Source organism: Mustela nigripes, chromosome 9 (assembly GCF_022355385.1).
Source record: "Mustela nigripes isolate SB6536 chromosome 9, MUSNIG.SB6536, whole genome shotgun sequence".
NCBI lineage: Eukaryota > Metazoa > Chordata > Mammalia > Carnivora > Mustelidae > Mustela > Mustela nigripes.
Window position 1 is genome coordinate 66,384,539 of NC_081565.1, and position 288,358 is coordinate 66,672,896.

The window sequence follows — 288,358 nt, forward strand, 5'->3', positions numbered from 1 at the left end:
AATTAATGTTTAAATGATACAATCATATGAGGAAAATAAGCACAATAATTCTGAATTAATATAGCTCTCTATTAAGAAATGATTATTAAGGGGGAAATGGGCCACTTAAAAAGGAGCTGCTGTGGTCTCTTACCAGGTCCAGAAACAAAACCAATAATCCAATTACTGTCAAGTCTGAAAATAGAAATAGACATGGTGATCTTGAGAAAGGGAATTATTTTTCACATCATTAGAGGCATAGAGAGATATAAACCAGATCTTTTGATGACATTGGGATATACACGAATAGAAGGAAGAAAAGAACACAAACAAAACCTAGTGCACTGAACTAAGCCTTGGACTTTTGAAACACAGAACTTACCTTGTACTTTGGGGTTTAGATTTAGGACATAATATTTATTTAGATGTCCCCTTCCCACTGCAAATAATACCTAAGCATGCACTTACTGATTGATTGTTTTATGGATTTTACTTTTAAGTAATCTCTCCACCCAACTTGGGGCTTGAACTCACAACCCCAAGTCCAAGAGTCACAGGCTCTGGGGTGCCTGGGTGGCTCAGTGGGTTAAGCCTCTGCCTTCGGCTCAGGTCATGATCTCAGGGTCCTGGGATCGAGCCCCGAGCCCTGAGTCTGGCTCTCTGCTCAGCAGGGAACCTGCTTCCCTTTCTCTCTCTGCCTGCTTCTCTGCCTATTTGTGATCTCTCTGTCGGATAAATAAATAAAATCTTAAAAAAAAAAAAAAAAAGTCACAGGCTCCACTGACTGAGCCAGTCAGGTGCTCCCACCCCAACATAGGGCTTGAACTTACGACCCTGAAATCTTGACCCGAGCAAAAATCTAGAGTTGGATGCTTAACCAACTGAGGCATCCAGGTGCCCCATCATGCCCTTTTTGATGTGTTCTTGTGGTCTCTGAGCTGTAGTGATGATGATTATTTGTTCAGAGTTTTACCATTTATAAAGCACAATCTCAATTTCTTATCTCACTTAAGATGTGGTATTCAGACAGCTTTGTAATTTATTCAAACAAGTACATCAAGAGATGAACACATATTTTATTCACTTTTATTTCCCACTCGCTGTAACTAAGAGAACATCACCACTAAATTACTCTCCCCAGAGGGAAAAAAAAGGAAAAAAAATCTACACAGGTTCAATTTTTGACTTCGACAAGCCGAGAAGCAGCTGATGGTTTCACATTACAAAGGAATGTATAAGTTTACAATATCAAATATTCCATGAAAGTAAAAAAAGTCTCTTTTCATTAAAAAAAATATATTTATCCTGAGGTGCCTGGGTGGCTCAGTCATTGAACGTCTGCCTTCAGCTGGGGTCATGTGCTCTCTTTCTCTCTCTCTCAAATAAATGAGTAAACTCTTTAAAAAAATAAGAATATGGAAGATCTCCATGAACTGATACTCTGTGATTTCTCGGAGATACTGTCAATCGAAAGGAGCAAAGTGCAAAAGATCGCGTGTGGTATGTGCGCGACCTTCTGTTTGAGGAGGAAAATAAGGCAACAATGCGGATGGGCTTATCCTGAAAAAGGAAACGTAAGGAATTAACCCGGAAACTGTGAAGCAGATTGATTGCCTTCGAGAGGTAGGAGGTGCAGGATTGGAGGGGTAGGGAAGAGAGTGACCTTACTGTATAAAAGGGCATACAACTCTGACTTTGGGAAACAGGTAAGTAACCATGTGAGCACAAAGGACGAACTGCTCGGAGTCATTATCTGACCTCCCGCTGAGCACAGCCTCTGACTGTGATGTTTGATGGGCGACTAGAATTTGAACTTAGACCTGCCAAATCCAGCTTGTGGTCCTGACTCTTCAGGACTGGAAAGGAGCCTATGGAGGTGGCCCAGCCCCCCTCACTTAACAGGTGAGAAACCAAAGGCCAGCAGGGTGAGCGACGTGGAGGGTCAACACAGGCACTGCTGCCTTCGAGGTCTGGCACGTGAGTTTTTTTCCTTTTTTTTTTTTTTTTTTTTTTTTTGTGAGTTTTTTTCCTGAAAGCATGTTGCCTCTAGCCTGAATCGAAGCAAATGTGCTTCATGGAGCTTGATACATTTTAACTTGTTATAGTTTTTTTTTTTCTTTTTTAAAAGATTTTATTTATTTATTTGACAGAAAGAGACACAGCGAGAGAGGGAACACAAGCAGAGGGAGAGGGGGAGGGAGAAGCAGGCTTCCCGCTGAGCAGGGAGCCCGATGTGGTCTTGATTCCAGGACCCCGGGACCATGCCCCAAGCTGAAGGCAGATGCTTAATGATTGAGCCACCCAGGTGCCCCAACTTATTACATTTTTCAATCTCTTATTCATCAATAACTGATGGAACATTTTTGTTCTGCTTTTTTACTTCCCCTCCTTCCTTTTTCTCTTTCATTCTCATGATCACTTTGACCCGAAAGGATTTTTGACTGATATTCTACTACTATAAGAGAGGCATTCTAGGGGTGCTTGAGTGGCTCAGTTGGTTAAGTGTCTGCCTTTGGCTCAGGTCATGACCCTGGAGTTCTGGAATCAAGTCCCACATTGGGCTCCCTGTTCAGCAGGGAGTCTCTTTCTCCCTCTGACCCTGCCCCCTCTCATGCTCTCTCTCTCTCTCTCCCTCTCTCACACTGTCTCTCTCTCAAATAAATAAAATCTTAAAAAAAAAAAAAAAAAGGTGCACATGTGACAGGATCCCTGCCCTTAGTGCGGGATAGCTGGTCACAAACAGGTACAGCCCAGTGTAAATTCCATCACTGAAATTCTTTTGGTTTGGATAGATTGTGAGCAGCTTTCCAGAGGCAGAGGTTAAGCCTCATCTCAAAAAAGTAAATGGGAGCTTTTCAAGTTATTTGGGGCCCCAGGAAGGAAGCTGTCTCCAGCAGAGGCACAGCAGGCATGACAGAACAGAGATGATAAACTTTAGTCCTTGTGTTGATGTTCTCTATGCTCTTTAGACTTAAAAAAAAAAAAAAACCTCTTGATCTTAATCAGTTCATCAGTTTCAATACCACATGTCATATTCTAGTAACTGCTCATGCTTTTTATTGTGGCCCTTTCAAAAAAGAGTCATTGATTTGGCTCCTCCTATGTTGAATCCCCTGCTACAGGGTTTTAAATACTCAGTTCACGCCGTGGTAACCCGCACTCCCCCTCACTCCACAAAGCGGCATCGATCAGCACATGCTGGGCCCCCAGCTAGGTGCTGCTGCAGAACCAGAGACGAGAACACGGGGGATACAAGGGGGCTGGGAATGAGAGAGATACCATCACTCCGCCACTAGGAAAGCCTCTAAGGAGACTAATTTCAGCCGTTACTGTATTGGTTTAACTACTGCCAATTCCTTGAAGGCAGGAATGAGATCTGACAGTCCCTGGAAGTCACTCTTGACTCTCCACCTCACACATGCCCCATATCTATCCATTTTACCCCATGCGTGCTTTTTAAATCCATCCATTTCTCTCCAACTTTATCAGCACCTGCATACTGTAAGCGTCCGCTATCTGCCCTGCGGAGGGGCCAACTGGTCTCCTTGCATCGTTGCTCATCCCTCTGTAATCCTCTCTGATCTGTTGTCCACATGGCAGCCAGAGTAATCTTTGCAAAATGGAAACCTAATCATGTTCAGCTCTCACATTTGCTAGAAATCATTCAATGCCTTCCAGCTGTTCTTGGTATAAAGACGTGGTCTGTCTCGTCGCGTCCCCAGTGGGAGCAGAGACCCTGAGTCAAGCCTTTAGGACCCTGTGTCTCTGTTCTCAGCAGAAAGGTGGGGAAGGGCAACGATGTCACCTGATGCCTCAAATGCTTAGTCGGCCCCAAATTCATTCATTCAATTGGCATCAAGATCTTTCCATACTGGCATATAGCTATTTATTTTTCCTTAATGACCACATGATAATTCATTGCATTCATGTTTCATAATTTATTTAAGCAGTCCCAGTCCCTCTTAAGATGTGTCCAAGGGGCACCTGGGTGGTTCAGTGAGTTAAGCCTCTGCCTTCGGCTCAGGTCATGATCTCAAGGTCCTGGGATTGAGTCCCGCATTGGGCTCTCTGCTCAGTGGGGAGCCTGCCCCCCCACCCCCGCCTGCCACTCTGTCTACTTGTGATCTCTCTGTGTCAAATAAATAAATAAAATACTTTTTAAAAAAATGTGTCCAAGACTATACAGGTACACACTGTTTTATGTATATCTCTGGTTACTATTCTCTTTCAAAATTATTTTTAGCTCTTCCTACAATATTCTTCCTCTTCCTGTATCTTCCATATAAAATGTTGAATCAGTTTTTGAAGCTCCCTAAAAAATGCTCTTGGAATTTTGCTCAGAACTGAAAAAAAAAATTATATATATATGATATGTAAAGAATGAATGATGAGGGTATGGAACATGATTCTCCACAGTCTGGCACAAATGATTCTATGTGCGTAATAATTTTGTGCAAGAAGCCAAAAAAGAAATAGCAAATTAGAAGCATAATTCAAAAAGATAAGAAAAGGGAGCACCTGGGTGGCTCAGTTGGTTGAGCATCAGACTCTTGGTTTTAGCTCAGGTCATGACCTCAGGGTGGTGAGATTGAGTCCCACTTTGGGCTCCATGCTCAGCACAGAGTCTGTCTGAGAGTCTCTCTCTCTCTCTCTCTCTTTCCCTTTGCCCCTCCCCCTGCTCTCACTTTCTCTCTCTCCCTCAAAATAAATAACATCTTAAAAAAAAAAAGAAAATATAGTTTTATTGAAATGGGATCCCATTCAAATAGTTATTAAAAAGCTATTTACTGAGCAGCTCCTATGGGATGGGCACTGCCCCATAAGCAGAGACATAGACAACGTCTCTTTATTCTGATGTGTGGACATAGCAATGAACGTATAAACATGCGCAAAGATTGCGGATGGTGAGGGGCGCTAGTTAAGGGCATGAAGACAAGAGATGGGAACTGGGCAGTGCTTGTCGTTGGGTGACCAAGGAGGTTCGCCCTGGGAAGACACATTCAAACTGAGCTCTTAATGACAAGGACCCAGTTCTGCAAAAACTCAAGGGGAGAGCATTTCGGGTACAGCAAATGGCCGGTTCGAAAGGCCCAGGGCAGGCATGAGATGGCTGAGGGGGAGTACGGTGAAGGGGAAGAAGACAAGTACACTACCATCTCACTTATGTGTGGAACTGAGAAATGAACAAACAACAACAAAAACCAAGCTCAGACTGGAAGAACAGCTTGGTGGTTGCCAGAGGTGGTGGGGAGGGGGAGGGGAACAGGTGCAGGGAGTCAGAAGGTCCCAACTCCCAGCGATAAAATAAGGAAGTCTGGGGATGTAATGTTCCCCGCGGTGACTAAGGTTAACAATACTGTATTCCGGGGCGCCTGGCTGGCTCAGTCGGTAGAGTATGTAACTCTCCATCTCAGGGTCATGAGTTCAAGCCCCATGCTGGCCATGGAGGCTACTTCAAGATAAATAAATAAATAAATAATTATTTGTTGTTATAAGTCCTAGAGTTTGGGGGTGGGTTGTTATGCAACATTGTTGCCTCTGTGAACCCTTCTAGGCCTCCTGCCCATCCACACACATTAACACTCCCTCCTCTGAACCACTTTCTCATCTCCCACACAGATACGCGCACACACTTAGCCACTGGTTGTAGTTTTTGTTTTTGTTTTTGTTTACGATTTTATTTATTAGACTGACAGAGATCACAAGTAGGCAGAGAGGCAGGCAGAGAGAGGGGGGGAAGCAGACTCCCTGCTGAGCAGAGAGTCCGATGTGGGGCTCGATCCCAGGACCCTCAGATCATGACCTGAACTGAAGGCAGAGACTTTAACCCACTGAGCCACCCAGGCGCCCCTGGTTGTAGATAGTTTTTAAATATTTTTACTGTTTTATTTGAGAGAGACAGACATCACCCACGTGAGTGGGGAGAGGGGCAGGGAGAGGGAGAGAGAATCTCAAGAAGACGAAACTTTCCTTGAACTAAAACGAATCCAAAAATGCTCCTTGAATGTTGCACTACATGGAAGCATCCTCTTCTGAACTCTTGGCCCTCTCCCTTTCTGCCCAAGAACAGGACATATAATTTCCCCTTGCAACAGTATCCCCTGTTCTGTTCTTCTGTACCAGCAAGAGGAGATGACTCTTGTCACTGGAAACAGCACTGACTTGAGCCTGTGTAACAAATCTTACTAAACAGCTTTCTCTTCAATTAGTTTCTCCATATATTTAGCCTGGCACCATTGACCACTCTGAGAAGCCAAAATCTTCTTCATCTTGTCAGGTCAGCTCGATTTATTGACCTTTGTTAAAATGCTATAAAATCCCCCAGGCCTCACACCTTTGAGGGTTTTCACTTGTTTTCTCTCAGGCTCCCCCATGTGCGTCCGAAATAAATCTTTTCTCCTGTTGATCTAGCTTTGTCAGTTTAATCTGCAGGGCCCATAATTGAACTAAGAGTATAGAAGAAAAGAGGGTTTTTTTGGTTTTTTTTTTCCCCCCCTTCCTTACAGAATCCAATACACCTTTAAGGAAAATCTTCCAAAACTCACTGCTGAATCTGTTACCATAACTGATACAATTTGGTGGTGATCATTAATTTCACACTGTTATCTTGTAACTTCTCTAACCCATAATTCACAAGTGCCTGGAATAACTCAATCATACAAGGAGTCAGGAAATGTGTGAAAAAGCAAAACTCATAAGTTTATTAGCAGCAGGTCAATTCTGACTGAATAATAACTAAAAGGAAAAATTTGTGTTCATTGAGGTTTTGAATTTAGCCTTATATCTAGGTAGCAAGTGCTTTCCCCCACTATATTTGTGGGGGAAGGGGAGTCCACATAAAATAAGGACAGAGGAGAGAGGACCACCGCCCCACCCCATGCAAGGAAATGCTATTTTTATTCAAACCAGTGGTAAATGGAAAGCATCTGTTTTCAAACTTCAGCATCAGCATCACCTGGAGGGCTTGTTAAAACACAATTTGCTGGCCCACTGCCAGAGTTCCTGATCCAGTAGTTCTGGGGGGAGGGCCTGAGGCTCTGCACTTCTAACCAGGCTCTGAGGCCGTTCCTGCTGCGGGCGCCTTCCGGGGACCACACTTCGAGAATTGCTGGTATAGAAGAAAGGATTCTGTGAGGATAAAGTAGCCTTCCCACGGAGCTCCATGGCTAGGTCATGGACACCTCTCACAGGTTCCTTCTGGCTCTCCCCTACTAGAAGACTCTGGTCTTTTTGGTCCACCAATGGCTGCCATCCTGAGCAGGGTGCAGAAAGGAACACTACAAGCCAAATCCTCAAAAGCAAGGACCACCCCTTGCGATCGTTCAAGTTCTCCTGAAAGCAAAGCCTGAAGCGAAGACTTGGGAGCAGTGGCTTATCTGGAGGCGATCCCAGGCTGCAGGAGTGAGGGCACAGGGAAGGCGGGTACTTCAATGTCACAGTGTACTATTCCTGTCCTTCAAGTCTCCTGGAACCTCTAGGAAGCTGAACGCCTTCCAGAATTGCCTACCAGAGTGATGGGCATTATCCACCTGCTAGACCCATTGTTTGAGGGCTGGCTCAGGATCTTAACACTCTTGCACTGCCAAGCCAAGCCAGCTCGTGTGGCCCATGAGAGGTTCCTGGGGCAGAAGGCAGGTGATTGAGTGGTGACCCTGGTGAGCCTGAGCCTGAGCCTGAGCCTGAGCCGGGACAGGCACTCGGGAAGTCAGAAGCGGACCTACAGGGCACAAAGAAAACGCCAGCGATGTCTGCCACCTGGCTGCGGGCTCAGGTGTGCGAGTCGGCTGGGAAGACCCGGATGCAGTCAGGTCCGGCTCCTGGTAAGTCATTAAAAAAAGCTCTAGTTGCGCGCCTGTGTTGGTAACAGCCCCGGGCGTAAAAGCAAGCCCTCTGAAATGCAGAGAATAGTTGCCAGAGGGAAAATGGGTGACGGGATGGGTGACCTAGTTGAAGGGGATTAAGAGGTACAAATTTCGGCTTATAAAATAAGTCACGGAAATGAAAAGTACAAGACAGGAAGATGGTCAGTGGTATTGTACTAACGTCGCATGGTGACGACAGTTAGTGGGATGAGCATTGCGAAATGTAAAGAATTAGCGAGTCCCTGTGTTGCACGCCTGAAACTAATATAATGTTGTATGTCAATTATACTTTCACTGAACACTGAAAATTATGAATTTAGAATATTACATAATTGCTTATTTGTTTTATTCTGTATTATTCACATGGGAAAGTCCCAGGATGGCCATGCCAACTATAATTTCTATAGTTTTAAAATATTTGTCGCAGTTTTCCCATAATTGCTTTAATCCGCTCTCCTTTGACTCTGCAAGATGTCTGCGTGATGTACAAGTGTGGGAGAAGAAAGCCCACAGGGAGAAGCTTTGAGCAGGGAGTGCGGGGCGGGGGGGGGGGGGGGGGGGGGCGGGTGGTTCCGTGCTTCTCTCCTCTCTGGATGGGCTGTCCCCAGCAGCCTTCCTGTGTGTGTCCTGGGAGTTGGCCCTGTAAGAGGGAGCAAATAGGTTCAGTGAGCCCCCCAGATGGGTCTCCCTCCTGCCCTGTGTCCTCTGCTCCTCTCTGGTCTCCTGGGATAAGCCTGGGGTATGTAAACCTTTGCCTCGGGCTCTGCTTTTTGGGAAATCCAAGCTACAATTTTCATCAAAGAAGATGGGCATTCTAAAAAGCTCCATTTTACACTGCCATTTACCCAGGAGTCTAAGTATGGCCAAACCTTACACTGTCAATCAGATAACTATAAATAATCTCATTAACTTAACGGGTATTGCTTTTGTGATGAAAGAAATTGAGTACATTTTCATGTTTATTGGCTATGTTTATATCTTTTCTGCTTTTTCCTCCCAAATTTATTTAAATTCTAGTTAGTTAACATAGAGTGTAATAATGATTTGGGGAGTAGAATTGGTTCCATACATATTTTAGGATTGTTTGTTCCAGTTCTGTGAAGAATGCTGGTGGTGTTTTGGTAGGGATTGCATTAAATTGTAGACTGCGCTGGGTAGTATAGACGTTTTAACAATGTCTGTTTTTCCAATTCATGAACGGGGAGTTTTTTCCCATTTCCCGTGTCCTCTTCAATTTCATGAGAATTCTATAGTTTCGAGTGTAGATCTTTTAACTCTTTGGTTAGGTTTATTCCTAGGTATCTTACTGTTTGGGGTGCAATTGTAAATGGGATCAATTCCTTGATTTAATTTTCTGCTGCTTCATTACTGGTGGATAGCAATGGGACAGATTCTGCATATTGATTTTTATATCCTTCAGCTTTGCTGAATTCATGTATTCTAGCAATTTTTTTGTGGAGTCTTTTGGGTTTTCTACATAGAGTATCATGTGATCTGCAAATACAGAGTTTGACTTCCTTGCTGATATGAATGTATTTTCTTTCTTTTGCTTTGATTGTTGAGGCTAAGACTTCCAGTACTAGGTTAAATAGCAATGGTGAGAGTGGACATCCCAGACAAAGCTCTGTTTTTCCCCATTGAGGATGATATTAACTGTGGGTCTTTTGCATATGGCTTAGACAGAGATCACAAGAAGGCAGAGAGACCGAGAGAAGAGGAAGCAGGCTCCCTGCTGAGCAGAGAGCCCGATGCGGGGCTCGATCCCAGAACCCTGAGATCATGACCTGAGCTGAAGGCAGAGGCTTAACCCACTGAGCCACCCAGGTGCCCCGTTGAGGGTTTTTTATCAAGAAAGTGTGCTATATTTTGTCAAATGCTTTTTTTTTTTTTTTTTTTTTTGGCATCTATTGAGAGGATCCTATGTTTCTTATCCTTTCTTTTATTAATGTGGTGTATCACATTGATTGGTCTGAGGATATTGAACAACCCCTGCTTTTCTGGTCTTTTTGATGTGATGCGGGCCAGGAGCAAATGGTCAAGAAACAATTCTTGACATATTTTTGAGACCAAAAGATGTTCTTATTAAAGCATGGGAGCAGGACCTGTGCGCAGAAAATGGTACGCTGGGATTGTGAGAAGCAATTGATTATATACTTCCAAGTTGGGGGGGGAAAGAGATAAAAGAATTCCCCAAAAGGATTTTCCTGTGTTAAAGAAGACTACAGGAGGTCTGGCTATTAACTGTCAAGCTAAGGTGGCTTTTTGCCCCTCGAAAGCATTGACATTAAGGCAGTCATGAACTCCTTGTGGGTCCTCACGGTCTGCCTGTCTCAAGTGTTTGTCAACGGGCTGCAAGTTGTAAGAAGATTTAATTTATCTGCATTTCTTTTGCCTTTGTGCTCCTCATTTTGCCCAATTTCCTATGGGAGAATTCCCCCATTCTTAATGATTTACGAGCACTGCACTAAGCTTATTAGGCTACTGACTGTCATGTGTGTTGCAAATATATTTTCTCAGCTTGCATTTTGTCCTCAACTCTGTAGAGAATTTTAGTTGTCACTTGTTAAACTTTTTTTTTCTTTTAAAGATTTTATTTATTTGACAGAAAGAGATCACAAGTAGGCAGAGAGGCAGGCAGAGAGAGAAGGGAAAGCAGGCTCTCCGCAGAGCAGAGAGCCCAATGCTGGGCTCTATCCCAGGACCCTGAGATCAAGACCCGAGCCAAAGGCAGAGGCCCAACCCACCCAGGTGCCCCACTTGTTAAACTTCTTAATTGGCTTAATAGCATCTTCCTATTCAAGATTAGAACAGTATCTTTCTAGGGGCGCCTGGGTGGCTCAGTGGGTTAAGCCGCTGCCTTCGGCTCAGGTCATGATCCCAGGGTCCTGGGATTGAGCCCCACATCGGGCTCTCTGCTCAGCAGGGAGCCTGCTTCTTCCTCTCTCTCTGCCTGCCTCTCTGCCTACTTGTGATCTCTGCCTGTCAAATAAATAAATAAAATCTTTAAAAAAAAAGAACAGTATCTTTCTATATTTACTGTTATTCCTTTTTTGGTTTTAGTTTTTATTCTTGAGTCACTGCTATATCTCGGTATCATTTTGATATGAAGTATTCTATAATTTCATTTAATGAGAGACCTAAAGTCCAAAATCTGCCTCAAGGTAAAACATAGTTCTGGGTATAAATGAATTTCTGACCTATAATAGCAGCAAAATTTAAAAGATCAGGGATCCTTTACCCAGAAATTTATTCTAAAGTAACATCATTTTTTTTTTAAAGGATTTTGTTTATTTGACAGAGAGACAATGAGAAAAAGAATACAAGCAGGGGGAGCGGGAGTGGGAGAGGGAGAAGCAGGTTTCCCACAGGGGAGGGAGCCTGATGCGTGCCTTGATCCCAGAACTCTAGGATCATGACCTGAGCTGAAGGCACACCCTTAAGGACTAAGTCACACAGGCACCCCTAAAGAAACATTTTTTTTTTTAAAGTGAGGGACGCCTGGGTGGCTCAGTTGGTTAAGCAGCTGCCTTCAGCTCAGGTCCTGATCCCAGCGTCCTGGGATCGAGTCCCACATCGGGCTCCTTGCTCCGCAGGGAGCCTGCTTCTCCCTCTGACTCTGCCTGCCACTCTGTCTGCCTGTGCTCGCTCTCGCTCTCTCTCTCTCTGACAAATAAATAAATAAAATCTTTATTAAAAAAAGAAAAGTAAAAATAAAAAGTGAAAAGTTACATACATGAAGATTTTTACATACATTTTGTTTATAAAATTAAAAATGAAAACAAACCATGTATAATAATAATAATTGTGTTAGGGGCACCTGGGTGGCTCAGTCAGTTAGGTGTCCAACTCTGGATTTCAACCTAAATTGTGGTCTCAAGGCCGTGAGGCTCTGTGCTAGGTATGGAGACTGCTTAAGATTCTCTTTCCCTCTCCACTCCCCTTACTTGGTACATGTGTGCTTGCTCTCTCTCTAAAAAAAAAAAAAAAAAAAAAAGGTAGTAATTGCATTATTTTAACTTGAAATATCTTTCGTCTAAAATTATAACTGTCAAAACTATATAAAAACATGAAAATAGGGGCGCCTGGGTGGGTCAGTGGGTTAAGGCTTCTGCCTTCGGCTCAGGTCGTGATCCCAGGGTCCTGGGATTGAGCCCCACATCGGGCTCTCTGCTTGGCAGGGGGCCTGCATCCCTTTCCACCTGACTGCCTACTTGTGATCTCTGTCAAATCAATAAATACAATCTTAAAAAAAACATGAAAATACACATAAATTATTATAAGGAAAATACAATATTGGATTTCTGCAATGATTACATTACATAAAAAAATGAAAATGGACAGTTTTTTCCCCTGAGAGTCTGAGTTTTTTCCTGGTTTTGCTCTGCATTACTGTTAGAGTATTTGATACTTTTTAAAAAGCCCCATGATGTGTATACTTACATGATCATAAATATCTGTAAACCATAATGGATAAACGGGGGAAATGGAGAAAAGGATACAAAGCAGCCACAGTGAGACCTTGGCTTAGGGAAACAAGCACAGGGGCGCCTGGATGGTTCAGTCTTAAATGTCTGCCTTCAGCTCAGGTCATGATCCCGGGGTCCTGGGACTGAGCGCTGCGTCAGGCTCCTTGTTCAGCCGGAAGCCTGCTTCTCCCTCTCCCACTCCCCCTGCTTGTATACCCTCTCTCGCTGTGTCTCTCTGTCAAATACATAAATAAAATCCTTAAAAAAAGAAAGAAAGAAAAGAAATAACAAATAAGATAGTAAGACTATTTCAAGGCAAATGAAGGCATATTGATTTTAAGAAAAGGGAAAAATACAAAATATTTTAAATCTCATAAATGTAGAATCCAATTAACAACCAATTAAGTTGTTGTCTTTCTTATCCAATTTGGGGGAAAAAAAGGACCATAGAGATGGAGGAAGAATATTACAGAGTTTATGTTGTCCTTAATGGGGAAACTTAGTAGCCAAGGCATCTACCGGTGTTAAAAGATCATTAACTCTAAGGGCACCCGGGTGGTTCAGTCAGTTAAGCATTGACTCTTGATTTCAGCTGAGGTTATGATCTCAGGGGCCTGGGATTGAGCCCCACGTGGGGCTCTGTGCCGGGTGTGGGGTCTGCTTGGGATTTTCTCTCTCTCTGCCCCTTTCCCCAAACTCACCCAAGCACACTCTCTAAGAAAAAAGATCATAGCTCTCTCTTTGCCCAAGTCAAGCCAACACATTCCTTTATACTTTCCAAAAGAAACAAAATGAGTGTTTGGTGTGGTTTTTAATAGACTTTGTTTTTTAAAGCAGTTTTTTATGTTTATGGAAAAACTGAGCGGAACATACAGAGCATTCCCACCCTCCTCCCCTCTCCCCGTCCCCTATTATTAGCATCCTGTGTAGCGAGCGACATTTGTTACAGCTGATGAGCCGCTACAGCTACATTTGGGTTCACTTGGTGTTGTAGAGTCTGTGGGTTTTATGTAATGACCTCGATCCGCCATTAAAGTATCCTACAGAATATTTTCACTGCTCTAAAAATTCTCCCTCCCTCCCTCCCTCCAAGCCCCTAGCAACCACTGATCTCTCACGGTCTCCATAGTTTCATCTTCTCCAGAATGTCATGGAGTTAGACTCACGCAGTATGTAGCCCTGCCTGGCTTCTTTCACTTAGCAATGTGCATCTGCATTTCCTCCATGTTGCGTCCTGGCTTGGTAGCGCATTTCTTTTTATCTTTGAATAATATTCTATTCCGTAAATCTAGCTGTAACACAGCTGGTTTATCCGTCCCCGCCATGGAAGGAAGATTTGGGTTTTTAATCACAAGTTCAGCTTTAATTGGCCTTTTCTTTTTAAGATTTATTTATTTTAAAGAGGGAGAGCAGTGAAGAAGGGCGAGACAGAGAGAATGAGCGAGAATGTCAAACACACCCTCGACCTCTGCTGAGTAGGAAGCCCTACTTGGAGCTCTTCCTCACACCCCTGAGATCAAGACCTGAGCCAAAATCGAAAGTCGGTCGGTCGCACAACTGACTGAGCCATTTATTTTTAATTAGCTTTAAGTGGCTAATGAAAAACTTCCAGATATGCTCATTCAGTGAAAATGTGGATTGAGGGTAAAGCCAAGCAGCATCGGAATGGATGAAAGGTTGAAAGCAGCCTTCTAACCTTGAAATTCATATTTTGGCTTAAAAAAATAAACTTCTCATCCCCTTATTTTTTCTTGCTTTGTTATACTTTGAAAATGATCAGGGGTGGGAGCCTGGGTGGCTCAGTGGGTTAAGCCGCTGCCTTCGGCTCAGGTCATGATCTCAGGGTCCTGGGATCGAGTCCCACATCGGGCTCTCTGCTCGGCAGGGAGCCGGCTTCCCTCTCTCTCTCTCTCTCTGCCTGCCTCTCTGCCTACTTGTGATCTCTCTCTGTCACATAAATAAATAAAATCTTTAAAAAAATAAAAATAAAAATAAAAATGATCAGGGGCACCTAGGTGGCTCATTCATTAAGTGTCTGCCTTTGGCTCAGATCCTGATCCTGGGGTCCTGGGATCAAGCCCCACGTCAGGTTCCTTGCTCAGCAGGAAGTCTGCTTCTCCCTCTACCCCTGCTTGTGTGCTTGTGTTATCTCACTCAAATAAATAAAATCTTAAAAGAAATGAAAAGAAAATGATCAAGTACCTGAATATGTTGAATATATTTTCTGTGTGAAGAAGCACCCAATCCATTCTAATATTTATAATTCAACGAATATATTATTTAAAAAAAAAACTAGAAAACGCAGGTTGCCAAAAATAAAATGGCAATGACTGTACTTCTATTCATTATCCTGAGATAATCACCATTTGTATGTCTGCATGACCTTTCAGATTTTTCTATATACTTGTATACATCTGTGTATCATGTAAAATTTATTGAAATGGATATAAAGTTGGCTCTCATCATTCTCTGGAGTTAAGTTCTTTAAAGCCGCCCACAAACAGTGCATTAGAGAATATTTAACCATTGCTCCTAGAGGAAATACAGGCTTGGATTCCTATGAACCTCTGACTACAACATTTTCATCAACTGATGGGTACCTGATCTTGTTTTATATATGTTTGTGTGTAAAGACCACTTATTTAATTGGTTCACTAACCTTGAACTCCTGGCTGACAGCCTACAGCTCTGCCTGAACAAAACTTATCTAACACACATATTTTCTCCCTAAGACATACGAGACCATTCCTGTACTTAGGAGTGACACTACTTCAGCCATTTATACAGTGAAATCATCAACAAAGAACACGAAAATGAAAAACATGGTACCAAGTAGACTGCAAAAAGAACTTGTTTCCAGGATGAGCTGAAACAAGAAGGCAGAGTAACGGGGTGCCTGGGTGGCTCAGTGGGTTAAGCCTCTGTCTTTGGCTCGGGTCATGATCTCAGGGTCCTGGGATCAAGCCCCACATCAGGCTCCTTGCTCAGGGGGAGCCTGCTTCCTCCTCTCTCTCTGCCTACTTGTGATCTCTGTCTGTCAAATAAATAAATACAATCTTAAAAAAAAAAAAAAAAGGAGCAAGACAGAGTAATGCCTTGTCTGACCTCAGCTGGGGGCCTGCACACCAGGAAGGAACCTCCTGTTTTTGGCATGTCTGCAAATGGCTGTGAAATCACCATGAGGATTGATTTGGGGATTGAGAGTAAATTTGAGCAAGTAGGCAGATTCACAGATACAGAATCTGCAAGTCAGGAGGATTGACTGTACGTGTGCTGAGTTGATCATGCTGTTCTATAGCTGGCACTTTCTTCTTCTCTCTTCTTTTTTCTTCTCCTCCTCCTCTTCCTCCTCCTCCTCCTCCTCCTCCTCCTTCTTCTTCTTCTTCTTCTCTCTCTCTCTCTCTCTCTCTCTTTTTTAAAGTTTTATTTATCTGAGAGAGAGTGCACACATGTGTGAGCCCAGGAGAGGGGCAGAGGGAAAGAATCTCAAGCAGACTCCCCACTGAGCACAGAGCCCAATGTGGGGCTCAGTCCCATGACCCTGAGATCATGACTTGAGGCAAAATCAAGAGTGGATGCTTAACCCACTGAGCCAACCAGGCGCCCCACAGCTGGCACTTTCTTCTTGATATGTGATCTTCCACGTCACCAAGCGGACTTCTACATGGTCGTTTGCAATGGGTTACTAAATATTTTACTGTGTGAATACAGAACACTGACTTCCACAATCTGATTCATTTCCTGTGGCTGCTGCAACGGATTCCTGTAAGCTCCGTAACTTGAAACCACAGAAATTTATTGTCTCGTAGTTCTGGGGGCCAGAAGTCCAAAATCCAGATCACTGGGCTAAACTCACAGTATTGGTGGGTCATGCTCCCTCCTGGGACTCTAGGGGAGAAGCCGCTCCTTGTGTCTTCCAGCTCCTGGGGGCTGCTGGCATTCCTCGGCTTGTGATCACATCATCCTTGTCTTCAAAGCTGGGATCTTCGGATCTCTCCCTGCTCCGTCTTGATGTACTCTCCTTCTCCGTGTGTCCGATCTCTCTTCCCTTTCTCTGAGAAGGATACCAGTGATTGTTTTTAGGGCCCACACTGATAATGCAGGACCCCAGTGGAACAGAGATAGTATGCAAATTGCGTTTGCCTGCCAGCCTAGAGACGGCTTTTAGCAAGAAGGGAGCTGGGGCAAGGGTGGCTTCTGGGGCCTCCTCCTAGGAGGTCCGCTCAAGTTGGTGGTTGCAAGGGGCACCTGGGTGGCTCAGTGGGTTAAGCCTCTGCCTTCGGCTCGGGTCATGATCTCAGGGTGCTGGGATTGAGCCCCACATCAGGATCTCTGCTCAGCAGGGAACCTGCTTCCTCCCTCCCCTTGCCTGCCTGTGATCTCTGTCAAATAAATAAATAAAATCTTAAAAAAAAAAAAAAAAAAAAGATGGTGGTTGCAAGGGTCAAAAGGTCTGGGGCAAGCTCTCCTGCCTCAAAAGAAGCCCCAGGCCAGAGGTTTCAACCTCTTATATTTCCAGCAAAGCTTGGAAACTTAACACAATTAGTTTATATGCTTGTAAATATTAATGGAGCCATGTCGCCTCGTTGTAACACCCACTTCTGAGTTCACGTTCTTGCTGTGCCACCAGGGCCATATTTCAGTCTTAGTCATAGATCATATAATAAGATACTACTGCCACATAATGAGCTTATCATCATTTTGTGCAAGCATTTATTTCTGTATGCAAGGCCTAAGGTAGGGACCAGAGTGCAGGAAGCCTGGTCAAGACCAGCCGCTCTCCTGGCATTTCAGGGCAGGGGCTGGGGCTTCAGAGACAAGGTCCTGGGATGGTAGGAATGGGATATGGAAGAGTCGTCGCTGTGGGGCAGGATGGGAGATTATAGTCTATATTATGACACATCTTATAGCTATCAAATATATAATAAAATATAACAAATAGCATATCATTAATATTATAAAGATATAATTCATAGACTGACAGGGTTCAGGACACGCTGCACCAAAATCTGACACTTTGGCATATTAAGTATCTCAACGTGAAGGAATCTGAGAAACAGCAGGTTCAAGAAGGGTTTTGTGACCTTCCCCTGAGGCAGATCATAAGACCGTCATGTGAGAAGTGCCTTCTCTAGACCTGGAGGAAAGGAGCATCCTTCTCTCCAAGATGAAGGACAAGAATGAACAAGGATTTTTCCAAAGAAGACCTGTGCATAGCCAAGAGACACCTGAAAAAATGCTCAACATCAAGAGAAGAAATAACAAGTGTTGGTGAGGATGTGGAGAAAAGAGGACCCTTGTGAGCTGTTGGCGGGAGTGTAAATTGGTGTAATCAGTGGGGAAAACAGTAGGGTGCTTCCTCAAAAAACTAAAAATAGAAATGCCACTTGATCCAGTAATCCCATTACTGGGTCTTCCTCTGAAGAAAAGGAAAACTCGAATTCAAAAAGATGTATGCACCCCTATGTTTATGTGACGTGATTAAAATGATTTTGTAAGAGTTTATTTTTTACTTTTTTATCGAGAGAGAGAATGCAAGCGGGGAAAGGAAGAGGGACAAGAACACGGAGCACGGAACGTAACATGGCGTTTGATCTGACAGCCTGAGCTGAACTCAAGAGTCAGACACTTAACTCTGACACTGACTGAGCCTCCCAGGCGCCCCTGCAGCATTATTTACAATAGCCAAGATATGGAAGCAGCTCAAGTGTCTGTCAGTAGATGAATGGATGAAGAAGCTAATATACCATGGTATATTAGTCAACCATAAAAAAGAATGAAGTCTTGCCCCCGTGACAACAGGAATAGACCTAGAGAGTATTACACTGAATGAAATAAGTCAGAGACAAATACCATATGACATCATGTACATGTGCAATCAAAAAAAAAAATCTGAAACAAACAGATTCATAAATACAGAGAACGAGCTAGTGGTTGTCAAAGGGTAGGTGAGTGGGAGGACCAGCAAGATAGTTGAAGGGGATTAAGAGGTAAAAACGCCCAGTTCTTAAATAAGTAAATCATGGGAATGAAAAGTGCAGCATAGGGGCGCCTGGGTGGCTCAGTGGGTTGAGCCTCTGCCTTTAGCTCGGGTCCTGATCTTGGGGTTCTGGGATCGAACCCCACATCAGGCTCTTTGCTCAGCGGGGAGCCTGCTTCTTCCTCTCTCTCTGCCTGCTGCTCTTCCTACTTGTGATCTCTCTATCAAATAAATAAAATCTTAAAAAAAAAAGTGCAGCATAGGGAATATATATACTCAATAATATTGTAGTAACATTGTATGGTGATCAATGGTAACTATGCATATAGAGGAGAACACAGCATAATGTATAGAATTGTTATGTTGTATGCTTGGAACTAACACAACAATATCTACTATCTTCAACAACAATTTTTTTTTTAACTTACCTAGTCTCTTCTTTTTCCATAAGGCCCTGAGTTACCCCCCCGTAACTGGGACACTATTTAGGTTTCTAACTACATCTGTATACCCCGCATTGCTATTCTTTGATCCCAAACATTTTTGCCTTTGGGGCAGGTTTCTTGATTTTATTTTTATTTTTTGAGACTTTATTTCTATTTTTTTAGGGAGGGAGTGTGCAAGAATGATGTGGAGGGGCAGAGCAAGAGATAGAATCTTAACCAGGCTCCAGGTTCAGTGTGGAGCCCAACGCAGGGCTCGATATCATGACTCTGAGAACGTGACATGAGCTGAAATCAAGAGTCGGACATTTAACCAACTGAGCCACCCAGGTGCTCCAAGATTTCATTTTTGTGTAATCTCTATATCCAATGTGTGGCTCCAACTTACAGCCCTGAGATCAAGAGTCCCACGTGCTGCTGACAGAGGCAGCCAGGCTCCCTACATTTCTTGTTCTTAGAGTGACGATATACGTCTCAGTATGAGATGAATATGTTGTGTATGTCCTCTACTGGTGTGTGTGTGTGTATATATATCTCACCCATAGCATGTGTATACATGTGTGTCTCACCTTCTAGTTCCTTCACTAGTTCATAAAAGAATAACCGTTTAATACCAAAAAAGTCAGAAGAATCATCTCCGGGGGGTAAAAAAAAAAGTGTCAGGGTGCCTGGGTTAAAGCCTCTGCCTTCAGCTCAGGTCATGATCCCGGGGTCCTGGGATCAAGCCCCGCATTGGGCTCTCTGCTCGGCAGGGAGCCTGCTTCCCTCTCTCTCTTGGCCTGCCTCTTTGCTTATTGTGATCTCTCTCTCTCTGTCAAAGAAATAAGTAAATTCTTAAAAAAAAGAAAAAAGAAAGAAAGAAAGAGTGTCTGTTTAACTCCATGAAAACCCAACACTATTTGTCCCATTTTGCAGCTGACTGGTAACTGATCTATCACGGACAGGCTCTGAACCTGCATTGTTCTTTGAGGATCTCTGCTTTTCATTATGGAGGATATTGGATCTGATTTCACCATAGGCAGGGACCACATGACAAGTAACAGAAGGGTCTATAATAAAGATCTAAAATAAAACATTTTGGGGAATTTGTGGAGAGAAATTCTTTTTGAAGATAAGTCATTCATTCATCCATTTACTGAATAACGATGAACAGAAAACCTATCTAGGTCAACATCTATATTCCTTGGTGGGATCACCGAGAAGAAAAAGGGAGACTTTTTTACCCTTGAGGAGCTCACATTCTCACGATTAACAATACAGTCTGATAACATGGACACAGGTTTTAGTTTAGGATTTTAGGGGTGTCTGACTTAGCTTGTGGAAGAGGGAGCTCTAAGGGGACATAACATCTGAATTCTAAAGGTAGGTAGGCAACGTGGAAGAGAGGGTGAAAGGGAGACGAGCCATCCGTAGAGCACAGGCAGCCGGAAGGAAGAACATGTGCCTTAGAGGCAGGAATATTGATCCCTACTGGGAACTCACAAATACCTTCTAACACGTGTTCACACTGGTAAGATTTTGAACAATTTGTTCATCAATAAAAACGAAAGAGAGCTGTGGGTGTTTTCCTTGCTGCTCTACCTTCATATTTTTATTCAATTGCAAGTGTATATATAATTAGCTTTCAAAAACCAGGATTTGTCTCCCACAGTCCAGGCATAATGTGCAAAATGATTTGTCTTTGGTATCAAACCACTTTTCTCCCAAACACAAAACATGCTAAACTGAATGAGCTCACACAAAAGGGTCTTGAGGAAATGGGGAATTTTTTTTTTTCAGTGTTTGTTTTACAAATGGTGAAGGTTACTTCTCCAAGCCAAACACTTTAAATTAGTTTTTCAGAATCTTCTCCCAAGGCATGTAGTACATCTTCAAATAAAGCTTTCTTCCAGAAAAAAACCACATGCAACAAAATTGCATATTCATATTCAAGTGAGTCTTGCAGCACAGCAGGAAGTCAGACAAATGTTCATCTAAATAATCATAGACCTCTTACCAAAGGCAGAGGACGTCATGGTTTCAAGGCAAACCTGATCAGGCATCTGTAGTACCAATTTGTCTTTACCCAGTAAATGCAAGGAAGTCCTCAAGTGAGCATTTGTGGTTGTTTTTTTGTTTTGTTTTGTTTTGTTTTTTGGAAAGCTATTGGGACGTCTGGGTGGCTCAGTCGGTTAAGCATCTGACTCTTGATTTCAGCTCAGGTCGTGATCTTAGGGTCCTGAGATTGAGGCCCAAGTTGGGCTCTGTGCTCAGTGGGGAGTCTGCTGGAGATTCTCTCTCCCCTTCCCTGTGCCCCTCCCCGCACTGTGTGCGCTTGCTCTCTCAATCTCTCTCTCTCTCTCTCAAATAAATAAATAAATCTTAAAAAAATTTTTTTTGAAAACTATTAATTTTCAGAAAAGTTTTGAGAATATCTGTTTGGACTCCGTCTCGTCTCTCCTGTGTGAATATGTTTACAGTATTCACAAGCCCACTCCAGGTCTGGGAAGATGCATGCACTTGGCTGCTTCTTTATCAAGCCAAAGCCTGGCCCATAGCCTTGACCTGGGTCCTAGGAGTGACACTTCCCACATGAGCCCAGGTGGTCTAGAATCAAGGCAGAATCAACGTGTTAATAGGGATCGTTTGGGAGTAAATGACAGAAACCCATCTGAACTATCTCAGACACTGAGAGGATTTATGGAAAGATTTCCTCACCAGTCCCTTGGACATCTGAGGGGAGGGACCTGACAGGACTGGCCACACACGAATACAGCCTGTTCAAAAGGACAATGTGACCATTTATTTTCTTTTTTAAAAAATTTTTTATTTTATATTTTTAAAGATTTTATTTATTTGACAGAGACATCGCTAGAGAGGGAACACAGGCAGAGGGAGTGGGAGAGGGAGAAGCAGGCTTCCGGCCGAGCAGGGAGCCTGATGCCGGACTTGATCCTAGGACCCTGGGATCAAGACATGAGCCAAAGCCAGACACTTAACGACTGAGCCACCCAGGCACCCCCAAAGCTGACTTTTTTAAATGACAGCTTTACTACATTTGATTCACATAGTATAGAATCATTTTAAAAGCGACAATACATTTGTTTTTAGTATGTTGACAGAATAATGAAGCCATGACTGCTGTCTGCTTTTAGAACATCTCATCACTCCAGATATAACCGATACCCATGATTAATGACTCCTCATCACTCCTCAACCTCTTAGCCCCTGGCAGTTGCGAATCTACTTTCTGAATGCCTCTCTAGATTTGCCTATTCTGGTTGCTTCATTTAAATGAAAGCCTACATGATGTGGTTTTTCTTATGACTGGGTTATTTCACTTAGCATGTTTTCTTTCTTTTTTTTTTTTTAATTTCATTTTTAAAAAAAGATTTTATTTATTTATTTGACAGAGATCACAAGTAGGCAGAGAGGCAGGGAGAGAGAGAGAAGAGGAAACAGGCTCCCTGCTGAGCAGAGAGCCTGATGCAGGGCTCGATCCCAGGACCCTGAGATGATGACCTGAACCGAAGGCAGAAGCTTTAACCCACTGAGCCACCCAGGTGCCCCAAACACTTCATTTTTTTTAAGTGCCCAACATAGGACTCAAACTCACAATGCTGAGATCAAGAGTCACATGTTCTAGCCACTGAGCCAGCCAGGTGTCCCTCAATTAGAATGTTTTCAAGGTTCATCCATGTTGTAGCATATTTCTTTTTGTGGCTGAAGAATATTGCCTTGTGTGGATATGCCATATTTTGTTGATCCATTCATCAGATGGGCATTTGACTTGTTTCCACTTTTTGGCTATGACGAATAAGGCTGCTATGAACATTTGTGTACAAGTTTCTGTGTGAATATGTCCCAATCTCTCTTGTATACATACCTAGAATGTGTTGCAGGATCATATGGTAACTCCATGTTTAATTTTTTGAGAGATTTCTAGACTTTTCCGAAGTGGCTGCACCATGTGACATTCTCACCAACAGTGTATGAGGGTGTTTCTTGGTCCATATCCTTGTTAATACTTATTGTCTATCCCTTTTATTTTAGCTATCCGTCCCATTGTAGCTTTGATTTGCATTTCCCTAGAAATTAGAGATTTTGGTCATCTTTTCTTGTGTTTGTTAGCTATGTGTACATGTTCCTTGGTGAAATATCTATTCAGATCTTTTGTCCATTTTTTCTTATGTTATTTGACCATTTTTGAGTTGTAAAATTTCTTTATGTATCCTAGAGACAAGTCCATTATCATATGTGTATGATTTGTAAATATCTTCTTCTGTTCCATAGTTTTTTTAATTTTCTTGGTGGTATGCTTTGAAACACAAGAAGATTTTTTCAAATTTTTAGGAAGTCCAGTCTATTTTTTCACTTACTGTTTTCTTTTGGTGTCATATCTAAGAAACCATTACCTATTCCAAGGCCATGAAGACTTATTCCTGTTTTCTTGTGTCTGACAGTTTTCGCTCTTTTATGTAATTCTGTGTGTATGGTGTAGGGTAGGGATCCAACTTCATTCTTTTCCATTGAAGGTGCAGTTGTCTCAGTACTATTTGTTGAAAAAACTATTCTTTCCCACTGAATTGTCTTGACACTCTTGTAGAAAATCAGCTAAAAGTTTCCACTTTTTTTTTTCCCCTTAAGATGAGCTCTCTCTGTCTCTCTGCCTCTTCATGATTTCACATGTCACATACCATGGGACCGCCTGGACCTGAATCTGCCTGACCCTTCAGTGGAAAGGTCCATTATTCTCTAATTCCCTGTTTCTCTCCAGTTGTAGAAAGCGAAAATCTTATTGGCTCAGCCCACTCTAGGGGCTGACTTCTTTTTGGTCAGATACCTGCTATTTTCCAACCAGCTGTAGCTAGAGTGGAGGTCTGGGGCAGGACAGGTAGCCCACATCTAGGGTGACCAACTCATCCTGGACTACCTGAAGCTTTTCTGGTTTTAACACCAAAAGTCTCATTTTCCCCAAACCTTCTCAGTTCTGGGCAAACCAAAATGGTTTTGGCTTTCTCCTCAGCAACACTGTGTGTATGTAGGGTTGCGTGAGTTATTCATTAGAAGGACAGTGTGCACACTCAGCACAATGTTTTGACTCTCAGAGTGAATCAGATTGGTTAAGTGCATTCATAAAATGCAGTCATCGGGGCGCCTGGGAGGAGTCAGCTAAATGGCTGCCTTCAGCTCAGGTCATGATCCCACAGTCCTGGGATGGAGTCCTGAGGGGAGCCTGCTTCTCCTTCTGTGTGCCACTCCCCTTGCTTTTGCTCTCTCCCTCTCTCTCCAACGAATAAATAAATAAAATCTTAAAAAAAAGAGGGGGTGCCTGGGTGGCTCAGTGGCCTTCCGCTCAGGTCATGATCCTCAGGGTCCTGGAATTGAGCCCTACATAGGGCTCTCTGCTCAGTGGGAAGCCTGCTTCTTCCTCTCTTTCTGCCTGCCTCTCTGCCTACTTGTGATCTCTCTCTGTCACAAAAAAAAAAAAAAAAAAAAAAAAAAAAAAGTGCAGTCCTAGAAGCATTCTCCATCCTTGTTGGGCACTGTGTTCTCAGGGCCACAATATGAGACAATTCTTCGACATGGCCCTTGGGGAGACAACAAACAGGAAGAAAAGCTGTGTACAAAAGCTCTAAATCTAGGGATGGAAATCTGGTGGCCCACAGGCCAAACTCTGTTATCTCACTTAGCCAACAGACTGTTCTCTAAAATTTGTGTCTGCATGCTGCTCAGGCTTCCAGAGCCCTCTTCCCTGTTACTGTCCACGTGTCCCTCTACATGCAAAGGTCAGCTGCCTGATCCTGGTGTTTGAGTTTATAACCCCCGGCCTAAAGAACACCATTTATACTATTCCCCGTCTTCTGGTGAGAGAAAGAAAATGGTTAAGTGTTCAGGAGTTGAGAAATACTATTTCCAGCTATAAAAATGATCACTTGGGTGTTGAAAACATTCGGTTAATTTAAGTGTATCACATGATTCATTGGTTAATAGTACTTCATGGACATCACCAAAACTCCAAGGGGAATCCTAAGGACAGGTTCAAATTGGCATAGGGGAAGCAACCAGAAAATTCATAAGTCTGTGAAGATTTGGGCATCTCTGGAAGCAATCCCTAAGGTAAGGATCTGAGTGGGAACAGTTCAATGGGAGAAGATTCCAGGCAACCCTATTGAGAGTGGGAACCTGACTGGGGCCAGAAAGCCAATAAAAGGCACATCAGTGAGAAATCTGTGAGAGAGAGGAGACCAGAGCCTTAGAGAGGATATTTTTTATATAAAACATATATAATTTTTATATAAAAATATTTGATATATATAAAATACCCCTCAGAGGGGTATTTTTTTCACCCATGTCTGTCAGTCATGACAGACAGGTTTGAGGGTTGCACCTTGGGGGCATGAAATCCCTGACACTTCCAGCCTGCCCCAAAGAAAGGCCTGAAGGGAGCAGAACAGACAAGGCCCCTGGCAGTCGAAATTCAGGCTACATCTGCTGGCCTGGTACCTGCTGAGGTGATGGGAGCAGGCAGACTGTCACACACACACACACACACACACACACACACAGTCTGTCACCGTAGTACCCGTGTGTCACGGGAACATCATAGTCTGTCCTGAAAGGCAGGTGGTTTGGAATAGTAGATCTTGTCAGTCAGCATTCTTGGCTGTGAGCTGGAGCTGCGCCAGCTGAGAGAAGCAGAAAAGAAACCCATCACTGAGTATTGTGCAGCTCAGGGACTCCTGGGAGGGCCAGCATGGGATGTCCCGCTCAGGACTCCACTGGCCTGCACAGAGCTGCCCCAGGGCACTGCCCCTCACCTGCGTCCTGTTGCTGGGCAGACACACAACATGATTGGTGTCCCCCACGTAAATTAGGCTAGTGACCATAGAGTCACAAAGCTTTGGATGATGGATCCAGAATATTTTGTGAATCAACAGATACAAAGAGAAAGGATTTCTACGTACATGTTCCTCTGGAGGATGCAAGTTAAACCGGTTTTTCCAGAGGAATATGGAAAGTTAAAACACAAACAAACAAAACACACACACCAGGAAATCCTCCTTCTCTCTCCAAAAAAAAAAAAAAAAAAATTTGACCACAATTAACATTTAGACATAGTGTGTTTCTTTGGTCCTTTAAAAAAAAAAAGTGTGATCACACTGTATACATGATCTCATATTCCGCTTTTTTGGTATTGTAAACATTTCACCACTTCACTAGAACTTTGTAAACATCATTTTCTGACTTCATAGCATTCTGTTGTGTGTGTGGCCGTTTATGGATAACATGTGTAGTTATTCCCAGAATGGGCTATTCAGATGGTCTCTCGTTTTCATTGCTCTTATGAGCATAAGTCCTTGTCTTTGTTTCTAAGTGTGATGGAGTTTTAGAAGGCAAGTACTAATCACAGGGTGTGAATGCCTTCCCTTTTCTTGACCCCTAGTCTACAGGACCGTTTGCAAAGACAGGAGGGGAACCAGCTTTAACAATCTTTGTACTATCTGCCCTCTCTCTCTGTATGAATGACTCTCGCCAGCAGAGAGGGACAGCAGTGAGCACAGTATAGAGAAATCAACCTTCAGGAAGGAGAGGCTTTCTGCAAAACTGTCCTGAGGTGCTTCCTGGCCTGGATTTATGATGAAGTGGTTTGTCATCTGCGGAGGCACTCTGCAAGTGTACATGAGAGATTTTTGACGAGCTTGTAGTTTGGAAAGAGAACAGAGACACTCATCCTGATTCTGAGTAAATGATGACACATTTCATGGTAAAAATGGTGGCAGGCAACACGTGATACTCTATTTCTTAATTGGGGTGAAGAAATGGATGGGTTACTATCTGTAAAAATGCACATCCTGGGGCACCTGGCTGGCTCAGTGGGGTAAGCCTCTGCCTTAAGTCCAGGTCATGATCCCAGGGTCCTGGGAATTGAGTCCCACATCAGACTCTCTGCTCAGCAAGGAGCCTGCTTCTTCTTCTCTCTCTCTCTCTCTCTCTCTGTCTACTGGTGATCTCTGTCTGTCAAATAAACAAATAAAAAATCTTAAAAAAGCACATCCTAAACATCAACACATAGGGCAGAGCGTCGCAAAAGTTAGTGTCTCCATCAGAGTCACAGGAAGGGCTGGTGGAACCATGGGACTTTGAGCTGCATTTCCAATTATTCACTGATGTAGTTGGTTCTGGGGACCACACTTTGGGGCTTTGTTAAATCTGGTGTAAAGAACGATGAAGAAAGGAATCGTACATACCTTCAAATAACATATCTTGAGGAAAGGAAATCTCTGGGCTCATTTCATGTTCGACCATGAATGATGGTTACTTGTGATGGAAGTGCTGTGGCAGACGCCCAGGGCTCCCCCGGGTCTCCTTCGACAAAATAAGGGGGAGAAGCAAGGGGGCTAAGGAGGAGCAAGCCTGTGTTTGGGAGCTCTGGGCTCTACAGGCTCCTTGTGTGAGAAAACTTTTTTATCTTTTCTTTTCCAATTATTTTTTATTATGGTAAAAAATGCATAATATAGAACTTACCATCTTAACTATGTCTCTTTTTTAAGATTCTATTTATTTATCTGAGAGAGAGCACAAGCAGGGGGAGAAGCAGGGGGAGAAGGAGAAGCAGGCACCCCACTGAGCTGAGAGCCTGGTGCGGGGCTTAATCTCTGGACCCCGAGATCATGACCTGAACTGAAGGCAGAGGCTTACCTGACTGAGCCACCCAGGATCCTCCCCGTCATAACCCTTTCTAAGTGTACAGTCCAGTAAGTGCTAAATAAGTTCACATTGTTCTTTTTTTTTTTTTTTAAAGATTTATTTATTTATTTGGCAGAGAGAGAGAGAGAGATCACAAGTAGGCAGAGAGGCAGGCAGAGAGAGAGGAAGGGAAGCAGTCTCCCTGCTGAGCAGAGAGCCCGATGTGGGACTCGATCCCAGGACGCTGAGATCATGACCTGAGCCGAAGGCAGCGGCTCAACCCACTGAGCCACCCAGACGCCCCAAGTTCACGTTGTTCTACAATCAATCTCTACAACATTTCCATCTTGCGAAATGGAAGATCTGTACCCATTGAACAACAGCACCCTCCCAGCCCCGACAACCACCATTCTACTGTCTGTCTCTATGAATTTGCTTACTCTAATACCTCATATAAGTAAAATCAGACACAATTTGTCTTCTGGTAGTTCATTTCACTTAGCATAGTGTCCGCAGGTTTCATCTGTATTGTATTGTAACATGTGACACAACTTCCTTCCTTTTTAGGCTGAAGAATATTCCATTGTCTGTGTGTGCTGTTTTGTTTATCCATCCATCAGCTGAGGGATACTTGGGTTGTTACCACTTTTTTTTATTATTATTAAAGAATAGTTGACATACAGTGTCGTATTGGTTTCAAATGTACAACACAGTGATTCAACAGTTCTATCCATTTCTCAGTGCTTACTGGGATAATTGCAGTCACCATCTGTCATCGTACAATGTTATAACAATATTATTGACTATATTCCCTATGCTGTACTTTTCATCCCTGAGGTTTATTTATATTATAACTGGAAGTTTGTACCTCTTAACCCCCTTTCCCTATTTTATCTACCGCTACCTCTTCCTCCCCTCTGACAACCACCAGTTTGCTCTCTGTATTTATGAGCCTGTTTCTCTTTTGTTTATTCATTTGTTGTGTATTTTAGATTCCACATATAAGTGAAATCATATGGTCATTTTCTTTTTCTGTCTGAATTATTTCACTTAGCCTAACAACCTCTAGGTCTATTTGTATTTCACAAATGGCAAGAGTTCATTCTTGTTTGTGGCTAAGTAATATTCCACTGTGTATTTGTACCACGTCTTCTTTCTCCATTGATCTACTGATGGACATTCAGGTTGCTTCCATATCTTGGCTGTTTTTTAAAAGATTCTGTTTATTTGAGTAGGGGGGATGAGCATAGGGGAGGGCAGAGGGAGAAGGGACTCAGACTCCCTGCTGAGTGAGGACCCCCCCCCCCCCCCGCCCACAATGTGGAACTTGATCCCAGCACCCTGGGATCATGACCTGAGCCACACAGGGGCCCAGATTTTGACTATTGTAAATAATGTTGCAATAAGCAGGAATGCATATGTCTTTTCAAATTAGTGTTTTTGTTTTCTTTGGGTAAATAGCCAATGGTGGAATTGCCGGACGATATGGTATTTCCTTTTTAATTTTTTGAGGAACCTCCATACTGTTTTCCACAGAGGTTGCACCAACTTATAGTCCTACCAAGGGTGCAGGAGAATTCCTTTTTCTCCACATCTTCACTGACATTGTTATTTCTTGTCTTTTTTATAATAACCATTCTGTGGTTATAACCAGATGTGAAGTTAGTTCTCATAACCATTTTGATTTGCTTTTCCCCGATGATTAATTATGTTGAGCATTTTTTCATGTGTCTCTTGGCCATTTGTATGTCTTCTTGGAAAAATTCTGTTCAGACACTCTGCCTGTTTTTAAGCAGTTTTTTTTTTTTTTTTTTTTGGTGTTGAGTTGCATAAGTTCTTTATATATTTTAGATATTAACCCTTTATTAAATATATCATTTGCAAATATTTTCTCCCATTCAGTAAGTTGCCTTTTCATTTTGTTGATGGTATCCTACGGTGTGCAAAAGATTTTTATTTTGGTTTAGTGTTAATTGTTTGTTTTTGCTTTTGTTCTCCTTGACTGAGGGGACATATTTATAAAAATGTTGCAATGGCGAATATCTAGGAAATCACTGTGCATGTTTTGTTTTACAAGGTTTATACTTTCAGGTCTCACATTTAAGTCTTTAATCTATCTTCATTTTATTTTTGTGTATGGTGTAAGAACGTGGTCCAGTTTCATTCTTCGGCAGATGGCCGTCTAGTTTTCCCACATCATTTATTGAAAGGACTGTCTTTTCCCCATTGTACATTCTTGACTCCTTTGTTGGAGATTAATTAACCGTAGAAGTGTGGGTTTATTTCCAGCCTCTCTGTCCTGTTCGTGACATATTTGTCTATTGTTGTACCAGTACCACACTGTCTTCATAGTTCATCTTGAAATCTGGGATTCTGATTCCACCAGCTTTGCCCTTTCTCAAGATTACTTTGACTCTTGTAGGTCTTTTGTGGTTCCATGCAATTTTAGGGTTTTTTGTTTTAGTTCTATTGGTATTTTTTTCTTTAAAGATTTTATTTATTTTATTTGACAGACAGCGATCACAAGTAGGCAGGGAGGCAGGCAGAGAGAGAGAGAGGAGGAAGCAGGCTCCCTGCTGAGAAGAGAGCCCGATGCGGGACTCGATCCCAGGACCCTGAGATCATGACCCGAGCCGAAGGCAGCGGCCCAACCCACTGAGCCACCCAGGCGCCCCAGCTATTGGTATTTTGATAGGGATTGTATGGCATCTATAGACTGTTTTGAGTAGTGTGACATTTTAACGATACTAACCCTTGCAATCCTTGAGTACATCTTCTCATTTGTTTGTGTTGTCTTCAGTTGCTTTCATCAGTGTTTTACAGTTTTCAGAGTACATGTCTTTTACCTCCTTGACTAAATTTATAATAAATTTATTATTTATTTATATAAATATTTTATATAAATATCATTTATATAAATGTATTATTTATGATAAATATATTCTTTTTGGTGAAATTGAAGTGAGATTGGTTTCTTAGTTTCTTTTTCTGCTACTTTGTTATTAATATGGAAATAGAATAAGTTGCTGTATCTGGCAAATTTACTGAACTCATTTACTAGATCTAATAGCTTTTAAGCAGATTCCTTAGGTTTCTCTGTGTACAGTGTCCTGTCATCTACAAACATTGGTAGTTTTACTTCTCCTTTACCGGTTTGGATGTTTTACTTTTATTATTATTATTTTTTTGTCTGGTTGTTGCAGCTAGCATATCTGGTACTATGTTGAATAAAAATGGCGAGAGTGGACATTCTTGTCTTCTTCTTGATCTTAGAGGAAAAGTTCTCATTTTGTACTGATTGAGTATGCTGTTAACAGTGGGCTTTTCATATATGGCCTTTATTATGTAGAAGTATATTCCCTCTAAACCTACTTTGTTGAGAGTTTTTATCATGAACAGATGGTGCATTTTGTCAAATACTTTTTCTGTATCTATTGAGGTGATAATATTGTTTTTATCCTTCCTCTTGTTAATGTGATGATTGATTGATCATTGATTGATTTGTGAATTTTTTTTAAGATTTTATTTATTTATTTGTCAGACAGAGATTACAAGTAGGCAGAGACTCAGGCAGAGAGAGAGAGAGGAGGAAGCGGGCTCCCTGCTGAGCAGAGCGCTCAATGTGGGGCTCAATCCCAGGACCCTGAGATCACGACCTGAGCCCAAGGCAGAGGATTAAACCATTGAGTCACCCAGGCACCCTAATTTGTGAATATTGAGCTACCCTTACATCCTGGGGATAAATCCCACTTGGTCATGGTGAATGATCCCTTAATGTATTGCTAAATGTGGTTTGCTAGTATTTTGTTGGGGATTTCTGCATCTATATGCATCAGGGATGTTGGCCTGTAGTTTTCTGTTCATTGTGATATCTTTGTCTGGTTTTGGTATCACAGTAATACTAACCTTGTAGTATGTTGTACAATGAATTCAAAAGTTTTCCCTCCTCTTCTGTTGTTTGGAAGAGTTTGATAAGAATAGGAATTAACTCTCTGATCTTCTCTTAGACTTTTGTTTGTTGGGAGTTTTTTTTTTTTTTAATTACTAATTACTAGTAATCAGTAACCATTACTAGTAATCGGTCTGTTCAAATTTTCTATTTCTCCCTGATTCTGTTTTGGAAGATTGTATGTTCCTAGGAAATTATCCATTTCTTCTAGATTGTCCAGTTTGTTGGTAGGTAGCTTTTCATGGCATTCTCCTCGAATTCTTTGTATTTCTGTGGTGTCCTTTGTTATTTCTCTATTGTCATTTCTGATTTTATTTATTTAGGTCTTCTCTCTTTTTTCTTGAGGAGTTTGGTTAAAAGTTTACCAATTTTGTTTATCTTAAACAGATCTTACTTTCTTTGGTCTTATGAGGTTTTTTTTTTTTTTCTGTTTTCATTTCACTTATTTCTGCTCTAATCTTTATTATTTCCTTTGTTCTACTAACTTTGGGTTTTGTTTGTTCTTCTACTTACTTCAGATGTAAGGTTAGATTGTTCATTTAAGACTCTTTTTATTATTTCTTAGGTATTGCTATAAACTTCTCAGTTAGAACTGCTTTTGCTGCATCCCAAAGATTTAGGACTATTGTGTTTCATTTTCATTTGTTTCTGTGTATTTTTTAATTTCCTCCTTGATTTCTCCATTGATCCATTGGTTGCTAGGTAGCATGTTGTTTAGCCTCCATGAATTTGTGGGCTTTTTTTTCCAGGCATTTTTCTTGTAATTGGTTTAGTTTCATATTGTGGTGAAAATAGATACTTGATATGATTTCAACCTGATATGATTTCAACCTTTAAAAAATTCATTGAGACTTGTTGGGGCACCTGGGTGGTTCAGTTGTTGGGTGTTTGCCTTTGGCTCAGGTCATGATCCTGGGGTCCTGGGATCGAGCCCCACATCGGGCTCCCTGCTCAGTGGGGAGCCTGCTTCTCCTCCCATAATCCCCCTCTTTGTGTTCCCTCTCTCGCTGCCTCTCTCTGTCAAATAAATAAATAAAATCTTTAAAAAAATTCACTGATACCTGTTCTGTCCTGGAGAATGTTTCACGTGCACTTGAAAAGCGTGTGTAGTCTGCTGTTTGGGGATGGAATGTTTCTGTATCTCAGGTTCCTGTGCTCAAATGTGTTGTTGCTCAAAGGCACTGTTTCCTTATTGACTTTCTTTCTGGATAATCTGTTTCTGTAAGTGGAATATTAAAGTCCCTTTTATTATTGTATTGCTATCTGTTTCTCTTTTTATGTCTGTTAATATTTGTTTTACTTATTTAGATACTCCTGTGTTGGGTGCGTTGACATTCACAATAGCTATACAGTCTTGTTGGATTTATTCCTTTATCATTATGTACTGTAGGGTCCTTCTTTGTCTCTTGCTGTAGTCTATGTTTTAAAGCCTATTTTGTCTGATCTAAGTATTACTACCCTGGCTCTTTTTCTTCGTCTTCCTTTTGCATGAATATCTTTTGGCATCCCTTCGACTGTTTCAGTCTTATGTGTCTTTAGGTCTGAATTGAGTCTCTTGTAGGCAGCATATATACGGGTCTAGTCTTAGTCATCCTATGTCTTTTGATTGGAGCATTTAGATAATTTATATTTAAAATAATTATTTTGTTGAAGATTTTATTTATTTATTTGAGAGAGAGAGAGAGAGAGCATGAGAGGGGAGAAGATCAGAGGGAGAAGCAGACTCCCCAAGGAGCCGGGAGCCCGATGCAGGACTTGATCCCGGGTCTCTGGGATCATGACCTGAGCTGAAGGCAGTCGCTTAAGCAACTGAGCCACCCAGGCGCCCCTAAAATATTTATTGATAGGTATATGCTTATTGTCATTTGTTAATTATTTTCTGGTTGTTTTTGTAGTTCTTCTCTGTTCCTTTCTTCTTCTCTTGCTCTTGTCCCTTGTGGTTTGATGGCCTTCTTTAATGTTGTGCTTAAATGTCTCTTTATTTTCTGTGTATCTATTATAGGGTTTTGATCTGTGGTTACCTTTGAGTTAAATATAACATTCTATGTGTATAGCAGTTTCTATTAAGTTGATGGTCACTTAAATTTGAACACATTCTAAAAACACTACATTTTTACCTTCCCACTCCATATTTATATACATGATGCCATATTTCACATTTTTAAAATGTTGTGTATCCTCTAATTTTTATAGATATAATTGATTTTATTATTTTTGTGTCTTAACATCCACACTGACTTTATAAGTGAGTAATTTATTACCTTTATTACATGTTTGCTTTTACTTGTAAAATTTTTTTCCTGTCATCATTTTCTTACTTCTAGTTATGGTCTCTTCTTTCTATTTAAAGAGTCTCCTTTAACATTTCTTGTAAGGCCAGTTTAGTCATAACAGTTTAGTCATAACAAACTCTTTTTTTTTAATTAATTTATTTATTTGACGAGAGAGAGAGCACAAGCAGGGGAAGCAGCAGGCAGAGGGAGAGGGAGAAGCAGGCTCCCTAAGGAGCAGGGAACCTGACGCTAGGCTCAATCCCAGGACCCTGGGATCACGACATAAGCTGAAGGCAGCTGCTCAACCAGCTGAGCCACCCAGGCGCTTCCACGGTGAACTTCTTAATTTTTGTTTGTCTTGGAAACTCTTTATCTCTCCTTCAATTCTGAATGATAGCATTGCTGAGTAGAGTATTCTTGCCTGTAGGTTTTTTCTTTTCAACAATTTGAATATATCATGCCACGTTTTTCTTGCCTGCAATGTTTCTGCTAAAAAATAAGCTGGAAGCCTTATTGGGTTTTCCCTGTATGTAACTGTTTTCTCTTCTCTTGCTGCTTTAATATTTTCTTTTTAGCATCAGTTTGCCATTTTAATTATTATGGATCTCCTTGGGTTGATCTTATTAGGGACTATCTGTGCTTCCTGGACCTGCATGTCTATTTCCTTCCCAAGATCAGGGAAGTTTTCTGCTATTATTTCTTCAAATAAGTTTTTTGCACCTTTCTTCTCCTTCTGGGATCCCTGTAATGTGATTATTATTATGCTTGATGATGTTGATGTTGTAGAATTCGATTAACCTATTCTCTCTCTCTGTCTTTTTAATTCTTTTTTCTTTTTGCTATTCAGCTTGGTTACGTTCCATTACCCTGCTTCCAGATGGCTGATCTGTTCTTCTGTATCCTTTAGACTGCTCCTGATTCCCTCTAGCTTATTCCTTATTTCACATATTATATTCTTTAGCTCTGATTGGTTCTTTTTAAAAATTTTCTCTTTGTTAAGTTGTCACTGAATTCATCTACTCTTTTCTTAAAACCTGTGAGTTTATCTATGACTATTACTTTGAACCCTTCTTTATTCATTCCTGTGTCTTTTGATTGGAAAATTTAGGCCACTTATAACTGAAGTAATTATTGATAGATATGTACTCATTGCCATTTGTTATTTATCTTCTGGATCTTTCTGTAGTTCTTCTATCCCTCTCTTCTTCTCTTGCTCTCTTTCTTTGTGATGGATGAGTTTCCACAGTGTTATGTTTGGCTTTCATTCTCTTTATTTTTTGTTTCTCTGTCATAGGTTGGGGATTTGTATTTACTATGAGGTACATATAAAACATCCTTAGTAAATAGCTGTTGATATTAATTTGATGATCATTTAAGTCCAAACACATTCTTTAAAAAAAGCCAAGAAAACAAGAAGAAAAAAACTTTCTCTTTTGCTTTCTATTTCTTTCTTTTATTCCCTTCTCCATGTTTCCCACGTATGTTCTCACATTTTACATCTTTTGTTAGTCTGGGAAACTCTTTATTTCTCCTCCAATTCTGAACACCTACAAATAGCTGTGGAAGGTCTGTTCTGTCAGTCTTTGGGTCATTTCCAAATTCGGGTGCATGGATATAGTTACTATCTCTGTGTGTCCATGAGACAAGGGGAGCTCAGGATCTTGTACTCTGCCAAATGTCCTTGCTTATAGATTGCTTCTTCAGCATTATTAAGAACAGTGATTCTCAGGGTGGAAGGAAAGGGAACAGCTGTAAAATAGAAGAGGTTAAGTAAAGCTCTTTTGTCTTAAATTTGAATTGGAAATATCAGTTGAAAATGTGATATACTCTTTTTTTTTTTTAATTTTATTTATTTGACAGAGAGAGAGAGCCAGAGAGCACAAGCAGAGTGAATAGCTGAGGGAGAGGGAGAGCAGGCTCACCACTGAGTAGGAAGGCCAATTTGGGGCTTGATCCTAGGACCCTGGGATCATGACCTGAGCTGAAGGCAGATGCTTAACTGACTGAGCCACCCAGGCATCCCAATATACTTTTTATAAAAGAAAGTAAACCACTTTTTTTCTATGTCTTTCCACTGGAAAAGCTTTGAAAAAACAACAACAACAACAACAACAACCCTGGCAATCCCAGTTTCAGTGAGCACCTCTAGCAGGTAAACTATTCTTCAAACCATTTAACCATTAAAAGGAACCAGAGCTCCTTGGGGAAATCACTTATTCCAGGTTTGAGACTGGAAATGTATAGGATAAGCCTGGATTCCTTATCATAGTAGAAATCAAGGAAGTTATCAAAGCTACTGGAGTCATAACAAAAGACCATTAGTCAACTTGACGGACTCCCATTGACAAAAGATGACTTAATTTGACCTCTAGGACAGGATCTCCTCTAGTCACAAACAGACCCTGAAAACTGAGTGGTCTCTCAATTCTACTTCAGTAAAAATCACCTATCACTCCTGCACCATGTTGAATATGGTATTATCTAGAATACCAAGTTTGGATCTTCTTTAGGCTCTAGCTGGGGAAGGAGTAGCCAAAAATGTTTCAGATTTCCACAAACCTATTTGATTTTTCTACTCCCCGCCTATTTAACCTCACCCAGTTTTCTCCCACTTATACCCCAACACACAGACACACAACCTACTGCCCCCTTCTCTCATCTAAAAGGCCTCCCCATTCTTGTGAGAACAGCTTTCCCATGAATCCTCTCTGTACCCTTTCAGTGTTTACAGTCAAACTCAGTGCTCTGAATCAAACAAATTTTGGCTCTTGCTATGTGTCAACGGATGGTTTTTGAACTTTAGAAAGATATTTTATGAGGTGTCTGGGTGGCTTAGTCAGTTAAGCATCTGACTCTTAATCTCAGCTCAGGTCTTGACCAGGATCATGAGTTGAAACCCTGCCTGGAGACTACTTTATTTTTTTTTTTTAAGATTTTATTTCTTTATTTGTCAGAGAGAGAGAGAGAGCATGCACAGGCAGGCAGAGGCAGAGAGAGAAGCAGGCTCCCCACTGAGCAAGGAGCCCAATATGGGACTCAATCCCAGGACCCTAGGATCATGACCTGAGCCACTCAGGCGTCCCTGGAGACTACTTTAAAAGAAACAAACAAACAAACAAACAAACAGCATTTTCTCTCTCAGCCAAGACTTTCAACAACTGTTGAATGTATGGGAAACCAGAGGGTAACCTAAGACTTAAGAGTCTGAGGAGAACACAGGGTTTATGTCTTCAAACCTGATACCCAATCTCAGTATCACTAGAAGTGGACTAACTAGACATTGTGTGTCCCAGATAGAATTAATATAAAATGTGCAGCACAACCTAGGAAACAATTCTTACCGAAAATGTTGAGCCTGAATCTAATTGAGATTTTAAATATAAGTATCAGTTGAGAGAAAATAAAAGAGCGGAATAAAAGTTAAATAACACCATGAGAAAACAAGCAGATAAATTATAAGACATTCTATAAGACAAAGCATGCGTAAAATAAGGAGGTGTAGGTGCTGTAGATATAAAACCAAATAGAACACTTGGAACTTACTTGGATCTTGACTCAGGCAAACTTATTATAGAGATAGATTTTTATACATCCCTGATTTTTTTAATGCAATCAGAAAATTTTGACTATAGAATAGTTATTATCTGATTTTTAAAAAAATTTTTTAGAAATAGTTTATATATTCATTTGAGAGAGACTGTGTGAGTCTAGGGCCATACCACCCTGAACGCGCCCGATCTCGTCTGAGAGAGACTGTGTGAGACAGAGAGCACAAGCAAGGGTTGGGGGTAGAGGGAGAAGCAGACTCCCTTCCAAACAGGGAACCCAACACAGGACTCAATCCCAGGATCCTGGGATCATGACCTGAGCTGAAGGCAGAGTCTTAACCAAGTGAGCCACCCAGGTACCCTTTTAAAAGATTTTTTTTAAGTCATCTCTACATCCAACTTGGGGCTCAAACTCACAACCCCAAGATCGAGTCACATGTTCCACCAACTGAGCCAGCCAGGCACCCCTAGAATACATACTATCTGAAACCAAGGATTCATCATTTCCTTTGTTAGAAGTGATAATGACATTGTGCTTTTAATAGAAAAATGTTCTTATATTCTAGAACTACATATTGAAGTACGTAGGAGCAAAATGACATGCTATCATGGACTTGCTTTAAAATAGTTTTTCAGGGGCGCCTGGGTGGCTCAGTGGGTTAAAACCTTTGCCTTCGGCTCAGGTCATGATCCCAGAGTCCTGGGAACAAGCCCCACGTCGGCTCTCTGTTCAGCAGGGAGACTGCTTCCCTTCCCCTCTCTCTGCCTGCCTCTCTGTCTACTTGTAATCTCTGTCTGTCAAGTAAATAAATAAAATCTTTAAAAAAAAATAGTTTTTCAAATTCACTCTAGAATAACCAACCTGAGAAAATGCCCAGGATGGATTAAGTTGCAAAATGCAAGTTGCAAATCAAAATGCATAACATAATTATATTTTACCAATATAAATAATTATGATCAGATGATATTGAAATAGGTACAGAAAGGACAATGTAGGGGTGTCTGGCTCATTCATTCTGTAGGGCATGCAACTCTTGATCTTAGGGCTGTGAGTTTGAGTCCCACATTGGTTGTAAAAATTATATTTTTAAAAATTCTTTATTTTAAAAAAAGAAATGACATTGTACATGTGGGTAAAATTTAGGAATAAAATTAACAAAATGTAAATAATGGCTACCTTGGGGAAGATGTTACTTTGGAAAAATGGAACTATGAAGTATATCTTTTTTTTATGAGCTCAAAGACTGACTTTTTAAAAAAATTATTTTTATTAACATATAATATATTGGGGTGCCTGGGTGGCTCAGTAGATTAAGCTTCCGCCTTCAGCCCAGATCATGATCTCAGGGTCCTGAGATAGAGCCCCACATCGGGCTCTCTGCTCGGCAGGGAGCTTTCTTCCCCTCTCTCTCTGCCTGCCTCTCTGCCTACTTGTGATCTATCTGTGAAATAAATACATAAAATCTTTATATATATATATATATATATATATAATGTATTATTTGTTTCAGGGATACAGGTCTGTGGATCATCAGGCTTGCACACGTCACAGCACTCACCCTCCCCAATGTCCATCACGCAGCCACCCTACCCCTACCCTCCCACCCCCCAGCAACCCTCAGTTTGTTTTGTGATTGAGTCTCTTATGGTTTGTCTCCCTCCCAATCCCATCTTGTTTCATTTTTTCCTTCCCTACCCCCCACAAGCCCCTGCCCCTGCCTCTCAAATACCTGGTATAAGAGAGATCACATAATTGTCTTTCTCTGATTGACTTATTTCACTAAGCATGATACCCTCTGGTTCCATCCACGTCATTGCAAATGGCAAGATTTCATTTCTTTTGATGGCTGCATAGTATGAAGTATATCTTTTTATATTTGTTTTAAGTTTTGCTAGAATAGGTAATATTTACATTTTGTTGTTTTGGGGTTTTGTGAAATAAAAAATTAAAAAGCTCAAAATCACAAACGTCAAATTTAAACCTGTCATGCTAATTGAACACATAGAAAAATGCATAGAGAATATCTGGAAGGGTCCAAATCCAGAGGTGATGACCTCTGAGAACTGGCATTTGGGGGAGTGGACAAGACAACTAGAATTTCAACCTGCAGACCACAGTACTGATTGAAACTTTTATTTATTTTTTATTTTTTAAGATCTTACTTATTTATTTAACAGAAAGAGAGAGGGAAAGCCCAAGCAGGGAAGCAGCAGGCAAGGGGAAAGCCAGGCTCCTGGCTGAGCAGGGAGCCCTAGGCGGCGGGGCTCGATCCAAGGACCCTGGGATCGTGACCTGAGCCAAAGGCAGACATTTAACCCACTGAACCACCCAGGCACCCCTGATTGAACCTTTTATAATAAGCATCAGGTGAATTCACCATTGAACTAAAAGGGACTAACGTGAGGGCACCTGGGTGTCTCAGTCTGTTATGCATCAGGTTATGATGCCACAGGGTCCTGCAATCAAGCCCCGCAATGGTCTCCCCCTTCATAAAGGAGTCTGTTTGTCCCTCTTCCTCTGCCCCTCTGCTCATTCTCTCTCTCTTCTAATAAATAAAGTCTTTAAAAAGAAAAAAGCAGATAAAGTTAATGCACAAACTCAGAGCCTGGAAAAAAACAACTAAACCAAAAATCTTTTTATATACAACCGATCAGCTTCTTAAGAAACCTTATTTTATCAAACATTTGTTTAAAAAAGAAGAAGAAGAAACACTAAAATGCCAGCAACTGAACAAAACAAACACAAATATGATCGTGATCAGCTTTGGGCTTAAAATCCTGAATTCGAACCCCAGCTTTGTCACTACAGATGGAGGTGTTCATTTATCTCCTGCTGTGTGCGGCCAGATGTGCTCTGCTGTGGTATTTAATAAAGCTAGAAGTTAAAGTGATAAGACCCTTGATTGTGGTTCATTACAGCACAGATGGCATGCACCTTTGAGACAAATGTCCCCAGGACCTCTGCTTGCCATTTCTGCCTCGGTCACAACGCTAGCCAGTGACGGTCTCCCTGCCTCTGAAGCCACGTGCGGGGACCACGTGGCCATCTGGACAGACGTCTTGCGGGGCACCGACAGTGAGAGCTTTTGAAAAGACGCCCTAGAGGCTTCCGCAGGAGCAGCACTGGTGCCTTTATCACAGCTGCTGGGTGTTGCCTTTTCCTCAACCCCCTCTTCTCCTCCACCCAGCTGAGGGAGAGAGGGAGAGAGGTTTTCTGCTCAAGCCCTCCCTGCTATGGGCGGGAAGCACTTGTCGCCATTGCAGTTTGTCCCTGTCTGAGATCGCAGTCCGTTTTGCCAGAGCACTCCTTCCGCAGTGCTCTTCTTGATTCTTGCTCATGAGCCTCCCCATCTTACTATGATGGGTTTCACCAGTTATTGGTCTTGGTCGCTTTCCTCTGCGTTCAAACACAAAAGTCTTCTTGTTGTCTCGTGACTTTATTTCTCTTGGGTTGTTGAGCTTTCTCCTTATCTTTGTTTGATTGTTTCTTTGTTTTTTCTTTGTTTTTGTTTTTTTTTTAAGATTTTCTTTGTTTATTAGAGAGAGAGAGAGAGAGAGAGCATGAGAGGGTGAAAGTTCAGAGAGAGAAGCAGACTCCCCGCAGAGCTGGAACCCGGATGCGGGATGCGATCCTGGGACTCCAGGATCATGACCTGAGCGGAAGGCAGTGATTTAATCAACTGAGCCACCCAGGTGCCCTGTCCCTGGTGGCTGTAGAAGCATGCTTACAGTGGACATCCATATATTTGAGGCTAGAAATTGTAACATACTACTATGTGTAGGCACAGATTGATAGAGGCTGGCATTTATTTTGAGGGGAAAATTTCCATCCATTCATGGATGGATCACATTCATGATCCTCCTTTTTTTTAATGCCAATGTAAATAATCAAAGTTCCTACCCAAAAGCAGATGCTTCAGATTGAGACATTAACCATTTAATGTAATTGATACTGCTTTTTTTGGAGAGAGACAGAAAGAGAGCAAGTGATGAAGGGAGGGAGAGAACCCCAAGCAAGCCCATCCTGGGCTCCATCCCACGACCTTGCGCCAACTCAAGAGGCTGACATTTAAGCAACTGAGCCACCGAGGGACTGCCCCCTTTATTTAAGTAGGCTCCACCCCCAGTATGGAACCCTGCACAGGACTTAAACTAACAACCCTGAGATCCAGATCTGAGCTGAGATTGAATAGAGCACTTAGCTGACTGAGCCACCCAGGTGCCCTTGTATAGCTTTTTAAAGGCAGTCCTTGCTAGGGGCAGAGTATGGCTCTGCAGAAGTTCTCAGAACGTTAAGTTATTTGGAGGGTGGCCTTGGAGGTAGGAGAAAGAAGGGGGCTTCCTTGGAAGAAGAGAAGAAGCCTACCCAGCATGGCAGCAGCAGGAAGTGGGGAGAAGACTGACCCCTGTGATGGGACGTGTCCAGTGGCTTTCCGGAGCTGAGATACCGGCTATCAAGCATGGAGTTTTGTTTTTCTATTTTTAGTTTGTGACTGGACTTGGTATGACCGACAATCTTGTATACTTGGTGCCTTGTGGAAAAAAGAGGAACCAGGCCTATGCCCATACTTTGGGATGACGTGATCTCACAGGATAAATAAGGATTAAAGTCACTGGCAAGTGATAGAAATCTGAAGGTTCAAGCAAGATCGAAATAGTTTTCTCTCTCAAGTCAAACAAATCCAAAGATAGCTTGTTCAGGACAGGGAGGGGGTGCCAGGACCAGCAGGAACCTGCGGTTCTCTTACTCTGTTGCTCTACCAACTTGAAGTGACTGCCCAACTGCTGGCCACCACGGTCACATGCCAGCTCCCAGGTAGGGGGAAGGAGGGGAAGAAAGCCGCCCCTTGCCCCCAAGACACCTCATCAAGTTCCATGTGACGCTTCTCCTCATCTTACTGACCAGAGCACACTTACGTAGGGAGGCTGGGAAACGTAGCTTGTATTTTCGGTGCTCGTGGATTCAGAGAGAAACCAGAAGTTCTGTTAGTGCTGAAGGAGGGCAGAGGGACATCAGCATGGGGTTGGCACAACAGTGCCCCCCTCTCCCAAACATGGTCATGTCCTAATCTCCTCGAAACCTGGGAATGTCACCTGACATGGCGAGTAGGACTTCACAGATGTCCTGAAGGATCCTGAGACAATGAGATTATCCTGGCTTATCTGGCTGTGCCCCGTGTCACCCTTTGAATCCTTAAAAGCAGAGACTTTCCTGGCTATTGTCAGAGGGAGCTGTGACTGCAGGAGCCGGAACAGAGACACCAACACTGCTGGCTTTGAAGACAGAGGGGCCATGAGCCAAGGAATATGGGGAGGGGGGTGAACGCTAGAAGCTGGAAGAGGCAAAGGACCAGATTTCCTAAAGAGCTTCCCGAAGAGGTACGACCCTGCTGACACCTGAGGTGAAACTCACATCAGACTTCTGAAACCTACAGCCTGTAAGCAAATAAATGTATTTGGTTTTAAGCCACTAAATTCGTACTGCTTGGTTACAGCAGTAATAGGAAACAAAAGGCACACAACCCGAAGTCTACGCTGCCACCACGTAGACCTTAAAGTGGCCCAGACACGGCTAGAAGTGAGGGACATGGAGCAGCATGTGGCTGGCACCAACCGAGGGACTCACACGGACTCGCGCTCACCCAGGGTCCTTAGCGGCAGTCCCTGGGGACGGGGCTGGGACTCCTGCGGTCAGGCCAGGGGAGGCTGACGCTGCTATTAAATATTAAAGGAGTGGATGACTTCCCCTTCTTGGATGATCCGCTAATTACATTATCCGCTCTCAACCCTCACGAACTCTGCGTTCCTGGGAAGAGAACCATGGAGGGGAACAGACTTCCCCTATCTGGACAGGGTGGTGTTGCAGGAAGTTAGGATCAAAAGGCCCAGACTTCGTCCCCCATCAGGTGGCATTCACCCACTGAGGGCCTTGAGGGTGTCGGTGACGTCTGGACACATGACTCATCATTCCTGCCTTACAAATTGAAGATGACCTGGGGAACATTGTGCGTGTTTGCCTGTATTCCCAGACTTTGAAACACCTGCCGTGTGCTCTAGAAAGCGGTGAAGCAGGCAGATGCAGGCCTGACACCCCCGAGCTCATGGTGGACCAGGACAGCAAAGCACTGCACGGGTGATGACTCTCAGGAGGGAGGGGCGCCAGGACAGGTCTGCGCTCACGAGTTCACATTGTGATCCAGTCACTTAGCAGTTGGGCAACTTCCCCTCCGACTGTCTGGTTGCAGAAAACAAGGTCAAGGGGCTTGCTAGGACTGGATGAGTTCACACATATACAAAGCCCTTAGAACAATGCCGAGCACATAGTAAGCACCTGTGCATATTAGCTACACTGGAATTGTGACTAGCCTTGTGACCTGGACCTCAGACCTCATTTCCCTATTTAATAATCTTATACTCCTCCCAGTGGCCATCGATTCAGACGAGAGAATAAATGCAAAAGACGCTCATAGTCTATTAAAGCACATTACAAAGTATACAATACTTTATGGGTTTAGTTATTTTTTTATGATTTTATTTATTTGAGAGAGAGAGAATGAGCTTGAGTGAGGGGGGCAGAGGGAGAAGCAGACTCCCCACTGAGTAGGGAGCCTGAGGCAGGGCTCAATCTGCCAACCCTGAGGTCATGACCTGAGCCAAAATCCAGAGTCAGACACTTAAAGGAATGAGCCGGCCAGGTGCTCTGGCATTTTGCTAAACCTTATGTACATACTGATTACCGGTGTGCAAATATGTCCGTTTTGTGTGAAGGGCAAAGGCTGCGTGTAATTCCTAATTCTCAGAGCACTTCTCTCCAAAGCGGCCCTGTGCCTGGAGATATCAAATAAAACAAGACTCTGTACTAAGAAAGTGGTCCCTGTTCTTGTGACAGCTACTCAGTGGGTAACAAAACAAACATAAAAGCTAGACAACACATACATCTTACCACCGGAAAAGCGAGTCCCAGAGCAGACACAGCGCTCTGCTCCCAGCTAGATCTATAGACACGCACAGCATTGATTTCAAAATGATTGCAGAAGAGACTTGGACAGTCACCCTGCCTCACTTAGAGGTTGAAGTAGCTTTAGGGTCCCGACTGCAGCGAGGGGCTGACCCAGGTCCTACTGAGGGGCCACGGGCATGGTGACAGCCAGACCAGGAGGCCAAGGGCCACTCCAGGATCCCTGCGCAATCAGGCCAGTCGTGGCCACATGGAGATAGCTAGCGTTCTTCGTGAATGAACAGCTGTCCCTTTCCTCTGCCCAAAGAAATACTGCCTGTGTCTGGGGACCCAGCTGGCTTCTTGCAAAGACGCTCAGGGCCAAAGAGGGGGCTCCGAGGAAGAAGGGCCCTCCCCTTCTTTGTAGATGTTGACTGAGCTCTACTCTAGAAAATGCTTGACACAAGCCTGTTTCTCCCTCCCCACCCCCAGCCCAAACATGGCTCCATTGTGAAAACGACCACGAATAAACCATGACTGGCTTCTTTCCCACGGGCGGCTGCACAAACCCTTTCTAAAGGGATTGGTGAGAAAATTCCAGAAGACAAACACTCTGCCAGTGAACCCGAATACTGAGGGGTGTTATCACCGACCTTAGAGCAGCCTTTCGAGCGTGGAGAGATTTACCCAAAGCTGCCACCTTCTCTCTTATTGCAGGTCTGCTTATTCCTGGGGAGCTGCTCCGGCTCATTCTGCAAAGTTGAAGCTGGCTCGATGCCAACGCTGTGCTGTGCTCCCTTTGTATCTGCTTTCTGCAGAGCGGAGCCCTACTTTGCGGTGGGAGGTGCAACCTTGGAGACGACAGTCCTTATCCTCAATAAACTCCATAAATCTCTTGGACTCACCAATGACAAATCAGATGAGGTGGAACAGAAGTGGATAAAACCAGCGGAGAGCAGGGCCGCAGGAGTGAGTCAGGGTGATCCCCAACTTCAGAGCTGAGTCAGTGCAGCACGAATCATTTAAATGCGTGGCTTTAAAGCAGGAGGACTTAAAGCAGGAGGAGCAAGGCTCCGTATGTGTGGAGAGGGAATGATCTCAGGACCCATGGACACTGACCAAAGTAAGGAATGGAACAGTGTGTACCTGTGATGCATTTCCCTGGATGGAGATGGGAAGGTGGGGGAAGAGGACGTGAATATGCAGAGAAGAAACCCAGAAGCATTCGCAAGAGACTGGCAACACAGATTTCCCTTTAAGGACAGAATCTCTGAGAAAGAGATGGGGGGGGGTGGGTGGGACTTACTTTTCACGACATGTTGAATTTGTTCTAGTATGAATACATTAGCTTTTGATAGCTTTTGAATTTAATTTAAAATAAATTCTGAGGCACCTGGGTGGCTCTTGATTTTGGCTCAGGTCATGATCTCAGGGTCATGGGATCAAGTTAGGCTCTGCGCTTCGCACAGCGACTGCTTCAGGATTCTCTCTCTTCCTCTTCCTCTGCCCCTCTGAACCCCCACGCACTTTCTAAAATAAATAAATAAAATATTTTAAAAAGTAAAATAACCTCTAAGATAACTATACGTAGCATTCTTTATCTGAGGTAAAGAGAAGCAACATGGTGTGGGTGTGGGTGTGAATTCAATGCAATCCCCATCCAGATCTTAGCATGCTTTTTTGTGGAAAAGCTGATTCTAAAATTCAAATGAAAATGCAAAGACTTAGAAGAGCCAAAACAAGTCTGGAAAAGAACAAAGTTGCAGAGCTTACACTACTTGATTTCAAGAACCATAGTAAAGCTACGCCATTTAAAACACCATGGTATTGGCCTAATGGTAGACAAGAGCTCAATGAACAGAATAGAGGGCGTCTACATAGAAAACTGGAAGGATATGCAAGAAACTAATGACAGTGGGGGCCTGGGTGGCTCAGTGGGTTAAAGAAATTAATGACAGGGAATATCCACTTTCAGGCTGGAAGCTGGTTGGAGGAAGAGGAGGGGGCACTTTTCATTGTATCCATATTCAACACGTGAATTGTGAATGTATTACCTATTTAAAAACGAAATTTAATAATATATATGCCACTTCTTAAAGTACAGTTTATGCTAATTTTCCAGTTGGGAGGAAAATTATTAGGAAGTATTTCATACCTTCCATTTGGTGGACAAAAAAGAAAGAGAAATCAAATTGTCCATCAGATCAATTTAAAAAAAAAGGGTTTGGGGCGCCTGGGTGGCTCAGTGGGTTAAGCCGCTGCCTTCAGCTCAGGTCATGATCTCAGGGTCCTGGGATCGAGTCCCGCATCGGGCTCTCTGCTCAGCAGGGAGCCTGCTTCCTCCTCTCTCTCTCTGCCTGCCTCTCTGCCTGCTTGTGATTTCTCTCTGTCAAATCAATAAATAAAAAAATCTTTAAAAAAAAAAAAAAAAAGGTTTGGATCCTGGGGCTCTTGGACTTTCCAAAGACAGTAGGTTATGTCTGAGACAATTAGGAAAGTTTGCCCTGAGAAAGGCATTCAATGTTTTTCTTGATCACATCCAGTCCCAAAGTCAAGAAACTTAATCAAGAGAAAGGCCGGATTTCTGGTTCCTTCCTCCATATGAGGTTGCAGTCAACAAGATCTTTTTTTTAATCTTCCTTTTTTTTTTAAAGATTTTTTCTTTTTCTTTTTTTAAAGTAATCTCTATGCCCAACATGGGTCTTGAACTAATGACCCTGAGATCGAGTCATATGCTTTACAAACTGAGCGAGCCAGGGACCCATGTCTTCCTTCCTTTTCTTTTCAAAAGCAGCTTTATTGAGGATAAAACAGATTCATTGATAAATAATAAACTATATAAATTTAAAGTGTTTAAGCTGATCTTTGACATATGTATTGAGAACTGTGAAAGTCTCAGCACGAAATACTCCACGCAATCTGTGCTCCTCCTCTCCATGCTGAGACCCTAGCACAGAGCACAGCAGCCCAAGGCATGTCCCTGGAATGACTGAGCCCCTGTGGGGGGAAGCTCAGGCTGTCAAAAGAATTTACTGTTTGTTCCAGCCAAGACCTGATAAGCCCCTGACCTCCCTTTCCTTAGAGCATTTACTTTCGAAAACTTGCAATTGTAAATCCTTTCTCCTGTCCTTTTGAAATCTATATATGTTTTTTACAACTCAAGAATGTCTTTTTTACGAATGTGGGAGGGTTTCCTTTGAAATGTGACCACCAGAAAGGATGTGGCCCTCCATCTCCCAGTCTCTGTGGGAGGCAAGGAGCCTGACGTGGATAAGCACCAGTTAGCAGACAGGGGTGGTCTCCATCACACCCTGAACGTCCTTCAGTGCTCTCCTTTAGCTCACCCCACTGACTAAAAGGCCTCCTGCCTTTTGCTTCTGGGGAGCTGAGCTTAGGTGATACTGAGGTCCTTCCCCCATTGCAATCGCACTAATAAACATCAGTCCTGTGGCCTTTAACTAGTGTCTGGCTTTGTTTCTCATTGACAGTATATATCAACGAAATGATCTCCTGATCAAGGTAGAGAATGTATCCAACCCCTTCAGAAGTATCCTTGGACTCCACGGAAAGCCCCTGTCCTGACCACCCCACCCACTTCCCATCCTAGGCAACCACTCCTGTGCTTTCTGCCTGTTTAGATTAGTTTGCCTTTTCCGGGGCACCTGAGTGGCTCAGTGGGTTAAAGCCTCTGCCTTCGGCTTGGGTCATGGTCCCAGGGTCCTGAGGTCGAGCCCCACATTGGGCTCAGCTCTCTGCTTCCTCTTCTCTCTCTGCCTGCCTCTCTGCCTACTTGTGATTTCTGTCAAATAAATAAAATCTTTTAAAAAAATAGATAAGTTTGCCTTTTCTAGAATTTTATATATATGAAATCATTCAATATTCTTTTTTTGTCTGGCTTCCCTGCTCAGAATTATTTTGAAATTCATCCATATTGTGTGTGTCAATAGTTCATTCCTTTTTATTGTTGAATAATATTCTGTATATATATCACATTTTTAACATTTTAAAAAAGATTTTATTTGACAAAGAGAGAGAAATCACAAGTAGGCAGAGAGGCAGGCAGAGAGAGAGAGAGAGAGAGGAGGAAGCAGGCTCCCTGCCGAGCAGAGAGCCCGATGTGGGACTTGATCTTGGGACCTCGAAATCATGACCCGAGCCGAGGGCAGAGGCTCAACCCACTGAGCCACCCAGATGCCCCTATATCACATTTTTAAAATCCATTTACCCGCTGATGGGAGGAGTTTTCCCATTTTGGATATTACAAATGAAGTTGTTATGAACATGTGTGTACAAGTCTTTGAATGGATGAGTATTTCCTTTTCTTTTGATTAAGTGTCTAAGAGTAGAGGGGCGCCTGGCTAGCTCAGTTGGAGAAGCATGTGACTCTTGGTCTCAGGGTCATGAGTTTGAGCCCTACAGTGTGTGTAGAGATTACTTAAATAAAGAAACATTAAAAAAATAAGTAAATAAGTATGTAGGAGTGGAATGGCTGGATCACACGGTAGGTGTATGTTTAACCTTCGAAGAAATTGCCAAATTCTTGGTCCTGTCAGTTTTGTTGTTGTCTTATTCATTTGTTTTTTTTTGTTTTTTTTTTTTTTGTGAGTCCCTCAGATTTTCTAGTAAAATGATCTGATAGATGCTCATAGGTGCAAAAAAATATAGTTTACTTGTTCTTTTCCAGTCTCTTATACCTTTTATTTATTTGGGGGGACCAGTTGTACCCCAGTACAGTCTTAAATAAAAGTGGTGAGAGAAAAACATTCCTGTCTTGTTCCCCATATGAGGGAGAAAATATTTAGTCTTTCACCATGATGTCAGACACAGGGTTTTTTTGTAGCTGCCCTTTATCAAATTGATGATGTCCCTTTTTATTATTATTGGTTGCAGAAAGCTTTTAATCAGGAATAAATGTCAGATTGTGTCAAATACTTTTTCTCCATCTATGGAGATCAGCATATGATTGGTTTGTTTGCTTTTGGTCTTTGAGTTAATATAGCAAATTACAATAATTGATTTTCAAATGTTAAACCAACTCTGCATTCCTGGGCTAAACCCCTTCGGTCATGTTGTATTATCTCTTTCATATATTGTTGGATTCAGTTTGCTAAAATTATGTTAGAATTTTTGTATTCAGGGTCACCTGGGTAGTTCAGTCGGTTAAGCATCTGCCTTTGGCTCAGGTCACAATCTCCGGTTCCTGGGATGGAGCCCTGTGTTTCTTGGGCTCCCTGCTCAGTGGGGAGTCTGCTTCTCCCTCTCCCTCTGAAAACCCCCACCCACTGTCTCTCTCTCAGTCTGCTCTCTCACTCTGTCTCAAGTAAATAAAGTAAAATAAAATAAGATAAAATAATTCTTGCATCCACAATCATGATGGATATTGGTGTGTAGAGATTTTCTTGTGATAGTTTTGACTAATGTCAGTATGAGGATAACACATGCTTTTTAAAATGAGTTGGGGATGCCTCTTATTCAATATTTTGGGGAGAATTTGTGTAGAATTTTTTTTTTAAAGATTATATTCATTTGTTTGAGAGAAAGAGAAAACATGAGACAGGAGGTCAAAGGGAGAAGCAGACTCCCCGCAGAGCTGGGAGCCTGATGGGACTCCATCCCAGGACTCTGGGATCATGACCTAAGCTGAAGACAGTTGCTTAACCAACTGTACCACCCAGGTGCCCTTGTATAGAATTGTTATTTCTTCTTCCTTAAATGTTTTTTCTCCTTCCTTAAATGCTTTTTCAAATTCACCTGTAAAATCCCTGGGCCTTTTGTCTTAGTGCATTCAGGCTGCTGTAACAAAATAATATAGATTGGGGGTGGCTTGTTTACAACTTTATTTCCCACAGTTTTGGAGGCTGGAAGTCTGAGGTCAGGAAGCTTCCATGGCTGGGTTCTGGTTAGACTGCTCTTCTGGATTGCAGAAGTGGAAGGGAGAAAGGAACTTTCAAGGGCCATTTCTATAAAGACACAAATCCCATCCATGAGGACACTTAACTCCTGACATAATCACCTTCCAAAAGTCCCATGTCCTAATACCATCACTTGGGGGAGGGGTTACATTTCAAAATGAGTTTTGGAGTGATATATTCTGTAAGGGCCTATTCAGCCAGAGCGGCCCCACCCCGGTTGAACAGCCATTTTGTTGTTTATGCAGTAAAACCTAAATTGACCCTGCCCCCCCTCCAAGGGGAACTTACTTAAAAGCAGGTCCAGGAAACCAGTCCCAGGTAACAAAGCCCAAATACAAGGGTGGGTCAGGTCAGGTGGAGACATCCAATCAGTAAAGCATGCATACTGTCTCCCTAGCTACCAAGCAGTGTGGGCCCCACCTTTTGGGTGCCTTTTGGGCGCCAATTCTGACTAAGGTGATAGGCTAGTTCAAATAGCTACTATGGGGTGAATTATAATTAAATTGTCCACCCGTGTGGGGCCTAGCATGACTGTACAGCTTCCCTGTGTGTTACAATCTCATTGGCCACCTGTGTGTGGCCAGGCCCAACCACATGGCCTTTGCTCTATAATAGTTAGTCTGTGAGGCAGGGAGGGGTTGCCCTCTCTGTAAGAGGCGCAGCCCCGAACGGTCAGTTTGATTCTCGATGCTTGGTGTGAAATAAAGCTTTGCTTGACCTTTGCTTTGTATCAGTCTCGCTCCTTTAATCACGAACCCATTATTGGGGGACCCAACATTGGGGGACCCAACAATTCAGACCCTAGAAGCTTGGAGTTTTCTTTAAGGGATGGTTTAAAATTACTAATTCAATTTCTTTAATAAATACAGGGCTACTTATGGTTTCTCTTTAGTGTGCAAGGGTGGTTTATGTCGTTAAAAGATCTGTCCACGCCATCTAAATGGTTGAGTTTGTTGGAATTAAGTTGTTTATATAATATTCTCTTATTATTTTTTCAGTTTATATAACCATCACTACCCTCATTCTTTTTTTTAAAAGAAGATTTAATAATTTGTTTATTTTAGAGAGAGAAAGAGAAAGAGGGAGCATGCGTAAGTAGGGAGAGGAGTAGAAGGAGAGAGAGAGAGGGAGAATCTTCAAGCAGACTCCCTGCTGAGAATGGAGCCCAATGCAGGGCTCAGTGCCATGACCCTGAGGTCATGACCTGACCTGAAACCAAGAGTTAAACAAAAAAAATTTTAAAAAGGAAGAAAGAAAGAAAGAAAGAAAGAAAGAAAGAAAAAAGAAAAGAAGGAAGAGTTGGACACTTAACCAACTGAGTCACCCAGGTACCCCTCCCTCATTCTTGATATTAATAATTTGTATCTTCTCTTTTTCTCTTAATCAATCTGGCTAAAGGTTTATCAGTTTTGTTGGTCTTCTCAAAGATCAAGATTTTGTTTGCATTTTGTTTTTGTATCATTGATTTCCCCTTTGATATTTATTTCTTCTGCTTCCTTTAGGTTTAAATTGCTCTCTTTTTTCCAAGTTTCTAAAGGTGGAGCCTGAGAGCTTTCTTTGTTCTCTTTTTTAAAAAGATTTTATTTATTTTTTTGAGAGAGACAGAGATAGCGAGAACACAAGTGGGGAAGGGGCAGAAGGAGAGCGAGAAGCCGTCTCCCCGCTGAGCAGGGAGCCCAACAGAAGCGCAATTGGGGCTTGATCCTAGCACCCAGGGGATCATGACCTGAGGCAGACACTTAACTGACTGAACTACTCCGCCACCCTTGAGAGCTTTCTTCTTTTGAGACCCTCCTGTTTTTTTAATATAGGCCTTTAGTACTACAAATTTTCCCCTTTGGAGCCTCTCACAAATTCCGACACATTTTCACTTTTATTTGTTTCAAAATACTTTCTAATTTTCTGTTTGATTTCTTGTTTATCTGGATTGTTAAAAAGTGTCTTAGGGGCACCTGGGTGGCTCAGTTGTTAAGCGTCTCATCTGCCTTTGGCTCAGGTCATAATCCCAGACTCCTGGGATCGAGCCCACCAGTGGGCTCCTTGCTCAGCGGAAGCCTGCTTCTCCTTCTGCTCTACTTCTTCCCCTCCTGGTGCTCTTTCTCTCCAATAAATAAATAAAATCTTGTGGAAAAAAAGAAGTGTACTAGCTAACAAATCTGTTACAGATTTCTAATGTGATTCCTTTGTGGTCTGAGAACATAGTGTGTATGACTTGAATCTTTTTAAGTTCATTGAGACTTGTTTCATGCTCTGGGTGCACTTGAGAAAGTGTGTCTGCTCTTTTTTGGGTGGTTGTTCTTTCAGGCCAGAGAGTAAATCCATTTCCTGTTTCCCTATCTTGGCTTAAAGCAGAATCTGGGGCGGAGCTACCCACTGGAGGCAAAGTCTTGGAAGAGCTGAACAGCTCAGTTTGGCGCTTGGTCAAAAGGTAACTTGGCCAGTGATAACACCAAGATCAGAAATTGATCCAAAATCGAACATGCACAGCTGACAGGCTCCTCCAGGCCCTGGGGCCAGGGCTCTGGTCAATGACACAGAGGAGTGTGGGGGAGGGGCAGTCCCCAGTCAACCACCTCAAATAAACAGCTTGAGAGGAAAACAGCAGGCTCCTTGTGAAATACAGGTCAAGACAAATCCCCAGTTGGAGAAATCCGAAAGACAGTATAGATGATATTAGGGAAATTACTGTTAATTTGATTAGGTCTTTGAGTAATGACTACGTAAAACAATGTGGATTTTTTTGTCCATATGCATACTAAAGTAGAGCGAATTGGGAACTGCAATATATTTTGGCTTTGTTTTAGTTTTTGTTTTTGTTTTTGTTTTTTTAATAGGCTATATACCCTACCTGGGTCTTGAACTCTAATCCCCAAGATCAAGAGAACATGTGACAGACCATCACTTATTTTTAAATACTTAAACAAAAGACAAAGGTGGGGCTGTTGTGGGGAAGGCAGAAGGTGGTTGGGTTATGGACATTGGGGAGGGTATGTGCTATGGTGAGTGCTGGGAAGTGTGTAAACCTGGTGATTCACAGACCTGTACCCCTGGGGCTAGTAATACATTGTATGTTAAAAAAAATTAAAAAATTAAAAAAAAAAAAAACTCTGAAATCAAAAAAAAAAAAAAGACAAAGCTTCTATTTCCTTTTTTTTTAATTGAGACTAAGTTAGTGTGCATCCACTGAGCACAGGAAGACTCAGCACCCCAGGGGGCTTTGGTGCTGGATGGAGGAAAGAAAGCTCACACTCCTCCTTGTAGGGACATGCCCCAGGAAAACCACTTAAAAAGAAAATTGAACAAAAATCAAAATAGCTGTATTAATGTTTCAGTGAAGCTCAATTTTATTTTTTTCTTAAGATTTTATTTATTTATTTGAGAGAGAAAAAAGGAAAAAAAAAACACCAGAGCACAAGCAGGGGGAGAGGCAGAGGGAGTGGGAGAAGTAGACTCTCCACTCAGCAGGGAGCCAGATGCAGAACTCGATCCCAGGACCCTGGAATCATAACCTGAGCAGAAAGCAGATGCTTAACTGACTGAGCCAGGCGGACACCCCAGAAAGATCCCTTTTTAAAGTAACTGTTTTCCTCTCTTCCTCAAAGTTCCCCTTTTCCCTTCTTAGCCTTTTGTTTCCGGAACCCAGCACCAACCTAAGGACAGGAGAATGAGGCTATCGGCAAGTACAGAGGTCCTGTGGGAACCAGCTAGATCCTGAATTTCTCTATAACTACCTCCTCCACCCGCGGCCCCCCAGCCTCCTCCTCCAGGAGGGTTTGCAGATTTTTGAATCCTAGAGCCTGCTGCAGCCTCCACTGGGCAAAGCAATAAAGCTATTGTTCTTCTTCATCCCAAAGGGTCTATTTTAGCTCCGAAGCATCCAGGTTGGTTTTCGGAGTTCCCATGCGGCACTTCCCCTTCCGTCCCAGAGGCCAGAGCTTAGCCTCAACAGGTGGACTGTCCTACCGGGGCGGGTGGGGAAACGGAGAATGGATTCAGGGTGGTCTCATGCCCCACGGAAACTCAAAGTTCCTGCTACTGCAAAGAAGGGACCAGATAGCAGGAGACAATAACCAGTCCCTGGTGATACAGGAAAGACATGAGGGTTCGAAGCCAGCGGCCAAGGAAGAATTCTTGAGACCTCTTCAGTGCAAAAAGGTGGTTTTATGAAAGCATGGGGACAAAACCAGTGGGCAGAAGGAACCCCACCGGGGTCATGAAGAGTGGCCCATTATATACTCCAAGTTGGGAGGGGTTAGGGATAGTGTAAGCCTTCCACGGGTTTTGGAAGCAAAGTTCCTAGGATCCTGAGGGGACCAGCTATTTTGAGGAAAGATCTTTTATTACTGTGAAGTGGAAACTCAGTCATGAGACCCTTCAGATGTATATCAGTGGGTCAGATGCTTGGGGAGTGATTGCCAACACCTATCTTGTATCTTGGCGAGGGTGGCGGGGGGGGGGGGGCGGTATTAGAGTTAAAGGAAATTTCCAAAGGAATTTTTACATGTTAAAGTAGGCTTACAGGATCCTGGGGTAGAGTGGGGTTTGGACTAGGATTGCCTTTTGGGCTTAACAAAGTGTCAACATCAAGGCAGTTGAGTCCCTAGAGGGATGTCACTCTGCCTGTTTCAAGAACTTGCCAGTGGGCTATAGGCAGTAAGGAAATGTAATAATTTTTCTTATGCCTTTGTTTCCCACATCACCTGGCACCTGTGAAACCAACTACCGGCACAAATCCTTGAAAGAATGTATTGCTGTGGGATTGAAGACTTGACTCCAACAGGATACTGGAATTCAGCTGGGAATTCCACAGAAATTAAACCCTTATTTCCCAGGGTTACTGTGAAAAGAACATGTGCCCTTTTGGATTCAGAACTATTCAGACCTGTAACACAGTGTGCGAATGAACGAATCACCAGGGGGTCTTGTCGAAATGCAGATTGCAATTCCTAATCCGTTCATACCCCAGGGTTTCTGCCAAGCTCCTAAGTGAGACCAAGGCTGCTGGTCTGCAGCTCATACTTTGCCTAGTAATGTACAGTACTCTGTAAGAGGTTGAATAGTGTTCACCAAAAAGATGCGTTCAAGTCCCAACCCTCAGCACTTGTATATGCAACCTTATTGGGAAATAGGGTCTCTGCAGAGATAATTAAGACATCAGTGAGGTCTATGCCAGATTAGTGTGGGCCCTGAATCTAACCGCTGGTGTCCTTATAGAAGAGAGGACACCAGGGATCTACACAGGGAAGGAGGCCATGCAGATATGGAGGCAGATACTGGGGTGGTGCCAAGCTTGCCAGTATCAACCGGAAGCTGCAAGGGGCAAGGAAAAATCCTCCCTGGAGCCTTCCGAGGGGAGCATGGCCCTGCCTGTACCTTGAATTCAGACTTCTAGCCTCCAGAACTGCGAGAAAATACATTTCTGTTTAAGCTGTGCATTTCATGGCAATTTGTAATGGCAGTCCTAGGAAGCCAACGCGCACCCTTGATCTGGTCTGAGCTGGAAGACTCAGGCAGATCAGGCAGAAGCCTGATCAGTATTGGGTCACCTTTCATTTCCCTCATTCTCAAGGCAGCATCTCAAAGTATAGAGCAATGACTTAGGATCGTCATTGAAAACCCAGACTCTGGGCGCCGCTCTACTCCCGGAATCAATATTCCTCAACACTGGGCCGGACACTAGCTTGATCAGGGTGACAGACTCTGTATTTGGTGTTCTGCTGGGGGGTAGGCTCACCAGATTCAGGTGCTGTGGAGTGGATTCAAGGCCAAGACGCTGGGGCTGCCTGTCCACTTAAGGTCTGCCCTAAAATCCCACGGTCAAGACCTCAATCCTTTAGCTAAAGGGATAAGGGACTAAGAAGCAGATGCCTTGGGGGCACCTGGCTGTCTCGCTTGGTAGAGCATGTGACTCTTGATCTCAGAATAGTGAGTTTGAGCCCCATGTTGGGTGTAGAAATTACTTTAAAAAAAAAAAGGAAAAGAAGAAGAAAAAAGAAGCAGCAGCAGCAGCAGCTACCATTGAAATTAAGCCAGATGCTTTTAATCTCTTTCCAGAGAAATGCTTTCTTGCATCTATCCAAATTCCTCCATCTCTTGAACCACTTCATGCAAATACAACTCAACAGGTCTCCTCCTAAGAGATAAGCAGCCATACTTCGCTTGGACACCAGTCGATGTTGGAACCTCATTGGTGAGAATGTCCAGTGGAATCCAGGAACAGTCATTTAGACTTGAGTCTGCAAAGGGCAGCGGTGGGTAGGTCATAAGACGGCCATGCGGCTCACTGGCTGTATGTCCTTAAGCCGCCCGAACCTGTTTCCTCTTCTGTGCAATGCGGACAGTGAGACCTGCCCCTCCTAGCGGGCAGGGGCTTTTGTGTCCCCACAGAGCTGTAGGGAGTAGAATTTGGTTCTTGAGAGGGAAGCAGGCAGGAAGACAGGACGCAGGGCTGGGCTGAGAGAAACAGCCTACTTCTCCGTGGGCTCATAGCCTGCTCTGTGGTGGTATGTTGGAAACTATGATTAATTAACTGGGACTGACTTGGTTGGCACTTTTTAATTTTTTTTTAAGATTTTATTTATTTATTTGACAGACAGAGATCACAAGTATGCAGAGAGGCAGACAGAGAGGCAGGCGGGGGTGGGGGTGGGGAAGCAGGCTCCCTGCTGAGCAGAGAACCTGATGGGGAACTCGATCCCAGGACCCTGAGATCATGACCTGAGCCGAAGGCAGAGGCTTTAACCCACTGAGCCACCCAGGCGCCCCTATTTACTTATTTAAGTAAACTCTGCACCCATCATGGGGTTCGAACTCACAACCCTGAGATCAAGAGTCATAAGTTCTTCTGACTAAGCCAGGCACCCTGGTTGCCTATTCTTTTTAATCATTTGCTTGGGGGTGACTCTCTGGTTCTGTATAAAATTACTTTAAGATTTCAGAATAATCAGCCTCTCTATTTAAATGTTTTTTGAAAGACCTAGAGAGGGTCTTTCGAAAAATATTTAAAAACGCAATTTTCCTCTCCTGGCCTTCTCCTTTAACCCCCATCATCTACTGAATTTTGAGGGACTTTGAAAACAATGTAGCAGATGCCTTACGGGCCCTGGGGAAACATAAGTTCAAATAAGTCTTTAAAAAGGCTGGGTTCTGTGTTTGCAAAGGCCCATGGAGAGGCAGGCATGTGGGTGAGCTTTTCTCCACTCACAGCTGTGAACCCGTCGGACCAGCCAGAGCCACCTCCGACAGCCGCCTTCCCAGGTTTGGAGGACCCAGGTGCAGGGACAGGAGCCAGAGCACCCCCGGAGCACCCCACTCCTGCCTCCACAGCTCTGGAGAGCGACTCCCACAGGAGACCCCAAGCCAGCAGGTGACTTGTACAGGGAAAGCTGCCACCAGGGCAGGCAGAGCATGACCCTCTGCAGGGAGAGCCTGAGCCCATACCGAGAACCCTGGGGGCAAGGTGAGGAGGTGGTGGAGATCCTCTGCAGGTCCCCTGGAGAGAAGGGTGACGGGCACCCATGTCTGGACAAACAGTGAGCAGCACCCCCCCAGCCCGCAGGTGCACATGTCACCAAGCAGGGCTCGTCCTCAGACTCACCTGGGGAAATGCTGGCCTGGGCTTTCACAGACGTGTTTTGAGGAGTGTTCAGCACAGCAGTGGTGGAGAGAGCCGGGAATGGAACAAGGCTAATGCCGGGGGAGATGGGTGATCCACGGGGCTAGTCCTCGTGCTAGAATGCCCCGTAGCTACTGTGGCCCGGGGCACAGGATCTGGGAAGCACCCCCCCCCCCCAGACCCCCTCCTGTCACCCTGCTCCTGGGCACATTCAGAATTGTTTGAAGAGGAAGTGGAGAGGATCCTGGATGACAGCAGCTTCAAGGAGAAGGAAGGTCAGCACCAGGAGGACGGTCGGACGTGCCCCGAGCCACCAGCCACAGCCTGGATGTGATGCCCTCAGACCTCATCCCAAGTGATGGCTTCTGATGTACAGACCCGGCTTCTGATGTACAGACCCGGCTTCTGTGGTTTCACGCCCTCTCTCCCTACCTCCTTTATCCACTTCCTCGTTCATCCCTGCCTTCCCCTTTCCCCCACACCCCTCCCTCCCTCGTTCCCTTCCGCCACCTCCCCCCAACCCCCTGCAGTGTAGTGAGCACTGGGGCTTCATCCTAGAGCACGCCCCAGCCCACATGGTCCCTGCCCACATGACACTCACGTCACTGTGGGAGGTGACGGGGGCAGTCCTCAGGGCTCGCCATGGTGATGAGCCCCAGGAATCTGCTCCTGAAACCAGAGGCCAGTTGCACAACGAGAAAAATGGAGACACCCGTGCTTAGCACATCCTCTAGAAAATCTAGTCCTGAAAAGTGATGACGAAAAGTAAGCATATCCTCGACCTCATGCGGCGGGAGTTCTGAGGGCGTGTACGCCCTGATTCCTGGAACCAACCAAGGGTAAATCAGCCAGTGTCGACTGGGGGCTTGTGACGCAACTTTCCTGACCAAATGACAGCATTTCAGCCAGCAACTGCAGGGCCCCCGAGTTTTCCCAAGGGCTTCTGTGATCCTCTGACTCTTCCATCAGCCTCCTTGGGAAGCTCTGGCCTGTCGTCTTCCTTGTCTCCTGACTCTTCTGGGACTCTTCAGGGGCCTCCCCCGATCAGGGCCACCCTCGCCAGGACCCCCCACCCAACCCCATACCCCCGTACCCCGTGGCTGGCACCCACATCCCGCACTGGGCCCTGCGAGCCCCATGCTGTGTGCAAGGCCTGTGTGCTCCCTCTGGGGTCACTTTGCCTCTCCCCTTGCAGTGGCCTCCCTCTTCCTGCCCTGGCTGTCCTCTGATGAGTGTGTGAGGCTGGCCTCTGCTGGTGTCATAGGCACAGAAGCAAGAGTCTAAAAGGTCCAGATGACCTGCTCCCAGTTTCAGAGTGTGGGGCCTTAGCTGAGGATGGTTCCCAAGCAAGGACTCCTGCCCAGGGCGCCTGAGGGAGGACATGGCACAGTGAGCCCACAGGAGGAGAGACATTTGATTGTCTGGCCCACGCAGTCACATTGTTGACATTTTAAAGATCTCAGGGCTTTGATTCAAAAATGATAGGATGCTGAGGACCCCAGACAGCTTTCTGGAAACATGTCTCTGCTTTGCAGCCCTCCCTCCCACCGGCTCTGCTCAGAATCTCTCCACAGACCCACCACCTTGGGTCCTCAGAGGGCCCAGATGACAGGCCTTCGAAAGGCGATTCAGGCGTGGCAGCAGGACACACTGAGGATGACAACCAGTCCCCCTCCCAGAAAGTGAGGGTACCACAGGACAAGCGGTGGGAAAGCAGTCAGATCAGGGTTCCGGTAAGACACCAGAGGCACAGGATCTACTGAGGTCAGGTAGAGACAGTGAGAATCTCTAGAGATTTTACCTGGGGGCACCTCCTGTCCCCCTAAGCCCTCAGTGTGATGGCTCTCCTGGGGAGCAGGGGGTGGGGGACACGCCTGGGAGACCACTGACAGAGGGCGTCAACTTGATCTGTGCACAGGTCAGGAAACCTCAGCCACATCCTCAAGGATTTCGGGAAACAGTAGCCATTCAGGGGCAGCTGGAGCCACAGACCAGCACACTCACCAGAAATGGAAGAAGGAGAACCAGTCCTTCATTTCAGTCATTTCTAAGTTACTGGTTTGTTCCTATGGTTCGTATACTTTGCATTCTGGGAAATTGGTGCCCGTCTAAGGTCTTGAAAATGTTCTCCTCATGTTCTGTGCTGGAGAGGTTCTTGAAAAATTTCTCATTTATATGTAAAAATTTAAGTGATACAGCCACTCTGGGAAATGTATGAGCTTCCCCAAAACACTAAAAATAGATCTCCTGTATGATCCCACCACTGGGCAGACATTTGCAGGAAATGAAGTCTGCATTCTCTCACGCATCCTTCGTGAGGAGGGACCCAGCACTTAGCTGCAGGGCACCTGCATGGGAAGTGTAGGCAGCCCTCCCCTTAAAGCAGGTGCCTCCCTGGACAAGGGGCTGCCCCAGGGCGGGGAGGTCTCCACAGCAGCGCATTCAATGTCCTGGATACTAGGAGGAGACGGAGTACAGCACCAGGCCAGTGAATGTCAGGACATGCTACCCCAAATACGACACCTTGGCGAATTAAATATAGAAGCTGAAAGAACTTTCTTATAGAGCAGAAGCAGGAAGGTCCCTCTGACCCCCAGCCGTCAGCCCTTCTTCTCTGAAGTAGGTCAGAATACTCCTGTGTAGAATTTTCTCTCCCTGGACCATGGAGAGGACATTCGCATCATGAGAGTCAAAGAATTTAGGGCCACCAAGGCCGTATGAACAAACCTGGTTAAATTAACCCTTATCTTCCTAGTTCTTTAAGGTTTACCAACCCTAGCCCAAAGCTCTGTGTCTGTCAATTCACGTTTATTGCTCCTTTGTCTAAAAGGTAGGAGAGCTGTCTGCTCTTGTTGCTTCTGTTGGTCTCCATGGTCTTGTGAGGCTCCCACAGCAAAAATCAATACACTTTGCCTGCTTTCCCCCTGTTCTTCTGTCTGTTAATTTCCAGACCCAGACAAGGACCTTAAGAGGTTGAGGAAAACTTTTTCCTCTCCTGCAGCACTGGGTGAGGGGAGTAGGGGGAGTCAGGAAAACCCACCCCATCTTCCTGGCCTTGGTTAAACCTCTGCTGGGAAGCAGTACAAGGATGTGCACGGCTTGGGAGGCCAACAAGAGAGAGGTAGAACATGTAGGAGCTACTTGACCCCAGCCAGGAGACATGGCTCCAGTGACAAGTCCAGGCTGTGATGATGAACATTATAATGGAAGCATCCTGAATATCAGACTTTCCCCAAGCCAGGCCTCATGATTGCTGCTCATGGCAGTTGCAACTGTTGGCTTAGTGCCTTTTCTGAACTAACTTTGTAAATTCTGTGTTCTTTGCTGTGTGTGGTCACTAGATTCCTGTGCTATTAACTCGGTGGTCAGCCAGTGGCTGGGCAGAGAGGTCACCTGTGTGTCCGAGTTACAGGCTACAGATTGGAGATCCCCACCCCCTCCTCCTCAGGTTCAAATAATCTGCTGCAGAAAACAGAACTCAGAGAAAATTGTTACTAGATCACCAGTTCGTTGAAAGGACAGAACGCAGGCCCAGGCAGATGGAACTGATGAGCAGGGCAAGGTGTGTAGGAGTGGCTCAGAGCTTCCTCGCTCTCTGAGCGTGCTTAACAATGTAAGCTGTGTGTCTGTTACACCACTGTTGTGTAAGTGAGTCGGGGGGACCCTAGAGCGGGGATCTGGTATCTTAGTTCTTACTCTGATGCTCTGCCCCTTGTTTGATGACTGAGCTCACAGTAGGCACTCGGTGAATGCTTGCTGAGACACAGTGCAGGCTGATGAGGGCACAAGTACAAACCTGCCTGTGGGCACCAAGGGATCCCAACGGGATGTGCATCCAGACAGAGCCAGTGCCCACATCTCACAAATACCAGCCCAGAAATAGCCATTCAGGGGCGCCTGGGTGGCTCAGTGGGTTAAGCCTCTGCCTTCGGCTCAGGTCATGATCTCAGGGTCCTGGGATCGAGTTCCGCATCGGGCTCTCTGCTCAGCAGGGAGCCTGCCTCCTCCTTCTCTCTCTCTCTGCCTGCCTCTCTGCTTACTTGTGATCTCTTTCTCTGTCAAAAAAATGAATAAAACATTAAAAAAAGAAGAAGAAGAAAGAAAGAAAAAAGAAAAGAAATAGCCATTTAAAACCAAGGCAGGAACTGGAAATAACCCAGAGGGCTCTGTGACTCTTAAGACCTTGCTAGCGGCCACGGCCAAGGCCTCTGGCAGTCAGGGCACTGGGAGTCTGAGAGGTGGCTCAGTGCCCCTGAGACCCTGAAGCCCCAGGGCCACAGCGCGGCACAAGGACCAGGAGCGAAAACCCGGCCAGGCCCATTCTGGCTCCATGGCTGCTCCAGGACCATCCTCAGCCCCACCAGGCAGTGTCTGTTTAGAAACAGGGAGAAAACCTCTTCCTTCAGTTGTTCTTTTTAAAAATGGTTGTTCAGCATTGACAGAGAAAAACACCTGACAGAAAACTGCTTTTGGCAGATCATTCTCTCTCCTTCTGGAAGACCCCACCTTTTGGCATATTTTGAAAAGAACACCAGGCTACCAAGTGGGTCCAGCCTTGTGTTAGAAAGCAGAGCCTCACTTGAATCAGGTCTTCGGACCACCAGGAAGCCTTGGTCAGAAAGGCTCCCATGGGGGTCCCTGAACTTGGAGCACCTTCAGAACAGGAACTGCGTCCAGTAGAGCAAAATGGCTCCCGCTTGGGCTTCTGTAGCCTGACCCACCAGCAGGTTTCCAGCTCCCACCGCCTCTACCCGCACTTGCTCTGACTGGAGCAAGTCACTTAACTTCCAAGCCTCAAGACTCACCTGTGAAATGAGAACAGAAGTTGTGTTTATTTCATATATTTCAGGGAGTCCTTTCAGAGAGTGAGAATTCGACACAGTGTATGATAGATGGTGACCTCTGGTGATGGCTGGCTTTTGTCATGGATGTCTGTGTTAGTATTTAATCAGGCTTCGAGGTCTGCGTTCTTTTTGAACTTAGCTGTTTTGCTGGTTTTGTTTTGTTTTTTAATTTTTGTTTTTAAGATTTTAATTTTTTTTTTAAGATTTTGTTTATTTATTTGACAGAGATCACAAGTAGGCAGAGAGGCAGGCAGGTGGGGTGGGAAGGTGGGGTAGCAGGCTCCCTGCTGAGCAGAAGGCCCGATGTGGGGGCTCGATCCCAGGACCCTGGGATCATGACCAGGGCTGAAGGCAGAGGCTTAACCCACTGAGACACCCAGGTGCCCCTAATTTTTTAAGTAATTTCTACAGCCAGCGTGGGGCTTGACCTCACACCCACGATCAAGCGTCACATGCTGCACAGACTGAGCCGGCCAGGTGGGCTCCGTGTTTCAGGGTACCGTGAAGGAGTGTGTCTATTTCATTCTGCATGGCCACAACCATTTTTGGAAAGGTGCTTACAAGTAATGAAACAGGCTTTACGTTACAAATATGTTATGAGCCACTATTATTGTTTTTTCAGAACAGCAAAATTGAAAAGAAGGTACAGAGATTTCCCATACACTTCCTCCACCCTCCATCCTTGCACATGCAAAGCCTCCCCCACCCCTTTAGTATCCCTCATCAGTGTGACATGTTTCCTAAAACTGACAAGCATACACTGATACACCACCAAAAGCCCACAGTGTACCCTAAGGTTCGCTCTAGCTGTTGCGTATTGTACAGCTTTGGTAGAAATGTGTAATGAACTCGATCGTTTGTTACAGAGTACTTCTACTGCCCTAGAAGTCCTCTGTGATCCACCATTCATCCGGCTCCCACCCTGACGCCGGGCAACCACTGGTATTTTTAAACCACCTTACCCATAGCCTGGCCTTTTCCAGAATGTCATATAGTTGGAATCAGACAGTACGCAGCCTTTTCAGACTGGCATCTTTCAGTTACTAAGCAAGTATGCATTTAAAGTTCCCCCGTGTCTTTTCATGGCTCGGTAGCTCATTGCTTTTTAGTCCTGAATAAAATCCCATTGTCTGGGGGGGGACCAAGGTTTATTTACCCGTTCACCCACTGAAGGACATCTTGGTTGCAAGTTCCGAGTTTGGGCAGTTATGAACATAGTTTCTAGAAACATCCATGTGCAAGTTTTTGCGTGAAGCTGGGTTTCCAGTGTCTGAGCAAATACCAAGGAGCACAACGGCTGGATCGTATGGGAAGGGTGTATTTCGTTTTGTCAGAAACTGCTCAGCTATCTTCCAGAGCGAGCGGAGGAGGCTGCATTCCCAGAAGCAATGAATGGGAGTTCTCACGGCTCCCCGTCGTCAGCAGCTTTTGGTGTTGTCCACGCTCTGAATGATTTTTCTTTAACTCTAGTCCTGGGAATCTTGGGCAATTCCAAAGCCCCCCTGCGGCAAACCCCTCCATCTTTCTCTCCTTTCCCTTCTTTGCTGTATGTGCTTCCTTCTGTCCCCTTTCCAGCTGATCCCTCCATGTGTGAAGGGTGCTCTATTCTGGTACATGAAAAGAAAAAAAATATGTATTTTAAATGATCAAGTGTTTTAGTGCCTTGATACATATATTTCTGTCTCCGGAGGGTTTGCTTAAGAATGCACATCTGTGTGAGGGAGAAGAACTTGTAAGCACAAAGTGCTGCTGGTAAGCGTCAGGCATCTGGGACAGTTAGCTTGTTGCCTGGAGGCCACTGGGGGCAGGACAAGTTACACCCAAGCCTCCAGATGACCTCTGCCCCTCTGCCACCGCCCCACCCCGGTCCTTCCCCCATGGGTTTAAGCGGGCTTCGCTGCTGTATCTCCTCCATCATTAATTCAAATTCTCACTCCTCTCGGATTCTTTCCAGATTTCACACTGTGGCCCTGATTTGCCCTTTCTTTTATGAAGTTTCCTCTTTTCCTGGCCAGCTCGGAAAGCTTCCCTGGCTCATTACCATAGCAATAGGAGCTTGGTGCTGAAATCAGCCCCAGAGAATGGGGGAGGGGAGCGTGGGTGCCCACACACGGGTTCTGGGGCCACATCCACTCCGAGCCCGCAGAGACATTAAAATAAGGAAATATTACTTCCTGGGCAAAGGACTGCATTACCTCCAGACCTCCTCCCCTGCCCTGTGTGTGATAGGAGTGAGTTTTTCTCTAACCTGATCCACAGAAAAATCTCCAGATGGTTCTGTCTGATCCCACCAGACACAGGAGTGATCCAATATCGAGGTGGGGGCCTCTTTTTCCACAACGCACCACCCCTCTAGGGGCCTAGGTCCTCTTTATATCTCATGAGGCCCACAATGGGCTATGGAAAGAGGCAGAAGTGGGTTGTTTGGGACTGAGCTTAGCTGGGTTCCTGACGAAAGCACAGTCCCTCTGGGCAATGCATGGGGGCTTCTGGCTGCAGAGGAATGTGACCCTCACCCATCTGTCCGAGAAGAAAACTGGGTCAAGACAGGTCTGTGACCCAGTACAGCACTCACTCAGATGGAGAGCAGGTAGCTGGAGGCCTGGAAAATACCCCCAGAGGCCTCCTGGGTGTCAGGAAGAGGCTAATGACCTCTGAGTTAAATCTACTCTCCATTTCTCCCTCACACTGGGGCTTTGGAAATTCAAAGAGCAACTGAAACTTTTTTGTTTGTTTTTCTGGTTTTCCTGTGCCTTAGGCCATGAACACAGAGTGCCTAGATCAAGAGCCTAGGGACTTTTCAGAATAAAACTTTTACATGAAGAAAAATAAAGAAACCAATCATACTGAAATACAGTTGTCAATATTTTAAAAAACAAATGTGTAATATATGTGTAATATGTGTAGTTGGTTAATACATTAATCAGATCAAGCACCTTGATTTCAAAGTGTGGATGTATACACATGTTATTTGATGCAAATATGTGTTATGAAAATATTTGCATGTTCTATTGGTTACAAAATCATGGGCACTGTGAGTACTGTAATGTTTTTAAGATTTCTCAATTTTAGGGCATCTGGGTGGCTCAGTGGGTTAAGGCTCTGCCTTTGGCTCAGGTCGTGATCTCAGGATCCTGGGATCAAGTCCCGAGTAGGGCTCTCTGCTCAGCGGGAGGCCTGCTTCCCTCTCTCTCTCTCTCTGCCTGCCTCTCTGCCTACTTTTGATCGCTCTCTGTCAAATAAATAAATAAAATCTTAAAAAAAAAAAAAAGATTTCTCAATTTTAATCTCTAAAATATTGATTGTGAAACCCACATGATCAAAAACTCTTTGGGGTCATCAGTCACTTTTAAGTATGTTTACTTAAAAACTTGCAGTCCGAGAACCAAAAATTTGACAATCAAAGATCAGGGATGGCAGGGTAGACAGGAGATAAATAAATAAATAAATAAATAAATAAATGCTGGAAACAGGAAAAAAAAAATACGTTAAGACAAACCATAAGAGACTCTTAATCTCACAATACAATTTGAGGGTTGCTAGGGAGAGGGGGTTAGGGATAGGGTGGCTGGGTGATGGACATTGGGTAGGGTATGTGCTATGGTAAGTGCTGTGAATTGTGTAAGCCTGATGATTCACAGACCTGTACCCCTGGGGCAAATAATACATTTTATAATAATAAAAATTTTTTAAAAAAGAAAAAACCTATGTTAGCTAAGAATATGTTAGCTAAGAATCAAAAACATTTAAAAAGAAGATGTTGGACTTGATGATCCCTAAAGTCCCAATGTTAGGATTCTCTGACATGGGGGCTAAAACTCTCTGCAGGCCTCGGTCAGTGCTTCCTCTTCCCCTACTGAATCAGGCTTGGACCACTGAAACCCAGCTTGAGCAAAATACTAGGGCTTCACTTGTCATTGATGTTGGTAATCTGTCCTCCCAGGAAGGGCAAGGACTGCTAGCTGTCACTAAAGAGTTCTCTTCCTGTCTTTTTTAGGAACAGGACTCACAGTTTTAAGCTGGACACATGGCAAACCAGAGTATGAGCCTCTGCTTCCCGGCTACCTGACAGCTGGGGGTAGACAGGCGCCTAAGTTCTGGCCAAGGAATGTAATCGGGAATGTCATATGCAACTTCTAAGAGAGGCGTCCTTAAAGCGAGGGAGTAAGCTTTCTTTTCCTCTGGTCATCTGGGTGGAGTGTGGAAGGGACAGCTGCAGCAGAAACACCCATCTTGGGCCCTATGAACTGGGGTCACATCTGGGACCAGTGGAGGCTGAGTCTCTGCTGACTCTGCTGACATGCCCCTTCCGCCCGACTGTCTACTCGAAGGCTTACTTTGTGAGAGATCAGAACTTTGTGAGGCTAAGTCACTATCATTTAGGGGTTTTTGTTTGTTTGTTTGTTTGTTTTTGTTTAATCAATGGCAGCTGACCCTCATCTTAAAATTATATGCAAAGCAAAGCTCCCTCTCGGGTTTGAAGTTCATGTCCCATAGAGTGGGAGCAGCCTACAAGGAAAAAGATCTTTCCAGGCCTTCTGCCTGGTGAATATCCTTGTACTTCCCCCTGGATCTTTAGATTTCTTTGTTGAGACCAGTGCTTGTCAATTGCAGAGTGGCCTGGGCACCACTATTGGAATTGGGGGTGCAAGCATGTTTTGTTTTGCGGGATACTTAAAATTTTTTTAAAGGTTTTATTTATTTGACAGAGAGACAGCCAGAGAAGGAACCAAGCAGGCAAGTGGGAAAGGGAGAAGCAGGCTCCCCACTGAGCAGGGAGCCCAACTCGGGAACTCCATCCCAGGACCCTGGGATCAGGACCTGAGCCAAAGGCAGACTCCCAATGACTGAGCCACCCAGGTGCCCCTGTTTTGCAGGATACTTAAATAAAGGTCAAGAGTAGACCGCTCCCCCACCCATGTGAGTCATTCTTCAAGAGAGGAAGTCTCTTCTAGACAGCAATCTTGCATTATATTTCTCAAATTTACCAAGAGACTAGAACTGAATTATTTCAACCACTAAAAAGTGATAATCACATAACCTGGTAAAGGTGCTGATTATTACTACAATGGCTATCATGTTACAATATGTGAAAGAATTAATGTGTTGTACACCTTTAACTATACCATGCTACATGTCAAATAATTTCAATTTACATTTCCAAGTGCTCCCTGGGATCACCATAGCCTCAGCTGAGAATCGCTGCTCCAGACTCAGGAGCCTGACCCTCTTGCCGGCTCGCTTCAATTCTCTCTCCAGACACCTGGCGGGCTGAGCCGGTAGAGCACACAACTCCTGATCTCAGGTTTGTGAGTTCAAGCCCCACACTGGGTGTAGATATTATTAAAAAAAAAAAAATCTTGTGGGGTGCTGGGTGGTTCAGTTGATTGAGTGGTGTCCAACTCTTGATTTTGGCTCAGGTTATGATCTGAGGGTTGTGAGATCGAGCCCCCATGGGGCTGTGCACTCTCAGGGGGGAAGTCTGGTTGAGATTCTCTCCCTCTGCACTCCCCTCCCCCGGCACATGAGACCATGCATATTTTCTCTCTCTCAAATAAATAAATCTTTAAAAATAAAAAATGAAATCTTTTTTTTTTTTCTAAAGTCCATAGCTTTGCGCAGTGGCAGTATCGTGGCCAATGAGGTTTATCCGAGGCGCAATTAATTGTTAATTGAAAACTTTTCCTAAAGTCTATTCTCAGGACTAACACCAGGTATGACCCATCCACTACCCACAGGGGTGTGACGTCACTGTGTCACTCTAGGTGGACACAGAGGTTTGTCCCTGGGGTTGTTGGAAGATCTTGTTGGGTGTGGGGAGCTTGCCAGACTTGGCAAGATAATAAGTCAGTGGGAACATAAACTAGGAGAGGGAGCCAGATGCGTGTGCCCTAACCCACAGCACTTAATACACCCTTGTATGAAAAAAGAGAATACACATCAAAACAAAGGACCGAAGTTACTGAAATGCAATTGACATTTCAAACTGTGTTTTCAAGAAAGAGCCTCTTTTTTCCAACATCATTGGAAAATCAGCTCTAGTGGAAAAGTCATGAGCCAGGGAACTGAAGTTTCTAAGTATTCAAGTATTCTTAATATTGCTGCCAAGTTAAACTGTGAATCAGTCATTCTACAGTCCTGAGTGTTGAGGTCAAAGCACTAACCTCTTTTAGAAGCCTTTTCTGAGGAGGCTGAGGGGACATATTTTGAGAACAAAAGAGATGCAAATGTCTGTAAAGCAGATAGACTACCTCTTCTAGAACAACTTCCTCTTAGCACAAAACAGAGACACATGACCTGGGCTGGGTATGACGGTGTATATACAGAACCTCATGTCGTCAGCTCGGCCCCCAGATTCAGGAGACCCTCAGCTTGGCCCTTTCCCTCCCTCTGCTCAAGGAAGCTGACAGGCATCTCACAGCCCTCTCCCCTGCCTCTCCAACTGGTTCCTTCCCAATCCTTTGTTGCTGGACTGTTCCCTAATGAGTATGTTCCACAACCAGAGACAACTGTGAATGAAGTTCAGTAAGGGCATCAGTGTTAAAGGCAGTTGTGGGTCTCATAACACACAAAGGCACCTTTCTTTTTTTACTGCTTCGCTCACTGGTGGGAGGCCTTGAATTATTTCCTTCTCAACCTCAGAACACATTAATGTTCACAACACCAGGAGGACATAACCACACACTTTTAAAACCCCAGTTAATATAGGACATTGAAGATTGTTATCGGAATGTCTAAAATTAGAAACATCTACTTTAGAAGGATTATTCTTACCATGCTTTGTACTATAACCTGGCTTTTCAAAGGTTTCAAGTGATCAATAAAAAACTTTTTCCGACATAAGATTGTCTTAGCAAAAGACAGAACCCAAAATACCAGGATTCCCAGTTAAATTTGAATTTCAGATAAATAACAATTTTTAAAAATTATCTGACCCATGCAATATTTGAAACATACTTACACTGAAAAACTTCTTTATTGTTTACCTGAAGCTCACATGTGACTGACAACCCTATACCAATAACAAAAGTACTGAGTCCGAATCTGCTGGGCTGCTTGTGACAGAAATCCAGTGCCAGCTGGCTTGAGTAAAATGGTCAAGTCATTGGCCAATATCACTGAAAATCCGGGATAAAGCTGGTTTCAGATACAGCTGGATCCAGAAGATCAAATGACACCATCAACATTGGTGTTTGCCCGTCAGATACAGCTGGATCCAGAAGATCAAATGACACCATCAACATTGGTGTTTGCCCGTCTTTCTCAGCCTATCAGGCCAGTGTATCCACTTTGTGATCTTAAGCAGCTCTAGGGTTATATTGTCCCAGGACGGGCTGTCTTAGTGGGAAAAAAAGAGCTTCTATTTCCCAGTGGCTGAAGAGAATATGTCCTCGGGAGTTTCACTGCATGCAGTGGGTCACGTGACTATCTGTGACCCAGTCACTGTAGACTCCAGGATTGTATTAGTCTCCTGCGGCTACCAGGACAGATCGCCAAAGCTGGGCAGTTACAGCAGCTGCAGTTCTATTCTCCTGTGGGAGTGGGACTAGGGCTGGGCTCACTCCAAAGGCTCTAGGAGACAAACTATTTCCTACCCCTTCCAGCTTCTGGTGACTCCCGGCCTTCCTCTAGGCCTTCCTTGACTTGTGACCCTGTCACTCCAGGCTCTGCTTCTGTGATCACAGGGCTTCTTTCCCTCTCTGTCTACAACCCTCTCTGTTTTTCCCTCACAAGGACACTTAGGATTGTGTTTCGCCCACCTGGGTCATCCAGGACAAGTGCCTCAAGATCTTTAGTTTAATCACATGTTTGCCCTATGAGGGCAGGTTCAGGGATTAGGACCTGGAAATACCTTTTTGGGGTCACTCTTCAGCTCACTTCAGACATTGAGGATCGGAAAGTCAGTGAGGGGTGACTTGAAAACACAGTGGTGCCGGTAACTGAATAAGGGAAAAAGGCATTCTGAAAAGCGAGTGTAGCAAGATGTCTGTGATGAGGACCATCTATTCTGTTCCCTTCCATTGATTACAACTATTTAGTATTTGGAAAGCGTCTCCACTGTGCCCCCCACAGGAGCTCCAGTCCAGTCTGAGTTATGTATCCGTGCAAGTGTTGGGGAGGATACTGAGCTTCCCATTCCTTTGGGAACTTTACAGTCTTTACTTTGTGGGGCAGAATGTGGTGGGTGCTAGGGTTGGCTTTGATGACTGGGGCTTTTGAGCTGAATTGCAAGAAAGGGGAGGGAAAGGGGAGATTTCAGGCAGAATAGCAGAGCAAAGCCAGATTCTGGGAAGCACAGAGTAGTGGCCTGACATGATTTGAGGAAACCTGGACAGAGAGACAGCTATGATTCTGAATTGGCAAGAAAAAACCACTAACAGTTTTTGGAGAGAGGGGTGATGTGACCTGACTGGTATTTGGGGAAGAATATGATGCTGTATGGAATTTTGTTTAGTCTGAGGTTTCCTCCTGAACCCTGGGCAACAGGGCTGCGCTTCTATCTTACCCTCCCACCTACAGTGGTTCCCCAGTCCTGACTAATCCCCTTGTTCTGTGTCATGTTTTTTCCTGTCATCATGCTGAAGTAGTTCTCCTTCATGTTTCTGTCTTTATAAAAATATCCATGCTTATGGTTCCCACAGCACACATGGCTTCCTTGGTGTCGAGGTTCTGCAGTGAAGGGCAGCCAGGGGCAACCAAGAGCAGAAGGTGATTTCTGGAAAGTTCTGGAGGACAGATTTTCACCAACTTCTACTGGGACCACAGCCAGTAGAAATTTCTCAGCCATTTAAGAACCATAGCTATGCTCTCTCCAGTGAGATCTTGGTCTCCTTCTTCTTGGGTAGGTGGGTAGATGGAGAGCTCTTACTTGGATACTTGGATGATCTATCTCAGCCCTAAGGGTGTATTGGCTGCCTCATATATCCACCATTCCTACATTGTTTAGAGTTCTCTTTGCATCTTACCAGCCAAACCCTCGTTAGTCCAATACCCTGCTTCAATTATGATTTTTTTAAAAAATATTAAACATCCCCTCTTCAAATTACTATGTTTTCTCTCTCCTGATTGGACCCACACTGATACACCATCCTTCTAGATCTGGGCTCTCCAATATGGTAGCCATTAACCACGTGTGGCTTTTGAGCACCTGAAATGTGGCTGGTGCCAAGGAAGAACTGAAATTTTTTAAAAGATTTTATTTTAAAGAGAGACACAGACAGAGCAAGCATGAATGGGGGAAGGGACAGAGGGAGAGAATCTCAAGGAGACTCCATGCTGAGCATAAGCTCTGTGTAAACCTCGATCTCATGACCCTGAGATCATGACCTGAGTGGAAACCAAGAGTCAGCTACTTAACTGGCTGAGCCACCAGGCGCCCCAAGAAATGGATTTTTAATTTAATTTAAATTAAAAAAAAAAAACTGGAGCAGTGTAAATTTTTCCATTAAATACTTAACTATCTGTAAAATGTCTCATCAACGTTTTATGAATTACATGTCTATGTAATTGATAATACATGTAAATGATAATACATTGTAATAATTGATAATACATGTAAATTGATAATTGATAATACATGTAATTGATAATACATGTAAATGATAATACATTGGATATAGTGGGTTATATAAGGTGTTGTTAAATTATTTTCACTTGTTCTTTTTTCTTATTTTTTTAATGCAGCTACTAGAAAATTTAAAATTATAAATGTTACGGGGTGCCTGATTAGTTCAGTTAGAAGGGCATGCAACTCTTGATCTTGGGATCATGAGTTCGAACCCCACATTTGGTATAGACATTACATAAGTTAAAAAAAAATAAAAATAATAAAATTATATATGTGCCTTATTCCATTTCTATAGGATAGCCCCTGTTCTATATCCACTTTCTATATAGTCTCTCCTGATTTTCCTAAATAGATATGATTTCCCCTCCTCCTTGCCCTTTGAATTTTGGATATTTGTGGGGGACATTTGCTAGTTTTTTTGCCTGCCAGCATTCTATCTCTTTTTATAGGCATCTCAGTCTCCTTCCTTGGGGAGATTGGCGTGTAGCCTTGGTGTAGCCTTGATGAGAATTAGTAGCCCCAGCCCGCAGCAGAAACCAGATGAGTTGTCCCTGTTAGCCTGGGCGGATAGGCTCAGAATCAATTCCTCCAACTAGAAGCCCCCTCTGGGCTCTATGTATCTTGAGCAAGTGTTACAAGGACATGAGGTCAGTTGGGAGTCCTATTTCTTAAAGATAGAGGAATGCGACATGCAGACTACACACGCTTTCTGCTGTGTCACTTTTGCAGTGACTTCTGCTCCCTAGCTTTCTGCAGCATCCGCGTTTTCCAAGTTGATTGAAAAACAATCAATCTGATTTCACTGATTCTCACCATTGATTCTGTGACACCCTGGCCTTTATCCAGTTAATTCCCCTTTTCCTTACGATTGATGGAGGCTGTTCCTGTTGTTTGCAACCAAGAGCTCTAATTGATATTGCACTGATGTTCTACTGTTACGTTTAGTTCCAGCAAATTCTAGGCTACTGGCAAAGCCTAAGAATTAAGGGGTAGATAAAAGAGTTGGGCTTTGGGAATGCACAGAATCCACCCTACAGAATTATATGCTGAGAAAGATGGGTGCTATCATTGAGATAAGTGCATTTTGATATATTTTTTAAGATTTTATTTATTTATTTGACAGACAGAGATCACAAGTAGGCAGAGAGGCAGGCAGAGAGAGGAAGGGAAGCAGGCTCCCTGTGGAGCAGAGAGCCCTATGCGGGGCTCGATCCCTCCCTGGGATCATGACCGGAGCTGAAGGCAGAGGCTTTAACCCACTGAGCCACCCAGGCACCCCATTTCAATATTTTTCAGTCCTCAAATCATCACTTTGTTCATTCCAGGAACAGAGTGCAATGGACTGGCTAAGTTTAGGCGTCTCTGGTAGGCAGAATAATGCCCGACCCCAACAAAGATGTCCATGTGTTCATCCTAGGAGTCTGTTAATGTGACCTTACAAAAGGGATCTTTACAGATGTGATTAAGTTAAGGGCCTTGAGGTGGAAAGATTACCTTGCATTATTTGGGTGAGACCAGTATAATCAACCACAAGGATTCTAAGAAGTGAGGAAAACTTTCTAACTGGATCTGACAGATGTGACTGTGGAAGCAGGATTAGAAAGACGTTACTAACTATAAAATTGCTAGTTTTGAAGGTGGAGGGAGGGGGTCACAAACCCAGGAAAGCAGGGAGAATTTAGCAGCTGGAAAAGGCAAGAAAGGGATTTCTCTAGAGTCTCCAGAGAGGAATGCAGCCCTGCTGACGCCTTGGTGAAAGTTTTGACCTACAGAGCTTTAAGATACTAAATTTGTGTTGGTTTAAGTTGAATAATTTGTTAGAGCAGCAAACAGGAAACTTCTATAAGGCCCATCCCTTGAGCTGGAGAGAACATTGCTTTGACAATCTACCAAGGCTGTATCCCTTGGAGATGGGAGGAGATTCCTGTATGAAAACAGTGTGTTACTAGCAAGTGAGGGAAAGGATGCTACACTTGACCTTAGACAAAAGGCCGAGAAGTGATGGGAAAGGATGTTGAACAGACAAAACACAGATGCCCACTCCAACCGGCCACCACAGCCCCTCGCATGTCAGTGAATCAGAATCTGCCCAGCCGAATTTTTAGGGCTGGCGATTGATTAAATATTTTGGGTGAGAGGCCTTGAAGAAATCAAAGAGAACTTTATAGAATGCAAATCCTATATGTATACCCGCTTCTTTTCAATGCCAAATTTCAGGGTGCCTGGGTGGCTCAGTCAGTTGAGTCACTGACTATTGGTGTCAGCTCAGGTCATGATCTCAGAGTCTTAGGATGGAGCCCCGCATTGGGCTCTGTGCTCAGCAGGGTGTCTGCTTGAGATTCTCTCTCTCTCTCTCTCTCTGCTTCTCCCCCCAGCCCAAGCACTCTTTTTCTAAAATAAATAAATAAGTCTTTTTTTTTAAATGCCAAATTTCATCATAAGGAGTCTCATGAAACTTGAAAAGGACTCCTTCCCCCTCAGCAAAGATGTATTGATTCAAACAACTGCCCTAACATCTAGACATGTGGGCTTGTTCCATAAATGTTTAAGAATCATGGGATGGGAAATTGCACTGCTAGGTATATTTACTCCAAAGATACAAATGTAGTGATCCAAAGGGGCACCTGCACCCCAATGTTCATAGCAGCAATGTCCACAATAGCCAAACTGTGGAAAGAGCCAAGGTGTCCACCAACAGATGAATGGATAAAGAAGATATGGTTCATATATATAATGGAATATTACTCAGCCATCAGAAAAGGATGAATACTTGACATTTACATCAACGTGGATGGAACGAGGGGGGCTGTTATGCTGAGTGAAATAAGTCAATCAGAGAAAGACAATTATCATATGGCTTCACTCATATGCGGAAAATAAGAAACAGCGCAGAGGATCATAGGGGAAGGGAGGAAAAACTGAATGGGAAGTCATCAGAGAGGGAGAAAAACTATGAGAGACTCTCATCTGAGGGATGATGGAGGGGAAGGGGGTGGGGGACGGGGTCACTGGGTGATGGGCATTAGGAGGGAAAGTGATGTGATGAGCACTGGGTGTTATATGCAATGGATAAATTATTGAACACTACATTTGAAACTATGTACTTTATGTTTGTTAAATGAATTTAAATTAAAAAAAAAAAAAAAGAATTAAGGGCTAGGGGCTCCTGGGTGGTTCAGTCGGTTAAGCATCCAACTCTTGATACTCAGGTCAAGACTCGGGTCTTGACCTCAGGGTCATGAGTTCAAGCCCCACTGCAGTCTTTACACTGGGTGTGGAGCCTACTTGAAAAGGAAAAAAAAATCACAGGTTTAACTATGGTAAACAGTATGGAAGAGCCTCAAAAATTAAAAAAATTTTTTTTAATTTTTTAATTCCACTCCTGGGTATTTATTCAAAAGAAACAAAAACATTAACTCGAAAAGATATATACACCCCCAAATACACAGCAACATTATAATAGCCAAGACATGGAAACAACTTTAAGTGTCCATCAATGGATGTATGAATAGTCATGTGGTATGTGTGCATATTTACGCATACACACACACAGTGGAATATTATTCAGCCATAAAAAGAAAATCCTACCATTTATGACAACACAGATAGGCCTTGAGGGCATTATGCTAAGTGAAATAAATCAGACAAAGACAAGTACTGTATGATTTCACTTATATATGGAGTCTTAAAAAAAAGAAATCTTAGGGAAAGAAGATCAGATTTGTGGTCACCAGAGATGGTTGTATGAGGAGGAGGGAATCGGAGAAGTGTCAAAAGGTACAAATTTGCAGTTATAAGATAAATAGGTACCAAGGGTTGTGACGTACAACGTGATGCCTAGTGCTACCACGGCTGTATGATTTATAGAAAGTGGTTAGCAGAGTAAATCATAAGAGTTCTCATCACAAGAAATTTTTTCTTCCTTTTTTTCTTCTTTTTAAACAATTGTACTATAGTCCATATATACAATGGAGTATTGTGCCTCCATCAGAAAGGATGAATACCCAACTTCTGTATCAACATGGATGGGACTGGAGGGGATTATGTTGACTGACATAAGTCAAGCAGAGAGAGTCAATTATCATATGGTTTCACTTACTTGTGGAGCATAAGGAATAACACAGAGGACATTGGGAGATGGGGAGGACATTGGGAGGGGGAGATGAACCAAGAGAGGCTGTGGACTCTGAGAAACAAACTGAAGGTTTTGGAAGGGAGGGGCTGGGGGGTTGGGTGAGCCTGGTGGTGGGTATTAAGGAAGGCACGGATTGCATGGAGCACTGCATGTGATGCATAAACAATTAGTTTTGGAACACTGAAAAGAAAATGGAAAACAAAAACAACACAATTGTCCTATAGTTAGCTGAACCTACTGTGGTAATCATTTTATGATATCTATAAATCAAACCATCATGCTGGACACTTTAAACTTACACAGAGAGGTAGGTCAATTATTTTTAATAAAACTGGGGAAAAAGTCACTAGCTTAGTCACACGATGGAATCTTGCTTAGAGGCAAATGTGGTGCAAGTTATGGCCCACCAGCCTAAGAAGGCAGACCAAAACTAGGGAAGCCAGAAGGAGCAATTTACTGTACCTATCCAAAAATCCTGATTGTAGTCACTTACAGTTAGAAGATTAGAAAGGAGTGATACAACTCATCCGAAAAGACAAGGCGGATGTCCAATGCACCCCCTGGCTTTTGCAGTCTCGGTCCAGCAGGACAATTGTCTAACATCAGATCACAAAAATATCATTTTGGGCTATAGACTATTACTCTATTACTTAAATTCAGTTAGGAGGTTTTTGGTTCATAAAGGATCCTTTTTCTGAATTTGAGACTATGCTCAAGTGGTAGTAAGGAATCTTGTTGGTCTTTTCAAGGTGAGTCTTTGTTCTGGTTGAAAACCATTTTGGCTGCGAGCATTCCCTTAAGAGTTTGTGTATTTACTTGTGTTGTTTGTTGCTGCAGTTGTTTTGTGTGTTCTGTGTGTGTGTGTGTGTGAGAGAGAGAGAGAGAGAGATCTGGGAATGGTGACAGGAAGAGGTTCCTTCTCCAGAAGTCAGAGCTAGGTGGGCTCGAAAAGCTATAAACCTGGAATTTATTCTTAGTGCTGACCATATAATTATCTGGCAAGCTTTATAGCAAACAAAACTACCCATGTTTGTACTCAGTACTCTGGAGGTGGGACCCTGGCATCCAAATACTCTAAAAGCATATATATATATAATTTTTTAACATCTGGCCAGTTCTGTCAGGGTTAAGAACCAGTGTTTTAGAATTTTCTAGAATGGGTATCCAGCAGATCATTTGTTTCCTGGCATCCTCTCAGGGAGGCGTGGCCTAGCGGGGCTTCAGGAGCAAACGTGCGCTCTGAGCGCTGTTTAAAATTCAGACTCCTGGGCTTCGTCCTCAGAGAGTACCAGATCACACTCGCGCCGCGTCCGAGAATCTTCATCTTACCCACAAGGAGTCCGGAGGGCCACAGGCCGAAAAATTAAAGCTTGAGGGATAACAGTCTTGGGGAGACCAGGAACTGGGACAGATTGGTGGAAGATAAAAGACAAATCTGTGGGGCTAGACCTCCTAAACTCCTGCTATTCCTTGGCCCCTTTTCCTCTGGGTGGTTTGGGCCGGGACCACTGAAGGAGACGCGAGTGTGGCGAGGTGGGTGGCGCTGGATAGAGTCGGCCCTACATTCCAGAAAATTCCCTCGGCCGGGTTGGGGGTGAGGTGAGAGGTCGGTCCTCCAGGTCCCTTCGCTCCGCGCCGCCGCTTCCCATCCTTGCACGTCCTTCGGCTTCGGAGCCGCGTGGGGCGGGGGTGGGGACGCCGGTCGCGGAGGGGGCGCGACACCGGCGTCCGGGCTGGGGCGCGCGCACCGTGGGGCCGGCGTCCGGGCGCGCCCCCGGCCTCGCCGCCCCGCGCTCGCGGCACCGCCTCCTCCCCACGCCGCCGGCGCGGTCCGGGGGCGGGGACTCGCCGCTGCGGAGGCCGGAGACGCGGCGGCGCGGGGCGCACGGCGCGGAGCGCACGGCGCGGAGCGGGCGAGGGCGCGAGTCCGGCGGCGGCGGGAGAGCAGCGGGCGTTCCTGGAGCCGGGCGGGCAGCGCTGAGGGGCCGCCGGAGCCGCGGCAGGAGGTGAGTGCGCGGCTCCCGGGCCGCCCTGGCCGCCTTCCCTCTCCCCGTCCTTCCCGGCCCGGAGCCCGCGCCCTGGCCGCAGCCGGGTCACCGGAACCCGCGCCGGGCCGGAGCTTTCGCGCCGGGGCTGCCGCCGCCGCCCCCAGGCCCCCGGCCGCCGCGAGGGGCTGTGCGAGGGCTCTCTGCCCCGGCGGAGGCCGGCCTGGGGCGTGCGGGGCCTTTCTTTTTTGTTCTCCGCTGTGTCACGCGCGTCGGCATCCGAAGTCGGAAGCGTGCAGCCCGAAGTAGCACTAGTGCTGGTCCCGCGGGCGTGACGGGCGCCGGGGGAGAGCGCGTGGCCGCCGCGCGCCCTCACCTCCGCGTCCTGGCGCTTGGGCGCCCACGTTGGCAGCGGTCGCGTCCCGGCAGGTGACCGCGAGCTGGGCGCCGGGTCCCTGGGTCACGAGCCGCCGCAGCATCCGGAGCCGGTCGCGGGGATGCTCCAGGTTCCGTCCTTCGTGTGTTTCCCACCCATGACTGTGTGGGGGCATCCATAGAACTTCTGCTCTGCTGTAAAAAGTCTCCTGACTTTATATACCGTTTCTGGTTCACACCGTGTTTGATGTTTAAAATGATTTTTTCTTTTTTAGGTAAAGTAAGAAAATACCTACTTTGATGGATGTTCTTTTTAGCGGAATTTAAGTACCGTTGTATTTGGAATGCGGTGATGTTGCTGGTCATTTTCAAATCTCCGTTTTCCAAATTTGCCTAACCAAACTTGTGTGGCTTTTGTGGGTCTGAGATTTTCTTTGTCTGGTTTGGGGTCTCCAAGGCCCCAAGCTCGAAATTCCGTAAATGTTGAGGGACATTCCTAGGGACAGGATTATTAAGATGTCCCACAGTCTGATGAAATATTTAACAGCTTTCTAGTGACTCTGTTTGGCTTACAGCCATCAGATTGACTCAAATTTAGGCAGTTTTAGTATTTCTGAAATTTTTGGAGCGTGAGACCGGGGAGCAGTGGAGTTTCTAGGCTGACTGGTTTTTGTGGGTCTCCTAGGGCATTCTGGCCTCTCCTGCTTGTGTTATAGAAGATTAAGGTAAGCTCATGCACGGGAAGAATAATTTTATTTGTGAATAGAAAGCAGGAATTTAGTAAGATTTCTGTCCCTGGACCAGAACTCAATTTTTAAGGTATCGGTGGTCAAAAATACATTGAATTCTGAAGATGTTTAAAGAAAACTATCAGCTCTTCCAAATGTATTTTGTTCTCCTGTGGAGAGGTTATCACATTTTCTCCCCCATCAGTTTTGTTCAAAAATGAAGGACCGAGAATGAGAGGAAGGAGTAGTTGGAAGTGTGGGGGCGGGGGTGGTGGTGGTGGTGGTGGTAATGGTAATAGATATGGATGACATTGCTGCTGGAGCAAAGGATGCCGTCTCCTTTCTAATTGCTGGCCATGGGCCCAGTTATTGATGGGGGATGAAAATATTTTGTATTTATGTTATTTTTTGAGGGGTGGGGCGGAAACAGAAGGGGGGATGGTTGACGGTGCCTGGCCTAGGGGTTTGTGTGGCCACCTTCCCCCCAGCAGGGAGGAAACTGCTGACCTTATTGAAAATCCTGTGAGTGTGCAGACAGGCTTTCTGCGTCTGAAGCGCAAAGGGTAGAAAGGGCAGAGCCTGGGGAAGCACAGCCCCTGGCTGGTACCTTAGTGAAGGGGAGCTTGAAGGTGGCCTGGCCTCCAGAGAAGGCCAGCCCCAGGAAAGGGAGGGCAGGAGGCCCAGATTAGGGATGGGAGGCCCCATTCCCTGGCTTTAATGTGGTTGTATTGTTTCATTACCTTTTTAACGACCTAAGGTGAGAAGTAACATCCCTCACTGGGATAATGAAAAAAGAAACACTTCTTTTTTGGTTGTTGTTTAAAAAAAAAAAGCTAAAACTTAGTTTTTTGTTTCGGTTTGGTTTTGTGTGTGTATGTGCGTGTGCGTGCGTGTGTGTGCGTGTGTGTGTGTGCGTGCCCACAAAAGTAGGAAGAATGGTCTTGATATGTTTTGTCTCACCTTTGAAAAGTGTGAGTGGTATTTTCATTTGCCTGCTTCCCGCTTCCTCTAGCAAAAAACATTCTTAGATTGTGGTCATTTTCTTTTCTAGACTTTTCCAGTTACTGATGACATTACATGAGAAAACTTGGCTTGAAGTTTCAGAAATGCTTACCAGGTTCCCAGGGAGTCTACTTTGTTTCACACAGTAATTTCCTACACTTCCAGAAAAAAAAAAAAAAAAAAGATCATGCCTTCTCTGATTGTGATAATATTTTGCTCTTATTTTTATAAGAACTTTAATAGAACTTCTCCTAGCTAATATTTTAAAGATTAATTAATGCCTGACAGGAGGAAAAGATATGTAAGAGTACTATATAATCTGATCATGTTGATACAGACGGTAGTTTGCTGTGGTTTCCAAAGTTTTTTGATCTTTATCATTACTTGAAAAAAGAAAAACTTGGGGTGCCTGGGTGGCTCAGTCATTAAGCATCTGCCTTAGGCTCAAGTCACGATCCTGATCCTGGGGTCCTGGGATCAGCCCCTTATCAGGCTTTCTGCTCAGCAGGGAGCCTGCTTCTCCTCACACTCCTGCTTGTGTTTCCTCTCTCACCATCTCTCTGTCAAATGGCTCAGTGGGTTAAGCCGCTGCCTTTGGCTCAGGTCATGATCTCAGGGTCCTGGGATCAAGTCCCACATCGGGCTCTCTGCTCAGCAGGGAGCCTGCTTCCTCCTCTCTCTCTCTCTGCCTGCCTCTCTGCCTACTTGTGATGTCTCTCTGTCAAATAAATAAATAATCTTAAAAATAAATAATAAGAAATAAAAAGCAAAAACTTAAAATTAATTCAGTGTTACATATCAATCATCTCAATTAAACAAATGGTTAGCCCTGGCCTGTATGTTGCAAATTTATCAATTAGGTGCATGTCCTGTTGTTACGGTCTCGTATCTCAAGGCCCAGGATACCCTCAGGGCTGGATTAGTGACAGTGGGGGTAGACCCCTCTTTCATATACTCCTTGAATTTTAAGTGTTTTTGGCCTGTTTCTTGTCAGATTTGATTGTATCACCATAGGTTTTACTTTGTGACGTGGCTAACGTGGAACTGCGTGAGAAACCTGTGCCTTTCCAGTGGGGGGTTTGTGTTTGCCCATGCTTACATTTATCAGAGGAAATTCAGTTCATGCCTTTTATAAGAATGGTAAAGCTTCGTAGTCTCTGTAAGGTTTAGTGTAGTTAGAATTTTTCCGCCCACCGCACTGTGCTCAGTGCCGAACCGAGTCAGAGGAGTTCCTCAGGCCCCTCAGAGGGTGGTGACTTGTTGACCTTCAACAGAGAGACTTAAAATGCAGAGTCAGTTTCTACTCTCATGACCACTGTTAGTATTTATTTTATGGTAGTATAATAGAATTAGCAAAATGTAATGTAGCATAAAATAATTAATATAATTAGTATATGTATGTACTTGCAAGTTATTTTTATCTGATAGTTAAATTACGGAAATGTAGTTGCTCTCACACTTTTGGATACAAATTAATGTTAACTCTAGGATTTTCTTCCCTCACCTTATGGAGCATCTTTGCCCTCCGGGAGGCTGTGCCCTGCTGGCGGACTCAGTTCTTACAGTCTGACAGCCGCAGACAAGGTGTAAATGAAGAGTCGTCCTGTCCTAATAAAACTTAATTTATGGACGTCCAAATTTTAACTTCATGTGCTGCTCACATATGAACTATTCTTTCGATTTTTTTTTTCAACCCTTAAAAACTGAAAACTTGGGGTGCCCGGGTGGCTCAGTTGTTAAATGTCTGCCTTTGACTCAGGTCATGATCCCAGGGTGTTGGGATGGAGCCCCTTATCGGGCTCCCTGCTCTCAGCGGGAAGCCTGCTTCTCCCTCTCCCACTCTCCCAGCTTCTGTTCCCTCTCTTGCTGTATCTCTCTCTGTCAAATAAATAAATAAAATCTTTAAAAACAAAACAAACTGAGAACTAGGCTTATGGGCAGTGTACAGAAACAGGTGGCTGGCAGGATTCCGCCTTTGGGCTGCAGTTGGGCAACTCTTGAACTGGAGAAAAATTCGGGAGTTCCTGCCAAGATGTAGTCTTGGCATCCACATGGGAGGTGGCCTTTCTTCAGAAAATTTCAAGTGTTGGAAAAAACAGGATAAAATTTGGTTACTCTTGGGGCGCCTGGGTGGCTCGGTCGGTTAAGTGGCTGCCTTCGGCTCAGGTCATGATTCCGGGGTCCTGGGATCGAGCCCCATGTTAGGCTCCCTGCTCAGTGGAGAGCCTGTTTGTCTCTCTCCCTCTGCCTGACGCTCTGCCTACTTGTGCGCGCTTTCTCTGTCAGATAAATAAAATCTTTAAAAACAAAAAAAGAATTTGGTTCCTCTCATTCATTTTCACTTGTCCATCTCGCACTTTGGTATTTCCACTGCATAATACTAAACGCGCACATGAATTTTTAAAAACTATTTATTTGAAAGGTCGGGGAAGGGGAGAGTGGGTTAGGGAGAGAGCAAGCCTGAGTAGGGGTGGAGGGGTGGGGGAGGGGCAGAGGGAGAAGGACAAGCAGACTCCCTGCTGAGCACGAATCCCAGTGTGGGACTCAATCCTGGGACCCCGGGATCATGACCTGATCCGAAGGCAGAGGCCAAACTGACTGAGCCACTCAGGGACCCTGTCATGCACATGAACTTTAAAAGTTTTTTCTTCAAAAAACGGACATATGCTAGTCTTAGGTTACAACGTAATGATTCAGGATTGGCGTGTGTTGCAAAATGTTGAGAACAATAAATCTAGTTAACCTCTGTCACCACAGTTACAACATTTTTTCCTTACTGTGAGAACTTGTAAGATGTACTCTTTTTCGCAACTTTGAGATACACAGTACAGTGTTATTAACAGCGATCACCATGTTGTTGAAGTTTTTTCATTTATAAACTATCAGACTCCAGAGTTGGGGAAACATGATATTTATAATTGGGGATTAGGGTAGTGAGAGATTTTCTGCACTTCCTTGTAAGCTTTTAGAGCAATTGAAGGAGAATGCTGTGGACCTGGTCATTCAACCCTCATGGTTTAGAGCAGGAGTTGATAAACTTCTCTAAGGGACCAGATAATTAGTATTTTGACCCGCAGAGTCCGAATAATAACCCCACGAGTAGCTTTGGATCAGCTCTTCTGCGTAGCCAGAAAACAGCTGTGGCTGTGTTTACAGAACAGGCCTCTGAGGGCCTGTGGGCCTGGTATGCTGACCCCTGGCGTGGGGACATTCTTGGGGCATGGCAGAGTATTTTTAAACCCTCAGAAAAATGTTGGTGACCGAATCCTTCACCTGTGCGGAACAGGGCGTTCTCAGGCCTGTTTGCTCGCTGCTGAGGGGCTTGTGGACTTCCTGCTCAGACTCTCCAAGGTCCAGGTGAGGCCGTTTCCTCAGAGAAGGAAGGAAGGTGCGACTCTTCGGCTAGAGCAGCTGTATTGTTTCTGCAGGGGTCACGTTGTTATAACACGCTGCTCTGATTCGATTGCTCTCATGTACAGTATTTGCTTGTGTGACTAAAGACCTACCAGGCCGTAGAGCATGTGACTCTTGATCTTAGGGTTGTAAGTTCGAGCCCCACGCTGTGTGTAGAAATTACTTAAAAATAAATTATTGGGGCACCCGGTTGGCTCCATTGGTTGTGCTCTTGATTTCAGCTCAGGTCATGGTCTCAGGGTCACGAGATTGAGCCCCACATCAGGTTCTGCACTGAGTGTAGAATCTGGTTAAAATTCTGTCTCTCCAGGGCGCCTTGGTGGCTCGGTCCATGAAGCCGCTGCCTTCTGCTCGGGTCATGATCCCAGGTGTCAGTGCTCCCTGCTTAGTGGGGAGTCTGCTTCTCCCTCTGCCCTACCTCCTACTTATGCTGTCTCTCAAATAAATAAATGAAATCTTTAAAAAAAAAAAAAAAAGATTTTCTCTTTCCCTCTGCCTATCCTGCCCCAGTTTGAGTGCTCTCTTCTGGCTCTCTTAAAACAAACAAACAAACAAAACCTACATAGAAATAAGGAAATGAGAAAAAATAAAAGTATTTAACCAGCAGGTTCAAGGGACCAGTATATTTGACAGGTTGCTCATTTTCAGGTGCTTTTTCTTTTCTTTTCTTTTTTTTAAAGTAATTAGAGGTTTCGTTTCTTTTCCAAAAAAATTTTTGTCTAACATGCAAATAATAATTTTAACCAGTAGATTGAATTATTTTCTTTTATTTTTTTGACCCAGAGAGAGAGATCACAAGCAGGCAGAGAGGCAAGCAGAGAGAGAGAGAGAGGAGGAAGCATGCTCCCTGCTGAGCAGAGAGCCTGATATGGGACTCGATCCCAGGACCCTGAGATCTCGACCTGAGCCGAAGGCAGAGGCTTAACCCACTGAGCCACCCAGGCTCCCCAGGTTGGATTTTTTTGAATTAAGCCAGTAGGAAGGAATGAGCAGTTTCTTCACATTTCCAGTTTACCGAGACACTTTTAATGCAGAAACATCCACTTCCTTTTTCTCCAGGGAAACCTGGGCTTTCACAGAGTTTAGCTGATTAGAGTTAATCATTTTTCGGTATGTCAGATACTGACAATCAAATATGAGACAAAACACATTCTGGAGCCTCAGTTATAATGATTATTAGTACACCCGATGCAGTATGTCTCCTGCCTTCTTGCCTAGGTCCACAGAACTAAGGTGGGGGCAGGAGAGCCTTCATGTATCTGAACCTGTAAGCTCTGGCTCTGAGTTACTGCCCTAGTCTTCATTTCCTACCTGTGTCTGGCCTTTTGTTTTCAGTTGCAGGAGTTTCTACAGTCCTGGAAGTCAGTGCTGCAGCACCTTGCCACCCAGAGGTTCGGTGCTGGTCTCTCTTCCTCCTGCTCGCCTTAGCTGGCCAGCCCTGTGTCCATTGGGAGCCTCGAGCTCCCCTAACTGTGCCCTCCGGGCGGCTGCATACCTTCCTGGCCAGCCAAGGGCTGGGCCATAGTGAGGGGCTTTGGAGACCAGAATCGTGTTTGGCTTCCTGGAACCCCTTTTTGTCATACTGTGGTCCTATCTGGGATGTCCCATTGCCATGGCAGGGAGACAGCCCCAGAGGGTGGGAGTTACCGCTGCTGCACAGAGAGTGGCATCCATAGGACTAAGCACAAGCCTGGTTCCCATAAAGTAGAAAGGCTGGTAGAAGAGTGACATTCATCACCTTTTCTTCATAAAATGGGGAAAACACTAGATCTAGAAATGATTTCTTATTCATCTTTCCATCTCTAATAATAATAAGAAGAAGAATAAGTTGAAATTTATTGAGCAATTACTACTTGCCAGTTGTAGTTCTAAGCACTTTTTATATCTTAACTCATTTAATTCTCAGGTATCCTTAGGAGGAGGACAGTGATGCTCAGATAGGTCTTGTGGTCCCTAAGAGGTAGAACTAGGGTCCGACACTGGCCAGTAGGTCCCAGAGTTTGTTCTCTTAACACTTCCCTGAGCTGCTCGGTGTCAGCATGGCGCCTGTCTTATCATAACTGTCCACTACATTTTCGTTGGCTGGCTCAAGAAAGGAGCATTTTGAATGATCATCTGAATACTTCTCTGAAGTGAGAATTGAGTTTTTACTCTTTTCAGATTTGTAGTATACCGATCCATTGAGTTATATCTGCTGGAATAAAATAAAAGGTCATAAAAGGACCCCTCCTCTAGAAGTATATTGCTAGGGAATTAAGTATAGACAAAGATAGGCTTTCAAAGGTAAAAATAGATTTTTCCATAAGGAGTGCTGACAGAACTGGCTAGCCATTACACACATGCACACACATAAAACCAAAACTTCATGATTTTTTTGGTATTTTTTATTCTTAACATTAAAAGGGAATTCTAAGTGGATGAAAGATTTAAATATATGAGACCATAGGTGTGTTGAGAGGAGAGATGGGCAAATTTGTATTTCTAAAGTTAGAGTGGAAATGTCTTCCTGAGTACAAACAAAATCCAGAAACAGTAAAATAAAGATTGGCAAGATTAGAGTGTCTTAAAAACACCACTGATAACCAAAAACCATGGGCAAAAAATTTCAAAGATCAAACGAAAAATTGAGAATAAAAGCTATTGCCATGAAAGACCATTGCCATGAAAGACCAAAGATTTATTTATCTTTAACATACAAAGAGCTCTTACAAATCAACAAGATGAACACCCAACGTTAAAAATAGGCAGAGAATATAAAAAGGCATTTCACCAAATGAACAAATGGCCAGTAAATGAGAAGGTGCTCATTTATGTTCATAACTAAAGAATTTTTTTTTTTTTTTTTAAAGTAGGCTCTATGCCCCACATGGGGCTCAAACTCACCATCCCAGGATCAAGAGTTAGATGCTATATGGACTGAGCCAGCTGTGTCCCCCAAGAGATTTATTTTAAAATATCATTACTGATGGGATTGCCAAACATTAAAAAGTTTTATTTTGGTTTTACTGTGTGAGAAAACAGTTCTCATACTAGTAGTGAGAGGGTAAATTATTGGAAGTGCTTTGAAAGCCAATTGAGTAAGATCTATCAATTTTTTAGTTTAGATTTGGATTTAGTTTAGGTTTGGATTTATGAACAAGTTGCAAACATAGTGCAGAAGGTTCCTATATGTCCTTCACTCACCGTTCCCTTGTTTAGTTGTCCAAAATGCTTCTAGAGCATTGGGGTTTCAGAGTTGTGTGTAAGGGCTCGCACACCTGGATAGAAGTTTGCAAACACAGGTGTGGATGTCAAGGGTGTTCGTGGCAGTGTGGTTGGAAATAAGCCGAATTGCCCTCTGTAGGAGACTGGTTAAATAAATGCTGGCACACAGTGGAGCCCCCTCCAGGACTTTCGAGACAAAAGAGCAAGCTATAATTTGCCACGAGGAAAAGTGTGATAAGAAGTATGATTAAGTGACTCCTGACATTTACAAGACAGTGTGAATGCTCTTGTTTCGATTTAAAAACATGTATGTTGATGCTTGTATAAGCATCAAGAAACATCTAGAAGACTCGCTGCATATTAGAAGGGCCAACACCTGGCCTTTTTCTACAGCCCTTGAATTGGAAGTGGAGGAGTAGGGCCCACGCCCCCTTCGCAGGTGATGCTGGGGTCCTGGGAGGGTCGAGAGCCACTGGAATAGGAGGATGCCGCCGTTAGGGAGACTTCAAATTTCACACTTTACTGTGCAGCTTTTCTCCCCAGTTGTGTTTGTAGTTTTATATATATTTTTTGAAGTATGAAAAGAGTGAAAAAGACTTTTGTGATCAGAATCAGATATAAGGCAGTGGAGACAGGACATGTATCCGCAGATATACAGAATTTTCTAGAAGTTTAGTATTTCTGAGCATTACTCTCCTTTCATATGTATGGGGCTTGCTGATTTCCACTGATAATGGATTTTTAGTTTTTTCTCCTCTCTCACCCTGAAAGACCAGCGGCTGGCGAGGGAAGCTGAGGTAGTTCTGTGCTTCGGAATTCTGATGGTCCTTTATTTCAGGTGATTCCAGGCAGCGCTCATTTACCCCATTTAGACATCCACACTACTACCTGATTATTATGGAAGCGGTCTCCCAGGGACTCGCCTAACCAGGAACACCTGAGGGGGAAAACTGGTCCTGTGGACTCTGCTCTGTTTCCGCTCGAATGAACTTTAACCTGGAGGTTGAGTCCCTGGGAGGTCTTTCCTGCACTGTGGGCCACACCTGGCATAAAAGAGGCCCTATTCACAGAGATGCCCTTTGTGGTGCCTGCCAACGTTCCTCTGATAAGGCCTGTTTTACCCGCCTCGTGGGAAGGTCGGCTTTCCTTGTGCTTGGTTCTGGGGCTGGTATCCAGGCTGACCTGGTCTTGGGTTGAAGTCCATGAACAAACTTGGTCCCCTCCCTTTTGTAAGCCGTGTCTGGCTTTCTCTGCAGAGGTAATGCTCTCTGCAGCTCTCTAGCTAACACGGATGGCTTGTACTGGGAGAGCAGCAAGCGTTCAGAGGAAACCTGGGCTGGCACCGCCCGCCTGCCGGCAGCACCCTGCATGTGTGTGTGAGTGGGGGGTCCACGCTGACTGTGACTTCCTCAGTGAGCATCCACACTCCTCCGGGGTGCTTTCTGGCTTTGCACAACAAACCTTTATTTGGGTGTCCTTAGTAATTCTCTACAAGGTGAAAAGCCCTCCCTTGTTAGGACTTAAATCAAAAAGGCCTCTTTGGGGAGCAGTGAGAAATGGGTTTTTTTTCCCCCTAAAGTGATGTGGAAGCATTTAACATTTGCTGTTGCTGTTCACAGAGTTGATTCCTTCTTAACCTGTCCTGGAGGCAGCAGGGAGAAAGGGGTGGGGAGGGTGGGGAAAGCACTTAACACCATTTTACGGAAGAGGAAACTGATGTGCAGGAGACATTCTCTGCAGGCAGTGATTCCCAGGGCCGTGCTCCCTCCTAGCAGCCTGTCCTAGGGGGCCGGCCTGCTGGTGGTCTTCTCTTTCCCGCAGGTTCACATTTGGAGGCACAGACGCCTCCTGCTGGCGATGGGGATGGACAGGATCTGCTCCCAGGGCGGCACTGCGAGCACAAAGGCTTCTTTGCTTGTTTTGTTTGTCAGATTCGCCCCAGCCTTTGAGATGATGGGACTGGGAAACGGGCGCCGGAGCATGAAGTCGCCGCCCCTCGTGCTGGCTGCCCTGGTGGCCTGCATCATTGTCCTGGGCTTCAACTACTGGATCGCCAGCTCCCGAAGCGTCGATCTCCAGGTGCCTGGCTCGTCTGGGAGCACGAGTGTCTCCCCATGTTTAAGGTGGCTGGGTGGTGGAGTCCCAGGGCCCTGGTGTCCACCGCTCCCTAAGGCATCCCGCTCAGCGACTTGTGCACTATGTGTCTCGAGGTTGGGGCTCCCCACATCCCCCACCCCGCCCAGGCCAGACTCTCCACATCCACTCTGCACTTGGGTAGGAGAGAACCTCTCTGTGACTTAGGATGGCTCCCAGAACGTCCCTCTCTCTGCTTGGCCTGGGAGTGAAGGGTTTTTCATGGATCCCCTTGGGCTGGTTCTGGGAAGGCCGCTTGCTTCGTCACCCCGACGGCCGTTGGGTCCTCCAGTCCACACCAGATCTCAGAGTGGTGTTGGAAGTATATTTGGGTAACGGGTATGGGAAGTGTGTTTCTACAGGTGCCAGTAGTTCAAGTCCTCACTCAAGGACGGTAATTTTAGCTTTCCCATTTATGGTTGTGTATTGTGGGTCAGACAGGGCTGAGCTGGGACAGGCACTCTCCTTGACCAGACTTCAGTCCGGCATCTCTGACCCCTCTTCTCTAGGCCTCCGTCTTGGCTTCCCCCGCCATCCTGCCATCTCGCCTTTAGCCTGCCCAGCCCACTTAGCAAAGAATTCTTTCTGGCTGAGTCCTCTCTACCCCCCAGTATCTGATCAGGCACCTCCTCCCTCTTGCTGATGTCTGAGCCCTTTGCCTGCCTCGAGCAAGAAATCTCCCTGCCCTTGAGATCCCCTCTTAACACTTTCCCCCCAAATGGTTCCTCACTCTGCTGTTGGCTGCAAACCCTTAGCTGCCTCAGAATGGAACCGGTTCTCTTCCTTCCTGAACAGACCCCTGTTGCAGGAGCCTTGAAGGAAGTTTTCCTTCCCGTGTTCACAAGTGTCTGAGTGATTTTTCTTTAACCGGGCGTTATATACACGCTCTGCTCTAGGACACAAAACAAACTCTGTGAGCTTGGGACTTCATCTCCCCCCTTCCCAGGCACGCAGATCCTGACACAGACGGGGGGCAGTACCCCAGGAGCAGGGATTCCAGCCCAGCCTTTCCTCTCCCCCAGAGCTGGGGCTCTCAGCCCTGAAACCCTGCCCTGTCCCAGCAGGCCCCAGGCAGCCACGTTTTCCTGGGAGCTTCCGCGGGAGCTGGTCTCCGGGCAGGCGCGGGCTTGGGGTCCTGAGTTAGAGAACTGAATCTGTTCTGGGAGGTTTTGTCTGCCAAGGGTTGAGTGCTCTGTCAGCGGGAGGGCAACGGAACGAAATATTTGAGCACCTGGGGAAGTGCGAGGCACTTCATGGATTTCCCTCCTTCAGGCCTCAGAGTCTCCGGGAGGGACGTTTTGGGATTTCCTGGGAGATAAGCTGGGGTGCCCAAGAAGCCCAGAGAAGTGACTTCCTCTATTTGTAATATGGTTTCTCTGGGAAAAATTATAGCTTCTGTACAGTTGATTTCCAAGATTGCTCTTAATAGAACCCCTTCAGGCACATTTTTGTGGGGAAGAATTTATTCTCCAGGAGCAGAGTTGGCAGAAATTCCATCTGGGCTTTGCAGGACATGCAGTGAACGTGTCTGGCCCCAGGCTGCTGCCTGGTGAGGAAGGAGTGGAATGGGAGCTGGGGAGTGGGGGGCTGGGGAGGGGACCCAGGAGGGCCCGGCAGCACTGCCCACGGGGCCCCGGAGCACACCTCCAGCAAAGGGCTTACTGCTGGCTCTGGGCCCCAGAGCCGGCTTCTCAGAGGGAGCTCCTTCCAGTGGCCAGGTCTCCAGGGACAGCTTGGGGTTTCCCCTCGTGTTCTGTGCTGTCCTTCTAGACCCGGATCCTGGAGCTGGAGGGCCGGGTCCGCAGGGCCGCTGCGGAGAGAGGCGCGGTGGAGCTGAAGAAGAACGAGTTCCAGGGGGAGCTGGAAAAGCAGCGGGAGCAGCTCGACCGGATCCAGTCCAGCCACGACTCGCAGCTGGAGAGCGTCAACAAGATCTACCAGGACGAAAAGGCAAGACCCCCCTTAGATCCCCCTTAGTTCTGTTCCAGATGCCAGTTGGGACACCGCTGAGTTCTTCGGCTGGGAGGGGGAGCGGTGGGGATGGTGTTCATGTGATGAGGGGGAGCGGGTCACGTGTCAGCGGTTCCCTGCGTTGTTCTGTGCATCCCTGTCTCCCTGTCTTTAGGCCTGCACGTTGGTCCCTCTTCATCCCCTTCCCCTGCGTTACCTGACCCCCAGCCCTTCCCCTCCGGCCACCCCTGGATTGTTCTCCATCCGTGAGCCTTTCCACATGTATGTGAAATCCTACAGCGTGTTTGCCCTTCTCAGATTTATTTCACTTAGTGTAATGTCCTCCAAGTCCATCTGTGTTGTCACAAATGGCAAGACTTCCTGCTTTTTTGTGACTGCGTAGTATTCTCGTGTGTTTGTGTGTGTGTGTGTGTATGTACTTTATCCGTTCGTCTGTCGATGGACACTTGGGCTGCCCCCCTCCCTTGGCTGTTGTGAATAATGCTGCAGGGCACGTGGGGTACATGTATCCATTCAGAGTAGTGTTTCTGTTCAGGTAGATGCCCAGAAGTGGGATTGCTGGATCATACGGTCGTTCCACTTTTACTTGTTTGAGGAAGCTGCATCCCACTTTCCATCGCGGCTGCACCCGCACGCCTTCCCACCTGCTGCGCACGAGGCTCCCGTCTGTCCACATCCTCAGCAGCACCTTTAGTTCTCGTCTCTTTGATCTTAGCCATTCTGACGCGTGGAAGGTGATTGCTCGCATGGTTTTGATTTAGAGAAATGCTCTCTTCATTGGCGGGCTACTGTACCGTGTTCACACATGTGTTCTTCTCTGAAGATGGTTCCCATTTTATAGTGAAGTGCTTCTTAATGTCCCCTAGTTGCGGATGACACTATTTATACTCCTTCAGTCCCCCGGAACCGACTGCAGTAGGACGTAGACGTGGCTCCCAGTGTGTGCACAGACAGATCCCTTTCAAGCTTGTTTCTGGGAGAAAGTAGAGTTTATTCTCCAGGAGCAAAGTTGGCAGGATTTTAGTCTGGGCTGTAGGACATGCAGAGACCGTGTCTGGCCGCTGCCTGCTGCCTGGTTACTGGGCAGTGTGGGAGGGAGGGCCTGGGCTGAGATGGGCTCCCCTGCTGGGCCCGGGGTGGCTGGGAGGGGCTGGTGTGGGCTGGTTGAGTGCTTCCTCCCGGCCCAGCTGTGGGCTAGAAGCTGTCCCGTCCTCCGGGAGGGAGGAACGTGAGGAGCGCGTTTCCTGAACTGTCTGCCGCCACCACACCCCGTACATCCATGTGTCCGTGCCTGGAAGTTCTACTCTCTTTCTGAGGAAGCATTGTCTTTTATCTGAGCTTCTGGCTTTTTTTTGGTTTTTACTTAAAAATTTTTCCTTTTTGAAATGGTAGCAATAGAAGATAGTATGGCTGTGTGGCTGTGTGAGGTGTTGGCTTATCGCTCGCATCTGTTTTCGTAACTCCCGTCAGTCTACCAGATGCTTCCGAAATTCCACTGCCCTGCGAAATCCCAAACTTGGGGAGTGATAATCTCTCATTCGTTCTCCTCCAAGCTTCCGGGATTTCAGTGTGTTGCATGAAAGTGCGGGCGCATATTTTGGGTGGGGAGAAGGAAAAGCAGCTGCAGGTGAATTTCAGCTCATGGGCATTCGGCTTTGGTGGCGTTTGCACTACTTTGGCTCCAGACCCCTGTGAAATGGGCTGCAAACAACCGGGCTTCCGTATTGGGTGGGCAGAGCCTGCAGAGCGCGCTGGGCACAGAAGCATTTGTCCGAGAGAATTCCTGGTAATGCAGCCAGTGGAGCATCATCCCACCGGCGGGTCCTCAAGATAGAGATGCTGGTCCATTTGAGTACAATCTGACGTGGAGATAACAGCACAAACTTGGAATTCTTTGAAATATGATAGAGGAGCTATTTTCTGAACATCTTTCTCTGTAGATAAAGAGACGAATGGGAACATCTTCCAGCCAGAAATGAGGTGACTGTTTCACCTTGGTTCTTAATGCTTCAGCTTTATGGCTTCTTTCTGAAAGGGGGCTTAGCTCTCCCACCCCCTCCACTCCAAACTGCTTGGGAATGGGGTGGGAAAGGCTGTTGTATTTGCAGTAAGCAGCTTACATATTGAAAATTCGGAAGTCCCAGTCAAGAGGGTGAAATATGTATTTGAAAGCGGGACAGAGAGCCACTGGGGAAGAATGTTTTTAACTTTTAAAATATGTGATAGAAAGTTCTTCTAATTTGAGGGTGGGGGCTAGTCCCTTAGCTCCAGGAGGAGTTTAGCTGTAGCTTGATGTGGTGGTAAAATGCATAGGCTGTCCATTCAGGCAGACCTGGGTTCAAATCCTGTTTTCCTCAGCTCTATGATTTTAGGCAAGTCACTTAAATTCTCTGGGTCTGTTTTCTTAGCTCTCCAGTGAAGAGAGCAACAGAATTCCCCTCACAGCCACACTGTGAGGATTTGGTGAGAAAATATTTACACAGGGCTTGACACAATGCTTGACATGGACCAGCAGCTCAAAAACTAGGAGCTGGTGTTATTACAACTAGTCCCAGTAATTGTAGTAACAGCAGTGGATCAAGATAGAGATGGTCGTAAACCACAACATCAGAAGTGATAACACTATTTTTGGGGTGGGGGGAAGGTGGACTTTTTTTTTAAAACTTCCAAATTGATATCATGGAACAAAATTGCCCTACTTTTAGGAAAGGATGAAAAGATGCTGGGGTGGCCATTAGAACCAGTGTTGCTGATTCTAACCAGACCCCGGACTAAGCTTTCCCCAGGGATGGTGTCCTGGATTTGTCTCGGCAGCCTCATGAGACTGGTGCTTCAGCTCAGAGTTTGTAAGCCTTCCCCCAGGTGGAGGCCTAGACCCCTGAGAGCCCACACAGGGGGGCCTCCCTCTGCTCTGTGCAGATATAGGGCCATGGTGGGGGGAGGGTGGTCCTCCAGAATTCTCCATCCCTAAATAACACAGGGCCACAGGGTACCAGGCTGGCCTGAGTCCATAGTTGTTGAAGTTAGGTGATGGGATCCTATATTTATCTCCATGCTTCAAAAGAACACAGTAGTCCAGCTCCTTCTCTTTTGGCCCCATTTCTAAATTCTCAGGCATTAAAATACCAGATTCTCTATAGCCAGGCAGTTCCGGAGAAGTAGGGCTGGTCCGCCATACCAGTACCTTCTCTCTCTCTCTCTCTCTTTTTTTTTTCTTTTTTTCCCCCACTTAGGAGGTCAGCACGTGTGTGAATTGGAATGAGGCTCTTTTTCAGAATGTTGAAGAATCATCTGGTGGTGGAATAGAGCTTCTCAGCCATGGGAGGATTGGGTGGGGGTCAGCATCTCTGGGTGGGGGCGATTTGCAAAACGTCACATGTCACATGCCTAGATATTTCTGACCTCCTGGAACCTTACCCCACCTTGGGTGGGCACTGTTGCCCTGGTGGGTGTTGTAGCCATCACATGGGGGTGTGGACAGAAGCCCGAAGGCCAAACCCACCACGGATGATGGGGTCGTGAATGGAATGCTTCGGGCCAGCACTGTGTGGTAGAATTCCCCAGGAGGAGGGAAGTGTCCCGTTTGTGCTCTGCTGTGCGGTGTCCCGGCTACGTATGGCTATTGAACACCCACAATGTAGCTGGTGGGTCCGAGGAACTGAATTGTGAATTTTACTCAGTTTTAAATACATATAAGTGGCCAAATCTTGAACAGCACGGGTTTGAATGATAGAGGTTGAACTCTGGTGGAAAGGCTGAGTGTCCTGTTCTGTGGGAGAGCCACGGGCCAAGTCCGGGTTTCCTTTGCTTCTAGGCTGTCTTTCCCTTTTCGCTCTTTGATTCTGAATTGGGCCATGGATGACGAGGTCACCGTGTAGTGGGGTAGCTGTGCTCCCTGTGAAAGCCTCTGTTGCTAGGCAGTGATCAGTGGTGCGGAGTTCTCCGTTCAGCTTATCCTGTTGGCGCTTAAGAACTTGGTTGTTTATTTCAGAGAAAACCGGCCTTGCCAGGCAGCACATCACGGTCACCCGGGAGCTTGTGCAAACACACACAGATTTTAAAAATACGCTGGGTCTGACTCTACAGGTGTTGGGCCTGGGAGAATACTGAATTTTTCTGAAAGATGGTACACACACGTGTGGGTGCACGGTTTTCTCCAAATGCTCAGATCCCAGAGAAGCGGGGGTGTGGGGGGGTTCATCTGGAGACCCATGGGGGAGCTACTGGGTGTTTTGCAGTATTGCACTCTTAAAAATAAAATTGCCATATCAGGGTTTTCATTTTTGTTGTTGTTTTTTTTTTTTTACTCTTTCTCAATGAAATGACTTTAAAATGGAGGGCATTATGATGAAGTTAGAGAATTCTTTAAAAATAATCTGGCAGTGTGGTTACAAAGTAACGGATGTGGATACTGATTTTTCTAAGGTATTTCTGATATCTTTACCTGCATTACTAGAATCCTTGACAGTTTTTAGAAGATGGGCCAAGTTGCAAACTTCCTGCTCGCTTTTTTTCCCCAAGATTGCCAGCTCCCTCAGCCTTGGGATGTGGGTGTGTCTTTGGGTCCTCCATCCTGAGACCAGCCTCTCAGGCACCCCTTCGAGTTCACCTGGAACGGGTGGGCAAGTGTGAGACACCAGGTGAGCTCCAGCAGCCTTGCTGTGGTGCTGGAATGAGCCCGGGAGCAGAGTTTGTAGGAAGGAACAGGGCATGAAGAGAAGTCAGAGGGATAATAAGCTGATACCTGTGTGTCCCTCCCCCAGAAATTATGTAAAACAAAACCATTATCAAGTTGAGGTCCTCTGTGTTCTCCTCTACCCCTTCCTTTCCTTCCTGCCCAAACATCGCCACCATGATAAATTTCTTTTTAAATTGTAATTCCAGTGTAGTTAACATAGTGTTATGTTAGTTTCCGGTGTACAATATAGTGTTTCAACACTTCCACAAAACACCTCATGCTCTTCATGACAAGTGCCCTCCTTAACCACCGTCACCGGTTTCACCCCCTACTATTTTGAATTCTAGTGGTTATAGTTTATATTTCTTAACTTCTGCAGATGTCCAGTGGCCAGAGCATTGACCATCAGATTCTGTCTCGATAATAAGAATCAAATCTACTGCTTTTTTTTTTTTTATCTTAACCAAAGCCTCTGATTTTCTTCTTTTAAAGATTTTATTTATTTATTTAACAGAGAGAGACACAGTGAGCGGGGGAAACACTCACAGTGAGTGGGGTAGTAGGAGAGGGAGAAAGCAGGCTCCCACTGAGCAGGAAACCCAACACGGGACTTGATCCCAGGATCCTGGGACCATGACCTGAGCCAAAGGCAGATGCTTGACAACTGAACCACACAGGTGCCCCCAAAGCCTCTGCATTTTTTATCATAAACACTTCAGAAGAGACTTCAGCTGATTCTTCAAGATGGACATTTTTGTTTTCATTCCCCCTCCCCTTTTTTTTTAAGATTTTATTTGAGAGAGAGTGAGCGAGCACACGAGCAGGGGGAGGGAGAAGCAGGCTCCCTGGTGAGGATGCTGGGATCCTGACCTGAGCCAAAGGCAGATACTTAATGGACTGAGGCTCCCAGATGCCCCTTCGGTCTCCCTTCTTCCCTGCCTCCCGGTGTGCTGCAGAAGGAGATACGGTGAAGATTTGCATGAATGTCGGCAGACAGGTTCATGCATACTTCTAGAACTTGTAGAACTCGGTGGGAGCACAGGTGTGGTCGCTTCCTGAGCTGTAGATGACGGGGGGTTTCAGTTTTTTGAAAGCAGCAGAAGTGACTGTGTAAGGTAGCCTTAAGTAACTTTCAAAAAAGTTGTCTTATAAATTATCGAAATACTGTTACTGTTCTAAAAATACAAAGAAGTTAAAATCCCATGTAATTTCATCACTCTGAGATTAGCCACTGAGAACCCCTCATGCCCTTTTTAAAACGTGCAGATTACATCTTTTTATAAATGATTGTTATACTCAAGCTTCTATAAACGTAGGTGTGCTATGAAGATGGTGGAACATAAAGGAGGTTCTTGAAATGAGAAATACGTTCGAACACATCTGGTATTTGCACATCATTAAAAAGCCCAGAAACTCTCAATTTATGGGCATGGAGGTGACCATTTCCAGCAAGAATATTTTTTTAAGATTTTATTTATTTGACAGAGAGATCACAAGTAGGCAGAGAGGTAGGCAGAGAAGGGGAAGCAGACTCCCTGCTGCGCAGAGCCTGATGCGGGACTCGATCCGGGACCCTGAGATCATGACCTGAGTCGAAGGCAGAGGCTTAACCCACTGAGCCACCCAGGTGCCCCAGCAAGAACATTCTTCATGAGTGTTTGCTTTTGTAGCATTTCATAGCATTTGCATTCGTAGTCTACCTTGATCCCTAATTGGCACAGGTGACTGTTTTGAGTCTGAAGAGACACATGTCATTCAGGAGAACAGTGTGTGTGGTATTCTGCTTATCTATTTTTGTATCACAAATGACCCCGGAACATAGGGGTTTAAAGCCATGTTGGCATTTATTTTGTTAATATACATCTGCAGTTGGGAGGGCTCAGGGGAAACTTGTCTCTGTTCCACGGTTCACTCTCTGGGTGACCAAAAGGCTCAGAATCGCCTGAAACTTCCCTCACTTATGTGTCTGTTGTTGGTGACCTGAGACCATGGTGGGGTCAAGGCCACAACACTTCTGTGTGGCTTTTGAGTGGCTGCTAGGCCTCCTTGAAGCTTGGAGGCCAGGCTCCTAGGGCGCTGTCCTGATGGGGAGGGAAGGAGAGAGCCTGCGGGAAGCTGTCCCCTTGTATATTCATTTTCCAGAGCGGCCATGTAACAAGGTCCCATAAACCAGGTGGCTTAAAACAACAGAAGTGTATTCTTTCTAGGTTCTGGAGGATAGAAGTTCAAAACCAAGGTGTCAGCAGGGCTGTGCTCCCTTGAAGGCTTTAGGGGAGGATCCTTCCTTCACCGGTTCTGGTCCGCGGTGTCTGCCTCCAGCCTTTGGTCATAGATGTGTCCCTCTAGCCCCTGCCTCCGTCCTCCCCTGGCCGTCCGCCGCCCTGTCTCTGTACTTTCACCTCTTCCCTTTAGTCCTGCTGAGTCTGACCCTGCTCTCATGACTCCATTTTACCTTCTTTCTATCCGCCTAGACTCTGTCTCTAAATAAGGGGATTCTTCGGTTCTGCGTTGACATGAATTTTGGGGGTACATGGTCCAACCCATGAGGCTTTTTACTGACTGCTTCAGAAGTCAGCAGGGTCACTTCTTCAGCATTCATAGGCCACTAAGGCCAGCCCAGTTTGGAAAGGGTGGGAACCGGGCTCTGGCGCCTGAGCGCTTGGAATCATGTGGGGTTTTTGTTTGTTTGTTTGTTTGTTTTTGTTTTTAAAGATTTTATTTATGTATTTGACAGAGATCACAAGTATGCAGAGAGGCAGGCAGAGAGAGAGGAGGAAACAGACTCCCTGCTGAGCCGGGAGCCCGATGTGGGACTCTATCCCAGGACCCTGAGATCATGACCCAAGCCTAAGGAAGAGGCTCAACCCACTGAGCCACCCAGGCGCCCCTGGAGTCATGTTTTTAAGCCACCACATTTCCCGTGAAATACTTTTTTTTTTTTTTTTTTTTTTTGAGAGAGAGCACGAGGAGCAGCAGGCAGAGGCAGAAGCAGGCTCCCTAGCAGAGAGCCCAGTGTGGGACTTGATCCCAAGACCATGAGATCATGACCCGAGCCAAAGGCAGACCCTTAACCGACTGAACCACCCAGGGGTCCCTCACTTTTTTTTTTTTTTTAACACTAAATATGTGTTTACGTATCAAATAAGATTTTAAAGGGCATAAATAAAAACAGATTCTCAGATTTTAGTTTTTGCCAAAAGCTAGTGGAGATCCACTTGTAAAGTTCTCTCCTAAAGCTGGCACTGGGTGTGTTAATCCAGTCTTTTATTTTGTTGTCAGAAGGCTGATGATGATTTCGGGTCTGAAGACTTCCCAAGATCTCCAGTGCCCCTCAGACCCCCACTAGGTGCTGCCAACAGCCAGGAGGTGGTCCTAAAGGCCTGTCAGGGGCAGATTCCCCTTCATCTCTGAAATGCCCAGTGGAGGAGCCTGAGTGACCCCAAGGACTCCGCGGCCCCTCCCCCAGGGAATGCCCAGCTTCCTGCTACTGTGCTCGCTTTTTTGGTCTCCAGAGTTAGTGTCTGAAATTGTGTCCTTTTCCTTAGCTGTGTTTGTGACCTTCTCCCTGGCTCGTTTCTTGCAGTTTTTCCACCTAGACCTTTGAACTTTTCACTTAGGTGTTAAATCTGTAAATTAATGCTGCAGTAGTGTGAAGGAACAAGTTTGAGAAACATTTCGTTTATAGTGGGGGGTGGGGGAAGCGGGAGGGCCAGCCTGCAAAGCGGGAGGGCATGGCGGTGACACATTAAGGGTTTCCTGTCCAGAAAGAGAAAAGCTTATCGAGGGGGGAGGCGGAGGGAGGAGCAGCCTGTGTCCCCTTTGTCACCGCCAGTGTGCCTGTGCAGCAGTGAGCTTCCTGCCTCCCTGGCAAGTGGGCCCGAGGGGCGTGTGTGGTCTGAAAGCACCTTGCCTTGCCTGGGCTTCGGTGCTGTCAGGGGTGGGTGAGCAGGTCGTGTGGGCCCATCTGGGTTGGCTCTTGGGTTCCCATGCGGGATTTGAACTCAGGGCTGGGCTGCTCCCCACGACTCTAGCTGCATTTGGTTCCAAGACTGACTTTCTAAAGAGGAAGTGACTAACGTTAAGGACTGTGGTCGTTTCTCCTACCTGAGAGTTTCCAGAGAGCTCTCCCCAGCTCCTGGACCATCCTGGCTGGCAGGCCAGTGTGGTTAGCTCTGTGCCAAGGTGCAGACCCGCTGGGGTGACTGGCCGGGAGGGGCCCGCGGGGCTGGGTGCAGGCTGCGAGCATGTGTGTCTTGTAGGACTTCTACAGCATTCGAAGGGTCCTGGCTGCTTCTCTCTGTGGCGGCTTCTCCTGTGCACCTGAGAAGGTGGTGACTTATTTCTGAGGAGGTAGTTTTCTCAGGGTGACCAGAGCAGACTTATGCAGATACAAAGTTTCTTTTATTTTTACTACCTTTTATCACTGTGTTTTACTGAAGACCAAAGGGTTCTAGAAGTGTTTTTCTGTTTTTCATCTGCACTGATTTTCCATCTCTTACTTCTGTCCATTCAGTATTTATTCTGCAGGGTGCTGGGCAGGGCCAGGGATGCAGCGGGCTTTGTGGGTGTCCTGGCTTTGCCGGTTGTCCAAGATGTGCCAGTGTCCAGGCTGGGTGGCTGTCTGGGCTGTGCCCGTGTCCAAGCTTTGAGCTGTGCGGATGTCCGGGCTGTGCAGGAGTCTGGGCTGTGTGGGTGTCTGAGCTATGAGCTGTGCGGGTGTCCGGGCTGTGCGGGTGTCCGGGCTGTGTGGGAGCCTGGGCTATGAGGTCCCAGCTATGAGCTGTGTGGGTGTCCAAGCTATGCAGGTGTCCAGACTGTGCTGGGTGTCTGTGATGTGCTGATGTCCGGGATGTGCTGGGTGTCTGGGCTGTGCAGGAGTCTGGGCTGTGCAGGTGTCTGAGCTATGAGCTGTGTGGGAGTCCGGGCTGGGTGGGTGTCTGGGCTGTGCGGGTGTTGGGGCTGTACCCCATGTCTGAGCTGCTCAGGTGTTCGGGCTATGCCCATTGCATGGCAGGGGAGAAACAGGTTGGTGGGTCTGTCAGGGCCACTTGTGGACAGACATCATTCCAGGGTGCTGAGTGCAGGGAAGTAGGTACAGGAAGAGGTGGGAAGGGTTTGGAAGAGCACCCCATCTGGGGCGGCTCTGGGATGGCGGTTCAGGAGGCCGCTGCAGCCTTAGCCCAGAGCACAGCACCTTACCTCCGGCCCTGACTTGTAACTCGACATCCTAACTGCTCCGCCTTTCAGTGTTGCGAGACTGCATCTAATCGGAATTTAAGCCCCACAGGGACAGAGTCTGGAAAATGGTCTGAGGAGCCGGAGGAGGCGTCCCCAGGCCAAGGGCAGGTGGGCTGTGGAGAGAGCTGCGCAGGGGCAGATGCGAGCACGTGGGAGGGGAGTCCCTTTGAAATCTGTGCCCTGGAAATGAAGGGGTCTGTTCGATTGTAAATTCTCCAGTTTGCTGGTTAGACGTGGCCTTCAGACAGGTTTGTGATTGAGTCATTCACCTCCCATGTGAGGACTCTTAAGGAGAACCTCAGACTCCCTTTTCCGCACTATCTCTTCACTGAGCTTCGAGCCTCCATCCCCTCTGTCCCCCACCTCTACGGGAAAGGGACTGGGGTTAATTCCTCACAGAAGGGGTGCCCCGAAGATGCGGTCTTGCTGCATGGGATTGCTGAAGTTGCCCAGAGGATTGGGGGTTGAGCAGATGCGTTTGCTGTCCTGTGTCCATGGGGGGAGAGGCCATCCCCGTGGACATGCCTGCTCTCAGCTCTTGGATCTCGGATGGGGGACTCCCCCCCCAGAAGGAACAGGTCAGTGCCTCCTTCTGTAGGAGCTGTGGGAGGTGGTCCTGTGGCCAGCTTTTGTCTCATCTGGGGACTCAGAACCCCTTGACCCTCTCTGTTCATCTCTGAACAATTTTTTTTTTTAAGATTTTATTTATTTATTTGACCGAGAGAGAGACACAGCAAGAGTGGGAACACATGCAAGGGGAGTAGGAGAGGGAGAAGCAGGCTTTTGCTGAGCAGGGAGCCGCATGCAGGACTCGCTCGCAGGACCCTGGGATCATGATCTGAGCCAAAGGCAGACGCTTAACTGAGCCACTCAGGCGTCCTGTCTCTGAACTTCTTAACCCCTTGTTGCAGGATGAGTGTTTGATGTGAAATAAATGAGGAACGTTTAACCTACCTTTCTTTTTTTTAAAGATTTATTTATTTATTTGACAGAGAGAGTGAGCACAAGTAGGCCGAGAGGTGGGCAGAGAGCGGGGCGGGGGAGGGGGGGAAGCGGAATCCCTGCTGAGCCCGATGTGGGGCTCGATCCCAGGACCCTGAGACCATGACCTGAGCTGAAGGCAGAGGCTTAACCCACTAGACCCAAGCACCCCTGGACCTACCTTTTCATTTATTTCCTCTGTGGCTGCACCAGTGGGATTCTGGGATTATTTGCATTCAAGAACAATGAGTGGGCCCCTGTAACCCCATAGGCGTAACCTGTGTATCCCCCTCCCCCTGCCACAACCGTCTGCTGAGAGTCAGACTTTGCAGAGTTGAGGCCTTTCCCACAGGTGCAGGTGGGGACATCGTTCAGATCCCCAATTAGAAACAGAAGAACTAATGCTCACAGACAAGGTTCAGCCTAGGGCTCCTGCCCCCACCCCCCAAGTGAAGTCAGCCTCCACAGCCCCTCGCACTAGCCCCGCAGGGAGGGGGGCAGTTCCTCCGTTGGTTCCAGAGTGTTCCGAGTCGCTGCCGCTGTCTCTGCTGCTGTGAGGGACTTTCTCCCTTTGAACACAGAGATGTCCAGACCCCTCCCCAAGCCTGTGCGGTGTGCTCTTCTACCTGAGCAACACTTCACAGCGGTGCTGTCCTCCCTGGGAACCTGGGCCGTGTCCGGAGGGGAGACTGGGAAGAGCTGAGGGTGCGGTGCTGTGAGGAGTGTGACCTGAAGTTGAGCTGCTCCGGGGTGGGGCACCCAAGGTCTCTGGCAGCCGGCAGTGTGTGATAGAAAGATCTAGGGTGTGTGGATGGAGAAGGAGGCCCCACGTTCTGCCTTAGTCAACTGCTGGAGAGCCAGCAAGGAACCTTCTGGGGTTCCCCCTGCATGTTCTGTTCAGGGCCTCCTGGGACTTCTCTCTGACCCAGATTACTGAAGGCCCGTGGGAGGCCCTGACTGAAGGAAGCTGTGGAGTTGGGGGCAGTCTCCTCAGTTGGTTCCCCTCCCGCCCCCCATCTCCCTCCCTCTTTCCTTCTGTCCCCTGTCCCGCTTCCTCATTCCCTTTCTCCAGTAGTGTGCCCCTTCCCTGCAGAGCTGTGGGCACCGTGACCTGCCCAGGGAGTCCCAGGGAGTCCCAGGGTTAGCCCTGGGCCCCTCAGCCCCTTGCGCATGCAGGTTTCCCAGCCGGCCACGGGCACGTTGTTCCTTCCTCCTGACGGCCTCCCGGCAGGAGCCACTCTGGGCACGAAGAGCAGGTGGGCCCCATGCCGAACTGGGTGCTTTTGGGATGGGGTTCTTTTCCCTCAGCTTCACATAGAGCTTTGCTTAATCCCCCATGAGCTTCTCTTACTGCTTTGTGGCTTGAGTCCATTGTGTTGTGGCCACAGCCCACACCCGCCCTCCTGCCCGCCGGAGAGCCCCTGTCTGTGGGCCTGCGGCCCCCTCTGACCCGTCCTGCTCCCCCTGCTGACTCTGAGCCCGGAGCTCGCAGCCCACTCCTGCCCCCTGGCATCCATATCCTCACACACTCCTTCACTGACCCACCCAGCTCCTGCTCTTTGTGGGGCTTTTGTTTTATGGTGGTAAAATCTGCACAATGTAAAAATGACCATTTTAACCATGTTGAAATGCACAGTGCGGTGGCATGAATTACACCCCGTTGCTGTGCACCTGTCACTCCGTCCGCCTCCAGAACTTTCCCATATTCTCCCCTGAGGCTCTGGGCCCATTAAACACAAACACCCCATTCCCTCACCCCCCAAGTCCTGGCAACTTCAGTTTTTCCTCCTGTCTCCGAATCAGACTACCCTACATTTCTCATGTAAGTGGGATCGTGTGGTGTTTGTCCTTTAGTGTTGGTTTTATCTCGTGCAGCAGAACGTATTCCACATGCTAACATTCTTTTTTTTTTTTTTTTTTTTAATTTTATTTTTTTATTTGACAGAGAAAGACACAGAGAGGGAGCACAAGCAGAGGGAGAGGGAGAAGCAGGCTTCCCGCAGAGCAGGGAACCTGATTCGGGGCTCGATCCCAGGGCACTGGGACCTGAGCTGAAAGCAGACACTTAATGACTGAGCTACCCAGGCACCCCTCTTTTTTTCTTTTTGTTTTTTAAAATATTTTAGTTTTATTTGAGAGAGCGTGAAAGCATGTATGTGCACAAGCACGGGGAGGGTCAGTGGGAGAGGGAGAAGCAGACTAGGGGCTCGATTCTAGGACCCTGAGATCTTGACCTGAGCTGAAGGTGGACATTTAACCCACTGAGCCTCCCAGGCGCCCCACACACTGACATTCTTTTTTTTAAAATTTTTTTAAAAAAGTTTTTATTTATTTATTTATTTGACAGAGAGAAATCACAAGTAGATGGAGAGGCAGGCAGAGAGAGAGAGAGAGAGGGAAGCAGGCTCCCTGCTGAGCAGAGAGCCCGATGCGGGACTCGATCCCAGGACCCTGAGATCATGACCTGAGCCAAAGGCAGCGGCTCAACCCACTGAGCCACCCAGGCGCCCCCACACTGGCATTCTTGCATGGATATTCTGTCTCTATCTGTCCCTCTTCTCCTCATGCATGAACACACACTCATTCCTGTGCCCGGCCATTTGCTGACTTTGAATCACCCAAGCTGCAAGTTCCTATACTTTCTGGTGTCCTGGGTCTCTGGGTCCCCAGAGTCGGTCTATAACTCAGCACATAGGCCTAGCTTCTCTGAGGACCACCTCTGAGGGCTGGGACTCAGCCCCTCTCTGCTGTCGTGGGAACTGGGTGTCTTCTTTCCCCGCACACCGCTCCCTCTGCCTTCTGTAGAGGGCTTGTCTGGCGAGGGAGGGGCAGCTGCGGGGATGGCCCACCTTTGTGCCTTCAGGCTGAGGCTCATGCTGGACACCTGATGCCCACGCCAGGCAGGTTTACTGAGTTCTGGAATTCTTCCTGTGGCCCCTTGGCTGGAGGACAGCCTTGTTTCCCGGCAGCCTGCCTCCCCCAGTCTTTGGCCCCCAGGGGCTGTCGGATAAGGATTTGGGGTGGCAGGGCTTATTGTGGTGGTGTGAGTGTGTGCAATCTTAGCAGGACAACATAAAGAAAGAACTAATGGGCACCCCTTTGCCACTGGACTCTCCCGCTGCTCTCCCTTCTCTTTTCTCAAGGTCTGTGCTGTCCCTCCGTGAGCCCTGAAAATATCCCATTTGAGATGCGCTGTCAAAATGCAAAAATAGGGGCGCCTGGGCTGCCTTCGGCTCAGGTCATGATCTCAGGGTCCTGGGATCGAGTCCCGCATCGGGCTCTCTGCTCGGCGGGGAGCCTGCTTCCCTCTCTCTCTCTGCCTGCCTCTCCGTCTACTTATGATTTCTCTCTGTCAAATAAATAAATAAAATCTTTAAAAAAAATGCAGAAATAGGCTAGATTTCAAAGGCTTCGTGTGGGCAAACAATCTCATTAATACTATTTGATGTTGATTACATTCTGAAATGATAACTCGGTTATGCCAGATTAAATACAGCATTGAATTTCACCTGTTTCTTTTTGTTACTCGGGACAGAATTCACGTAACCCAGACATGACCGTGTGTTGTTCTGTGGCTATGGGGTGCCATGAGGCAGTGCAGCCGTCCGTGCCGTCTCATTCCAGAACATTTTCATCTGCACCACGAGAAATCCTGTGCCATTAAGCAGGTGCTCCCCACCTCCCCTTTCTCCCCACCCTTGCCCCCGACTAATTTACATTCTGTCTCCAGATTTGCCAGCTCTGGGCATTTCCTCTCTGCAGAATTGTACCTTTTGTGGCTTTTGTATCTGGCTTCTTGCCCTCAGCATAGTGTTTTCAGGGCTCACAGCACATGTCAGGCCTTGGTTCCTTTTTATGGCTGCATAATATTCCACTCTGGCTGCCCCATGTTTATCCAGTCTTCACTTGATGGATGTTTGGGTTGTTTCCACCTTTTGGCAGTTCTGAATAATTCTTTGAATGTCTGGGGACAGGTGTTGGATGGATGTATATTTGTGATTCTCTTGGGAATAAACCTGGGAAGAGGAGTAAGCGTCATGTCACAGCTGTTTAATTTGGGGGGAAACTGCCGAGGCTCTTTCCGCAGAAGCCGTGCCATTTCCCATTCTCCTCAGCTGCATCTGAGGGTTCAGTTTCTCTGTACTTTCTCCACATCCTTGCCCACCCTTACTTTCCTTTTTGCCTTTTGTTTATTTTTAACTTGCAGCCACATCAGTGTGTGTGACGTGGTGTCTTCTCATTTGGATTCCTGTTTCTGGGGATGGTGGGCATCTCTCTGGTGCTTTTTGGCCATTTGTTTATCATCTTTGGGGAAATGTCTGTTCCAATCCTTCACCCAATCTGTTTCTTTCCACTTTAATGTGACTACTAGAAATCGTCAGGCTTCGTACGGGACTGACCTTCCCTTTCTCTTGGATAGCGCTGCTCTGGGAGATTCCGAAATTGGTGAGGGGGATGGGGAAGACGAAGGAATGTTGCATATTCTTCCTTCATTCTCCGTGTCATTCACCTGTCACCACTTTGAGATCTTCTCCTTGAGGCACTAACAGCAGTGTCGTTACATAGACCTTCTCCAGGCACAGGGGACAAGGCTTAGGTAGTCTGAGGGGTATGTGAGTCCGGCTTCTGGGAAGGGGGCCTCTGGCCTTCAAAGCAGATTATTTCAATGAGTGAAACAGAGCCATGGTGGGGATCTTTTCTCCTCTATCACGTGATCTGTGTCACCCTTGCAGCAAGCTTTCCAAAAGTTAGGATTTTAAAAAGTTAGTCATTTACATTTTATGGAGCTTTTAGAGAGGTAGAATTTATTGTTGAACTACTGCTTTGAAAAATCTTGAGCTGCTTTTTCTAGCAATCGAATGCAGAAATAGTTTGATCAAATGCACTCAGACAGTTATCACACATTTGTACGTGGATGATGGATCCTGAGGTCCTCTGAGTTCAGTTTCCAGTTATGTTCTGGTGTCGTTAGTGCTGCTGAGTGTCCCCGGGGACGCTCCACACACGCCGGGAAGTGCAGCTTCTCCCAGAGTCACTCTCACCAAAATGTGAGAAATAGGGGGTTGTTTAGAGGAGAATATATATTTCATTTAAAAATAATATTGTTTAGTGCAGATTGTTTTTTTACTGAATCTCCAAAAAGCTAGAAACATTTCCATTGTTTCCTGAACATGATTTAACAAGATTTTAAGTCAATATAAAACTGCATATAAAACATGCTGATGGCATTTTATCATCCTTTTCTCATTTACTTCAGTGCAGACTGTACTTTTCCATGCATAAGTAAGTAGGTGCGGGAAGACAACGAAAATATCTTTCCTTTGGAAGATAAGAGTCGCATGGGAGACAGGCATTTCCTCAGATGCTTCCTCGACCCTCAGGTACAGACTCTAGTGTGGGTTTTTTGGAGTTGGGCCAAGGGGAGTGAGTGGAGAAGGAACAATTGAGAGTGTCCTGGGGGCAACTGGGTAGCTCAGTTGGCTAAGCATCCAGCTCCTGGTTATGACTCGGGTCATGAGATCGAGCCCTGTGTCGGGCTCCATCCTGGACGTGGAGCTTGAGTTTCTCTCCATCTGCTCCTCCCCCTCACCCTGCTGCCCCTGCTTGTGTGTGCTCTAAAAAAAAAAGTATGCACACACACACACACACACGTATTTATATAGATTTATGTGGAATATATATATTTATGTGGAATATGTATACTTATATGAATATACACAGGAGTGGAATCAGAGCGTATCCATCCTCCCATGACTGGCTTACTTGGCTCTGCAGAGTGTGCTTGAGGTTCACGTGTGGACCAGCACATGGCAGACGTTTTCCTGAAAGGCTGCATGATACCCACTGACTGTAGCTGCTGTGTTTCCTTCCTCCGGTCACTGGCCGAGAGGATGGTGGCTCCTCACTTGGGGCTGTCCTGAGTAGTGCTGCTGTGAACATTCCAGCGCACACATCTCTTCAAGATTCTGCTCTGAGTTCTTGCGGCTCAGCGGGAGCTGCTGGATCCTGTGGTCTTTTGTGTGTGTGCTGAACTTGGGCACGCCTCCCAGAGTGCAGCAAGCTCCCCGGAGTGCAGCAAGCCTCCCTGCGGGGGCTGTCGGACTCGCTGCTGCGTGCGTCCCCGTCCCAGGGCTCTCCTCTCTCCCCCGCCCACAAGGGTATCTGCAGACGCCCCTCTTGATAATCTCTCCCAGCGATAGGATACCATCGCTGTGACTTCCTTCCTGGTGTGCCAGGAAATGTTCCGAGTCCTCTGATCTCCCCAAATAAACACAGTTTGTTTGGCCACGTTGCGTTGGGCCTTCCCTCTGTCCGGGCCAAGGGAAGGGTCAGGGCTGGACAGAGGTCCGGGAGGAAGCCGGAGACACAGACGTGGGAGGTGGCACGGTTGACATTGTCCTCCGTTGCACAGGAAACGTGTCCCCAAGCTGTGGGCCGCGTGGCCTGGGTGTGTGTTTTGCAGGCTTTGTTGCTCATGACATTTCCCTGTGTGTACAGAGCCGCACCCGTGTGTGCGCTCTCATACGGAAGATTCCGGTCACCTCTCTTTCAGGCTTCTGTTGGCTTTGGCACAGGGTGCAGCCCGCTAGCCTGGTGTCCTAATTCGGCACGTAACAAGCACCAGCTTGCTTTCTGGATCGGGCCTGCCGGTGCTTGGCTTTGCCTGTTGGCTGTGAAGAAAGTCTCTTAAGCAGTCTGTGCCTCAGTTTCCTGCCCTCTAAAATGGGCTAATATGCTGCTCGCCTCAGAGCCTGGGGAGAGCAGTGAGCGAGCAGACTGCAGAGCTCAGAAGGGCACCTGGTGACCGTGGCCACGGGCTCACAGGCTGCTCCTGACGCACACGCCACACGCCCTTTCCTCACCTTCCCCTCTGTTTTCTCAGTTCCCTGAGTCCTGTGTTGTCCTTCCTCCTCTGTTTTTGGCCTCCCCAGCTTGCTGTCACTTCGTGTGAGCCCGTGTCCCCACTCTCTGTCCCCCACCCCAGCTGTAAGAAGCTCTTCCTCTTCTCTGTTCCCTCCTCAGGGTGTAGTCACACCTGTGGCTCAGGACGGGATTGCCCCCCAGCAACCTCCACCCCCACCCCCCAAGAGGTCCCGAGTTGCTGCTGCAGCTTCCATGGAGGAAATGCATCTCAGGGCCAAACAGCCAGAGGCTCCGTTTAGCCCTCTAGGGTTACAGGTTCTTGTTGGGACGGCAGACCTCTCACCAGGGAAGCTCCTTTTCCAGTGCCGTGTGGGTGCAGCAGCATCCCATCGGGGGAGCTCAGCAGGAGAGCTCTGCCCGTCCCTCCCAACATCTGGTGGGGGACGAGCATCGCTGCTCCCTTTTCCCAATGAGAACATCTTATCCAGGCTCTTCTAAGCTGTTAGGTTGGGGCGCATTTCATTCTGTGTTTCTCTTTTGCAGGCGGTTTTAGTGCATAATATCACCACAGGAGAGAAGCTCATCAGAACCCTGCAAGGTGAGTTCCATTCCCCTCCTTTATACCAGATGTTGGGCCTTTTAGGAAAAGCCCGCCTTTCCTCTCATCCTTTTCTAGTGGCTTTTATTCTAATCTAATGATGGGTGGGATCATGAGTAAATGACTAGTTTTTATTGGATTCTTTTTGCCAAACAGTTTCTTAAACAGCTTTTTCCTTTTAAAAATGTTGATGAACACATTATAAGGTATTAGGTACAGAATTCAGATGCTCACTTTTTGGTAGGTTAGGAAGTATACCAGAACAGATCACATATGTATATGAATGATAGGTGATCTGTATGTGTATCTATCTATATATAGATATATACATCTGTACACACACACACAAATATAGTATGTGTGGTGTATATAGGATTTTAGGATTTCTTTTAAATGGGTAACCCTGAATTCAGATTTCTTTTATGAAAACTAACAGTTATCCAGACCAATTTAATTCCATTTCTTTGCTGCCCTGATTGAGTTTGGTAGCCGGGTCTGGTTTCCGTTGGGCCCTAGGAAGCAGCGGTAGCAAGGGCAGTCCTGGGGTGAACCCCTCTCTGGTTGGCTCCCCCACTGGCTGTGACTGGGCAGCTCGGCAGGCCCTGGGTGGTCGGGTGGTCCTGGGGCCTGGGGAAAGGAGAGCTGGGTCCCATGGGGCCGACCTTTACCGTGGGTAAGAAGCTCCTATGCCCACCCCTGCCCCGAGCCTCACTTCAGCCTCTGGGCAGGTAGGTCTCTTTAGAGCTGCACTGTCCAGAGTGGTGGCCATGAGCCCTGTGGCCAGTGAACCCTGAAGTGTGGCTAGTGGGATGGAACTGGATTTTAAATTTTTGTGTGATTTTCAGTGATTTAAGTTAAAGACTGGAACTCTGAGTCGACTCTGTTATTGGGAGAACTAAGTATTTACAGCTTAATATGTTAGTATACTTTTTAACTGTGCATGTGGTAAAACCTAAATTCAGATGAAGCATTCCCAGTGCAGATTTAATGTCTGGATTGAGATGTGCTCTAACTGGTACACACCAGATTTCAGAAACGTAGTATGAAAGAGAGAACATAAAATATCTCATTCGTAGTTTTTTTGTATTCACTACTTGTTGGCAAGATAATGTTGCATAGCTGTCGAGTTCAGTCAAATATGTTATTAAAAGTGATAATGCATCTGGTTTGGTTCTTAAAAATGTGGTTGCTATGGGGCGCCTGGGTGGCTCAGAGGGTTAAAAGCCTCTGCCTTCGGCTCAGGTCATGCCCCGGGTCCTGGGATCGAGCCCCGCATCAGGCTCTCTGCTCTACGGGGAGCCTGCTTCCTCCTCTCTCTCTGCCTGTCTCTCTGCCTACCTGTGATCTCTGTCAAATAAATAAATAAAATCTTAAAAAAATATATGGTTGCTAGAAAGATTACCCACGTGGCTTGCCTTGTAGTTCTGTTGGACCATGCTGGTCTAGGGTTCTCGTCCCACAGTGGGTTCTAAGAATATGAGTAGGGGACATTCAGGGTTTTACAAAGTTATGTGGGTCCCTGGACTGCTGGGGGCTTTGCAGTGCTCCCCTTTCTCGTCTGGCCTTTTGAGAATGATCCACGTCATGGATGTCAGTAAGTTATTCCTTCTGTTGCTGAGCAGTAGTCCCTTGCCCCATACTTGATTTGATTATGGGAATTTTTTTTTTAAATACGCAGTTTATTGAGGTGTAATTTACACCCAGTAAAGTGTACCCTTTCTAGTGCAGAGCTCTGTGTTTGGACAAATGCCCCATCCCCTAGATCTCCGCAGCCATGACCAGACCCTGTCCTGCAGGAAGTGCCCGCCAACCCGTTGAGGTCAGTCCCCTGCCTCAGCCTCCTGAGCAATTTTACAGCCCTCCAGTTTTAAGTCTTGGAGCATCTCCTAGAACTGCTCATGAGATGGAGGCTTGTTACTGTGTCTTTGGCATTTCACTGAATCCTTCACTTTCGTTTCATTTTCCCCCAGGAAGCCCTGTAGGTTTAGAGTCATGGGGACAGACCCCGGGGATGTGGGTGTGTGTCTAGGGCTGTGTCCCAGGCCCTGGTTGCAGCCTTCTGGCCACTTTGCTGTCCCCTCTGTGGCAGCTCTTCTTTCTCCCCTGGCCCTTGGTCAGCGGCTGCTGTTTTCTGCAAGACTTTTAGGAGCCAAGAGGTCAGGGCAGCAGGGCTGATGAGTCTCCTCAAGGAAAGCATGCTGCTTCCCAGCTGGGGGGTGGGGATTAAATGAGCACAGGCCTGGGGAATGGCTGGTGGTGGTGAGTGACAGGAGGTAAGCAGGGGGGCAGCCGGCCGGCAGCCTGGGCCCAAGGATGGGGTTCTGCCCTGAGCGGCTGCTTACCTGAGCAGATGTTGAAATCCACGTTTCACAGGCTGAAGAGGAAGTCTTCTGGGGACCAGGGGACACAGTGGCATGGGTCACCTTATGGGACAGCTCAGGGTTTAGGATGTCTAGGAAATAGCTGAACAGAACCTCCTAATGAATTTTAAAGGTCAAAGGTCAAAAGCAATTAGAGAGAGGGTAAGATTCCGGTTGGGTTGTGGATTTCCAAGGCTCCTCCACGGTTCTGGAACGTTCTCTTCCCTCTCTCCTCCCTTCTGTACTCTCCTGCGCGTCCTTGTCCACTGTGTTGTGACACATCTGCTGTTGTGTGACGGCCACGCTGGTGACCTACCGGCTCCTGGGTGGTCCTCTGGCCTCAGACCAGTTAAAGGCCCTGCAGAAGAACTATGGCCGGCTGCAGCAGGACGTGCTCCAGTTCCAGAGGAACCAGACCAACCTGGAGCGGAAGTTCTCCTACGACCTGTAAGTGTGGCCCCCAGGGGGTGGGGGAGCTTCGTGTTCTGAGCCGTGGGTGTGAGGGGGTGGGTGTGCACTGCACGTCCGAGTTCTGCAGGAGGCCCCGCGCCCTTCCTCATGTAAGTGTGAGCTGAGCTTCAGAAAGCTCTGGAAGAGGACCAGCAGGCGGCTCCTGATTCAGAATACGCTGGAGGGCAGCGTCCAGAGCAGGAAATGGCCTGTCGACATACTTGTAAAGTTCCCAGAAGTTTTACAGGGCAGGTGTGCTGTCAGTAACGGAAAGCCTTTAAAAATGTCTTCGGGAAGTGCTCAGATGCGCCCTTCGTCCACTCCTAGACTGAAAGGTGTCTTTGGCATCAGATCCGGGATTTATCTCTGGGCGTCGGCATGTGGACATTCTGTTTCTGTGAGACTCCTAGTGTCTCTTTAAATTTCTGCAGCCAGAAGGGAGCACTTTTATTTTTCAGCTTTATTGAAGTATGATTGACAGATAATCATTGTCTGTATTTAAGGTATAAAGCATGGAGTTTTGATATGCCTTGACGTTGTGAAATGTCCCAGATCAAGCTCATTAAACATGATCGTTGTGCCTGTGTGGTGAGAACATTTAGGATCTGGCCTTCAGCGCATTCAGGTGTACGTGACTCGCGACCGTGCTCCTCTCGCGGCCGCCCCACCCCAGCCGACCGTCAGGCCCGTCTGTTTTAAGCGGATGAGAACTTCAGTTGTGTACAAAAACCCTACACGTTTACCTTTGGGAGGATTTTTATGACCAAAACAAAACAATAAATTTCCAAAAGGTTAGCTAAACCCTATAGTAAGATAGTAAAAACCAGTTGTAGGGAGTGGAGAGTAAGCCCTAGTCTCTGTATTGTTTTCCCCAATAAGAGCAGCGTAACTCAGGCACAGGGGGGTCTGGGATTCGGAGGCAAACAGCCACCTATGAGCCCCGTCCTCTTTCCTGTTGGCTGACTTCTCCCTAGTTTGTGTCCAAGGTCATATAGATTTTTCATATAATTGCAGTCACTGGTAACAGTTTTAAATCATTGTTTTCCACTTGCTTGTGTTATTTATAAATAGAAGTCCTTACTTGCTCCAAAATGTGGCATCACTAAAAATGGCTGGTTAGTATTATGGAGGCACAGAATTTACCTCATGACGTCCGTGTTTGGGTATTTTGGTTAATTCTAAGTTTTTGATTATTCTGACTAGCCTGATAGCAATGTGTATACCTTTTAAAAAAGATAATTATTTTGAATTATTTCCTTCTAAAAAGGACTCATCTGTAGGTTCAGTGTCATAAATTGCCAAGTTGCCCTCTGAATAAGTTTCCTCACCGCACTGCCCTCACTGGGATTCTCAGGTCCTTCCAAAAGATTGTCCACTCACTGTGGTAGCATCCTGATCACTTTAAAACAAAATACTACTAAAGCCAGGAAGCCCTAAATATATAAGCATGCAGAGGACATGCACTAACGTCAGTAGAAGGGTAACGTAATTAGAAAATATGCATATGGAACCTTCTTCAGCCAGGCCAGAGGTTCTCAATTTTGGTCAGCGATTTTGCTCCCAGGAGACCTTTGGCAGTGTCCGGAGACCTGCGGTCACCATTCTGCAGTGCACAGGGCAGACCTCATAACGGGGTTTTCCCTGGCTTTGAACACGGTGGTCTTCAGTTGAGGACCCCTGAGCTGGGCCAGTCATCAACGATCACTAGCACTCAGACAGAAGTGAAGACGGCCCAGTCTTTGTATTATTCATCCTTAGAAGAAACATTCAAACGCACTTCCCTTCCATTCTTTGAAATAGGATAAGCCGTTAATGCCCTCACTTGATGTATGTTGACTCAGAAGGAGCCGACCTCACTGGAAATCAGCAGCAGCCAGGCCCAGCGACGGGAGGGTGGCTCTGCTCCCCATGTCGGAGCAGACAGGGAAGGTGGCCAGGCCTGCTGGACTCACCCTTTTTCTCTTAGGAGGTTGATGGCTAATTTGAAACGCTTTTTGGCTGACGTCCGTATTGCAGTGGTCGTGCCCAAAATGTTATCCCAGATACGGTGTGTTTCCTGGGGATGATGTTCATGGAGTGTTGGAAGCTGTCTTTGGGTTAGAGACCTTTTTTGACCTGATGAAGGGTGCAGATCTCTTGTTAGCAATATCTGCGAAGTTGTGCATTCTGTTGGTGGGACAGCGGAAGGTCACCTGCACAGCCGCTCTGGAAACACCCTTTCGGGCCTGAACCTTTTCTACCGGCAATGCTGGGACTGGAAGAGCGGACAGGACAGTGAGGCCGCCTTCCTGATGCACAAGTTAGTGTTCATTCTTCCGAATCGGCGTCCCCACTCCTCGCTCCCTGTGGCAGATGTCACTAAGCGGTCACGTTCTTGTCGGTCTTGGTCACACACTGCCTTGCAGGCTTCCTCCCCAGAGCACGTAGGGTTGGCTTCTCATGTGAACTGCTTGTCTTCTCATTTCCATGCCACGAGGAAATAGTTTGCCAGAGCCATTACTGGACGAGACCCAGCACTGCCCTGAGATTGTGTCCTAGACGATCAGGCCCCCCGCCTGCGTAGACTCCTGTGTGGCGTACGACCCGCGCATCCATCGCACCAGCCATGATCACCCTGGCGGCAGGTCCCGCGTGTCTGCATTTTCGCTCTAGTTGGTGGCTGAACGGTTGGCACGTGCATGGAAGCGGAAACTCACCTGAGGCCTTCGGGACGTCACACTGTCACCATCCCCACGGCCTGCGTCCCGGTGTTTGAGCTTCATTCTGAGGCTGTTCCCTTACCGCTGTGGAGCTGGAATGGGGGAAGCTGGCCTCCACCCGCAAGGCTGGGAGAGCAAGGATCTTTGTCCTTGGTTTTGGCAGGGCTGAGAGCAGGTGAAAACAGTACGTATTTCCCATTTGTAGGTTTCTGAAGGTTCAGGAATGGCTGTGCCCCTGTTCGTTGGCTGGTCCCGAGTGTCTGGGATGCTGTCAGCTAACAGTGAACTGGCATGTTTAGTATGTTCGGGATTTAGACGGTCTCTGTTCTTGTTCTGTGCGTTTGAACTACTGCGTACTAGTCTATCACCTGCGAGTTGCCTGTTTGTGACAGTTTTATTTAAGTGAATTTTTCAGCAAGTCTTCTCTTGATCTGTAAGCTGTCCAAAGTCTGGAAGTCTGTCTTCTGCTCTGTCTGCAACCCCTGATGCCCTTCTCTGCATGTGGTTCTTGGGGACCCACGGACTCCTTTGCACTGTAGGTCACATTATAAGAGCTGTGGGCTGAGTGTGCGTACAGCTGGCTCTGAAGGGCCCGTGACCCAGAAGAGGCAGCTTGGGCCCTAGAAAGAGCATGGCATAGAGCCAGGAAACCTCAGGTCTAGCTTCTGCTTTCAGCCTTATCTCTCTCTCTCTGACCCTGGTCAGCGGCCCACATTCAGGTCACTTCCCAACTTCCTTATTTCTACAAATGGGTAATTCTCTCAATTACTCTACAACCCTGACACACAGGATGCTCTTAAACTCTAGGCTGAAAGCTCCAGTGATGCCTCAGAATATCTTAGCTAAAAGGGGGCTCAGCCTGAGCCAGGTGATGGGCTCCAGTAACAATTTTCTGATACTGCCTGGGCATCCTTCAGTTCTGTTCTTTTTTTTATTTTTATTTTTTTAAAATGAAGCTTAAATTTTGGAGCAGTTTCAGGTTTGCAGAAGTATTACAAGAGCTCCTGTGTACTGCAGACCCGGTTTCCGTGTTGTTAACGCTTTCCACTGATGGGGTTTATTTGGCTCAGTTAATGGACCAGTGTGGATCCATCCTTAACTAAAGTTCATACTTTGTCTGTATTTCCTCGGTTTCCCCCTAATGTACTTTTTCTCTTCCCGGACAGTCCGTCCGTTCCCACGGTCCGTCCGTTCCCACAGTCCGTGTGTTCACGTTTTCTTAGAGTCCTCTTGGCTGTGAGCGTTTCTCAGACTTACTTTTTTATGATCTTGTTAGTTTTAAGGAGTGCTGGTCAGTATGTTTTCTTATAGTTTGTTGCAGTTGGGATTTATCTGGTGTTTTTTTCATGGTTAAACTGGGGCAACACATTTCTAGGAGGAAGGCCACAGAGGTCAAGTACCACTTTCATTACTTGGTATCAAGGGTCCATACTATCCATACGGCTTGTCCCTGTTGATGATAATCTTGATTCCCTTACTGAGGTAGTGTTTATCTGGTTTCTTCATCATAAAGTTACTCTGTTATCTCTCCCTCTGTACTGGGAGGGACCCAGTTGGATGCCCCCTCAATCAGCCATTTCTCTCTCTCTCTCTCTAAATTGGAGAGTGGTATTAAGAAGCCAAGTTCTGGGCACCTGGGTGGCTCAGTTGGTTGGGCGACTGCCTTTGGCTCAGGTCATGATCCTGGAGTCCCAGGATCAAGTCCCGCATCAGGGTCCTTGTTCAGCAGGGAGTCTGCTGCTCCTTCTGACTCTCCCTGATCTCATGCTCTCTCTCTCTCTCTCTCTTTAAAATAAATAAATAAATAAAACCTTAAGAAAAAAAAAGAAGCCAAGATCTGGATACTAGGTGTGTTTGTTGCTGCTGAGGTGTGGTTGTTTCTAGGCCCCATCGGCTGCAGGGTAAAGAGCTCTGCGTGTACTAACCTGTGTTGTATACAGACATTGATGACTATTTCTATAGGTTCCCAGCTGTAGGCATACTAAACCAAGCCTAAATTCTGTCTTGTAAGATTGGTGTCTTCCATTCTAATCTAAGCTAACAGAACAGTCTATTTTGGATATCTTCTCAACTTGGGAGAGTTTGCAATTACTAATATTTTGTGGCTCAAAATATTTTTAAAACTGCCTGTGGCAAAGACTGGCCATGGCTTCTCCGGATCCATGATTTTCTCCCACGATGTAATTCCTGCATTTCCAAACCCTCCTTGCAGTGAAGTATGGCCTGGTGACCAAGTTCTGGCCAGTGCGGGAAGGAAGTGGAAGCACAGGACTGTAGGAAGTCTTCTGAAATTGAGGATGGTCCACCAGATCCCATCTTGTTTACCTCTCCCCTCATTCCTTCCTGTTGCTTGGGACTCGTGCAAGATGGCTGGGCCACTGTAGCCATCTTGGATCATGAGGCTGGAAACCCGTGCTAGGATCATGAACCCGTGCTAGGATCGTGCTGTATCCCTGATGATTCAGAACGGCCATCCTGGTGCTGGGCTACCTACATGAGACTTCAGTTTATGGAAGGAGCAGATTGGTATCATTTGCCCTTCCTGTTTCTCCCAGCCAAACCTGATCAGCCAACTTACCGACTTTCTGAAAGTGCCTTCAGATACTGTTCTTACACGGTTATTTTCGTGAATTCTTCTCTATTACCCAAAAACAGACTTCTTAGGGAAGGTCACTTAGAATGGAATCCTACCTAGTGGGGAGTAGAGAAGGGTAGCTACGACTTGTTCTAGAAGAGAAAGAGGACATGAGGAGCTCAGAGTGGTCTGGGTGAGGCAGAGGTATCCTGTGGTCCTGGAGATGAGCTAAGAGGAGTAGTATTTTGGGCATGGTTGTACAAGTGACTAGTTAAGTGGGCCCCACTGGGAAAGTCTCCTCCTTTCTGGAACGCAGGACGGGGATGTTAGATCTCTGTCATAGTTGTGCAGATCTCCCAGTGGGATTGTTTTCTTTTTCTTTTTCTCCCCAGTCTGTTTTCTGTTACTATGATTGGGTCATGTCTGTTGTTCTCTCTCACAGTTCATGGATTCTTGCCTCCATTCTGCTACTTGCACTCATTCCTTAAGTTCTTTAATTTTGGTTATTGCATTTTTCAGTTTGGAAATTTCCATGTGGTTCTTCCTTACATCTTCTGTTTCTTTGCTGAGACATTTAGTCTTTCATTTGTTTCAGGCATCTTCGAATTGCTCACCGAAACATTTCTCTGGTGCCTGTTTGGAAATGTTTGTCAGATCATTGTAACTTCTCTGTCATGTCAGCGTTGGAATCTGTTGGTGGTCTCTCTTCACTCATTTGAGATCTTCTTGGTGCTTGGGGTGATGGTGGTTTTCAGTTGAAACCTCTGGTTGTTGGGAGAAGCCCTGACTCATCGCTGACTTGCTTGGCTACCACCCCAAGGGGAGAGGACACATTCCCATCAGTGGGGGCCGAAACACAGGCTTCTTCCCACGCGCTCTCCGGTGTCACCACTGGGGTGTTCTGTAGACCCAAAGCCCTGGCCAGTCTGCCTTCTCTCCTACCAATTCAATCCTCTTCTGTTTGTTTTAAATACATCTTCCCGGAAGTGGAAGTCCAGCTGGATTTTGACACTGTCTAGTGTTAGCACAAACCACACAGGCTTTAGTCCCACAAGACTCTTCCCTCTTCACATGACACCCACAAGGTCTGCGTGTCCCCGAGGCACCTATACTCTGTCTCCTAGCTACAAGTTCAGTGCTTCCCGAACCCCTCAGGGCTGGTTTTTCTCTAGGATGGCTGACAGAACTCTGCCCAGGGCTGTGCTCACGACGAGAGGCTCATTAGAAGGGCTGTATCTCAGGAACACATGGTGGAGTCTTGGTTTTAAGGCCATTGTAGGAGAAATAGCTCCTTTCCTGGTGGCGTTGGGGTGCCACCTTTCTAGTACGTGGTGTTCACCGACTGAGAAGCTTGTCAAGCCTTTCACCCAGAGATTTTTCCTGAGGTTTTACTACATAGGCACGATTGATTAAATCGTTGGCCACATAATTGAACTCCAGCTCTACTTTCCCTGTTCCCTGGAGGGAGGTGGTATGGCTGAAAGTTCCAGGCCTATTAATCATGGGGGTGATCCCCCTGGCCGACCGCCCCCATTGTCAGGCTCTGTGAGCTGGCACATTATCACAAACTCGGGTGTGATCCAGGGGGCTCATTTGACTGACAGAAGACCCTCCTATAAGTCAGGAAATTCCAAGGGCTTTAGGAGCTTTGTGCTAATAGCTCAGAGACCTAGCTCAGAGGGGAAAAGACCATATAGCTATCTCTGATTATACCACAGTTTGTATTTTAAAAACTTCTTAAAATATTTTATTTGAGAGGGAGGGAGAGAGAGAGAGAGCGTGCATGCGAGCACAGAGGGAGGAGAAGCAGACTTCACGCTGAGCAGGGAGCCTGACATGGGGCTCGATCCCAGGACTCTGGGATCATGACCTGAGCCGAAGGCAGACGCTTAACCGACTGAGCCAGCCAGGTGTCCGTAAGAATTATTTTTTCCTAACCAATGAAGTTCACCTGTTTTAGAACAGTGTGACAAATTTGTAGTTTCAGCCAACTCCAGTTTTCTTGCCATTTAGTACTGAAACCACATGCCTTATGTGCCCTCTCGAGGTGGAGAGCGGGACCCAGGAGGAAGAGGAGCCGTGTCTGATGCGGTGGATTGCACGTGCATGGCAGGGGAGACTTGCGGTGTAGACCCATCCCTAAATCTTTGTCTTTCCCTTTGCTTTCTCCCCCCGGAGGAGCCAGTGCATCAGTCAGATGAAGGAGGCGAAGGAGCAGTGTGAGGAGCGGATAGAAGAAGTCACGAGGAAGGGGAAGGAGGCCGCTGCTTCCAGAGACCCGAGTGAGAAAAAGGACCAAAACCAGCAGGTAATTCGGGTAGTTTTTCTGCCCAGGATTCCAGAAGGCGTTCCTCACCTCTCCTCAGGCATCCTGTTCCCTTGTCTGCAGACGGATTGGCACTTATCTCTGCTCTCCACTGTGGGTTTGGTTCCCTGAGACACGCCAGCTATTCCCAGGACGTGACACTCTGAAGGGCATCCGGGCTCTGTCCTTTGGCTCAGAGCGTCACCGGGGTTGCTTCAGCGGAAGTCTGCAGCCCCCCTGGGAGAGGCTTCAGTACTGTGGTCCCTGCACCAGCGGGGCAGGGTTGTGGCTGCTGAGCGCCCCTGGTGGCCGGGCACGTGCCTCTCGGCCCATGACGTGGCTGCTCGAGGCCTTTGGGAAACCTGCATGTTTGTTGGCTGTAGATACAGCAGCGTTATTGAGAGACACTTCACAGACCATTCCATTCACCCACATATAGTTACAATTCGTTGGTTTTTCGTTTATTCACAAAATTGTGCAGCCATCATCACAGTCTATTTTAGAACATTCTTGTTCCCCCAAATAAACCCCATAACCGTTTGCTCTCCTCACTCAGTCCTAGAGAACCAATTAATCTGCTTTCTTTCTCCATCGATTTGTGTAGCTGGACATCTCCTGTCGGTAGAATCATAGCTGTGTGACTGTGTGTGTCTGGATCATTTCACTTAGTGTACAGCTTTCCAGGTTCGCCCGTGGGTTCACATGTGTGACTGCTTCACTCCTGTTTGTGCTGGACAGTATTGTGTGCAGAGGCCACGTTTTGTTGATTCATTTGTCAGTTGATAGGAATTCAGGTTATTTCTAGTTTTAGGCAGATTATGAATAATGCTGCTATGAACATGTGTGTAGACATTTTTGTATGGAGGTAAGTTTTCATTTCCCTTAGGTGTATACCTAGGAGTGGAGTTGCCGAGTCATATGGTAACTCGATGTTTCATGACAAACTGCCAGACCGTTTTCAAAAACCAATCACACTCTTTTATATTTTGACCAGCAGTTTGAGGGGTCTCGTTTCTCCACATCCTGGCCAGCTCTTACCTGTCTTTATCATTGTAGCCATGCTCGTGGGTGTGGGGCCCTGGGTCAGTGTGGTTTGGGTTTGCATTTCCACGATAACTAACATTGAGCATCTTTTCTTCTGCTTTATTGGCCATTTGTATCTTTTTGGAGAAATGTCTGTACACTTTGCCCATTTTTAGATTGAGTTATTTTAAAATTGAGTTGGAATTCTTTATATATTCATATATATTGAAAATATTAGCTATGATTTGCAAGTATTTTTTCCGATTCTGTGAGGTTTTCTTTTTTTACTTTCTTCATGGTGTTCATTGGAATATGAAAGTTTTAAATTTTGATGAAGTCCAGTTTATTTATTCTGTTGTGTGTTCCTTTGGTGTTGTAATTTAAACCGCTTTGCCTAATCCAACGTCTTGAAAATATTAAGAGTTTTATAATTTTTACCTCTTAGATTTAGTCCTAAGGCCCATTTTGAGTTAATTTTTTGTATCTGGTGTGAAGTAGGGGTCCAACTTCACTGTTTTGCTTATGGATATCCAGTTGTCTCTTGGCACTTTTTGGGGGGAAAAAACCCACAAAACTTATTTTTTCCATGGAACTGTCATGAGACCCTTGTCAAAAATCAGTTTACTGTAACTATGAGGGTTTATTGCAGATTCTCAGTTCTATTCCATTGGTCTGTTTGTCACTTATTTTGGTACCATATGTGCAGCCTTGATTACTGTGGCTTTGTAGTAAGCTTTGAATTCAGGGGGTATGACTCCTCCAATGTTTAAAGATTTTATGAACAAAAATGGGGGAGCAGCGGAGGGAGAGGGAAGAGCAGGCTCTCCACTGAGCTGAGAGCTGGGCTTGTTCCTAGGACCCTGAGATAGTGATCTGACCCGAAGGCAGACACTTAACTGACTGAGCCACCCAGGTGCCTCCTTTTTTAAATTTTAATTTCTTAAAAATATTTATTTCTCTTAGGGAAGGGAGAGTGGGAAGAGTAGAGAGAGAGAATCTCCATCAGACACCCCACCGAGCACGGAGCCAACTCTGTGCCACCCATGCACCCCTCCAACATTGTATTTAATTTAATTTAATTAATTTATCGATTTATTTAATTTGAGTGAGAGAGAGCACAAGTGGGAGTAGGAGCAGAGGGAGAGGGAGACGCAGGCTCTGCACTGAGCAGGGAGCCTGATGTGGGGCTCGATCCAGGGACTCCAAGATCACTGCCTGAGCAGAAGGCAGGTGCTTCGCTGACTGAGCCTCCCAGGTACCCCCAATGTTGTTCTTTTAAAGGACTATTTTGGTTATTCTGTGCCAGCTGAATTTCCATATGAGTTTTAGGATCTGCTTGTCAGTTTCTTCAACAAAACCAGGTGAGATTTTGACTGAAATTATATTGAGTCTGTTGATCAGTTTGGAAAGTATTGCCATCTTAGCAACATTAAGTCTACTGTTCTATGAATGTGGGACGTCCTTCCACTCATTTAAGTCCTTTAAAAATCTCTCAAACAATGTGTTATAGTTTACAGAAGTCTTGTACTTCTTTGTTCAATTTATTTTTTATGCTATTACAAATGGAATTGTTTTATTTTCATATTCATTGCTAGTTCTGTAGAAATAGAATTCATTTGTTTATTTTGATCTGGTATATTGCAACCTTGCTGAACTTTATTCTAATAGTATTTTTTGGTATCTGATTTCTTTGAATTTTCTATATACAGTATTATGTCATCAAAGCAGAGGCAGTTTTACATTTTTCCTTCCCACTCTGGATGCCTTTGTTTCCTAATTGCACTGGCTGGAACCTCCATTCAGTGTTAACAGAAGTGGAAAAACAGATATCGTTGTTCTTGATCATGGAGGGAAAACATTCCGTTTTTACCGTTATGCTTGATGTTAGCTGTGTGTTTTCATGGATAGACTTTATCAAGTGGAGGAAGTCCCCTTCTGTTTCTTGTTTTAAAGATTTATTTTAGAGCGCACAGGAGAGAGGTAGGAGGGAGAGGGAGAGACAGAATCCCTAGCAGACTCCCCTCTGAGCTCAGAGCCTGAGGCGGAATTCCCACCTCCTGACCCTGGGATCGTGACCGGAGCCTGGAGCCCAAACCGAAAGTTGGACACTTAATCCACTGAACCACCCAGGCACCCCTTCCCTTTTCATCTTAATTGTTGAGTGTTTTTATCGGGAGGCGTTGGATTTTGTCAAATTCTTTTTCTCAGTTTATTGAGATGATCATGTGGGTTTTTTTGTCTGTTATGCTACTGATACACTGTTACACAGATTTTTCAATGTTTCATCTTGTGTTCATGGTTGTTTATCCCTCCTGGTCATGGTATATAATCTTTTTATATGTTGCTGGATTTGGTTTGCTAGTATTTTGATAAGGATTTTAGTGTTTATATTCCTAAGAGATACTGGTTTTCTTGTAGTGTTTTTGGTTTTGGTATCTATTAATATTGGACTCATAGAATGAGTTGGGGCATATTCCTTTCAGGGTTTGGGTGGTTTTTTGTTTTGTTTTGTTTTGTTTTTGGTGGTTTTTGTTTGTTTGTTTTTGGTTTTTTTGGGGGAAGAGTTTTTGAAGATCTGGTATTGACTGGTCTGTAAATGCTTGGTGAGGTTCACTTGTGAAGTCATCTGGGCTTGGGCTTTTCTTTGGGGGAAGTTTTTAAATTACTAATTCATTCTCTTATTATGTAACAAGTCTTTACACATTTTCTATTTTTAAAGAAATTTGAGAGAGAGGGACGGGGTGGAGGGTCAGTGGGAGAGAATGTGGGGCTCGATCTCACGGCCCATGAGATCATGACCTGAGCTGAAACCAAGAGTCAGACGCAACCGACTGAGCCACTCAGGCGCCCTCACATTTTCTGTTTCTTGAGTCAGTTTTGGTAGTTTGTATTGTTCTCGGAACTTGGTTACTGTCCTCTAAGTCTTCAAAGCTGACATAGTTATTCGTGGTGTTCCTTTTTAATATTTTTATTTGCGTAAGGTTAGTAGTGTTGTCCCATTTTATTTTTTATTTTAGTAATTTGAGTTTTCTCTCTTTTTTTGGTTAATCCAGCTAAAAGTTTGTCAATTTTGTTCAACTTTTTGAAGAACTAACTTTGATTTCATTCATCTTCTCTGTTTTTCTGTTCTGTTTTTCATGAATTCCTGCTCCAACCTTTATTATTTCCTTCTTTGCGTTAGGTTCTGTTTGCTCTTCTTTTTCCAGTGTCTTACGGTGGAAGATTAGGTTACTGATTTACCATCTGCTTGATATAGACCTGCACATTTCCCCCTAAGCACTGCTTTAACAGCCTCCCATAAGTTTGGTATGTCATGTATTTGTTTTAATTTTTTTCAAGATACTCTTTTTATGCCTAGTGATTCCTTTGACCCATTGGTTTAATTTAGGAACATGTTGCCTAATTCCCACATGTTTGTGAGTTTCTCAAATTTTATTGTCATTGATAATTTCAGTCCATCGTGATTATCATCATACAGAGTATGTTCTCCAGTCATTTCAGATTTGTTGAGGCTTGTTTCATGGCCTAGCCTCTGGCCTGGGGAATGTTCCATGTGCCCTTGAAGAATGTGTTTTGCTCTTGTCAGGCCAGTGTTCTGCGGAAGTCAGCCTGGTCTGGTTTGTTTATAGCGTTCAGGTCATCCTTGTCCTTGTTGCTCAGACTGCTAGAAACCTGCTTGTTAATCTGTTCCTGAAAGTACTTTCTGGGAGATCTTAACCTTTGACCTTTTGCATTTATGCCAGGTAGTATGTGGCACAACTAGGGTAGATCAGGCCTTTCTTGGGGTTTGAGTGTTTTGTCAGAAGGATGTCCATTGCCTTGCATGGGGTTGTTGTGAGGTTTAAAGTCACGGAGCCCCCGGTTGTCGTGCGCTCCTGTTTTAGCTCCGAGCCCCCAGCGAGCTTCAGCCCAGGCCGCAGGACTCAGACCTGCCCCAGGCAGAGGTGCTGCCGGTGAAAGGAATCGTGCCCAGCAACGGCGAGCCCCAGACACCAGCCCCCAGTTCTGAGGTGGCTTTGGATTTGAAGAGACAAGGTGAGAGAGGTAAGTGAAGCCTGGTAATTGCACATTTAAGCCCTAAGATAGACATAGTGGCAGTCCGGCATCTTTGCAGATGGCCTCACGGCAAAGTGTCCCTGTGGGAGGCAGCCGGTGAGCTGGGTTTGGGCTGCTGGAGGCAGGTGAAGGTCTCTCCGGTTGTTTGGAATTGGGGCCGCCAGGCTTTTCCTTGTCTTACTGTCATCCCTGTAGACCGAGTGCCTTGTTCTTGGTGACGGTCCAGGCTGTGCTTCCCCGAGGACATCATTGGGACTGCAGGATTACGGGGAGATGCCTGAGGCTTGGGCAGCCGCGTGGGAACAGGGAGCCTTGTCTCAGATACATATGATGGTCCGATAACTTTGGCTCGCAGGTTGTCACTGAAATCAAATAACTTGTCCAGATTTTCTTCCTAAACCGCTTCTCTCCTCAGTTCTGAAGTTGAGCTTCAGGTGTGGAGAAGCCGCAGTCTTTGCGCGCCACAGAACCAGTCACCCAGTTGCTCCCGGCCCACAGCCCTTGGGAAGGCCCTGGGAATTGAGTGGTGGGAGGGTTTCTGTTTTCATTTTAATTCAACTAAATGCTGGTGAGGTCACAGCTAACTGTTCCCTGCACAGAGGAAACCAACGAGATCCAGGTGGCCAGTGAGGAGGAGCTTCCGAGGGACAGCCTGGGGCTGCCGCCGGAGCCAGGCCGCGAGCAGGCTGTGGAGGCGGATGCAGCCGCGGCTGGCAGAGGCCCGGGAGGAGCTGGCGCGGTGGGCCAGACCGCACGGGCGCCGGCGGCCAGGCTGGCCGGCCAGGAGAATCGGGACGCGGAGGACCTCGAGCGGGAGCAGCTGGTCATCCCTGATGGGCAGGAGGAGCAGGAGCAGGACGCGGCCGAGGAAGGTGGGTGCGCCGCTCTGTGGGTCGTCAGCGGACTCCGCTCCTCTGCTCTCGGTCGGACGCGGGCAAGGCCCCTGCGAAGGGCCCCGCCGGCGATTTGGTGGTTCTTGTTCGCTGGCGAGCAGGCGGGAGGCGGGAGGAAGAGCGCCGGCTCGCGGCAGGTGGAGGTGTCCCGAGTAACCCAGCGGCTCGGCGGGGGCTGCGGGCGGTCTCCGGAGGGAGGCGGTGAGGCGGGCGCTCGGCGCCAGTGAACGAGGCCCCCGCTCTGGAACACGGGCCCGCCTGGGTCCGCATCCGCACGTGTTGTCACCACCAGTGCCTGGGGTTGGGGGGGGGGGGGGGCGGTGACTGGGTAGATGGGGTTTCGGGCATATTTGAGCCTGGCAGCAAAGTGACCCATGAATCCCATCTGGTTTGGTGCACTTCTTCTTCTTCTTCTTCTTTTTTTTCAAAGATACAGTGTGTATCTTTTAAAGATAAAGTGTGGGAAAACTGAGATCAACACAATATTCTGGGATGTATTTATGTCCCTAAAAGCTGTTCCAGCCGAGCCAGGAACACTTATGGACAATGCCTGTACCCTGGGACAGGTCACTAACAAGAACGGGAGAATGTGCTTATTTGTGGAAATTACCGATTCCAGATCTCATTTGTGCTCGAGTTTCTCTTTCTGAAGACTGTTTTCACAAGGTTTCAGTTAAAGAATTAAAAAGAAGAGGAAGCTCGAGTGGCTGACCCAGTGGCACTCAGGTTTCAGACTGGCCACAGAGGGTAGCATGAGGAGACTGGTTTGAGAGCCTGCGGGAGACGCATCATCCTGGGGCCGCAGTTCCATCACATCTGTACAGTAAAGCCGCAGGGCCCAAAGGCGTGGCCTTTGCTTCCACTTCAGGCTGTGAGTGCAGGAGATGTAACTAGAACCAGGTCTCCCAGACACGCGTTTCAAAGATTGTGCTTACTTACCTATACGTGTATGTAAATATATGAATATGCCTCTTGAACGCCTTTGGTCCTGATCAACTAGCCTGGTGGAGGTCCTCTGCAGGGCTGACTGCGGTGATGAAAGGTCTAATTCTGTAGGGATGATGGAAAAGCCTTCGGCACCCAGCAGCCACTCCCATTTCCTTCCTTGGAGCCAGGGGCCCTTCTCAGGAGGTGCCATCACTAACTAGAAACCTGCTTCCAGCAACAGCGGGGCACCTTCCTTTAACCTTGAGTTGATGGCCGCTTAAAAAAGCAAAAACAAAAACAACCCTGGGATTTGGGGTTAATTAGCTAGTTTTCCGAGTTCCAGCCCAGAATACAGCCCTGTGTTGAGGGTCTGGGTGTATAGGGACTCAGAGTTGAAGTGGGGGCGTACGGAAGCGGAGGACTCGCACCAGCTCTTCATACTGGCAGCGGGCACACAAGCGCCACCATTCTCTGAGAGGTCGCCGAGAGACCTGATAAGCTGTGACTGGGCTCTGGAGTTCCTGCGGCATCGAGAGAGTCATGTGGGTTGTGTTGGCTGTGCCTGTGCTCATTTTTCAGGAAGACACGAGCAAAAGCTGGGGGGAGAGGACGACTACAACATGGATGAAAATGAGGCAGAATCAGAAACCGATAAGCAGGCAGCCCTAGCAGGGAACAACAGAAACCTGAACGGTAAGAGGCCTGCGGAGGCGGTGGGCTTGCCTCGCGTTTCACATTGTGGTCCTTCGTTCTCTTTGGCGGTGACTAAACACTGAATCCCAGCACTTACGTTATAAGTAATGCATCCAGGGGCGCCTGGGTGGCTCAGTGGGTTAAAGCCTCTGCCTTCGCCTCAGGTCATGATCCCAGGGTCCTGGGATCGAGCCCTGCATCAGGCTTTCTGCTTGGCAGGGGAGTCTGCTTCCCTTCTTCTCTCTTTGCCTGCTTCTCTGCCTACTTATGATCTCTGTCTGTCAAATAAATAAATAAAATCTTAAAAAAAAAATTAGTAATGCATCCAGTTCAGAAGCCTTTGAACATGGGGCAGTGGAAGGAAGGGGAGGATTGAGAAATCCAAGATGAAGACCTTCCAGAAGGTCTGTGTGTGTGGGGGGGATCAAGCCCTCAGGTTTTGGCTGGAGGATTTGTCTTCATGACACCTAAGGATTTTCCAACAGGTGGCTCGGTCACCTCTCCTCACACTGTATCAGTAATCCAAAAGCCCTTACATCTGCACAGTACTTCCAAGCAGCTTTGTAGAGTGGCATTTTGCATTATTATTTGGAATTTTGAAGAGCCCTGGCCAGTGGGATGTATCAGCTTCTGGATTTGTCCATATACTTGTTATTGGATTCCGGTTGGACAGTTTTGCAGCTGCAGGGTGCTCCTCTAGCTCCCCACCAGGAGGCAGGTCATGGCAGGTTGACGGCTTGGTCAAGGTATTGCCCGCCGGTCTCGTCCATTGCAAAGGGCCATTTTCCCTTAGTAATTGAGAAGTCATCTAGAGGGGGATGCTTTGAAACGGTGTGGCTTTAGCATCCATTGAAAACCCCTGTCTGATGGTGGCTTCTCTAATGCCATCACCCTGCCACATACCCTCTTGTAGTATCATGTGGTTTCATGGTTCCTTTTTATAAAATTCATTTTACCAAATTCTTAGTGTTTCCTTTCCTGGTTAAGAGTTCTTTATATTCGAGGGAGATTGCCCTTTATCTGTGGTGCAAGTTGCAAATACTTCTTCCCAGTCTGTTTTGGTTTTATGTATGGTGTTTTCACCATGTGAATGTTTCAAAATGTTTCTTTTCTTTTATTGCCTCCGAATATTGAGTCATAGTAAGTTTTTCCATCTAGTGTTAGAAGAATTCATTTGTGTGTTTAAGTATGCTTTCAAATTTTTCTTTTAGTTCTATTAAAAAGTAAAACACAAATTCAGAAAACCACACAAATGTCTTTTTTTAAAAAAATATATTTATTTGACAGAGCACACACACAGTGGGAGTGGCAGGCAGAGGGAGAAGCAGGTTCCTAGCTGAGCAGGAGGGAGCCCGAAGTGGGGCTCGATCCCAGGGTGCTGGGAGCATGACCCAAACTGAAGGCAGATGCTTAATGATTGAGCCACCCAGTACCCCTAAAAACAATGTTTTTAGGATTCCATCCCCACCCTCCTCAAAGACTAGAACTTGACCAGCCCTCCAGAAGCCCCATTTCTCCCCATAATAGCCCCCTATCCTGACCTTTCTAGTAGGTATTTTCTTGCATTTCTGTGGGCTGAACACTCAAGTGGGCATCCCTGGACACCGGAGTTTAATTTTGCCCATCTTCTTAAAATTGCTAGCTCTTAAAATCATAGTCTACAGGTTCCCCCTCCACTCCTTTCCTCCATTTGCCCTGGAGTTTTCCATAGTCTGTATAGTGCTGATAGTACCTTCACAGTGCTGTTTAGTATGTTCTTTCCTGTTTCCCGCATATTGGCAGCTGGTATCCACAGGCTTGGTTCAGATTGGGCACAAGCCCTTGGTAAAGTGGGAGGCGATGGCATGTTCTTTCATCAGAAGGCAAGGAGCACCTTTCTTTTCCTGACAGAACTAGCAGTTGGTATTCAGTGCTTTCATTAATTCATTCATGGTATTCTAATTCAGCTTTTTCTATTCCAGTAGTTAATTGGAATATTTTTATGAACAGGCAAGTCAGTGGTTTTAGTCATATAACATAGGATGAAAGTGCTTGTTTTTATTTACCCATTTTCAAAATAATGAATTATTTCCCTGTCATCCTTTGAAGGTGAAAATACAAATTCATTGAATTTAAAGCTGTTTGATGGGTTTTGTTCAATTGTATTTATAATCCTTTTTGAAATTCAAGTTGTCCTATCTTCTTTGGCCACTAGTACCTTCCCCCACTTTAATCTGAACCTTCAGATCCTCTGTCTCTTCTCCCTGTCCTGCTCAGCCATAGCTGTCTTCCACACCCAGCCGTTCCCCCTCCCCCCATGGGGCTCTACCTGGGGAGCCCCAGAAAGGAGTCCTGGCAAATGAGTGTCAGAAGTTCATGGGGCTCAGCCTCCCCTGGCCCTTCAGTCCGTAACCACAGCGACTTTGTGGTCATCTGCTGCGGGAGTAGCAAAAAGTCTCCTGCTTTCTCCCAGGTGCTTTCTGGTGTCTTTCGGCTGCTTGGGGTTCTCCTGTTCTATTCTCAGGCCCATCGGGTGCTCCAGGGCTCCTGTTTTCTTTCTAGACTCTGCTAGCCTACAAGCACTGTCCATTGTTTTTTTTGTTTTGTTTTTTGTTTTTTTTAAAAAGATTTATTTATTTATTTGACAGACAGAGATCACAAGTAGGCAGAGAGGCAGGCAGAGAGAGAGGAGGAAGCAGGCTCCCTGCTGAGCAGAGAGCCCGATGTGGGGCTCGATCCCAGGACCCTGAGATCATGACCTGAGCCAAAGGCAGAGGCTTTAACCCACTGAGCCAGCCAGGTACCCCGTCCATTGTTTTCGTCTCCACTTGTATTTTGGGGTCTATAGGCTTCCTTGTCATCTACTCTTGAAAATGTCTGACTTTTTGAGTTTTTCAGTGTAGTCGCTTTATGTAGGGACCCTGAAATACAAAAACTATGGCACAGTTGCCACCATTTTTCCAGGACCATCATCTGTTTTTATATTTTACATTTAGATCTCAAATTCATGATTAATTCCAAATGTATTCAGGTAATGTGGCACAAGGTTGGCTCCATTTTTCTTTTTCCTAAGGGCAACACCAGCTCAAGGCTACTTACTTGAGGTGCCACCTTTACCAAATAAACTTCTGTATGCACATTTCAGACTTTCTGTTCCATTGGTTTCCCTGCTGACTCACACTATACCACACTGTTCTAAGGAGAACAGCCCCCCCCCCCCCCCCCCACCCTTTTTAAAAGTATCTGACAAGTCTACTTCTGGAAGAGTTTGGTCAAAATCTCTTTGAATAATGCTTCTTCCCATTTTGATTCCTGCTTGAACTCAGATCAGAAATGTTAGGTCTTACCATTCTACACGTATCTTACCCTGTTTTTTTCATAATACCCATTTCTGCTTCCCTGATCTACTACATTCAAAATTTCCTCAGACATAGCTTTGAGATCACCAGTTTTTGCCTTCAGCTATGCCTTATCTGTTAATTCATGCTTTGTTTCTAATTTTCTCATATCTAAACTTTCTTATTCTTTGCCCATGTTTATAAATGTTTTTATCTTCCAGTTGCAGTATCTGAAAAACCTTGTGGGTATTTATCAGATTGTCCTTAGGAAACCTTCTTTTCTGGGGTTTTGTGCTTTTTAACCGTGAGCTACTGGTTTCCTGGGAACAGTTATCAGTAGGAAGCCTCTGGGGTTACACTGGCACTGCACTAGAGGTCATTTGCCTCTAGCAGTCTCAAGAAGGGCACGACAAAATCACCACTTCTTTAATAACGTAGATTCTCAAGGTATTTTTTTGAATCACAGAGGAAATGTGAGTTCAAACTGTACACTTGCATGGTCATCTCATAATTAAGAAGTCCTCCTCCTCAGTCTAACCACTGGAGTTTCTGGCCGTCTTTCTGGCTGTGCCATCTTCATGGCAGACTTATGCTCCATTACCTTTATCTTAATCCAAGGACGTGAGCCTTTGGGAGTTGAGATTCAGCTTTATTTAGAAGTACCCTTCTGGACTTACCATCCAGACTGGAACCTTCGTCTTTAGTTTTTGTCCCTCTGCATCTTTGCACGCTGTGAAGAGAGGAGCTTCAGGCTTTAGAAGTCCTCAGGGTAGAGCTAGCTTTAATGTTTATTACCTTTCAGGGGTTGGAACTTGCACTTCACATTTGGCCTCACAGAATCCTTCTTCAATTGCCATTATAGATGGTGTAGTTTAATGTCTTTGAAATTTTTAACTTTGCAGTTTGAAAATAATTGATTTAATTTAAAACAGAATTTCCATATACCTCTCTTTTATTTTTTAAACTATTTGTTTTTTAAAGATTTTATTTATTTATTTATTTGACAGACAGAAATCACAAGTAGAGAGGCAGACAGAGAGATGAGGAAGCAGGCTTCCTGCTGAGCAGAGAGCCCAATGTGGGGCTCAATCCCAGGACCCTGAGATCATGATCTGAGCTGAAGGCAGAGGCTTAACCCACTGAGCCACCCAGGCGCCCCTTCCATATACCTTTCGCCCAGGTTCCTCAAATATTAACATTTCACATAACCACAGTCCCATTATTGAAATGAAGACATGAATATCGATACAATGCTATTATGCAAATTCAGTGAATTGTCCAACTTAATATTCCTTTTCTGGTCCAAGATATAATAATCCAGAATTTATATACCATAGTGTCACCTCCCTAGGGTCCTTTAACTCAAAACCATCTGTCTTTATCTTAGGACGTTGATAGTTTTTGAAGTGTTCTGGCCAGTTATTTGGTAGAGTCTCTCAACCTGGATTTGATTCAACAGTGTGTTCTCGGGGCGCATGGGTGGCTCAGTTAAGTGTCTGCCTTCCGCTCAGGTTGTGATCCCAGGGTCCTGGGATCTAGCCCCACGTCATACTCCCTGCTCAGCAGGAGACCTGCTTCTCCCTCTCCCTCCTGCTCTTGCTCTCTCTTTTAAAAAAAAAAAGTATCTTTTCATATTTCATCCAGCATTTATTACAGTTGGCAGAGTTATTTGAGGTTTTTAGAAATAGGTTCTAACTTGATTTTTCTTAGACTGTTTAGGTGATTTTTTTTTAACACAAAACAAACATATTAGCAAGTCAGAATTTTAAACAAATACAAAGTCTTTTTCTGTTCCTGTCATCGATTCCACTCATTTGTGTACCTCAGTCCTTGACTACCTGGTGTGGTTACGGTACTAACCTGTTTTATTATCCTTTCAAATCAGTCTAGTGTCCCTAAATATTTGGCTTTGCAGTAGAGCTCTGGGATTTTCACCCCCTACATACAGGGGTCCCAGGATCATATTTCACCTGGTATGAGGCTTCAAACGAAGGATGTGGGCAAAGAAAAATTCTCTGTAAGCTTTAAGTTTCAAGGATTGTCGTCACCATCATTTTAAGATTCTATCATTGAAACAGTTTGCGATCCTGCTTGCTCCAGGAAGTGAGAAAAAGGCATTCGTTCCAACTTTATTAGAGAACTTTAAAAGACAGTATTAAGGCATTTAACGAAATCATTAACCATTTAATGTGTTTTAGTTGTAAATCAGCATGGTGGTTTTAGGTTTTGTGAGGTCTTTGTATGTCCTGTGTGTGTCAAAGGATAGAGTAAGGATGATGGGAGCCACATAAAGACTTCAGCTCTGGAAAGCAGAAGCTTCAGAGACGCAAGTGCTGACTGAAGCTGCAGGGAGCTCTGAGGGCCTTGTGCTTCCTGTTGGAGGGACACCAACAGGGATGCATGGAGCACGGAAGAGTTGTGGTTGTGTCACAAATTTTATGAGGACATGAGGACATGGGGCATTATTTTATTATTTTAAATAGGACGTTTTTAGGTGTTACAGCTTTATTTCATGACACCATGTTGGCTATACATGTAGTCTCTTCACTATCTTGTCCTTGATTAGCAATGCAGTTCCCCATTATGTTGCTGTGGGAGATACTGTCCTCCTGATGAAGCAGTTCCTATATACTCAGGTCAAACAGAAACTGCCTGGCTGGTTTCCCTAAATATTTAATGTTAGGTTATGGTTTTTATTTATTTTTCTTTTTTAGTTCTTAATGCTGAAAATCAGAAAGGAGACATGATAAATTTACTTGATCAGCGTGAAAAGAAGAACCAAACACTCTGAATCAACTGGAATCCTATACCTCAGGATTGAAGAGAGATCACTACAAAATATTTATGAGGGGATGAATACTGTGAAATGTCCTAAGTAAAATATACATCTAAAGATGATTATTGTGGAGTTTTAATATGTACTTTATGTAGGAAAATGATTGTGTTAGAGATGGTTTTGGGGGGTATTTTCAAGGTGTTTATACTAAGGTGTCAAAATTTGTCAGCTAATAGGTATGAGAAAATCAACATCAAAAACAGAACCCAAGTTCTCCAAGTATGGGGACAGTGGTGCTTCAGAAATTCTGGAATGTAACTTAAAAAAAAAATCAAAGCCTGTAGGAGGAGACTGTCTTCTGACACCAAGAGACCCGCCACACCTGAGAATTCTTCTCTGGTCCCTCTGGTGTCCTTCTTCACATGCTGTGCCGAGTGGCCCGTACCAGCCTGGTACTTCTGTTCTCCCACGTCAGTGCCGAATGATTACTGGCTTATGCTCTCATGTGCTCACTTCTGGTTCAGACAGTCAGGGGCCCGGAGCACAAAACTGTTAAACAAACATCACTAGCAACAGTTTTAAACAAGTCTATATACAAAGGCATTTTATGTGAGAATTTAAAAAAAACCCTATTTGTATAACCTGTCATTAACATACAAAAATGCTTGACTTGTCATTTGAACATTTGTGATCTATTTTTACTTTGCTTAATAATGTGTGGACAAAGCAAAATCTTCTGTATTAAGTCTGTATTACCAAGAGCCATGAGTGGATCAGACTTCAGACAGAACAGGGCCAAAGCAGAGATGACCCTGGGGCCTGTGGCAGAGCAAGGTGGGGGGGGGGCAGCACAGCATTACGGGGGCATGTTTGCTGTGGACAGACTGCCTACTGCACCATCGTAGGGAAAAGAGGAAGCTGATGTTAAGAGCATATACAGTGTTACACAGGGGGAGAATTTAGAAAGGCAAGAGAAATGCAACAGTTGTTTTTGCCACAGTTCATAAATTTGGCTTGTGGCAAATGACTTATCAAAAGTGATTTAAAAATCAAAAGTTAATGTTAATTTGAAAAGGACTAATCGTAATTCAGATTGAGTTGCTTCTCAGTATTTCCAGTAAATAGGCTCTTGCCACTTAAAAATGACTGGCAGAGTCATACACAGGATGCTGAGGTCTTGAGGGTAAGAAGGAGGTGATGTTTATTAAATACACGTCACCGGACTTGAGATGCAGGAGCCTCAGACCACCTGGGATAACCAGTTAACTTTGGAGAGGAAACGAGGGTCCAGATAAGTTACAGGGCTGTGCCGCAGGCTGGACAGCTGATGAGCCACATGCCAGGCCCCTCACCTGGTCTGGACTCCGGTGCCCCTGGCTGGCACTGAAGGCAGGACCTGGTTTGCATTCAGGTTAAGATCTCCAATGTGAATGCTACTCTATAGGTATCTGTTTACTTAATTACTAAGATTAAACTTTTCTACCCAGAAAAGGCAACTAAAGAAGGGTGTTAAAAATAGCTTTGTAAGATTCCCTTTGTGTCTTAGCCTTACGCTTAATAGTCTCTCTTGCTTTTTCAATAAAGCGTCTATTCATTTCATTTTAATTAGTGTGCAGAGTTCTAAGAAACAAGACTGTTCAGCTGCTTTGTTTTCTTTACTGCCCTACTGGATCCCTGAAGAATCAGCTTGCCAATCATGGATCAAGAGTGGTGGTCTGCCTTAAACCTTGTGGACTAAGATGGGTCATCAATATAAGTAAAAAACAACCATGCTGTTTCCATCTTCATGTATAGAGGCATCACAGGCCCTTCGTTCAGGAGGTGTGTACTGTGAGCGATCTCTCCAGTCATGCTTTCTTACCACTGGCTTACCTTCACATCACACAGGCACTTGTTTTGAGGCAACAATTTAGAGGTGACGTGGCTGTTTTGTTTTTGTTTTTTTAAAAAGCAAAACAAAAACCTGTGTAATATAAATACGTAAAAACCCCTACTTTGGTCTTTTTAATCAGCACCTATTCCAATTTTTAATAGGTGTGAGCTCTGTAATTTACACTTTCTCTATATTCTCAAATGGTATGTAGACAGGAATGGGAGGACTCATCTTTTCTTCTGCAGATGGGACTGCAGATTCCCTGCACAATACTCAGACTTCTTGAGTAATGACAGCGCTGCAAATACTTAATGTACTTTCGTGTGATGGAATTTGAGAAATAAACCAATATGTGTTAAGTCAGTGTGCGGTCATGAAATAACTAGATCAGTAACTGGCATGATTGTTTTAATGGGTAGTGGCTGGTTATCTATTCTCAGCAGAACCTGGAGTGGTACAAGACAAGTGTGAATTCAGGAGCCTTTAAGGCCCAAGGGCGTGGTCTACTCCCACTAAGAGATTATTATAAATAACTATAGTTTATAGAATTCTCAACAACTTCTAATACTTGACTCTGAATTTTACAAAAAATTTAAAAAGATTCCATGAATTGTAGGCTGTTTTTTTCTTTTTTACATTGTTAGATTCTGAAAATGTTCATTAGTATCAAAGTTGGGGAAATAGCTTTATTGTGTATTTAAATGTTTATGTACTATTTCTCAGCACAGAGCAATACTTAAAGTGTACTGAGCCAGTGTCCCTAAAAACTGGCTTATAAAATTCCAATAATGTATAGATTGAAGGATTACTCAAAGTTGGTATCATCCCATGCACTTCTGAACAAGCTCAAGTAAAATGCTTCCATCCTTACTGGTGTGCCTGTGAAACATACCTCTGGGGAAGTTAAAGGACTTGAAATACCTCCTTTAAATTTATGCATAAACTTCATATAACAAGTCTTACAAACCAAGGCTTTAGCCATCTAATACAGAATAAAAATCCCTGGCAGCATGAGCCAGGAAGAGGACTGAGCAGGAAAGGAGGTAGGGCCTCTAGCACTGGGCACTTAAAAGGTACAGGTGGAAGCCAGCAGATAATGGAAAGATCCCCACTTGAAGACCTTGCATGGGTTACACTGAAAATTAGTGAACAAGAAGTATGCCACACTGAAACCCAACCCTAAAAATTAACAATCTACACATTCCCACCTCTCGAATAATGTCACCAGCAAACATTAAGCAGAATGTTTTCAAAGTGCCAATATGAACAATTAAAGGATGTTTTTAAAAAAACTTCTATATTCTTATAGGCATAGAGTTTAAGACATCACACACAAAATCAAAATCCCCATGTAATTTAGTCTCCCTAGACAGTTTAGAGGTTCCCCCCGCCCATTCCCTTTTAAGTGTATTTTGCCAAAACCCCGTTCAAGTGTTTGATCAATCCCTTGTTTTGAAACTTTTGAATAATCTGTTTGAACTACTCAAGAGTAAAAACCTTCAGTTCTTAACATGCATCAAAGTGCTGTTTTTCATTTCCAGTAGTGCATTTTTTGTCAAGAAATTTATTAACCTTTACAAACACCATTTTCACTCATTCATAAAAAATGATTTATGATTAAATCTGTAATAAAACCATATAACGTTCATCACTGCATTCGGTAAGACCAGTTTCATCCATGGAACATAACCACTTTAAAACAGCAGTTTTCATTCACGTCGTATAAGGCTGTCAAATTAAAAGTATCTCTTATAATAGGCTGTTATCCAAGAAATCCATTTCACTTCACGTTATGTGCTGAGACTGACGGATGGATCAATCCCCTTAGAATCTTCAGATTCTGCCCCTTGATGTCCCCTTTTCAATGTCTCTCAAACAAGTTTTACAACAGGAAAGTATTTGTGAGCAGAGAAATCAAATTCAGGAGGAACCTGTAAAGAAAGGCAGAAAAGAAAGAAATGTATTTACAAATCTGGAGGGAAAAAAATGAGCTTATCTCTGGGTTTATCAAAGTCGACTAGCTAACAAAGGCAAACGGACTTAAATCACAGGAAAGGGGGGGTGAGTGAGCACACCGTTCAGTTCCTGGGTCATGGACAATACAGTACAGCAACGAAACCGCAACGAAACCGCCTCTAGTAAAGCAAGGCCGAGGCTGAGGAAGGCCGATAGCAAGACGCAATGGGAGTCGTCAGACACAAGGTACATGCGGTTCGCCAATGCTCGGCAGCACACACGTTGACAGCATCAGCATCAGCAAGTAAAGTTGACAGAATTTGCCATCTCTTGAGCCACTGAACAAAGCCTTTGATTACTGAAGCATTAACTTTTCCACAGGCAGAGGACTTTTTAAATACCTCTCCCATAATAAGTTTGTTTTCTCACATTTTCTGTTTTTCTGTTTTACTCATAGTAATTTATGCAACGGAGGGGAATGGAAGGGCAGACTTTAGAAATTTTAAATCAATAAAATCTGTAAGTTTCAAAATAAAAGGGGAAGCTCTAGTTATTTTTCTGCCACGGAACCTCTTTTAAAGGGATGATTTTTTTTTTTTTTTTTTTAAAGTTCTACAATAATTTAATGCCCATTTACTTTCCCCACAGTGCACTTACCTTAGATTCCTTTTTGTGTCCTCCTGCCAATAACTTCATGACCACAAAGTTGGGTTTGGCAACCTTTAAAATTCTATTGACCTAAACAATGAGCAACATTAAGCTATCAAAACCTAAAATTCAGAGTCAAAATGTCTTTATAATATAGGTACTTTGCACAAGGTAAATGTTGATATTTTACTAAGGCAACTTAAAACGAACAGACACACTTTTCCATGACCACAGAGCACTCTGCGTGGGCCAGCCGTGGGACCCCGGGTCTGCTCTCAGCAAGCCTGAAGAGCATCCGGCCGCAAAGGCAGCAGCGGAGCCCATGTGGCCCAGACTCCACAGCTGGAGTGCTCGGACATCAGGTACTAGCTAGCAAACCCCTGGCAAGTTCTCTAGCCTCTCTGTTTCCCAGTTTCTGCATCTATAAGCATGGGGACAGACTCGCCACCACCGCACAGACCTGCTGGGAGGATTACTAAGTGACCCAATACACACTCCGAGCTCAGAACCACGCCAGTGAGTAGGAGGTGTCCTGTGTTTCCTGTCACTCCTGACTACACTTGCCTGGAAGGTTTCACCTGAACAGACGAACAGCAGAGGACTGACTGGAAGGCTGTATTCCTCCGGAGAGGGAGTGATGTGCAACCTGAAGAAAGAAGCTCCCCCTGCTCCTGGTTGCTGACGGACCTCTCTCCAGAAACACATCTCACCACAAGTCTGGAACAGCTTCTCCTCAGCCCCGACTAACACATCCGCCCGTCTACATGACAGCTGCATCCGGGCCTCCATCAGGCACATCCCAACCTGAGCTCCTAACTCCTCAGCCCACCAGCTCCGCATCCACTTGCAGCCTCTTCCACTGGTTCCCCCCACCCAGAGGCTGAGGCCCAAATCCCGAAGTCCTCCCTAACTCCTCTCTCCCTCACCCGCCATCAGTCCAACTTGCTTCGGATCCCTCCACCGACCACGTCCTCTCTCACAGGCGACTGCTGTGGCCCCCACTGGCTCTTTGCCCCTACCACCGGCTACTTTCAGCACAGGGGCCAGAGTGAACCTTCAGAACAAAAATCCAATCTGGTCTAAAACCTCCAAAGTGAGCACGCCTCGTTCATCCCACTCTGGCCACACCAGTCCGTACCCTCCGGGCCTTCCTTTACATGTGCAGATCCCTCTGCCCATTCGGCTCCATCCGCAGTGGCCATGGGACCTGCTTTTTCACCTTCTTCAGAGATTTGCTCACCAGCTGCCTTAAAAAAGCCTAATCCGCCACCGCCGCCTCCTTACAGTATTCACGATCTCCATTCCCAGCTTGATTTTTCTTCATAGTCTTATGATCTTCTAGTACACAATATAACTGTCTACAACCTCTACCCTTAAGAGGGCAGAGATTTGTCTAGTTTTCACCACAGGGCTGCGGACACAGTAGACCGTCAACAAGTATTTGCTGAGTAAACGAATTAAGTTCACTGAAGGACTTATGCCGTCTATTATAGGTACCTTCCTCTAATTTTTACATTCCCCCTTGTATTTTTATTACATGATTACACAGAACATAAAAGTCATCTCTCTCCTATCCCTGTTTCCCAAGGTTCCCCTCCCAAGAAACCAACATTGTTATCAACTCTCACATAATTCTCACATCTCCTTCTGGAGATACATGTGCACACACACACAATCCCTGGGCCCCTTTCCACTGAAACGGCAACATACTATACACCGTTCAGTGCTTCACTCTTTCAAGAACATTCCATTACGGTATGTAACCACCTTCTGTGTCCTTTTCAAGACTCCGCAGTCTGGTATGATGTATCATCACTCATTTGACAGTCTCTGTTGAGGGGGCAGTGAGGTTTCCTCACTTCTTCGCTCTGAGAATCCTGCTGCAATGAGGACTCTTGTGTATTAGCTACTTGCTTCCCTCACTGCCCACACAGGCACGTGTGTTAGATAAACCCCAAGCAGCAGAACTGCTTGGCCTAACCATCTGTGCTTTTTTTAACAGGTAACTGCTATGAACTTCCCTTTCATGGAGGTTGTACCAAGATATACTCCCCTAGTAGTCTGAGTGTTATACGCAAGGCATTCTCGTGTGCGGAATGCATGCATGTCAGTATTATCAGGCACAGCAAACTGTGAAAGCAACCAGTGGCTGCAACTTCAGATTCTGCAAGTTCCAAGGTCTGTGGGATAGTATGTCAAAACAAAGTCTTTGAACAGTAGGCTCTATTTTAAATGGTCAAGTGGAATAGGTTTTTACTTCCTGTGATAACTGACCAGAGCATTTTTCATATTTTTTAAGATTTATATAATTAGATTTTAGTATCATAAACTATACATTAAAATAAAAAAATTTAAATGTCATCATTTCTAAACTGTGGATCACTCTGAATCCCATTTCTTGTCCTCCTACATACTCTGTCTTAATTTCTGTGCACTGATCTCTAAATTTACACAAAGGAGCTACTTGCTTTCATGAGCTAATTTTAAGTCTTACAAGGTTAGGCTAGCAAAGCCACTTAAAATCCATGCCAGAAACATGAAAGGCTTCACTATTCACATGGTAAGGTTCATTTATCATCCAGTAGTAAGATACGTATTTCCTGCCAAGCTTTTCCTCCAGAATTACTGTGACCGCTTACCTCATGGTCTGGGTTTGGGATATTTTCCAGGATCATTTTTGCCTGCTGAAAGTGCTTACTAGCTGCCACATACAGTTCTGGAGACTGAGGAGGAGGGCTGTATTTATTGAGGTCAGACATTTCCTAAAAAGGGGAGGTGGAATACTGTATTATTCAAAACATGTTTAATATGAAAAACTCTAAAACAGCTTTTATAATTAAAAATTCTACCCTGACTCATGTTTCATATATTGACACTAAACCAAACACTAGACACATGTCCCTATTTTTCCCTACATAATATTTAATTCCCAATTACCTCATCTGATCCCCATACTTAAAATAACTCTTAATGGAATGAGTGCATCCAGAAAGAGCCAAATAATTTTCACAGGAATTAAAATTCTTTTATCACCTTGTCACTGGTCCAGTAATAGTCTGATTTGATTATTTTAAAGAAACGGCTAGGTACAAACAGCGTATCTCTAAGCCGGTCTAAGACTACTTCCTTTACAATTGCTTTAGTGAGCAGAGTCACCTTGAACTGCAGATAGTGCACTGGCGGTGGCGTCATTACGCTGTTGAATGGAGCAAATCTGTGCTCGTATCGAACTTGTTCACTATCAAGCTCAAACTTGGGTTTTCGTACTTTGCCATCCATATCAAATGCTACCATGGTCTAAAGGAAAAAGAAAATAAAAGTGTCTATCAATTTGAAAAAGTGAATTCCTCATTAATGCAGAGTAGAAAACAAGAAACAGCTATTTACACAGAGTTAAAACAATTTTAAGGTTCAGATATCAGGAACAGGAAGAGAAAAACTGGCTTCAGTATTCATTTTTATGTTATATGCCATATTTACATAAAAATTTTTCAAGTTCCAGTGTTTAACCCATTATGAATTTTCCCAGTGAAATTGTAACATATGCACATTATTCTGCTATGACACATGCTTTTATAGTTGCTTTGAAACCTTCAAGTAAAAGTTTCTTAGGAAAAAAAGTCCTATTATAATAAGAAAAGCATAGGTCCTATTTCTCAAACAGAAGCCCATGTTCTGTTTGATATATTTGAATATAAGCTGCCTCAATTTCCTGAATTGCCAAGTACAACTTAAGAGTTAGCTCCTGTGGAGAGCCTGGGTGGCTAAGTGGGTTATAAAGCCTCTGCCTTCGGCTCGAGTCATGATCCCAGAGTCCTGGGATCGAGCCCTGCATCTGGCTGTCTGCTCAGCAGGGAGTCTGCTTCATCCCCCTTCCCGCCCGCCTCTCTGCCTACTTGTGATCTGTCAAATAAATAATCTTAAAAAAAAAAAAGAGTACTTGCTAACTCCTGAAAATGTTTGCTTAAGCCATTCATTGTGGAGCCTACTCTCTTCCTAATATGCTCCTAAAGAAATACAAACCCCATCTCTTCCAAGAAACCTTTTCTGATCATGAATCAGAAACTCTGCCTTCTCTTATTACTTATGTCACACATATCACCTGACCTGTCATTACCTAGACACCTGAGACAAGGATCACATCTGATTATAGTTGGTGTTCTTAAATGTATTCAGTAGAAGATATGTGACACATGGCAAGTGTGTTAAATTAGTACTTGTCTACAAATACTTGTTAAGCAAATTAATGAAAACTAGACTTGGAAAAAAGGTAAACTTTAAGCAGATAGTAAACACAAAGGTGAAATTAGAATCTGGAAAGAATCAGAGAAAAGAGTCCATTTTAATTAAACTATGTAACAGCAATGTAGTTAAAAAGCAAAGACAACTTCATTTGTGACAACTTACTTTAAACATCCCAGCACACATGTTCTGATATGCCTGGCTCATTGTAATTTCTCGGCTCAAGGGGCGAACTATAATTAAAAAGAAAATTATCCACAGTTTTCCCCCTCCTCTTGCATTACCGCAGGAGAAAATCTAATTTAAAAAAAAATCTTCCACCTTGTATACTAAAATTAAAAATTCAAAGTTTGTTCCTATAGGTTAAGTTTTAGTTTATGGCCCAAATCTATAAAAATTAAAATATAACTGAAAGGCTTTTTAAAAAGCTATGTTCCCTAAATAATGCCATAAAATTCTAATATGAAATTATTTTAACTTTTGAATTCACCATGCGGACTTAATTTCTGAAACAGAAAACCCACTCATTACAGTTATTGAAAAACCCATCCAAACTGTTGAAATCCTAATGAAATACACAGTAATATTTTGTAGCATTTGTAGCACTATCTGTACCCTTCTACTAGTGATCAAGAGAGCAGTGTCTCTGAAACATTTCTTCCTTCTCCTGGGCTTTGGGTGTTGCACCAAGGCCCTCTGTGATTATCTTTCTGTGCCACTATAACAGCACAGCTCCAGATCGACTGCCCTCCAACTGGTCAGCCTTCTGTCAAAAGATCAAGGGTCTCCTGCTGCCTTGTTCCTTGACTCATCCTGCTTACACATTCCATGTGGCTACTTCTTGTCCTAAGGTCTTCTAACACATAAAATAGCAAAGAAGTAAAAGAAAAGCAAGGGAAAGCACCAAAGAGGCTTGGGTCACTAACACTGGGATTCACTCTCTACCTTATACTTTCTGAAGAGAAGATGGGCAAGAACAGAGATATAAGGACTAATTCACTTATAGCAAGGCATAGGCAGTTCTCCAACTGTTTGTAGAAATTAAAGTGTACTCCAATGTTAGTTACTTCTTAAATTTAAAAATAATCCATGGTACCTTTCTTCTTTTTTTTTGTTTTTTTACTGCTCCGGCCTTTCTGCTGCTCTTCCATGATCCTTTCCTCTGCCATCTGAGAGCCATCAGCGCGACTTAATGTCGACATCAACCATGCATAAAGGAATTCTGAGAGATACCTTCAAGGGTATCAAATGTTAGTTAATGGAGGAGTCTAAATGAGATAGCTTTATCACTACAAGTACTAGTATTAATAAAGAGATTTTTAATACTGCTTTAAAAGTAAAAAAGAAAAACCCAATTATCCAACTAGATAATTGCCAGATTAGATTTTATAAGAAATTAGCATTACAAATGATTAACTTTTCCTTTCTTGTAGCCTTATATTGCTGGACAATGCTGAAAATATGCTTAATTTCCTACAATGATACACACTTTACAACCTTTCAAAAGACTTCCTGATAATTATATTTATATATGTTAAACATATATATAAGTATATATATGACATATATAAAAAATATACATTTATATATAAATTCATCAAATGAATGCTCATTATACAATTTTTTTTATTATATCAGGACACACTTCACTTCAGCCTATTAACAAAATATTTATTTTCACATTAACTGCAAGAGAAAGCAAATACAGAGGAAAAAAATGTAAAATTATAGGCACTATACCAAAGCATTCTAAAAACTAAGAACATTCAGACTTATAATTTACCTGAGTTTATTCAATAAATTAAACATGAAACAGATTATTCCACCGATACTAACTTTTCAAAAGCTTAACCAACATTAGGTTCTCTAATGCCCAGAAAAATAAGTTCAAATCTAGAATATGAATATATACAGTTTATACTATAATCTATATGAAATTAAGAAACACTACTACATTAAGCTAAAAATCAAAGATTTATTAGGAAGTTTATTATTATCAAGGATGAGCATATAATGCCTATCTCTAAAATTCTCCAGAAAGTTGTAAGGCAGTTTAAAATATTAAAACATGCACCCTACCACCAAAAAAAAAAAAAAAAAAAAAAAAAAAAAAAAAAAAACAAAACACGAAAAGAAAGAAAGAAAATTGAAAGTAAAACAATAACTAGTTAAAAGATACATCTGAGGAGGGAGAGGAGTCAAGATGGCGGAGAAGTAGCAGGCTGAGGCTACATCCGGTAGCAGGAGATCAGCTAGATAGCTTATCTAAACATTGCAAACACCTGCAAATCCAATGGGAGATTGAAGAGAAGAACCACCGCAATTCTAGAAACAGAAAATCAACCACTTTCTGAAAGGTAGGACCGGCGGAGACATGAATCCAAAGCGACGGGAAGATAGACCCCGGGGGGAAGGGGCAGGCTCCTGGCAAGCGGCGGAGCAACGGAGCATAAAATCGGGACTTTTAAAAGTCTGTTCCGCTGAGGGACATCGCTCCAGAGGCTAAACCGGGGTGAAGCTCACGCCGGGTCAGCGTGGCCTCAGGTACCCCAGGGTCACAGAAGGATCGGGGGTGTCTGAGTGTCACAGAGCTTGCAGGTATTAGAACGGGGAAGCCGGCTACAGAGACAGAGCCGAGGAGTGAGCTCTCAGCTCAGGGTTGCCTTGAACCAGTAGCAGGCTCAGAGAGCTCGGAGCGCGGCCGGAGGCCAGGGAGAAGGGAGTTATTGGGCACTATTCTCTGAGGGCATACGGAGGCGTGGGGCCCCAGGCTCTCGCTCCTCCAGGCCGGAGACCAGAAGGCCGCCATTTGTATTCCCGTCCTCCGCTCAGGGAACAAAAGCTCCTGAAAGCAAAGCTGAGGGGATTACTCAGCCCGGCCCCTGGTAAGGGCGGTGCTGGTAAGGGTGGTGCAATTCCGCCTGGGGCAAAGGCACTTGAGAATCACTACACCAGGCCCCTCCCCCAGAAGATCAACAAGAAATCCAGCCAGGACCAAGTTCACCTACAAAGGAGTGTAGGTTCAATACCAAGGAGAGCAGCAGAATTCCAGAGGAGGAGAAATCAAAGCACGGAACTCATGGCTTTCTCCCCATGATTTATTAGTCTTGCAGTTAATTTAATTTTTTTCAATTTTTTTTTCTTCTTCTGTTAATTTTTTTTTAAACTTTTACCCTTTTCTCTTTTAACGTTTTTAAACTAGTTTATCTAATCATATATATTTTCTTTTTTATATTTTTTCTTTATTCGTTTTCTTTTTTTAATTGTTTCTTTTTCTGAACATCTTTTTATCCGCTTTCTCCCCCCCATGATTTGGGGTCTCTTCTGATTTGGTTAAAGTGTATTTTCATGGGGTCTTTGCCACCCTTTTAGTATTTTACTTGCTCCTTCATATAGTCTTATCTGGAAAAAATGACAAGGCGGAAAAATTCACCACAAAAAAAAGAACAAGAGGCAGTACCGAAGGCTAGGGATCTAATCAATACAGACATTGGTAAGATGTCAGATCAAGAGTTCAGAATGATGATTCTCAAGGTTCTAGCCAGGCTCGAAAAAGGCATGGAAAATATTAGAGAAACCCTCTCGAGAGATATAAAAGCCCTTTCTGGAGAAATAAAAGAACTAAAATCTAACCAAGTTGAAATCAAAAAAGCTATTAATGAGGTGCAATCAAAAATGGAGGCTCTCACTGCTAGGATAAATGAGGCAGAAGAAAGAATTAGTGATATAGAAGACCAAATGACAGAGAATAAAGAAGCTGAGCAAAAGAGGGATAAACAAACAGCTACTGAACCACGAGGGGAGAATTCAAAGGATAAGTGACACCATAAGATGAAACAACATTAGAATAATTGGGATTCCAAAAGAAGAAGAAAGAGGGGAGCAGAAGGTATATTGGAGAGAATTATTGGAGATAATTTCCCTAATCTGGCAAAGGGAACAAGCACCAAAATCCAGGATGCACAGAGAACCCCCCTCAAAAGCAACAAGAATAGGTCCACACCCGTCACCTAGTAGTAAAATTTACAAGTCTTAGTGACAAAGAGAAAATCCTGAAAGCAGTCCCGGAAAAGAAGTCTGTAACATACAATGGTAAAAATATTAGATTGGCAGCAGACTTATCCACAGAGACCTGGCAGGTCAGAAAGAACTGGCATGATATATTCAGAGCACTAAACAAGAAAAACATGCAGCCAAGAATACTATATCCAGCTAGGCTATCACTGAAAATAGAAGGAGAGATAAAAAGCTTCCAGAACAAACAAAAACTGAAAGAATTTGCAAACACTAATCCAGCTCTACAGGAAATATTGAAAGGGGTCCTCTAAAAGCAAAGAGAGAGCCTAAAAGTAGTAGATCAGAAAGGAGCAAAGACAATATACAGTAACAGTCACCTTACAGGCAATACAATGGTGCTAAATTCATATCTCTCAATAGTTACCCTGAATGTTAATGGGCTAAATGCCCCAATCAAAAGACACAGGGTATCAGAATGGATAAAAAAACAAGACCCATCTATATATTGCCTACAAGAAACTCATTTCAGACACGAAGACACCTCCAGATTTAAAGTGAGGGGGCAGAAAACAATTTACCATGCTAATGGACATCAGAAGAAAGCAGGGGTGGCAATCCTTATATCAGATCAATTAGATTTTAAGCCAAAGACTATAATAGATGAGGAAGGACACTATATCATACTCAAAGGATCTGTCTAACAAGAAGATCTAACAATTTTAAATATCTGTGCCCCAACGTGGGAGCAGCCAGCTATATAAAACAATTAATAACAAAATCAAAGAAACACATCAACAATAATACAATTATAGTAGGGGACTTTAACACTCCCCTCATTGAAATGGACAAATCATCCAAGCAAAAGATCAATAAGGAAATAAAGGCCTTAAATGACACACTGGACCAGATGGACATCACAGATATATTCAGAACATTTCATCCCAAAGCAACAGAATACACATTCTTCTCTAGTGCACATGGAACATTCTCCAGAATAGATCACATCCTCGGTCCTAAATCAGGACTCAACCGGTATCAAAAGATTGGGATCATTCCCTGCATATTTTCAGACCACAATGCTCTAAAGCTAGAACTCAACCACAAAAGAAAGTTTGAAAAGAACCCAAATACATGGAGACTAAACAGCATCTTTCTAAAGAATGAATGGGTCAACCAGGAAATTAAAGAAGAATTGAAAAGATTCATGGAAACAAATGATAATGAAAACACAACGGTTCAAAATCTGTGGGACACAGCAAAGGCAGTCCTGGGAGAAAAATATATAGTGGTACAAGCCTTTCTCAAGAAACAAGAAAGGTCTCAAGTACACAACCTAACCCTACACCTAAAGGAGTTGGAGAAAGAACAAGAAAGAAACCCTAAACCCAGCAGGAGAAGAGAAATAATAAAGATCAGAGCAGAAATCAATGAAATAAAAACAAAAAACCCCCCAATAGAACAAATCAATGAAACTAGGAGCTGGTTCTTTGAAAGAATTAATAAGATTGATAAACCCCTGGCCAGACTTCTCAAAAAGAAAAGAGAAAGGACTCAAATAAATAAAATCATGAATGAAAGAGAAGAGATCACAACTAACACCAAAGAAATACAGATAATTGTAAGCAACTCTATGCAAACAATTGGACAATCCGGAAGAAATGGATGAATTTCTAGAGACATATAAACTACCACAACTGAACCAGGAAGAAATAGAAAACCGGAACAGACCCATAACCAGTAAGGAGACTGGAACAGTCATCAAAAATCTCCAAACAAAAGCCCAGGGCCAGATGGCTTCCCAGGGGAATTCTACCAAATGTTTAAAGAAGAATTAATTCCTATTCTTCTGAAGCTGTTCCAAAAAAGAGAAATGGAAGGAAAACTTCCAAACTCATTTTATGAGGCCCACATCACCTTGATCCCAAAACCAGACAAGGATCCCATCAAAAAAGAGAACTACAGACCAATATCCTTGATGAACACAGATGCGAAAATTCTCACTAAAATACTAACCAAAAGGATTCAACAGTACATTAAAAGGATTATTCACCACGACCAAGTGGGATTTATTCCAGGGTGCAAGGTTGGTTCAACATCTGCATATCAATCAATGTGATACAATACATTAATAAAAGAAACAACAAGAACCATATGATACTCTCAATAGACGCTGAAAAAGCATTTGACAAAGTACAGCATCCCTTCCTCATCAAAACTCATCAAAGTGTAGGGATAGAGGGCACATACCTCAATATTATCCAAGCCATCTATGAAAAACCCACCGCAAATTATCATTCTCAATGGAGAAAAACTGAAAGCTTTTCCGCTAAGGTCAGGAACACGGCAGGGATGTCCATTATCACCACTGCTATTCAACACAGTACTAGAAGTCCTAGCCTCAGCAATCAGACAACAAAAGGAAATTAAAGGCATCCAAATCGGCAAAGAAGTCGTCAAACTATCACTCTTTGCAGATGGTATGATACTATATGTGGAAAACCCAAAAGACTCCACTCCAAAACTGCTAGAACTTGTACAGGAATTCATTAAAGTGTCGGGATAGAAAATCAATGCACAGAAATCAGCTGCATTTCTCTACACCAACAACAAGACAGAAGAAAGAGAAATTAAAGAGTCAATCCCATTTACAATTGCACCCCAAACCGTAAGATACCTAGGAATAAACCTAACTCAAGAGGCAAAGAATCTATACTCAGAAAACTATAAAGTATTCATGAAAGAAATTGAGGAAGACACAAAGAAATGGAAAAATGTTCCATGCTTCTGGATTGGAAGAACAAATATTGTGAAAATGTCTATGCTACCTAAGCAATCTACATATTTAATGCAATTCCTATCAAAATACCATCCATTTTTTTCAAAGAAATGGAACAAATAACCCTAAAATTTATATGGAACCAGAAAAGGACCTCGAATAGCCAAAGGGATATTGAAAAAGAAAGCCAAACTTGGTGGCATCACAATTCCGGACTTTAAGCTCTATTACAAAGCTGTCATCATCAAGACAGCATGGTCCTGGCACAAAAACAGACAAATAGATCAATGGAACAGAATAGAGAGCCCAGAAATAGACCTTCAACTCTATGGTCAACTAATCTTTGACAAAGCTGGAAAGACTATCCAATGGAAAAAAGACAGCCTCTTCAATAAATGGTGTTGGGAAAATTAGCCACATGCAGAAAAATGAAATTGGACCATTTCCTTACACCACACAAGAAAATAGACTCAAAATGGATAAAGGACCTCAATGTGAGAAAGGAATCCATCAAAATCCTTGAGGAGAACACAGGCAGCAACCTCTTTGACCTCAGCCACAGCAACATCTTCCTAGAAACATCGCCAAAGGTAAGGGAAGCAAGGGCAAAAATGAAGTATTGGGATTTCATCAAGATCAAAAGCTTTTGCACAGCAAAGGAAACAGTTAACAAAACCAAAAGACAAATGACAGAATGGGAGAAGATATTTGCAAATGACATATTAGATAAAGAGCTAGTGTGCAAAATCTATAAAGAACTTAGCAAACTCAACACCCAAAGCACATCCAATCAAGAATGGGCAGAAGACATGAACAGACATTTCTGCAAAGAAGACATCCAGACGGCCAACAGACACATGAAAAAGTGCTCCATATCACTCGGCATCAGGGAAATACAAATCAAAACCACAATGAGATATCACCACACACCAGTCAGAATGGCTAAAATTAACAAGTCAGGAAATGACAGATGCTGGCGAGGATGCGGAGAAAGGGGAACCCTCCTACACTGTTGATGGGAATGCAAGCTGGTGCACCCATTCTGGAAAACAACATGGAGGTTCCTCAAAATGTTGAAAATAGAATTACCCTATGACCCAGCAATTGTACTACTGGGTATTTACCCTAAAGATACAAACATAGTGATCTGAAGGGGCACGTGCATCCGAGTGCTTAGAGCAGCAATGTCTACAATAGCCAAACTATGGAAAGAACCTAGATATCCATCAACAGATGAATGGATCAAGAAGATGTGGTATATATACACAATGGAATACTATGCAGCCATCAAAAGAAATGAAATCTTGCCATTTGTGACGACGTGGATGGAACTAGAGGGTATCATGCTTAGTGAAATAAGTCAGTCGGAGAAAGACAGCTGTCATATGATCTCCCTGATATAAGGAAGCGGAGATGCAACATGGAGGTTAAGGGGGTAGGAGAAGAACGAATGAAACAAGATGGGATTGGGAGGGAGACAAACCGTAAGTAACTCTTAATCTCACAAAACAAACTGAGGGTTGCTGGGGGGAGAGGGTTTGGGAGAGGGGGGTAGGGTTATGGACATTGGGCAGGGTATGTGCTCTGGTGAGTGCTGTGAAGTGTGTAAACCTGGCGATTCACAGACCTGTACCCCTGGGGATAAAAATACATTATATGTTTATAAAAAATTAAAAAATTAAAAAATAATTAAAAAAAAAAAGATACACCTAAGGATAAACATAGTTCCTTTTTGTTGTAACCAAACAAAGGCCCCACAGTCTATAAATCAAAACCGTACTGGTAAAAAACAAAAACCAAAAAACCCCTGCAAAATGCCTGGAATGGATTAGGTGCTGTGTTTTAAAGCCAAACTGAGCACTGTGCTTCCTGGCAATGAGGGTAAACTTGGAATTACAGTTTTATTTCATAAAACAAAACAAAACAAAAACAAATAGTTCACATGAAGAGAAAATAATTTCTGACAATGAATTTAAGAAAAGCATTTAGAGTATCCTTTTATAGGGTACAAATGATCCTCCCCCCACAACACTATAAAATCTGAGGGTCTATATCTTAACTCAGTGAGAGGACTTCTATGGGGAATTAATGCTGTCATCTACCTTCCAAATACGAATACAAGGACTGATGAGTGAAGGATAGAGTTGGCACCAGTCAGGCTTTTCTTATCAAATATCAGATATCTCAGTGAGCTTTTAGTAAAGGCATTATCAAAATTAATACAGTTATATCTAAAGAGAGTCAGAGTACAGTTATATCTAAAGAGAGTACAGAGTATAGATATTTTAGACCAGTGGTTCTCAATTGTGATCTCTGGATCAGCAGCAATATCACCAGAACTAGTTAGAAATGCAAACGACTGGTTCCGATCCCAGATCTACTGAACGAGGATCTCAAAGGACCAAGCCTAACAAGTCCCCATATGCACTGTAAAGTTTAAGAATCAGAGTTTTCTACTATTCATTTTTAAGCACCCACATGCCTTAGGAATGCTTATATTCATGAACAATAACAACAACAAGCTTATCTTGTGAAAATGCTGGAGCCCAATCTATAATTTTGAAATTGAAAAGCAGTTAAAACTAACATGAAAATAGACCACAAGTGTATTTATAGGCAAAAACTAAAATTTCTTTCATTAAAAAAAGAAATGAATTGCTCAAATATGCAGATACATTTCTAATGGAGTGTTTATGTGGTTATCATTCATTTGCCGAATTAAGAGCCCAATTCTTTGTGCCAAAAAGCATCTAAAAATTTTATTTTGAGGAATTAAGGGCAAAAAAGCTTCCCATTAGCTGCCGCAAACCTGGGATTGAGTCCCGCTTCGGGCTCTCTGCTCAGCGGGGAGCCTGCTTCCTCCTCTCTCTCTCTCTGCCTGCCTCTCTGCCTGCTTGTGGTCCCTGTCTGTCACATAAATAAATAAAATCTTAAAAAAAAAAAAAGATGAACCATGTTAAGGTCTTATACACTAAACTTAGCTGTTTGTCATGAGCAACACTGGTTATTATTTAATAAGTTACCACCATCCTTGGCCAGACTAAGCAAAAGATCCATTGGCTCTTATTATTTTTTTCCCGTGGCAGCTTTCCCACGCCTACAGTACTTCCAAGCATCCTCTTACTAGGTTTCTCATCCACAAATGAAAGTGAAGAACTCCTGGCTGAGGAGGGTGATCCCTTAGCAGCTCCTTCCAAGCTCCTGAGATAAATCCCCAGGACAGCAGTTTGCAACAGTTATGCTCCCAATGATAATCTTAGCCACAGTTTCTTCTCAGAGGAAAGATCTGGTTCAGATTTTGAACTTTAATTCAGTTAAGTACATTCTAGAGCTAGCACCCAGCATCACTAAAGTCAGGACTAAATATATGTTCATTTTTCTCTCTACAAACAGATGAAAGCTCTTCAATTAATCCATTTACTTTGGAGCCACTTTTACTAGCTTTTAAATAAATACTCAATAGCTGAAAAAAAAATGTATTTGTATGCTGTTACAGCACTTAAAGATAGATGTTCAGCATGATCTGGCTCTAATTTTTAGTAAACATTTTCCAATTATCCCACAACTAAAGTTAAAATACATTAAATGAAAAAGTACCCTGAAATCTTCTTCTGTTCTACAGATGCTCTCTCAGATCTTATCTACTCTACCCACTGCCAATTTTAACTCATGCTGATCTCTTACCAATATATGTAGTAGTACTCGTGCATGCTGTAGAGCTCCAATTCAAAGCCACTCAGAAGATACTGGATCATAATTCGAAGGTTATGATAAAGGACCCAGGTACCTAAACAGGCCAAATGTTGCCTTTGGGGTTCCTGTTTCAACAGCATAGTGTGAAGGGCTGCATCAACCTTCTCTGCCTATCAGAATAAAAGGTTGTAACATTGACTTTCTTTTCAAGGTAATGAGAGAATTAAAAAAACAAAACAAAAACAAACCAGGTAAAATAGCATTTAGGCAGAAAATGTAAAACTTGTCACATAAAGAACTTGCACTTTCAAAACATTTTTGGTTAGATTTAAATTTCTCATTTCACAGTGGATAATGTTTGTTTAAATACTCCTTAAACTAAAAAGACACTTTATAAGGACAAACATACAAAATACTGACTTCAGGTCTTAAGTTATGTTACCAATTAATATTGCTGCTTATAAGTTAAACATTTTATTAGAATGTGAACCTGTTGTAAAACCATAGTTCTACATATATTTTATAATTTATTCTGATTATCCAAGAAATAATTTAAGGTGTTTCTCAGTTTGGATTATTTTCTCTTTTTGTAAACTCTTTCTTTGATACATGAAACTGTTACACTGAAGTTAAAAATAAAATCATCACATTGAAAAATTAAACAGTCAAAATATCATCCCAAAGAATTATTTTTTAAAAATCTGATCAAGGTACTTGAATATCTTAATTCTGGAAGGGAGGACAACTTGTGGGCTCTTACCTCATCTTGCAAGGTAGCAAATTCCTCAAGAATATGACCAAGCTTATCTCTCTGTCGAGCCCTATTATGTCCATGGATCTGAATAAGACTACAGAAGGGCTGTAAGACACATACAGTTTGTTAACTGGCAACGTAAAACTACTTGGCACTAAAGAAAATTAACATTCCAAATTTTCAAAATGGAGTTTAAGGGGGGAAAAATACTGTGGATTTAAGAATCAGGACTGTGCATTATTTCTTACACAGGCATATTTCTTACAGGCATTTCTTTTTAAGGAAACTCAACATGAGAACTTATCAACAGCCAGAAGAAAGTAGCTGTTAATGAAACTTGTTTTCATATGGCAAAAATATCTTACTTTGATCTTTAGATTTTAAGAGAATAATTTCTTTTCTGTTTATTTCCCGCTATAAGCCAACATTCAAGGGTGACAGTTCTGTGCTGCTTTAAACACACCAGAACAATTATAAGGCTTGAATAAGGGCTAATACAGTTGAACCCTGAATAACACAGATGTTAGGGGCACTTATACCCCATACAGTCAAAAATCCATGTAAAACCTTTGACTCTCCAAAAACTTAACTACGAATAGCCTGCTGTTGACTGGAAGCCTTACTGAGAACATATACACAGTCAGTTAACTCCTATTTTGTGTATGTATTATATATTGTATTCTTTCAATAAAGTAAGCTAGGAAAAAAGAAAATGTTATTAAGAAGATCCTAAGAAAAACAAAATGCATTTATAGTACTGTTACTATATCGAAGAAAATCTGTGTATGAGTGTACCTGTACAGTTCAAATCTATGTTTTCAAGGGTCAATTGTTCTCTAGAAACTTCTATTCCTATTCTACATAATAAAATATAATATTTCATTAATCAGACAATACACATGAATGGTAGGATGCTCTGATTTAAGAAACATGAATTAGAAGGTATAATTTTAAATTTGTACAGTTTGACAGATATTATCTCATTTGACCAATAACTAGCCTCTAAGAAGTATAGGGGCAGTATTAACACCTCACTTTTTAAAGACTGGGAAGTGTATAGAAAAGTAAAGTGACCTGTATGATAATGGTAAAATATTAATAAAAATGAAATCTGGCCTTTTAGTTCTTTTACCATCTCATGCTGCCTTGTTATATGTATGTATATATGTATTTTAATAACTGGAATTAGGTACCCAAAACTGACTGCAATTAAATAAAAATGATTTATGATTAATTTAATCCACTACAAGATATGTATTTTTTTCTAATTCCCTGAGATTTGAAATAAACTTGTGATCTGATCTGTATCAATAATTTTAATTTTACTGTAATTCTATTCATTAAAGTACTACAAAGAGAAGGTATCTGGGACTTCTACAAACATTCCTTGTTTAAAAGGTCAAAAATAAGTAGTTTTTGTACCCATTTACAAAAAAATGTGTACAACTTATCCTGTGGTCCCTGGGGGTTATAGTGAAGACATCAAAAGTGCCTCAGTATCTAACAACCTGCCAGGAAGACTTCAGGTTAGAGAGCTATCTACTTGAGTATAAGAGGAGAAAGAAATTATTTATTTATTCAGTGAAAACAAGTAAGAAATGTCAGATAAAAAAATAACAAAAATTAATGCTACTGAAGGAATTACACCCCACAGTTTTTAAAGTATCCATCATAATGGTCCAAAATTGTAGCTCTTACCCGAACACAGTGAGTAACAAAGGAGTCAATACAGTCCTTAGCCTGGTGATTATTATACAGGCAGCACCTGTAAGATAATACTCATTAAAATCAAACTGTTTGGCCTATAAAAAGCAGCAGTGACTACTATAGGTGCTGCCAACGAAGAAGGTGGGAAAAAGAGAAAATTGAATCAAATACATTACTAAATTAAAAACTAGCATTAGAAAAAAAATAAAAACTAGCATTAGATTAGGAAATATTTCACTATCATTATGTTATTCACATAAATGTACACTGTTTCCAATCCTTTCAGCTCTATCTTCGGACAGAGTTGAATCCAACAAGATAAAATTAACAAGAGAAGAAAAATTCCAAAGTGCCACTTTTTTATAACCCTACTGCAATGCTATTTATTTTTCTACAACTGACATTCTCCTGGGACTGTGCTCATAATAGTAATTACAAAGAAAATACCATACAGAATCCTAACTATTTCAAGATGTATCCACATTTCCAACCACTGGCCAAAATCATCACCTATAAATTTCTGGTACCTCAACTTCTCTCCTCATGCAGTGGTTTCCTTGTGGTGTTCCTTATCTCAGTTAATAGCATCACTTCTTGACTAAAGCCCGCCTGAGTAGAGTCTGGGAGGATCTGCTACCTGCCTACCCCTAGAGGAAATACAGGGGCTGAATAGATGGGAAGATTGTTTTTTTTGTTTTGACCTCCCTGAAGTGGGAGGTCAGTAGTCCTTTGCACCTAAGAAGATGGGGAAAAGCAAAGACTCCCCTGGTGCATGGACAGGAGCAGACAACATACTACTCCTCAGTGTTTGCCATAACTGTATAATCTGACCAGAGCATCAGAGATAAACAGAGTCATAATCATGCAATGGAAAATGATAGTACATGCAGCAGCCAAGTGAAAAGAAAAAGCAGAATACCTGGAAGAGGTGGTGGCAAGAGAAAAGGTGATTAAGATAAAGCTCTTAAAAAAAGATTTTCTGGGGGCGCCTGGGTGGCTCAGTGGGTTAAAGCCTCTGCCTTAGGCTCAGGTGATGATCTCAGGGTCCTGGGATTGAGGCCCGCCTGCATCGGGCTCTCTGCTCAGCAGGGAACCTGCTTCCCCTTCTCTCTCTGCCTGCCTCTCTGCCTACTTGTGATCTCTGTCAAATAAATAAATAAAATCTTAAAAAAAGATTTTCTGGATCCAAAAATTAGGATTTTCAAATTTAAAAATTCAATAGAAGAAAGACACTCACCAAAACCTTGAAGGTCAAGAGGAAGAGCTTTCTCACATCATGGCAAAAATAACAAAAGAGAGAAATATACATAAATATAAATAAAAGAGATAAATATGGAGAATGTGGAGAAGAGATCTAGAGGACTTAATATATGAGGAGCTCTAAGAAAAAAACAGATGAAGGTGAAGCAATAATTACATAAAAAATAATAAAGGATAATTACTGATTGGAAGACCTGAGGCTTTAATGACTGAGTTTCTGACAGGATTAGCTGAAAATGACAGATGTACATTCCAGTAAATCCCTTAAACTCAAAAAATAAAAAGAAAAAAAGAAAAGAAACTTTACAATCTTCCAAAAGAAAGTGTCAAATCATTTGTGAAGGGGAAAAAAAAAGAATCCGATAAGGATCACGTTTATTTTTTTTTTCAGGATCACCTTTCTTATCTGTAACAGTGGAATTTTAAGACAGTGGAATAACAGGGGTTATTCCAGTCAGCTAAGGGTCCCACTCTTGGTTTTGGCTCAGGTCATGATCTCAGGGTTGTGGGATCAAGCCCCACATCAGGCTCCATGCTCAGTCAGATGTCTGCTTGAAATTCTTTCCCTCTTCTTTGCCCATCCCCACATTCTCCTTCTCTCCCTCTCTTAAATAAAATAAATAAAATCTTTTTAAAAATGAGTGGAATAACATTTACAGATCATGCAATGAACTTTGTTATATTTACAGTCAATTCTTGGTACTCATGATAGTTCTGTTCTTTACAGTTGCGGTGGACACTGAATTAGACAACACAGAACCACTGCGGCTAGGGTAAAATTCAGGGTTAGGTTCCTGCCAGCCTCTGGTGACACTATTTTCATCAACTGATCACTAAAGAACTTTAAAGATGCCTTATGTAATGTCCATTGCTGAATCATTAGCAAAGTCAGGCCTGAGTTAAGCTTATCTTTAACACACATACTCTCTCTGGAAGGCAAGCTATAGCCTTCTTGTGCTAAGAATACTAGACAACACATAATTACACATGGAGGCCATCTGAAACTATGAAATCACCAAAAAAGGGACAGAAATGTGAAGAACATGGCATCTAATGGAGCTATTTACAGAGTTGCCTTGTTCAACACTGGATGACTCGGATTTTTTTGCTCTTCTGCACATATCGGCAAATTCAGCAAGAATGGAACAAATACCCACTGAGGGTTACAAATATATTTTAGCGAGTAAGCAAGATTTGCAAATATGGAATCCTCAGACAATGTAGGTTGAACTAAAATTAAACCTAAATGGCTAATAGCAAAAGTGCTAAAGGAAGATTATTAAACAGAAAAGGAAAAAAGGCAAATTAGACATAGACAATATTTCACATACATCAAATTGTCAAAAATTCTTAAGTCTGATAATGATGACGTCCAAACAAATTATGGGAAAACTAGAATTCATAAATACTGTCTTCTGGCATACAAACTGGTTTAATTATTTCAGAAAGCAATTCAGCAAAACTAGCAAAGTTGAAGATGTACATATTCTATGATCAGCAATTAATTTCAGTTTTTGTTTTCTGAAAGATTTTATTTATTTGAGAGAGAGAGAGTGAGAGCGCACAGAGAGAGCGAGCGAGAGTGCACAAGCAGAGGGAGAAGCAGGCCCTCCGCTGAGCAGGGAGTCAGATATGGGGCTCAATCCCAGGACCGTGAGATCACAACCTGAGCCAAAATCAAGAGTTAGGTACACAATCAACTGAGCCATCCAGGTGCCCCCAGCTCTGTTTTCAACATCAATAAATTAGAAACAACTTAAATGTCCAATTGTAGAGAAACAACAAAACAAACCCAATGTGTTCAAAAGGTGGATTTTAATGAGTAAAGTAAGTCTGCATGGATCAAACTGTATGATTTCAAAACCCTAATGTTGAAGGAAAAAAATCATGTTGCAAAAGGATGTATACAGTGTGATATTTATGTGAAGTCTTAAAATATATAAAATAAATGGATGTATCATTTCCAGATACAAGCATTTCCAGGTATCACTTCTAGATACAAGTATCTGGATACAAGTATCTTGTATCATTTCCAGACACAAGCATTCATAATGTACGTATATATGTAATGTACTTACGAATGTACAAGCATTCATAAGAGTGAGACACAAACTGTAGTGCAGTAGTCACCTCTATCACCAGAGTGCGAGGAAGGGATGGGATGAGGGAGGAAGTGAAATTGCACGGAGTAGTTTGCAAAATGTGGCCCAGGTTCCTCTGCTGGGGATGGTGACCTGGGAATGCTTTCCAGGGGAATACAAGGTCAAAACTATTCTCACAGTATTAAGATGGTATTTTCTTTTTGTACTCATTCTCTCGTAAGTGTATAGCGGTAGTTTCCAGAATACGTGGCATGCAATATTACAACAGACTGAAAGCATAAGGTCAAAATAATCCAGCTATCTTCTATTAAGAGAGACAGAAAAGAGGTTTGCAAAGATGTAAAACTGTCACTTTCATCAAAAATTTTTCTTAAAATTATTTTCCATAAAGATGTTGTTCATATTAATGTAATGTGTCTCTTATTTTTAAAAAACAAGTACTTTTCTTAATTTCTAAAGTATTCTTTTAATTTCTAAAACAGTAGGTAGCAATATATATGATCTACATAAACAAAAGCTATTTTGGCCTTTACTATTACTTTTAAGAATGTAGAGGTGTTTCAAGACAAAAATACTTGAGAATTGCTCATTTAGAGGTTATCTCTAATAACTTAATTCATTAAATTAGCTGCTCCTTGATACTCAAACTCAGCCCTACTCTGGGACCTTACAGATGTTGCTGACTGTCAGGAAGCCCCACCCCTGATTCTGCATGGCTCACTCCCTTCCAGTTCACTCTCATGTATCACCAGCAATAGGTCTTCCACAACTATCATGCCTAAGACATCCATCAATCCCTTTATCTTTCTACAAAGCACTTACATTACCTCACATTATGTATTTGTCTACTGTTCGGTCTTTCCCACTAGACTATAAGCTTCCTGTTGGGAGATATGTTTTTCTTTCCCCTAGAACCCAACAAGGTTCCTGGCAATACCAGGTACCAACTTACTGTATTTATTACAAAAGGGAACTGATAAAATATATTAATTCACATAAATATACATTTAAGTATTTGTCAAGTTTTATCAATCCTCCAAAAGGGAAATTTATAAAAACCAAGTAAAAATGTTGCTTAAAATGGATGGCAGTATAGGTAGTTGTCAGTTTATACATCTGAATCTTTAATATATTTAATTATAAATTTCAAAATAACTTTTGTCTCCATTTGCAGATGACATATTATATGTAGAAAGACCTAAAGATTAAAAAAAAAATTTTTTTAATTGAAAAAAAAAATAAAGACCTAAAGATTTCCATCAAAAAACTGTTAGAACTCATAAATTTAGTAAAGTTGCAAAAAACAATATATGAAAATCAATATACAAAATCAATATATGAAAATCTGTTGTATTTCTATACATAATAATAAACTGTCAGAGAAATTAAGAAAACAACACCATTTATAATAGCACCAAAAAGAATAAAATACTTAGGAGTAAATTTAACCAAGGAGGTGAAAGATATACACATTAAAAACTGTAAGATATTGATTAATGAAACTGAAGACAGAAATAAATGGAAAGCTATTCTGTGCTTCTTGGTTGGAAGAATATTGTCAAAATGTCCATATTACCCAAAGTGATCTCTAGAGTCAATGCAATCATCATTGAAATTCAAATAGCATGTTTCACAGATACAGAGAAAACAATCCTAAAATTTATATAGAACTACAAAACATCCTGAATACCCAAAGAATAAAAAATTAGAGGTATCAAAATCCCTGATTTCAAACTATACTAAAAAAGCTACAGCTATCAAAACAGAATGATACTGGCATAAAAACAGACACACAGATCAATAAAACAGAACAGAAAGCCAAGGGGGAAAAAGCAATTGTATATGGTCATTTAATTTTTGACAAACAAGTCAAGAATACACAATGGGGAAAAGACAGTCTCTTCAATAAAAAATATTGGGAATTCTGGACAGCCATACATAAAAGAAAAACACTGGATACTTATCTTACACCATGCACAAAAATCGACTCAAATGGATTAAAGAGCATAAAAATACTTTTCTATGTAAGACCTGAAACTGTGTATTAGAAGAAAGCACAAGGGATAAGCTCCTTCACATTGATGCTGGTAGTGATTTTTTGGTTTTGCACCAAAAGCAAAGACAACAAAAGCAAAAATAAACAGTGGGATTACATCAGAGGGAAAATCTCCTGTTCAGCAAACAATCAACAAAACAAAAAGGCAACCTACAGGAGATAATATTTACAAACCACATCCAATAAAGGGTTAACCAGGGAAGAGCCAAGATAATTCTGAAAAAGAATGCCACTAGACATGTCTTTTTTTTTTAATTTTTTATTTTTAAAGCAACTTCATTACCTTCTTATTCCTTTTCTTCCCCTGTGAGTCAGTTGTCACATCCTATTAATTCTACCTCTGAAATGTTCTTCCAATCTGTCCTCTCCTTTATATTCTCAGAGTTTAATCCTTCATCATTTCTTGCTTGTAGTACTGAATTAGCCTACCTCACCACTTTGCCCCATTATCGGTTTGTTTCCCATGAAAAAATACATACTATACTATGCCAATTCCCTCCTAAAAACCTGAGCACTTCCTCGCTGACCCTAAAATAAAGACCACACTTTACCAACCCATTCACAACTCTCAAGTCTAACCCCAAACTGTCTTAATCATCCAACTCCCATTTGCTTATTTATTCACTCATTCAACAAAGATTTATCATGTGCTGACTATTCATACTGTAGACACTGTTCTAGCGCCTGTGATACATTAATGAACAAAGAGCCAAAACCACCTGCCCTGACCTTGTGGAGTTTATATTCTAATGGGAGTGGGAGGGAGGAGACAGGGAAATAAGAAATAAACATAGTGGGGAAAAAAAACAAGAAATAAAGAAATAAACATAGTGAAGAACTGTAAGGTACATATAGACTTCTTCACATAGCGAGTAAGTAAATTATACAGTATGTAAGGAAAGTTGTTATAGGAGAGAGAAAGGCAGTGATGGGTGAGGCAGCATGGAGGATTTTTTTTTTTTTTTAAAGATTTTGTTTATTTATTTGACAGACATCACAGGTAGGCAGAGAGGCAGGCAGAGAGAGAAGGGGAAGCAGGCTCCCTGCTGAGAAGAGAGCTTGATGCAGGGCTTGATCCCAGGACCCTGGGTTTATGACCTGAGCCGAAGGCAGAGGCTCCAAGCCACTGAGCCACCCAGGCGCCCCGAGGATGCACTTTTTAAATAGTCTAATCAAAGCAGTCCTTACTGAGGTGAATTTAAACAGACTTGAAGATGGTGAGGAGTCAGTCCTGGGCAATCCTGTAAAATGCCCTCTACCCCAGACTCTGTGTAAAGGCTGCAGGGTGAGAGCCAACCTATAAGTTTCCAGAAAAACAAGGAGGGCAAAGTGGCTGAAGCAAAGGAGATGAGGAGAGAAGGGTAAGAGTTGAAGAAGCCGGAGAGGCATCAGAACAGGAGTCTAGACCAGAGTATATGGGACCTCCCAGGCTCAATCATAAGGACTTTGGCTTTTATTGTGACTGAAACAGGGAATATAACCGCTTGATTAAAAAAAAATTTACTGAATGCCTGGGAATTTACCTCCTCCCAGAGACGGTCCTTAACTGATTCCTGTGTGGGGAAGTTCTCAGGCTCCCTTTGTTTTGCCCCAGGCAAGGACAACTGTGAGCTGCAACCCACACTGTCTCCACAGTTCCCCAACAGACTCAACCAGAGTTACTTTCCATGAAGTATACCTCTGTGTGGTTTTCTTCCTTTTTATGTCCCACTTGCCCACACCCCTGCTGGTTTTTCCTTGGAATACTTTCTAAGGTTATATGCACTGTCTCAGGATTTGCTTTTGGGAAACCCAAGTTAAGAGTGGAAAAAGTTTTTTGTGAGACGTGGCATGATTTACTCAACAAATTGAATGCTGAACCACTAACTGTTCTTAAAATATATAATTCATATGCCCATGTCTTCAGGCAAGTTGCTTTTTTTGCTGAGAAATAATAGCACATTTCTTCCATCTCCTTTGGAAAAGCTCTATTCATTTTCCAAAATGCCAACACAAGTAATGATTTCTTGTTGGATGAAATCTTTTCCAGCTTCTTATGGCAACATGTTTCTGGTAGAGCCACTGCTCTAATGTTAATTTATGGATCAATTATTTGTATTTTCTATGTTTATCTAGACTCAGATCACTGAGAAGAGACCTTACCTTGTTTTTTTAATGATTATTCCCAAAGTGCTTCCCTGACACAGTGCTTTGCACACAGTAAGAATCAATGCAACTTACTGAATTTGATAATTCTTTGTAAGGTTTTCTTCTCATATGGGGCCTAATGTCAACCTCACAAAAACCTCAGTTTAAATCTAAATAATATGCAGCAGAAATCAAGTAATTTTAATATGATCGAGTTTTGGGGTTTTTTTTACATGAAGATTTGATTACAATAGTTTTTATGCCTTGGCTATAAAGAAGCACAGAGAATTGGGGCTTTTAAGAAATACATTCACTATAAAAAGTCTTAGGGTACTTACTTTGGGGAGAGCACCGGAGGACTGACAAAAGACCGGAGTGCATCCTTCACCATGTCTTGCATGAGATGGGTTCCAAAGACCTTTTTGTTATCCACCAAGAAAGTGGTCTTAAAACAAATGTTATATATTAGCAATGCTATCAAATTTTAATACATTGTACATATAATCATCATTACTATGACATGAACACATTTCTTATAAATACTGCAGATTAAAAAAGAGATTAAAGTATAAAAACCTTGTGGAAATCAATCAATCAATAAATCACTATTTCAACAATGGGTATTACTTATTAATCCCTATTAAGATGTATTCTGATGAAGGAAAATAAAAAAATGTGCAGGAACATGTATTTCCCATGTCTAGGGTAGTGACAGTAAACGAGTCAAAGTGAACTGACTAGTCTGAGTATGCCAAATAAGGTAGTATGTAAAAAAGAGGGCTTCATATAATATGAAAGAGCAAATGATTATCAATATTAGTTGATAATCTGTCTCTAATGAAAGTTTTGGAATACATACACACTTTCTGAAACTGGAAAAATAGATTTCATGATTAAAGAATACATTATTTAATAATAATTTGCATTTAAGTTTCTCCCCTTAATGACTACAGTGTATTTTATAACTTGCTATACTATCCCTTCCTTGATTTCCTAACACATGTGGGTTGTTTCCAGTTTTGGGTGATCGTGAACAAAACAGCTATAAACATTTGCAGACAAGATTTCAGGAGAACACAGTACTTCACTTTTCGTAGGCAAATATTAAGCAGGAGTAGGATTTGTATATTTAATTTTATAAGAATCTGACAAACTGTTTTATAAGTTGCCACAGCACTTCACATTCCTATCAGTAAATGCATCCTCACCTGGACTTGCTATTGTAGGTTTTTTTTCTTTTTTTTTTTTTTGAAGAAGATATTATAAAAGGTGGAGAATGGTATTTCACTGTGGTTTTAATTTGCATATCCCTAACACCAGTTATGTTCAGTATGTTTTCATACTTCAGTATTTAAATTTGTTGCTCATTTTAAAAACTAAGCGGTAGTCTGTTCTTACTATTGTGTTTATAAAGTTCTTTGTATGATACAAGTCCTCTGCCACACATGGATTTGCACATATTTTCTCCATTCTGCAGAATCTCTTTTCATTTCTGTAACAATGTCTTCACAGAAATAAAGTTCTAAATTGGTCATTTTTTACAAATTGTTTCTGATGCCATACCTAAGAACTCCATCTTTTAAAGTTACAAAGATTTTCTCCTATCCTTTCTTATAAGTTTTATAGTTTTACCTTTTAGATTTATGAAGCATTCTGAGTCAATTTTTTTGCATATGTCTGTCCCATTCTTCCTGTACCACTGTTGAAAAGACTACCATTTCTCCACTGATTTGCTTTTGTATTTTGTCAAAAATAACTGACCATATTAATAACTGATCAGCTGACCATGTATATGACCATGTACTATATAGTACTATATACTATATAAAAAGGACTATAAAATACTATGTAACAGTATATAGTACTATATAATAAAGGCCTAATTAAAGAATAGGACTTTTCTAGATTCTCTCTGGTTCTACTGATCCACTTTGCCAATACCATACCTGTCCTGCAGTCAGACAGCTCCCTACGTCTGCTTTTCTGCACAACTGTTCTGGCTATTCTAATTCTTTTGTCTTTCCATATAAATTTTAGAATCAACTTGTTGACAATGCTCTGAATCTGTAGGTAAATTCTGGGGAGAATTAACATCTTAGAAATATTAATTCTTCCAATCCACAAACAAGGTATATTTCTCCATTCATTTAGGTCTTTGATTTCTTTCACCAGTACTTTGTAGTTTTTTAGCATATAGGTCCTATAAACAGGCGTTAGATTTATACCTAAGTGTTTAATTTTTTGCGTTATTACAAATAGTACTGTTTTTAAATTTTTTACTTCCCATTGCTCACTGCAAATACATATAAATACAATTGCTTTTGGATATTGACCTCATACCCTTTGTTCTTCTTAAACTCATCCATCTGGCCTAGGAACTTCTTTGTAGATTCCCTGACATTCTATATAGAAAGTAATGTTGTCTGTAAAAGCTTATCTTTTCCCTTTTCAACTATGCCTTTTATCTCTTTTTCCTGCCTTTTTTCACTGGCTAAAGTTTCCAGTACAGCTCTCCCTCAACTTATGATGATTGGCTTATGTCCCAATACGCCCACTGTAAGTTGAAAATACTCTTACATTGCAATGCATTTCATGCATCTAGCAGACTGAACATCACAGCTTAGCCTAGCCTACTTAAACATGTTCAGAACATTAGCCTACTGTGGGGCAAAATCACTAACACAAAGCTTATTTGATAATAAAGTGCTTAATATCTCTTGTAATTTATTGAATGCTATACTAAAAGTGAAAAACAGAACAGTTAAATCAGTTGTTTGCCCTTATGATCCTGTGGCTGAGTGGGAGCTATGACTTACTGGTCATGCCTAGCATCACGAGAGAGTATTACACTGCAACTGAAAAGATCAAAAAGCAAAATAATAAAGTATGGTTTCTACTGAATGCACATCCCTTTCACACCATCATAAAGTTTATAAATCTTAAGTCAAGCCCACTTAAATTGTGGACCTATGTTGAAACAGTGGAGTGAGAAAGCAGATATCCTCGTTTTACTCCCAATCTTAAGAAAGGATTTAATCTTCCATCATGAAGTATGATGTTAGCTGCAGATATTTTTGTACATTCCCTTTATCAGGTGAAGGAAGTTCTTTTCTATTCCTAGTTTTGCTGAGAATTTTTATCATGACTGGAGGTTGAATTATGTCAAATGCTTTTCCTGAATCTACTGAGACTTTAGATTGTATGGTGGATTACACTGACTGATTTTTGAATGCTGAACCAGGATTTCATTTTTTTTTTTTAAAGATTTTATTTATTTATTTATTTGACAGACACAGATTACAAGTAGGCAGAGAGGCAGGCAGAGAGAGAGGGAGAAGCAGGCTCCCTGTTGAGCAGAGAGCCCGATGCAGGGCTCGATCCCAGGACCCTGGGATCATGACCTGAGCCGAAGACAGAGGCTTTAACCCACTGAGCCACCCAGGCGCCCCCAGGATTTCTTTTTTGGAAAAAAAACAACTTGGTCATGATGTATTATCTTTTTATAATGTCGAATTTGATATGATAATACTTTAAGGTTGTTCTGTCTATGCTCATAATATGTCTATAATTTTCCATGCTTTTAATGTCTTTGGTTTTGCTACTGAGATATTGCTGGCTTTATACGATGAGTACTGTTGGTTCTTCTATTTTCTGGAACAGACTGTACAGAATTAACCTGGAATTTTCTTTTTGGAAGGTTTTTAAATTATGAATTCAATTGCTTTAACAGATACAGGATCATTCGTTATCTCTTTTGTTGTGAGTTTTGGCAATGTCCTTCAAGAAACTGATGCATTTCATCTCTGTTTCTGAATTTATGGACATGAGTTCTTTATAATATTTCCCATATAACCTTTTATAGACCCTTTTGGGATCTGTAGTAATACTTTTTCATTCCTGATACTATTCATCTGTATCTTCTTTTCTTCTTTTGTCTGGTTAGAGGTTCTTCAATGTTACCGATCTCTTCTTTTTTTATAAGGCGCGGTTAATTTTTTTAAAGTATTGTTTATTTAAGTAATCTCTACACCCAACGTGGGGTTCAAACTCACAACTCTGAGATCAAGAGTCACACAGTCTTCCAACTGAGCCAGTCAGGCACCCCTTCATTGATCTTTTCAAAAGAACGAAGTTTTTGGTTACATCAATTTTCTTCACTGTTACTGTTTCCTACTTTACTGATTTCTGCTTTTATCTTCAGTATTTCCTTTCTTCTGCTTGCTTTGAGTTTCATCTGCTTTTTTTTTTTTAAGTAGAACCTTAAATTATTCAGACCTTTCTTTTAAAAAAATTTTAACTGAAGTATAGTTAACATACAGTCTTATATTAGTTTCAGATGTACAACAAAATGATTCAACAATTCCATATGCTGTGAAATGCTCACCATGGTAAGTGTAGTTACCATCTGTCACCAAACTTACTACAATATTATTGACTATATTCCACATGCTGTAATTTTCACTCCTGTGACTTATTTATTTTATAACTGAAAGTTTAACTTAAGCCCCTTCACCTATTTCACTCTCCACCCCCACCTTCAATCCCTCTGGCAACCACTTTCTTCTTTGAATCTCATAAATTTTCCCTCTAAGCACTGCTTCGATTATATCCCACAGGTTCTGTAGGTTTTATTTTCAATTTCATTCAGTTCAAAATATTTTCTAATTATCCTCAAGACCTCCTCTTGGATCCTGAGTTTTGTTTAGAAGTGTGTTAATTTCTGAAAATTTCCAAATATCTTTGTTACTGATTACTAGTTTAATTCCAAAATATTTAGAGAGCATACTTTGTATGATTTCAATTGTTTTTACATTATTAAGGTTTGTTTTACAGCCCAGAATATGATCTTAATGAATGTCTAATATTCCAATACTTCTAACACAAAAATATAACACTAACTGCTGATATCCTTTAAGAGCATCTACTTTTGTTCTAGCAATCAATAAAGCAATGTCAACACATATAAAATTTGATGTTTAAAGAAGTACTGCAATACAAAATAGAACTTACTTGCAATAGAGATCTTGAAAGAACACAAGGTGATTGTTCACTAAATTCACAGAAAAAATCCTGATACACAGAGAAAAAATAATGTCATTAATAGATTAAATAAAAGCTGGAAATGTTTGTATATAGCACGTAATTTTTACCAGTACCTTCTGCAAATTATATACTACCAGAGTTACACTTGCTCTCAGCCAAAAGGCTGAGAAGCGATATCTATACCACCAGAGTTAAAAAATGACAGAGAGCTAAGGATCATGTCTATTGGAACTGTCTTAATTGTATCAGTGGGACAATGAGTGATTTTGGAGACTTTTTTTTTTCTTTACTGACCAGTAGAATTGTGTGTATCCAAATGAATTTGCACACCATGAAAATTAACAGCATTAATAATAATCTACTAACTAACGGCAGAGGTTTACTTCCTACTTCACAAAAATAAATACCAAGTAACCAGGCCAACTGGATTTATATAACTGACTTCTTGATTCTTTTGACATCCAAAAGATATGCTTAGAAAAAGTACATATGGGTTTATACATAGATAAAAGAAAAAAGATAAGAAAATACACTACAATGTTAGCTTCTGTATATTATAGGACAGTAGTTATTTATAATTTTCCTATTTTTTGTGTGTTTTCCATACTCATGATCCTCAATTTAAATGAGTGTTCTGCCAAAACCTACCAAGTTTCTCTAGTTAATTCACTTTTTTCACAATTAACTTTTATACCTTCCTCACACTTCTCAAAGTAAATATTCTCTACTATAGATGTCCTCCCATTTAACATTACAAAGAAAACTAAGTCATTTATCAACAGGAAATCCCTCCACTTCGGCCTCTAAACGTTATCAAACTGAACTCACATTTGTACTCAGATCCTTTCCTTGCCCACTTTAACAATGAAAGCCCTCCATTTGTACTACGGACTCCATTCCCCCCTGTCTTTTCAGGAACATTACACAATGTCAAGAATCCATCCTTGTCTGTCCTAGATATTTAACTTCTCCCTCTCTTCCAGATTCTCCCCATTTATATTTAAGCAGTCAATTTCCCCCCATCTCTAAAAAGAAATTGTCACATGCTCCATAGTTCTCTCTCAACTGCTGCCTTCTCAGCTAAACTTTCTTAAAGAGCTGACTTAACCATCTCTACTTACTCAATGGCCCCTCCTCATCAACACACACTAGCCCCGTTTTTCACTCTAGTCACTACTGTCCTCTGACACCAAATCCAGTTGACATTTGTCGTGGACCTAATTCACTTCTTTCATCTGACCTCTCAGCATCTGACAGGACTTCTGTCTGATAAAATAAAACCTTTTAAATGACTTTCACAAGTTTCTTCCTTTGTTGCCACTTCTCGGTCTGCGCAGGAGGTTCAAAGTATAGTTCCAGACTATTTTCTTTTCTCAAGCCATAAACTTTTTCCCTCACAATCTTCATCATACCAGTGCTTTAATTACTACCTGTAATAGTTCCAAAATTATATATCTAGCATTGACTTCTAAACTCTACCCACAGAGTTAATATCTATTCAATATCTCTGCATAAGTATCTTAAAGGCACTTAAATTCAGCTTCATTAAGAGCGTAAGCTGACTGAAGGTCTTTGGGAATTTCTGCATTTTGGTGAACAGCAGAGTGTGTATCAAAACACAAAACTGAAGTTACCATCCTTTCTCCCTTGGACTGTAATGACGGTTTGATAATTTATCTCCCTGTGTTTACTCTGGCCCCTTCCTCCATGTTTTCTCTACAGTGCAGCACACATGGCTGCAAACTGTTAATTCAGATACTTAACTACCCCACCCATATTGATCTTGCATAAAACTTGAATGTGAAAATGCAGAAATATGGAGAGCATAAATTATAAAGAATCATAACTGACATTTTGGTATTTCTTATTCCAATCTTTGTTAAACTGATTTTACCTGTCTCTGATGATCACTTCTGTGTATGACAATGTATAAAATGGATAATCTATTTTGAAAGATAACATTTCCCTATGTCAGTATTTTCCTATAACATGCTTTTTTTTTATTGTCAGTTAGCCACTGTGTATTACATCATTAGTTTTTGATGCAGTGTTCAATGACTCATTAGTTGTGTACAACACCCAGTGCTCACCACAACATGTGCCCTCCTTAATACCCATTATCCAGTTATACACGCCCACCCCCTTCTGAAACCCTCAGTTTGTTTCCCGGGGTCCATATCTCTCATGGTTCATCTCCCTCTATGATTTCTCCCGCTTCAGATTTCCCTCCCTTCCCCTACGGCCATGCTATTTAATGTCAGTATGGCATATATTCTACACATACTATAGGATGGGTAAAATTACTAGTGAGTATTTAAACTGTTCCTAGTTTTTCAAGATTACAAATGATGACGAGCCAAATACCTCTTTAGTTCATCTTTGCATATATCTTAGATGATTTTCTTAGGCTAAATCTCTAGAAGGGAAGTTGCTAGGTCACGATGTACACATTTTTAAGACTTTTGAGAGCAATAGCCACACAACCATAAGAGAGCAACTACTGCCGTCCACCAACATTAAATATAATTTTTTTGTATTCTTCCAATCAAGTTGCTATAAAGCACATTTCCTCAATTACTAGTAAAGGTATGCATTTTTCACATTACTTCTTTTTCAGCACGTGTGCTCATGTCCATTCCCAATTTTCCAAAGATGATTTGTCTTGTATGTAGTAAGCACATCTTATAATCTGGTACTTTACCCTAATAGGTACGGGTTTCTTATGCAGATCCACCAGACTCTTTTCTCTAACTTTAATCTTCTCAATTCTTGGCCTTAGCCACATTCCCCTACTACCACCACTGACTCTTGTCCCAAGTGTTCCACGTATCCAGACTCTTCTCTTTCTATGCCCTCTTCACATCCAGTGCTGGCGGTCCAGGCCTGGCTCCCCCAGCTCCTCACTACTATGGTATGTCATTCAGCATTCATCTTCCTGACAAGGCAATCCACAACCCTCTGCCAGAATATTAAATTCCAACTGTTGCACTATTTTTTCTTTTTCCAATTCACACTGATCACCTTCTAAAATCTTACATTTAATCTCAACACAAATATTCATGTAACAATTAAGAATCAGAAAAGCAGATGCAGCAGAAGAAAAAAAGTCTCTATTCTAATTCTAGATATGCCACTCATCAATCATTTAATTTGGTTACAAGTCCTCTATACTTTACTTTGTTTAGCTATACAATGAACTGCAAATTGCAAAATTATGTCTATGATCTTTTCTACCTTTAAGATTCTATGATTCTTGAGACAGAATATGGACAAAACTACTAAAAAGAAAGCAAATAGAAAAGAGGTAACAAACACACAATCAGTGAAAGTTTCACTAAGGAATGAAGACTTAAGCTGGGCATTAATGACAAAGAATTAGAAGGGAAAATAAAGTTATTACAAGAAAGAGCATAAACAAAAGCCAAATCTTTGTTGACCATCAACTATACCCCAGAGACTGCTGCTCAAATTCTAGGAATGTAAGCAAGGTAATTCATCACTTCAAGGAATCCAGGTACAGAAGCAGCCTGGAACCAACAAGGAAGACCTCACAGAGAAAATGACATGGGCTGGGAATTATGTAGTCTACACAGAGTTATGTATAATAGTGTACTTACGTCTAAATAATGACTGTTATTTTGCATATTTTCTACCTTCCAAACCGTATGTAAACATTGCTTTTCTACATTTTAACCCATACAGAAGATTAATCCAAAATATGTAAAAATGTACATACTCTTTGACCCAGCAACTTCATCAAGGTTTAGGAATTTATCTTAAGGAAGAAGGAAGCAGATGATTTGAAGGTTCCTACAGAAATGCTCATTTTAGTAAAACACTGAAAATGACCTAAATACAATTCAATACGAATGGACTGGAAAAAACTGTGATATATGCTTACAATGGAATACTATGTAGCTATTTAAATAATGTAGAAAAATGTGTATTTGTTACATGAAAAGAAAGATGTTCATGATAAAGAGATTAGTGACAAAAGCAGGCTACAAATACCATGATCTAATTTTTTGTATAAAAATATACATGTATGTATTTATGCATACTCATATCTATGTGTATATGCACACACACATTTACATATAAGAAGTTTTGAAGACAGAATCCAGGGTTTAAATCCTCATTCTTAAAACTTGGAGGAATTATCTAAACTTTAGTTTCTTAATCTCCAAAATGGATAGTATATAATCCTTATAAACAGAAACAAATACACATACAACATACAGACACACACACACACACACACACCCCTTAATTCTCCAGCTATCAAGGAAAACAAGTAAGCAATTTTATTTACCCTTGGGACAGCCTCTAAAAAGTGATAAACTATTCTGTTGTTCAATCAAAACCATATTCCAGAACAGACATTTGTACTTACCAGGATACAATGTAAATTTGTTAAATTGACCACCTCACAAACAGTTTTTATTCTATCTATTAATCTTGCAAAATAGTTGACCATTTCTTCCCTTTTAATTATTTTTGCATATCGAGGGAAGGTAGGTGGAAGTAGCCTCTGGTTAACAAGGGGCTCAAAACCCATCATAATTGGATGATCTAAAAAGGAAAAAAAGTTAAGATTTTCAATGTTTTGCTGAATCTTAAACCTCAAATACTAGTAAATATAAAAAGAGAAAGGCCAATTTCAAAAAGCATCTCCAAATTCGTCACAATATTCTCTAAACAAATTTTATAATTTACAAACATCTCTATATATTTTTGAAGGAGATAAGCAGATTTAATAACCCAAAAAATAGTACTTCCTACTACATGGAACTGGAAGTAGTGACAGAAAGGGGTTGCTACCTCCCAATTACCCATTAGCCAAGAATGGGATAAAACAGGGTTAATAGAGTCCCTTAAAAAAAAAAAAAAAGGAAAGCAATGCTGTATTAACCATAAGATTGTGGGGGTGTAAAATGGGAACACAAATTGAAGCTGTCTTCCCTTCAATTACTGAACAGTAGCATCAACTCAAATTCAGTTACCTAATAATGCAAAACAGAACAGTGCCCGCCCAACACCCTACCCCCTCCGAGTCTAGAATACATTTCATACTGACATTAATTATAGAAATTCAGAGTGCTTTAAAATATAAATAACCTTTTACAAGAGACCTAAGGGTGACTTCCTCTTTTCCATTCTCTGCCCACTGTGACCTCACTTTTCACACTAGTGCAAGGCCCCACCTAAGTTTCTCTCAACCTGAAATCTAAAATGAGGAAGTATAAGAAATGAGAAGTGATTAAGAATTTGGGAATCAGATTCTCTTGCTGTACTACAAACAGGCTATAAATCAAGAATAAATAGAACAGCTTCAGATGTTAATGAAAGATAAAATCAAGCTAAGTATGGGAGGCTAGGACCCTCTGCAGCTTAATCTGTTAAGTGTTCGATTCTTGATTTCAGCTCAGGTCATGGTCTTAGGGTCGTGAGACTGAGCCCTGCCTCGGGCTCCACACTAGGCAAGGGCCTGCTTAAGATCCTCTCCCTGTCCACCTCCCGAGCCCCCCCAAATTAAGCAGGTGTCATTATTAAGAATTAAAAGACTGATATTTAATAAAATTATAACAATACTCCTATGATATAAGTAATTATTCCTAAAGAACAAGCAAATAAAGATGTCCCCTAAGGTTCCTGGCTTTCTTCCTCTTCTCCATACTTAAGTGCTCCCTGGATGAAGTTATTTATTCATATAAAAACTCCAATTTAACTAATGTTTTCCAGGCTAAAATCATTAGCCCACCACCTTTCTTCTGAGCTCCAAACCAGATTTCTAACTGCATAATGGACATTTCTACCTTGGTACCCCATATCATCTCATAAGGAACATATCCAAAAACTACCATTATGTTGCCCCAAACACTGCTTCTTTTGATATTCCCTTTCTCAATAAAATGATCCACTGCTTTTATAATTGCTCACACCAGAAACCTTCTTGTCCACTGTAATCAATGCTAAGTATTCCTATATCCTAACATCCACTGACTGTCCCCCTCCCCCTTCACTCTTACTGCCACTGCAAAAGCCTAACTCATTTCCCTACACTGAATACTCCTTCATTAATTAATCCTGTACACTGCCACCTCAACTGTTTTATCTAAATGACAACCTCGATTTCCTTCCTTAATCGAAAAATTCCATCGGCTCTCTATTACATAAAATACAAAGTCTTTGGTAGGGCACCAGAAGGTACTGTGAATTTCCTGCCACTCTTTTAGGAAAAAAAAAAAAAATCTGTATTCCAATGGAAAACTATATAATATACTCTCAGATTGATTCAAGGTGGCTATTTGAAAAAACCTACAATAGTAGGTAACTGATAGAAGACATGCAAATTCTGTCCTGGCAGAGATTCACCTGACTTCCACCCAACTCTACAGAAGAGTTTTGCCTCCATTTATTTCAACATTCCAATGCTCCATATACATTTAAAATTTTTTCAAGATTTTACTTATTTGAGGGGTACCTGGGTGGCTCAGTGGGTTAAAGTCTCTGCCTTCAGCTTGGGTCATGATCTCAGGATCAAGCCCGGCATCAGGCTCTCTGCTCAGCCAGGAGCCTGCTTCCCCGCCCCCTCTCTGCCTGCCTCTCTGCCTACCTGTGACCTCTGTCTGTCAAATAAATAAAATCTTGGGGAAAAAAAAAAGATTTTATTTATTTGAAAGAGAATGCACAAGTGAGGGGGGAGCAGAGCAAGAGTCAGGCTCCCCAGTGACCAGAGAGCCCAATGCAGAGCTCAATCCCAGGACCATGGGATCATGACCTGAGCCAAAGGCAGATACTTAACTGACTGAGCCACCCAGGTACCCCTAAATCTGAATGTTTTAAAACTACTTATGTCTAGTTATTTCACTAAATGAGTTTAACAAAATCCTTAACACATGCTCATTTTTACATCCATATGAGGAGTCAGTTTTTACTTTTTTCTGAAAGTCATCTTATTCTCTAAGCACCATAAGCTATAAGCAAGCACAGACTTAAAAAAATATCATGTTCTCTTATGCCTCTTTATACTTATACACTGACTATTCTTTCTCCCATCCAAGTACTAACCAGGCCCGACCCTGCTTAGCTTCCGAGATCAGACGAGATCGGGCACGTTCAGGGTGGTATGGCCGTAGACTACACTGACTATTCTTTCTGCCTATAAAGTCTACACCTTATTCTTAGCCTGAGACCTGCTACAGCTTGGGTTCCCTCTCATGCTTGGCCCTCCCCCAGGTATTGTGTATATTCACGGCTACACTGTCCATGTGGGATTACGTCATTCTTCCCTCAGGTGTCCCAAACACCTAAATGCCCGGCTCATTACAAGCACTGGATACATGTTTTGTGAATGATATATTCAAAATAAAATGAAAGACTGTTACCAGTATAATAAAAGTTTTAATTTCTGATTTATAACACTGCATTTAAGGTAAATGTAGTAGAGAGGACACTGTACCATACCAACATAAATACATTTTGGCCTTTAATGATAAATGCACAGAACCTAAGTACTTACATAGTACATTATCCTTATTTTCCCTGAAAGCATTCTAATTTTCATTTAAAAGTATTACCCAGAAATATTCTCTTATTCTTAATACACATATTTTAAGGCTTCAAACCACAAGTAGGAGATATGGCCACCCATGAAAATCTGTATTACCATGAAAAGAAGTATATATTAATGGGAAGTGCATATAAAATACAATATATTCTACATTACATTTTAAAAAAGATTTTATTTATTCATTTGAGAGAGAGAAAGCTCATGAGTGCACAAGCACTGGAAGAGGCAGAGGAAGAGGGAGAAGCAGACTCCCCGCTGAGCTGGGGACTCAATCCCAGGACCAGAAGATCACAAACTGAGCCTAAGGCAGATGCTTAACCATCTGAGCCACCCATGTGCCCCATCTACATTATATTTTTATACAAATTTAAAAATGCAACACAAAAGGTTAAGCTCCGACTGGATTTCGACTCTGGTCATGAACTCAGCATGGAATCCACTGAGATTCTCTCTCCTTCCGCCTCCACCCCTCCCCCCCACTCTCACAGACTCTCTGTGAAATAAAAGAATAAATCTTTTTAAAAGGTGCAACATAAAACAGTATTACCTTCTGCAACTAATTCAGCTGTCCTGCAGACCACAGGGGTTTATAGCAGCATCCCTGACCTCTACCCACTAGATGCCAGCAGCATCCCCTTAATTGTGAAAACCAAAAATGAGTCTAGACATTGCCAAATGTCCCTGGGAGTCCCCAGCTGAGAAACACCAGTCTAGACAAATACAATAAGCAACTTTAATTCAGTGTGGATAACCTCAGGATGTAACAAGAACATCTAAACTATGGAAAAATTAGGTGAAAGACAAGTGAAATGTAAGGAAAGACTCAAATGATAAGAAGTTTGTAATATATTGGGTCAGGAAAAAGTATTCCAGGCATTATCAATGGCCTAGAGGATAGAGAATATGATTCCTTTTCTTTCATAAAGAGCTCCAATTTTCCAAATCATAATTTCTCCAAACTCAGGAAGTAAAAATATATGCATATAAATAGAATGGGGACAAAGTCCCTATGCATAAAGTTAGAAGGTATCTGTATGCTTCTCTCCATTCCCCAGATATACTTAAATTGCAACCCCCTCCCAGCATTTCTCTGAACCTAATCCTCGTTAATGGTTAAAGTTATTCCTAGTAACTATTTTTAAGTCTCAGCTGTTGCTGAATCTCATACATAAGAACTCTGTAACTGTTCTGAACAAGACATCATAACCCTTCTGAGCAGAGATGAGGGAAGAGCTGAGATAAGAGAGATTGAAGAAGTTGCTCAGAATACAGAGTAATTGAGCAGGAAAGGGGCTAAAAGCAAGGCAGGAGTTTGCATGGTTTCATGGCAACATAAAGTATGAAACCTTATAAGAAGTTTTATCACACCCAGATCCCTCTGGGAATAAACTGCTCTAATGGTTCTTTCCCCTATACTTCATGTTATCTTCTCTACCACACAATTTACTACACACTGTCTGCTGTTAAAATAACCTTAAGAGCCCTTATGAAATGAGTCTGAAAAAGTTGAGAATTCCCATTATTTTCTACCCAGTGTGGGCTGTGCTTAATTGAGTTTTCCTGAATTGGACACACAGCTCAAACAAGATTAACTTCTAGACTTTCTTCCCATGTTCCAAGTCTGTAGAGGTATTATCTTGGTTTTCGAGTTAAAATACTTCAAATATACTTCTTAGTACAAGAATGTCAAATAAGAGGATATCCCCCTCCCACTAGCATTCTTTTAAAAATAAAACAATTGGGGTGCCTGGGTGGCTCAGTTGATTAAGATTCTGCCCTCAGCTCAGGTCATGATCCCAGAGTCCTGGGATGAAGTACCACATTGGGCTCTGTGCTCAGTGGGGAGTCTGCTTCTCCTTCTGCTCTTCACCCTGCTTGTGCTCTCTCTCAAATAAAATCTTTTAAAAAAACACATAAAAATAAATATAAATGATAATTATTATTCTCTAAAACATTTTATACAGCAAACAGGTTTAGAGTGTTTTGGTTACTAAAATTCTTGTTAGACAACTGGTTTATTTTTAACATTATTTATATTTAACATTATTAACAACAGGAAAGTCCTACAAAATAGTACAAGGCTCTTGGATATAAAATTTACAGTAACAATGTACTTTGATTTAACTTAGCAAACTAAGTTATTAAAATTGATTAGATGCCAAAATTAAAGATCCAAAAATCTATCAAGAGATAAAGAGGACATATTATTTTCATACAACATCTCTCCCCAAGGTTACATAGGCAATTTACAGTTATATTTATTGAAATAACAAGTTTTGGATGCTCTGAAGTTAGAAGGAATTCTGGAAACCAATGCAGAAGCTGCTAAGGATTTGTTAGTGATTCCACACTTCTTGGCTACATTATTTCCTTTTATAAAATGTTTAACAGGGGCGCCTGGGTGTCTGTCTGTTAAGTGGCTGCCTTCGGCTCGGGACATGATCCCAGGGTCCTGGGATGGAGCCCTGAGTTGGGCTCTCTGCTCAGCAGGGAGTCTGTTTCCCCTCTCCCTCTGCCTGCTGCTCCCCCTACTTGAGCTCTCTATCAAATAAATAAATGAAATATTTAAAAAAGTAAAATAAAATAAAAATGTTTAAATTATGGTATGTGAAATAAGACAGAGAAAAAAGGCATAGCCCAATTCAGAAGCAAAAAGTACGTCATTGGTTACTGGGGATTAAGGGGAAATCGGGAAGGAGTTACTGTTTAATCAGTATGGAGTTTCAATTTGGGAAAATGAAAGGTTCTGGAGATGAATAATACTGACAGTTACAGGATAATGTGATAGTTACAGGATTCCTGTGATAATTACAGGAAAATTAAAGGTTCTATGAATAATATTGATAGTTACAGGACAGTGTACTTGATGCCACTGAACTACACACTTAAAAATGGTTAAAACAGCAAATTTTATGTCATGTATATTTCACAATAAAAATACCTACAAAAAGGCATTAAACCAAAAGTGTTCAATTCAAAAGGCATGGCCTCAATGAATATTCTATCATAATCACTGATCAGAATAACTTACTGTGCAATATTATGTGCATGTCTACATATTTTGAATTTTTTGGTGTGTATTTCTGAATAGGTATACATGCAAATGATAAAAAAAAGTTTCAAATGAAACAAAAGGGTATACAATGAAAAGCAAGTCTCCTGTCCACGTGTGTTAATCTCTTGAGAACTAACCATAAGTTTCTTTAATGTGTGGGTATTCATATACATATCGATTAAAAAAAAAACTTTACTGAGATATAATGTACATACAATTGAATTTAACTATTTACCTACAATTCACTATTTTGAAAAATATATATAACCATGAATTCACTACCAATCCATGTGTATACAACATTTCCATCTCCCCAAAATATTCCCAGTGCCTACTCCCAGGCAATTACTCCCTCCCATGCCCCGAAATTATGGAACTCCTTCTCTCAATAAAGATTAGTCTTTCCTACTTTTTTAAACAATTCATAGCACTCCTCATAGCACATAGTCTCCCCAATGTCCATCACCCAGCCACCTCATCCCTCCCCTACTCCCCTCCAGCAACCCTCAGTTTGTTTCCTGAGATTAAGAATCTTATGGCTTGTCTCCCTGTCTGGTTTCATCTTGTTTCATTTTTCCCCTCCCTTCCCCTATGATCCTCTCTCGTTTCTCAAATTCTACGTATCAGTGAGATCATATGATAATTGTCTTTCGCTGATTGACTTATTTCGCTTAGTGTAATACCCTCTATTTCCATCCATGTCATTGCAAATGGCAAGATTTCTTTTTTTTTTTTTTTTGATGGCTGCTTAGTATTCCATAAGAAACCTAGGAATAAATCTAACCAAAGAGGCAAAGAATATGTACTCAGAAAACTATAAAGTTCATGAAAGAAATTGAAAAAGACACAAAGAAATGGAAAAACATTCCATGCTCATGAATTGGAAGAACAAATATTGTGAAAATGTTCATGCTACCTAAAGCAATCTACATATTTAATGCAATCCCCATCAAAATACCATCAATTTTTTCCAAAGAAATGGAACAACTAACCCTAAAATTTATATGGAACCAGAAAAGACCCTGAATAGCCAGAGGAATAGTGAAAAAGAAAACCAAAGTTGGCAGCATCACAATTCCAGACTTCAAGCTCTATTCAAAGCTGTAATTATCAAGACTGTATGGTACTGGCACAAAAATAGATACACAGATCAATGGAACAGAATAGAGAGCCCAGAAATGGACCCTCAACTCTATGGTTAACTAGTCTTTCCTACTTTCGTACAAAGAGAATCATGTGATTTGAGCACTTTTATATCTGGCTTCTTTTAGCATGTTTCCAAGATTTATCCACTATGTTGAGTATATCAGTACTTCATTCCTATTATTAAGAAGTATTTCATTATATGGATATACCATTATCTGTCCATGCACATATATTCCTTTCTTTAACAAAAACACCAAAATATTATACATGCTGATCTTTTTTCAACTGTTTTTTTTTTTAAAAGATTTTATTTACTTATTTGACAGAGAGAAATCACAAGTAGGCAGAGAGACAGGCAGAGAAAGAGAAGGGGAAGCAGGCTTCCTGCTGAGCAGAGGGCCTGATGCCAGGCTCAGTCCCAGGACCCTGAGGTCATGAACTACGCCAAAGGCAGAGGCTTTAACCCACTGAGCCATCCAAGCTCTGAGTGTTTTCTTTGAAACACTCTCAAAGTTGCGAGTACAGTCAATACTGAATAACCCTCGAATATGCTGTGTTATTCTTACAAATATATACTCTTATATATTCACAATACACTAACCAGAATTAGTAAAATAGCATGGACCAGTTATCATCATGTAATCCTTAGAATTCATTCAAGTTTCGCAAACTGTTCCAAAATGTTCTTCACATCTATGTCAGAACCAAAAGATGCATTTAATTTTGATTTTTAGTCTCCTTCCAAGCTGGAAAGACCAGGAACCTGGCCCTCCTGTGCCTCTTTCCTAAGGCCAAATATTCAAACTCAAAGATAAAATTTAAGCCAAAATACAAAGTAGGAAAGAAGCAATTACAATTCTTCTAAACTCAGGAAAAGTTCTGTAAGTTGAGAAGTGGCCTTCTGTAGGTTCTAGGGCTTGCAGTAGCTGAGGGGCGCACACACATGAGCCCTCACAGCCTGGAACTGAGGCCAGGCAGTGGCTATTGGATAAGATCAGGGACGATAAGATGGTAGTAATTTTGTGTACTGTCCTTCAACTTAACTGACATGTCCCTATCACTCTTTCAACACTTTATGCACTTTTAGCAGGTAAAATACTCCAGGCTCATCATCTTCTTTCCCTACCCTAACCGTGGAACCACCAATCCTCCAAGATATGCTAATTTCTTTTATTATTTTGTTTTGTTTCCTGCTTTACTGAGATAATACAATGTGACAGTTTGATTTATGTATAAGCTGTGAAAGGATACACCCCCTATCAAGTTAATTAATACATTTATCACCCCACATATTTACTATTCATTTCCTCTGATGAGAACATTTAAGTTCTATTTTCTTAGCAAATTTCAAATACACAATGCAGTTGGATTTGGGTTTTTTTTTCTTTTTGTTTTAAAAGATTTTATTTATTTGAGAGAGAGCACAAGCACAAGGAGGAAAGAGGGAAAGGAAGAAGCCTCCCCATTGAGCAGAGAGCCCAGTGTGGGGCTGGATCACAGGACCCTGAGATCATGATGCAAGTTGAAGGCAGACATTAACCACCTGAGCCACAATGCACTGTTATATATAACCTATAGTCACCCTGTTCATACACTGTAAGGTTCAAACCTTACAAATGAAAGTTTAGACCCTTTTACCAACCTCTTCATATTTCCCCAGGCCTCCCACAACCATCTTTTTACTGTTCCTATGAATTCAAGTTTGTTTTTGCTTGGATTGCACATATAAGTTATACCACACAGCACTTGTCTTTGGCTTATTTGACTTTGTATAATGCCCTCCAGATTTATTCACTTTGAACAAATTATAATATCTCCCCCCTTTTTGGGCTGAATTCTACTGTGTGTGTGTATAAATATGTACACCATATTTTCTATACCTATTCATCTATGAACAGACACTTAGATTGTTCCTATACACTGACTATTGTAAGCAATGCTGAAGAAAGGTTTAATGGAAACCAAGAGAAAGCAGGGCTAGCTATACTTATTTTAACATAAAATAGACTTTAAGCGAAAGACTATAATAAAAAACAAAGATTGTCAATATATAATAATGGGATTAATTCATCAAGAAAATAATTACAATTATGCACCTGACAGAAGAACACCTAAATATATAAAACAAATATTAACAGATCTGAACAGAAAAACAGATAACAGATTAAGAGCAGGGGACTTCAATATCTACCTTCAACAATGGATAGATCATCCAGACCAAAAAAAAAAAAAAAAGAAGAAAAATCAATAAAGAAACTGAGTACTTGAGCCGTACTTCAGTCCAAATAGACCTTAACAAGAAATATATAGAACATTCCAACCAACAGTAGCAGAATACACATTCTTCTTAAGTGAACATGGAACATTCTCCATGACAGATCAAATAATAGGTCACAAAACAAATCATTTAGCAAATTAGAAAAAACAAAATCATGCCAAGTAACTTTTCTAACCACAACAGTATGAACTAAAAATCAACAGGAGGAAGGCTGGAAAATTTACAAATATGTGGAAACTAAACCACCAATGAGTCAAAGAAATCAAAGGGAAATCAAAAAATAACTGGAAACAAATGAAAATGGAAACTCAACATACCAAAACCTACAGGATACTGCTAAAGCATTTCTGAGATGCATATATTAAGTAATTAAAAAGATCTCAGATACAGAACCTAACTTTACACCTCAAGGAATTAGAGAACAAACTAAGTCCAAAATCAGCAGAGGAAGGAAATAAAGATCAGAGCAGAAATGGAGACTCTGCTCCCACCCATATAGGAAAGATGAATGAAATTAAGAATTGGGTTTTAGAAAAGATAAATAAAATGGACAAATCTTTAATGGATTGTAACCCATTTTTTATTGGAGATTTTAATCCATTTGCATTTAAAGAATAACTGATAGGTATGGGTTTACCATTTATTTTGGTTTTTCTTTGTCTTGTTTTGTTTTTTTAAGAGAAGAGGGAGGGGCAGTGGGAGAGGGAGAGTTTCTTGAGCCCCATGCAGGGCTTGAGTTCATGACCCTGAGATTATGAACTGAGCCAAAATCATAATGGACTAAGCCACCCAGGCACCCCTTCCCATTTGTTATTTTGTTAACTGTGTTCTGGTTGTTTTCTAATTCTGTGTTCCTTTTTTCCTTCTCTTGCTCTCCTTCATTGGTATTTGGCGATTTTCTGTAGCAGTATGCTTTGAATTCCTTTCTCTTTACATTTTGCATTTCTACTACAGGTTTTTGTTTTGTGGTTATCCTAAGGCTTGCACGAGAACACATTTATAAGTCTATTTTAAGCAGGTAATAACATCAAACACATACAAAAGCTTCCTCTCCCCTTATTTTGCTCTGGTTATCACAATCTGCATCTTTTAACATTGTGTATCCATTAAATTGCTGTAGTTACAGATATTTTTTAATACATTTGTCTTTTTTTTTTTTGAGAGACAGTGAGGGAGACTATGAGCGAGAAGAAGGTCAGAGGGAGAAGCAGACTCCCTGTGGAGCTGGGAGCCTGATGCGAGACTCGATCCCGGGACTCCAGGATCATGACCTGAGCTGAAGGCAGTTGCTTAACCAACTGAGCCACCCAAGCACCCAATACATTTGTCTTTTAACCTTCATACGAGAGTTATAAGTGATTTACTCACCACCACTACATTAGAGTATCCTGAATGTAACTGTATTTACTTTTACCAGTATTAAACTTTCATACATTTTCCTGATACTAATTAGTAACCTTTTATTTCATCTTCAAGAACTCCTTTTAACATTTCTTTTAAGGGTGGGTCTGGGGATGATGAACTCCCCCAGGTTTTGCTTATCTGGAAAACTCTCTCATTCAATTCTGAATGATAACTTTGATGGGTAAAGTACACTCGGTCAGAAGGTTTTTTGCTCATCACTCTAAATATACAATCTTTATCTCTTTTGGTAAGGAAGATTTCTGCTCAACAATCTACTGACAGTCTTATGGGGGTTCCCTAACATAACAAGTTGCTTTTTTTGTTGTTGCTTTCAAGATTTGTTACTCATATTTAACTTTTGACAATTTAACCATTATGTGTCTTGGTATGGGTCTCCTTGGATTTCTTCTTAGTACTACCTAGACTTCCTGGATCTGGAAGTTACTTTCCCAGGTTTAGGAGTTTTCGGCTGCTTTTTCTGTGAATAAGCTTTCTGCTCTCTTCTCCTTCTGGAATCCCTATAATGTATAAACTGGTCTGCTTTTATTATGGTGTCCCATAATCCCATAAGCTATCTTTACTTCTTGAATTTTTTCTTTCTGCTCTTTGGATGAATTCCACTGACCTACCAAGTTTGCTGATCTTTTCTTCCACTTAATTTAGTTTGTTTGGAATGCCTCTACTCAATTTTTCATTTCAGTAATTATATTCTTCAGATCTGTGATTTCTCTTTGGTACTTTATATATTTTCTTTGTCCTTGCTGTAATTCTTATTTTAGTCATGCACTGCTTCCCAACTTTGGTGAGAGTCTTTATGACTGTTATTTTGAACTCTCAATTAGGCAAATCACTAATTTCTGTTTAAAATCTGTTTCTGGATATTTATCTTGGTCTTTTGTTTAGAACATATTCCTCTATTTTCTTCATTTTCCTTGACTATTTGGTTTCAGAGCATTAGATAAAATGTCATCTTTCCCAGTCTTGACAGTGGTATCATGAAGAAGATGAACTTTGTGGATCACACTTCCACTAGCCATTATTTTTTCATTTGAGACAGTTTTAGAAGTTTTTTTAGGTGCCAACTTTTAAGAGTACAAATAAATTTCACACACCTATCAAGAACTGCTTCTCTGTTCATTATAGCCTTGTGCGTCTCATGGACATAAGACCTGCTAGCTTTCAAAGCTAGGTATTTTAGGTGGTTGTACCTACAGAGGAAGTCTTAGAAATTGGGGTGCTAGATGTGAGGGCCAAATCTTTTATTCCTCAGGTAGAGGCTGAGAGTTGGGAATGCTCTCCCAACTATATTATGGTGTTTTAGGAATGGGATTTATGGTGAGGCTGTGTCTCAGTATTTACTACCTTTTTTTCCCTTCCCAGATTTATTTACTTACTTGAGAAAGAAAGAGTGCACATGTATGTGCTTAGGGGAGAGGGACAGAAGGAGGGAATCTTCAAGCAGACTCCCCACCAAGCACAGAGCACCACACAGAGCTTGATCTCACCACCCATGAGATCATGACCCATGCCAAGACCAAGAGTCAGCACTCAACTGACTGAGCCACTGAGGTATCCCCCTTCCTACCCATTTTAATGTATTTTTTCATCTGTCTGATGTGTAGTACTTGCTCAGCTGTTTTCAGATCTTGTTCAGAAAGATGTTCCATGTGTAGCTGCACATTTATTTAGTAGTATGTCCATGGGAAGGGAGCCCTCCTATATCATCATCTTGGTCAACTCCCACCCCCCAGTTCATTTTAGTGGACAATGGTCTTAGGAAGCAAGATCTGGGTGTTGGGTGTTTTCACTGCTATTAGGGTCACTGCTCCCAGGTTCTCTAGATGATAGAGCCAGAAAATGTATGTATGTATAAGGATATATATGTACGTGTGTTTCCCTACACACACACACATATTCATGGATATCCACACTTAGATCTACATTTCTGTATCAATCTATATATATTAAAAATTATGAATTTATTCCCACACCTTTAATGTCAAGTCAATACTACAGAGCTCAAGATAGTTTTCTACCTTTCTAGAAATTAGCATAAGTCCCTAACTCTGAGAAATGGGGCAGAGCACAATTCTCAACACATTTTTAAATATGATCAATTCCATTCTATGTAATCAATCTTTGTGTTAGTTTCTAAAGCTGTTGTAACAAATTATCACACAACATTTATTATCTCACAGTTTTGAAAGTCGTAAGTTCAGTATCACTTTCATGGGCTAAAATCAAGGTGTTTGCAGGGCAGCACTCCATCCAAAGGCTCTAAGGGAAAGTCTGTTCATTGCTTCTTCCAGTTTCTGTGGCCACTAGAATTCCTTGGCCTGCTCATGCCAATCTCTACCTTGGTCTTCACATCGTCTTCTCCCCTTGTGTGTATCACTCCATCTCCCTCCGCCTCTCTTTTAAGAAGGACACTTAATAGCACTTAGGGCCCAACCAGATAATCCAAGATTATCTCATCAACAGATCCCTACCTGCTCACATATAAGGTTCTGAGAATTAGGACTCTGATGCTTCCGGCTATCACTCAGCCCACTACTACCTCCTTACAGTGACATCCACCTCCTCTCATACATGGGCTCTTGTATTATTTAGGCTCTGATATGCCAAGCCATCACAATGCCTACCCTGTTTGGGCTCCTATACATTATGCCAGGCCACTCCTCCAGAGATGCCTCCTTATCTCTTTTGAGCTTTGAAACTCCATGCCGGGCCACCTTCATGTACATACAGATAACCTTCCTCGACTGGCTTCAGCTGCAACACTTCACAGAGCCGTCTTTCCATTCTGACACCCTCATCTTGCTGCTTAGGCTGATATTCAATGCTCGGCTATCCTCCTAGGCAGATGGCTCACTACACCCCACTTCTAATCTGACATCCTGCCCTTGGGCACCTTTCCACAGAAACAGCTTCTTCAATATGCATAGGCTCTGAAACCCCACAGCAAGCCACCTCCACACAAGATGCCCTTCTCCCCCTGCACAGTCTCCAACAGCTAGGCACACAGCTACTACTACAGGGACGTACCTCTACCTGCCTCAGGTTCTAGCACCACAGGCCAGGTGACACTCACATGCCCTCCTTGCCCTGTCTGGGCTCCCACATGCCTTAGGCTATAAAACCCTGCCCTAGGCTGCTTTCCCATAGACACACTCTCCTCATCCTATTTGGCCTTTTTTTTTTTTTTTTTTTAATATTTTATTTATTTATTTGACAGAGATCACAAGTAGGCAGAGAGGCAGACAGAGAGGAGGGGAAGCAGGCTCCCTGCTGAGCAGAAAGCCTGATGCAGGGCTCGATCCCAGGATCCTGGGACCATGACCTGAGCCAAAGGCAGAGGCTTTAACCCACTGAGCCACCCAGGCGCCCCTCCTATTTGGGCTTTTGATACATAGCACCAAGTTGCTCCCAGATGGTTGCCCTCCTGATATTGCTTAGGCTCAGGGAACCAAGGTCAGTTGTCCTCCTGTGCAGATACACTTCTCACCTCACCTGAGAAGCAGTGAATCTAGCCAGGAAGCCCCTTATGATGATGCCCTCCTCAAGCCACTTTACGTGCAGAATCTTGTTCCAGGCCCACCTCTTTGCAGATCCTCTCCCCACTCAACTACCATTCTAACACAGACATATGCTCACACAGGCTTTGATGGCCCTGAGAAATATCCTGCTACGATGACATCCTTCCTACCCACCTGGCTGCAACATACTGTGTTAAGCCACCCCTACTCCTTTTGTGGACACCATTCTAAAACTGGGTCATGTTCTAACATGCTGCTCTAGTACTGAGGCCCAGCTCGCTCAGACCAAGTCCTCATGGCTTCAGGAGTGAATTTTTTAAGAGCAGAAAGAAAGAAGTGCAAGAAGCAGATCTTATTTCTGTTCCTACTGCACAGGAAATAGATGCTTTCTTCTGAAATGCTTTTGACATTTTCTTTCACTACAGTTTACTTTGGTACATTTTCCTTCTGATAACTGAGAAGTTTTCTTAATTTTATAGCTGTTAAGTTTCTGAATATCTCTAAGGTTCTATTATCTTCGGGCAGGTATCTATTAATCTCACCTATAAAAATTAATGATTTTCCACTGCCTTTATCCACCAGATTTAAATTACCTCCATCATTATCAATTACCTTTGTATACTGAAATATATATTTAAATAATAGATTTGTTGACTCTCAAACTATCTTGGGACAAAAGATATGAAAAGTCTTCTTTCTCCCCTTTACCTCCTGATTTGTAAATGATTACTTCTATATTGTCAAGGTTCATGACACTTAAGTTATATTTAGTAAAATCAATTTCCATAGCTGTTTTTACTGCAGTTCTACAATGAAATGGATTTAATGCTTACTGCCTACCCTTTGTACCATAGCTTTTCCATTGATGATTCGGTAAGCTGAATTTCATTCATTATTACAATCTTTTTCCTCCAGGAAAGTCACAGAAAAAAATGTGTCCAGAGTCCTTATGAGTTTAAAAACCTGCCAACTTAACTTAAGATACCACTTAAGTATCACATAAGAGAGAAAATTCTTAGATCACAGTTCCTTACCCAAAAACTTTAAGGTACTGTTCTAGTTTCTGTGTTCAATGCTCATGCGAAGGACTCCGAAGTCAGGCTGCACACATAACTGTGGCTTTTTACCTAATGTAATTTTACTAGGACATACTTCTTTATCAATTTTTGCCTAGGACACATTCTCACCTTCCAATTAAACCTGTAGACTTAATTCTATCTGCTTCTTTCTAGAAATGTTTATCATTTTCTTTCTTGTTCTGTTATTTGGTTATCCTCATAAGGGACACCAATTTTAAGTATGCTGAGTCCTCTCTGGCTACTATTTTCTAATACTTCAAATATTTTTATTCACTTCCACTTTGCTTAATTTTTTTTTTAAAGATTTTATTTATTTATTTGACAGACACAACTTGAATACCCCACTTTTACTTATTATTCCAAAAGAATCCTTGGTTTTGTCCTTCAGATTATACCAACTACTTTGAAAAACGTGCTTTGCTGGTCCATTTATGTTTATGCCAAGAAATCTTAGAATCCATTCTTAATGTCTCCGTCATCTGGGAAACTCCTACTGTGTTTAGCAGCTCTTCTGTTTTTTGGCCATTCTACTTTCGTTTGTATATAGGGTTTTCTATTTCTTTTTAAAAGTTGGGAGGATTCTGTTTCTCATGTTCTTTATAGTTTTCAGTTGGTTATATAGAGGAAAAGCAGTGAAGACATCTTTACCATCTAAAGACATCTTTACTACCTAAAGAAGACCACAAACCTTCTGGATTTTTTTAAGGAAAAAAAAACCCCTCACACATGGATTTAAGGGGGAAAAAAAAAACCTTTAAATAAAAGAGTAATATAAATTTTGGAATCATGATGATATACCACTAGAACTAATGTTATAGAACAACTGCATCTCAATTTAAAAAAGAGTAAACAACTCAAGTTTCTGGCACAGGTACCTCACAGGATAGGCCTCTCTAATGGGTTGTGATTTTAAAATAAAGTCAGCTCCTACTTCTCTTGTATACTGCCCACTGACAAAGAAAATCAACCGGACTGAAGAAGCAAAATTTCTGTTTCAGCAGCAAGCTCAGTCCTCAGGAGGTTAAAGCTACCATATTACCAAATGAGGTACCTCTTCCATTTCCTCTTAACTACTTCTTTTGGAATTTGCCACCCTGTCAACAAATAACAAGCTTACAGTGCTACTTCATACTTTTTCAGTTTTACACATTATCTCTGATTTACTCCTTTAAGAGTAAATCTGATTTACGTCTTCAAGACGCCAGAAATATGTATGTATACTACAAGTATGTATAAATCATATGCATATATACACTTCTGTCCCCTAGTCTCTAATACAGCTAAATCACAATTTTATTATGATCAATATTCAGGCATGTGCACCATTACATAAATGATATTCATATCTGGACCATGGAAAAGTTTGCAAACATGGAAATAATTTCTTGATTTATTCTGAAATTAATCACTGTCTTACAATTCAACCCCAAATCCACTGCCAATCCTCTAAACCTCTTACTACATAAAACACAATAGCTACCGTATTAATCCGTATTAATTTTATTGGTGACAACAGGTCTTATATCTACTTCAAGACTTTTCCCTAAAGCCTGTGACCTTCTCCAAGCTGGGCTTGCCCTTCAAGTACAGTGCTGAGTTACTACCTGGTAACCTCAGTGCATAATTACCTTGGGAATTTTCTTCATTATTCTTTCATGCCGGATTCCCATATTCCCCAAATTCCTTGCTTTCCTTTTTCTTGATTAAGCTTTTTTTTTTTTTTATTCCAGTAAAATTAACATGCAGTGCTGTATTAGTTTCAGATGTACAATAGGGATTCAACAATTTGATACATTACTCAGTGCTAATGACAAATGTATTCTTAAACCCGTTCCTCTATTTCACCCATTTCCCCCCACCACAGGTGGTAACCTGGTAACCACAGGTTTGTTCTCTATACTTAAAAAAAGTCTGATTTTCGTTTGCCTCTTTTTTCCTTTATTTCTTTTTAAACTCCACATTAGAGGGGTATCTGCGTGGTTCAGTTGGTTAAGTGTCCAACTCCTGATTTCAACTTAGGTCATGATCTCAGAGTGGTGAGATCAAGTCCCATGTCATCTCTGCTCAGCACAGAGTCTGCTTGTCCCTCTCTCTCTGCTCTTCCTGTTACTCACTCTCTCGCTCTCCCTAATAAATAAAATCTTTAAAAAGCAATTCCACACTTGAGTGAAATCATATGGTATTTGTCTATCCCAACCAACTGACTTCACTTAGCATTATACCCTTGATCCATCCATGTCACTGCAAATAGCAAGGGCCCATTCCTTTCTATTGCTAAGTAACATTCCAGTGTGTATCTGTGTGTGTGTATAAAACTGCATCTTCTTTAGCCACTCCATCAATCAATAGGCACGGGCTGCTTCCCTACTTTGGCTACTGTAAATAATGTCGCAATAAACACAGGGGTGCATATCTTTTTGAATTAGTGTTCCTCTTCTTTAGATAAATACCCAGTAGTGGAATTACTACATCATAAGATAACTCTTATTCTTTTATTTTTTTGAAGAACTGCCACACTGCTTTCCACAGTGCCTGTAGCAGTCTGCATTCCAACAAGTAGCGCGTAAGAGTTCCTTTTTCTCCACATCCTCACCAACACTTGCTGTCTCATGTGTTTTTGATGTTAGCCATTCTGACAGGTGTGAGGTGACATCTCACTGGGGTTTTGATTTGCATTTCCCTGATGATGAGTGACACTGAGCATCTTTCCAAGTGTGTGCTGGCCATACGGATGTCTTCTTTGGAGAAATGTCTGTTCGTGTTTCCTGCCCATTTTTAATTGGATTATTATTTTAGATGAACTAGGTATGTTCTTCATATATTTTGGATACTAACTCCTTATCAGATACATCATTTGCAAATACCTTCTCCCATTAAGTTGTCTTTTTTATTTTGATAATTGTTTCCCTTCCTGTACAGAAACTTTTAATTTTGATATAGTCTTCAATAGTTTATTTTTGCTTTTGTTTCCCTTGCCTCAGGGGACCTAATCACAAAAATGTTGCTACAGTTGATGTCAAAGAGATTACTACCTGAATTCTCTTCTAGGATTTTTATGGTTTCAGGTCTCATAGCTAATTCATTAATCCATTCTGAATTTATTTTTGTTTATGATGTGACAAAGTGGTCTAGAATCATTCTTTTATAATGTAACTATCCACTTTTCCCAACACCATCTATTGAAGAGACTTTTCCCACTGCATATTATTGCTTCCTTGCTCAAGGATTAATTTGCCACATAATTGTGAGTTTATTTCTGGGCTCTCCATTTTGTCCCACTAATCTATGTGTCTATTTTTGTGTCAGTATCATACTGCTTTGATCGCTATAGCTTTGTAGGATACCTTGAAATCTAGCATTTTGATACCTCCAATTTTTTTCTTTTTTAAGACTGCTTTGGTTATTCAGGGACTTCTGTGGTTCCAACCAAATTTTAGGATTTTTAAAGAAGAGTTAATACCGAATTAATTAATTTTATGATTTCTTTTCTTGCTCTGTGAAAAATGCTGTTAGTATTTTGATAGGGATTGATGGGTATTATGGCTCCATTTTAATATTTTAATATTTGTTCTCCTAACCCTTGAGCATGGAATATCTTTTCACTTTGTGTCATCTTCAATTTCTTTTATCAATGTTTTATATAGTTTTCAGGATATATGTCTGTCCCCTCCTTGGTTAAGTTTATCCCTAGGTATTATTTTTGGTGCAACTGTAAATGGAATAGTTTTAATTTCTTTTACTGCTATTCATTATTAGTGTATGGAAATGCAACAGATTTCTGTATATTGATTTTGTACCCTTCACCTTACTGAATTCATATATCAGTTCTAGCAGTTTTTTGATGGAGTCTTCAGGGTTTTCTACATATACTATCATGTCATCTACAAGTAGTTAAAGATTTATTTCTTCCTTGATAAGGAAGGATAAGGATACTTTCCTTATCAAGGAAGAAATAAATCTTTTTTTTCCCTGTCTGATTGCTTGTGCCTATGACTTCAAGTACTATGTTGAATAAAAGTGATGAGAGTGGACATCATTGTTTTGCTCTTGATCTTAAGGGAAAACTCTTAATTTTTCACCGTTGAGTATGTTGGCTGCGCATTTTTCAGACCTGGCCTTCATTATATTGAGATATGTTCCCTTTATACCTACTTTTTTGAGGGTTTCTATAATGAAATGGATGTTGTACTTTGTCAAATGCTTTTTCTGCATCTACTAAAATGATCCTATAGTTTTTTTCCATTCTCTTATTGATATAATACAGCAGACTGACTGATTTGGGAATCCTGAATCATTCTTTCAGCACAGGAATAAATTCCATTCAATCATGGTGAATTTTTTCTTTTTTTTGGATGTATTGTTGAATGCAGTTTGCTAATACTTTGTTGAGGATTTCTCCATCTATGCTGCATCAGGGATGTTGGCCTATAATTCTCTTTTTTTGTAGTATGTTTATCTGGTTTTGGTATCAGGGTAATGCTGACCTCATAGAATGAGTTCAGAAGTTTTCCTTCCTCTTTTGTTTTTTAGAATAATTTGAAAAGACAGGTATTAATTCTTATTTAAATATTTGATAGAATTCACCAGTGAAGCCGTCTGGTCCTGGACTTTTCTTTGTTGGGAACTTTTTTTTTTTTTAAGATTTTATTTATTTATTTGACAGAGAGAAATCACAAGTAGATGGAGAGGCAGGCAGAGAGAGAGAGAGAGGGAAGCAGGCTCCCTGCTGAGCAGAGAGCCCGATGCGGGACTCTATCCCAGGACCCTGAGATCATGACCTGAGCCGAAGGCAGCGGCTTAACCCACTGAGCCATCCAGGCGCCCCTGTTGGGAACTTTTTGATTACTGATTCAGTTTCACTGCTGGTAACTGATCTGTTCAAATATTCTATTTCTTCCTGCTTCAGTTTTGGTAGCTTGTATGTTTCTAGAATGTATCCAGTTCTTCTAGACTGTCCCAATATTTTGGCATATAATTTTATATAATTCTCTTATAATCCTTTCTATTTCTGTGATGTTATTTCTCCTCTTTCATTTCTGATTTCTAGAGTCCATTCTCTTTTTTGATGAGTCTGGCTAATGGTATATCAATTTTGTTGACCTTTTCTAAGATCCAGCTCCTGCATTCTTTAATCTATCATTTTTTTAAAGTTTCTATTTCATGTATTTCTGTTTTAATCTTTATTATTTCCTTTCTTCTACTATTTTGGGGTTTTGTTTGTTCCAACTCCTGTAGGGGTAAGGTTGGGTTGAGATTTTTCTTGCTTCTTGAGGTAGTGCTATATTGCTATAAACTGCTCTCTTAAAAAACCACTTCTGTAGCATCCAAAAGATTCTGGACTATTTTTTTTCACTTTCACTTTTCTACACGTGCTTTTTAATTTCTCTTTGATTTCTTGGTTGATCTAGTCATTGTTTAGTAGGCTGTTATTTAACTTTTTGTATTTGTGTTCTTTCCAGATTTTTTTTTCTTGTGGTTGATTTCTAGCTTCATAGCATTGTGGTTGGAAAAGATGCATGGTATGTGACTTTGATCTTTCTGAATTTGTTGAATTTTTTTCATGGCCTAACGTGATCTATTCTGGAGAATGTTCCCTTGCACTTGAAGAGAATGTGCATTCTGGGGCGCCTCAGTGGCTCAGTACGCTAAGCATCTACCTTTGGCTCAGGTCATGATCTCAGGGTCCTGGGATCCAGTCCCATGTCAGATTCCCTGCTCATCCAGTAGCCTGCTTCTCCCTCTCCCCATCCATCTCCTCCCTGCTTACTCATTCTCTCTCTCTCTCAAATAAATAAAATCTTTTAAAAAAGAAAAAAAAGGGGGGAAAGGATGTACATTCTGCTTATTTAGGAATGTTCCAAATATATCTGTTAGATCCATGTGATCCAAAGTGTCATTCAAAACTACTGTTTTCTTGTTGATTTTCTGTTTGGATGATCTATCATTGATATAGGTGAGGTATTAAAGTCCCCTATTATTACAGTACTATCGATCGCTTCCTGTGTGTTTGTTAATAGCTGCTTTATGTTTTCGGGTGCTCCCACTGGGTGCATAAATATTTACAATCGTTGTCTCTTCTTGTAGGATTGTTCCTTACATGATTATGTAGTATCCCTCTTTGGCTCTTGTTGCAACATTTTTTTTAAAAAGTTGCTTTTGTTTCATTTAAGTACCGCTATACACTGGCTTTCTTTTCACTTCCATTTGCATGGTAAGTATTTTTCTATCTCTTCACTTTCAGTCTTCATGTGTTCAGCCCCTTTAGGTCTGAAACGAGTCTCTTGTAGACAGCATATAGCTGGATCTTGTTTTTTTTTTTAATCCATTCCACCATCCTATGTCTTCTGATCAGTCCATTTAGTCAACTTACATTCAAAGTAATTATTGATAGGTATGTACTTACTCCCATTTTGTTACTTGCTTTATGGTTCGTTTTGTAATTCTATTATCTTGCTTTCATCTCTGACGGTTGTTGGCTTTCTTTGGTGAAGCTTTCTTTCCTCTATTATTTCTTAGAACAGTTTGATATATTTGGATTCCTTTCTCTTTATTTTTTGCATATCTATTACTGGTTTTTGATTTGTGGCTACCATTAGGTTTACATATAACAACTTCTATATGTAGCAGTCCATGTTAATTTGATGGTTGCTTAAGTTTGAAGCCATTCTAAAAGCACTAAACTTTTAACTCCTCTCCCCATTTTAGGTATGTAGTGTCCTACTTTACATCCTTTTATTTGTTGAAATCCTTGACTAATATCTAAAGATATACTGATTTTACAGCTTCTGTGCCTTATAAGAGATGCCTGAGGGGCACAGTCAGTTGGGTATCCAACTCTCAGTTTCATCTCAAGCTGTAATCTCAGAGACGTGAGAATGAGCCCTAAGTCGGCTCCACCTCAGTGCAGAGTCTGTAAAGGCTCTCTCTCCCCAGTCCATCCCCCAAAATAAATAATAAATCTTTAAAAAAGTAGTGGCCTCATTAAGAAGAGGCTCTGTGGTGACCCATAGTACAATGTCTCCCATTCAACAGAACCTGGTGCTTTAGGGTATCTCCTATGTGTGTTATGTGCACCCTACCTGTTGTGATTGAGCCATGTTTGTCTTTAGTGCAGTCATCTGCAATGGCTCTCTTTGCCTTCTGTGGACAAAGTTTGGTCCTTTGTTATTTGTGGGACAGTCTGGTGCCGCCCTGGGCTTGAGCTGGGTCAGACTAGGCATTTTCCAGAGCCATGGTCACACAATACTGCAGGCTACTTTCCCTGTGTCATCCCTTGAGCATTTTTTTTGGTGGGCAGCACCTGTAATCAGACCCTATGTGTGCTCCCAACCCATTATGGAGCTGCAGTTGGATCAGGGTTGTGGTTTCTTGCCCTCTCCCCAGGATAAGAGTCACTTTGAGGGGCCCTGATCCTTGTGGGGGATGACTGCACACTGCCATGCTTGCAGTGCCACTTTGGATGGATTCCAGTTGAGGATGTGTTAGCAGGGGTGGGTCTGCAAGTGAATACAAGGAGGGGCACACAGAGTTAGCATGGTTTGTGACACTCTGCTGTGGTATGGTAATAGAGAGGCTTTGGGAAAACTCCTGCAGTGATTGTGTTGGAGGGGGCAGGTCTGAAGAGCATGGGGTTGGGATATGCTGTTAGTAAGCTAGATGAAGAGGTGTGCAGCACTGGTTCTCACAGGTGTCTGTTTCCAGCTGGGTAGGCCGGGAAAATGGCACCTAGTAGCTCTTTTGTTTTTAGAAAAGTCTCCTACAGATCCCTGCCCTTGCAGCACACTTCTGAGTCCAGCAAATAAATTTTGTTCTGCTTCTAATTCAAGATTAGAAATCATTCCCCCGCCCCCAGCAAATAAATTTTACAACTGCTGCTTCTATGCTATATCCGAGCAGGGCTGTTATATTGCCTCTTGAAGGAGAGGGACTCAGTTTCCTATTGCCCTCTAGCTCAGCGCTAAACCTAATGACTTTTAAAGTTCTGGGTGTTAAGACCCACTGATTTTAAGAATGCAATAAGCTAAACCCCTCTGGTTTTTAAAGCCAAATGTTATGGGGATTCATCTTTCTTGCCTAGGTCCCTCAGGCCTCCATGTGGGGTCTGCTTCTCTCCCCTCTCTGTATCCTTGGTGTTCCTCAACCCTGCAGATAGCTCCAAGAGTCTGTTTAGCTTCTGACCATGTCTCTGACCTTCCTACCCTCTTCCATGTGGTCTCTTCTCTATATTTAGCTGTGGAGAGTCTGTTCTGCCAGTCTTCAGGTAATTTTCTTGGTTATTTACACTGATGTGGGTGTTATAAAGTTATCTGTGAAATGAGGTGAGCCTAGGATCCTCCTACTCTGCCATCTTCCCCCAGAATCCCCTTAGTACCTTGTTTTAACGGAGCATATATACCAGTAATATCTTCAAAAGCTTTGGGAGATTAATTTTGAGACTTTACCTACAATTATCTTTCTTTACAATTAAATGACAGTTTGAAACTAGGATTCAAGATTGCAAACCATCCCCCGACCCAAATTCTGAAAACACTGTTCCATCTTCTTTTAATCACAACTCTGAGATATAATTAATATAAAATTCATCTATTAAAAGTGTACAATTTAGAGAATATAAATACCTCATTATAATGGGTTTTAACAATCACAATTGTTACATATGAGTTAAAATGTTAACTCAGGGGATGCCTGGGTGGCTTAGTCAGTTAAATGTCTGCCTTTGGCTCAGGTCATGATCCCAGAGCCCTGCGTCAGGTGCCCTGATCAGTGGAAAGCCTGCTTCTCCCTCTCTCTCTGCCCCTCCCCCAATTTGTGCTCTATCTCAAATAAAATCTTTAAAAAGAAAAATAAAATAGTATGTTAACTCAACAACTTATACAACAAACATAAATTATTCCTTTCGTTTTAAGAAATATTTCATGAGGGGCACCTGGGTGGCTCAGTGGGTTAAGCCTCTGCCTTCAGCTCAGGTCATGATCTCAGGGTCCTGGGATCAAGCCCCACATCAGGCTCTCTGCTCAGCAGGGAGCCTGCTTCCTCCTCTCTCTCTGCCAGCCTCTATGCCTACTTGTGATCACTCTCTCTCTCTCTCTGTCAAATAAATAAAATCTTAAAAAAAAAAATATTTCATGAATAAAATCTACCATCAGCAATGTGCTAAGCACCATAGAGATACACAAATAAGGCAGTTTCTGGCCTAAAATATTGTCACGGAAAAACAAACAGGTAAACAACTACAATATGATGTACTAAAAAATTCTGTAATAAGAGGTATGAGTGCAAGGAGACCACAGAGGGTATAGCCCCAGTATTCAGGGAATACTGTGTAATTGAGGTGATGATCTCTCAAAGGAGTAAAGGAGAGAGGTGATTAAAAAAGAATGTACTGATGACATCACAGAATGATCACCTGACAGTAAATATTCAGAGCCTAAACAGTAAGACACATACAGGAAATGGTCACGTTTTATAGTACAATTTTTGGTCTACAATATCTTTAAAAGAAAGCATAAACACTATATAAGTTTATGGAGTAAAACATTCCAAGGTCCAAACAGATGGATCGACACATGAATTTAGAACAAAGGAGACTCTATATAATCTGGATGGGGAAGGAAAAAGAGTAGGAGTAAAACAATTACCTCCTTTTGTCGTATCATTCTGAGCCTGGATGCCATGATGCAATGAATTATGAATGGCAGAAAGAAGATCTGCTGCTTGAACCATCAATTTTTGAGCTTCTGCAACAGCACTGGTCTAGCAAACAAATCACCAAAAACATTCTTACATATTCTTTCACTGAAAGATATACATTAAATAGGAAAATCCTATAAACAATAATGAAATTAAATATCATAATGACACGGTTTTCACAACCTATTCACTTAATATAAGATGCTCAGATCCTGTTAGGATAGAAAATTTTTTTTAATCCATTTCTATTCTTGTAAGAGCCATTAAAAAATAATAGGAAACATTTCTAGCTTGTTCTGTTCATCTTACAGATTAAAAAAAGAAAAAAGAAAAAAAGCTGAGTTTCAGTCAATGGAAAATTTCAACATTTGTACTGTGCCATTCATAAATGTGAAAATAAAAATAAAAACAGGAAAAAAGAGACTTAGAAGTTAGATCAATGGTAAAGGTTGGATTTCTACTCACCACTTTCTAATTATCCACAAATTAGTCTGTAATTGACTTAAATTAATGCAAATACACATGAAGAGAAAATATTTACCATCTAGGACTTTTTGGTTCTACACAAATCCAACAGTTAATTATTGAACTGAATGAAAGAAGAGGTCTACCTAAAATTCCCATTTTTGCTTTCTCCTTTTTAATCCACAAAACAGGACTACATACAAGCAAATTCAGTTTCTATTATTATACCACTAGTAAGTAATATAAAATATTTTTCTATATCAACAACAGACACAGATATGTTATGGAGCAGAATGTAAATTCATGTGACTTTTTGAGAAATTATCTAGTATTTCTAATATACATAAATATCTCTAATAACTCTAAATATCTCTAATATAATACACATAAAATATACCAAATGCTGAATGCTGTATATGTGTGATCAGAGGCATTTCAATGGAAAAGTCTCAGAACTAGTTCAATAACACACTATATCCTGCCCCCCACCAAAAGCCCACTGAAATAGATTAAATGCTCTTACCTCTTTCTTAGTAAAGGCTATAAGCACTGTCAGTAACACTCGAGTGAATTTCACTCTGCTGAATACGGCTAAACACTGTTGGTGCTAAAAAAATAAGAAAGGACTAAAAGTTAAAAGATGCAAAGTCTGTCAAAGGAATTTCATTTTAAAATATAGTATTTTAAGTCCTATATTTTAATGTTAATAACTTACTATACTACAAACACCTTCACTTACAGTCTTTTAAATGCCTGAAAATGGGCTGCAGAAAATAAAACAAAGCTTGTTCTACCAAAATAGAAATATAAAGTAAAGCTCCTATATCAATGGGATGGATTTTCTTTTAAGTAAGAAGTTAGACTATCATCTCAAAAACTAATTTAATTAGCATTTTAAACAGAATTGATGAAAAGATGCTTTAAGCAGAGTCAGAGAATTAAGGCTCTCGACAAAGGATTAGTACTTTTCATACTGTCCAAGCTCTTGAGTTTTGCCATGTTTTGATGCACCATCTGTAAAAAATAATTTTTCTTCCTACCTCACAGGAATATTGAAGAGCTTTGAAATCAAGTATTATTATTCTATCAAAACAAATACAAGGGAAATAAAATCCCTTGCAATGTCCAACTTTTAAAGAAATACCTTAAAAAGGGCTTCCATAAATTATAACGCAGTTCATAAAACTACAACATTAAGAGGTAGACTTCTCTGTTATTATCTACCAGAAAATAAGTTCAATTACTTCTAGTTCAACTTCTGGATCTCTTTCTTCTCCTTGTCGACTTCGAGTACTCTAAAATTTTAAAAAACGTGAATTAAAATAAACACAAACTTGTAGAAATATTAGCTTATAAATATACAAAGTGCTAAATCAATTTTTTGAGTACATAGGAATCCATTTTTAAGAAAAATATTTGGAAGAAGAAAGTTGTATCTAGTTTTATTTTCCTATTAATACTATATATAAAAAGTCCATTTTGATAGAAATTATTAGGATCAAACAGAAGAATAAGGGATTAAAAACAGCAAAAGCAAAACAATGTAATAAGATAAGTACATGGCACATGGTACTGCTTTCTTTTTTAAAAAGGATGTATTAATTGAAAGTCTCGAAGCTCTCAAAACTAACCCTGTTAGAAAAAAATAGTAACCTTTATACAAATCACATCATAAAGTCACACTGTAAATACTGATTGTTCTGTACTAATATGCAAAACTTCTTATATGAGTAACAATATGACTGACTATTCTGACAACTGTAGGGCAGTTACAACAACAAGATACAGCAGAAGACCTGGGTTCTAGCCCTGCGCTGCCATTCCTAGTGGCATGCCCTTCAGTACACTCAGTTTATTTAACTCTTTTAAGCTGTATTTTCCTCACCTAAAACTAGGGCACTGAGTGCATTTTATTGCCTAATTCACTGCTTAATTATAAATATCAGCTAAGGCAATAATATAAAACTGCTGTGACAACCATGTTGTGTTATCCAAGCACAGAAGAACGGGCAGAAATAGAACTTTTCCCCTTTTTAAAAAATCTCTGTGAGAACCAAACTGTTAGCGCCATCTGGCTGAAGGACATCATTCATAGAAGTCTTTGACCAGATCTGGGATACTGAGGTCCTCTACTGTGTTGCAGACTTTGTAACAGCTGTTGAAGAAGATCATCCTTACCTTTGAGGAACTTAAAATTCTAGATTATTGCTTTTCTTAAAGGAGCATACTATAATTCTAAAACACTGGCAAAAATATTGAAAAATCTTCAAGGTTAAATTTTCAGTAAAGGGACATTAATTCACCAGAAATAACTACTATAGCTGTTTTCAAGTGAATTGCAAAAAAGGCAGAGCATATATATAAAGGAAGCTGGTGGCCGTCCCTACACTAGCTGTTTGTAATTAGCTAAAGTTAATGACATTTAGAGGAATGCGAAAATCCTATACCAAAGCAAAGAGAAAAGAAATCTACCTTTACTCTTCTTTGCATGTCATCCTCCACATCTTTTAGCATGCCTAGAAAGAGAGACAATGAGTTTAAACAAGAAACAAATACAAATACAAAACTTGTATATCATCTTATAAATGTTTTACCTGTAACTCGAAGGTCTGTCACACTGTTAGCCATTTTAAATCCATAAGTCATTGATTGAAAATCTTCCTGTATGGGAAAGGAATAATTAGGCCCTTGAGTAGAAGCAAAACCTTTTATTACATTCCTCTTGCAAAATCACTATTTGCTAGTCTGAACACAGTAATGAAATGTCATCCTGCTTGTCTAAATATTGCTATCATACAGCCATACTTTCCCTACTGTGTATCTTTAAAACACCATATTCTAATGCTACCTCCACCTTTAATTGTTTGCCCTTAGACTATTTAAATACACTTGCATTTAGTATGTTCATATGCAAAATAAGGTAATGTTAATATCGGAAAGTAGTAATTCACACTTACAAAGTATTCTAGTATTCACAAGTGAACAGTAAATACACAGTAATTACCACATGATGATAAGTTTGCAAGATTTATAGAAGACTTTTACTTCAAAAATTATCAAAAGCTTGTTTATACACTGTTAGGCCACAAAACTGAAGCCTTCTCCAACAGAATTACTCAAAGAGATAGCAAAAGCATATTTCCACTTCAGCCTCAATGTAAAGAAAAAATTATTCATAAATATAAGGATTCCCACCCTCAAAGTCATTAACAAATTAAGTAGTTCACTAGATTCATTTTAAAAACTGAATTTAATATCATTTGGCTGATTCAATTAAGTTACCAGCTCTACTAAAAGAATGTTTCTGATGAATTATAATTCTTATAAAAATGTGCACAGAAGGGGCTCAGTGGGTTAAGCCTCTGCCTTCACTTCAGGTAATGATTTCAGGGTCCTGGCATCAAGCTCTGCATCGGGCTCTATGCTCAGCAGGGAGCCTGCTTCCCCCTCTCTCTCTGCCTACCTCTCTGCCCACTTGTGATCTCTACCTGTCAAATAAACAAATAAAATCTTTTAAAAAATGTACATAGAAGCCTAATATACTGGAATAATAGGCATTTGCAGCAGTAGCCAGAGCTATGGCAACATTTCTGTGGATTCTTAACAAAAACATAACTGAGTACACAATCCATATCATGAACTACATGTTATGAAAAGAGGGAAAAAAAAAAAAAAGTCTCTGGGTTCAAAGAACTGTTGTTAGTGGTATAGGACTAACAGGATTGGGTCTTTTAAAAATCTCAGATTGTATTACAGAGCTATAAGCTTATCTCTAGGTAGAGTTTATACTCTATCCCTACTCGGATGCCAAACAGGATTCTCAGGTTTTACATGTCTAAAAAGGAACTCTCCCAGTGTTTACAGTGTTGCTAAATGGTACCTCCATTCATCCACAGTAACTCTGGCTGATAACCTACACTTCAATTCCTCTAGTTTTTCTTTCTTCTTCTTCTTCTTCTTTTTTTTTTTTTTTTAAGAGAGCAAGCAAGTGAGCAGGGGAGAAGGGAAAGAGAATTTCAAGCAGACTCCATGCCTAGTGTGGATTAAGCCCGATGCAGGGCTTAATCTTAAAACCCTGAGATCATGACCTCACCCCAAATCGAGTTGGACACTTAACCAAGTGACCCACCCTCCTCTCATTTTCTCCCGCCTTGTATCAAATCATCAGAAAACCCATTAAGTCCCACCTTTCACAGTTATCTCTATCCAGTGAAGTCACCACCCCCCTTCACTTCCACAGCTGCTTCCACACAGGTCACCCCACCTTCCACACTTGTCCCTGCTACAATTTTTCACTGCCAGAAGCCAAAGAGGTTGTTTTACAGTAACTCATTTCACATCACTTCCCACTTAAAACCTTGAGTTCCCTGCTCACAGGAAAATCCAAAACCCCACATGAACTGAGAGCCCCACCACCCATTACCATGCAGATCTGGCCTCCCTCTTCCACCTCAGTTCCTTGCACCTGCCATTCTTCTCCACATTCACTGCACTGCTGTTACGCAAGGATTCTTGTCATCCTTCGGACACATCAAAACATTCTCCTCTCAGGACCTCTGTACTTGCTGACCCCTCCCCACAAAGTTTCGTCCTAAAATTTCCAGAGTCTCATCCCTCCCTATATTCTAACCTCTGTTCCGATGTCAATTTCTCATATGGAGGTTTCCCCTGTACATTCTAAAACAGCACCCTTCACCAACCTATATGCCCTCTCCCTGCTTCATTCTTCTTCACACAACACCTGACATTATGTGTTTACTGACACACTGACCCTCTCTCCCAAGGATGCAAAATCAATGACATCAAGGTTCTGTTGTATTCACTGCTTTATCTCCAGGGTTTAGAATTATACTCGGCACAAAGTACTGTTAAAAAAATATTTGTCGGGGTTTGGTATGTTGGGTGACCGACCCTTGCTCTCCAGCTCCTGAATTTAAGCCCCATGTTAAAAAATAAAAAGTAAAATGATTTAAAAAATAAAAATAAAAATATGTCAAGTGAATGATGACCTACTGTATGGCACAGCCATGCCTCGTCATCTTCCTAAGTAGATCAGTTGACTACAAGATACCTGGGGGAATGGTGGAGGAGACAGACTATGGCAAGCTGAAAAACACACACTTCATGTAAAGGAAGCCAGCCACTACTTATCCTGTTGAGTAATGAACGCAAGGCTAGTGTTATTCAGTACAAAAAAAAATCTAATGTAAAATCCTCCAATTTTTAAATGTTACTAATTTTTTAAAAATTAAGTAAGACAACACTGTGAAGACAAAACACTTCAGTTAAGTCCTATCTATAAGTTGCTTTTCATAAGGCATCTAAGGAAATACATTTATGCGATAGAATATCACAGATCTGTGTTATAAATAGTCACCTCAGTAACAAGAACTTAATCTCAATCATTGGAGGACTGAAGCAGAGAAGTTATATAAACAGATGCTACCATTAAAAGATCATTCTTAAAACCCTGTAGATTTAACAAGGACAAAAGTCAAAGTCAAACCAAGGGAGACCAGCTACTGGACACCATCCAATAATGCAAGCAACTGGATTGAGATTATAACTGGAAATGATGAGAAGTTGTTGAAATCAAGATATATTGAAAAAGCAACACGGGCGCCTGGGTGGCTGAGTTGGTTGGACGACTGCCTTCGGCTCAGGTCATGATCCTGGAGTACCGGGATCGAGTCCCACATCGGGCTCCCAGCTCCATGGGGAGTCTGCTTCTCCCTCTGACCTTCTCCCCTCTCATGTGCTCTCTCTCACTGTCTCTCTCTCAAATAAATAAATAAAATCTTTAAAAAAAAAAAAAAAAGGCAACACCAACATGATGTGCCAATGAAGTGAATGTGGGGTATAAGGCAAGTTGTGCAATCAAGGATCATTTTTAGCTGTCTGGTCTGAGGAACTGGTATATAATGGTACAATTTATTGAGATAGGGCAGAAATGGAGTACAATTTTAGTTAAGTTTATGATTTCTTTAGTTATCCAAGTGAAGATTTCAGGAAGGCACTTCTGTGACTCTGAAAGTTCCTTCCAGGGTAGAAATCAGGACTAGAGATATAAATTTGGGCTTCATAAGCACAGAGTTGGTATTAAAAGGTGCAAAACTAGAGGACATCCACTGAAGCAGAAGGTACAGAAGACCCCAGGGTAGTCCCAGCTATCTAGAGAAGCAAGCCCAAGAAATGGGCTAACCAGTGAGGAAGAAAACCAGGAGACAGCTGTACCAGGAAAATGAGGAAAAGGAACTCTTTCAAAGAGAGGTCACTTGGGTCTAATGACACAAGTAGTTAGAGAGCAAGAGGTAAGAACAAAGGATTTAGCAAGATGGGTATTATTAAGGACCTTGTTAAGACCAGCGTCTGTGCAGCTGTACAGAAGAATGTCTAATAAGAGAGTGAGAAGAGATAAGAAAAATAAATATTAATTCAAGGCGTTTTTTGCATAGGATAGCAGAGAAACGACACTAGTGTAAGGAGCCAAAAGAATAATGTAGTAGGGAAGGAGACACTAATAATGCAATACAAAGAAGGGTTAATGATTGCAGCAAGCAAGAGGGGAGAGAATTTAGAACACAAGAGGCTGATCTTAGATTGTCAGGGTACTTGCATTGTCATAAGACAGAAGGCAGATGATGTGAGTACCAACACGGTTTAAAACATGTGATTATGAGAAGATAGGGTACTTCGGCCCACATCTGATTCCATATAAAATTTCATTAAGGTACAATGTAAGCTGATAGAGAGGAGCATTGGCAATGGAGGTTTTGAGAAGTAAAAGATGTGGAGAAGTCACTGAGAGGCTGTTAAAGAAAGCTTACCACAGAAGGATAGGGCTGTCTCTAGTGCTAAATGCCCATCTGAGATTTGCAGTCCTAAAATTAAAGTGAGAATAGACACACAGATGTGGGTTTTCTCTAACAGCCGTCTGCTGTTTGGGTGCAAGCAGCAAGTAGACAGATGGTTGGGGTTTTGCCATATAAGTGACACATTATGATGAGATGAGAGGGGCAAGGGAATTAAGCGTGTTTGAGAAAGAATGATTTCACCAGTGGACCATGGAAATGAGGACACAACAGAAGTAACAGAGAAAACTAAAGGAAAAGCATCTGGGAACTGGAAGGCCCTATGGAACTGAGGAGCGCTGGAGTTGGTAAATCAGAGTAAGGAAGCCAAAAAGTACGTGGTAGCCATCAAAGGGTTTTTGGTTTTGTTTTGTTTTTTTTTTTGAAATCAAGAATTCGGAGGTATAGACTAGTAAGGAAAATTTTCTCCTCACTTATTCATTTCTGAAACATTTTCTTTCAGACCACACAATGTGGGCTGGTATAGGCTAGATACCCAGGGCTACAATGGCAAAATACAATCACAGCCATTAGGGTGATGAAGACATCCTGAGAGAAAAAGCCCCATGTTCTTTATTATATTTTATAATGTCTTTACACTACTGCCAAGATATAACTGCAGAAAGTTATCAGGGGTATTTTATAAAACACAACATTTAAAACATGTAGCCCACAAAGAAATCTGGAATAATAAAACATTTACAATCATAACTGTAGTAGAATACCCAATACCAGTACTAAATGTGATTCCAACCAAACCACGGATCTTAACTGTACTAATAATGTAATATTCTAATAAAGTAAAATTTTTTGAACCCCTTCTAAAACAACAATTACCAATGTATATTGGCTACAACTTATTACTGCTTTAAAAACCAATTTCACAGATAAAGTACTTTGCATAAAGATTTCCGGTGCTCCTGAAATGACCAGATTTTCAATCAAACCTGAGTACCTTCTGTAGACTAGATACTGAGTAACACAGTAAAGCTACAAGTAAGAGTAAAACATGCCCACAATGATTCAGATTAAGACTTCAAGCAAATTAAATGTCCACTAATTTACTGTAAATATACAATGGAATACAAATGATAATAACAGCTAACATTATTAAGTACTATGTGCCAGGCACTGTTCTAAACATTTTACTTGAATAACTTCATTAACTCTCAAAATAATGCTCTGAGGTGGGAACTATTACAAACTATATTTTATAAATGAGGACACTGAGGCACAGAAACTTAAATTCCCAAACACTACAAAGCATATAAGTGACAGAGAAAGAACACACACTTAGGTGTTATCAATCCCCAGAGGCTGTTTTTAAAATTTTTATTTTGAAGAAATTTCAGAATACAAAAATAGTACAGAGAAGTTCCATATTCTTCCCAATATTCTTCAAATGATAATATTTTACCACATTTGCATTATCATTCTCTATACTTTTTCTTAAACATTTGAGACTAAGTTATAGACTGTGATGCCACCTTACCTCTAAATACTTCAGTGTGATTTCCCAAAACCATAAATCACTCTCTTACGTAACCATAGTTCAGTGATCAAATCTGGGAATTTGTGTCTCTTTAATGTGGAGCACTTCCTTGGTCCTTATCTTCCATATCCTGACATTTTGGAATAGTACAGGCCGAAATTATTTTTTAACAACTACATCCCTCAATATGGGATTGCCTTATGTTTCTCTAAGATTAAATCCACTTTCTGTTGTATTTAACAGGAATACCACAGAAGTGATGTTTTGTTCTTTCATGGAGCACTGTGTCTGGAAGCACAACATGAACCGTCCCGTTATTGGTGATAGTAAGTCTGACCGTTTAGCTAAGGTGGTATCTGTCATGTTTCTTCACTGTAAATGGATCATTTTCCTTAATTAATATTTTGTGGGAAGATACTTGGAGGCTAGGTACAAATCCTGTGCTTGTTATACTTCTGTTTAATAGTTTTAGCATCCTTTAATAATTCTTGCCAGAAATACTCAAAACCTGTACTCTTAACATGATGCTATGCAGCCAATAAAAAACAATGAGGTAGTTCTCTACCCACAACATATTGGTATATAAAGAAATCTATTTCCTATTGTCTGTGGAAAAAAGTTGCAAATAGTTTACATAATTCCATGTTAAGTAAAATACATGTGTGTATATATATTACAGAAAATATTTGGTGAAATACACACCAAATGTATAAACATGTTTACTCTTCACCAGGCAAACCAGACTTTTATAATTTACTTATTTTTGTATTAAAACTATGTTTGGTTGCAAATACGAGGAAAATCCAACTACAGTGACTTAAGTGATGCATACTTACTTCTATCATGCCAAGTAACACAATATCAGAAGTAATCTTTCTGCTTCAACATCCTAAGCTCTGAGGCTGTTCTTAGATTTACATGTTTACAAAATGAAGCAGGATCTACCTCCAAACATCACATCCACGTTCAAAAAACGACAGAAGGGGTGGACCATACCATTATAACTCAAACTGGCATACCACTGCGAGTAAAAGGGGATGCTATTAATAACTATTCCAGGATAAATGGTGCCAAGAAGTACTGTTTCACACAAACCAGTGTGTAGGCACCAGTTACAACAGAAGAATATGTTAAGAAAGGCAAAGAAGAAAACTGAAGTCTGTATGGACAAGTCAGGAGACTGGGATCCAAGTCTAAAGATAAGTAGGACTTTTCCCTAAAAAGGAGAGATGGCATAAGAGCCAGGAAGCACACCCTCAGTGTCCCTCCACCCTCACCCTGCACAGCAAAGCTATATATCCTGTCATTACAGGTGCAGAATCCACCCAGTAGCACTTGGGCCAATGCCTGGTACTAATTAAAGAAATAAATTAATTAAACAAATAAACAGAGATTATCAGTCAAGGATATATATATTTTACATTTTGCAAGCCAAGAGGTAAAATAGAGATATTATGTAGGTACTTATATATTAAATGTAACTATTTATAACACAAAAAACAGGGGTTTCTGGGTGGCTCAGGCAGTTAAGTGTCTACCTTTAGCTCAGGTCATGATCCCGGGGTCAGGCTCCCTGCTCAGTGGGGAGTGTGCTTCTCCCTCTCCCTCTGCCCCCATTCCCCCGCCTTGTGCTCGTGCTCTCTCTGAAATGAATAAATAATCTTAAATAAAAAACTTGAAAAAAAATTTTAAAAACACAAAAAACATTCTTAGCACCAGGGCTATAAAAAACATAGACAACAGGCTGGGTAGGCCAGCAAGTTGTTGACTGCCAAACTTTGGTCCACAGGACTTCCTGAGGGTTTAGATGTGAGGTATGAGACAAAGAGAAGAATCAAGGATGACTCCAAAGTTTCTGTTCTGCCCAACAAGAAGAACAGAGCTCCATTTGCTGAGATTTGAGAAGACTACAGAAGGAGGAAGTTGGGAGGGAAGGGGAAAACCAGCATGTGAAGTCTGAGATGGGCAGGTGGAAATGTAGAATAGGCAGTAGCTCATGTGAGTCTGAGATTTAGGGAAGTCTATAAAGTTTAAGCTGAAGATACTAACTTGGGATTCACTAGCAGAGACAGAATTTAAGTCTACGGAACTGCATGAGCTCATCAGGGGAATGAAACAGAGAAGAGGTGTAAAGATGGGGCCTGAGCCACACCAGTGCTTAGAACTATGCTGACCCATTTGGCCATCGCACAGCCAATTAAATAGTGAGCACCTGAAATGTGGATAGTTCAAACTGAGATGTGCTATAACATATATAACATGCTTAGAATACTTGCTACAAAAAGACCCCCATAGTTTTACATCTCATTAATTTTTATTTAAATTCAAGTTACTTAACATATAGTGTATTATTAGTTTCAGGGTAGAGTTCAGTGATTCATCAGTTGCATATAACACCCAGTGCTCATGACATTAAGTGCCCTACTTAAGGCACCCAAATACCCCAGGCCCCCACCCACTTTCTCTCCAGCAACCCTTTGTTGCCTATAGTTAAGAATCTCTTGGGGCACCTAGTGGCTCAGTGAATTAAGCATCTGACTCTTGATTTCAGCTCAGGTCACGATCTTGGGATCCTGAGATCACACCCCACATTGGGTTCTGTGCTCAGTGTGGCATCTGCTTCTTGCCCTCTCTCTTCCCCTCCCCCCTGCTTGCATGCACTCTCTAAATGAATAAATCTTTAAAAAAAAAAAAAAAGAGTCTCTTATGATTTGCTGTTTTTATCTTATTTTATTTTTCCTTTCCTCTTCCTTTGTTCATCTATTTTAAGTTCAACATATGAGTGAAATATGCTATTTGTCTTTCTCTGTCTTTCCCTCAGCATAATATACTCCAGTTGCATTCACATCGTTGCAAACGGCAAGATTTCCTTCTTTTAGATGGCTGAATAATATTCCACATGTATATGTGTGTGTGTGTGTGTGTGTGTCTATCACGTCCTCTTTTTTTTTTAGTTAATTTTTAATCTTTTTTTTTTTAAGATTTTATTTATTTATTTGACACAGAGAGAGAGATCACAAGTAGGCAGAGATTCAGGCAGAGAGAGAAGGAGAAGCAGGCTCCCCGCTGAGCAGAGAGCCCAATGTGGGGCTCGATCCCAGGACCCTGAGATCATGACCTGAGCCGAAGGCAGCAGCTTAATCCACTGAGCCACCCAGGTGCCCCTATCACATCTTCTTTATCCATTCATCCATCAGTGGACATCTGAGCTCTTTGCATTTTTTGGCAATTCTCATTAATATTTTATAAAAGATTATATATTGAAATATTATTTATATTTATTATATATAAATATTCAGTCATAGGCTACTAGAACATTTTAAATGATGTATATGGCTTGCATTCTATATCCATTGGATAGTGTTGGCTATCCAACTGATTAAGAATAGAGATTGAGATGACAATAGAGATAAAATAGAGAATGAAATACAATAGTGAATGAGATGACAAACAAGAACCACCAGTGGGGCAGGAAAACAGGGAAAAAGAACACCTTAAAAGTCAAGAAAATAATCTGTTTCAAGTATGGACTCCATGTCAAAAATCTGATGACCAATAAAGTTTAAGACCAAATATTAACCAATGGGTTTAGCAACACTAAGGTCTAAGATGACCATGACAATAAAGTTTTGGCGGAACACCATTCAAAGCCTGACTGGAGTGGATTTAGGAGAGAATGGAAACCTTTTAAAGATTATTGCTGAAAAGAACTGCATAATATGGGGGCAGAAGCTAAAGTTCTGTTATGCCAGGAAACAGTATTTTTAAGATTGAGGAAGAAAAGCCATGTTAACATGCTGATGGGAATGATCCAGTAGAGGGACATATTCATGATGCAAGGGACAGAGCAGAGGATTGCTAGAGGAATATTTTTTAATAAGACAGGGTACGGAATCCAATGCACAAGCAGAAGAGATCACCCTTGGATGAAAGATTCATCTAGACAGATAAAAGGGCCAAAGAACATAGGGCACCTGTGCAGGTAGGTGAGATTACTTCCACTTATTTAGTGCAGTAGGAAGGTAGGTTTGCTTCCAGTGAGGATGGTACAAGTGTTAGAAGTCTAAGAGGGAGAATGACCTAGGAAGAAGCATTCATGGCCAATCTGAAGTTAGTGGTGATGAACTGAAAGTAGGACCAATCAGTGTAAATGTATTTTTCTCTAGTTACACTGAGATGTGTAAGTATAAAGATATGGTAGATAGAGGGCTAGACTCAACTAGAATTGATGTACAATAAGGCATGAGAGTAAGACAGCTGCAAGTACAGGAAAGGAAGTAACTGTCATGAAGGAAGATGGATTTTAGGTCAAAGATAGTCAAAAGGATACTGACAGTAAAAAAGTGATATAATAAACTGGAGTTCCAAGTAGGGGTGAACTGCAGAAATCAGAACATAGGCAATATATAAACAGATGGTGGTCTGAGAATAGGATACTTCAAACAGATCAGAAAAGGGTTGTAATGACCAAATCTAAAGTGTAATCATTAGAAAGAAAAATCCTAAAAGTTTCCAAAGAGAAAATATGGGTCACATATAAAGGATCAGGATGGCAACACTAAAAATAAGAGTCAGTGGAGTAATGCCTATGTAATTCTGAGAAAAATGATTTTCCAACCTAAGAATCTATTACAACGAAACTTTTAATCAAGTGTGAGGGTAGGAAAGACATTTTCAGACATCTAAGTTCTCAAAAAAACAATTGCAATTCCAACCCTGTCTCTCCCCATGGAACTGGAAATACTATACCACACAATATAATAAACTAAGAAAATAGGCATGAAATCCAGATAACTAGACAACAAAAAAATTTTTTGAAAGGGAAATGGAATTCCCAGGAGAATAGAACCAGGGATCACAGCTGTACAGTGTAACACCTAGAAGAGAACTGATCCAGCCTGACACTAGAGAACAAAGGAGCTAAGAAGAATTTAAAAAAATACATAGGGGCGCCTGGGTGGCTCAGTGGGTTGAACTGCTGCCTTCGGCTCAGGTCATGATCTAGGGTCCTGGGATCGAGTCCCGCATCGGGCTCTCTGCTCAGCGGGGAGCCTGCTTCCCTCTCTTTCTCTCTCTCTGCCTGCCTTTCTGTCTACTTGTGATCTCTCTCAGTCAAATAAATAAATAAATAAATCTTTAAAAAAATACATAAACTGATAGACTATCTGATGGTGTTTTATAATAATGGGAAGGGAAGAATCAAGGAGAAGTACACAGAAAACTAAGCAAACCAAAAAGAAGCAGTTATCACCTCCAAGAAAAATAAAAATCTGTACGAGAAAAGAAATGTATGCTTATACCACTCGGGCTCATTTGTCATTAGTATTTATACAATCACTATAACATCAACACTGATTACTATTGGTAAGTAAGAGGGGTTAATATGTGAATGTCAGTTATATGCTAAAAATGTGCTGATATATCCCAGTTAAAATTGTTAAAACTGTATAATATTGTATAAAATTAACTGTATAGAATTGCTTACATCTAGAAATTAGAATAGAAGTCTATTATCCAGAAATATGGAGCGGTGCCTGGGTGGCTCAGTCATTAAGTGTCTTCGGCTCAGGTCATGATCCCGGGGTCCTGGGATGGAGCTAAGCAGGGAGCCTGCTTCTCCCTCTCTCATTACCCCTGCTTCTGTTCCCTTTCTTGCTGTTAGGTGATAGGAAGGAAGGAAGGGGCGCCTGGGTGGCTCAGTGGGTTAAAGCCTCTGCCTTCGGCTCAGGTCATGATCCCAGGGTCCTGGGATCGAGGCCCGCATCGGGCTGTCTGCTTGGCTGGGAGCCTGCTTCCCTTCTTCTCTCTCTGCCTGTCTCTCTGCCTACCTGTGATCTCCATCTGTCAAATAAATAAATAAAAATCTTTAGATAACCCTGTAGATACCATTGCAAGATGTAGAATGCAAGACGACCAGTGGTTTGATGGGGGAACAGTGGTTCCCATTTTGTACAGGTCTACAGGATATTATATTAAGACAGACACATGTCTCCAGTTCAGGAGTAAAATCGAGCAAAGACACATTTGAGGGCAAAATAAACCAGCACCTAGGAACTTCGGTTACTTCCAGAAGCAGCCATTTCAAAGAAATGATCTGTTTATTACACTTCATTCTTACTTATTCATCACCAGGTCTCTTAAGGACTATTCAATAGGCAACCAATTCTTTTTCTAATTATAAGACCAAGACAAACTCACCAGGAAAAACCTGAAAAGTTTACAGAAACAAGAAAGCACAATTTTTCCAGCCCAAGAACTTTATATTTCTTTCCAGTCTTCTTTATTATCACATAGTTGGTTATACTGTGTGCTGCTTTCCTAACCCTTCGAAGTATACAGTCTCTCATGATTTTTTTTTTAGAAGATTTTACTTGAGAGACATGCACAGAAGCATGGAGGAGTGACAGAGAGAGAGGGAGAAACAGGCTCCCCAATAAGCAAGGAGACCTTCTTGGGGCTCGATCCCAGGATCCTACCTAAGATCATTAGTGAGCCAAAGGCAGACACTTAATTAAGCCACCCAGGTGCCTCCACTCTCCCATGATTTTAGGCATGTTTTCACTATCATTCTATATAATAAATTATGTGTAATAAATTATCCATAATTTAATTCAAGCAAACCCTAATGGTGGCATTTTGGTTGATGCCAACTTTCACTATTAAAAACTGATTAAAGTGTTTTTGCATAAAGTATCCACATTTAAGGCTGAATTCTAAAGATGAATTAATTAGTTCCAGCTGTGCTAATGCATACTGTCACTAATAAAAACCAAATGATAACTTACTGCATTCTTACCAATACTGAATATTCTCACTTAAAAATATATTTGGTAGATGAGAAGTGATTTTAACTGTATTTCTTGGATGACACGGAGACTAAAGTTTTAAATGCTACTGTTATTTATTACCCTCCTCCAAGAGTAAGCTGCTTATTTTACTGCCCAGTTACTCACTTGGACTTCAGTGTTATGCTTTATTTGAATGAGATCTTAAGAAATACATATAATTTTTGTTATCTAGATTTCTCCAAAAATTTTTCTATCAGCTTTTTCCTATTGGTCTTTTCCTTTATGAGCTCTCCCATTTGTTATGTCCTTCATCCAGAGAATATGCAGAATTTCAATTGTAATTATTTACATTACAAAAAGTTTATTTTCATTCCCTTTTAAAACAAACTCATCAAGGCACATAATAAAAACTCTAACAGCACACACAAATCTATCCCAAGTTTCAAGATTCCAGTTATCTTATGTATGAAGATTTAGCTACTCCCCATTTTTAAAAAGAAACCTATACATTTCTTTTATTTATTTATCTGACAGAGAGAGATCACAAGTGGGCAGAGAGGCAAGCAGAGAGAGAGAGGAGGAAGCAGGCTCCCTGCTGAGCAGAGAGCCCAATGCGGGACTCGATCCCAGGACCCTGAGATCATGACCCGAGCCGAAGGCAGCAGCTTAACCCACTGAGCCACCCAGGCGCCCCGAAACCTATACATTTCTATACCTAACTTATTTTACTTTATTTTGGAGGTCTAATCTTACTTGTACACATAAGACTACCTCCTTCTTTGTAAAGGGTGCGTAATACTCCACTGTATGAAGGTAGCTTCATTTAACAAGTCTATGTTGGACGTTAAGGTAGTTTCTAGACTTTCATTACTACAAACAAAACTACAATTAATGTCCTTGTACATAAGTCTTTGTACACAGCACAGATCTATTTGTAGAATAAATCCCTAAAAGTGAATCTGCTAAGTCATATACACTTTAACTTACGTTATTACCAACTGCTCTTTGAAACAGTTAAGTGAGTTTGTAATACCATAAAAATGTCTGAGTCTTGCTTACAGTGGAAACCTGAGCCCTAATAAACATGGAGGGCATGCTAATGTGAGAAAATCATCATTTTGCAGCCATCACAGTGAAGATTAGTCCAACCAAGAATCCATGGATGCTAAATATAGGGAAACATTTTAATGAGCAGGATATTTGTATGATCTTAAAGAGTTTCCCTATGGCAGGCTTACTACACACCAGGGGAGAAAACAATAACCATAGAGTAATCAGAAAACATCTTGGAACAATATAATATCACCACTGAGTGGGTGTATGCCTTACCTGTGACACCAGAAGGAGGACACAATATCACTTATATCATACTCCTAGCAGGACCGCATAATCTAATTTAGCCACGAGGAAAAACACACAAGCTTCAGTGAGGAATACTCTTAAAAAGACAAACTAGGAAAGGCCTACATTCTCCAAAAACATCCATGACCTGGAGACAAAGAAAGGCTGAGGAACTGTTATAGATTAAAGGATACTAAAGAGACAGGCAACTAAATGCAGGACATGATCCTAGACTGGATCCCAAACCGTAGGGGGAAAAAAACACTAAAAAGGATATTGGTAGGTCACCTAACAGGAACAGAATATGGAGAGTGGACTGTTACTACAGATTCACTGAGGTTGAGAACTGTAGTGCAGTTGTGTATTTTAAGTACCCTTTTTCTTAGGAGATGCACACTGAGAAGTGTTTGTGGGGAGAAGGTAATAATGTACAACTTACCCTCTGCTGGTTCAAGAAAAAAACATACATGAGAGAGAAATTGAGAAAGTAAATGGGACAATGGATTAATAGAGCTGAATCAAGGTAAGGAATATATGCTGTTCTTTGTGCTCACTATAACTTGTTAATTTGAAATTAAAGATTAAAAAGAGCGAGGCAATGACTATTCATCTCTCACACACATAGCCCATGTGAATGCCCGTTTCTCACCTTCATCAATATGTACATTATACAAAATTGCTCATCTTTGCCAATAATGGGTAAAAAATGGTATCTCTGTTTTAATCTGCATGTCTCTTAAGTTATGCACCTTTTCTCGTGTTTAAAGGTCATTTCATTTTCTACAATCTTCTTAACTTTTTTACACTTAAAATACTTCAACTATATTCAATTTATTTTGATGTTGTCATAGACTGAGTGTTTGTGTCCCTCCACAATTCATATGTTAAGTCCTAACACCCAATGTGATAGTATCTGGAGGTCCGCCTTTGGAAGGTGATTAGGTCTGCCCCCATGAATGGGATCAGTGATCTTATAAAAGAGACCAAGGGAGTTCCCTTGCACTTTCTCCCAAGTGAGGACATGGTGCAAAGATGACCATCCTGAACTAGAAGGCAAGCCCTCACCAGACACTGAAGCTGCTGGTGCCTTGATCTTGGGACTTCTTGGTCTCTGGAACTATAAGAAATAAACTTCTGTTGTTTACAAGCCACTCCATCTATGGTATTCTGCTACAATAACTCAACAGATTAAGGCAGATGTAAAATGATGATAAGTTAATTTTTAAGGGTGCTAACCAACTACTGTAGCACTGTTTGCTATATGAAACCTTTCTCTGCCTAAGATCAGGATTTTTAATGTCCTTTTGGGTGTACTGTGAGAATGCAAGTATTCATATGTATATCTCTTCTCACTGGTTAATGCAAACTAATTTTTTTAAAATTTTCAAGCAAGTGGAAAAGATTTTCCATGATACCGATAGCAATTAAAATAAGTAGCTAAATAACCAATGAGTGTGTAAAAAGTAGACAGTATTTCATACACAACTCACAAGCCATATATTCAAATGTGAAGTCATATTAGCTCATAATATTCTCATATTATTAATATAAATTTAGAAAAACTATACATACTATAGACTGAACCACTGAAGGAGACTAAGATATTTATTTTGGATTAGTAACAGTGTTAAAAAGAAGCATGTTTCAACACAAGGAAGAATTAAAAATACTTATCAATAATTTTTTTAAAAAGATTTTATTTATTTATTTGACAGACAGAGATCACAAGTAGGCAGGGAAGCAGGCAAATAAAGAGGAGGAAGCAGGCTCCCCGCTGAGCAGAGAGCCTGATGCAGGGCTCGATCCCAGGACCCTGGAATCATGACCCGAGCCAAAGGCAGAACCCACTGAGCCACCCAGGCGCCCCCTTATCAATAATTTTAAATGTTATTACATTTCCCCTTAAAATTATCAGAACCTAAAACCTTATTTTTCTCATAAGGAGAAAAACATCTTTCCAAGTTTAAAACTCAAAATACTTCCTCAAGGCAAGGTACTTCGTACAAACTGGAAGTATGTTTATGCCCTAAAATATTCCTCAAAACTTTGTTTTCCTTAGCTCCCTCTTATCCAAAGACTGAAAGTACAGCACTTCTGTGTAATATCTTACAAGAGACTTGAGGAAAGAAGCTATGTCTGTTATTTTCTTTGTGAATTCCCACAACACCCAGAATAATCTGCACATAATGGATACTCAATGCATGGTAGCAATGGCAAGAATATAGAGTGAAATTAATGTTCTTTCTTCAAACTGGATTACTTCAGCCAATATATTTGTAAACAACATACCATCACTTTTAAAAACAGTTTTTACCTATATTTGTTGATAAAAATAAGTATCACATATCATTTAAATACATCACAATAAATAAGGTGGTCAAAGGAGCTTCAGGAATTCTCATATTACAAAATCTTACCTCTTCAAAAACAGCAGCTTTATTTACTTTTTCCCGTGCAATGTCACAGATTTTCAGGATTCCCAGAGCAAAAGCTTTCATGGCAGGATCTTCTATAAAGTCTGGATTGTGAATGTAAAGGCACGTAAATACTGTCTGTGCCAAGGAATGGCCTTCTAACCATGTTATCTATAAAGAGATAAAAAGTATGTGTATGTTTAAGACAACACACAGTCTGCAAAGTCTAAACTGACCCAGGCTTGACTGCCACAGACCCAAATAAATATAGTATTAATCATGGCATTTCAAAGATAATTAAAAGGAAGGTCAGAGGAAACAAAAGAATTATAATTCACTTTCACTGATTTTAGTTTTTCAAGAATCATATACCATAAATATGATTAGCTATCTAATGAAAGTATTCTTATATAGAACAGTCTGCAATATATTTGAAGACTAATGAAATTACAATGCTGCCTTACAGACCATTCAAAAGCAATTAATTCCACAATGAAGTCAATAGAAATCCATAAAGTAAGGAATTCACAATTTTAGAACTAAGCAGTCCTTAGCCACTCATTTAACTTTTCTTTTTCATATTCACTACTACTAACTAGTTGAGAGCTTCACATCCCACCTAGATTACTGCAAGAATCTGCACAAGTTTTCGGGCCTTCCATCTCCAATTTAATAACCCCCAACCAGAGGAACTTTCTGGGAAGTCACAGTTTTTAGATTAACCAAGTGTTATTTTAACTCTTACCAAACAGCAAAAACAAGTATCCATTATCCCTATCAATTCAGGCAAGGTGAGGTCTTTAATTTTAATGGTGCCATCCTAAAAAGGAAGAGAAATAGGACATATGAGCAGAAGTTTTTTTATAAATTTATGGTTTCTATGTCCAATAATATTTTGCCTTCCAAAAATTGAAGATTTTAAAAATAAAAATTCTAGAACTGTATCATCGGATAAAAAACTGAGACACAGGGTGTGCACAGGGTACAGGGTAGAAGCAGAGAGAACCTCAAGCAGACTCCCCACTGAGCATGGAGACGAAGGTGGGGTTCAATCTCATAACCCTGAGATCATAACCTGAATGGAAATCAAGAAGCAGATGCTTAACCAACTGAGCCAGCCAGATGCCCCAAGAAAAGTAAACGTTTTTATATTACTTGTAAATTTTGTTTAGCAACTCTTTTCTCATAAAATATGCAAAACTAACTCTCTGTCAATGATGAATTAATTTATAAGTCAATCCTCACAGAGTTAATTTCAAATTCACAACCATAAGCACTTTGCTTAATATATTAATATCCAATTTTAATCCCTTAACCAACTACCCTGGTATTTAAATATATACTGAAATGCTTTCAAAAATTAAAGAACAGGGCACCTGGGTGGCTCAGTGGGTTAAGCATCTGCCTTCGGCTCAGGTCACGACCCTGGGGTCCTGGGACTGAGCCCCCTGTCAGGTTCCTTGCTCAGTGAGGAATCTGCTTCTCCCTCTCCCCCTGCCCCTTTCCCTACTTGTGCTCTCTCTCTGAAACAAATAAATAAAATCTTTTAAAAAAAATTAATAAACACATACAAATTTAGAGCAAGCTTGTAATGAACACCCTAAACAATTTTTAGATTTAACAGATTTCAAAGGAGATCAATAAATAAAGGTTATAACTAATTTTTATTTTTATACCTGAAATGCCTTTAAAAATTATACTTTAATATGCCAAGTTTGATTTTCATTGTTTTAACATATGAAATAACAAATGATAAAACACCAAAGCACAATGGTAATTACCTTGATAGCTTGTTCAAAATTGAGAACTTTTCGATTAACTTGGTTTCCAATCATGCCAGCATCCATCTTGGGATCCATCATTTCAATGGCAGACATGGCTTCAAAAAGACCAAATCTGCAAATAAAAAACATGACCACACAAATTGTTCTTGAACCAGTTAAGTTTACCCAGATTCTCACAATGATATAAAAATTATTATAGTGCTTTAAATTAACTATAGTATATAGTTATAGTTATAGTATATAGTATAGTATGCTATGTATTTAATCTTCCCAATTTGCTACCACTTCTATTTCAACTAAATAGAAACATAACATAAAAATTATTCCATGTATTTGTCATTCAAATTATTTTATAAGCACTGTGGGAGAGAAAAGAAAACAAAAGATTTTTTTGTATTTCTTTCAAAAAGGTCGCACATCAGAAATTTTGGAAAAAAGATCAACTGATCTATAATGGATTTCACTTTGCCTTTAAATAATATTTCTCCATTTAATGTTTAGAAAGCTGTGTTTGGAATAATCATCAAACATTTTCTTTACATATTAAATGATAGTAATAATCTGGCACATTACTGTCTGTAATGACCCAAGTTCTGGCAATAACATAATGAAAAATAATCCAGGAATCCTCTTATTTGTGTCTGGTATTTATGAGTTATTAGCCATAAGAGCAGACAGCTGTGATGCACTGTGGACTGGTTAGGAAGTGTATCATTAACTGAGATATGCCTCAAAAAAATGGGACAGGAACAAAAGAAGCTTAAAAGAAAGTCTGACAGGTGATGAAGCTACTGACTTCATATTTTGCTTAGTCTAAGCTATTAGATTACCAGGAAAATAAAGACATCTACCTTGTTACACTAAATCATTTCTCTCAGAAAGGCAGCAGCAACGAGAAAGCAGCAGCTTTTAGGAAACAGACTCTTTCCTGCAATCCCTCAAATCTCTTAATGCTTCAAGATAATCTGACAATATGAACATGGTATTATTGAAGGCAACTCTAGTATATGCTAATCAAAACCCAAATGGTATTTTTCAAAGAGGTTGTCCAGCCAGAACAGAAAATATGCAAAAATGGAAGAGAATTTTTTTAGCAAAAACAACAGAGATTCATCAAGTATCAAAGACACTATAAGATATAATAATTGAAAGCATCCTAGAACACACAGGTCAATAAAAAAACAGCCTAAACACCATTGCTGAAAAAATTATATGTGATAAAAGTAGTAGTGAAAAACAATGGGTTAATCAATAAATACTGTTGAGACAAGTGGCTAACCATCTGGAAAAAAGTGAAATCTTTGATTTACACAATTTCAAAAAGTAAACTTCACGCAGATTTAAGTTCTAAACCTAAAACATGCAAACAAAAGACTTTCTAATAATTTATAAAACGAGTTGATATATACAACTGTGTAAATATTTTAAAATTTATATGCGCCAATAATAAGCCATAGCTGGAACTCCATAATTATCTAGGATGGATATTTTTAATATAATTTTCAAAAAGTTATTATATAGAGTACAACCACCTGGTATAAATAAATAAGGCAAGTACTCAAAAAAAAAAAAAAAGAGGCAAACATGAAAAAGAAAAAATGCATATTAATAATAATAAAGTGCAAAGCTGCTCAAATTTAAATGTAATCAGGTAATACAAAAAAAAAAAGATAAATTTCTTTGGCCATTCAGAAAGCTTTAAAAACATATTTATTTTTTTTTTCATTGGTGGGAGTGTAAACTGATACAGACTTTTCTTTAGAAAAGCCTGACTCAACCCATTAAAATCCAGTCATTTGATTTCTAGGCTTCCATCCTAAAAATCTTTTGTACATGTATACCAAAAGGCTTGCAGAAATTAAGTGTCTTGAATTTTCCCATGTTACCAAAAATATCGCAATCTAAATGTCCATCAATAGGGATACCACAGAATAAATTACAGTATAGCCGTTTTATAAAATACAAACCAACGTTAAAATGAACAAGGTAGAGCTTATATACTAACATGGAAAGATCTCCAAGATAGATCTCCAAGATATACTGAATTGGGAAGGAATTTTCAAAATAATACATACTGCAGATTCGCATTTACAATTAACTAATATTTTATAGATTTTTACTCATGTAAATATATTCCTTTGTAAGTCTAGAAAAACATGCAACAATCTGATAACAGTGATTATCTCCAGGCAAGGAACAGACATGTGGGGGAGTGGTGGCAGTGTCATGGGAAGTTTTTGTTTCATCCCTGAGGTCTGAATTAGCTTAAAAGTATCCATTTATTACTTATAAGAGAACAACTAAACTAAGTTTTTAATGGCACAATTAAAACCCTAGTGAGGTATCTGCTTAATTAGCAAACCTCTACAGAAACTGTAGTAGCATTAAGTTAGCTATTTCATTCACCCAACAAATACCACAAGCACCTAATATGTGCTAAGCATGGTTCCAGGTACTTAGAATACATAAGTGAGTGAACAAATTTGCCTGCCTTAAGGAAGCTCACATCCAGTGGAAGGAAACGGACAACAAACAATAAAGATAAAAAGTTACACAGCATGTTAGAAGACTGTATGCTAGGCAGAAAATACAAGACAGCTAAGAAAGATACGAATCACAAGAGTGTAACTTTAATAGATAGATGGTCAGGAGAGGCTGCTGGTAATCATGTTTTCTGGGCTAAGCCTAATACCTTGTGGGAAATGAAGACAGCCTGGTCCCTCTAGCTATCTTCTTACACATCTTGTTCCATGTCAGGAGCCACACTCTTCTGCATTAGCTTGGGATAAGGTTTCATTTTATCTTTCCTAGAATTGCCTGCAGCACCAAAATGATGCCCTAGAATGGTTCTTAGTGTGGTTAGTCCCTGGATCAACAGCATCAACCTCAACCGCAACTACTGCGGTCCCACGCCAGACCTAAAGAAGGATCTCTGGGGGTGGGGCCCAGCAACATGTGTTTTCAATGTGTGGGATGTTTGATTCACACTAGAGTCTGAGAAGAACTAAATTTCAGGGTCTACCCTTGCTTCCTAAATATCCAATCTGGGCCACTAATTAAACATTTTATATTTCTAACCTTGAAATTGAGCCTGGCCAGATCAGTATGGGAACTGAGGATATATCTATGGTAGTATAAATAGAATCAAGCACCTCTCCTTTTTCACCTTTCCAGGGATTCTGGATCTACTTTCATCCAGCCATTATCTCACTCATCTCTCTGGTTATCAGCCAGCCTATTACAGATAACATACAGCCTGTAAGCTTTCTTCAAGAAATTTCACATCCTATATATCTAACTCTCAAGGAAAGAACCATGAGGCAGTTTCCACTAACTATAACCATTTTTATCACAACCAGGGCCAGATACCCCAAAATAACTCACCAATGTTAAAAATATATTCATAAATCATTTTCTTTTTACAGCTTTGAAATGTAATATTACCCAGGTCCCAAGGAACACCACTGCACACAAGGAAAAACATGGAAATATTACATTACACTATTTCAAATGACATAAATACTTACAGCTTATCATGAAGCAGTTCTCCCAATTTTAATTCTAAAAGAAAAAAAAAAAGAAAAATCCTTTGAATAATACAATCTTAGTATTTAAATTTTAATTCTAAGAAAAAAAGTTTTGTTTGAAAATGAGCTTGCATTAAACTTAATTTTCTTTTTTTTGAAAGACTTTATTTATTTGACAGAGAGAGATCACAAGTAGGCAGAGAGGCAGGCAAACAGAGGGAAGCAGGCTCCCCGCTGAGGAGAGAGCCTGATGCGGGGCTCAATCTCAGGACACTGAGACCATGACCTGAGCCCTAAGGCAGAGGCTCAACCCCCTGAGCCACTCAGGTGCCCCTAAACTTCATTTTCGAAGAAATGATTATTTGTACTCAATTACTAATATAATGCCTTCCACAGAATGAATAAACTCTTTAAGTTGAACTTTTTAGAATTAGCAAACAACCCACCATGGGCCAAAACAATCTAATCAGAATTACCAACCTCATTTTAAAGTATTACTAGTATATTTCCCCCTAAGTATACTTTTTCACAGAACTGATTGCTATTTCACAAGTTGTTTTTAAACTACTTGGTATCAAAATCTAACCTCTATTTGTCCCAGGAACAGTACCAAAGTTGTTTAAAATTACATTTTATTTTAATGTAGAAAACATGAGTAAACAGCTAATCAAAACAGTATTCAAACCCTATAAAACAAGTCCCAACCTTAGGTGCATACTGGTATCAACTCTAGAACTCGGGAAAATCCTAGCATCCAAGCAGCACCCTAAACCAATTAAATTCTAGGGGTGGGGCCTCTGCAGTCGTTTTAAAGCCCTACAGGTGATTTCAATGTGCAGGGAAGGTGAGAACCACTACCACAACATTTTAAGTAGCTTAAGTATTGATGGTCAAATCTTGTCGAAGGTGCAAAGCACTAGTTTTCAGCAGTTCTCAAAGATGGTCTGGGAACCCAGGTGGTGTCTGTAATATTAAAATTACTTTCATAGAAATATCAGAGCACAGGGGTGGCTCAGTCAGTTAAGCATCCAACCCTGGATTTCGGCTTAGGTCATGATCTCAGGGTTGTAAGACTGAGCTCCGTGTTGGGCACCACGGTGAGCACGCTTATGATTCTTTCTCTCCTTCCTCTGCCCCTCCATCCCTGCTCTGTATCAGTATATTGTGCACATACTGGTGTGCTCCCACTCACTCGCTCTATCTCTCTCTCTCTTGAATAAATAAAAATTACTTTTATAGTAATACTAAAACGTTGTCTTTTTCATTGTGTTGACGTTTGCACTGAGGATGCAAAAGCAATGCATAAAGAGGAAAAATTTTTAAATGGGGGGTGGGGCTACACTACTTTAGTTTCAGCACAAATTCACAGTGGCCCCAAGCTCAACAGTGTATTCTTTACCTCCATGCACTTGTAGTTAAAAAAGACAATTTTTTTTTTTTTTTAATTTCACTTAAGAGGTCCTTGATGAAGCAGTAAAATTATTAACCTCAGGACTGGGACCAGGGTACAGCAAGTGAAGCACCTCCCATGAGAAATTTTAAAGAGTGACTCATTTTCAGGTAGCAAATTCTTAAATTTTACACCCTAGGTGCCTCAATCACTTCCTTCTCGTGTGGCCCTGACTTATCTGATTAAATCCCTATCTCTGAGTACATCTTTTAAATATTCTATTTGACAAAATGGAAAGTTACAATCAAACACTTTTGCTACATACCAATGTAAGACGTTGTCTTAAGGAGAAGCACTTGCACAATTATGGAACACCATTTTTACTTGAATGGCCAAAATGTACTTATTCAGATATTAGAATATGTCATTTTCTTGAAAATAAATGAGTTTGTTGCTTTAAGAAAAACAATTGACATTTGTGTTACCAATAATAAAATTTGAGCTTTTAGGCAAAAATTAGAATTTGGAGAGACATATCTGACACTGTGAAACTGATAGATTCCCAATACTTAAAAAAGACTTTTCTGATGATACTGGTGGTGATATTAACAAATGTGCTTTTCAGTATTGTGTAATTTCATCAGCATTTGGAAGATCTGCTTAACTCGGTGAACCATTATTTTCCAAATGGCAACAAATGTTCCAAAATCAGACATGGATAAAAGATCCATTCAAAGTTCAAGGCAGACCAGTGGATTTTAATGTAACAAAGAAAGTCCACTCATATGTCTTCAGATTCCACATCACAACTAATCTTTAAGAAACTACTACCTGTCAAGTTTTGTTGCACTGCCATATCAAAGAAGAGGATCCACAATTATCTTTAATGGTTCCTCCATTTTTCAACTACGTATTGGGTGAGGCCAAATTTACCTCATATACTTCAAGCACACACACAGATAGCGAATTCAGGCACCCTCTGTTATGCTGACATTAAAGAGATTTTCAAAAATATAAAACTCCACTCTTGTAAGTCATTCTGCTTTGAAAAATATTGATTTTCATTAAAAAACAACATGCAATGGATTTATATTTGTTTTTAAATGAATTCCTATTTTTAAATTTTGCTTTAAATTTTAATACAGTAAACTATATATATGTTAACACAAACAATTTTTAAGAGTTTAAAAGTGTAATTTTTAAGAGTATAATGGGATCCTAGGGGCTTCTGGGTGACACTGGCTCAGGTCATGATCCCATGGTCCTGGGATCAAGCCCCAAGTACTGCTCTCTGCTTGGCAGGAGGCCTGCTTCCCCCGTCTCTGTCTCTGCCTGTCTCTCTGCCTACTTGTGACCTCTGTCAAATAAATAAATAAAATCTTTAAAAAAAAAAAAAGTATAATGGGATCCTGAGGCCAAAAACTTGGAGAATTGCTGTAATAATTTATCAAATACTTAAGGTAGATTTGGGTACCAAATAGCTTCATTAAACATAAAACACTCCACAGACCTAAAAACAAGCCAATCACTCTGGGCCTTGGTCTCCTATCTGTAAAATGAAGGGCTGAACTAGCTGACTCTCATTAGGTCCCTCAAAATACCAGTAATCAGAGAGGTCTGGATGCTCAGTTAATTAAGCAACCAATTCTTGATTTTGGCTCAGATCATGATCTCAGATTCCTGGGACTGAGCCCCACCTTGGCTTCACACTCAGTGCAGTCCATTTATCCCTCTCCCTCTGCTCCTCCTCACACATGCATGTGCGTGTGCTCTCTCCCACTCTCTCAAATAAATAAATAACTAAATCTTAAAAGGAAAAAAAGAAAAGAACAGCAATCAGATCACAGTAAACTGTAGGCAGGAAACTTTAAAATTTACTCAACTAAGCAGAGTGCAAGCCCTCTCACTGCATGATCAACAAATGAACACAGAATCATGATATTCTACAGCACTACAGACCTGAGTAGTTTGGGTCTTATCCAACTAGGCTGCAAGTCTCAAAAAATTTAATGAGAAGAATGTTTTACATTTATCATTAACAGTTAGAGCAATGAAATCATCACACATCTTACAGTCCTTGGAAAATTCCACAGTACTAATAAAGAGAATATGAGTCAAAAAAGCAAGTTAACATCTCAGTATTATATGGAAATAGTTTTACCATGGAAATTATTTTGACCTTCCATAACCTTTAAAATGGTCTCGAGGATCCCAGGGATCACAGATATACCTAACTGTTGAACTAAATTAACACAGTGATAAAAAAAATAGTTACTTCTGGAGCGCCTGGGTGGCTCAGTGGGTTAAAGCCTCTGCCTTCGGCTCAGGTCATGATCTCAGGGTCCTGGGATCGAGCCCCGCATTGGGCGTTCTGCCAACAGGGAGCCTGATTCCTCCTCTCTCTCTCTCTCTGCCTGCCTCTCTGCCTGCTTGTGATCTCTGTCTGTCAAATAAATAAATAAAAATCTTTAAAAATAAATAAAATTTAAAAAAATACATTAAAAATAGTTACTTCTACTTTTATGTAAAGCCTTAAGTAGGTGCAGCAGTACATAATTTAAAACACTCACAGCAAAGGAAAAAATTAAATATAAGGAAAAGCTGATGATTCAAGGGTTTTTTTTTGACTACCTTGACAATAAACTGCCTTTTTCTTTTATCCTCACTCTTTCATATCCTCACTCTCATTCATATTCTCACTCATGAACAGATTTGTTGTGAGAGAAAATTTTTTTTTTTAAAGATTTTATTTATTTGACAGAAAGAGATGACAAGCAGGCAGAGAGGCAGGCACAGAGAGAGGAGGAAGCAGGCTCTCTGCTGAGCAGAGAGCCCGATGCGGGGTTCGATCCCAGGACCCTGAGATCATGACCTGAGCTGAAGGCAGTGGCTTAACCCACTGAGCCACCCAGGCGCCCCTATATGACAAGGCAAATAAATTTTATCATCTTATAAGTGAACAGATCATGTGTAAACTGAAGTTATAGATCATTGAACAGATTTCCACCCATAACATTATAAAGGATGGTTAAGTTCCCAGCTAGGTACCCTATGAACCCCTACTGAATCAATAGGTTGAATGATACAGTTGAAATCAGTATCATTGTAATTGTGATATTTAAACCAACCAATTGAGGTTTACCAGGCAGTAAAGGTGGCAAACTGCAACTACTTTTAATTCCCTCCTGAAATCTCATTAAAACAACCAGAGGAAAAGTGTGTGTGTGTATTTAAGAAAGGTATACACTCCAAAGAAGAAAAACAGGTACAATAAAATTGGGGAAAGTTGCAAATAAAAAGACAAATTAAGTAGTTATTTAGCAAAGTCGAGAAAGCACAATCCTAAAACCAGGAGTGAAGAAAGCAAAAACCAACCCGACTTACCGCTTACAACTAAAAGTGCAGCTAAAGGAAGGCTAAAACATGAAGGACTAAACTGTCAGACAACACAGAACCCTGTCCTATTTACAGAGGATAACTGGCCCTCCCTAACCCCACATACTGAAGACTTTTTTTGAAGAGGGCAAAACCACCTCCGAGACATAAGGTTATTGGAAGGCCAGGTACAGTATGGGAAGAGGGAGCATTAAGCGAATATGTAAGAACCCCAGATCTCTTCCCCACTTAACTGTTAAATGGTAGGCAATCAAGTCAGAGCTTCAACTTCAAGGCAAGAGATTAGATAAATTTGCCAAATACAATTTCTAAGTACAATCTTTAGAAATATTTTTATAGAAATATGGATAGAAATTTCATTTATTTATATTTATGCATTTATTTATTTTTCATATATGAAAAATATTCATTTATCTATTTCTATAATAGCAACAAAATTTATAAATACAATCTTTCCAAGTAGAAAGAGCTAAATAACTTATATCAGATTTTTTTAATTTAATTTCATTCATATTTATTTTTTAATTTTTAAAAAATTTTTATTAACATATAATGAATTATTAGCCCTAGGGGTACAGGTCTGTGAATTGGCAGGTTTACACACTTCACAGCACTCACCATAGCACATACCCTCCCCAATGTCCATAACCAAACCACCCTCTCCCTCCCTCTTCCTCTGGCAACCCTCAATTTGTTTTGTGAGAGTCTCTTATGGGGGGCGCCTGGGTGGTTCAGTGGGTTAAGCCTCTGCCTTCGGCTCAGGTCATGGTCCTGGGGTCCTGGGCTCAAGCCCCACATCGGGCTCTCTGCTGAGCAGGGAGCCTGCTTCCCCCTCTCTCTCTGCCTGCCTCTCTGCCTACTTGTGATCTCTGTCTGTTAAATAAATTTTTTTAAAAAAAGAGTCTCTTATGGTTTGTCTCCCTCTATATCAGATGTACTTTACCACAAAGCCAAGCCAGAAAAAAAAGAAAAACAAAAAACAAAGCCAAGTCAGATCACTTGATAGCGATGGTCTGTCAATAAGTCCCACTCAATAATTCAGAACTTCCAATTGGCTTTTTGGTCTCCCACCTTTAGACATGCAACAAAGAATTCTTAGATATCTGAAGTAATGCCCAAAAGATACAAACTAAAGGAAACAAACTAAAAAAAGAAAACACTAGTTGGAGGAAAGTATGTAGAAGAACAAACATTTAAAAGAACTATTATCCTTAGAGAGATAAAAAAGTGCAACCCTGAGACAAAAACAGGACTTTTGACTTTTTTAAAAAAGGGAGAAAGAATATTAAGAAAAAAGAAATCTTAAAAATAAAGAACATTACAGCAGAAAAGAAAAATACAGTAAGTTTGGAAGAGTCTTATTCCATTCAGGTTGCTACAACAACAACAAAATACCATAACCTGGGCAGCCTATAAACAATAAACGTTTATTTCTCACAGTTCTAGAATCTGGGAAGTCCAAGATCAAGGCACCAGCAGATATTTGGTGAGGGCCCACTTGCTAGATGGCCATCTTTCTGCAGTAACCTCAAACAGCAAAAGGGACTAATCCCATTCATGTGGGCTCCACTCTCATGATCTAAGCACCTCCCAAAGGTTCAGAATCCAAAAAATAGACACTCCCTAAAGAGAATACAAAAACAAAAACAAAAATAACAAAAAAACCCAATGAGGAAATAGAATAATTAAAGTTTCCTAGAAATGAAGGATAAGATGAGAGGACCTCAGAGCTGTCAACCAGGCAAACCTCAATGAAAGGTGTGTATATAGGATCAAACAGAAATCTTAAAAGGTTATATATGAAAGTTATCAGAATATCATCAAACTTCCTAACAGCAACATCAGTGCAAAAGCATCAATGGGTCATGCCCTCAAAATTATCAAAGGTATCCAGAAATATTATATTATCAATAAAGTGGGAGGACAGAATAAAGACATTTTCAGACATTCAGAGCCTCAAAAAACTATCTCCCATGCTCTCTACTCAGGAGGAGAATAAAAATGTCTAATCTTTTTTTTTTTTTTTGACAGAGAGACACAGCAAAAGAGGGAACACCAGCCCTGGGAGTGGGTGAGGGAGAAGGAGGCTCTCCACAAAGCAGGGAGCCTGACCTGGGAGGGGGGTGGGGCTCAATCCCAGGACCCTGAGATCATGACCCGAGCCTAAGGCAAATGCTTAATGACTGAGCCATCCATGGCCCCAAAAATGTCTAATCTTGATAAAGTAAGAAACCCAGGCTGATGACCCTGATGACCTCAGGATTACACGATGTACAAAGGCAAGAAGTCCACACTGGAGCAATAAGTAAGAGGCTTGAGGAGAAATTTCTTCAAAGAGATGAAAATGACAGTTTGTCTGAGGTATGTGAATGTCTCAAGGAGATTTAGAAAAGGGGTAAGGAGACTAAAGTAGAATTAATGATAACTACATAGGTTTTGGGTAAAAAAAAGTTTTGTGTAACACAGAACTGTGCAGGAAGGAAAAAGTAATAAAAACTTTACTCTTTGGCTCAGCCATGGATAATATCTGCATATTCATAATGTAGCTCCAACTACATGGATAGATGTTGGCACCATATGGATAGAAGTCCATAGATGATGCCAAACTGTGAATGCAAGGAATTAAGAACTAGCAGTAAAAGCATACTATCTAGAATTATGGATAGTGAAATAACCAGCCAAAATAGGGAAAGTGATGACTTCTGAAGACACCTTTTCTGTTTACCAAAAATGACCAACATAAAGGAGAATTCACAATACCTGCCTAAAGAGAAAATCTGATAGGACGCATTCAACAATGCAGAAGAGAACTCAAAGTGCATCAAAGGTATCATTCTCTTCCCATAGCCTGCTGTATGTCAAAGCTAGTTGTTAGAGGTGTTAAGACATCCATCCATATGTTCCTTTCCTGAAAAATCCAGAGTCAGAAAGGTTAAATGGTAGTTGAATATTACTGAAAATAATCTAAACAGAGTGAACTACATAGCACTACTGACATTTTAAAATAATTTAAAATAATTTAAATTTAATTTTAAAATAATTACTTCTTTGTGGGGGCTATCCTGTGCGGCATCCTTGGTGTGTACCACCAGACATCAGTAGCAGCCCGCCTCCTACTGTGACAACCAAAAATGTCAAAAGACACTGGGAAATGTTCCTTGCAGGGCAAAATCAATCCTGGCAGATAATCGCTGATCTACAGTGACCCATAATTACCAGTGCTGCCCAGCCCACCTACACTCTTCCATTGAAAACATTCTTGATAAGATGTAACAAGAAAAACATAATTTTCATCACCAAAATCAAAATCACTGGAAAAAAAAAAGTATTTTACAGGTTGCCCAGATCTTTCACCAAGGCAATTTCTACTCATCTTTTTCTTCTTGGAATAAAGTGCTAACAGCAAATTCCTAGAACAATGATTCTCAAACTGGTGTTTATGAATTCAGAGGAAGAGGAGTCCATGAAAGTTTTATTAAGAATCTACGTTTTTTCTAAGGTAACTATTAAATGTTATGCAATCAGTTCGATAATTTTTTTTAAAAGATTATAGATTACCAAATGGGTAATAACATTATAACCAAGTACTGCTATAATTTCAGCGCCCAGTCTCGTGTTCATAATTATGTTGGTTTCAGGCAATCACCCAAAATGACAGCATTTAATGTAATGCAGTGGTTCTCAAAACTCTGAAGTACAAGATCCAGATACTCCCTAATTTGAAGAAATATGGCCTTAAAATATTAATTCATTCTTTAAACAAGTATATATTAGGCACCTACAAATGTTCTAAATGAGAGAAGACAATACAGAAAGGAAAAGAAACAAGAAGCTTAAAAATCCTGGATTTTAAAAGAGGCAAGAGAAATTAATAAAAGGGGTTTCCTAAAAGTACTGGGCAAGAGTTGAAGAAACCGGTAGGTGAGGAGGCTTTAAACCAGAGGGCCTGTGAGAAAGACAGACTAAGAATGAATGAGTGAAGCCATCAAAGACAGAAGGACATGGGCTAACAGGACAGACACATGTCGTTCTAGACTAAAGCTCAAAAAGAATGGAAATAATGATAGCCAAACTTGGATTACCTCTGGGTTCTAGACACTTAATGATGTTATCATCCTAAGAGAGATTGTTGGTTATCCACAGAGTGTGTGGAAGAAGGGAATCTGGTAGGTAGAAGAAAGAGCAATGTGTATTTTATGATCATTTGTGTTTAAGTAAAATTTCTAAGTTGTGGGTTTATAGTTCAGAAAGCACCTAACTTTAGACAACGAAATATGTTGTTTCAATACGAAGATAAAAGGCTTTTTACAGGAGTCACTGAGATGGTTTGAATTAGGCAAAGTTTCCTAAAGAAGCAAAGTTCAGAGGTGTTGTTTAGAAAAATGACATGTCATATATCAGGCACATATAGTACATATGGTAATGACACCATATATTCAAAATAATTTCAGGGGGAAAAAAACAGAAACCAAGTGTCTTAATGTCAGATATAGGAAACATGAAGGGACTGTGTGCCATATGCCTAACAGGAAATAAAAGAAGTGATGAAATTAGAATTTGGTCCAGAAGACTCTGAAGAGTCACTAAAAGAACAAGCAGGAATGTACATTAAAAACACTGTCGTCGCTACACCTGCTTGTGTGCTTGTTTGTTTATTTATTCATTCATTCATTCTGGTACCAAAAAAACAATCACCAAAGTCTAGCCAAATGCCATCACACTATTACTAAAGAGGAAAGACCACTGTAATAGTTAAAGGGTATAACAATATTTGTTTTAAATTTAGTTCTCGGAAAGTTGCTAGAACAGAAGTCTAAACTAAATTGATGCTATGAATTTGATTATTTCAAGAAGAGAAAACAAATATCACAGCTCAAGAGCTGCCAATAGCCTTTAGACCTGTATCTATATGTAAAGGAAAATCACTTCTATATTAACTTTTTAGTTTCAAGTATACCTCATATCCATGCCACTTTAGACAATGCAAGAGATAATTATGGGAGAATTAATAGGATGGTTTGAGGTTGGCAACAAAATGACATGCTAGTCCCCTCTTCCTCCCCCACTCCTCCCCCACTGAAGCAGGTATTAAACCATAATGCCAATTCAAGGTTCCCTCCATGAAGAAGCAAAATTATTCACTCTTCCTCAAACATCAAACTCTCACTGAACTCAGTCTAGAACAATTCTCTCACATTCACATAAAAATTCGACCACTCCCTTAAGGCCCAACTGAAGTCATTTGAACTTCATAAAACCTTTTCCATTTAGGTTTAGAATGAGAGCTCTCTAATACAGATCACTTAAACATCAGTGCAAGATGATGGGTATAATCCACGAACAGTTTAAGATCTCTGGGAACAGGGGCGCCTGGGTTGCTCAGTTGTTAAGCAGCTACCTTCAGCTCAGGTCATGATCCTGGGGTCCTGGAATCGAGCCCCGCATCGGGCTCTCTGCTTCTCCCTCTCCCACTCCCCCTGGTTCTGTTCCCTCTCTCACTGTGTTTCTGTCAAAAAAATAAATAAAATCTTAAAAAAAAAAAATCTCTGGGAACAAAAATTACACTGTAACTTACACTTCTTTCTCTCTTCCTTGGATAGACAGATATGGGCAGTCCCCCAATTTCCAGTCTAATGTTCTTTCCACAATTTCACGTAGGCATACTTTAACTGGACATGTATTTCAAAACAATAAAAGGACAGGCACATGATTTAACATTTTGCTTATACTCAGCTGGCTCCCTTTCCACCTGCAGCTGCTCCAAGTCTCTACTTCTCCTCTCAAGAGCACTATTCTAAACACTCCGTCTCACCAGCACCAAAGACTTAACCTGATTCAGTGGGAAAAAAAAAAAAAAAAAGAACTCATCGAGGCATGCATTCCTCCCAATCTGCTGAGAAATATACCTGTTTCAGGCACCTGGGTGGCTCAGTCCATTAGGCATCTGCCTACTGCTCAGATCAAGATCTCAGGACCTGGGATCTAATCTCACATCAGGCTCCCTACTCTACAGGAAGTCTGCTTCTCCCTCTGCCTCTGCCCTCACTCATCCTCATTCTCTCTCAAATAAAATCTTAAAAACATGCGTGTGTGTGTGTGTGTGTGTGTGTGTGTGTGTTTCTTCACCAATCCTAACCTCAGTTCCTCCTGTCTCAGTAATTCCTCATTCTTTTCCCCTAAATTAATTTTTTTAAGATTGTATTTATTCGAGATTAGCGAGAGTGAGAGAGAAAGAGCGCACATGCACACAAGCAGGGTTAGCAGCAGGCAGTGGGAAAAGGAGGCTCTCCACTGAGCAGGAAGCCCAATGTGGGGCTCAATCCCAGGACTCTGAGATCATGACCTGGGCTGAAGGAAGACGTTCAACCGACTGAGCCACCCAGGTGTCCCTGCCCCCCAACAAGTTAATTTCTCTAGCATGTTCTTGATCCCACCCTCTCTTCAAATTCAAGCTCTCATTCTACCATTTTTTTTTAAAGATTTTATTTATTTGAGGGAAAGGCAGAATCCCTGTGCAACATGCAAGAAAACACAAGTGGGGGGAGGGGGAGCGCACAGAATGAGCGGAAAAAGCAGGCGTTCTGCTCAGCATAGAAGTGGGGCTAAATCCTGGGACCCCAGGATCATGACCTGAGTGGAAGGCAGATGCTTAACCAACTAAGCCACCCAGGCACCCCTCTCACTCCATCATTTGTTCCTTTCTCTTTCCAGTCTCTCCCTAAGGCTCATTCCCCTGCAACAACAAACACACTCATTTCTCTAATCACTTATGCCTATGCATTTATTAAACTATTACTATGTACCAGGCAACATTCTGTGTAGTAGGGTTACAGACAAGATATCTGCACTCACAGAGCTTATGTTCCATTGGGTAAGGCCGACAATAAATAAGAAATAACTGAAAGTGACAGTTTCTGACAGTAGATAAGTATTATGATAAAAATAAAACAGAGGTGGAGCTGGAAAGAACAGAGTTAAATCTAATTAGATTAGTTGTTTTGAGATATCCTTGCAACCTGCCAGGAAGGAGCCAGCTATGTGAAGACCTAAAGGCAAAGCAGTTTAAGACACAGAAAGAGAAATATGCAGAGGCCCGAGGGGAAACTGCCCTGGTGTGCTTAATGACATAAAAAGGTCGGTGTGACTAACATAATGAACCTAGTGGCACAGTGGTATAAAAATGAAATCAGTGGTAGGCAGGTACCAGACCATACAGGCTATGGGGATGGAATAAAGATTTTATTCTACCTGCAACAGGAAGTCACTGGACCCTCTTGAGCAGTGAATAATGTGACTTTATTATTTAAAAACCTCAACTATACAATACTACTACCATCTTTAGGTCAATACAACTTATATTTCCACAATTTGTAATTATAGCCATGCACTTTCTGTTACTTAAAGCTAGAAAAATTGAAGCAACTGCTTCAACACTAGTATTTCATGCACTATCAAATACTGACTGGCTTTTTTTTTTTTAAGATTTTATATATTTATTTGACAGAGAGAGAGAGAGAGATCACAAGTAGGCAGAGGAACAGGCAGAGAGAAAGGGGAAGCAAGCTCCCTGCTGAGCAAAGGCTTGACCCCAGGACCCTGAGACCATGATCCAAGCAGAAGGCAGAGGCTCAAGCCACTGAGCCGCCCAGGCGCCCAGAATACCGACTGGCTTTAAATGAAAGTTAAAATTAGGGGCGCCTGGGTGGCTCAGTGGGTTAAGCCGCTGCCTTCGGCTCAGGTCATGATCTCAGCGTCCTGGGATCGAGTCCTGCATCGGGCTCTCTGCTCAGCAGGGAGCCTGCTTCCCTTCCTCTCTCTCTACCTGCCTCTCTGTCTACTTGTGATTTCTCTGTCAAATAAATAAATAAAATCTTTAAAAAAAAAAAAAGTTAAAATTAGAGGGTAGAGAATGAGTAAGTGTGGTGAACAAACTTGATACGCCACACTTACCTGTTGATTTCATTTACTGAGTTAGTCTACAAATAGCAAGATTTTATTTTACCTTTTTCCAGATTCTGAATTTCTAGTCTAAAAATTCAAACTTACCTCGACAAGCTTCTTCAAAATCTTGGGTTATGTCCACCCAGCTTGTATTGCTTTTTTCCATCTTTTCTGGTATACTGAGCTCCCATCCCGAATCATCATCTTCTACAGAAGCTTTCATGACCATAATGCCTATAAAATTAACACTGGTGTAAAAAGAGACTGTGGCTTTCAGGGCAAGAGTATTTGCAAGCCATGAGTTCAAGTACTGGACAGAAGTCTTACTAAACTGCCAGACATCATCTGAGTTTGAGGATGACACGGGGGGGGGGGGGGGGGATCTTAATGCAATTAAATCTTAATATATTAACACTACTGTTGCTTATTTACTAACAGCCCAGCACCTACCAAGGCTTTAAGAGTTTGCCTTCCCACCATCCAAGGAAAAAAATCAGAAGCCACCCCACCACTGATCTAAACAAAATCAACTCGAGCTTCCAACTTTCCACACTGGCCACAAATGACCAAGGCACTCTTCAGAGTCCCCTCTCGCAGCCCGGGGGCCCACGAGGCAACTATATTCAAGTCGGGGTGGTCCCTCACCTTGCCCCAGCTCTCTGGGCCGACCTCTTCCCCCGCCCGGCAGGACCCCCGCACAGCCTCGCACAGTGGGGACGGAGTGCGGGAGCACCGGGCAGGGGACCTAGCCGCCCGGCCAGGGGTGGCAGCGCACCTGAGGCGGGGACCCGCCCCACGTCCGCCCTACGCGGGTCAGCCTGGCCCGGCCCTGGCCCCACACCGTGCGGAAACAAGGACAGAGCTGTCGTCGCGCGGGAGGGCGGGCACGCCCGGTACCGGGTGGTCGCCCGGGCAACACCGGGCAAGGCCGGGGCCTCGGCGGGCAGCGGACACGGGGGAGCCTGCAGCTCCTACCTGAAGCGCGGCGGGAGGGCCGGGGCCGCAGGGTGACCTGGCGTCCCCAGGGTCCGCCACACGCGCGGGGGGCTGCGGCTCTAGGACACGGGAGGGAGGGAGTTTCAATGCCTCTGCACCGGCGGTCCCTACCTACTTCTCCCGTAGCCACCCGCGCCGCCACGAACCGTCCAGACCGCGGAAATAACGACACCGCCCCAGCCGCCGCCGCCCCCTCCCCTCTCAGCCCAGCCCGACTGGCCGCGTGCGCGCATGCGTACGCCGGGTGCGCGGGACCCCGCCCCCCTCTCCCTCACTCCTGGGGACTTCGCGCGCCCCGGCCACACCCCCTCCCTCACCACCGCCACCGACGGCAGCCGTCTTCTCTTCTCGCGGGATTAGAGCCAATCGCGAGACCGGAAGCTACCTTCCTTCTCCGGTCTCAAGCCTACTCCCGGGTAGGGGGCGGGTCCCAGTAAAGGGTGGAGCCAGCGGAGGGAGTCTCAGAGCCTGCCCCGCCCCGCGCGCCTCCCCGGGAAATTCTTCAAAAGGTGATGCTGAGGCAAAAATAAAAAGAGGAAAGTAATTATAAAACTTAGCAGTTGTGACCGTGCAAGGAGAGCCTAGCTGCGAGCTTCATGGAGCTAGTGCTGCCTGACACAGGATTTGTGTTTTTCTAGAGAGCCTGGAGGGTTCTTGAGGGAAAATAGAAACAAAATATCTGCAGAATCAAGCAAGCCATTTTCTTTCAGACTTGTAAATGTTTTTTAAGTTTTTCTTAAAATTTATTTTAAAAATGATCGATTTTAAATTGGGATTATGTAAGTAGACTGACAGGAGTAAAAAGCCACCTTTACCACTATATTCCCATTAAAATGGCCAAAATTTAAAAGACGACACCAAACGTTGACAAGGACTTGGAGCAACTGGACCTCTCATAGGATTCTGATGAGAATGCAAAACGGTACAATCACTTTAACAGTTTGTCTTTTACCAGAAAATTAATCATGCATTTACCACTTGAAAGTCCACTCCCAGGTATTTTCTTAGGAATATGAAAATGTGTCCAATAGTACATTACTTTTCATAGGTGCATTTTTAATAATCCAAAACTGGAGGGACACGTGGCTGGCTCAGTTGGTTAAGCATTTGCCTTATGCTTAGGTCATGATTGCAGGGTCTGGGATCAGGCACAAAGCCCCACTAACTGCTTCTCTTAAGCACCTGCCTCAATGCTCATGCTCTGTCTCTCTCTCAAATAAAGAAATTTTTTAAAATTTCAATAACCCAAAGCTGGAAACAACCTAAATGTTCATCAACTGGTGAATGGTTAAACATTTTGTAGCATATCTGTACAATGTAATAATAATTACCAACAAAAGGGGGTAAACCGCTTGACTCACAGAAACATGAATCTCCAAAAACATTATATTGAGCAAAGGAAATTAAGAGTATACACAAAAGAATAGGATTCCATTTATACGAAACTCTAAAAAAGAAAAATGTAATCTATAGTGACAAAACACATGTCAAGGAAGGACTAACTAGAATAGGGATAAATGATCTGAGATGATAGAAATATTCTGTATCTTGATTATGGTAGCAATTATATGGGTGCATACATTTGTAAAACTTCATTGAAATATACACTTATATGCATTTTATTACCTGCAAATCAAACCTCAATCTAGTTGCTTATTTAGTTAGTTATTAGAAAGAGTGCCCAAGAAAAAGAGCATGAGCTGGAGGGGGGTTGCAGAGGGTGAGGGACAAGCAGACTGCCTGCTGAGGGGTGGAGGGGGAGGGTTGGTCCCAGGACTCTGGGATCATGACCTGAGCAAAAGGGAAACACTTAACCTATCCAGCCAACTATAGGGATAATTGCTTTTTAAAAAATAAAATACGCATCTTTATGCTTCTTACAGAATAATAGGTTTTATAAGGGCAGGAACTTTGCCAATTTTGGTCAAAGCTGTATCTACCTCACTTAGGGTGGTTGTTGGCATATGATACGTTCTCACTAAATGCAATGAGGATGAAAGTGTAGGGAAGAATTAAAATAAAACAAATCTTTATTGTTTCTCCAAAACTGAATTTGATGAGCTTTGCAGAAGTCATAAGAAACTTAGAAAAGAATGAACTGATTGCATCTGAATTATTCAGTATAGTGTGTAGATTGTGACAAAAACTTAGATATAGCAAGAAAACAAAAACAAAACAATACAAATAAAAAACACTAGAACAAGGCAACCAAGTGAAACAGGATTTGCTTAATTTCTTTACTAAAATTTTAACTTATCTGATATCCAGTTTTATTTTTTACAAATTCTAATGACCTCTCCACATTAAAACCCATTTTCTTTGAAAGAGATTTAATTTATGATGACATCCAGTATGCTCCATAGTGTTAAAAAATGATGGGTATTTTAGATATCAGATAGGCTACATGATGAATAAATGAATGCAAAGGAATTCATTGACAAATAGTTGGTCTACCTAAACATGCCTACATATACAGAGGAGATGGGCATTTGGCACCTGGAAAAGAATTCCTATAAGACTGAGTCTTGACTCATAAAATCCTAAGTATTCCATGCCTAAACACTAATGTTGAGAGGAAATTCAGCTTGCTGTCATCATTTTGTACTAATACCAGGAACCAGTGTAGCATGGGTTTGACAAAAGCAAAGCAACCAAAGTGAACTTTATGTCTGATTGTGTTGTTTCAGTGCTACATAAAAGAAATTGAAAAGCTGCAGACAGTTCAGAGAAATGCTTTCAAAAAAGCAAATAGAGTAAAGGTATCCCACTGTACCATATGACAGAAAGAAAATGGCATTTTTTAAAAGATTTTATTTATTTATTTGAGAGAAAGACAGAGAGAGCTGCGTGAGGAGAAGATCAGAGAGAGAAGCAGACTCCCTGTGGAGCTGGGAGTCCCATGCGGGACTCGATCCCGAGACTTCGGGATCATGACCGGAGCCAAAGGCAGTCGTCCAACCAACTGAGCCACCCAGGCGTCCCAAGAAAATGGCATTTTTTAAATTAAGTATTGGCAATATCAGTTAGGCAGTTCTATTGTATTTAATTATCGTTTTTCAAAAGTCTTACATTTATGCATCTTAATACACAGAAAACCAAGATATGAAAGCAACTCAAGTATCCATCCACAGATGAATGGATAAAGAAGATGGGATACACACACATGTGTGTATATGCATATACACAATGGAATATTACTAAGGCATAAACAAGAATGAGAGCTTATCATTTGCAACAACATGGACGGATCTAGAGAGTATTATGCTAAGAGAAATAAGTCAGAAAGACAAATGCCGTTTTTCACTTACATGTGGCACCTAAAAAACAAACCAATAAACCAACAAAACCAGAAACAGACCCCATAAATACAGAGAACAAACTGACGATTACCAGAGAGGAAAAGGTGGGGGGATGGGCAAAATAGGTGAAGGGCAGTGGGAGATACAGGCTTCCAGTTATGGAATGAATAAGTCATGGCAATAAAATGTATAGCATAGGGAATACAATCAATGGTACTGTAATAACATTGTAGGGTGACAGATGGTAGTTACACTTGTGGTGAACAGAGTATAATATATAGACTTGTCAAATCACTCTGCTATACACCTGAAATTAACATTGTGTGTCAATTATACCTCAATAAAAAGAAAAAAAAAAGAGTACATAGTAATCCAATCAAAAGCTATAAAAAAGTTAAACTTCTGCATTAGGGGATAATGTATAATTATCCTCCATATGTTTATAATGTGTGAGTATTATAAATATATTTTTCTCACACATTTTTCATCAGTTGTTCCTATCAATCACCAATAATTACCACTGTTAGCGAGTCCTATAGTTTCATTTAAATAACAGCATTTAAGTAACAAAATTAGGGGCACCTGGGTGGCTTAGTCGATTAGGCACCCAACTTTTGGTTTCAGCTGAGGTCATGATCGCAGGGTCCTGGAACTGAATCCTGCATCCGCTCCCTGCTCAGTGGGGAGTCTGCTTTCTCCCTCTCCCTGTGTGTGTGCGTGTGTGTGTGTGCAAACACACACACTCTCCCCCCCCTCAAGTAAGTAAATAAAATCTTTTTTAAAAAGTAACAGAAAATTAAATATAGAACAGTTTCAAATAAACATCCATTTTTCATAACTTCATGTTAAAGTAACAACACATGTGTATATATTGAATATCACTTTTTTCCTGATATGGCTGTGTCCTAGACTGATAGTTCAAAAAGATAGTCTTACTTCACTGAGCAAATGTACCATAATTTATTCAACCAGTTCTCTACTGATGGACATTTAAGTTGTTTCCATGGTTTGACATTATAAATAGTGCCACTGGGAATGGCTCTGTGTCTATGCCTTTTCAGTTTTGCAAGTGTATATTAGGGCTAAATTCCTATAAACAGGTTTTGGGGGCTAGGTATACATACATATATAATCCTGACACTGCCAAATTCCCCTCTACTGAGTGTTTTTTTGTGTTTGTTTTTTTCCTTTTTTAATGTCCACCAGCGAGTGCTAGAGTTCTCATGTTCCCGTTGCCTCATCAATACAGTATGTGGTCAAACTTTTAGAATTTTGCTGGACTGCTACATAATAAAAATGGTATCTCGGTATAGTTTTAATCTGTGTTCTCTTATCATGAGTGTGGTAGAGTTTTTTTTTTTTTATCTTTTTAAGTGAATTTTACATCTTTTTCTGTGATCTGTCTGCTCTCATCTCTAACTTATTTTTCTGTAGGATTACTGGTTATTTTCTTTTCTGCTTCTAAGAAGCTCTCTATATTAACTGTTTATGATTTAAATTGCAATTGTTTAGCCAATGCAGCATTTGTCTTTTTACTTTGTTTTTGGTTGCTTTTTATACTTGTTACATGAAGGTATTTTCTAATCAAATTTACCAACAAAGATGTCATTTAGTACCATGGGTATTACTGAGATCCCATAAGAAGATGGCATCAAGAAGGAAGCAGGCTCAAATTTAAGTCCCGAGGAAGTCGAACATACAGAGATCAGGTAGAGGAAGGGGACCTAGCGAAGAGCTCTGAGAATAAAGACCAAAGCTAGAAAAAAAACCAGGAGAGAGTGTTTCACTGAATCTAAGAGAGATGTCAACTATCAATTATCCCTTTAAAAACGCATATATAACAAATTATAGTATTGTTTTCTTTGTAAAAAATCTTTTCACAATTCCCTTTTATGAATGATTTTCATGCAGTTCCTTCACACCTTTTTTTTTTTAAGATTTTATTTATTTACTTGACAAAGATCACAAGTAGGCAGAGAGGCAGAGAAAGCGAGAGATAGAGAGAGAGAGGGAAGCAGGCTCACTGCTGAGCAGAGAGTCCGATGCGGGGCTTGATCCCAGGACCCTGAGATCATGACCTGAGCCGAAGGCAGAGGCTTAACCCACTGAACCACCCAGGCGCCCCTCCTTCACACTTTTTCAAGTGAATTTTCTTGAAAAAATTAACCAAAAAAATTAACTACATATGTAATTCCCTTTGAGTTGTCCAATCCAGAGAAATTAAAACTCTTAAACTCCTATCAGAAGGGAAGTGAGCACAGCAGACATCAATCAATTACAGTCAAAATATGAAATTAATTGGAAGAGAAATTCAAAGAATCAAATACTGAAAAAAACCCTTAAGAATTAGATAAACTTTAGATCCTAATGAAATACACTGTAAAGAATTTGAAACTATTAAGCAAACTTGAACACTGCCTGGATTTTTGATATCCAGAAATAAATATTTTTAAGTAGTATAATGACATTGTAGTAATCTTTTGAAAAAACCAATCTATTTTTTAAGAGATCCTAACTGAAACGTTTATAAGCAAAAAGATATGGTACCTAGTGTTTGTTTCAAAATCATCAACAGGTTGGGGGTAAATAGAGAGAATAAGATGCATTGATAATTGTGGCAGATGGTGATGGATGTGAGAGTTCATTGTATTATCTATTTTTGGATGGTTCATTTCTTAATAATAAAAATTTCCTTTAATAAAGAAATTAAGAGCCAAATGTTTGTCCCTAATGGCTTTCCTTAGCTCATCCAAGAAGAAAATGATCTTTACTCTGCTGTACTACCATAGTCCCAGCGTGTGAGTGCTGACCATCCTGACTCCATCTGTGACACTCCATCTTATTCATGTTCATTGTCCCTTCTCTCAGGATTACGTCCCAGGCCCCTTGGAGATTAATACACATTCCTTAGAAATGCCCACTAAAGCGAGGAATGTGGGGAGGCTTGCTTTGGCTTCCTAGGACTCTGTTTGACAGAACAGTCTTTCCCCTTCTTGATCCACAGGTGCTGCCAAATGATTAAAGGTTTGCTGTCAGTTAAGTACTCGTGAACACTTTGATCTCACTATAATGCCCTTCTGTGGGTCCCCTCCCTCTATAAAATCTGTGGACTAAAGTCTGGACTTCTTGGAGAATAACTGTGCCTTTACCAAGCATCATCCATCTCCCCAAGAAGCCCCTTAGTAAGTTACCCTGAATAGAACTCCTGTAAACTGAATGGAGTCACCTGCTTCGTTTTCCCATCTCAAAGGTCCTCCTCAGTTTGGGGGATACTTCACTGTCCCTCCCCCACCTTCTAACACCCAGCCATTTAAATAACATGACACACCACAACAAGTAAGTTGCTACAAAATAACACACGTGGGCATAGAACCAGCAAACTCAAATTGGGAAATTTAAAATTGTTTTCCCTTAAATGTTATACTAAACAGTTACTGTCCAAGACATTTCTGCAAAGAAGACATCCAGATGGCCAACAGACACATGAAAAAGTGCTCAACATCACTCGGCATCAGGGAAATACAAATCAAAACCACAGTGAGATGCCACCTCACACCAGTCAGAATGGCTAAAATTAACAAGTCAGGAAACCGCAGGTGTTGGCAAGGATGCGAAGAAAGGGAAACCCTCCTACACTGTTGGTGGGAATGCAAACTAGTGCAGCCACTCTGGAAAACAGGATGGAGGTTTCTCAAAAAATGGAAAATAGAGCTACCCTATGACCCAGCAATCACACTATTAGGTAATTACCTTAAAGATGCAAATGTAACAATCTGAAGGGGCATGTGCACCGGCATGTTTATAGCAGCAATGTCCACAATAGCTAAACTATGGAAAGAGCCTAGATGCCCATCAACAGAAGAATGGAAGAAGATGTCATATATATATATATATACACACACACACATACACACATATATGTATATACACACATATCTACACATACAAATATACAGAATATATATATGTATAGAATACATATGACATCTGTGTATATATATATTCTGTATGTGTATACACACACACAAACACAATGGGATGTTATGCAGCCATCAGAAAATGAAATCTTGCCATTTGCAATGACATGGATGGAACTAGAGGGTATTATGCTAAGCAAAACTAGTCAATCAGAGAAAGACAATTGTCATATGATTTCACTGATATGAGGAATTTGAGAAAAAGAGAGAGGATCATAGGGGAAAGGAGGGAAAAATGAAACAAGATGAAACCAGAGAGGGAGACAAACCATAGAGATTCTTAATCTCTAGAAGCAAACTGAGGGTTGCTGGAGAGGGGGGAGGTGGGAGGGATAGGATGGCTGGGTGATGGACATTGGGGAGGGTATGTGCTATGAAGTGCGTAAGACTGATGATTCACAGACCTGTACCCCTGAAACAAATACATTATATGTTAATTTAAAAAAAAAACAGTTACTGTCAGTAACCTAAATTTTAAAAAATGTTTATTAAAATTTTTGCCCAATAACCACCAAGTATATTTCTTATAAAACAAAAAATTCCAGATGCCATGTAAGCCAAAACATAAAAATCACTCATAATCCTAGGCTGAATGAGACATGGCCTTTGTTCATACTGTTTATTCATTTTGTCCATGCATATATATGGTTTTATTTTGTCTACTAAAAGTGAGTTCTCACTGTACATATTGTTTTGTATTCTACTGCTTTTAACTTTGACTGTGAATATCTTTCACTTTAATAAAAATTGTAGTAGAACACTCAGACACCTAAGTATTTTTCCACTCAGCAGTCTTTTAACTCTCACTCATATCTGTGATTACTTCTCCTTTGTGATTTCTGATCTTGGTGATTTTTTTTCCTCATCATGCTTGGAAAAAATAGTAGGAGTCAAACTTCTTACACTTCGCCCCCCCAAAAACCAGTTTTTAATTTTATCTTTTTTGTGTTCTTTCTAATTAATGTCTTATTTTATTCTTAGTAATGCTTTCTCAGGCTATTTTGGTAGTCCTTTCTTAATTTCATGAGCATTTGATTCCTTCGCTTTCCATTGTTTGTATTTAATACTAAGGATATTTGAGATAATACCATTTCCTCCTGTAGGTTTTATTACATATTCCTATTTCCATTGATTCCTCAATTCTATCTCTTTTAAATTCCTCCTTGATCCAAGGTTATTCCAGAGTGTTTAAATATATAACGTATTATGTATTTAACTCTATTGGCTAACAATCAGATAGGATCCTAAAGCACTGAAATTTCATGATGATGTACTAAGGCATAAGTTTATTTCACTTTCATTTCTTTTCCAGGCATTAAGTGGGCCCTTTGAATGTAAAAACACATATCTTTCAGTTCTAGGGAGTTTCCTTAAATTGTGTTTTATTATATCCTGCCCTTTTCCTTCTGACCTCAACTTCTAGAAATATTCTTCAGGTGTCAGATTTCTGGAACTGGTTAATTTTTTAAAAATTCTATTTAAATGGATATGGAAAAATTGTACTTAAAATTTGTTTGTACTTTATTTACTGAATTACCTGAATAAATATTCAGTTTTATCTCAAACTTTCTATCAAGTTTTCATTTTTGTTATCATTTTTTTAAAGATTTATTTGGGGAGTAGGGGAGAGGAAGAATGACTCTCAGTATACTCCCCAGGGAGGAGCCCAATAGGAAACTCCATCTCCTGACCCCAAGATCATGACCTGAGCCAAAACCAAGAGTCAGATGCTTAACTGACCAAGGCACTCAAGCACCCTTCTGCTAGCACATTTCTTAATTTCCAAGAGGTCATTTTGCTCCCTGAATGTTTCTTACCATGATAGAACACTGTTTTCCATATATGTATTATTTTCTCATATCTGATGCAATTGATGGTAATTCTCTTCTTCCTGCATGCATTATTTTTTCTAAGATTTCTTCCTAAGTATTTCAGTCTCTGCTTTCCATATTAGAGACTTCCACAATCTGGTGATTCTTGGCTAGAGGTTCATATTGAAGCATGGGATCTTCAAGAGCAGATCTAAGGTTCTGTTCTCCCAGTAGGGGCTTGAAAAGGGTTGCCTTCACTATTAGGAGACCTGGCTGGGCCTTCTGTTGGTGAATTTCTGACATCATTATCTTTTGGTTCTTGTGTCTTGGACTGGTCCGATTTCTCTGCAAAGGTGCTTTGGATCCAGGGTCTTCATGTATATCTCCATGGGTATCATTCACATAAATGGTGCAGGAAAGGCTTCCCCAGAGCTGTGCAATCTAGTAATTTTTCTTCAAAGATCTGCTGACTGAACAGCCCCTTGGAGTGGAGGAAGGAGGTAAAGGAAGGAGAATCTCAACAACCATTATGATATTTTCATTTAATCTTTTTCCTAAGTTACCCACCCTGCCCCATCTTTTCCAGGATCCTTTCTCTACCCCATGCCCTTACTTCCTTATCCTTTTAATTGTCTGCAGGGATTGAAGGGAAGCAGAGCCATATTGAATTGAAGAGATGTTAGGTCCTGGTGCTTCTGAAACACAATCCCCTGTCTTTAGCTTCACCCTAGCCTCTATCTCTGGAAGCATCTGGGTCTTCTGGGTGTTTCTGTGGTACAAAATGGGTGGCTTCTTGCCTTCCCTTACCAGTAGCTCAATTTCTGGGTCTTCTCGGAGTTTCTGTGTAACAAAGTGGATTCTTGGCTTTCCCTCCTACTAGCTCATGATCTGACTTTCTTGGGTCAGCCAAGTCAGTGCCCCCATCCATGTGCTTCGTATCTTCAAAGACATGGCTTTTTCTTTAACCATCCCTTTTGTGCTTGTGACTGTGTTTGTGCCTTTTCACTTTTACGAAGTTAATACCTTTGTCCAGTCCTCCATATTTAACAGGAAGTATGGCGAAGGGATCTCAAGCAAATCTTCCAAACACGTAAATTCCAGACTTACACATGAGATAATGATTTTACATCACTTACAAGGTTGAGAGAATCCATTCTAGTGAACTGTAAAGTGACATAATGTAAATTTTCCTCCCTTCTCTGGTATTTTGGCTATTTGGTACCAGTTGACTAGATTTTTCTAGAAGACTATCTTATACTGAAAGTTAAGTTTCAATACTTCACTTTGTCACACTCAGATGCATGGTTGCTTATCTCATTTTTGAACATCTTTGAGGAAAAGAACCTTTATTGTATACTCCATCTCTTCAAAAATCCATTTCAGCGACTTGAGTTTATAAAACTATTGAGGCGCTCATGCTTCAGCTTTTGTACTTTACAAGTACTCAGTGTAGCTGAAAAAAAAATCATTTCAGTTGCCTAAAGAACAGCTTTCAGGTGCTCAAAGATTATAGTAAGCCTCTTATGATGGTCAGTCCAAAATAAAATATAAAACGATTTTTATTCTAAGCTAAACTGAACCGAAATATATATGCTTGTGTGAGACATGATCTTGTAAATTTCTCTTTATCCTTCGGACATGACTTTTAGAAAGCTATAAATGTTCATGTTTACCTTTCCAAAAATATGAAATGCTACTTTAATCTGCACAGTCCCTAAGTATTTGAAGTCCTCAGAGAACTCTGCCAAAGTTTAAAAAGTCTGGGCAACTCAAATATACAAAATCATGAGAAAACGGTTATTTATAGAATGGTATATTTCCATCTTTCTGTGCCAGTTATTCTTAAAATATGCTTGAGATAAAGGAATATAACATGTGTTGTATTAAGTGAAAATATATAACGTGAAGTTAAAACTAAGAATAAGATTTATTCAAAACTGAATGCAATAAGAATGCAAAATGAAATCTACTCTAACAATCTTTCTTACCAAATGATTACCAAAATAATTTTTAAATAATGCAGATAAAATATACTGGCAAGTGTATGGGGGAAGAAAATGTTCACCTGGTATAAGCTAGGATTAGTAAGTTTTCTAATATCACTCTAGCCTTTTTCTCTTTAGTGACATTCAAGAAATAGGGTTTCTGTAGATATACCAACATATGAAATGTAGAATTCACATTATTATGTAATGGCAGCACATGAGTATTAAAAAAAAATCTAGAGTTCTACTAAAGAATCTGATGCAGCATAACTTCAAGATTCTAGAAGAGTCTAAGCTAGAAGATCAATCCTTCCACATACACATAGATCAATGAAATTGACCATGATATCTGGAAGGTCTTTGGAACACTATTCTTTCCTTATTTGCTCTTTTGGAAATTAAGGTAGGTGGGGCAAGACACAAAATGCCTATTTCATAGGTTTTTTGTATCGAACTTTCATTTCTGCACACCCTTTTTGTTCTGCTAATCACAGCTTACATTCACATCATGGAATCTTTCCACACAACACAGACCCGTGAAAAGTGTAGGATTCCTTGAGTCTTCATGTGGTGATGGCCTCTCTATTCCACATGAGAATAATATGAAGAGAAATTATCTTGTTACCAAGTTCTTCATTTCCAACACTACTTTTCAGCTCTGAAACTTTTACTGATTACTTCTATAACTCAACAAATATTTATTACGTGCCCCTTTTTGCCATGTGCTATGCAGTGGCAACATCTCAGAATAAAGCCAACAAGATTCTTGTTCTCCAGAAATTACAACTTGGGAAGATTAATTATGCTGGTTTTATTATAAAAATAAATCAAATCCAAGGTTATTCAGAAGAAAGAAAGGCAGGAAAAATGAATTCTACCCCAACACAATTATTATTAGCATTTCAGTTTCTTTGCTTCTAGTTTTTTTTACCCCCCTGTCAGAATTTGTTGTTGATTTCCTTTGTTGGGGGGCTGTGTACGACAGAGTGTTAACATACCATATCCTACATTTTGCTCCTTTTAAACATGTGCCCATGTAACTGCATAATTTTCAAAAGGATCATATTTTAAATAAAGATTTTATTTACTTATTTGACACACACACAGATCATAGGTAGGCAGAAAAGCAGGCTCCCCGCTGAGCAGAGAGCCCAATGTGGGATTCAATCCCAGGACTCTAAGATCATGACCTGAGCCAAAGGCAGAGGCTTAATCCACTGAGCCACCCAGGCGCCCAGGATCTTTTTTTTAAAAAAAGATTTTATTTTTTTGACAGAAAGTGAGCATGCACAAGCAAGGGGGCAGTGGCAGGCAGAGGGACAAGGAGAAACAGATTCCCAGCTGAACAGGGAGGCAGATATGGGGCTCAATCCCAGGACCCTGGGATCATGACCTGAGCCGAAGGCAGACGCTTAACCAACTGAGCCACTCAGGCACGCCAAGAGATAGTCATTTTTATAGTTAATACTTTTCAAATATTCACAGTTTCTTGAGACTGGTATTTGGATGGAATCCTGAACTCCAGCTCTTATTCCATCCTTAGGAAAAACTAATCTCTACTGGGGTTTGTGAGAAATGTTCTTTATAATCCAAATCCTTTAACTTCAGTCTTGCTGATCAGGGATCTCTGGGTCTATAATGGGTTTACACAGACAGGGTCCTGTTGATGCTGCTGCCCAATGATATGACATATGCTTTCTCATAGAAATAACATGATGAATAGCACTTCAATTCCCAGGCCAGGCCAGATAGTGAAGGGCTTTGTTGGCCTATGATATACTTAGTGTAGCCTTACCATTACGCTTCTTCAAAAATTCAAATGGCTTTCAATCCCAGAATTGTGAACAACTACTATCGTGTTGGTGCCAGAATATGTTTGGCATTATGAAGGGCTACCATACCAATGAATTTTTAGAATACAACTTATTTATAAACTTTTGTCTGTTGTAGCAATGCTACTTTTCCTTGTTAAAGAAAACAATTGTCGGTAGATAGAATGAGCTGTGCTCACCCATTTATTTTATCAAGATATAAAATGAGTGGGTTGCCTCTACTTGGAAAAGAAAATCTCTGGCTTTAGTGATGTTATTTGAAATTCTTCAGATAATAAAACCTATAATTTACACCTCAATTCCCAAAGATACTTTGTGTATGTATGTACAGAGAACAATCTAGGTTTCTGGTATGCTAAAAGATATGACTATCAACTGGCTTCTAATGTCAAGGAAGAGAGTTATAGGCTGACAACCACAGCAGGAGCAGTGAAGTAAAGTGCCACGGTAGTGGTAGTAGCTTTGAAGAAAATAAAAAGACAACCCAAAGAACAGAAGAAGAGGGCACTTGGGTGGCTCAGTGGGCTAAAGCCTCTGCCTTCAGCTCAGGTCATAACCCCAGGGTCTTGGGATCGATCCCTGTGTCGGGCTCTCTGCTCAGTGGAAAGTGTGTTTCCCCTCTCTCTGCCTGCCTCTCTGCCTACTTGTGATCTCTCTGTGTGTCAAATAAATAAATAAAATATTTTTTTAAAAAAGATTTTTTTAAGTCCTTTATCTGACACAGAATTTGTATATAGAGTATATAAGGAACTATAACAACTCAAAAATTTAAAAATGGACAAAAGATTCAAGTAAGATACAGAAATGGCCAATTAGCACACCAAAAGATACTCAACATCTTTAGTCATCAGGAAAATGCAAGTCAAATGAGATTCAAATGAGGTACCACTTCACACTAATAAAAGAGACCAATAATAACAAATGTTGGCAAGGATGTGGAGAAACTGGAACCCTCCTATATTGCTGATAGGAATGTAAAATGGTACAGCAGCTTTGGAAACAGTCTGGAAATTCCTCAAAGGCTAAACTTACGGACACTCTTCTACTCCTAGAATGGCCCCTATCCAAAGAAATGAAAACTTCGGGGCGCCTGGGTGGCTCAGTGGGTTAAGCCGCTGCCTTCGGCTCAGGTCATGATCCCAGAGTCCTGGGATCGAGTCCCGCATCGGGCTCTCTGCTCAGCAGGGAGCCTGCTTCCTCCTCTCTCTCTGCCTGCCTCTCTGTCTACTTGTGATCTCCGTCTGTCAAATAAACAAAAAATCTTAATAAAACAAAAAAAGAAATGAAAACTTCTTTCTACACAAAAACATAGACATGAATGTTCAAAGCAGCATTACTCATAATAGCCAAAGAGTAAAAAATCACCCACATGCCCTCCAACTGAAGAATGGATAAAATGTAGTATATCCATACAATGGAGTATTAGAACACAAAATGAGGTACTAACATGCGCTACAAGATGGATGGACCTTGAAAAGATTAGGCCAAGTGAAAAGAGCCCAGAGGATTCCATCCACTCAGAATACCCAGAGTAGACAAACCGGAAAGAGCTAGAAAGTAGATTAGTGGTTGCCTGAAGCTGGGCAAGATGGAGGGTTGCCGGTGATTGCTAAGAGGTACAGGGTTTCTCTGAGGTAATTAAAATGTTTTAAAATTGATTATGGTGTTCATTGCACAACTGCAATTATACTAAAAGCCAGGGATGTATATACTTTAAGTGGATGAATTATATGATTTGTGGTTTATTGCTCTATAAAGCTGCTTTAAAAAAAATTGGGGTCACAGGATGGGAATGAAGACTGAGTGCAGGTGGTCATGAGGATTCTTTCATGGCTGGTGAAAATGTTTGATTCTGGCAATGGTTTCACAACTCAAAATTTATTAACAATCATCGAAGTATACCTTCAAAATGAATACGGTTTATGGTAAATAAAAATCCGACATAATTTAAGTAAGCTCTCAGAGGATCTAAGATTCCAGTTAAGAGACTAGAAACATTCTTGGTCAGAACCCAGAGTTCCCTGAAGCAGAAATTCTGTAGGGCAGCATAATTTGTGGCCAGCCACAAGGCCCAGAGGTGTTGCTGTTAGCAACTGTATTTCACAAATTCCAGGTAACCAGTCATATGTTGATTTTCAACTGGTTAGGTGGTAAAGAAAGGTAACTTGCACAGCTAAGCACTTCTTCGTGCCCCCAGGTGAACCTCCAGAACACAAGACTATAGTAGGCTTCCCAGTACAGCATTGTCATCCAGAGGATCTTCTTACACTGGAGTCCTTCTTGGGACAACAGTTATCGGAGCTTTCTGGAGAGGATGGTTTCCTGGAAGATGAAATGTCCTAATACCTCCAGAGAATGCCAAGGATCAGAGAGTTGGGGGACAGAGGGAGGTGTTCATCTATACAATGCCAGAAGTCAGAGTTGAGTTTTCATACAAGGGGGAAAATGAAGCAGAATTGTAGCTACTGGTACCCCTTCTCTCTCCTATGCCTGGCATAGATAGGCCCATATGACTAGCCATCGATGCAGGCAGAACTGGATCTATGATCCAGAGACTGGCAAGTCTGACCTTGAACAGCAGTGAAGGAACTATCTGATTACCTGTTTTCTCTGCCAGTCAGGCCTGTTAGGATTCCACTGAGACCACAGAGCAAGACCATGGAATGGGTAAAAACAGGTACCTTAGTGTCTGGTCAAGTATGTAACACTGGTCACTCACTAGAGCGTAGCTATCTACTGTGATAATGACAACAACTCCAGAAGGGTCCCATGAAACCCTTCAGGTAGTACCTGGATAAAATGCTATAGTGTGTATCAGCCTTGGTCTTAGGCTAACAGCTACCAACCCCTGGGAACCAAGCTAATGTGGCCCACCACCTGGTATCTTATCCAAGATTAGTATCACAGCTGGCAATAGGGGGAAACAAAACAAAATATTGACAGAGAAATTAAGTCAAGGGATTACATATTAGTACAGCCTGTCTAATATGTGTGGGTTGAAGTCCTCAGGCTGAATTAGGGCAAGTCCTTAAGAAAGTAGGATCTCCACAGAAAAGTCAGGAGAGTTGAAAAGGTAGGTCTGGGAGTCATCTCGAAGGGTAGGAGGTAGTGATGGCATGATCCTTAGGACTGACTACATGAACCTGGACTTGAGTTCTTACTCAGCCACTTGCTAGCTAAATACCTAAGTAGAAAAGTTTCTTTTCATTCTCTGTAAAACTATCTGCTTTTTAGGTAGGTCAAATATGAAGTAGGAAAATTTTTTTCTGTGTCTCTGAAGCCACAGTATGGAGTGAGACACCCTCTCCCCCTCCCAGCAAAGGCTCAGAATAAGAGGGAAAGAGCAGAAAAGACTAATGATAACAAAAATGGCAAATATGTGGGGACAGGTTTCCTATCTGCTGATAATCAAGAATGAAGCAGGATGAAAATATAGGTTACCAAGATAGGGAAAACAATTTCTGTTTAAATATAAAATGTGACAGGGTGCCTGGGTGACTCAGTTAAGCATCTGCCTTCAGCTCAGGTCAGGCTCCCAGGATCCTGGGATCCAGTCCTGGTCACATTCCCTGCTCAATGGAGAGGCTGCTTCTCCCTCTTCCTCTCCACAACCCCCGCCCGCCACCCCACGCTTGTACATGCACATGCGCACTCCCACTGTAAAATGAATAAAACCCGTATATATATATATACACGTGTATATATATATATATATATACACGTGTATATATATGACAAACTCTTAAGAAAAAGTCAACAGCAATTGAATGTATATTACGCATGTAGTATTTCAGTGAGTATTTTGAACATGCCTATTTTAAGAATTTTAAGTTACTTTAAATTGAGCTTTAGGTTACTAACTTGCCAATAACCCATTAATTCTGAGAATTGTCATAAATTATGTTATCTATTATGTGACTTCCGGTAGGCATCCAGAGCTCACTGCAAAGTGAAAACCGATTTCTCAGGCAGGTCACAGAGGAACAGATTATTTTTCTACATTGATAGGTGGGTCAGTGGGTAGACAGGACTCTGAATTTGTATCCACCAACACCTGAGTTCTAATTCTGGCTTCAGCATTTACTAGCTCCATGAACTTCAAGTTACAATACCTCCAATCTTTGGTGTTACCATCTTAGAAGTGGTCGTAATACTACCCATCTTTTAGGTTCAGATTAATGAGGTATCATCAAGGGGTTTGTAAACTTTATTCTACAAAAGGACATAGCACTCTGTCGTGAAGAACAATCAGTTGTTAAATATGTGTTGTTTTTCTGAACCCAATTTGTCCGGTAGGTATATATACTATGATCAAAAGAACACTGGGGCTCATAACCATAATTTAGATAATATTGGTTTCTAGCAAAGTGTAGGATGTTCTAGACTCAGAGGTTCAAACTTAGCTGCACATTAGAATCACCCAGAGGGCTTTAAATATGAAAACCCAAGCCTCCCCATCAGAGATGGTTTTACTTACTCTACAGTATCTTTAGAGTAATAAGACTTCTACAAACTCTCCAGGTGATTCTGTGTGCAGCCAAGCTTGAGACCCACTGCCCTGGAGAAAATTGTCAAATACAAGTTGGGGGAACCAACCCAAGAATTCTACTTTAAATTTAGCTAATCTAACCTGGGTCTAACCTAAAGCAGAGATTAGATTAGCCTGGATGAGCATGAATACAGTGAAGGCTCAGCTTTTTGTTTCAAGACCAGTTCATTAGCAGAAATCACGGAGCTCAAAACACCTTCTTGCAGTCTTCCTCACTAGGTGCCCCAAGAAATGTTGCTTATGGCCAGGCTTGGTTGTGGTTGGGACCATCTATGGTTGTATAAGTCAGGGTTCTCTAGAAAACAGAACCAATAGGATGTATGGTGTGGGTGTGGGTGTGTGTGTGTGTGTGTGTGTGTGCGCGCACACCAATATTTTAGTTAGTATCTCAAGGCAGTGAAACAAACATATTCCAGCTAGAAGAGAGTCAGGCAGGAAGAGTTTTCCCTTGTAGGCAGGAAGAGTTTTCCCTTGTGTGCAGGAGGGTCAGCCTTTTTTGTTCTGTTCTTTCAAGTGATAGAATGAGGTCCACCCACATTTGGGAAGGGAGTCTTCTTTATTCAGTCTAGGGATTCAAAGGTTAATCTTATCCAGAAATAAGACAGGATACACAAGCATAATATTTAACCTAATGTCTGGGCACCCTGTGGCCAACTTGACACATAAAATTAACCATCCTAGTGGCATTTGGTCCTTAAGCCTGTCTGTTGCTCTTGAAGGAAGCACAAAAAGGCACCCAGGAGCAAGAGTAAGGAGACTTGGAGACAGCTGTCTGGTTTGTCTACAGCATAGTTTCTTGGCAATTGAGGGGAAAGAATGAGAAATTCACAAATTGCTGTATTATGGACTTCCAGATCTATGTGTTTCTGGATTATTTAATAGTAGTGTCTTCAGGAACTGCTACAACCAATTCTGTTTCTGTCACAAGCATTTGGGTCATTGAAAGCAGAAAATGTCATAGGCAGGACACGAAGGAGTTCTCTCCCTTGCCCTAGAGAAGTTCACTCAGCATTCTTACTTTAATATTACTGAGATACGGCAGTCTCAAATATTCTATTTTACCAAAAGCATTATGGCCACTTAAGAATCTTCACCACTAGATAATTCTATATATAGACACACACACACACACACACACACACACACACACACTTCACTTGGGTTCTTTAAGTTTTGCATTAGTTTTTTTCCTCCCTACATACTTCACCTGTGTCACTGGAACTTCTCTGACTACATGGTAAGCTCTATTTGTGAAATAGGAGCTTCTCTCTGCACTCTCACTTCTCTCAAACTCCTACCACCTGCAAATGAAACCGGTCCTCTTAGAAGCTCAATTCTTCTAGGAGCAAGCCAAAGTCAGCTGAAGCCTGATTACTTACTAAAGCAGGAACCAGAAATAGGCTTATGGGAGGCAGAAGGTGACGGTGAGGGTGGGGGCACTATCCTGGGAGGGGGGATAAAACCCGGTTGCAAAATAACACTCAAACCAGGGAGGAAAGCAATTGCCCTAAGTAGCCGTAAATTCATGCATTTCTCCTTTAGGAGGCGCTCTCCAACCCCTCCACCCAACTCCTGCCTCTGTTAGCTTTGAGTATCATTGGTAGTTCTCAAAGTGTGCTTCCCAGAGCTGAGGCCTGAGCTCACTTATGAACCTGTTCCAAACATAAATTCTCAGACACCACCCTAGACCTACACAATTGAAAACTCTGGGAGCGGAGCCCAGCAATCTGCTTTAACAAGTCTTCCACGTGAGGCCGATGTTTATCTTTGTGAAGTTTCACCTACTGAAACCACACTCTGCTTCCTCAGTGCTGTACACCTCTACAAACGAATATTCCTCTCTCTTCCAGCACATTAGGTGGGAAAGATGGTTTCCTATCCCCGTCTGCGGGCTAAGGCTCTTAGTGTTTTACGCAAACAAGCGGAACATCACCTGGCTCCTAGCTGGATTTCTTTTTCTTTTTTCACTTCTTTTCAGCGTAACAGAATTCATTGTTTTTGCACCACACCCAGTGCTCCATGCAATACGTGCCCTCCATAATACCCACCACCTGGCTCCCCCAACCTCCCCTCCCCCCTTCAAAACCCTCAGGTTGTTTTTCAGTCCATAGTCTCTCATGGTTCACCTCCCCTTCCAATTTCCCCTCAACTCCCTTCTCCTCTCCATCTCCCCATGTCCTCCATGTTATTTGTTATGCTCCACAAATAAGTGAAACCATATGATAATTGACTCTCTCTGCTTGACTTATTTCACTCAGCATAATCTCTTCCAGTCCCGTCCATGTTGCTACAAAAGTTGGGTATTCGTCCTTTCTGATGGAGGCATAATACTCCATAGTGCATATGGACCACATCTTCCTTATCCATTCGTCTGTTGAAGGGCATCTTAGTTCCTTCCTTAGTTCCTTAGACCATGGCCATTGCTGCTATAAACATTAGGGTACAGATGACCCTTCTTTTCACTACATCTGTATCTTTGGGGTAAATACCCAGTAGTGCAATTGCAAGGTCATAGGGAAGCTCTATTTTTAATTTCTTAAGGAATCTCCACACTGTTCTCCAAAGTGGCTGCACCAACTTGCATTCCCACCCACAGTGTAAGAGGGTTCCCCTTTCTCCACATCCTCTCCAACACACCCTCCTCTTCTCCACATCCTCTCCTGTCTTGCTAATTTTGGCCATTCTAACTGGTGTAAGGTGGTATCTCAATGTGGTTTTAATTTGAATCTCCCTGGTGGTCCTAGCTGAATTTCTGAACAGCACAGCAGTGCAAAGAAGGGAAGGGATGAAGCAACATGAAACAAAAGACGAAAAATCAAAGTTGTGAGGTGAACTCACACCTCTTTTATTCTAACAGGGAAACATTACTATGACTTTTGGCAGGTTTCCATTCTGAATATTTGTTTTTAAGTGATTTTCACATTAGTATACCAGACTGAAAGTCACTGAAGCAGAGATTTTCAAACCCAAGACTCTATCGGAACTCCCTGGGGTGAGGGTCAGGGAAAGGAAGCTTTTCCGAAGGAGGAGTCCTGTCCGTCTCCCCAGAATCCCGATAGGTCTGGGGTGGGAACCATGACTGCATTTCCAGCAAGTTCCCAGGTAAGACCTTGTATTGGTCTTTCAACCACACCCTAGCATCGCACTAGAGGACAGAATCTGTGCCTCAAGCATTTAACAAGTGCCCCATATGTTCACAACCCTACATGAGCTACTTAGAAAAGAAAGAACACACCTGTTTTCAATAGGCTCTTAGTCTTGTAGGAGCAAACAGATATAAAATTTTTTGTTTCATCAAATTTAAATTTATTGAAGAGAAAGTTCTCCTAACATAGGGATAATGATAGTATTCCCTTCATAGCATGATTGAAAAGATTATAAAAGATCAAACATGAAAAGCACAGACCATAAAGAATTTTTCAGCAGTGACTGGCACAGGAAAGGGGAAGTGAGAAGCCATAGCCAATAGTGGGATTCTGAAGAGTCAGCCAAGCAAAGGGGAGCTGGAGTCACTCACCTGCGATTGTGGGTGCACACACTGATGGCCACAGCAGGCAACTGATATGAAACCAAAGCTCTTTTTCAGATACAGTATAAAAGCTTCTTCAAACCAAGTGGCAGGGAGTACTTCTTGAAAGTCCAGCAACAGAATTCAGCAGACGGAAGGAAACAGAAATAACTGGAAGAAAGCAAAAATCGTACTCTGGGAAACTTCCAGAAACACGACTGACTGCAGACAACTCATCTCTCCTTTCCGTACCAACTACAACATGGAATGGAGCTAGATTGCCTGCATTTAGAAGGCATGCACCAGGTGAACCAAATAAATCCTTGATTTCTTGATCAATAGGAAGCAGCTGGAAATTATGTTGAATCACAGGAATCAATTCAGGTGATTCTGTTTCCTCTTTCAAAGCCATTGTTTCTATAGAAGCAGGGGTTCTCAGCCTTGATAGCACATTGGAATCACCTAGAGAGCTTGAAAAACTACTGATGGTTGGATCTTATCCCCAGAGACTCTGACTTAAGTAGTCAGGGTTTAGCCAGGACATAAGGACATTTTAAAGTCTTCTCTAATGACTCCAACATCCAGCCAAGATTGAGAACTACTCTCAAAGTCTTTGTGACTCTTCTATGCTTAGTTACAAAGTATAAAAGATTTTATTCCATCCAATATGTGGAAATTTCTAAGTAAGTGTCAAAACTAATTGAGGCTGCAAAAGGTCAAAAGAGAATTTGTTAAGAAGGTTTCCTTGGAGGGGCGCCTGGGTGGCTCAATGAGTTAAGCCTCTGCCTTCAGCTCAGGTCATGATCCCAGGGTCAGGTCACGTGGCATCTCCTCTCTCTCTCTGTTTTTTAGATTTCATTTATTTATTTGAGAGAGACCACAACAGGGAGAGGGGCAGAGGGAGAGAGGAAAGCAAACCCCAACTCAGGGCTTGATCCCAAGACCCTGAGATCATGACTTGACCCAAACGAAAGCAGACCCTTAATGGACTGACCCACAAAGCGTCCCGCATCTCCTCTCTTTTATGTGAATTTTGCTTCCCTTTACAGTCTTGTAACTACAGGAGTTAGTCATGAATTTTCAGAAAACACAATCGTCTTAGAATAATTCCCATCTTTTGAGGTGGTATAAATAACATTGTGTTCAAAATGAGCCCTTTCATACTTTTTGAACTATTTTAAACATTTATAAAAACATATTTCCTGCAATTGCTTTAAGGTTTTAAGGTAATGTTAGAGAAAGACTTAGGGGCAGGAATACCCCTTGGTAATCCATATTTTTAAAATATTTATTTATTTTTTGAGAGAGAGAGTATGAGCTGAGGAAGGGGCAGAGGGAGAGGGAAATGGAGAGAATCTCAAGCCGACTCCCCACTGAACAGGGAGCCAGTCACAGGGCTCAGTCCCAGAACCCGGAGATCATGACCTGAGCTGAAATCAAGAGCTGGATGCTGAACCAACTGAGCCATCCAGGCACCCCTTGGTATACACGTTTTTGTGAAAGTTTACCAACTGGCATATTTTGTACAACAGCATGGTGCACTTCTGTGCTTGACTTTCTCCACCATTTCACAGTTACAGTGAGAACATGGACATGTTTAAAGAAGATGTGCCTCAGGCCTGTGAAAGGGACTGTCCCCTTTTTTGTGTTGTCAAATAATTTATATCCCAACTTAAAATCAAACAATAAGAAAGCAGCCAAAGACACTCACGTTTGGACTGAGAGCATTTCATGAGGCTATCGTAATTGAAAATGACCAGTAAACCTAGAAATAGAAGTTAGCAGGTTACACTTCCTCCTTTGTTCCTCAGTGACCCCCCTCCCCAGTCCAGACATTAGACAGACTATAGCATCTTGAGGCAGGTGCTAAAGTCATTCATGTTTTGCTTGACAAATTAACATTCACAGTTATAAGCACTTATTAGAAATGCGACAGTATTTCAATGAAAAACTCATCCTACCAGCAATAAAGAATAAGGTTTTGTACGAATGCAGCAGTAGTCTTTTCTATATCTTGTTCATATTGGATAAAAGAAGATTTTGTGCCTGTGGATGCCTCTCTTGCATCATTTCTTTTCTTCTTTTTTGAAGATTTTATTTATTTGACAGAGGGAGAGAGATCACAAGAAGGCAGAACAGCAGGCGGGGGTGGGGGGGAAGCAGGCTCCCTGCTGAGCAGACAGCCCATTGTGGGGCTCAATCCAGGACCCTGAGATCATGACTTGGGCTGAAGGCAGAGGCTTAACCCACTGAGCTACCAAGGCACCCCCTGGAATCATTTCTGTCTCAGTTCAAAGATCACCTCTGTCAAGGCATCTTTGACCACCTCATTTTGTATTCGTACATCACTCTCTATCTTAATCATCCTGTCCTATTTTCTCATTACTATTTGAAATTATCTCGTTCATTCATCTGCTTAGTTATTTCCTCCCTCCCCCCAAGAATGTAATCTGCTCAATCATAAAGAGTATACTCATCTTATTAAACTATATCCCTAATGCCTAGAGCTGTGGTTGGTTGGCACATATGAAATATGTTGAACAAATTAATGAATTATGAAGTTGCAAGGGTTAGTCAGTTACATTAATACACAGGAGGCTGAGTGAGTCTCAAAGTTTCATTGAAATATTTGCATTAAAATGTTAATATGCAAAAAATTAACTTGCAATTATCTATAGAACACAATGCAAGCATCAGATACATGGTCTTTTCAAGCATTGAAGCTTTTCAGGCTTCCATTATTCAAATATGTTGTGTCAGCTCCTAAGATAGCTTTCCTGCATTGGATATCTAAATTTGTATGCAAATCTGGCACTCTCTCTGTCTACTTCTTAGAAATTTATATGCTACCCAAAGGTAGAACTAGACAGAAAATATGCAGCTTGAATAAGTTTTGCTTTAATTCAAGGCAATTTTTATTCTTAGTTGACAGAAGTTACACACTTATCTTACTCTAGAAATGAAATTCTTTTCTTTCCATCCTCTTCTCTTTGAAAGAGCAATCCACATGACCAAGACAAATGCACGTGCCTAAGAATGTTGAAATCATCGTGTGGTGAAGTCAGTGTTTCATTTTTAGTAATTCATCTAATAATTTCTTTTTCTTGCGTACATTGTAAATTTTAGTATGCATGATAAATTGGACTATCAAAAAATATTTCCCTGTTTTCAAAAACATCTCAATAATAAAGAAATAAGGAAAATATTGTTGCCCATATTATGTAGTTAGCTCTTATGTATTTATGATCAAAGATGAGGATAACAGACATGAATGAAATCAACACCTCATTCCTCAGTTTATTCATTAGTTCCAGCTTCTCCTCACTAAATCCATTACTGAATGAATAATGAAACATAGAATCAAAAGCTTATGCTTTACCATTTGTTAAAATTAGGCTAGGTATCCTCCTCCTTGGGTAGATTCTCCACCACAAGCTTCCAAAAGAAAAGCTTCTTCTCAAACATCATACCAGTGACACTAGTGCTTATCTTAGGCCTGTGTTAGGATTCAAGAACTGTGTTATTTTCATGTTGCAGAGTCTCTGTAGGGTTGTATATTGGTATGCAGTTGTGGATAAAACAATATCCTGCTGGATGTCCTCAGGTCAGCCAGTTTACAACCTTAATTTAAATTTTATTGTTATAGTTTAAAAGTCAGGAAACTTTGACTTAGAACGAGGAGTTCAATTCTACATTCACAAGTCAGTGGGATGGAGGTGGGCAAAATGGGCGAAGGGGAGTGGAAGATACGGGCTTCCAGTTAAAAAATGAGTAAGTCACAGGGATGAAAATTGTAGCAGTGGGGCACCTGGGTGGCTCAGTCAGTTGAGCATTTGACTTTGGTTCGGGTCATGATCTCAGGTCCTGGGATTGAGATCTACATTGAGCTCCCTACTTGTCCCTTTCCCTCTGCCCCTCGCCCTCACTCGTGTGTGCTCTCTATCTCAAATAAATAAATAAATAAATAAATAAATAAAAACTTTAAAAAGAAAGGTACAGCATAGGGAATATAGAAAAAAAAAAAGATTCAAAAACCCTGTGATGGACACTGACTGATTCACCCACATATATGTAACCCCAGAAAAGTAGTAGTCTAATCCATTGTAGTAATTCTATTTCTCTTCCAAAGTGGAGTGGTGAAACTATTCTTGGGTCACCAGTGACAGACTTCTATTAAGGAATGCACCAACTCTGAAGGGTGCTATTCTTCTCATAGTTGGATTTCGTGAAATTATGAATTCCTTTATTGTTTAAGCCAGCTTGAGTCAGGATTTTTGTTGTGTATAGCAGAGAACAGATCCCCAAGAAAGGAGTCCATTGCTGTGATTCCAATTCACTAAGAAGGACCTCAGAGTTTGGGTATCACTATAAATCAAATGCCCCAGACAACTTCTTCTCCTAGATTCGGAGACCAGGGCCCTTGGAGCCTCGAATGGACCTCTTTTTAACTTTTTGGAGGCTAGGAGAATCTTGTCTAACTTGACATTTTTTATAATGGCCCCTGAGCTCTCTGAAAACTATCACTAGTTTTACCCATTTATTATGCATGCTTTTGGGAGTACTTGGCATTCTCTAGGGCTCAAAGCCCCTGTACATTCCAATGTGGCATCTTTTTAGAAAAGTAATGCCCAGAAGTTTCAGTGCCTATAGATAGAGGAGGGGCTTGATTATTGCATTAAAATAACCTAAATCTGTAGGTTTGTATTTTATAGCTGCCTCTCTCTCCCTAAAAACAAATGGAAATGAGATCTACTATTACCACCGAGACTGTTAGGTCTAGTTTGATAAGTAGACCCAGGGTGTCTGAATTTCAGCAAGATGTTCCAACAAAGCCTCTCATGTTTTGTTCACGAATTGGACAAATGTGAGCTGGCTATTGATTTATACTAGTTATTGCTATTATTGATTTATACTTGTCGTTACTGTTTAAATGCTCAGGTTTTCAGAATGCTGTTTAATGGATCAAGTTGGCTTTGATCCATCAGTCAGGTCAACTTAGGTCAACTCAAAGAAAGTTCTCCAGTGTCTGCTTTGAAACACTGTGATCCACTGTGCTCTATTCGGTATTTTTCTTTTTTTTTTCCCAATATTTTTCTCAGTGAACAAAATGAAAGCACAAAAGCATGTTTTTGGATCATTTCCCAATGATACAACATTGAAGAAAGCGTCAATATGATGGATAGCTGCAGGAGAATCCAAAAATAATTCGGCAAGCTGGATCAATGAGTCAAATCTAAAGTATGCTATTTTCATAAATAATACAGAAAGATGGTGAAGATCATGTAAAACACTGCTAAAAAGAACTTGGAATAGGAAGAGGAAAAAGGAGGTAGCCATATTCATTTTTTTGCAGGACTATCATCTGGAATTAGAAACAGACATATTATCTGTAACTCCATAAATACACCTAGGATGAACTTTTTGGCTTAATAAGGAAGGGACTCTAATATTGGAGGTAAAGGATCTATGTAAGAAAAGAATAACCTTGGGGCAGCTGGGTGGCTCAGTCGGTTAAGCATCTGCCTTTGGTTCAGGTCATGATCCCAGCATCCTGGGATGGAGCCCCGCATCCAGCTCCCTGTTCAGTGGGGAGCCTACTTCTCCCTCCCCCTCTGCCTGACGCTTCCTGCACTTGTTCTCTTTCTCTCTCTCTGTCAAATAAATAAATAAATAAAATATTTAAAAAAGAAGGAAAGGGGCGCTTGGGTGGCTCAGTGGGTTAAGCTGCTGCCTTCGGCTCAGGTCATGATCTCAGGGTCCTGGGATCGAGTCCCGCATCGGACTCTCTGCTCAGCAGGGAGCCTGCTTCCTCCTCTCTCTCTGCCTGCCTCTCTGCCTACTTGTGATCTCTCTCTGTCAAATAAATAAATAAAATCTTAAAAAAAAAATAAAAAAGAAGGAAAGAAAGAAAATGATTTGGAGTGGGACATAGCGATGTGGTGAGATGCCTACTGTTTACAAGTTCAAACCAAAGCTGAATGGCTGTATGCAGTGAGTTTCACGTTACAGATAACTTGAAGAAGAGGAACTCGAAACTCTGTTCCCTGGGGTTTATTTTTAAATTAACCTGTCATTTTTAGTGTTTGAGTTGGAGCATTTCATTGCTTTATATTGACTGTAATCATATAAATATTTGATTACGTCACTCTCTATTTGTGATTACTACATGATTTATGTTTGCTTTGTTCTCTGTTCCTTTTTCTCTCCCTTTTGATGTCTTTTAAATTGACTGATTTTTTTTTTTAATTCTACTTTTAATCTCTATTCACTGAGAGGTTACATATTTTACTCCTCATTTGGGGGTTGCTTTAGAGATTACAACATGCATTACAACATTTTTACGTGGCCAAATTTTTTTTTAAGATTTTATTTATTTATTTGACAGAGAGAGATCACAGAGAGCCTGATGCGGGACTCAATCCCAGGACCCCGAGATCATGACCTGAGCCGAAGGCAGCGGCTTAACCCACTGAGCCACCCAGGCGCCCTTTTACGTGGCCAAATTTTAATAATAACAGCACTTTTACTCATTCCCAGTAAAATGGGAGGTTTCTGGAACGGGGCAAACCCATATACCTCCCTCTCAAATTATGTACCATTGTGGTCTTATATTTAACTCTATAAATATTTTAAACTGCGTAAGAGATTATTATTTTTGTTGTATATCATAAATACATTTTAAATACATAAATACCATTGTTTTTATTATTCCTCATTCCTTCTGTATCCCTGACCTTCTACACTGATGCATTTTCTTTTTGCCTGAAGTGCACCCTTTAATATTCATACTATGGCCTTGCTGGTGATGACCGCTCACTTAATTTTTTTTCTTGAAAATGTCTTCATTTCTATTTCATTTCTAAAGGGCATTTTCACGATTGATAGATTTTACCAAGTAGCTCCGACAGTTAAAATCTTCTTCTTTTAAAAGTTTTTACTTCAAGTTCAGTTGGCTAACATACAGTATAATATTAGTTGCCAGTGTAGAATTGAGTGATTCAACACTTCCATACAACACCCAGTGCTAATGATGACAAGTGTCCTCCTTAATCCCCATCACTGATTTCCCCCCATCCTCCACCATCCACTCCCCTGGTAACTATCAGTTTGTTCTCTACAGTTAACAGTCTGTATCTTTCTTTCTTTCTTTCTTTTTTTAAATATTTTTTTGAAATTTATTTATTTGACAGACAGAGATCACAAGTAGGCAGAGAGGCAGGCAGAGAGAGAGGGAGAAAGCAGGCTCCCCACTGAGCAGAGAGCCCGATGTGGGGCTCGATCCCAGGACCCTGAGATCATGACCTGAGCTGAAGGCAGAGGCTTTAACACACTGAGCCACCCAGGCGCCCCATGATTACACTATTTTTTATGGCTGAGTAATATTCCATCGTATGTATATACCACAGACACTTGGTCTGCTTCCATAATTTGGCTATTGTTGATAATGCTGCTATAAACATTGGGGTGCATGTATCCCTTTGAATTAGTATTTTTGTATCCTTTGGGTAAATACCCAGGATTATAATTGCTGGGTATGGCAGTTATTTTCTTTTAGCAAATCGAGGGTGCCATTTCATAGCCTTCTGTCTGCCATTATGGCTGTTGAAAAGCAAACTATCATTTCAGTTGTTCATTTCTAAGATGATCTGACTTCTTTTTCTGATTGCATTTAAGACTTTCTCTTTTTCTCGGGGTTTGGCAGTTTTACTCCAGTGTGCTTAGGTAGTCTTTCTTTTCCCAATCTTGGTTCGTTTTCTCAGAGGTTCTGAAACTGGTTGGCTGATATCTGTACAAGAGTTATTTTGTGTGTCACTATGACCCATATGCTAATGTTTCCACAGATTCAGGTCACAGTCCTGAGTCCCATCCCCCCCTTCCCTCTGTGGTGACCGTTCCCAGTCCCTTGACACACTTGAGCTCAGTCTGCCAGCATCTTACTGCATACACTCCCTATGTCCTTTCATCTCTTGCCCTGGGGCTTCCCAGTGCGGCTGAGGTATGACATACCAAGGCACTCACTTGGCACTCACACATACACAATCCTGAAGTTCAGGGGTTAATACCTGACTGGGGGACTCTATCCAATTCAAGAGGAGAACTGGTGGATAATTTTCTCTCTCTTTCTCCTCCTAACCAAACTGTTGGAATAACAGTTGCATATATATGAAGAGTCCTTGTAAGACCAAATGATGAACTTGGCACAAGTTTATGGCCAGGTTGACAAAACACATTCTTTATATTTATATAATCTCTTTCTTTGTCTCGCTCCATTTTTACCTCCTGCTCCTATGGGATTAAGAAAATGTTATGACAAATAAGCATTTGCTTCAGGCTCTGTTTTCTAAGTGATCTGGACTAAGGCAAGGTCTTCAATTAGTTTAGAAAATCCTCAGCTATAATCCCTATATATTTCTTCTGATCTACTTCCTTTTTCTTTTTCTTCTGGAACTTCAGTGAAATGCAAGTTAGATTTTTTTCCACCAAGTCCTCTGGTTCTTATCCTCTCTTCTGTAATATTTATCTGTTTGTCTCTCCGTGCTTCACCTTGGATATTTTCTTCTGTCCTATCTTATAGTAATTAACTCTTCATCTGTGTCAAATTGGATGTTAAACCCACTCACTGAATTCTTTTTGGGGGGGGGGTGTAATAGATTTTGTTTTCAAAAGCATAATGCTGCATGGATAACTTCATTCATTACTTATTTTATTTATTTTTTCAATTTAGTTTTATTTTTTTGGGGTTCCAAGATTCATTGTTTATGCACCACACCCAGTGTTCCATGCAATACATGCCCTCCTTAATACCCACCACCAAGCCTTACTCACCAAATTCTTAATTTCAGTTACTATAATTTTTCAGTTCTAAAATTTCTGGATACTTCCTTTGAAAAAAATCTTCTATGTCATTTCTATGTAATTTTCAATTTTCTGTTCATTTTTTTAAAAAAAATTTATTTATTTGATAGAGAGAGAGGGAGAAAGTGCAAGTGCATAAGTTGGGGAGAGGGGCAGAGGTTTAGGGAGAAGCCGACTTCCCACTCAGCAGGAAGCCCGACACAGGGCTTGATCCCAGGACCCTGGAATCATGACCCAACCTGAAGGCAGACCCTCAACCAACTGAACCACACAGATACCCCTCTGCTGAATTTTCTATGTAAAAATTTATTTATTTGTTTATATCTATATGTCAGTTCCAATATCCAGAACTTCTATAGATCTAATTTTCCTGCTTATGATTTCTAACTGGACTTCATTCATGTTGTCTTACCTTGTGATGTGCCTGGTTATCTATAAGTATGTGCTAGTTATTGTATTTGAGCAAGTCCTAGGATATTATCTTTCTCCAGAAAAAGAGTTGCATTTATTTTGATCAAGAGTCTGTAAGTACTACCAACTTGGATTACATTCTTCAATTTCAGAGACTGAAGTTTTTATGAGCCACCTAGATAACTGGGAGCTGGGTTGCAGTTTGATTGAGGGCTGTTATGCTTAGGTTTCCTCTTAGGCCTAGAGTACCACCTTTAAGTGTACTGTTCCAAAGTGGGGCTTTATCAGTAACTTTCCCTTAGTGGGCCCTGAACTCCAACTTTTGTTCCCATCTTAAATCAAAGCTGTCAAAAAACATCACTCGGTCTTTCAGCTGACAAACGCCCCAAAGGCAAATAACCTCAGATGCCAAGATCCCTGTCTTCTCTTGGATTTTAGCAATTCTTCCTTACCTTGTTAGCTTTTTGATGCCTTTAAGTAGATGCTTCCTATATTTTGTCCAGTTTCTCTGATCATCACCATTGAGAGTTATCAGTCAAGCAGCAGAAGAACTCTATGTCTGGCCTGGAGATGCACTGAGCCTCTTCACTCAGGACTAAAATCAGTACTTTTATTTAGTTTTTATAACTTGGAGGTATTTTGGTTGATAGAACAGCAGCCTATTGATCTATCTATATAATATATATATGATACATTTAAGACTTCATTAATAGAATGGTAATGTGTGCTTATGATGATAATAAGGTATTTAGACTTCTTAATTTCTAAGACTTTAAAATATTCCATTTTAATTTAAATTTTCAGTGTAGACATAAAGTTGGAGATTCTGGTTTTCTCAAGTACATTCAAAATAATAAAAATTAACATCAACCACCATTATTATTCCACAAAAGAAAGAAAATTTTAATGCCAAAATATCAGTTAGGATATAATCTCATGAAAGATCATCTTCAAAACTGGATAAATTAGGGTTATGTAAAGCTCATTATCTTTTTATTTTTCTCCCTTCATCATGGATCAATGAAAATTTGATTATCTGGAAAGAGAAGTGTCAGACTAGTACTTTGGAGCAATTGCTTTATATTATTTAGCTTATTTTCTACAGTGGTATTTAAAAGAGAGTAGAAAATCTAAATATAAGACTTATTATTGAATAAAATTCATGTAGGTTTCCAATGAAAGTCTGTCTAAATTACCACTCTTGTGCTAAATTAAGATAGATTCTCAAATCATGTGCCAGCAGAGTCAAGCTTGCAATGATCTTCTTCTGTGTTGCTAAAGAAATCTGACAAGTATTTATACTTTAGAAGTACAGAGATATTCCTAAAAAAAAGAGGTCACATTGTATCTCCAAGTCAACATTAAGTCCAGAGTTATGATTTATCCAGTATGAAGTCCTTATATGTAGATTCCATGATTGTATACATAGAAAATCCTAAAGGAGGGACGCCTGGGTGGTTCAGTTGGTTAAGCAGCTGCCTTTGGCTCAGGTCATGATCCCAGCGTCCTGGGATCGAGTCCCACATGGGGCTCCTTGCTCAGCAGGGAGCCTGCTTCTTCCTCTGCCTCTACCTGCCATTCTGTCTGCCTGTGCTCGCTCTCTCTCCCTCTCTCTCTCTGATTAAAAAAAAAAAAAAAAAGTGGTCTTGTGCCTTAAAAAATAAAAAAGAAAATCCTAAAGGATATACAGAAATACTAAAACTGTTAAGTTGAGCAAGGTCATAGGATACAAGATAAACATACAAAAATCAATTGTATTTCTATATACTAGCTGTAGACATGTAGACACCAAAATTTAAAATGTGGTATCATTTACAAATGCTCAAAAAAGGGAGAAATGTTTAGGTATCAATCTAACAAAAATGTGCAAGACTTGGATGCTGAAAATGATGTAATACTAATGAAATAAATCAAAGAAGATATAGACAAATTGACACACATACTTCGGGCATGGCTTGGAAGAGTCAGCATAGTAAATGTTTTAATTCTATCCAAACTAATACATAGGTTTAATATGATTTCTACCAAGACCCCAGCAAGAACTGTTTGAGGATATAGATAAATTATTCTAAAACGTATATAGAAAGGCAAATGAAGTAGACTAGCTAAAACGATTTTGGAAAAAGAGGAATAAAATGGGAAGAATCCATCTACATGGTTTTAAACCTTATGTATAGATACAGTAATAAAGACTGTGATATTGGGAAGGGGTATACACATACATCCATGGAAGAGAGCAGAGAACTCGGTAATAGACCCACAAAAATATACTCAAATGATTTTTGACAAAAGTACAAAAGCAATCTAATGGATGAACAATAACTTTTTTGGTAAATTGTTCTGGAGCAGCTGGACACACATCCGCAAGAAGATGAACTTTGACTTCAGTCTCACACCTTATATAAAAATGAACTTAAATGGATTACAGACTTAAATATGAAAGGTAAAATTATAAAGCTTTTAGAAAAAAAGCATGGCACAAGATCTTTGGGATCAATGGCTAGGTTGAGAATTCTTAGACAATGCTAAAACCAGGATCCAAAAAAATGAAAAACCAATAAATTGCCCTTCACCAAAATTATAAACTTTTGCTCTGTGAAAGAGTCTGATAAGAAGATGAAAAACAAGCTGTACATTGGAAGAAAACACTTGTGAAACACATAACTGACAAAATACATATATTTATATTTATGACACGCATTTAATGTGTTTTTAATATATTTTCATAATATATAATATAACATATAAGAAATATATGAGTATAAAACAACTCCCAGAACTCAACAGTAAAAGAGCAAGCAGTCCAAATAAAATATGGAAAAAAGGTATAAAGAGACATCATACTGAAGAAGATATGCAGATGGCAAATAAGTACTTGAAGAGAAATTCAATATCATTACCTATTGGGGAAATGAAAATTAAAACCACAATGAGATATCACCACATATCTATGAGAATGGCTAAAATAAAAAACAGTGACAATACCAAATGCTGTTGAGGATGCAGAAAAACTGGATCATTCATGCATTACTAGTGGGAATGTAAAATGGTACAGCCACTCTGGGAAACTGGTAGTTTCTTAAAATGCAACATGCAACTCACCTACAACTTAGCATTTGCACTCCTGGGCATTTGTTCCATAGAAGTGAAAACTTATGTTCACACATAAACTTGCATGGGAATACTTAAAGTAGTTTTATTCATAATAGCCCTGAACTAAGCACAACCCAGCGACCCTTCAACAGGTGAATGGTTAAGCAAGTTATGGTACCTCCATATCAGGGGTTACTACTCAGCAATACAAATGAATGAAATATTGATACACATATTAACCCAGATGAACCTCTAGAGAATTGTGCTGAATGAAGAAAGCCAATCCAAAAAGGTTACATGCTATATGGCTCCATTTTTGTAACATTCCTGAAATGACAAAATTATCGAAAGGGAGAACAGAGTAGCGGTCACTTGGACAAAGTGGGGCTTGGGGGAAGTTGATGTGACTAAAAGGAGCCACGTGGTGATGGAGCTGTCTGACTCTATCAATGTCAATATCCTAGTCAGTATCTAAAAACCACAAAATTTTTTATTAACACACACACATATAATTTATCTTCTCTGTCTTTCAAAATGTGAACTTCTTTAGAAAATTCCCTGGCAACCTAAGATTCTTCACTAATTAATTTAGTGTATTCCAAGGTCTCAAAATCAGTTAGAATGTATAATCTAAGTTGACATTAAATTATTAAATCACTATTAATATTAAGAAGACATCAGAAAAATGAAACATCCCAGGATGGTGTAATTGGAGGATATCTGCAGGTCTACATAATCTTCAGTAATGTCAGAAATTTATAAGAGCAAATTATATAACCATCATTTTTAAAAATTCAGTTTAACGAAATCTGTTTCCCTCTAAATACTTCTAAATAGTGGTGTAAATAATAAGGATAACAAATTTAGGAGGTTACAGTTAATTAACCTTTTTGCCAAAAAACAAATTCAGATTTGGCACAAATGACAATGTCACATTTGCACTTAAGTTTTGCACTGTGATATAAATCAGAGAGAGGGCATTCAACTAGCCTTTAACTCCAATTCATAAAAATAAAGTTAATTTAAGGATTTTTCAGTATTAGAAGTGTTAAGTAAACCTAGCCAATGCTTAAAATAGAATTCTTCAAATTAATTTTATGGTCTAGAATTAAAACCCTCCAAACCTTAATAAAAGATCTTAACACAGGAAAAATTCCTTAAAGATCTCTTACAATTACTAATTGTTGGCCCAATGCCAGCAGTGCTAATGTGCCTCTTTTAGGTCCTGATCTTATAATTCAGAAGCAAGGATCTTGAAGAATACTTTAATAAACCAAAGTTATATTTTCATTTGGTAAAGATATTTACCTTTAAGCAATGATCTCATAATTCAGTTGAGTAATTGATTTTTACTTGGAATAGAATGAGGATCTCCTCCAGGTAGAAAACCATTATAAGATTTAGCTCTCGGGGCACCTGGGTGGCTCAGTGGGTTAAAGCCTCTGCCTTCAGCTCAGGTCATGATCCCAGGGTCCTGGGATCGAGCCCCACATCGGGCTCTCTGCTCTGTGGGGAGCCTGCTTCCTCCTCTCTCTCTCTGCCTGCCTCTCTGCCTACTTGTGATCTCTGTCAAATAAATAAATGAAATCTTAAAAAAAAAAAAAAAAAAAAACGATTTAGCTCCCTAAAGACTGATCTCTTTAATCTATTTTAAAGTAGTTGTGCAAGTTACAGAATATATTCTACTGCTTGGCATTTTCATGACTTTCACACTTTTATTTCTTCCATCCTGGAAAGATTTTCTCAAGAAGCATAGCTCATATAAAGCATTAAAGATTTTATTTTCTCTCTCTCTTTCTTTCTTTCTTTTTTTCCTGGCAAACTTTGACACTTCTTATTTTAGATCTGTATAAGTTCTTGAGAGTGTCTAAAAATCAATCAAAAGAGAAGAGCCATTGAATTTGGGACTCAGGAATTTTATCTGTTAATTCTCTATGGAGGCGGGCCACCTCTTTTTCAAGGATAGTTTCCAAGGGAAGCACATGTCCTTTACCAGAAGTGGTGTCCCCATAGCAGCTTGGGAGCAAAAGAGTCTTTATCCAAGTGGGGGAAAATATGTATTCACAAAGTAGAGGCATCCTATCAAAATATAACTTGAAGGAGGCCCTCTTTTGAGGTCAGGAGTCCCTACCTCTAGTCTAGCAGAACGACTCTTGGATGGAGACCTTACTTAGCAGGGTGACATTAGAAGAATCAATGAAACAAGATGGGATTGGGAGGGAGACAAACCATAAGTGACTCTTAATCTCACAAAACAAACTGAGGGTTGCTGGGGGGAGGGAGGTTGGGAGAAGGGGGTGGGATTATGGACATTGGGGAGGGTATGTGCTTTGGTGAGTGCTGTGAAGTGTGTAAACCTGGTGATTCACAGACCTGTACCCCTGGGGATAAAAATATATGTTTATAAAAAATAAAAATTAAAAAAAAATGTTGGACTGTGGATGTGGCAGAGATGGATGGCCAGACAGCATATGAGAGCTGCACATCAGAGCTGGATCCTTGTCCAGTTAAAGATCTCTGACTCTGGGAATTCTTGAATAGCACATGTTGTTTCTTCCTATTCCATTATGCACCTAAAAAAAAGAAAGAAAGAAAGAAAGAAAACAAATTTAACCAATCAGATCGCGAGAGAGCAAGGTCTTCCTGCAAACATTTGAAAACCCCAGGGCAAATCCATGCTGCTAGCACTCAGAACTTTTCCCCACAGTTTGACTTGACTCATCTTTGTATTTCTATGAAATGTATCTATTTTTTCCGAGGCTGAAAAGCAGAGAGATGCTTGGGGAGAGTTTAGGAAGAAAAAGTCTTCGTGCCAATGTGCTTCCTGCAGATGAGATTGTAAGAAGGGAGAGAGCATGTATTCCCACGGGTGCTCAGAGCTTCCCACCAACGGGGTTTCTCTCTGGTGTCTATCCTCCAGGTGGCAGCAGTCCCTGTTCCTGAGAAAAGGTCATCTGGTCAGCTCCAGTTCCGTGTCTAGGGGTCTCTCTGTGGTAGATGCCCCGAGTCACCAAGACCGGAAGCAACGGACTCTTCCAGACAAAACTCCCAGAAAGAAAGACTCGCCTAAATTCTAACCGCAACAACTCGCAAACCTAGGAGATAGCTTTCCCAGTAGACGTAGTCACGTGGCTGCCTGACCTGACGGGGCAGGAATGGCTAGCTGTTCACAGATAATGCGTTTCTGCTTCCCAAAGGCACAAACTGTATACATTTCCCAGCTCTCCTGCCATTTAGATGTGATTACCTGACTGAATTTAGCTGATGGCTCACAAGCGGAGGTGACATTATAGAGACAAGTGTATGCCTTCTGTCCCCTTTTCCCTGTTTCAGGTTGCAGACAAGGAGATCCTTAACTAGAGCCACAAGATCCTCAACTAAACCCACTAGAGGGGTCTGGGTTTCTGAGTCATCTATTGGAGAACAGAGGCTGGATCCCACTGACCAAGTGAGAAGCCTAGTTCTTTTGTGTTTGAACAATTGCATTTGGTTTCTTTTTTCTTTTTTTTTTAGATTTATCTATTTGAGAGAGAGAAAAAGAGAGTGAGCATGGGGTGGGGCAGAGGGACAGGGAGAGAGAGAATCCTGAAGTAGGCTCCCTGCTGAGTGCAGAGCCCCAAGCTGGGCACCATCCCAGAGCCCTGCCTGAGGCCATAACCTGAGCCCAAGTCAAGAATCTACGGTTCAGCCTACTGAGCCACTCAGGCGCCCGGTTTGGTTTCTTTGTTCTAGCAGTTTAGCCTACTCTAACACTACACTTGATAAAATACTACTCAGCAGATCATGTTAAAATTGACATTTCTGAATTTTTTGTCTGCATTTATAAACGTAATCAATAAGGATACCTATTAGATATTTCTAATCTTTTTTTCTTATAGATTTTGTTTATTTATTTGAGAGAGACAGAGAGAGAGAGCATGAGCAGGGGAGGGGCAGAGGGAGAGGGAAAAGCAGACTGAGCGGGAACCCAGAGGCAGAGCCGGATGTAGGGGGAACCTTGATCCCAGGATCCCAATATCATGACTTGGGCCACCAGGCACCCCTCGGATATTTTAAATCTTGAGTAAATTCAGATACTGACTTAAATCTTTCTTATAGAGTAATACTGGTAAGAAGTAATTAATTAATACTTGTTTCCAAGTAATATATTAATAGTTGTTCCCCCCAAATTGTAAAACTTACGTTTTTTGCATCGTATGCTCTCACTTTTATAAGGGTGGTTCCCAAATATTGTCAAAGAATATTCTAGAATGTATGTTTTTTATAAGAAAAAAAGAACATCTATGCATTTTTTTTTTTTTTTTGGTAAGGCATAGTATAGGACCCTACCTCTCAGTTTGCTTATAATTTAACACAAAATAAATAAGTTATGAACAAATAACTTTAGCACATTAATTGGTGATAGGTTTTAAAAATTGGTTTGGACATTCTTTTTTTTTTTTTTAAGATTTTATTTATTTATTTTACAGACGGAGATCACAAGCAGGCAGACAGGCAGGCAGAGAGAGGAGGAAGCAGGCTCCCCGCTGAGCAGAGAGCCCGATGCGGGGCTCGATCCCGGACCCTGAGATCATGACCCGAGCCGAAGGCAGTGGTTTAACCCACTGAGCCACCCAGGCACCCCGGTTTGGACATTCTTAAACATGAAAACAGTCAATACCAAAAGGTGTGTACGTTTCTGAAGGACTCAGAATTATCTCAGAAATGCCAAAGCTAATAACTATAATAAAGCATTTACTATAGAACAAAAATGAAGTCATTTCTACTTTTAATTTTGGGGATGGAAAGACAGAAATTAAAACATAAAATGTGCAGATGTTTCCAGTGCTCAAAGACTTCAAGTACTACTAAAATGAATAGCTATTTTGAGACCTGTGGGAAAAAGAAACAAGACAAAACCACCAGTCATGAGAGTAATCAGGGATATTTTAGAAAGACTCCGAGAGTATGATCAAAGAGTTGGAGCTGACATCATGGTAGTGTGAAAACGTCCATTCCTTCTTTCAGTGGACTCAGGTTCTCAGAGGCATGCGTTTAACCACAGTATGGCAGCCATACTCCTGCGTGTTCTCTAAAGCCAAATAAAACTGGTTTTCCTACACATTCAAAATCAGGTCACTCTACCCAAGTTCTAGACTGTGGTCTAGTAGATGCAGCTGTTCAGTAACAAATGCAGGCTGTGTAACATTTCCAAAAGCTTGCGGGTGGACACCATGAAATCCTAAGGTCAAAAAAGAATTTCACTCTTGACTTTGGTAAGGCTAGTAAACCATGAAATGCATATTTCATCTTTTTATGAGGAATGTGATAATTACAGCAGGATTTCATGGCCAACAAAATAGGTTCCGGATTTTCTATGATCTTTACATAGCTTATGTTCCCTCCTCCTATGTGAATGCATGTGTATATATACAATCTTATTGCTAACTAAGATCCCTGGAGGACTTCCTACTGTGTACCCCAATGCCTGTGATCTTAATTTCAGGGAATGGAGGGATGTTTTTCTAACCCACTGGACCTTTTCTCCTTTGTTGTATATACTAGACTGACTTACCAAACGAGTAACAGCTATTTGCTAATTGAACAAAACCAGAACAAATTATGAGTAGATATTAATGAAATATATTTTTAGCGTGCCTATGTTCCCAGTGCTATATATTGGGGGTCCAGCATACCTCATGAATTTAAATGATATGAATTCAGCTTCAGGTACGTGACAAAAAAGAAAATTGATTACAAATATAGGTATAGTATTTTTTTTCTGGGTCTTGAGGGATTTTAAGGAGGAATTTTAACTATCTCAATTTTTGTCTTTTAGATTAGAACCTAATTTCCATGTATGAAATAATTCTACAGCATCTTTTTTTTTTTTTTAAAGATTCATTTATTTGAGAGAGAGATAGTGAGAGAGAGCATGAGCAGGGGAAACAGAAAGAAGCAGGCTCCCCCTGAGCAGGGAGCCTATATTCCAGGACCCTAGGAACATGACCTGAGCCAAAGGCAGACACTTAATTGACTGAGCCACCCAGCCTCCCCTTACTGCATCTGTTTTTTTAGAAATATCATTACCATTAAGAAGAGGAATCTTGAAGACTTTCTGTAAGGTATAATCTAACTTTGCTCATATTTTTTTAAAGTTTGCATGTGATAACAATTATTAATTTTGGGGCCTTTACAATGTAATTTGATTTTATTTTTAAAAAATTTTATTGAGGTACAATTGACATAATATTTTGTTTGTTTCAGGTGTACAACACATGATTCTATATTTGTATATATTGTGAAATAATCACCACAATAAGTCTAGTTAACACCTGTCATTGTACATCATTACAACTTCTTTACTTGTGCTGAGAATTTTTAAGGTTTACCCTCTTAGCAACTTTCACATATAGAATACAGCATTATTAACTAGAGTCGCCATGCTATACATTAAAATACCTTGACTGATTTATTTTATAACTGGAAGTTTGTACCCTTTGACACCTTCGATCCATTTTGCTCACTCTTCACCCCATACCATTGGCGACCACCAGTCTGTCCTCTACATCTATGATCTTGGGATTTTTGGTTTTTGGTTTGTTCCAGTTTCCACATATAAGTGAGATTGTATGATATTTGTCCTTCTCTTCTATTTCACTTAGCATAATGTCCTCAAGTTTCACCCATTTTGTTGCACATGGCAAGATTTTGTTGCCTTTTATGTCCAAATAATATTACTTTAAAAATATTTATTTATTTACTTACTTATTTATCTGAGAAAGAAAGAGTGTACAACTGGTGGGAAGGGCAGAGGGAGATGGAGAGGGAGAGAAGGAGACTCTTCCACTGAGCACAAGAGCCCAACACAGGGCTTGATCTCATGACCCTGAGATCATTACCTGAGCCCAAATCAAGAGTTGGCCTTTTTGCCAACTGAACCACCCAGGCATCCCAACCTAATAATATTCTATTGCACATATATATATATATATATATATACATATATATATACACACACATATATATGTGTATATATATGTATTTATAAGGATATATACATTTATTTATAAGGATATATAAATACACACACACACATATATAAATATATATATATATACCACATTTTCGTCATCCATTTGTTTGTTGACGGACACTTGAATTGTTTCTGTATCCTGACTATTGCAAATAAAGCTGCAATGAACAAGGGGTTGCTTATATCTTTTTTAGTTAATATTTTCATTTTCATTGGATAAATACTCAGTAGAATTGCTGGATCATATGTAGTTCCTTTTTTAAATTTTTGAGGACCTTCCATGCTGTTTTTCTGGTGGCTGCCTCTATTTACATTCTCACCACAGTGCATGAGTGTTCCTTTTACTCAGATCCTTGCCGACCCTTTATCTTCAGTAAATCTAAAATTACATTGTTCAAGTCTTTTAGCTGTCTTAAAGATTAAACACTTAGTCACCTAAAATGCCCTGGGCTGGTTTCGCCTAAATTATCCTTATTTTCCCAACTTCTATTGCTTCGAGAAGTTCCCATCCAACTGTCTCTGTTCTCGCTTTCGTTTCTTCAAATCCTTTTTGAAAAGATTCAGTTAATAATTTTAGAGAAAGTGTGAGCATGGAGAGAGACAGAAGGGGAGTCTCTCAAGGAGACTCCCAGCTGTTGGGGGAGCCTGTTGTGGGGCTCGATCCCACGACCCATGAGATCATGACCTAAGCTGAACTCAAGAGTCAGACGCTAGTTAAGCTGGGGTATCCAGGCACCCTCAAATGCTTTTTAATTAACTGCTTGATTTTACGGTGTCTTTAATTCTTGAGATACTATTCTCATTCTATTGCCAAGCTAATATTTTCAATTCAAGAAGTAATCGCCACGTACTTTCCTATGAATCACTGTATGTGGGAGAAAAAAGAGGAGACAATGACATCTTCGTCTTTATAGTAAATAACTGTGATGCATGAAGTATGTGGAATGTATGCTAAAATGAGTTTTACCAGCAAAGTGATGTCTTAGCTTGGGTTTTTATCACAAATATCATAAACTGAGTGGTTTTTCAACAAGAGGAATTTATTTCTTTATAGTTCTGGAAGTTGAAAGCCCCAGATTAGGATCCCAACATGGTCGAGCTCTGGTGAGGATCCTCTTCTGTGTTGCATGTAACTGAATTCTCATTGTGTCTTTTTATGGCTGAAAAGAGGGTGAGCTGGCTCTTTTATTGTCAGGGCACTAATCCCATTCATGAAGGCTCCACCTTCATAAGTAAGTTACCTCCAAGAGGCCCCCCTCCCAAGCCATCACATTTCAGCATATAGATTTTTTGAGGGGACATAAATATTCAGCCCATAACCCCTGAGATATAGGTTCTCAAGAATAATTTCAACCAGAAGAATAATCTGGAAATACTTCAGGGAGGAGGGTGTATTTGAACTGGACACTGAAGGATAATAGTGGTGGTGACCCAAGATTTCTCATAGCATCGATTGTATAAAAATGTAAATTTTAATTTTCCTAAAACCAAACTTCGTTTCTATTTCAGTTCCTCATTTCTGCCTCATGTCAGAAAATTGAATCTACACACTTCCAGATAAACTCAGCCAAATGCAGAGAGCTCCTATAAATTTCTACTGAAATTCAGTCAAACCCAGCTTCGCTAGTCAAGGTGTAGTCTTGAACCAGCTGCGTAGCATCATCTGACTGTGTGCTAGAAATGCAGACTCTTGTCCCGCACCCTGGATCTGCTGAGTCAGAATTCAGATCTCATCAATATTCCCTGAGTCAGAATCAGCAGTTTAACATGATTCCCAGGTGATTAGTGTGCACATTACAATTTGAGAAATCCTGAAATAATACATATTTCTCCTTTCTTCTTAGTACACTGTCAAGGTTAATCTGCTCTAGGTTGCCAACCAGTCTGCCTCTCAGAGGGCTGAGCCCTCCCCTGTGGCTAGCTTCACCCATAATGAAGGCTTGTGTCCATCTGATCTCTGGTCTTACCTTTCCTCTGGTACTGTGATTTCTTTTGTCCTGGCTGCAAGACCTTTTTGTTGCTGTCGTTAAAGACTTTTTATTTATTTATTTGACAGAGAGAGGGAGAAAGTGAGAGAGGGACCCTGGGATCATGGCCTGAGCTGAAGGCAGATTCTTAATGACTAAGCCACCCAGGCGCCCCCTGGCAGCAAGACCTTTAACGACCTTTTACATCTCTCCCTTTTTACTAATTTCACATTTCTCTGGTGTTTTGAAATTTCCTCCATCTTTCCAGAAATTTTCTGGCTTGCTTGGTCTTTATGAGATCTCATGAGTCCAGACACCTAATGGTAGTTAATTACCACAGATGCAGCACTGACCTTGGTTTAGGGAACAAGATGTACAAGCTGTGTTTGGCTGCACATTGCTGAGTTCATAATAAACAATAAATACTGAGTGGAAGTAAAATGTAAAAGGTGCTGAGTATGGAGGCACAAATCTTCAACAGTTAACTTACTAATTCAGACTCCACTGATTTAGAATATGTGATAGTCCAGACGAGGTCTGGGGTGATGGTTGTTTGTCTGTGTCTAACTCACAGCCTAAGTTCTTTCTAGCTTCAAGATCATCCATCCCTCCTCCTAATGAACATTTACTGAGTGGCCAATATATATCAGACTTTGAGCTAAAAATTAGCTTTGAAATAAGTATAGTCTCTGCTTCAAGGAGGTCAGAGAGATATTTAACGTTAGTTATGTGTAAGGAAAATAATGGAAGCAGACTGTAGGCACACAAGTTACCTTATTGGTTGTAGGGAAGAGAAGAGGAAAGCTTATAATCCAAATAAAGTATAAAGAACGTCAGTCATATTTTAATAAACAAATGGCATTCATAGTTTCAAATCCAACTACATATATTGTACTATATAATTCTTATCTGTTAATGAGAAGCCTTTTCTTTATTAATAAATGAGAACTTTATTAGTCAGTGCAAATGTGGCCAAATGTTTCCTAACTCTACACATATGAAAGTAGTAAAATTATTATGATTTTTTATTTAAAGATTTATCTATTTACTTTAGGGGGTGCAGGGAAGACTCTGAGCTGAGTGCGGAGCCCAAAGTGAGGCTTGATCTTATGACTTTGAGATCACAACCTGAGCTGAAACCAAGAGTCGGACACTAAACAGACTGAGCAACCCAGGCACCCCAGTAGTAAAATTATTTTTAAAAAACTACCTAATTCAGAGTTTTTAAATAAATGGTAATAAATGGCATGGAGAATAAAAAGACATAGAGAAGATAATCAGATGCTAAAACATAGGGAATTCTCTTGCCTAAAAGGGTAAGGCTGGGGCACTTTGGTGGCTCAGTTGTTGGTTGGGCATCTGACTCTCTCTCTTTTTTAAAGATTTTATTTATTTTTTAATTTTTTTTAAAGATTTTATTTATTTATCAGAGAGAGAGAGGGAGAGAGAGCGAGCACAGGCAGACAGAATGGCAGGCAGAGGCAGAGGAAGAGGCAGGCTCCCTGCTGAGCAAAGAGCCTGATGTGGCACTCGATCCCAGAATGCCGGGATCATGACCTGAGCCGAAGGCAGCTGCTTAACCAACTGAGCCACCCAGGCATCCCAAGATTTTATTTATTTATTTGACACAGAGAGACAGAGGTCACAAGTAGGCACAGAGGCAGGCGAGTTGGGGGGAGCAGGCGCCCTGCTGAGCAGAGAGCCTAATGTGGGGCTCGATCCCAGGATCCTGAGATCATGACCTGGGCCAAAGGCAGAGGCTTAACCCACTGAGCCACCCAGGCACCTCTAGGGCATCTGACTATTGATTTCAGTTTAGGTCCTGATCTCAGGGTGGTGGGGTCAAACCCAGCATCAGGCTCTGCACTGTGGAGTGTGGAGTCTGCTTTTCCCTCTCCCTCTGTTCCTCCCCCTGTTCACATTTTCTCTCTCTCAAATAAGTAAATAAATAAAATCTTTTTTAAAAAGTAAAGATATCACTGAAATACTTTTGTTTTCTAGAATAATAGTATTCATAGATACCCTTGCCTTTCTCAAACTAAATATAGTCTTGTTAAACAATTCAGCAATTGTACTGGTAGGTATTTACCTATCTGTGTTGTAAATCTATGAGAGCACAAAATAACTGTGTCCCATCCATATAATGGAATGCTACTGAGCAATAAAAAGAAATGAGCTATTAAGCCACAAAACATGGAGGACACTTGCATGCCTATTGCTAAATCAAAGAAGCTAGTCTGAAAAGGCTGCATACTGTGATTCCAACAATATGACATTCTGAAAGAGGCAAAAGTATAGAAACCGTAATAAGGAGGCCAGTGGTTGCCAGGAGTTCAGGGAGGTGGTGGGGACTTTTAGAGAAGCAAAGCTGTTCTCATGATATTGTAATGGTGTTCACACAACATCATGTATGGGTCCAAATGTACAGATCCTTACAACACAAAGAGTGAATTGTAATGTACACACATTTAAAAATCCATTTGGGAGGTTAGGGGATACCAGGAAAGCATCCAAGCTCTGCTGAGAGAATCTAATTGCATTATGAGTAAATGAAACAAACTCTCGGAAGGCACCAAGGAAAAGGTGCTGACCTAAATAACTTTGGCAACGAATGGAGTCTGTGTGACCAAGGGCAAAAGGAACTGCATGCAGTCTCATATTCTAGTTGATAACAATGTTTCCTTTGGCGGGATAGGAATGCTGATATTATACATGTATATTGTGCTTGAGAAGTTAAGTAATTGATGACAGATGTGGGAGCCAGGCTTCTCACTGTTGAAATAGGAAACAACAGATCAGGGAGGAGCCTAGAATGGCCCCTATGGTAATCAATTAGAGCTGGAGACATCAGGAAGAACTCAGGATTAGCATGATGTAAATACTGAAGATCATATAGAGAAATATTTTTATGTGTGTATATATAGGGTGTTTTAGTTTGCTGCAGCTGCTGTAGGAAATTACCATAACTGGATTGCCTAAAACAAGTGAAATCTATCCTCTCACAGTTCTGGAAGCCAAGAGTCTGAAATCAATGTGTCAGCAGGGCTGTACCCTCTCTAGAGACTTTAGGGGAGAGACCATTCCTTGCTTCTTTCAGATTCTGGTGGCTTCAGGCATTCCCTGGTTTATGACTGCATCACTCCAGTCTTTGTCTCTGTGATCACTCTGCTTCCTCCTCTTTGTCTGTCTTTCCTCTTTGTGTCTCTTTTATAAGGATACATGTGATGGCACTTGGGGTCCACCCAGATATTCCAGGATTATCTTCTCATCTCAAGATTCTTAGTCACAATTGCAAAGACAATTTTTCCAGATAATGTACATTCATAGGCTCCAGGGATTTGGGGTAGGGAACTTGACAGGGGTGTGTGTGTGTGTGTGTGAGAGAGAGAGAGAGAGAGAGAGAGAGAATTTTTGGCTTACCACATACAGATTAACATACACATACACATTTCTTCACCCTGGCAACTTAGAAAAGAACACCCCAGTAACAACAAGTATATCCATTGCCCAGATGTTGATTTCTAATACCATTACCCAGTAGAAGAAACCAGGGTTCCTGGAGCAATGGCTGATTCTAGGATTGGGACAGGAGCTATACAAAATGAGTCTGGAACATTTTGTAGAACTGGAAAGTAAGGAAGTTTTCAGCAGCAACAACAGAACAAATTTATGGGAGCTTTTTAAAGGGACAGAGAAGTCAACTGAAAGAGCTCTCAATGGCCAAAGTTGGAAAAATTAAATTAGTATTGGATTATGACCCAAAGTTTAAAATAAATATATAAAAGTCCATACTAATATAATTAAATGATTAAGTAAATCCATAAACAGAGGAGAAGAGGCAAATCTTCTATAAAGAAGATTTCCAAATACTTTATGTAGAAACTCCATTGTAAAGGAGGAAAGTATGACTCCTTGTCCCTTAAGTGTGGGCTGTGCATAGTGACTTCCCTCCAAAGCCTGGAAAGGGGTGTGTGTGGGTGGGTTGGTGGGGAGAATGACTTTACAGTGGAGAAACATTATAGATACTACTTCAGCCAGGTGATGGAAGTAAACATCAACAGTTAAAAATTATGGTGATGTGATGGAAATGACACCTCCATGGTTTTCCTCCCTCAAATCCATAATCCTAGTTACATGATAAAAATACAGGCAAATTTAAACTGAGGCAGACTCTACAGAACACTTCACTAGTACTCCTCCAAATGGTAATGATCATCAAAAATGAGGGAAGTCTGAGAAACTGTCACAACCAAAAGGACTCTAAGGTGACATGACAACAGGATGTAATGTGATATTCTGGATGGGATCCTGGGACAAAACAGGAACATGTTGGAAAAAGCAAGGTAATGTGAATAAAGTGTGGACTATAGTTAATAATATTTCAATATCACTCATTAATCATAAAAATTTAGCACACTAAATTATATGCAATTATATGCAGAGGTGGGGCTGTATTTTGATACTCTCTGTACTATTTCTTCAAATTTTCTGTAAGTCTAGAACAATTCTTGAATCAGTCCATTAATGGAATAATATCTTCATTATTATTCCACTGTCTTCATAGTCAGTTCTTTTTTTCTTTTTCTTTCTTTTTTTTTTTTTTTCAGTGTAAGGAATAAAACTTAATAGCCAGCCCACTTGGATGTGCAGATGGTTGTGGATTCTAGAGTGAGCTGCACAGCCCACATCCTTCAGGGATCCATGTGGGCTTTGACAAAGTTCTTAGCCTCTCTCTACATCAGTGGCCTTGTGGGCAGAATAACATGTCTCAGCTACTTCATGGAAATAATAATGTTATACCTCCTCTCCTAGATTTGTGAGATTTAAATGAATTAGTATCTTGGTGGTAAGTTCCATGGGTCAAGGAATCTCGTCTTTTATGACTTATTGGTGATCAGTGTACCCTTTACCCCTGGTCTGCCTGGTACATTGGTCAGTAAACTTTATGTATAAAAATGCAGACAGAAAATATCTAAAGCCTTAGGAACTACATGGTTTCTATTACACCAACTCGGCTTTGGGAGCACAAAAGCAGACTTAGACAATATGTAAGTGAATGGGTATGGTAAGATGCCATTGAAACTTTATTTATGGATGCTGACATTTAAATTACATATATAATTTTCATGTGCCAAGAAACATACTCTTTCTTTGATTTTCTTTCCCTTAACCATTTCAAAATGTAAAACCATTCTTAGGCAGGAACTAAAGCTCACTTTGGAGCTCGTGCATCAAAGTTAGCTAGCGGGAAAGTAAAGCTCTTTTAATTGTTAAAGAAGAAAGGAAGAAAGAAAAAGAAAAAGAAATTAGCAAACTAAGAAAAACCTTAAATAGATATGAGGATAGGATTTTTTTTAGGATCTTAAATCCAGACAGTGGGTTGGAGTTAGCCACTGACCATAGTTTGCCGACCCTGGTCTAAATCTAGATAGTATTCACTAAATGCAAAAGGTATTTGATAGTAGAGTAATATTCGTATTATCGCTTATGTCCTTTATAACTATAGCTAGAAAGTGAATGCTTACAGATCCTGAGATTTGACTTTATAATTTCAATTGTATCTTTGCAATGTTCTCGTTGAAAAACACCAAAACAATACCTTCCTATCCACAGACCTCAAGTTTTACAATCACAGACCTTGGCACTCTTAACTTCCTAAAGGATTGACAACATTGGAAAAAATTAAAGTAATTTTGCATTTTCTTCACCTTCTTTCATAAATATGAGGTTTTTAGAAATAAGATATGGAGTAAAAAAAAAAATCCAGTCTGTTCATTTACTTTATAGATCCTTTGCCAAACTGTTTCAATCAGCTCTGGAGATTCTAGTTCCAAGCCTCAGAGAGAAAATAAGTACCACTATGTGGAACAATTAAGTGTTTCTGACAGCATGTTAGCTTGTTTTTCTCTAGGCGCTGTTCGGGAACATTCTGTGTTGGGGGAGCTGCTGTGCATTCCCTGACTGCTAGCACAGTATATGGAAATGTTGAAGAACCAAAGGTATGGTTTTAGAGAATCATAGGTATAACCCTAAAGCCAGAAGGCAGTTTTTCCACAATAAATCTGAAGAAGAATAGAAAAGCAGAAGCTGCTTATTTCCAAACTCTAGGTTCAAAGTCTTATGCTTGGTAATGCTTCCTAGACAATATAATTTCTAGGTGAAGTAGGACTGTTTTCAAGGACAAAAATGCTGGGAGGTTGTTGAAATGGTCTCAGAAATCCGCTTGATGCCTAGCTTTTCAAGTCAAGCACTGATCGTGCCTTTTGTTCTATCCTCCACAGTACCTAGCAACCGTTTTCCAAATCATATGTGCTGCACTGTGGAAGTGGATTACAAATTCCTATTCATTTAATTTAGCTGTTGGAGTGGAACCAAGTTAGAATAGAGGAGACTGAGCCAACCATTGGAAGAAAGCATTAGTTAACCTATGGCACCTCCTTAATTCTTCAGAAAGACTCTCCTGTACTCTGGAGTGCATACCGCATGTGATGACTTGGATGTAAAAAGCACAGATTCCCTTGTCTTTTCAAATTAAAGCAGAGGAGAATGTGTGTCTTTAAAATCAGACCTCTCAAGTGAGGGGCTTTGAAGCTTTCTGGATCAAAGAAAACTTCTGTAAACTGTGATGTTCTAGATAAATGTAAGGCTTAATCAAATTACTCTAATTACCCAAAAAATAATCTATTTTATTTAAAACTACTTAACAAAGTGATTACAATTAATGGAAGGCGGCCCGTGGGTGGCTCAGTCAGTTGAGCATCTGACTCTTGGCTTCAGCTGAAGTCATGGTCTCAGGGTTGTGAGATTGATCCCCATGTTGGGCTCCAAGCTCGGTAAGGAGTCTGCTAAAGTTTCTTTCTCCCTCTGCCCCTACCCTCTTCTTTCTTTCTTTCTGTCTCTAATAAATAAACAAATCTTTAAAAATATATTTATAATGGAAGGACAAACCGTTACATTTAAAAAGTAGGTTGCCTATAACGAGGGAGAGAGTAGAGGGGAAAGAGAGATTTCTTCAAATGTGTTTTGCTCATATATTTGATTTTGGAGCCATGTACATGTTTCACATAATCATAATATAAAATTAGATGTAAAATTAAAATATAATCAAATGAACTTAAAAATAGATCCAGTCAATGGCATAACTACAGAGAGAAACGTTAGTCTAAATGTCTCTAAAATATAGTAATTTGATTGCATATACCTAGAGGTATATAACCCAAAAGACTAAGAACCGTAAAAATAATCCTCGACTGGCACCTGGGTGACTCAGTTGGTTAAGCATCTGCCATCGGCTCAGGTCATGTTCTCAGAGTCCTGGGATCGAGCCCCCCATTGGGCTCCCTACTCAGTGGAAAGTCTGCTTCTCTTTCTCCCTGTGCTCTTCCCCACCACTCCTTCTCCCTCTCTCTCTCTCTCTCAATTAAATTAAATTAAATTAAATTAAATTAATCCTCAACTGTTTTCAGGAATCATATTGTTGGAGGTCATGATAAACATGGGTAGAGTTTGCCGAATTCTGCTCTTGGCCCCCACCTTTCTTATGTTCTATCCTAACTCTTTCTCAGTGTCGGCTTCCTGAAAAGTCAGCCGGTGACAGAGGTAGTATTTGTTTTATTCTAAGACCTTTATATTTGTAGTTTGACATAAAACAAATGTGTAATCATGTCCAGTTTGTTTTAAATCTGAATTTTTGAGGCAGGAGAAAGACATTTCAGTAGAAGATCAAGGCTTACATTAAAAACTCTGTAGATTTGGAATTTAACTTAAGGTATTAATGTGAACCCATGATATTTAAAATACATATTTTTGTATCAGTAAGCTTTTACAGCTTAACAAACCACCCCAGAGTATAATGGCTTCAAATAACAAACATTTTTATTTCTCATGATTCTGTGGATTAGCTGGGTGGGTCTTCTGGTTTGGGATGGCTAGTTTGGGGAGGGATTGTGTAGGTTAGAATAATTCACATGTCTGTGGCCTCAGCCAGGACAGGCTGGATGGTGGGTGCCTCTCTATGTGGTTTTTGATCCTCAAGGAAGCCAACTCAGGCTAGTTCCCAGCATTATGGTGAGTAAGCCCGTATTGCACACGTGCTGTTTTAAGTCCCTGCTTTTTTGCCTTCACTGTGGTCCATTAGCCAAGGCAAATCACACAGCTGTGCCCAGATTCTAAGGTTAGAGAAATAGATTCCACCTCTTGATGGGAGGAGTATCAAATTCACAGTGCAAAGAGACATGTCATATACAGGAAGAGTAGGGGCTTGGGCCCCTTTTTACAATTTACCAAAATTTAGTATTTACCATATTAAGCACGGCAATATTTAAAAGACCTGGAAACAATTATCTACTGATAAAATGTTATTTTGAGATCATAATCTGGACATTACAGGTCCTCATTGTCACCTGGTTGGCCATTGTTTCTAGGTATTTTCAAATGAGTTGGAATGTGCACCAGAAACCTTTGGAGAAATGGCTGATTTCAGGTCTGGGGCAAGCAAAGTAAAGGATAAGGCTGGGATACTTTATAATACAAGATAATAAGAAAGCTACCAGGACTAACAGTGTGTATCAAAGGGACTAGGAATATGAAAACAACCTAAGTGTCATTGACAGATGAATGAATAAAGAAGATGTGAGACATATGTAATGGAATATCATTCAGCCAGAAAAAAGAAGAAAAGTGTTCCATTTGCAAAACCATGTATGGATGTTCAGGGCATTATGCTAAGTGAAATAAGTCAGAGGGAGACAAATACCATATGATTTCACTCATGTGGGAAATCTAAACAACCAAAAAAAAAAACAAGCTCGTAGATGCAGAGAACAGATTGATGGTTGCCAGAGGCAGGGTTGGGGGGTGGCCAAAAAGGGTGAAGGCTGTCAAATGTACAAACTTCTAGCTATAAAATAAATAAGTCATGGAGATATAGTGTGCAGTATATTTACCATAGTTAATAATATTGTATTGTATATTTGAAAGTTGCCATGAGAGTAAATCTTATAACTTACCACAAGAAAAAATATCTATAATTATGTATAGTGATGGATATTAACTAGTCTTACCTGGTGACTATTTTGCAAGATATAAAAATATCAAATCATTATGTTGTACACCTGCAAGTAATATAATGTTGTAGGTCTATTTTACCTCAATAAAAAAATGCCTCATAACACACATGAGGATATACACTATTATTATGAGACACTGCACTTAGTTAAAAAAGAGGGGAAGGGCTTGGAATGAACTTACATAGACTTTCACTGGCCAAAAATGGAGACATTTGAACATTAATAAGGATAATAACTGCAAGATATTAAAATACTTCAAGTGTGTTGAAAATCCATGAGCTCACAATGACACTAAAGAAAAAAATAACATTGGTCATCTTTGGAGGATGCCAGGGAATGAACTCATTATTTTAAAAACTGGTAAAGGACAAAGAATCAAGCATTTATTTAGTCTTTCTTATATTAGCTGTACCACAAAGTAATCCAATAATTGATGATGGAAAGTTTCTCTTTCTAAAAGTATACCAGCTAGGGGTGCCTGGATGGCTTATTTGGTTAAGTATCTGCCTTCAGTTTGGGTCATGATCCCAGGGTCCTGGGGTTGAGCCCAGCGTTAGGCTTTGTGCTCAGCGGGGAGCCTGCTTCTCCCTCTTGCTCTACCCCTTCCCCTGCTGGTGCGCTCTCTCTCTCTCAAATAAATAAATAAAATATTGAAGAAAAAAAAAGAAGAAGAAGAAGTATACCAGCTAACAAATGAAGAATAATGACAGAAGTAGAGTATCTCCGTTTTTCAATTCCTGGTAAATTAATCAATCTAGCCAGTTATCCTCAATTGCTAACACATACATACATGCAAAGACTATTAGTCAGCATGGGCTTCCTGAGGGAAGAATATGGCACCACCTGGGAAATTATCTTACTCTCCCCACCCCCCCAATATCAAACCTGAATCTGATCAACACTCTAAATTGAAGCATCAGTGTCGAGGTCAAAGGAGTGTGTTAAATGACACCCTAGGGACAAAACCAAAAAATCTAGCCTTGTGAGAAACAACTAAAGTTTTTATCTTTAACAAAAAGTCACAAGGTATTTAAAAAAAAAAAAAAAAGGAGAAACCTATAGATTAAGGGACCTAAGACATATCGAACAATTGCAATAAATAAACTGAATGTATCCTCTAAAAATTCATATGTTGAACCTTAACTCTCAATGTGATGGTAT

The 288,358-nt window shown here is 41.5% G+C and overlaps 2 protein-coding genes and 1 pseudogene across 6 annotated transcripts; 2 read left to right on the forward strand and 1 right to left on the reverse strand.

The window, feature by feature from the left end:
* The first annotated feature begins 68,088 nt into the window (after positions 1-68,088).
* Positions 68,089-68,291, forward strand: LOC132025290 (U4 spliceosomal RNA; annotated as a pseudogene).
* Positions 68,292-77,501: 9,210 nt separating this feature from the next.
* GOLM1 (golgi membrane protein 1) lies at positions 77,502-135,031 on the forward strand. 3 transcript variants are annotated; one of them, XM_059411751.1, is made up of 10 exons: positions 77,502-77,714; positions 88,821-88,968; positions 90,793-90,972; positions 109,298-109,352; positions 112,057-112,159; positions 119,615-119,744; positions 124,649-124,808; positions 125,420-125,692; positions 127,220-127,333; positions 133,365-135,031. In XM_059411751.1, exons 2-10 carry the CDS (start codon positions 88,840-88,842, stop codon positions 133,439-133,441), a joined length of 1,221 nt encoding a protein of 406 aa, XP_059267734.1. In that variant the 5' UTR covers positions 77,502-77,714; positions 88,821-88,839; the 3' UTR covers positions 133,442-135,031. The 3 variants fall into 3 exon arrangements, with proteins under 3 accessions (XP_059267734.1, XP_059267732.1, XP_059267735.1); XM_059411749.1 differs by lacking the exon at positions 77,502-77,714 and adding an exon at positions 78,067-78,187; XM_059411752.1 differs by lacking the exon at positions 77,502-77,714 and adding an exon at positions 78,067-78,187 and having other exon boundaries at positions 124,649-124,799.
* Positions 135,032-136,843: 1,812 nt separating this feature from the next.
* NAA35 (N-alpha-acetyltransferase 35, NatC auxiliary subunit) lies at positions 136,844-236,039 on the reverse strand. Of its 3 annotated transcripts, none has more exons than XM_059411746.1 (23): positions 235,942-236,039; positions 234,936-235,064; positions 222,104-222,137; positions 218,574-218,688; positions 217,538-217,612; positions 216,796-216,963; positions 200,501-200,567; positions 200,379-200,422; positions 199,151-199,201; positions 198,430-198,513; positions 197,390-197,504; positions 172,074-172,252; positions 167,648-167,707; positions 162,976-163,082; positions 155,084-155,150; positions 153,392-153,490; positions 152,623-152,801; positions 143,242-143,378; positions 142,311-142,378; positions 141,060-141,200; positions 140,543-140,665; positions 137,913-137,993; positions 136,844-137,230 (listed from the first exon to the last, which is right to left on the reverse strand). In XM_059411746.1, the coding sequence occupies exons 2-23, from the start codon at positions 235,057-235,059 to the stop codon at positions 137,171-137,173; spliced, it is 2,178 nt and encodes a 725-aa protein (XP_059267729.1). In that variant the 5' UTR covers positions 235,060-235,064; positions 235,942-236,039; the 3' UTR covers positions 136,844-137,170. The 3 variants fall into 3 exon arrangements, with proteins under 3 accessions (XP_059267729.1, XP_059267731.1, XP_059267730.1); XM_059411748.1 differs by having other exon boundaries at positions 235,806-236,028; XM_059411747.1 differs by having other exon boundaries at positions 235,938-236,020.
* Positions 236,040-288,358: the final 52,319 nt, after the last annotated feature.

What these genes read in the sequence shown, in the direction of transcription:
- GOLM1 (XM_059411751.1), top strand. Translation starts at nt 88,840, where the DNA reads ATGATGGGACTGGGAAACGGGCGCCGGAGCATGAAGTCGCCGCCCCTC. An exon ending in AGATCTACCAGGACGAAAAG is followed by an intron (nt 90,973 to 109,297) that starts GCAAGACCCCCC and finishes TCTCTTTTGCAG; the next exon opens with GCGGTTTTAGTGCATAATAT. An exon ending in GAACAACAGAAACCTGAACG is followed by an intron (nt 127,334 to 133,364) that starts GTAAGAGGCCTG and finishes TTTCTTTTTTAG; the next exon opens with TTCTTAATGCTGAAAATCAG.
- NAA35 (XM_059411746.1), bottom strand. Translation starts at nt 235,059, where the DNA reads ATGGTCATGAAAGCTTCTGTAGAAGATGATGATTCGGGATGGGAGCTC. An exon ending in ATTTTGAACAAGCTATCAAG is followed by an intron (nt 217,613 to 218,573) that starts GTAATTACCATT and finishes CTTCCTTTTTAG; the next exon opens with GATGGCACCATTAAAATTAA. An exon ending in GACACAAAAAGGAATCTAAG is followed by an intron (nt 137,231 to 137,912) that starts GTAAGTGCACTG and finishes CTTTCTTTACAG; the next exon opens with GTTCCTCCTGAATTTGATTT.